The sequence below is a fragment of the Lynx canadensis genome, chromosome A1, assembly GCF_007474595.2.
Source record: "Lynx canadensis isolate LIC74 chromosome A1, mLynCan4.pri.v2, whole genome shotgun sequence".
NCBI lineage: Eukaryota > Metazoa > Chordata > Mammalia > Carnivora > Felidae > Lynx > Lynx canadensis.
Genome location: NC_044303.2, coordinates 28174896 through 28384660, shown reverse-complemented (window position 1 = coordinate 28384660; position 209765 = coordinate 28174896). Strand labels below are relative to the sequence as shown.

Genomic DNA, 209765 nt, shown 5'->3' with positions numbered 1-209765 from the left:
GGGATAAAGGAAAAGGATAGACTAATACGAAAGTAAGATATTATGGAAAAAAAGAACAGGTAGATTTGAAAAGAAAAGAAACAAAAATTCTAGAAATGTAAACAAATTAAATTCAATGTCCATTTTAAAGACTATATAATACAACTGCAAGGGGAATCTGAGCAAGAGAATCAGAGAGATCTGAGAAAATCACCCAAGGTCAGCATAGAGAATAAGAGGGGAATATGAAAGAAAAATGAAGACCTGAGAAAAAGAGAAACTCAAACTCCTATTTAATAGGAGTTCCAGAAAGATAAAATAGAGACAAAAAAATGCATGGGGTGGGAGTTGGGGTGCGGGGGAGGAATACTTGAAGCACATAAGGGCTGAAAATTGTCCAAAACTGAAGAAGGACTTGAGTCTTTAGGTTGAAGATGCATATCAAGTCCCAAATAAGATATCTAAAAAACAAATCCACCTAGACACAAATCACTAATGTAAACATCAACTGGGGGAAAAAAACAAAATATTGTTACTATGGTGAAAAAAGAATCTATAATAAAGGAATAACAATGAGACCGACCAGACTTCCAATCACCCACGGTAGATGCCAGAAAGTCATGAAATAGAAACATCGAGGTGCTGAAGTCAATAATTGTCAACTTAGATTTCCTTAGCTGATGAAATTCTGATTCAAGAATGTGAGAGAAAATAAAATGAGAGTGATTATATGAAACATAGAATTTTACTAGCAGATATGATAAAAAAAAAATACTAAAGAACATGCTTCACCAAGACATAAATTGAGCCCAGGAGGAGAGAATGGGATAAAAAGAGCAAATAGTAAGGAAACACACTGATGAAATATGTTGGGAAAATTAATTAAATAATTATAAAAGTAGTAATGGTGATGACTAATTTAGTAAAGAATTGAAAAATAAATAGGAAATTAAACAATGCTAGATAGCAATACATAGTTTATAGGAGGGGAATTGGGAGTTAAAGTATTTTATTTATTTTTGTTGCTTAAGATTATCTTTAAAGGAAGGAGTTAAAGATACTGATGGAATCTTGGGTGTTAGGTATAAATGTTAATATTTTAAAGGTAATCACTGAGGATTGAAATAAAAGGTATAAATTCCAAAACACTAGGAGTGTTTAGAAAAAGAGAGTAAATGAAAGAAAATTCAATTAATCCAGTAGAAAGCAAGAAAGGAGAAAAAAAGAAAGCAAAGAAAAAGAAAATTAAATAAATATGAAACAAGAAGGTGGTAATAAATCCAAAGAGGGTATTCATGATGTAAAGAGAATGCTAGTTTTTACTAAAATCTGTTTTCTGTCTTCCATAGTAATAGAGTTGTGGTTGGAACATGGCTGCCCAGATAATGGCTCCATTTTCCTGCTCCTTTGCTACCAGGTGTGACTAAGTAACTAAGTTCTGGCCAATGGGATATGAGCAAATGAGAAGTGTGTCACTTCTGGATCCAGGCCTTAAGAAGCTTCTACCAAGTAGATAAAGGCAATGCTCTGAGGAATGGAATAGAGATATGGAACAGAGGAACCACCCTGACAACCTGGACCACTTATCCTAAGACTGTTTCAGGAGAGAGAAATAAACATGTTTCAGAGGAGTCAGAGAGGAAGATCTCTTTCTTACAATAACCCTTTACCCTAATTAATATACATGATAAATGAAAACTGATTAAAATAAAAGGCAGACTCTCAGAATGAGTTAATAATACCGAAATTCAACTGTTTTTTACAAGACATACTTAAAACATAGTGACTAAGAATGGTTGGAAATAAAGAGATGAGAAGATATATACCAGGCAACCACTAACAAAAAGAAAGCTATGGTATCATGCAAAATAAATTTAAGGTGAAAAACAATGGACAGATAAACATGTAATGAATTTGCCTAGGCAACTGGATTATAGTCCTGCTTTGCAATTTATACAGTGAAACCTTGGGCAAATTGCTTTATTCTTGTCTAGTTTCAATTTCCATCTCTATAACAGTTGATGATATTTTATTTGCTGAAGTGTGAGAATTAAATGAGATAATGATGGGAAACTGATTTTCTTTTTTTTTTTAATTTTGTTTATTTATTTATTTAGAGCAGGGGAGGGGCAGAGAGGGAGAGAGAGATCCCAGGCAGGCTCTGCCCTGTCAGCACAGAGTCCAACTTGGGTCGGGATCTCACAAGAACCATGAAATCATGACCTGAGCTGAAATCAAGTGTTGGATGCTCAACCGAGGGAGCCACCCAGTTGCCCAGGAAACTGATTTTCTATAGCCTTAAAAGATGAAACTCAAATTCTATCACATAATTCATTCAACATTTACTGAGCACCTTTGATGCACCAGAAACTGTACTGAGAACTAGGAAGATGGAGATAAGTCAGTCATAATACTTGTCATCAGGGATATTATATGTTAAAAAATGAGTTTAATAAAATCCTCCAAGGCATTGCAATGGGGTAGGGGATGTGCATTGCATCTAGAGTGAGTGGCTAGTTCTAACCTGCAGCAGTGTCAAAAGATTTCATAACGAAGCGGCCCTTAGGTTGCATCCTGAAAGATGAGCAGGTGTTTGGACAGGCTGAGTAAGAGGAAGGGCATCCCATGAGAGAGCACAGCATAAAATTAAGTGGCCTTACAGGGAACTGCATGCAAGGACCTCAGAGTTGTTTGATAAGGCTGGAGAAATAGGTACTGGCTAAGATACTAGGACTTCATCTTACAGGTAATGGGGAGTCTTTTGAAGGGCTTATCCAGGGAATGACCCACTCAGTTTTGTGTTTTAGAAGGCTTACTTTGGCCACAACAATGTGAGAGATGGCAGGGGTGAAGGTCCTACCAGCTTTGAGGCAGTGAGACTAATAAGGGGAGAAATGCAATGTTTCAGGGGCTTGAAACACAGGATCTGAAACCAGACAAGAACAGTGACATTGGAGGGAAGGTGATATACAGGAACCTCTGGTGTGTGGAGGGGGCAAATGGGAGAGAGAAGAAGGAACCTTGGACAATTTTCAGATTTCTCCTTTAGATAACTAGGTGGATCGTGAAGGTATTTATTGAGAGCATAAGACTACAGAGAAAAGCCAGCTGGCAGGAAAATTAACTTCTGTTTTAGTCAAGCTGAGTTTAAGGCCCATGGGATGTCTGGATAGAAATTTCTGGTAAGAAATTGGCTTTACAGAACTGGAGATCTGGGATAGGGGTGGACGTTTATGAGTTATCAGCACATGGTTGGTAGTTGAAGTCATGGGTGCTGTGTGGAAAGACCAAGCAGTGTTAGAAACCGACCAAGGGCAGATTATTTAGCCACTCCAACATGTAAGAGGTGGCAAGAAGGCTGAGCATGAAACAGAGAACTTAGAGACGAAGTGTCATAGGGGCCAATGGAAGGGATAGTTTCAAGTCTGGTCCCCAATGACAAACACTGCAGATAGGTTAATTAAGAAGAGAATTGAAAATAAAAACAACAACAGTATACTTGTTTAGGGCCTTTTTAAAGCCATAAGTGACCTTTGTCAGGGTCACCTCGTGAAAGTTGGTCTGCAGGGAAGAATGAGTGGTAGATTAAGAAATGGATGTGAAAATAATGAGAACAGGTGTTTATCTCCAAAAGAGCTTGGCTGCGAGAAGGTGGGGACTGGATCAAGTAAGTGTTGTTGTTGTTGTGTGTTTTTTTTAATTTTTGCAGTTTGTTTTTAAAATGCGTGAATGTGTTTGACATGATTAAGAGCCCTGGGAAGATGCTGATAGAAGGAGCCTGAAGTCCAAGCTAGGGAATAACCTGTGAAAAGCCATTCTTGGCTTGGAACTAGATGGAAACCGATTTCTACGCCACAAAGATGATCAGAAACGCCATTTGTAACGTTGTTTTCAAAGGCTGGAGGAGGCGACTTGCCATTTACTGAGCACTCACTGTGAGCCAGTCCCTTTCCCAAATTTGAATGTATTGCTGGAATTGGGAGGCAGATCGACTCCGTAGCCTGTTCTTTCCACGAAACCGTTAATCATTAAACATGAGTAAAAGAAGCACTCCTTCAAGCTTCAACCCTCCTGCAGATGCTAACCCATCTGCAATCTCTTTAACATCACAGAGAATAAACCATCCCTGCACAGCTGGTTCAGGAGCGGCTCTGGAGTGCAGTTCCCTTGCTCTGTGGAAGTCGGTAACTGTCCAGTGTGGCTTCGTTCGAGCCTCGGCGCCCGGAGGAGGGGGAGGTGCCCGCAGCACCGGCAGCCGGCGTTCGGAGGGAGGCGGGCTCGGGCTGCAAGCACCGGGAGCGGGAGAGAGGGAGAGGGGCGCTGGGAGGCGTCTCCCGGGACTCTCAGCCACCGCCGCTCCCGTGGCCGGCGCGTCGGCCCGCCCAGCCCGGGCTTTCCCCGCCGCTCCCGGCGCGCCCGGCCGCGGCTCGGCGCCCGGCCCCGGGGACGGCCGCTCCTGCCCGCCGGGCCGCCCGGTGCCCGTGACCACCCGGCGGCCGCTTTCGGTTCCGCGCCTTATAAGGCCTGACAGGGGGGTCACGTGCGTCCCGGGCCGCCCGCTGGAAGGAGGGGGCGGCGGGGGGGGGGGAGGGGCGGGAAGCGGGGAGGAAAAGGGGAGGGAGCCGGGGGCGGAGGAAGGAGCGAGGGGCGGATTCTGTGGCCGTGGGAGGCGGTGGCAGCGGCGGCGGGGAGCGGACCGCTTGGAGCTGGACCGAGGTGGAGGAGAAGGAGGAGGAGGAGGAGGCGGTGGAGGAGGAGGAAGGGACCGGCGCGGGGGCGGGAGAGCGCAGCGCGGCGGAAGCCGGAGACGGCGGGAGCGCCGGTGGCTGGCCCCGGGCAGGAGCCGGGGCGGCGGCAGCGGCCGAGAGGACCGCGGCGAGGGAAGCGCATCCAGCGGCCCCGGCGGCGGCGGGGGCCCGGGTCCCCGCGCCCGGGCGGCCGGCGGGCGCGGGCGGCGCGATGGAGCCGCAGCACGTGCGCCCCGCGCCCGGCGCCCGCAGCCCGGCCTGGGAGGAACCGGTGGGTACAGCGCCCGCGCCCACCCCCTCCCGCTTCTCCTCTGCTCCCCCCCGCCCGGGCCGGGTTCCGTTCAGGAAATGGCCCGGGATGAGGTCCCCAGCTGCTTCCCAGCCGGGGCAGCGCTTCCTCCGCCGCCCGGGCTCCTACTCGCGCGCCGCCCGGAGCGCCTTTGTCCGGCCAGCGGAGGCTCTCCCCGTGGGGCCGGCCGCTGGCAAACCGCTGACGACGGCCCTCGGAGGACCGTTTCCGTTGCTCCATCGAATTCTCAACTTCTGACTTGATTTTAGAGCCGGAGGGAGGGGGGTTGGAGGAGGGAGAGGAGGAACCCGACGGTGGGGTCAGCGTGCGGGCCGGGAGGGACTGCTCTTCCCTCCTGAGACCGCGCCCCGGCCGTCACCTGGGCGCGCAGGTTCCTAAGGACCGCCGGCGGCGGAGGCTGTTCCCGGCCGGGAGCCTGGAGCCACGCCTCCCGCTAGCCGCTACAGCCCCGGCTTTTCCAGGGTTCAAGGGTTTTGGCAGGGATGGAGTGAGAAGCTAACCTTGATCTCGCTTCACTTGCAGCCCGGAGGTTGGGTAATTTTAGGGACCGAGAGGAGCGTGTGCGTGTGTTTTGTGTGTTTGAGGATAAGGAGGAGGAGACCGGGGGGCTTTGGATTTGTTCCCTCAAACTCCTCCAACTTCCTTCTTTCTTCTAATTCAGACAGTCAGAACCATCTCACATCCCTCCAGGGATTCTACCCCGGAATCCCCGTCTCACTCAGAGCTCTGTAATCCTGTGTGGGCTGCCTTTTCCCTGGCATCGAATTTTGGCTCTCCACGCCCTGCCTCGATGTTTGCTACTCCGTGTTGGGTGAAATTCTTGAGCCTATCTGGAAAGCCTCGTCTGAAATTTCTGGCCTCTCTGTTCAACGTGTTCGGATGCTCTTTTCCCAGGGACTCTGCGTGTCTGCTCAGGCTGGCCCCCTGCCTGTTAAGAGCTTCTAGGTCAGGTGCCAGGCTTGGTTTTCCTTTTTCTCTTCTGAGTATGTTACACCCTCAGCTCCTTTGCCCAAATACATTTCTCTGCCTCTTGTTTCCCGACCTTTCAGAAGTGTCCTTGGACTCTGATCCATCTGTATCTGCAGCTGTCTTTGCTTTTGTAAATTTGAACATGTCCTTAGGTTGGCCCATCTGCTCGTATTTCTTCTGTGGTTATCACTGGGGATTAAATTATTCCTGAAACTAAAACTACAGTTCAGTTTTGAAGTTTAAATCAAAGACCATTGAGAACTAAACTTACTGACCTGATTTTGTTACTTTTTTACTTTTAAACTTTCCTATATGAAGTATCTTTTGAACCTGGATGCTGTAAGCCAACACCAATCACATTGAAAAGTACCCTTTTAAGTTCATTTTGCTCTAGGGTACTGATGGCAGAACTACTTTGTGCCTAGAGAAGTAGAGAAAAACTTCTAATGTTGCTTTACTTAAAGTGACAAAAATGAAAACGCTCATGTATTAGCCTTTAAAACTAGAGCCCTAATAGGAATGTACGAATGAAACATGACACTTTATCCAGACTGCAGAACTGTCCTTAAAAAATTAGGTTTTTTTCTTTAAACACTGAAGCCCCTTTTATTTACTCAGCAGATATTTTATCCAGCACCCACTATGTCCCGGGACTGTTGGATATAGCAGTTAGCACAGACATTAATCTTTATATTCTCACAAAGCATGCATTCTTAACAGAACATCTTGTTTCATATGTTAGTAGTTGATATTCAGATAGTACAAAAAAAAATCTTCAGAGGTCTTACATGTGTGGCACAAAATGATACTTAAGTGATTTTATTTCAAAACCTGTGGGCATACATGTATGACCACAAAGTCTAAGAGGAATTCTCATTTAAGTTCTTTAAAAAAAAAATGTTACCCAAATTTCTGAAAAGTGATGTGTAGGAGAAAAAGGGGTGATAAGTTAGGGAAAAAAGAATACTTAAATTTTAATTACTTCAGACCTTTGGATCTAAGGGAGGAAATACCAGCTGAATCTAAATATATATTGAAAGACACAAAATTCCTCAAAATCAGGGATTCTTCAGTGTCTCTTGGATGATCCCCTTAAGAATCTCACCAAAGCTGTGGAGTCTCTCCCCATGATGTACCTATGCAACATGCCATATAAAACCAATAATAATATTTCAAGCAAACCAGAGTTCCTGAAGCCCAATCTGTGGATCCTCAAAGACCTTGGACTAAGGAACGTCTGCTTTGACTAGGAGTCCATTTGGCAGTTATTGAAGATCTGCTGTTTGATTGCAAATATAGGCAACTTTAATACTTTACCATAAAAGTATACTCATTTATATTTATAATAGGAACATTTAATATTGAATAGGAAATATTCACATTACACAGACCCTGAATTCTTCCTTATTGCGCATAATAGCATACCTGTAAGGATTTACTCTCCTCATTCTTTTTTTGATGAAACCTAAAACATGATGATATGATTCCATGATTCTACATGGATCTACTCAAAAGAGTAGACATAGTCTCAGGTACTGATGCTGAATAATAGTAAAGAGAACAGAACTTCTGGCCTGCAATGTACCCATGTCTGGAGTTGAGAGTCAGTTACTGGACTTCATGACATTTTTCATATTTGAAGATAAAATGAAATTATTTAGTTAAGTGAGGGCATTTAAATAAACAGCCTTATCATTCCTCCAGCCAGGGCATTGGGCCTGAAAGAAGATAAATGTTAACATTCAGGTTTCTGTGTATTTTCTTTAATGCTAGCTTTAGAATGCAATCAAATCATGGAAATAGAGGCATTACCTACATTTCTAATCAGTACGAAAATATTTCGGTGGTGGGAATAGATGGGTGGGAAGATACTTAGCCAAATATCATAGATGATATCCTGGGGTGGGGGTGAGGGGATGGGTAGTTTGAATTCTAGCCAAAACTTAAAAATTGTGGGAGTATTTACAAAGTAGTCCTTAGACAGTGATACTAGGATCCTAGGGTACATTTTACTTACTAAAATTTGTTTTTATTTTTATGTGGTTTTTGTCTAGTTGGCTCTGATGAAACTGTTCAAAACTAATGGAAAATTAGAAAAGTAGGAGTTCCAAAGGAAAAAGGGCAAAAATGTAAACGAGAGGCTATAAGCATATTTATGCGTTAGGTCTAGATGACAGTGGGTTTTGCCCTAGGCACAGGGATGACCATTGGTACATGAAGTTATATCATGATTAATAGGAAATCTTTTTCATTCAGGTAACAACCAAGGACATTTTAATGGAGTAAAGTTTTGAATGTTAAGTTCCAAATATGTAACAGTATATTATGGAAAGTTTGAATGGAAGCAGGCCTGTACTTATTCAGCCAGCAGTGTTCTTTTTGCATGGTTTCCATTGATTAGGAATGTGCATCCTAGGACGTGACTGTTTGAAAGTGCCAACTTGGGTTCTTCAGTATATAAAGGTAGAGTTCTATGTATTTGTGATATAATGTTTAACATAAAAGCACAGAATATATGGGATTTAAAAGTTGCAAGTGGATATTAAACTCTTGTTTATAAGTAATGCTTAATAAGAATATAATTAAAAATATCTATCAGTAAGAATATGTTAATATTCATAAAGTTGTTATCAGAATGAGAATTGGCTGTGATTTATACATCTTGAATGTAATAATTTTTATTTCTTTAAATGGGGCAGGAAGCCCTATAAAGTAGAAACCCAATTTAGTGGTAGCTTCTATTTCCCTTTCATCCTGAATGCAGTGTCTACATGGCTTATGTCCAAGTTTTTAATAGTGTGTTTGTGATATGTTATGTTCCAAACAAAGATTTCAAAGTAACAATAATAAAAGAAATATGTAAGACACATCTAAGAAATTATCCGAAAACACCAAGTAAGGAAGAAGTCAAGGGAATCTTGTCAATCAAAGAAATCATGCAATATACTACATATCTGAAATTTGTTTCAGCTGTCATTTTGAGCTACATTAAAATGGTTGAAAATATGGAGCTCTTGACATTGCTATTATATTTTTAAGGGCAGTGAAGTGCATTGCAGGTATATGATATAAGGATTGGATATTCATTCTGGGAAGTTCTAATTTATGGATAAGACCTGAGAAAAATCTAATGGATTGGGTACCTTACATGAGGGATTACTTGAAACAATCTCAGAAGAAAAGAGGGTTTTCATGAGTTGCCTTTTGTGGGAAATGAAGTGACATTCCTTCGTTTGCCTACACGGTATTTTCACTCTGAGTGTCCTATAAACTGTAGAGCAGGGATAATTTATTTAGCCTGAGTAGGCTAAGACTGGCTATGCTTTCAAAGTCACCACCAAGTTTTAGAACTTGTTACAGGAGTGTTTGAAGAGCAGGGATAACTGATGGTAAATTTTTATGGAGTAATAAATACCTTTACTCTGAGGTATTAATTGCCCAGCTCTTGCACATGAAACTCTTAAGATATCTGTAAGCAACCAGTGTTTGAATGAGAATGAGAAATGTATTGAATCCTCTAATTCAGACCACAGAATGGGCATAGGTGTGAAAACAGTGTCAGTTTAATAGCCTGGATTCAGGAAAATGTTACTATACAAAACTTGAAAGCCTAAAGTATGAATAAAAACATAATTGACTAACTTTTGTATAACAAAAGTTGGTGCGGTACAGTGAGTAGAACATTAGAATAGCTAATCACATGGTTTTGACTTTGGCCCCAGCTCATGATTTTGGGCCTCACTTAACACTAAAGGAAGAGTCTGAACTAGGTTTATTCTTTCAAAAGGCCCTTTGCTAGGTGTTCTTGGCTACACTTTCAAACCTTTGGACTCCTCACTGACCAAACAATTAGGTTGAGCTAAAGACCATTATTTTGATCACTTTTTCTCTTAAAGCACTCCCTTCACGACAAAATACTCTTTGTAGATACAGAATTACATATCTACAAAACCATAAGGGCTCCAAGTTTATTTTGCCTAGCTCCTTCCCTTCCTAAAGAAGACAACTGAAGCTAGACAAGTAGCTTCCATCAGTTAGTATTTCAAGGCATCAATCTCCTATCTTGGAAGATTCAAACCATCACATTTTACCTTTTAACGAACAGTGTGGATATACAGTATTGGGATTGAATATTGTAATTTATAACCTCTTAGAACTGTTTTGACATAGCAATCAAATTACTGGAAGATTTCAACTAAAAAAACCCAAAAAACAAAACAAAACCCCAATAGACATTAGTCTATTAGTTTTGACATAGCAAATTAGTTTTGACATAGCAACCAAATTACTGGAAGATTTCAACTAAAAAAACCCAGAAAACAAAACAAAACCCCAACAGAATGCTGGTTTGGAGGACTCTTAAAGGTCATGTCAACTGAAAGCTTAGAAAGCCATGTCAACCGAAAAAATAGGAATGGGTACTGAAGGACTTGAACACGCTTAAGAGATTAAATGCTTTACTGAAGTGTGAAGAGACTCCACAGTCTGGCGGGGACTTTTGCCCTACTTAAAAATACAGCTAAGTTTAGAGTTCTCTGTGGATGACAAGAGGAATCTGTCATTTTAGTATCTTCTCCCCCAAGTCCTCCCACACCTACAAGGGTTCTTTGACGCTGAGCATGCAGAACGCGCCGCAAGGCTGCTATTCCCGAGTGCCCGCGTAACCAGCTCACTTGGGACGAGTTGTGAGCTGTGGCTGCAGCCTGCTGATCCCGTTTCCTCCTGCTCTGGTCCGGGTTAGGGAGTGGCTCTCCCAGGACCTCCAATGTTTTCGTGCTCGGGCACTGGCGTTCACATGGCTTCAGTGCATTGTTTCCTTCCAGGCAGTCTCGCTTAGCGCTTCAGTTTAGACATTTATTTTGCATTCTGTGGTCTTGGGCTGCGTGTGCTCTCCAGTTTCTGCGCTCTCTCCACGCCCTTCCCAGTTTCCTGTTAGCCAAAGGGATCGCTCTTTCTGAACGAAAAGTTCTCAGAGCGGAGTGCAACCTCCCGGAAAATGCTCTTCTCTTCCGTGTGCGCCGGATGGAGGTGGGGGTGGGCCAGAAACTAAACACCGCGGTCGGGAGAGCTGAAAGGACCCGAACCCCAAGGCAGAGGCGGGAGAGGTATGGTTCATCAGAGATGCGCTGGGGGGGGGGGGGGGGTCGTGAGACTGACAAGGGGCAGCGCCCATCCATCTAGGGGGCGGAAGGGACTTTTATTCAGTGGGAACCGTGTGGTAAGGCCCAAGACTCGAGAGAGATTCTAGGTCTAGGGGGTGGCAGGGTGTACCCAAGGGAGTCGGGAGGAAGCTGTAGGTTCCCTTCTACTCCTAGGGCCGTTCTTGCCCCAGCGGCCCGTGAACCGAGGGAAGGAGGGAGCATCGCCCCTGCCCGGCCTGTGGAGGGTGGCTGCGGAGATTTCTTGCCCCCCGACCCCCGCCCTCCCGTCCATCCTGGGGAGCCCAGACCCCACAAGAGGTGGTAGGTTGCCCCTATCCCTCTGTCACTCCCATCCTCTCTACCCGCGCCAAGTCGTATTCTGGGTCAGGAACCCTGTAACGTCTCGAGGCTGGGTGAGCAGGGGTCCCAGGCGGGCCGGGGTCCGCGTCCCCCGTGCCCCACTGCGGTCGCCGCTTTGGCCAGAGCCCGGCGGAGGGGCCTGGAGGGCGGCCGCCGGGAGGGCGTCTGATCCCGCGCGACCCTTTCCCCGCGGGGGCGGCTGGGGGAGCGGAAGATGGCGGCTGCAGCCGGGCGCGGGGCTCTGGGCCCGGCTCGGACCGAGCGCACCCACTGACCGCTGCCGCCGCCCCCGCAGGGCGGTGCTGTGTCCCCGCAGGAATCGGAGAGGATGGCCGGGGCCGGCGGCCAGCACCACCCTCCGGGCGCCGCGGGAGGAGCGGCCGCCGGGGCCGGCGCCGCGGTCGCCCCCGCCGGTGCCTCGGCGGGGCCCGGAGACGATTCTTCCGACAGCGAAGCGGAGCAAGAGGGACCCCAGAAACTGATCCGCAAAGTGTCCACCTCGGGGCAGATCCGGACCAAGGTGAGGTCTAAGGGGAGCGCGGACGGCGGGAAGCTGCGGGGCGGGGAAAAGCAGCGAGGGCGCCCGGAGCGCGCGGAGCGCGCCGGCGATCCCGGGAACGTGGGCCACAAGGTGAGGGCGGGGCCTGGCCCGGGGGCGGGGCCCGCGGGAGCTGGACAGCCGCGCGGCAGGAAGGGATTCCCGGGCTCCGCGCGAGAGGCCGCGAGGGTGGGCTCCCGGGGAGCTCGGCGGCCGACGTGGAGGAGAGGGAACCAGCGGCTCGGCGGGAGCGTGGGAAAATGCTGAAGCGCTCTTGAGAGTTCCCACTCAGGGAACTTAAAAGGACTGTTTTATTTTTTTGTCCTTCCTGCGTGCAATGGTTGGGTGGAGTATGTGCATTGCGTAGGGAGCCCAGTGCAGGCCGACCAGCCTGAGTTGCAAGAAGCCCCCCACCTTTCCTTCCCGCGGGCCCAGACCCACTCCGAAAGGTTGTTTGAAGAGGTGACAGCGGACACCCCCCCCCCTTGCCTCCCGCTGCCCTTTGGAAGGCAGAAGCCGAGGCTCGCTGCCTGTGTAAATGATGTTCGAGGTTAAACACACCCTGCGCGACACAACAGCGAGCCAGGCTTTTGAGTCGTGGGTTCCTGCTAAGTGCAGAGTTCAGATCTTACCAGCGATGGTTAACTTAATGAAAATTAACCTCTTTGTGTTATGTGGACTTAGTATGTTGTGTTAACTCTTGTTTATGTAGCAGGTGCTTTTGACTCTTGACAAATCAACAAAGTTGATTTGTTTTAATTAGATCTTAAGCGTATACATAGCAAATGCTTATCACTGAAGGATTATTTATATTTTTAAGTTTTCATTGTACTTTAAAAGGCTTACTTTAACGATCAGTTATCCCTGGTTGGATTTTAATGAGGTATTTGAAAAGAGAACCAATCAAATCACGGGAGTTGTGTGCTCTCTTTAAAAATAAATTTGCAGGATGCCTGGTGGCTCAGTTGGTTAAGCTTCTGACTGGGGCTCAGGTCCTGATCTTGCGGTTCCTGAGTTCTAGCCCCGCATGGGGCTCTGTGCTGACAGTTCAAAGCCTGGAGCCTGCTTCGGATTCTGTGCCTCTCTCTCTCTGCCCCTCCCCTGCTCACTCTCTCTGTCTCTCTCTCAAAAATAAATAAAACATTAAAAAAATAAATTTGCAAAAGTTAATTCACTATATAGTTATTTTTATGAGAATTTGTTTCCTAAGGTCAGTGGACCCCTAACTATGAGAATAGAACTTTTATTGTAGGTCTGTGGAATCGTGCTTTTATTAGCCTGCCTCCTTATTTTCTAAAATAAGTATGTGTAAGCACACACAAGTGTTAGCAAGATGCACTTAGCAAAGAGTCAAAGATTGCTTCGGTCATTTTTTTTTTTTTTAATGTTCATTTATTTTTGAGAGACAAAGGGAGAAAGCATGAGTGTGGGAGGAGCAGAGAGAGGGAGAGAGGGAGACACAGAATCCCAAGCAGGCTCCAGGCTCTGAGCTGTCAGCACAGAGCCCCATGGGGGGCTAGAACTCCCAACCAGGAGATCGTGACCTAAGCTCAAGTCAGATGCTTAACCGACTGAGCCACCCAGGTGCCCCACTTTGGTCATTTTTTTAAGTCTGCACATCTTGTAATTTATTTTATAGTGATATTCTTTATAGAATTTATGATAACCTAAGGATATGGGGTTTCATGTATTTTTAGAAGATTAGGCCTAAAGAATATAGGGACTTTCTAGCAGTGCCTTTAACATTTGAAATCTTATTTAAAAAAAAAAAGTTCATAAAACCGTGTTACTAATGGCAACTCAGCAGGTTTAAAAAATGGTATATTTTATAGATTCATATGAAGTGGTTAAAATTCCATGCAAACTTATATTAAAATTAGCTGGTGAATTTATACTGTTTGAAAGAAAATTTATGGCTCTAACTTGTGTTGAGTAGTTAATTAAAAATTTGGGGGGGAGTAAAACTAAAATTTGTAGGTGTTGTGAATTCATGGTAATAGCTAAGATTATACTCTTAAAATGTTATATTCTCTGTGATTGGGGGTAAAGCATGTGTTCAAGACTAAGAATAATTTCAAAAAGCATACTTATTACTGGGTTTCCATTTAACTTTCTAATAAAAATATTTCGCACATATTTTTTTCTCATGATTATACATAGTGATCACTAAATGAAATATTTCTTAAATTTCCCAAGAAACATTTCTTAAATTTCAGAAATTCTATATTTTATACTAACTCATACAAATGCATGTAAGTTCATCAGCCTTTTTGTATCTGAACACCTGAGATCCAGGCCTAAAACTCTTGAGACCAGTGAGTCTCAACTTCTCTCCCTGCCCCCACGGGCAATCCAGACTGTTCATACGTGCTACAGATTTCATTAGTTGTATCTCTTTATCACACAGTACTGATTCTCAAGGAAGAGAGCTAGTGCAGTGAGGGGATTCATAGAATGAGAACTGCTAAATTGAATAGTGGTGCCCAGTCTTCAATTATGACCCAGCTAAGAGTTAAGGGAAAAATCTTTTAGAAAAAGACTATATTTGGTTGATTACCTCCACAGATGTGCAAGATGGGACAGTCTGGAGGAAAAGGAGGCCAGGACTAGCTCAAGGCCTGGTGGTTTTTAAGACAGAAAGCCGTTCTTGCTCATACATACGATTGATGCATCAAGGGACCATTAGATCTGACAGGTTATGGTTATTAGTGGCATCTTTGATCCTGGAGGAATAGCAGCCCAGGATGTTGTGTGTGGTCCATGTACACATACCTATGCACATATACACATATATTCATGTGTATGCATATATATGCCGTCTCTTTATAAAGCATTTGTACGTAGATATACAGAAGGCCTACAGCAGAGTGAGTTGTACCTAGAAATCAAAAAATATTTCTTAAATGAATAACTTAAATGAATAATGTATATATTATACACTTGCATATAATGCTTCATATATATGGATATTATTGTGAAAACAGGGTACTTATTTTAGTTTCCTTTAAGAGCCTTAATGAGCATAAAGCTGTTTGGTTAGTTTAGGTTTGGGGTCAAAAAGGCCACTAAAGTAATTACTTTATTTAAAGTGTTCTTTGTTGTAAATACTGGTTAATGTTTTAAATAATTTGAATAATCTCAAATTAATTGTGGCACTTGGAAAGTCTCCAGGTTTTTCTTTAACTGAAACAAGTAATACATACATATAATAAGATATTTAACATTGTGAGAGGATATTCAGTGATGGGATAAGTAATCTCCCTCTTCCTCCAGACCTTGTAGTCTCCCATCTCAGAGGCAATTGTTGACATTTTTCTTGGTGGGCTTCCAGAAAATGTCTATGAATATACATATGTTTCTTTCAAAAAGTACAAACGGGAACATTCCGTACACATGCTGTGTCTTGTTTGGAGCTATAACATGATCATTTCCCTAATGGCATGTATACATCTACCTCATTCTTCCTAGGTTGGGAAAGTATTCCATGATATTAGGTTGAACTAAGAGAATTTGCTATGTCAGTAGGTCAAAAATGGTCAAGAGTAGAATGGTGGGTTGCCAGGGGCTGGGAGGTAGGGGAGATGGGGAAATGTTAGAGACAGGCTACAAACTTTCATTTATAGGATGAGTAAGTTCTTATGTTCAGCATAGCGACTACAGTTAATAATACTGTCATGTATCCTTGAAATTTGCTGAGAATAGATCTTAAGCATTCTTAACACACAAACACACACATTAACTATGTGAGGTGCTGGATATGTTGATTGATCTAAGTGTAGTAATTATTTCACAATGTGTAGGTCAAATTATCACATTGTATACTTTAAGTATATATAATTTTGTTTGTCAATTATATCTCAGTAAAGCTGGAAAATACAGGTTGAATGTGGGAAATTTCATGTGGTTCAACCTAACATGATAGATCATCATTTAATTACCCACTTCTTTATGGAAGGAAATACGGGTTATTTTAGGACAACACTAATCTCGGGGTTTATTTGCAGTGGATATAATGACTTTTAAAGTAAAGAATAAAACTAGCATGCTTTTAAAATTAGTGTGGTTTAATAATAAAATTCTCATGCACATTTTAGTACCTGCCCCACATCTTTGTTCCTCTTTTCATTTTATTCCTGTTTCTTTGTCCTTGCTGTGTACTATTTCTCTCTCTCTCTCTCTCTCTCTCTCTCTCTCTCTCTCTGTCTCTCTTTTTTTACTTTTTATCTATCTCTGTTTCAGCTAAGTAGAATTTCAGGTAGTCTAATCTGGCTGCCCAGGTGCTAAACTCTAGAAAATTTTATGGCTGCTTCGATTTCCCCAAAGGAAAAAAAAAAATCCTTACTGTACAAAAGTGAAAGTGGTGCTGATGTGGGAAAACCAGGAGCTATAATTCATCCTATCTCTTCCTATCTCGTTACTCTTGGCCGTTATTCCTAATCCTTAGTTCTGTCTTAAGGAGGAGGTTGATTTTACATTCAGGTTTACTGTTACAGAGGATTTCACGTGTATTTATTGAGAAAGAGACATTCTGAAACAACACTAATATGAACTCAGACCAACTTGGTTTTGAACATGAATGTGGAAAAAGCTTCATTTGCTTTTTGTTGGCCAGTGAATACTGTGGCCCATGAATACAGGGAATCGCTGGAGGAACCTTGGTCAGATTTGTAGGCTAAGATTGTTGAACCATCATAAGCCACGTGGTATCAACAAATGAACCATCTCAATGACTTTTTCTTTTTCTTTTTTTTCTCCAAGAGATCCAAGTAATGTTAACTTTATGGATAGCATACATATAGAAATTTCCAATACATTCATCTCACTTAATTTTTTAAAAAATGGTTTATTGTCAGGTTGGCTAGCATACAGTATATACAATGTGCCCTTGGCTTTGGGAGTAGATTCCCATGATTCATTGCTTACATACAACACCCAGTGTTCATCCCAACAAGTGCCCTCCTCAATGCCCATCACCCTCTCCCCGGTCCCCCGTATCAACCCTCAGTTTGTTGTCTGTATTTAAGAGTCTCTTATGGTTTGCTTCCCTCCCTCTCTGTTTGTAACTATTTTACCCCCCTTCCCTTCCCCCGTGGTCTTCTGTTAAGTTTCTCAAGTTCCACATATGAGTGAAAACATATGATATCTGTCTTTCTCTGACTGACTTATCTCACTTAGCATGATACCCTCCAGTCCTAGACACGTTGCTGCAAATGGCAGGATTTCATTCTTTCTCATTGCCAAATAGTATTCCATTGTATATATAAACCGCATCTTTATCCATTCGTCAGTTGATGGACATTTAGCTTCTTTCCATAATTTGGCTATTGTTGAAAGTACTGCTGTAAACATTGGGGTATATGTGCCCCTATGTATCAGCACTCTTATGTATCAGCACTCTTTATCCTTCGGATAAATTCCTAGTAGTGCTATTGCTGGGTCGTAGGGTAGTACTATTTTTAATTTTGTGAGGAACCTCCACACTGGTTTCCAGAGTGGCCGCACCAGTTTGCATTCCTACCAACAGTGCTAGAGGGTTCCCATTTCTTCACATCCTCGCCAGCATCTGTTGTTTCCTGACTTGTTAATTTTAGCCATTCTGACAGGTGTGGGGTGGTATCTCAGTGTGGTTTTGATTTGTATTTCCCTGATGATGTGTGATGTTGAGCATCTTTTCATGTGTCTTTGGCCATCTGGATGTCTTCTTTGGAAAAGTATCTATTCATGTCTTCTGCCCATTTCTTCAGTGGATTATTTGTTTTTCAGGTGTTGAGTTAAGTTCTTTATAGATTTTGGATACTAACCCTTACTCCGATATGTCATTTGCAAATATCTTTTCCCATTCTGTCGGTTGCCTTTTAGTTTTGCTGATTGTTTCCGTTGCAGTGCAGAAGCTCTTTATCTTGATGGGGTCCCAGCAGTTCATTTTTGCTTTTAATTCCCTTGCCTTTGGAGATGGGTCGAGTAAGAAATTGCTGCAGCTGAGGTCAAAGAGGTTGTTGCCTGTTTTCTCCTCTAGGATTTTGATGGTTTCCTGTCTCACATTTATGTCTTTCATCCATTTTGAGTTTATTTTTATGTATGGTGGAAGAAAGTGGTCCAGTTTCATTCTTCTGCATGTTGCCGTCCAGTTCTCCCAGCACCATTTGCTAAAGAGACTGTCTTTATTCCATTGGATATTCTTTTCTGCTTTGTCAAAGATTAGTTGGCCGTACATTTGTGGGTCCAGTTCTGGGTTCTCTATTCTATTCCATTGGTCTATGTGTCTGTTTTTGTGCCAATACCGTAGTCAATGACTTTTTCTGACAATGAGTCATCTTAGCCAAGCTCTTAAAGCTTCATGTGTCAAAAATATCTCCTAATTAGGTAGATTTATTGTGCTCTCATTTCTCCGATATTTCTATGTCTTCTTACAGTTAATATGGAATATTTATGGGTATTTAAATTTAGGTAAAACCTACCTAACCACTGGAAACATATTCAGAACTTTGCAACATTATACCTGCATTCAGACATGTCTTTAAGCACGTTAAGAAAATAGTCACTACAATCATCAGTTAGTACCTTGGTTTTACTTTAACATGAAGGGTATATAAATAAATTCTTGTACATTGATGGTAAGGCCATACATGGAAGTATTAATTTGTATTTTTCACAGCTTTATGAGATACAATTTGTGCAATTAAAACATTATCTTTCACCATAACTGTATTTAGAATAGTCTAGGGAAGACTTACTTAGCATTTTTCAAATTGTAGGTGGTGGCCCATTAGTGGGCCATGATGGCTCATATCTAACATTTGAAACAGAGACAGAATAGATTAGAAAATATTACTTAAAACTTTTACCCACAGTTCTGAGTGGAATCACTGGGCTCGGTAATGATCCAAATATGATGAGAAATAGAAACATGGCTAGAAGATTGTTAAGAAATGAGAATAAAGTAATATTGACAGGTTTATAGCTCAGAAACTCAATATGATATGAAAAGCAAGTAAGAACTTTAACATTTCGCTGGATAATGAGCAGGAATATGTCTTGAATAATAAGAATAATGAACATTCATCTAGGGTAAAAATTGGCAAACTTTTTCTGGAGAGGTCCAGATAGTAAAGTTTTGAGCTTTGTGGGCCATAAAGTCTGTGTTAAAATTATTCAACTCTACTGTTTTAGTGTAAAAGCAGCCATAGACAATACTTAAATGAATAAGGGTGGTGATGTCCAGTAAAACTTTAAGGACACTGAAATTTGAATTTCTTATAATTTTCAGGTATTAAGAAATATGCTTCATCCTCTTCTTCTTTATTAAAAAAAGCCATTTAGGGGCACCTGAGTGACTCAGTAGGTTGAGCGTCCGACTTTGGCTCAGGTCATGATCTCACGGTTCATGAGTTTGAGCCCCACATTGGGGTCTGTGCTGACAGCTCAGAGCCTGGAGCCTGCTTTGGATTCTGTGTCTCCCTCTCTCTCTGCCCCTCCCCCTGCTTGCACTCTGTCTTTCTCTCTCTCTCTCAAAAATAAATAAGCATTTAATTAAAAAAGCCATTTAAACTTGTAAAAACCTTCTTAGCTTATAGGCTGTACAAAATCAGGTGGCCAGAAGGAAATGACCCATAGATTTGGCTTGTGGGCCAACGTTTTCTGACCCCTATTCTAGGTGATGGAAAATGGTATAGTTAGGTTTGCAAAGCACTGCAAAGTTAAGGTGCTGCTAGATGCGATCAGCACTTAAGGGACCAAATAAAGCTAGATTTCAATCCATTTAAAAATCTCATCTTTGTAGAACATTTTATTTTTAGCTTGGTTTGCGTCTTTGCTTCCATTTTAATGTGAACTAAATATAGACTGGAAACTCTGAGTCTTGGTACAGTAATATATGGTATAACAGCTTTCTTTCCATTTTGATTACAAGTTAAACATGGTATTCCATTATTAAAGATAAGAGGCATAATAAATAATTTACTAAACCTTTACATATAACTTAAGATACCTTATTTGAAAGTGTCTAAATTTAGAAAGCTTTCACTTAGTTTAAGGTTGCATGTTTGCTGTTGTGGTAGGGATGACAAAAGGTTATATGAAACGACTATTGTCAGCCACCCGGGCTCCTCTCTGTTTCCAGGGTACAGTGTTTCACTCATATTGGATTTGTTAGACTTCACTTACTCAGGAAATGTGCTTATAAGCAAAGGTTTTAATTAAAGAGCATTTGTTTTATATCTAAGAATAGACCTTTGAGAAAGGCCATAACATGTTAGCACATCATTTTCCCTTGGCAAATTTGTGTGGTTTTTCTGGGTATCAAGTATATTTCTCTATGAATATTCAGTTACTTGAAACACATTTGTGTTTTTTACTTTAACTGGCTTAAAATGGTCAATAACCATTATTGATAATAGCCTTAATTTAGGATTCAGTGCATGTTGTTTCTGCTTTAGGTAGTCGTTTATTTTTTCCCAATGAACATACATGGTAATAATGCTCCCCCCGCTTTGCTTTTTGTTATGAGGATATTTGGAAGACTATTAGGCTCTTGTTTTATACCAAAGAAATATGATCAACTTTATCATGTGCAGAGCTGGGATTTCTAACTTTCTCACTGTGCCATTTAAGTATGAGGACTTTTTCAAACCACCAGGATGTAATTTACTATACTAAATCTTTTTGTACAGGCTTGGGGCATTTGTGTCAGAAATTTTAAAATACCTTTCTACTTAACATTTGATTTTTTTACAGAGCAGTTTTATTAACTGAATAAGCATGAGTTTACTTAACAGTTGTGTGAAATTATCTAAAATTTTACAAATGATTCAACTGAGGCTCAGTTTAGTATGTGCTGAGTAAAAGGGCAGGCTGAAACTCAAAAGCAAGACTTCCAACTGCTGCACCATATTCCCTGGCACAGTGGACACAATGTTCCAAATGCCTGTTTTCAGGAGTTCCATGAGCATCTTAGGTTTGGGTTTGGGTTTGGGAGCCTTACCTCCCCAGGGTACAGGCACGGATATACGCAGGCGGTCTCAACGTCTCTTCTCCCCTCCCTCTTGCCCCTCCCAGCCCTACTTCCCCTCTCCCTGCCCCTTCCTCCTCCTCGCTGCCCTGCCCTTTATCAACTTGTTTAGTCTGTAAGCATATCTCTCACCAAGGTGCTAGATTTTTTAATGTCTCTCTGCATTTGAATCCCATGGTTTCAGTGACATGTTTGGAGCCTATGTTTGAAAAGTAAATTTCTGAAGAAAATATTTCCGCTGAAATCTGAAACTTATACGGATTTTAATTACTGTTAGCAAAATCATGATCAGCATTTAAGGTACCAAATAAAGCTAGATTTCAAACAAACATGTTTGAAAACATCTTTGGAAGGGCTAATTTAGAAGAAATGCTTTTAGGTATCTAAATTTCCAAACAGGTTCTCAAAGACAGCTCTTAGTTTCACTTCCATAAGGTAAGATGCTATTTTAAAAGGTCATGATACAGCACTAAAAAGAATTATATAAGGTAATTTTCCACATGGCCTATTAAAACATAGGTGAGGAAAAAATATGAGTAAAATTTATTTTTAACTAGCTAAGGAATGCAAATGACATTTGGGGGACCATTTTCTCTATCAGCCTATTTTACTTAGATAAGAAAGTCTGCCAGGGCATATACCTGAGCGGGCACACTGTTTTGAGTAGGATTGTTTGTACAAACTCATACAGTACTTTAAAATTATAACATCAAAATAATGTTATATATAATTAATATACAATAAATGTGTTTTATATATGTTTACATATGTTAATATATGTTATGTATGTTATATGAACATAATGTGTACAATTAAAATAGTGTATGAGTATGTTATATACGTGTCATATATATATAAATATATCTCTGTAGTTTGCAAAGCAGAATGATAAAATGAGCACCTGTGAATCCAGTTTAAGAACCAGAACACTTCCAACACCATACATCTACCTGTGTGTTCCTTCTCTTTTTTAGTCCTTTGTTGCCCCCCAGTTCATTCAAAAAGATATTTATGTTGTTCCAAGCACTCTCATAGGTGCCAGGGATTGAGCAATAAACAAAATAGACAAAAACCTGTGCCTTCATGGAGCTCACAATTTAATGCCAGGAAAGGTTATGATCTCATAAGTATGTAAAATGAGTAGCATAGTAGAAGGTGAGAAGTACTATAGTGGAAAAGTATGGGTGGGGGAGGAGGAGAGGGGAAGAGCTTCCTGAAAAGGTAACATCTGAGCAAAGATCTTGAGGGAATGAACCATGTAGACCTCTGAGGGAAAAGCAGTGTAGGCAGAAGGAACAGCAACTGTGAAGGCCAAGAGACGGAAGCTGCGAGGAGGAAGAGGTCAGTGGGACTGAAGTTGGGGGTGGTTGAAGTTAGAAGGAAGCAGGTAGAAAGTTAGAAGTAAGTTAACAATGTCAAAAGTCAGGTGGTACTATAGAGAAGAGTTCTTAGCCTGGGGTTCATGCATTCCATAGCATGGATGGGCTTCAGAGGGCCCCCCAAATTTTATATCTGGCTGTACACCTCTTGGAAGACTAACACCATTGATCTGTAAGGAGAATTGCAGGACAGGCAACAAATATAGATGAAAAAATACACACACACGCTATAACCCATCACTGTCGTGGTCATTTGGAGAGGTGCTAAAATTGGGGGTGGGTCAACGAAATGAATCTTATTAAGAAGCATAGAATGGGGTGCCTGGGTGGCTCGGTCGGTTAAGTGCCCGACTTCGGCTCATGTCATGATCTCACGGTCCGTGGGTTCGAGCCCCGCGTCGGGCTCTGTGCTGACAGCTCAGAGCCTGGAGCCTGTTTCCGATTCTGTGTCTCCCTCTCTCTGTGACCCTCCCCTGTTCATGCTCTGTCTCTCTCTGTCTCAAAAATAAATAAACGTTAAAAAAATTTTAAAAAGAAAAAAAAAAAGAAGCATAGAATAGCAAGATTCCTTTCAGGGGTTCGCAGAGTTGGGTTTGCATCTTGGCTCTTTCAGGTACTATTAGATGACCTTAGTCATGTCACTTAATGTGACAGAGAACGCTGTGCTCATCAGTATTTGTGTTTCTCTTGTTCTTCCTGGCCCATCATTGGACTTCATTTCCACTTGGTGGAAATGGTGGGGTTATGTAACTGAGTTCAGGCCAGTGGAATATGGGTGTGAGTGATGTTTGTTATTTGGCCCCCAAAGCCTTTTATGGGACTCTCTCTGTTTTGTCCCTTCTCTCACCTGCCAGCTAGATGTAGATAATTTAATGGGAAGAGCTTGGATCCCTGAATGACTTCATGGACCAAAGCATCTGTGTTCCTGCTCCCAAACCTCACTGGTCGCATTGGATTGTGACACAAGAGGGAAATAGACCTTTACTGTGTTAAGTGAGATTTGGGCATGGTTTGCTACACTAGTTAGCATACTCTTACCAATATACTTCATCTTTGTGAACTCCAGCTTTCTGGCATGCAAAATGGATATAGTGATTTCTGCTCATAGGGTGGTAGGTGAGTAATGAAGGTTAAAGAAATACACAGTATGCTGTTGTATCCCTGATTTTTATAATTATTTTAAAAAATTGGTATAAAATTCTGGTAACTCAGTTATTCATGATACATATATGTTCTGCATAACTTAATCAGTAGGGTATATAGATTACTGTTCTTTGCTGACTATTCGAAAGACTTGATAAAATGACTATAATTTTATAGGCCATTATTCGGTCATTAAAAATCAAATGTCTTGGGACGCCTGGGTGGCTCAGTCGGTTGAGCGTCCGACTTCGGCTCAGGTCACGATCTCGCGGTCCGTGGGTTCGAGCCCCGCGTCAGGCTCTGGGCTGATGGCTCAGAGCCTGGAGCCTGTTTCCGATTCTGTGTCTCCCCCTCTCTCTGCCCCTCCCCCGTTCATGCTCTGTCTCTCTCTGTCTCAAAAATAAATAAACGTTAAAAAAATTAAAAAAAAAAAAATCAAATGTCTTTGCTACCGTGAAAGGGTAGCTACCTTTGGGCAGGCGAAAACTCATGTTGCAAAAGAGTAACGAAGATAGGCTTACTCTACTTGATGATTTTAGCTAGGGTCACCCTTGTTTCTAGAGTAATGTATGTTACAAGAGTCTTATGAAAAAATACTTTCATGAGTGACCACTTAGAGGTGGTAGTGGAAATAATTGGCCAGGTAGGCTTTTAGGTGATTTTGTGGCCAAATCTACTTTATACTGAAATGATCTTCCCTACACCTTCCCTGTCTCCTCAACTCCTATTTACTCCTCAGTCCTTATAATCTGGCTTTTGCCCCAACCACTTCATGAAAACTTTTGCAAAGGTTACTAACAACCTAATTGCTAAAGTCTTGTGGTCTCTTTTTAGTTGTCACTCTGCCGTATTCATACCAATTTTGACAATGTTGACCATTTTTCTCGCATCTTCCTCTTTTGTTTTCAACGTTTAAATTTCTCTTATCTTTCTTATTACCTTTTTACAGCCTGTCAGTCTCTAGCCCCAACTCATTTCACTAATGCTAAATGTTTTTGTTTCCTAGGATTCTTATTCTAAGTCTGTTTGCCTCTGTCTTAGTTAATGCGATCGATTAGATTAGACTTCAGCTACCAGCTGTACCAGTCTTTCTCCAGCCTCTGAGACCTGGACCTCTATTTCCTTTGCCTACCAGTGCCTAATATAGTGGGTCCCCATTGCCTTCTCAGCCTCGATATTCTCAAACTGAACAGGTATGTACATAGTCTCCCCACCTACTGAGTACTTTTTGCTTCACTACTTTTCTCTCTTACAGGATTTGCCTAGTAGCTAACTTGGACTTTTTATCTTGCTAATCATTTTCATTAACTCATCAGCACGTATGCACTCTGGCTGGGCAGAGTGCTAGGCGTGCGGATGGAGCAGCCACCAAATGTGGTCAATTCTGTTTGTTTTTTCCATACGTTATTCATATAATCTTTATAACAAAAACTGTCAAGTCGGTAGGTACAACTAGCATACTCATTTTAGAAGTGAGGAAACCAAGAATTTGATAAGTAGCTTGCCCAAGGTCACATCGCTGTCCAGTGACCTTTCTGGTGCCTGGTTTAACTATTGTGATATACCGTCTGCTGTGTGTGTCTGTTCTGAATCCATCCCTTCCCTTGTATTTCCATTGCCACCTACCCTAACTTCATTTGACCTGCAAAACTCATCATTTGGATGTTTGCAATGGATTTCCTCTCTGGTGCACTGCCAGAGTTATCTTTGTAAGAGGGAACATTTTACATGTACTCTTAGACATTGCCCGTTACTAGTGGAATACGTTCTAAATTTCTTTTCAGGGCTTAGTAGGTCTTTCTCAATTTGATGGTAAACTACTTTTCTGTTCATCTAACCAGTATTTATTGAGTACCACTGTAGGTGCTGGAATAATAAAATAATATAAAAAAAACCCTGCTTACTAGATCACTATTGAGGGAGAAGTTAATACATATATATACAAACATGTGTCAGATGTTCATAAGCACAATAGAGGAAAATAAGACAGGGTAAAGGCAGAGAAAGTGATGGGGCGGTGTATGTGTATGTGTGTGTGTGTGGAACGTATTTTGGTTGACTAGGTACAGGAGGGACTCTCTCTTTGATGAAGTGATTTTGAACAGAGATCTGAATGAAGTGATATCTGGTGTCAGAGCCTACCAGGCGGAGTCAGTGCCATATTCTTACAGTTGTGTTTCCTGTCACTGTCATCCTGTGACCGATCATGCCATATTCTTCTCTGTTCCCAAAGAAAGGCAGGTACTGTTGTACCTCCAAGTGTTTTCCCATGATATTCCATCTACCTGAAATGCTCCTTTCTTCCCACTTCTCTGCCTGATTTATTTTTATGTACTATTATTTCCCAACATTTCTGAAAATATTTCAAGTGGTTTACATTCAACACTGTGTATCAAGTTTGGGTAAAATATAGATAGGACTAAGAGACCATGGATGTTAGTAGGTTAATCTATAAAGTAGGGTCTGTGTTCTTTCTTTCTTTCTTTCTTTCTTTCTTTCTTTCTTTCTTTCTTATCTATCTAGTCTATCTATTATTAAAGATGAGTTGTAAATTTGACCCCAAACTTCCTGGCAGCCAAAGCAACAAGATTATTTACAAATTTTATTGTCAGAATTTTTTTTCCCTAGGTCCCAAGGAAATGTATCTGTCAGTCTTCCATGTGGGGGTCACTGAGGGATATAGATGCACCCCTCACCAATATGTGGGGCAGGATGGGGTCTTGTGAAAGGCTGACCTTTCCTGGGAGCTGGATTATTTATCCAGAGTTTGCAGTAGATGCAGGAGTAGGCACTTTTGGAAGTTCTTTTCTGATTTTTTTGCAGCTTTCTTTGTGGAGTGAGAATCTAGATCCTCAGCTCAGAATAAGAGCGGGGGGGTGGGGGGTGTGTGGAGAGGATCTTGGAGATCTGGGGAGAGAGGAGAAGGTGTGAAATACTTGAATAGGAGAGTGGAAAAGGGAATGGAGTAGAGAAATGCAGTGTGAATATCAGGTGGCATTTCAGGCACACCTGAGGCAAGTGACCATGAGTTTAAGGTAAGCACCGTCAGCCTGGCCATGGGACCATGTTCAGCAGCATGGCTGTAGGCACAGAGTAAGTAGAGAACTAAGGTAAACCAGGGTTGCGGTTTGGTTAAGTAAGTATGGTAGAACGAGGGGACAGGGAGATTGAGGGTGGATATAAGGGAGAGATTCCAATGACAAGTTCTGGAATTCATGCTGGGTAAAGAATGAGCACTTGAGACATCTTAAGAAGTAACTATGGGACCAAGCAGCTAAGGAAAGTTAGAAGAGAAAATCATTGCAAAGAATTTCATTTTAGTCACTCAAATTAAAAAAGAAGAAAGAAAAAGAAAAGAAAGTCTACTAAAAAAAAAAAGCTATGCAGTTTTAATTATTTTAAATATGCTTATGGATGCCTTAATAATAGGTTTTGCTGGGGAAATCTCTGGGTCATGTATGCATAGTTGGGGTCCCTTCAATAGTCAAATACAAAGAATATTTTACTTAGAACATGAAAACAGCTCCTTGAAGAAATAAATGGATTGAGGTTGGAATTTTTAAAAAACATACAAATGAAACCTTAACATGCATTAAGTAACTCGTGAGCCCTAGTTCCAGTATTTATTGGCTAATCTAAGTGTTTGTTTCCTTGTCTGTAAATTCTCATTAAGGGTCTGGTGAGGATTGAAGAGATAAAGTCCTTAGTTCAGTGCCTGGTGCACAGTAAGTGCTCGTAAATGTTGGCCACATTGTCAAGAATCTCGAGGTGAAGAGCACTCTTTCCGGAGGTACCTCTGCACTCAGAAGGACAAGTGAGTGAGGTGCTGGTGAAACCTTTGGTCATAGTGAAAAATCCCCATTCATATCCAGCCTTTGGCAGGCCAGAATCAAAGCTGTGTAATTATAAACCTTTCTGTGAGTTGATAAGGGGCCAGAGCCATTATCATAGATCTAGCGAAGGTTCCACAGTAGGAAGGGAACAATGTTGAAGGAGATTCAGCTTTCTCCTGTTGAATCTTCTCATCGTCCATTCATCCATACATAGCACAACAATCCTAAATTATTACCATTCAAGCATTCGTGATCCTTCCCCTCCTGTTCTTAAAGAGGAGCGTTCTGTATTGGATGGGCACCTTCATTCTCTTTTGTTAAGGAACACGAGAGTGGATATAATGAGGGGACAGGAAAATACTCATTCTATGACATTATTACCTTCAGGGCCCAGTGTGTGTGGTGTAGTTGAGAAGCTGGAATGAACAGGGGAAATCACATGTGCTGACTTTCCTGTCAAGGGAAACTGTGAACATACAGGAGACATTCCCTGGGAAATATTTATATGAAAGAGGAGGACCGGGGTTCTATATGAACAAGTAAGAGAAACAGCCAGCGACGTGTGGGTTATTGTCCTCACTGTGACCTCTTGTATACCTACAGGCTGATAAGGCCTGGGAACTTGATGTACACTTTCATTAGCCATCTACACAGTATGAGCACGTGATATATAACCTGTTTAAATTATAAAGCAGTTGTACACCCCTGTTCATAGCAGCATTATTCACAAGAGCCAAAAAGAAAAAGTGACTCACATGTCCCATTGACGAGTGGCTGAAAAAACAAATCATGGTGTATATATCTGCAAGAGGAGTTTATTCAGCCGGAAAAAGGAAAAAAATTCTGACACATGCTGCAACATGGATGAACTTTGAGGCTGTAACGCCGAGTGAAATAAAGCAGCCACAAAAGGACTTATGACTCCACTTACATGAAGTACCTGGAGTAGCCAAATTAACAATGACAAAGTAGGATGTTGGTTGCCAGAGGCTGGGGGAAGTTGGGGAATGGGGAGTTAGTGTTTAATGGGGACAGAGTTCCAGTTTTGCCAGGTGAAAAGTGTTCTGTGAATGGATGGTGGTGATGGTTGCACAGCCATGTGAATGTAGTTAATGCCAATGAACTGTATACTTAAACATGATTAAGATGATAAGTTTTATGTTAAGTGCATTTTACCATAATTAAAACCAATTATAAGTATGCTTCATAGGAATGACCTGCTATAAACTTAAATAGTATTATAAAATTTTTTTTTTTAGTGAGATGAAAATGAAAAGTGAGCTTAAGCAATGTGCAGAACATCACAAAAACTGAAAACATCAAGAAAACAGTGAAACTTTGCTGAAGGACAAAAAGAATTTGGACAAATGCTATTAATTAAGTTTTACTCAGTTTGTCTGTAAATTTTACACAATTACAAATATGTTTGCTATCTGAATTTTGACTGACTTACTAAAATGATCTGCAAGGTCATAAAATAATACCGAGTTACATACTGAAAAGGAAGAATAACAAAAGGGCCTTAGCCAATCAGACGTAATTGAACTTAGCACAAAGCTACAAAAACAACGAATGTGGCTCTGATATGAGAGTAAATTGAAAGATAAATGGAACAGAATAAAAAGTTCAGAAATTTGTCCATAAATATGTAAGAATATGTCTCACAATACAATAATATTTCAAATAAGTGGGGAAAAATGGTTTACTTAGTAATTCCTCTTAAGGCAACTGGCTTACCATTTAGTTAAAAAAAATTGGAAGCCCAATCCCTACCTCACACCATGAACTACATACTTTCTGGATAGGTTAAAGATCACATTTGTAATAAATGAATCATAAAAGTACTAGAATAAATATAGATAAGTAATTGTATAGTTTCAGGGTTGGAAAGAATTTTCTTTCTTTCTTTCTTTCTTTCTTTCTTTCTTTCTTTCTTTCTTTCTTTCTTTTTTGGCAAGAATTTTAAAATGTGACACTAAGGAAGAAAATAGGAAGTAAAAGCTTGTTGAATCCTGACATATTGAAACTCACCATAAACCAAGTGGCAAGGCAAATAACTTCTCAAACCTATTCAATATTTAGCCAGAAAGATTATTTCTCATTCATTGTTTATGATAAAAATGTCCAAAAATAAAGGGTTGGTTAAATTAATTATGCTATATCCATATCAAAAAAATTCCATCAGGTACACAGTAACTGGCAGGCTGTAGATGTTCAATAAGTGCTATGGGAGTAGATAGAGGAACAAATTACTATTTGTTACCATGCTGACATGGAAGGTACTCACAATATATGAAAAGGAGATTGTAACACCATGTGTAGACTTGGAGCCCCACCAAAGGAGATACCAAAGATATAGTGGTTTCCCACTGTGTTATGGAATTATGGGTGTTTGCTATTTACTTCTATTTTTTTAAGGTTTTATTTTAATTCCAGTTAGTTAACATACAGTGTTATATTAGTTTCAAGTGTACAATATAGTAATGCATCACTTCCACACATCATCCTGTGCTCATCTCGACAAGTGCACTCCTTAATCCCCATCACCTGTTCAACTCATCAGTTTGTTCTTTGTAATTAAGTCTGTTTCTTAATTTGTCTCTCTCTTAATTTTTCCCTCTGCTTGTTTGTTTTGTTTCTTAAATCCTATGGATGAGCAAAATCATATGGTATTTGTCTTTTTTCTGATGTATTTTGCTTAGCATTATACTTTCTAGCTCCATCACATCATTGCAAATGAAAAGATTTCATTCTTTTTTATTGATGAATAATATTCTATTATATATATATGTATGTATATGTATATGTATACATACATGTGTATGTGTATACATATATGTATGTATATGTGTGTGTGTGTGTGTATATATATATATATATATATACACACCACATCTTCTTTATCCATTCATCAATTGATGGACACGAGCTGCTTCCATATCTTGGCAATTGTAAATTATGCTGCTATAAACATAGGGGTGCATATATCCCTTTGAATTAGTGTTCTTGTATTATTTGAGTAAATGCCGTGTAGTGGGATTGCTGGATCATAAGGTAATTCTATTTTTAATTTTTGAGACACCTCCATGCTGTTTTCCATAATGGCAGCACCAGTTTGCATCCCCACCAACACTGTAGGAGAGTTTCCCTTTCTCCACATCCTTGCCAACAGCTGTTGTTTCTTGTGTTGTTGATTTTAGCCATTCTGACAGATGTGAGGTGATATGTCATTGTAGTTTTGATTTGCATTTCCTTGATGATAAGTGATGATGAGCATCTTTTCATGTGTTTTTTGGCCATCCGTATGTCTTCTTGGCCAGAATGTCTGTTCATGTCTTCTGCCTCGTTTTTAATTGGATCATTTGGGGTTTTTTTGGTGTTGAGTTGTATAAGTTCTTTATATATTTTGGATACTAACCCTTCATCAGGTATATCACTTGCAAATCGGGTAAATCGGGTAAATCACTTCTGCCATTCCGTCAGTTGTCTTTTAGTTTTGCTGATTGTTTCCTTTGCTGGGAAGAAGCTTTTTATTTTGATGCAGTCCCAATAGTTTATTAATGCGCTTTTGTTTCCCTTGCCTCAGGAGACATACCTAGAAAGAAGTTGCTGCGGTCAGTGTCAAAGAAGTTACTGCCTGTGTTCTCTTCTAAGATTTTTATGGTTTCTGGTCTCACATTTAGGTCTTTAATGCAGTTTGAATTTACTTTTGTGTATGATGTAAGAAAGTGGTTCAGTTTCATTCTTACGCATGTTGCTGTCCATTTTTCCCAAAAGCATTTGTTGAAGAGACTGTCTTTTTCTCACTGGATATTCTTTACTGTTTTGTTGAAGATTAATTGACCATATAGTTGTGGGTTCATATCTGGGTTTTCTGTTCTGTTCTATTGATGTAGGTGTCTATTTTTTTTTTTTTTTTTTTTCCAGTACCAGTGTTTTGATCACTATAGCTTTGTAGTATAACTTGAAGTCCAGAATTGTGATGCCTCCAGCTTTACTTTTCTCATTCAAGATTGCTTTGGCTATTCAGGCCGGGTCTTTTGTGGTTCCATATAAATTTTAGGATTGTTTGTTCTCGTTCTATGAAAAATGCTGTTGATATTTTGGTAGGGATGACTTTACACCTGTAGATTGCTTTGGTAGTATAGACATTTAACAATATTTGTTATTCCAATCCATGAGCATGGAATGTCTTTCCATTTCTTTGTGTCATTTTCAATTTCTTTCATCAGTGTTTTACAGTTTTCAGACTACAAGTCTTTTACCTCTTCGGTTATGTTTATTCCTAGGTATCTGAATATTTTTGGTGCAATTATAAATGAGATTGTTCTCTTATTTTCTCTTTCTGCTGCTTAATTATTGATGTATAGAAATGCAACAGATTTCCGTACATTGATTTTGTATTGTGCGACTTCACCAAATTCATTGATCAGTTCTAGCAGTATTTTGGTGGAGTTTTTCAGGTTTTCTATATAGAGTATCATGTCATCTGCAAATAGTTGAAGTTTTACTTCTTTCTTACCAAGTTAGATTCTTTTATTTCTTTTTGTTGTCTGATTGCTATGACTAGGACTAACAGTATCATGCTAAATAAAAGTGGCAAGAATGGACATCCTTGTCTTGTTCCTGACCTTAGAGGAAAAGCTCTTAGTTTTTCCCCATTAAGGATGCTAGCTGTGAGTCTTTCATACATGATGTTTATTATGTTGATGTATACTTCCCTCTAAACCTACTTTGCTGAGGGTTTTTATTTATTTCTATTTTCAATTCTGTTTTACAGTTTACCTGTTTGCTTTTTTAATAAGAAAAACCTTTAGGTTTTAAATTTGGATGTACCTCATTACAGAAAAATGCAAAGAGAAATCTTGAATTCTTATACACCAAAGGAATTCAAATACCACTCAGTTTGTATTAATAAAACATCTGGTAATTAGGTGGCATAATACTTCGTATTTATAGAGATGGATTAAATATTTCTGTAGGAATAATCAAAGATAGATGGTATTATCACCTAGCAGCATGCATTAATTTCTCTGTCTATATAAAGGGATAATTGAATAATAATTCAGTAATTTATCATTTCTGTAAAAGCAAAAACAAAAAAATTCCTACTGGTGTGCTCCATATTTATTGGTATGATTATTATAAAGATATTATTGAGATATTAGAAGCTGAAAGTCTGCATAACCTAATTTTTATAATAAGCAAAAGGTCAGATATTGATAATAAAATCAGTAGTTCCTAAAACAAGATATTAAAATTTGCCATATTTGTAAATAGAATAATATGGCTTATAAGCTGAACTTGCCTTCAGAATGACTTAGGTTTTTAATTTGTTTCTTTAATAAATATTAACTTTTTAATTTTTTAATGTTTATTTATTTTTGAAAGAGAGAGAGAGACAGAATGCAAGTGGGGAAGGGGCAGAGAGAGGGAGACACAGAATCTGAAGCAGGCTTCAGGCTCTGAGCTGTCAGCAGACAGTCTGACGTGGGGCTCGAACTTGTGAACCGTGAGATCGTGACCTGAGCTGAAGTCAGACACTTAACTGACTGAGCCATCCAGGTGCCCCTAAATTAAATATTAACTTTTAAAAATCTGATAATAAAAAGACTTGACTATTGGTAGCGTTTCTAAAACTTATTTGAACAAAAAATTTTTTAGTAAATTATAATGTTTTGACAGAATACAGAATAGGAAATTTTTTGATAAAGTGTACCTCTTTTGTGGAAAATTCTGTTCTTTCAGCCCCTGAAACAATATAAGCACATCTACTAGAAATTTTTTGGATGCATTGAAATTCATTTTGACATTATTGGACAACATATATGGCCCAAGTCAGTGATGACACACATCCAATGACAAATAGTGAAATGCTGCTTTTGCATCATTGTGAGGTTAGAAGTCATACCTTCAGATGTCCAGTTTTTAGTACAACTTGCCGATGTTACCGTGTAACACAGCACAACATTTAGTACAGTTTTTCACATAGCAAACAACACTACATGCATATGCTTAACATTGTATATATAGTGGATCCTCATTATTCATGGATTCTGTATTTGCTAATTTTCCTACTCACTAAAATGTATTTGTTACTCCAAATACTTGCAATGCTTTTGTGGTTATTTGTGGACATGTGTAGAGTGGGGGGAAATTTGAGTTGCTGCATGGGCATGTCACCAGTCGGGGTCGATCCAGGTGCCAATCTGCCTTCCCATACAGTAAACAAGTGACCTTTTTGTGATCTACTTAGTGAGACATTTTCCACATTTTTGTGCTTTCTGTTGGTGATCTTGCTGTTCAAAACTGGCCCCAAGCTTAGTGCTGAAATGCTGTTTAGAGTTCCTGAAATCAGGAAGGCTGCATGTTCCTTATGGAAAAAACAGGTGTGTTAGGTAAGTTTCTTTGAAGTGTGAGTTAAAGTGCTGTTGGCTATGAGTGCAATGTTAATGGATCAACAATAAATACTAAAGAGGGCAGAAAACAGGGCTAGGTATTGATCAGTTGATGGAAAGGCTCACAGGAACTTAGCCCTGCATTTCCCCTAGGAGCTATGGTTCAGCATTCACTAACTCAGTGTTCACAGAGACTTTTTCGTTTGAGTTTTGAGATGTCTTTTCGTTGTTCTATTAAATTTTGTTTTATTTAAAAAATTTATTGAGGTATAGGGACATAAAGTATGGTAATCTTAGATGTACAGCATAATGGTTCAATATTTGTATATATTGCAAAATGATCACCGCAATAAGTCTACTTAACATCCATCACCATACATAGTTACAAATTTTATTCTTGTGTCGAGGACTTTTAATATTTATCCTCATAGCACATTTCAAGTATGCAACATAGTATTGTTAACTACAGTCACCAAGCTGTACATTGTATCCCCATGACTTATTTATTTTATAACTGGAATTTTGTGCCTTTTGAGCCCTTTTACTCATTTTATTCTCAACCCCCAGCCTCTGGCACCCATCTGTTTGTTCTCTGTATCTGTGAGCTTGGGTTTTTGTTGTTTTTTAGGCTGCACATATAAACGTGTGTTTCTCTGGCATTTCATTTAGCATTATGCCCTCAAGTTCCATCCATGTTGTCACAAATGGCAACATTTCTTTCTTTATGGCTGAATAATATTGCATTGTGTGTACATACATCACATCTTTATCTGTTCATCCATTGATGGACACTTAGGTTGTTTCCATGTCTTTGCTGTTGTAAGTAATGCTGCAATGAATATGGGGGTGAGGGGTGTATGTATCTTTTTGACTTAATGTTTTCATTCTCTCCAGATGAACACCAAGAAGGGCAAATGCTGGGTCACATGATAGTTCTATTTTTTTTTTTTTTTTTGAGGAACTTCCATAGTATTTTACACCATGTTACATTCCCATCACATTTTCGCCAAAAATGTTATTTATTTCCTGTCTTTTTGATAATAGCTTTTCTCACAGCTATGAGATAATATCTCATTGTGGTTTTAATTTGCATTTTCCTGATGGCTTGTGATGTTGAGCGCCTTTTCATGTACCTGTTTGCCCATCTGTATTTCTTATTTGGAAAAATGTCAATTTAGGCCTTCTATCCATTTTTAATTTTTTTTTAATGATTATTTATATATTTTTGACAGAGAAGAGAGCACATGCATGCCAGTGGGGTAGGGGCACAGAGAGAGGGAGACAGAAGAGTCTGAAGCAGGCTCCACACTGTCAGCACAGAGCCCAGCGCAAGTCTCGAACTCACAAACTGTGAGATCATGACCTGAGTCAAAATCAAGAGTCAGCCACTTAACTGACTGAGCCCCCCAGGTGCCGCTTCTGTCCATTTTTAAATCAGATTGTTTGTTTGTTGGTTTTGCTATTGAGTTATGTGAGTTCTTTATATATTTTGTATATTAACCCATTATCAGATATGTGATTTGCAAATATTTTCCCCTTTTCATTTTTCATTTTTCTGCCTTTTCATTTTGTTGATGACTTCCTTTGCTGTGCAGAAACTTTTTAGTTTGGTGTGGTCCCACTTGGTCATTTTTACTTCTGTTGCCTTTGTTTTTGGTTTTAGACCCCCCCCAAAATCACCAAGACCGATGACAATGAGCTTATTGCCAGGGAGTTTTCTTCTGGGAGTTTTAAGGTTTCAGGTCTTACATTCAAGTCTTTAATCCATTTTGAGTTAATTTTTATGTATGGTCCAGTTTCATTTTTTCACATATGGCTGTCCAGTTTTTCCCACACCGTTTATTGAAGAGGCTGCCCTTTCCTCAGCATATATTCATGGCTCCTTTTTGGTAAATTAATTGACAGTATATGTATGGGTTTTACTTCTAAGCTAATTTCTGTTCCACTGACCTGTGTCTGTTTTTATGCCAGTACCATATTGTTTGGCTTGCTATAGCTTTGTAATATAGCTTGGAACAGGGAGTGTGTTACCTCCGGGTTTGTTCTTCTTTTTCAAGATCTCTTTGGCTTATTGGTATCATTTGCTGTTCCCACAGCAGCTTTACAGAGCATAACTACTGCAAGTAACAGTAATCAACTATATATTAAACCATTTCAAGGGAAAAGTATCATTCATTTCTAAGTTTTTCTTTTCAAAGAAGACTAAAACGGTCTATGAAATCCAATTTAGGAAATGATTCTACAAGAAAACATCTATTAAAAAGTTTAACTTCATTGAGTTTCTTATTTTTATTCCTCAGGAGGAAAGAGTTATCAGAAACTTTTCAATACTTTTTATTATTCATGAAAGCGGAGCCAGTGTTTGAGTTGAAACCAGTCACCTTGGAACCCATCAAATCAGAATAGTATACCAAAAAATCCGTTCTGACGGAAGAGAAACTAGTTTATGTTTTAATTTTCAATACACTTAAAAAAAGAACTTTGATGGTAGAACACAGAATTACTCATTTCATTATAATGATCCATTTTTCCTACACCAAACATATTTGACTTTGAGATAACCTGTTCATGTGATAGAAAAATGGCTTTTTATCACAGAAAGATCATAAAAGTTTGAAATGACAAGAAGACACCATTGTGTGTGTGAACATCAACAGCTTACATTAGGTCTTAATCTTTGGGTTAATTATTAATTATTGCTACAATTGATCCAACAATTAATAATACATTTCTTGCTTCTGTGTTGGTTTAACTGGAAAGGAACAACTCTGAGACTAGAGATCTTCTTAGAGACAGAAGGATGTGATTTACTTTTGTTTTTACCAGTTACACTTATTTCCTTTTCCCTGTCATAATGACTCTTCTGGGATCCCCATTCACTGAGTTTATGTAATAGATTCCCAAAGTGGTCTTTAAAAATAGGGGCTGTACTCTGCTTCTGGGAGTTCATCCTGATTAATGTCTGGATTGTAAGAAAACCTTTTGTTATGAGGTCTCTTTCCATATTAATCTATATGTAAAGAATTAATAAGCAGGTATGCTGAAATGCTGGTGTAACACAATTGTGCTTACCTTTGAGACAGTAGCATGTTGTGGTTAAGAACATGGACTTTGTTTTTGAGAAAGGCCTGGTTTTAAATCTCAGTTGTCTGACTTACTGTCTAAGTGACTTTGGGAAAGTTACTTAATCTCTCTAAAGCAGACTCACCTGTGAAATTGGGAAAATAGTAGTGCCTACCTCATAGAGTTGGGTGAGGATTTAAATTAGATAATATGAGTATTCAGAACAGTGGCTGGAACATAACTGGTACTCAATAGAGGTCATTTATTATATTACTATTAAAGGAAAAAAATAATTAAAGGAAAAAAATACCATAGCAAGTTCGATGTTTAAATTAAAATCAGCATCTAAATTTTTTTTTTTTTCAACGTTTATTTATTTTTGGGACAGAGAGAGACAGAGCATGAACGGGGGAGGAGCAGAGAGAGAGGGAGACACAGAATCGGAAACAGGCTCCAGGCTCTGAGCCATCAGCCCAGAGCCCGACGCGGGGCTCGAACTCACAGACCTCGAGATCGTGACCTGGCTGAAGTCGGACGCTTAACCGACTGCGCCACCCAGGTGCCCCTAAAATCAGCATCTAAAAACAACATTTACTCTGTGATGCTCAAGAAAAAAAAAAGTTTAGCTTGCAAAGAAACATGGATCTGCCCATTGTCATCAGACGATGGCATCTCATTAGTTCTATTTGGAAATAGTTTCTAAATTTACTGGATTGTGAAATGTCATTACCAAACGGTAGATAGAGCAGTGTCTATTGGAGTTTTGTTTATTTCAGCAACTTATAGAACATAGTGTTTTTAACCAGTGAATTTTTAAACACAGGAAAAGGTATCTTTAACTAATCAGATTCCCTCCCTCCCCTCAGATGTCACTCCAGTGAGACCTGCCCTCCCCTGCAGCTCCCCGCCACCAGGCTGGCATGCTTCAATTTCTTCCCTTCTTTACTTTTCCCCTCATCACTGATCACCATCTAATGCCTACATAGTAATTTATTTCTCTATTGTCCATCTTCTAAACAGTGCAATAGAAACTCCACAGGGGCAGGGATATTTGGTTTTTTCCCTGCTCTATCTCTGGTACCTAGAACAATGCCTCTTACAAAGTTGTTGCCTAAAAAGTCTTTGTTGAATGAATAAGGGAGTAGTCCTAGTCTTGAGAAACTCTTTTATATATTTTAGTCATGGTGGTAATATTCAGCCTTCTCTTTGATATCTGTGTGGTGGGAGTAACTCAAATTTAGAACCGTGTCCTGCTGGGTAGACACTCAGTATTTTATATAGCTGGGTATGCAGCATATTAATACCTTTTTTTCGTTGCCATTTATTAAGGGTCCATTCTGTGCTAGAGATATAAAATTAGTAGAATGCAGTCCCTTCTTGTAGGAGATGGGTGGGCAGACAGCCTTGTATACAAACGTATATGGTAATGGATGCATGCAGTAGCAGAAACAGACATGGCACTCGTGGGCAGATGTGAAAGACTTCTGGGAGGTCCTATTGAACTGAGTCTTGAAGCATAAGTAACAGAAGTCAGGCGGCAGAGAAGAACTGTGTCCTAGCAAGCTTGAACTGCACGATGGCTTTTCCTCTTAGTACTCTGCTCTATCAATACTTTGTTACCCTCGTTTTCAAACACATTTTTGCGTGTGTCCATTGAATTCACACAGCTCGTTTCAGGAGTTCTCCCAGAAATTACCATGACGTTTTTGTTAGGCTGTCTACAACAGGGAAAACTAATCAGAAAATTTACAAAGTTCATGCTCTTATTATGATCTTATACATGTTTTTGAAGTAAAGAATTTTCATTATAGTCATTATGGTCTTAAGGTACATAGTAGAAAACAGTCACAGTTGAAGGGTGCTAGTTTATTTGCGTTTTTGTAGTTTGGACGTAGAAAATTATTACTGAGTTATGTGTGTTTTTTTTAAAGCGTAATGTAGACATATTAAGTAATCTTTCAGAGTATGATTTTTGTCATGATTAAACCCTGTTATTCGTACAGTTTCATGCTTTCAGTAAAATCACCACATTTACCAATACTCTATCCTGAGGATGGTAAAAGTTCAGCTATCCCACTCAAAAATCAGTTGTGAAGGACACTACATTTTATTTTTCCTTTCTCCTTTGAATAAATTAAACAAAGGAAATATTTGTAAACTATGTGTCATGACATATTAAAATAACTATTAAGATGACACTTGAAACAATCCACAGTATGGAAAGGAAAAAAAAAAAGGCATCTTTGCCCTACTTTGGCATATGTGCTGTAACATATTTGTGTAATTTCTAACTCAGACAGTGTTTCAAAACAGGTTGCTTTGCTGTCCAGAATCCATCCATCCACTCTTCCCCTAACGTCTTGAATATACATCATACTACAATGTATGTACTAGAATTACAAAGATTAATAAAACACATCTACATTTTAACTACTCACCATCTGGCGTAGCTTTCTAATGTTGAATGATACCTCAAAACTTCTAATAAATGCATGATTTGATTTAACAGAGCAAGTTTTGGAAAAATGAAACTGAATATTTGAATGTAGAGGTCATGCTTGCAAGGAATTGTACCTGGTGCCTTGTTTCACATTGAGCAATAGATCAGCAATGCTTGGTGATGGATATTGCTTGAGTTTTTGAGTTTTGTTTTTAAATTTTTTAAATGTTTATTTATTTTTGAGAAAGAGAGAGAGAGATACAGACAGACAGACAACATGAGCAGGGGAGGGCCAGAGAGAGAGGAAAACACAGAATCTGAAGCAGGCTCCAGGCTCTGAGCTGTCAGCAGAGAGCCTGACATGGGGCTCAAACTCACTAACCGTGAGATCATGACCTCAGCTGGAATCAGATGCTTAACCGGCTGAGCCGCCCAGGTGCCCTGAGATATTGCTTTAGTTTTCAAGGCATCCAGACCCTACTGCCTCTTACACTTACTAGTTGTATGATAGTGAGTTAGGTAACACCTCAAGACTCACTTTTCTAATTTTAAAATCGAGATAAGTAGATCACTTTGCTGAGGTTTAAATGAGATGAAGTGTAAAAGTGAGCTTCAACTCGCTGTCTGTCTCTTTTGAAGTTTTTCCCGCGGTAGGTCATTTTTCTGCAACGTGTTAAGTTGACGTTAAATGTACTAGTGGTGTTTGAAAGTGTAATAATCCCTCCAGTTTGGCGATACATTTAGAATATTCATCTTCGGGCTGGCAGACTAGCGGTGGTTATGCTGCTGCATCGTTTCTCACTGTTCTACAGGGAAAGAATTTTATAACTAAAATATTTACTTGATCATGAAAGTGCATCTCTCGGGGCTAAGGACATCAGTGAACATGAGATCTAAGTGCAAAGTGCAAGAAGTACTTGGCTCAACTTCCACTCTCATTCTTTTGCACGATTGTTAATCTAGAAATAAAATCCTGTCATTCTCTTCCCTTAATTTGCACATCTCTCAGAAGTCCCTTTGAAATTTAGCCCCTAACACATTTGTCAACTAGTCCCCATTGCTTCTGCCTGTTTAGCCGACTTAAAGTTCTTTCATTAACGTCTATGGGCTGCTGGAGCCGCAAACTGAAATTTAGGGGGGGGGAAGGTGGGGACTCCTTTACGTCTCATACAGTGCTGGCTGTTCATTTAATTATAGTGGTTACCACACGAGCACTTGCTGCTACCTGCCTCTGCGGCTTCTTTCTAGTCTTTTCTATTTTCACACTGCCATCTACCTTTTACTCAACTGTCGCCTCGGATCCAGTAGCACGAGCTATTTCCATCCTTGATTTCCGTGCTCCTAATTGAAACCCTCTCTTTCTCTTTTTGAAGGCTCAAAATGTCTTGAACAATTTTAAACAACATATAACACAGTCAGCTTTGAATCTCATAGAATAAGAGCTTTTTCCTTTTAATGTGATCTGACGTCCAACGTGATTACACTTTTCATTTTGGATCATTGCACGTAATCCTCTTATAACCTTTCTCTGGAAACTGCAGATGGTGTTTGTAAATATTGTACAAATGGTTTTATAGATAAACTTCTCAAAATTTAGTCTATTATTTAAAAAAAAAAAAGACAAGTCTCTAGTCTCCAAGACACTAACTTAAAATGAATTACTTCACTAGTAAAATTGTTATTCATGGTGTTGAGTAGCCTCCATACTGCTATGTTGGAGCGGAAATAGCTCAGTTCTTTATTGGCCTGTAGAATAAAAGAATTATGTTATAGACTGAATGTGTCTTCCCAAAATTCATATGTTAAGTTCTGACTCCCAGCGTAATGGTATTTGGAGATGGTGCCTTTGGGAGGTGCTTATGTAGGAAGAGGGATCCCTCATGAATGGGATTAGTGCCTTTCTAAAAGGGACCCCAGAGAGCTCCCTCGCCCCATCTGCCATGGGGACACAGTGAAAAATAGCCATTTATGAACCAGGAAGCTGGCCCTCACCTGACACAGAATTTGCCAGTGCTTTGATTGTGAACTTCAGTCTCCGGACCTGTAAGAAATAAATTTCTACTGTCATTTTGTTATAGTAGCATGAAAGAGCTAAGACAATTACTACATATCAAAAAGAATTCAATATGTATATTTGGATGTATAATCTGTGCTAACGTAGTAATTTGTTTTCTATTCCCTGTCATGGAAACTTTCTGCACTGCCCTTTTGGCCAATGACCAACTGGAGAAAAAAGAGAAAAATCAACCTCCAATATAAAGCTGGAAGGGGAAAGATACAATGTTTATATCAGAAAAGTGTTTTGTAAGGAAACATTGTAACTTTTTTTACTGCTCATTTTCTAGAAATCTTACTCATATTCATGTTTAGCAACCATGCTTTCACTGAAGATGACTCTGTTTCCATTTCCTGGGCCTGTAAAATTTTAACATATAATGTTGAGAATTTGACTATTTTTTCATAAATGACTCCAAGAATATGTAAGGAACAGAATATTGGGCTAAAGAATGTGACAGTACAATTATCCAAGGGAAACAGCTAAGGCTGCTATTTAAAATAAGTTGATATAGCTCCAGTTTCTATAGTATTGAGAAAAAAGTTATTGGTTATCAGCTTGTTTTCTGTATGTACGTCTGTATGTGTAGGTTTTTCTTTTGGTAGTGTGTAACTTAAAACTTTTATGTTTCTGTTTTAGAAAGAGAGAGAGTGTACATGTACATGTGAGTGGAGGGAGGGGAGAAGGAGAGAGAGAGAATCTTAAGCAGGCTCCGTGCTGAGCGTGGAGCCTGATGCACAGCTCAATCCCATGATCCTGGGATCGTGACCTGAGCCAAATTCAAGAGTCGGATGCTCAACCAGCTGAGCCATCCAGGCACCCCAAGACTTTTATTCTGTTAAAAGTCCCCCAGTTTTTTTCTTCCTTAACTTTTATACAATATAGAATTATGCACCACTTTCTCTTTCTCCACAATGTTTATTCACTCTCTTCTGGCCGTTTAGTTCAGACATTCTTCTTGGTGCTTTTAAACTGCTTATATTTGTAATAATCCTTCCACTTGACCATTTAATAAATTATGTAACATAGCCCTTGAGAAACCAGATACTGTATAGAGACAAGATGCTTCATTGTTCTGCCCATGTTATGAATTTAACACTTCTAAAAATAACAGACTTTTTTCTGATGTAGTTTAGTATTAATAAATTAATGTAGTTTACTAATAAGTTAATGTAGTTTAAGTATTAATAAAACATCTCCATTTTATTAATACTTAAACAGATTATGTCATAGACTTTAGTGTAGAAATACATCATTAGGGAAAGTCTATGACTAGGGGCCTTTAAAAGCTTGCACAGAACTTTACTATTGATTAATCCTGGTGGCACTTGGCTTAATGTTGCAATACTCAAAGAAAAACTCATTTACTCAAGAAAGAAAAAGGTATTTTAATATTCATATAAGGAATGACAAATACAAGCTTCTGAAGATTGTTTATTTGGAATAGGATTGAAATTGGAAAGCAACTTTTTGTTGTCGTTAGCCTTATCCTTGAACTTTTATCTGATTAATGGGAATGTTATGGAGGTTTAGGTCCTCCTATTTAGAAACAACTTAGTCTGATGAATAGACAGTTTTCCAAAGAAGACATCCATATGGCTAACAGACACATGAAAAAATGCTCAACATCACTCATCATCAGGGAAATACAAATCAAAACCACAATGAGATACCACCTCACTCCTGTCAGAATGGCTAACGGTAACAACTCAGGCAACAACAGATGTTGGTGAGGATGCGGAGAAGGAGGATCTCTTTTGTACTGCTGGTGGGAATGCAAACTGGTGCAGCCATTCTGGAAAACAGTGTGGAGGTTCCTCAAAAAGTTAAAAATAGAACGACCCTACAACCCAGCTGCACTAGTAGGTATTTATTTAAGGGATACAGGTGTGCTGTTTCGAAGGGGCACATACACCTCAATGTATACAGCAGCACTATCAACAATAGCCAAAGTATGGAAACAGCCCAAATGTCTGTCGACTAATGAATGGATAAAGAAGATATACACATATACACATATTCATATACATACAATGGAATATTACTTGGTGATCAAAAAGAATGAAATCTTGTCATTTGCAACAACGTGGATAGAATTAGGGTGTATTTATGCTAAGTGAAATCAGTCAGAGAAAGACAAATATCATATGATTTCACTCATGTGAAATTTAAGATACAAAACAGATGAAGATAAGGGAAGGGAAGCAAAAATAATATAAAAACAAAGAGGGAGACAAACTGTAAGAGATTCTTATTTACAGAGAACAAACTGAGAGTTGCTGGTGGGGTGCTGGGTGGGGGAAAGGGCTAAAGGGGTGATGGGACATTATGGAGGACACTTGTTGGGATGAGCACGGGGTGTTATATGTAAGTGATGAATCACTAGATGCTACTCCTGAAATTATTATTACACTGTATGTTAACTAACCTGGATTTAAATTTAAAAATAATTAAATAAAGGGGTGCCTGGTGGCTCAGTCAGTTAAGCGTCTGACTTTGGCTCATGATCTCACTGTTCTTGGGTTTGAGCCCTGTGCTGGGCTCTGTGCTGACAGCTCAGAGCCTGGAGCCTTCTTAAGATTCTGTGCCTCCCTCTCTCTCTTCCCCAGCCCTGCTTGCATTCTCTCTCTCTCTCTCTCTCAAAAATAGATAAATATTTTAAAAAATTTAAAAATAAATCTTTAAATAAATAAATAAGTAAATAAGTAAGTAAGTAAGTAAGTAAGTAAGTGAGTAAAACCTCTTGGTCTAGTTTGACTTTTGGTTCAAGGCATTCATCTGCTGTTGTGGCTAAAGGAAATAGAAAGGCCTGCTGACCATCCAGATTTATGTGTTATTTACTTCTGTTTCCACCAGATAGAATTAGGATAAAAATACCTAGCTATAGTGTGGGCTGCAAGGGTAGTTTGGGATTATCGCATCAGCTTGCTAAATGGTTTTCCTGATTCCAGCCTTGCTTCCCTATAATCCTATTTCTACTCTGCAGCTAAAACGAGCTATTTATTTCTTTAAAGCAGGCATATTTCTGGAAAAAGGAATTTAAAACGCAAAAGGCAATAGTCTTTCATATGCTACCATCCAGAATTAAAAAGCGTGAATGTCTTGTCCCGTTTGCTTCCATGTTTTTTATTTGCTTGAACAAAAATCACTGTTATTGCTTTTGCAACAATAAGTATGATACAACATGCAACTGTAAAGAATCAAAATGAATGTAGTAAAGTGCTGTGTCAGCAAGGTTTCAATTAGGTAAACAAAACATTCTAGATATTTTAAGTAGAAAGAGACTTAATTCAGGGAACTGGGTCCTTACAAAGTCCCTGAGTTTGGGGGAATACAAATCAGAGGCCACCACTGGTGCCATCCAGAGATCAGGAAGCTGATGCTGTTTCTGGAAGCACCTGTCTTGCTATCACAGCTGTCTCATACCTACAAATATTTTCAAGAATAGCTCATGTTTTTTGTTTTTATTTTTGTTTTTTTTTTGTTTTTTTGTTTTTTTAGTTTAGTTTTTTTAGATTTGAGAATGTCTGTGGTCTTTATACATGGATAATTTGGCTGTATATAATATTGTTGAGTCCCATTTCCCTTCCCTCCAAATTTTGTTTCATTGTCTTCCGACTTTTTTATTGTGGAAAAATCTGGGAACAGCCTGATTTTCCCACATTGCTTTTTCTTTCTGGATACCTGAATAGTTTGTTCTTTATCCTTGAAGTTAAATAATGGCTTAGTTTTTCTCTATCCCCAAATAGAAAATTTTCTATTTTTTTTTTAATTTTTTTTTTTAATTTTTTTTTTCAACGTTTATTTATTTTTGGGACAGAGAGAGACAGAGCATGAACGGGGGAGGGGCAGAGAGAGAGGGAGACACAGAATCGGAAACAGGCTCCGGGCTCTGAGCCATCAGCCCAGAGCCTGACGCGGGGCTCGAACTCCCGGACCGCGAGATCGTGACCTGGCTGAAGTCGGACGCTTAACCGACTGCGCCACCCAGGCGCCCCGAAAATTTTCTATTTAACACTGTGATTTAGATTTCTTTATCTTCACCTACTGGTGCCTTCTTTCTTTATGTTTTTTGATGTAGTGCATTACATATAATAGCTAATGTTTCTCAGATCAAGTGTAAGAATATTAGGGAAGTCATGTAACTTTTCAGTTCCCGATTTGCTCTGTACCTTATGAGATGCTGAGTTTCCCATCATATAGGTGGCTGAGCACTTGTTAAATGAAATGTTTCTGTCCTCTGGAATAGAAAGTTGGAATGGGTGACCCTTAAGTTCCTTCCCAGCTTGGATTTTCCTTAATTAGTACTTTGTGACTTCCAGTATCAGCCCATAACTAGGCAATATCCTGGGGAAATACTTTGATAATTATGTTTGATGTAATAAAAAACAAATGAACTATTTCCAGTTCTTAAAAATATTTTTTAAAACTAATTTATGGGTCAACTCATCTGTCAGAAATTTCCCTTAAAAGTTTTAGGTTCTGGGAAAGCTACTAAACTTGACTATTGTTAGGCGAACTTGATAACCACTGCGCTATGGAAATCACAGTAAACTTTACTATTGTTAATGTCAGATCTGCAATATTAAGTTGTAACAGAATCGTTTATGACTCTTTTTCCCTCCCTCTACATTGGTTTTTGAAGTCTGGAAGCTCCTGATTTCTGAGCATTTTCTATTAAGTATACCCATTTTTACTTAAATTTTCCTCAGAAAATTTTATTCCCAAGCTATTTATTTATCTGAATTTTACACATTATAGTTTGCTGTAAGATTTTATTTTGGAAAAAAAAAAAGGCTCTCTTGAATTTAACAGCTTAGAACCATGAATCTAGTTCGTATCCCTTTACAATGAGGAAACTAACAATCAGAGAAGTAGCTGAGGATGAGGCAGAGCCTCTGAGCCAGTCTTACTCCTAGTTTTTATCCTTCTTAAGCCACACCATGCTGGAAAACACAGTTCAGATCATTATTCATTAAAAAAAAAAATTGTCATTTTAGGGATGCGTGGGTGGCTCAGTCGGTGAAGCGTCTGACTCCGGCTCTTGTCATGGTCTCACAGGTTCATGAGTTCGAGCCCCACATCAGACTCTGTGCTGACAGCTTACAGCATGCTTTGGATCCTCTGTCTCCCTCTCTCTGCCCCTACCCTGCTCATGTGCTCTCTCTCAAAAATAAAATAAGAAACATTAAAAATTTTATCATTTTATATAAATATCTTTAAATGCTAGAGATAATTTTTTTTTGACTAATGACTATGATATATGCCAAGTGGCTTCTCTAATTTAATTATTCTTTCTGTATTTTTTAGTTGCCATCCTAAGGAAATGCTTTCTCTTCTTTCCATTGATTTTAAAATTTATTTTTGTGTATGTCCATGTGGACTCACGACTTCCTATTTTGCTCAGTGGGTTATACACCATTACTGTTCTTTATTTTGATGCCTGAATTCTTAGAGCATCCAGTAGCGGCCCCCTCAGCTTAGTTTCTCTGTTCTTCTGGTAGGTCCCCATCATTCTTAAGTACTCCTTAAGTAGTAGTCTACTTAAGTCTACTCTCTGACATGACGAGATATCCCAGGTTCATCTTGTTCTTTCCTTTCCCTAGCCTTGAAATAAGCCCCTTCTCCAAGAAGCTCTAGTTCCTTAAAAGGAGAATAGAATTTAGAAATCAAGATCTGAGTAGCAGGTAGATTCGCTGCTGTTGCAGTGGTACTCTTGCCAGCATCCCTCAATGGCCAGAGTTACGGGCACATTTACGTCGTATTTATTTGTGTATCTGTTCATATTGAAAACCATAGTTTCACACTGGTATTCTTCATTTCAATCCCACACCACACGTTTTAAGTTTTCTCCCTTCTCGGAGAATAAGAAACCTGGCTCGCGTTTTTCTAAATACATTTGCTTAACAGATCGATGGCCTTTGTTAGTGACTGGACTCCCCAGGTTCACAGTCCCACCTCACCTAGTGTTGTCGCTGCGGCCCGGCAGGGGGCGCCCTGTGGGAGGGGCCTGGGAGTGGGCTTTGCCCAGTTAGCGGGGGTGGGTAACCCACTGACCTGCAGTGGCCAGGGGTAGGGATAGGGCCCAGCCCTCTCCCCTGCAGTCTGCTCTGGGCTCTCTCCGGCTTCCCCGAGGAACACATTGAGAATCCAGGACTGGCACATTAACCCACTCTCTTCTTTTTTCAGACCCTATTTCCTTTCCTCACTTAATCTTTAACTCTTGCTACTGGGGCTTGGTTCTTTTCTAGGGTGCCTGAGCTAGGACGGACCGCTTTCTCGGTCTTTAAAAGCTAAGGAAAACACTGAAAACAAAACAAGAGGAAAAAAAAAAGAGAGACAGAGACAGAAAGAGTGAAAGAAATCGAACAAACCAGAAACTCTTCATATTTTCTCAAGAATTATACACAGTAAGAAAGAAAACCAGAGTTAGTGTTAACAGCAGTTTTAAAGAGCATGAAGGACACAGAGAGGAGGCAGCCTGGGCATTCCAGATCGAGGCAGTGACCACAGCAGAGGACCAAATACACGAGCAGATGCAGGGCTCGAACTCATCAGCCATAATAGAAACTGATACCCAAACTTTCACAACGACCTCTACAAAGTGAAAGAGCTCCTTGTCACCCATATTTATGTAAACATATTAAATATTTAATATAATATAAAAAACATACACTTATACATACATATACTTTACATGTTTATGAACGTTTGCACCTAATGTGATTTAAGGAAAAACATTTTTTGAATTATTTATTCATAGGTATATCTTAGAAGTTCTTTGCTGTTCGTTTTATTGCTGTCCAAACAGAAATAGTACAATCTGTTCTTTTTTTCTTTGCTACCACGTTGTAGGAAATGATCCCATCTGCTATTCAGTGTTGTATATAAGAGTGCTTGTATGTTTTTAGTTTAGGTGTAAATATTTAAAGCTACCAAGATTTTTTCAGGAAGTTATTCACAATAGCCTCATTCATCTTAAAGAGTTTTACTATTTAAAAAAACTGACACTAAGGTTAACTTTATATAAACATAATAAGGTGTAGTTACCTTGAAAAATGTATGTTACTGTATTTAAGCTTTAGCATAATAGGGCATCGCCTATATTCTTTTCACTCTGAACAAATATTAAAATAACCTTTATGGTTATATTTGACCCAACCAATGTATTCTTAGAATATAATTTTACAGTTAAAAATATCCTGTGTAGGCTGTAGAAGGATAGCTAAAGATTTGATTTCTTTTTTTCAGACTAGTAGTTTAAACATGCTAGATTTTTATTTCCTGTAATATACCTATAATAATTTGGGTTAGCAATGTTCTGACAAAATGACAAAGATTTTATATTTGTCTAGGTTCTGAGTAGAACAGAGAAGTATAGCAACTTTGGAAAATAAATGTTAGTGGTCCTAACATTTAGTGGTGGTCCACTAACATTTAGTTAGTGGTCCAAAGTTATCCTGTGTTATTAACCGGTGACAGTTTTCATAATGCTTGCTCTTTGTTAATATAAAATAACCTTTAATCCCATAAATGGATATTGTGTATGCACCCTGGACTTCTGTTTACTATTTTTGCTCATGGTACTTTATGCTTCTATTTTTATCACTACTTTTAAATATCCAGCAGTCATCCATTTTGAGCTAGTGATTCATTTTATGAATTTCACATATGCTACAACATAAGAAAAAAATGCAAATTTAGGTTATATTAATGTAGGATGGAATGATAAGTGTCAGCAGAAATAGGTTGTAATGGCAACTGAGTCATAGCTAGGGGATACTGACCAACATTATATTTATAGGGCATCTGGAAGCTTTGGGATTATAACAACTATTTGTAAATCAGTATAACATGTCATATTTGTAAAATATATGTGAACAAAATAGTCTCAAGTATTCCCTTCTTCCATCCTCCTCCCCCACAGAATAATGGCCATCCTGCCTCCATAAACTTCCCAAGATGGCCATGCTCCACGGAATATACTTTGAGATATATTGATGTGGGGAAAGTACAGTGATTGTGAATTGGAATTTATGACAGTAGTTAGTTTGACAGTCCTGACTGTTGTCAAAATAGAAGCAATGAGGCTGCATGGGGCGACGGGGTGGCTCAGTCCATAGACCATCTGACTTTGGCTCAAGCCATGATCTCACAGTTCATGAGTTTGAGCCCTGCATCAGGCTCTGTGCTGACAGCTCAGAGCCTGGAGCCTGCTTTGGATTCTATGTCTCCCTCTCTCTCTGCCCCTGCCCTGCTCACGTTCTGTTTCTCTCTTTCCCCCTCAAAAATAAATAAACATTAGAAGCAGTGAGGCTGCTATGATACAGCAAGCATCTTGAAATGTTAAAAAAAAAATCATCAAAGATGGAAGTTTTGCAGCAGAGCAGTCTTTTATATGAATGGAATGGATGTTTGGGGGGAAAAATGTAAAGTCAAAGCAACATTTTCAAAGAAAACAAAACAGTGCCGCCAGGATTTAAGACTGTGAAACACAGTTCTATGCTTTTTTTTTTTTTTTTTTGAAGCTAGTGTAGACCGATGAAATAATGGCTTTTAAGAAATTATTTCAACTCTTGAAAAATCCAGGTATCTCTAAAGTCCATAGTCTGAGTTATCCCTTTCCTCTATGAATTTCTGTAACTCTTAAGAAATACCTTTCCAAAGACATTTACTATATACTGGTATGTATGTGTGATATCTATTTTTTTTTATCTCACCTATTAGACTTTCAGTTTCTTATAAGAGCAATAAGAACAAAGATATTTCATGCATCTTTGTATCAATCTTTGTGCCTAAAGCATTGCTTAGATATAATCAGATATTCAGTAAGTGTTTAGAGTGAATACAGTGAACCAGAAGATTCCTGTTTTACTCTTCAATATTTTTATGCACTGATGAAAAAGTTGCTCTAATATACATATTTTCCCAACTCTAACTTTCTTCCTTAAGCAAACATGAGTTATAGTATGTTCATTTAAAATTGATTTGATACAAACAGTTGCTTAAAGAGATGAAAAATTAAATCAATAACAAGAAAACAGTTTACTTTTGGCCATGATGGAGTAAAAGAGACTGCCCTCCTTAAAAAGCCATACTAAACAATGGTCTTCAGACAACAGACAGCACATGACAGTGATTCCTTAGAGAAAGGGGGAAGGGGTGTGTGGAAACCAAGATGTGAGCCCCATGAGTGCCTCAACTTACTGCCTACAGAAGAGTTTCCAGGCCACAGTGCTGGAGGGGAAACCCAAAGAATGTTCTGTGTTCTTGCTGAGTTGAAGAAACAGAGTTCAGAGTTTGAGGAGGGGTTAGAGTTTGTGGGGAAAATTCCTGAAGGGGGTGGGAGCTGCACAGAGAGAAAGATGAAGAGATCTGTTGAGTCCTCTTGAGTCTTTGACCGAGAATTAGTCAGTGCATGTACAGGAGAAAGAAACACCAGAAAGGAGTAGGCAAAACCATACTCAGAGCTCATACAGAGCTGAGAATGGATTATTTTCTCACTGGAGAGAGTGGAAAGAAATTATAATACACAGGATATCAGGTAGAATCCTCAGAAGGATATTGCCTCAATAATGGGAACTAATTACCCTAGGCTTAAGGCTGCTCTGGACATGCCATTATAAAGCTTACAAGTCAGTCTCAAATTAATTTAATTGTATTCCACTACAAAACCCAATGATAGTTAAAGGAATACAACGAATTCCAGATCCCAGTGACAAAATTCATAATCTCCAATATCTAATAAAAAGGTTACCTGGTCTACAAAAGCAGGAAAATTGGACCTTTAAACAGCAGAAAAAAGTAATAGAAACTGAACCTCAAATGAGAGAGATGATAGAGTTGGCCGATAGTCATTGAAATAATTATTATAAGTATGCTGCATTTGTGTAAGGAGGCAGAGAAAACCATGAACATGATGAGAAGAGGAATGGAAAATACAAAAAAGGACTTAAACACAACTTCTAGTGATGAGAAATACAATATCTGAAATGAAAAAAAAAAAAAAACACAAAACCCTGAGTGGGATTAACAACAGATTAGATACTATAGAAGAAAAGATTCGTGAATTTGAAGATGTAACCTTAAATACCTAATATAAATCAAGAGTAAAGAGTTGATGCTTTGCTCACTTTTTTTCAATGAGCTGTGGGACAATATCACACTTAAAACATATGTATAACTGGAATCCCAATAGGAGAAGAGCAAGAGAGAAGAGAAACAGAGACCGTATTTGAAGAAACAATGGCCACAGTTTTTCCAAATTTAATGAAAGCTAAATGTACAGATCCAGGAAACTCAATACACCCCAAGGAGAAAAATTATGAGGAAAATGACACCAAGACACATCAAAATTAACTTGTAAAACCAGTGGCACAGAGAAAATCCTAAAAGCAGCCAGAGAAAAAAGAAAAATTGTATGTGGAACAAAGATAAGAATTGTAGCAGACCTCAACAGAAACTATGCTAGCCAGGAGACAATAGAGTGACATCTTTAAATTGCTGAAAGGAAACACATGTTAACCTAGAATTGTCTGCCCAGCAAAAGTCTTTCAAAAATGAGGGTAAAATAAAGTCTTTTGGACAAACACCGAGAAAATTCATCATCAAGAGACCCACACTGAAAGAACTGTTAAAGGAAACTCTCCAGGCAAAAGCAAAATAGTACCAGATGAAAATTTACAAGTGCAGAAAGGAATGAAGAACATCAGAAATAGTATATGGGTAAATACAGAAGACTTTTGTTTTCATGCTCTTTTTAAAAACTTAGAGGATAATGGGCCCTTTAAAAGCAAAACTAATAGTGTGTTGTGGAGCTTGTAACATATGTGGAAATAAAATGTAAGATAGAAGTAGCACAAAGGAGAGGGGGTTGGAAGGAACTGGATGCCCCCATTGTGAGATTCTCATGAAAAGAAAGTAATATCTAAGTGTACACTGTGATAAATTAAATATGTATGTGATAAACAATAGAGAAGCCACTTTAAAAAATACAAAGCCCTAAAAACAGACACATAACTAATAAGTCAATGAATGGAGATTAAATTGGATCCTAGACAATATTCATTTAATATCAAAGAAGACAAGAAAAAAGGGGAAGAGTAACAAAGAACGGGTGAGACCAATTAAAACAAATAGCAAGATGGTAGACTTAAACCTCATTATATCGGTAATGACATTAAATGTAAATATTCTAAATGCTCTCTCTTGAATGAATTGCTAGGCTGGGTAAATAGACACAGCCCAATTATTTACTGTTTCTAAGAAACCTGCTTTAAATATAAAGATACAAATGTGTTAAATGTAAAAGAATGGGAAAAGGTATACCATGCAAATGTTAATCAAAAGTAGGCTACAGTTGTTATATTAATGTCAGACAAAATAGACTTCAGAACAGGAACTATTATAAGGAGTAAAAAGGTACATTACATATAATAAAGTGGTCAGTTCATTAAGAAGACTTAAAATTCCTAAATGTGTATGCAGCTAATAACAGCTTTAAAATATATGAAACAAAAAGTGATCTGAATGGAGAAATGCCCAAATTTACAATTCTATTTAGAAATTTTAGCACCCCTTTCCCAATAACTGCTAGAACAAGTAAAAAAATCATTAAGGATATTAAGACTTGACTACCACTATTAATCAATCTGATCTGACTGAATCTTGCAGAGAGCACTCAATCCAACAGCAGAATGTGCATTTCTTTTTCATGAAAAAGTCACATTCAAAGGTCCATAATATATCCTGGCAGCTAAGGCCATTTCTGGCACATAGCTGGAGCTCAATGTGTATTTAGTAAATGAATGAATATTAGGTATTTAGTAAGATAATTAACTTTTCCTAAACTCAATACATTGAACAGGTATCTTTGTGTACTTTAGGAAAAAAAAAATGTTTTAAATCATATGACTAAGTTAAAGGAAATGAAAAATAATGTTATCTCTGTAAATATAAAAGAATTATTTTTTTAAAAAACAATTCAGGGGCACCTGGGTGGTTCAGTCAGTTGAGCATCCAACTTTGGCCCAGGTCAGGTTCTCACAGTTCATGGGTTCGAATTCCCCTTCTGGCTCTGTGCTGACAGCTCAGAGCTTGGAGCCTGCTTCGGATTCTGTGTCTCCCTCTCTCTCTCTCTGCCCCTCCCCCACTTGTATTCTGTCTCTCTCTCTCTCAAAAATAAATAAACATTAAAAAAATTTTTTAAATAAATGAAAACAATTCAGAGCAATCTTTAAAAATTTTATAAACAAATATATTTTATTTGCAAGCATGGTATGGAAAAAAATGAACACGTTCAGAAAGAAGTTCCATGTACATTGCCGAACATTAGCATGTATGGTATTAAGCCAAACGCTTAGAGTTAAGTCCTTAATATCCATTTCATAGAATTTCATAGGAAAAATATGAGCAGCATAAATTTAGTAAATTGAGGTCACCCAACTCAACTGTCTCTCTTACACTTAGAAAAAACCCTGCAAGATGGTTACATCCTTGTATAATTTTGTCTAACTTCCCGCATTTCCACGTGTTGCTCATGATGTTACAAAATGCTGTAAAGTGGCAGCTATACCTTTTTCTGACTAGTGTCAACCTTCTCTGCTTCTTTCACTAGACAGTGTGGCGTAGTGGGAAGACAGTGGGCCTGTTTTGAATTCTGTCGCTTATTATTTGCGCACGTCCCTTAAACTTTCAGTGCTTTGTTTTGCTCAGTAAAATGGGCCAGCGATGCCTAGTTCATATAGCGTGGCCAATAAGCTAAGGTATAGGAAGGAAAGAACCTAAAAGCCATAGTAAGACATCCGTATATTTCTTCAGTCATAATTACAAATTAATGTTTTATGACGAGAAAGCATTGGAGTTGAAATGTTACCTCCTCCAGCTATCAGTTGTTTGATCTTGAGCAGGTGACTTCACTCCTCTGAACTGAATAAATAATACCTGCCTCATAAAGAATTAGAACTACCTCATATGTTTTAAGAATTAAAGGTGACATGTAGAAAGCATTCAGTAAACTTCAATTATAAAATGATTTTAAACATAGTTTAAAATGGACACAAAGTCCACTCAAAATGGAATAAAGACTTGATTATAAGATGTGAAACCGTAAAACTCCTAGAAGAAAGTGTAGAGGGTAAGCTCCTTGATGTCAGTCTTGGCTGTAATTTTTTTATTTGACACTGCAAGCAAAAGCAACAAAAGCAAAAATAAATAAGTGGGGCTGCACTTAAAAGCATCTGTAACAGCAAAGGAAACCATCATTACAAGGAAAGCAATTTACCAAATGAGAGAAAGTATTTACAAATCATATATCTGGGAAGGGATTAATATCCAAAATATATATAGAACTCATACAACTCAATAGAAAAAAAGCCCAAACAATGTGATTTAAAAATGGGCAAAGGAACTGAATAGACATTTTCCCAAAAAATACATACAAATGGCCAATAGGTACATAAATAGGTGCTCAGTATCACTCATCATCAGGGAAATGCAAATGAAAACCACAATGAGATATCGCCTCACACCTGTTAGGGTGACTAATATAAAAAAGACAAGAGATAACAAGTGTTGATGAGGATGTGGAAAAATTGGAATCCTTGTGCCGTGATGGTGAGAATGTAACATGGTGCAACCATTATGGAAAACAGTATAGTAGTTTCTCAGGAAATTAAAAATAGAACTACCATGTGATCCAGTAATTTTACTTCGGGGGAGTGAACCATACATAAAAATGGACCACCATACATAAAACTGGACCACCATACAAAAACTGGACCACCATACATAAAAATAAATTCAAAATGGATGAAAGACCTAAATATGACACAGGAAACGATCAAAATGCCACAGAAGAACACAAGCAGCAACCTCTTTGACCTTGGCCGTAGCATCTTCTTGCTAGACACGATGCTGAAGGAAAGGGAAACAAAAGCAAACGTGAACTGTTGGGACTTCATCAAGAGAAAAAGCTTCTGCACAGTGAAGGAAACAATCAACAAAACTAAAAGGTAGCCTACGGAGTGAGAGAAGATATTTACAAAAAACACGTCTGTTAAAGGGTTGGTATCCAACATCTATAAAGAGCTTATCAAATTCAACACCTAAAAAACAAATAACCCACTTAAGAAATGGGCAGAAGACATGAATAGATACTTTTCCAAAAAAGACATCCAGATGGCTAACAGACACATGAAAAGATACTCAGCATCACTCAGCATCAGAGAAATACAAATCAAAACCACAATGAGATACCACCTCACACCTGTCAGAATGGCTAACATTAACAACACAAGAAACAACAGGTGTTGGTGAGGATGTGGAGAAAGGGGAACCTTCTTGCACTGTTGGTGGGAATGCAAACTGGTGCAGCCATCCTGTAGAACAGTATGGAGGTTCCTCAAAAAACTAAAAATGGAACTACACTATGACCCAGTAATTGCATTATTAGATATTTACCCAAAGGATCAAAAATACACATTTGAAAGGGTATATGCACCTTAATGAACATTATAGCATCATTGTCTACAATAGCCAAATTACAGAAAGAGCCCAAATGTCTATTGACTGATGAATGGGTAAAGATGCTGTATATACACAATGGAAAATTACTCAGCCATCAAAAAGAGTGAAGTCTTGCCATTTGCAATGATTTGGATGGAGCTAGAATGTATTATGCTAACTGAAATAAGTCAATCAGAGAAAGACAAATACCATATGATTTTACTCATATGTGGAATTTAAGAAACAAAACAGATGAATGGGAAGGGGGGGAAGAGAAGAGAGAGAGAAACAAAACACAAGAGACTCTTAATGACAGAAAACAAACTGAGGGTTGATGGAGGGAGGTGGGTGAGAGATGGGCTAGATGGGTGATGGTTATTAAGAACGGCACTTGTGATCAGCACTGGCTGTTGTATATAAGTGATGAATCACTGATTCTACTCCTGAAACCAATGATGTTAGCTAATAATGTTAGCTAACTAAATACTGTTAGCTAACTAAAATTTGAATTAAAAAAATTAAAAAAAATAATTTCACTTTTGGATATATATCCAAAATAATTAAAAACAGGGTCTCAAGAATATTCCTAGCAGTATTATCCACAATAGCCAAAAGATAGAAGCATTCCAAATGTCGATCAACAGATGAATGGATGAACAAAATGTGGTATATATGTGTGTGTGTGTGTGTATACATATATATGTATATACATATATATACACATACGTGTGTGTATATTCATATATATACACATACATATATATGTATATACACACACATACACACACACAATGGAATATTATTCAACCATGATAAGGAAATTCTGACACATGATAACAACATGGATAAAACTTGAGGACAGTATGTTAAGTGAAATAAGCCAATCAGAAAAAGACAAATGCTTTATGATTTCACTTACATGAGCTACCTCAAGTAGGGACAGAAAATAAAGTAGTTGCCAGGGGCTGGAGGTAGAAGAGAATGGGGAGTTGTTTAAAGGATATAGAGTTTCCGTTTTGCAAGCTTGAGAAAGGTTCTGGAGATTGGCTGAACAACAGTGCGTGTAACATTACCACACTGTACACTTAGAAGTGGTTAAGATGGCAAATGTTGTGGTATGTGTATCTTACCACAATGTTTTAGAAAAGCTCGCAGGAATTATATAAAGGTGATTGTTAAAACAGTGCTCAGAAACAACTGTTCTGATTTGGTTATACTTGTAGATTTTAAGCAGCTTTAAAAATGAAACTTTTTGGACTTCAAGCTGTATTACAAAGCTGTAATCATCAAGACAGTATGGTACTGGCACGAGAACAGACACTTAGATCAATGGAACAGAATAGAGAACCCAGAAATGGACCCACAAACATATGGCCAACTCATCTTTGACAAAGCAGGAAAGAATATTCAATGGAATAAAGACAGTCTCTTCAGCAAGTGGTGCTGGGAAAACTGGACAGCGACATGCAGAAGAATGAACCTGGACCACTTTCTTACACGATTCACAAAAATAAACTCAAAATGGATGAAAGACCTAAATGTAAGACAGGAAGCCATCAAAACCCTTGAGGCGAAAGCAGGCAAAATCCTCTTTGACCTTGGCTGCAGCAACTTCTTACTCAACACGTCTCCGGAGGCAAGGGAAACAAAAGCAAAAATGAACTATTGGGACCTCATCAAAATAAAAAACTTCTGCACAGTGAAGGAAACAATCAGCAAAACTAAAAGGCAACCGACGGAATGGGAGAAGATATTTACAAATGACATATCAGATAAAGGGTTAGTATCCAAAATCTATAAAGAACTTATCAAACTCAACATCCAAAAAACAAATAATCTGGTGAAGAAATGGGCAAAAGACATGAATAGACACTTCTCCAAAGAAGACATACAGATGGCCAACCAACACATGAAAATAATGCTGAATATCACTTATCATCAGGGAAATACAAATCAAAACCACAATGAGATACCACCTCACCCCTGTCAGAATGGCTGACATTAACAACTCAGGCAACAACAGATGTTGGTGAGGATATGGAGAAAGAGGAATCCTCTTGCACTGATGGTGGGAATGCAAACCGATGCAGCCACTTTGGAAAACAGTATGGAGGTTCCTCAAAAAATTAAAAATAGAACTATGCTACAACCCAGCAATTGCACTACAAGATATTTATCCAAGGGATACAGATATGCTGTTTCGAAGGGGCACATGCACCTCCATGATTATAACAGCACTATCAACAATAGCTGAAGTATGGAAAGAGCCCAAATGTCCATCGATAGATGAGTGGATAAAGAAGATGTGGTATATGTGTACAATGGAGTATTACTCGGTAATCAAAAAGAATGAAATCTTGCCATTTGCAACTACATGGATGGAACTGGAGGGTATTATGCTAAGCGAAATTAGTCAGTCAGAGAAAGGTAAATATCATATGACTTCACTCATGAGGACTTTAAGATATAAAACAGATGAACATAAGGGAAGGGAAGCAAAAATGATAAAAAACAGGGAGGGGGACAAAACATAAGAGACTCTTTAATATGGAAAACAAACAGAGGGTTACTGGAGGGGTTGTGGGAGGGGGGATGGGCTAAATGGGTAAGGGACATTAAGGAATCTACTCCTGAAATCATTGTTGCACTCTATGCTAATTAACTTGGATGTAAATTAAAAAAATAAATTAAAAACTAAAAAAAGCCAAACTTTGACTCAAAACCACTCAAAAGATGAATACCATATTCATCTTTAAATATACATTGTTCCAATCATAGATTAAAGTTGGGTTTGGAGACATAGAATTTAGTATGGGTCTGTGCAAAGCACCACAAAGGTCACAGGGATTTGTTCTGGTATCTCTCTAGTGATGGTTTGTTTCAATTTTCATGTTTTGTAAAGGGTTTATATTTTTCCTTCCTATTTCTCATGGGCCTGGATCTGTGTCATGAACTGAGTGCTCTCAGTTGGGTAGAGTTAAGGGATCCGTATATAACAGTGTACTGTGTCAGAATTTTGTTGAACAGGGAGACTTAAATTTTCATCCAAACTGCTGCCAAATTTCAAGTTCAGAACTAATTTTTGTTTATGCAAAGCCCATATGTTGTGTTACACAGTGTCAGAGAGACATGCTGATCGACAGATTCCTACATCTGTATCTCATGTATCACAGCTACCCCTCATTGGTTTCCTTATAGGTTTTTAGTCATTGCGGTTTTTTGTTTTATTTATTTATTTGTTTATTTTAATGTTTATTCTTTTTTTTTGAGAGAGAGACAAAAAGCATGAGGGGGGAGGGGCAGAGAGAGAAAGAGAGGGAGAGGGAGACATAGAATCTGAAGCAGGCTCCAGGCTCTAAGCTGTGCACAGAGCCTAATACGGGGCTCGAACTTGCCAACCGCAAGATCATGACCTGAGCCGAAGTCGGGCGCTTAATTGACCCAGGTGCCCCTAGTCACTGAGTTTTAAAAGAAAACCCTAGAGCGGTAGCAGAAAGCCAATAAGTAGTGTGAAGTGTGCCAGTTGGTTCCCTGACTTACTCTCTACCTATACTTGAAATATAGGTAGAAAACGCGGTAAAGTGGGGAGAGGAAGGGAAGGCTGGGGTGTGAAAGGTCACTGAAAGATAGCCGGTGGGGGCATGGAAGGACTCACCGCGCTCCTGAGATACTTCACCTGCTCCACAGTGTTTTTCTCTGTTGTGAGTGTGGAAGATATCAGTACTTTCTTACACACAGCAGTTGTTCAATAAATGCTGACTACTTTTACTTAGTGTTTAATACCTGTCGGAAGAACAGAGTCACTGTTGGCATTAGGAATTGTGTTTTCAGCAATGTGGAGCAGTCTTTTAACTTGCATTATTAGAACACTGATGATTAGTCATTTTTTATTACCTCCAATCTTCTTCTATATTCTCTCACTTCAGAGAAAAGGTTAAAGATGCTTATTCTATTTTTCTTAGGGTGAATTTAAAATTTTACTGTATCTCTGTCCACCTATGAATGTATATATATTTGTATTTGTACATAGCACTTCTATAAAACAGTATTTGATTTGGTACCCATGAATAACCGTTGACCTGATATTGTCATAATTAACACAGTTTAGTTAAGGTTAAACCTAAAGTTTTTTTTTTTTTAATTTTTTAGCGTTTATTCATTTTTGAGACAGAGAGAGACAGAGCATGAATGGGGGAAGGTCAGAGAGAGGGAGATACAGAATCTGAAACAGGCTCCAGGCTCTGAGCTGTCAGCACAGAGCCCGACACGGGGCTCGAACTCACGGACCGCGAGATCGTGACCTGAGCTGAAGTCGGACGCCCAACCGACCGAGCCACCCAGGTGCCCCAAGGTTAAACCTAAAGTTTAAGGTTAAACCTAAAGTTCAGGGTTAAACCTAAAGTTAAACCTGACTTGTTTCATGAATTGACAAATAACTACGTATTGTTGGTATTCTGGTTTTTATTTTTTTTTATTTTTTTATTATTATTTTTATTTTTTATTTTTTTGGTATTCTGGTTTTTAAACATTATGTTTGATTTCCCCAAATTTCGTCTAGAGAGCAGTGTACTTGCAAACGTCCATTTATTTAGAAATTATGTCATTTCCCTATTGTTATTTTCTTAATAGAGTTTAAATTTTTTTGAGAGGGAAGATGCACATGTGCACACGAGCAGAGAGAGGGGCAGAGGAGGCAGAGAGAGAGAGAGAATCGCAAGCAGGTTCCACGCCCAGCAAAGAACCTGATGCTGAGGCTTGATCTCATGACCCTGGGATCATGACCTGAGCTGAAATCAAGAGTCAGACGCTAAACCAAGTGAGCCACCCAGACACCCCGAGTTGAAAATGTTTTATTTTATGAATAATTTTGCTTTGACTTGTGTAAATCCAGTAGTTTTAGGTCATAAAGTAATTCTTGAGAGACTTCAAATTCAGCTTAAATCTTATTTATGTGGTAAACTTTTTACAGTCATTCCAGAATAGCCTAGTCCATTCCATCAATGAATTTCAGTGGTTTTTATTCAGTAAGTAATGCATTGAGCATTCTGCTGTGCTTGGTGGGATTTGCACGATGAATAAAATTGCTGCCCTACTGGGAGAGAATCTCCTGTTACCTGACTGAGTACTGGCTCAAAGGGAAGGTGTCATCTGGATGGGGTGTAAGGAACCACATGGGAAAGGAGAATGTGCAAAGATTATTCAGGGACTCGTGATGAGTCTGAGCACACAGGAGGAGAGAGTCCTGGGCAGGGGGGTTTCCATGTCAAGATGATTCTGTTTTTCTATCACATAGGTTGGTGGCTTGGCTGGGTTTTGGATTCTAGCTTGGAAGCCATTTTTTCCTTTAGAACATTGAAGACATTGTTCTCCTATCTTCTAGTTTCCAGAAATGAGAAATCCTGTACAATTTGGATTTCAGTTGCTTTTTATGCCTATTATCCCCCTTATTTTTGGAAGCTTCTGGAAAGTTCACTTTTCCTCAGGAATCTGAAACTTCACAGCGATATTCAGTTTATTTTCATCCATTGTATGGGCTTTTTGTATGGCCTTTCAGTTCTGAGAAGTTGGCTTAAATTTTCTCTTTTGTTTCTCTGTTTTATTTATTTATTTATTTATTTAGGAATTATTATCATGTGAATGTTGGACCTTCTCCACCCATCATCTCATTTTCCTCTTCCCTCCACCTCCCCATTTCCCATCTTTTCATATTTTTGCTCTGCTTTCTGGGAGATTTTCCAACTTCAGTTTCCAACTCTTCTGTTGCATTTTCTATTTCTATATAGACACATATACACATAATTAAATGGCAAATTTTATATTAGACTTAAGTGCTACGGAAGGTCACAGTAGAGAGAAATCCACGTGGACTGAAACCCATCAAAGGGATGCTTCATCTCTGTTTGGCTATCCTTTTGTAACAAATGCTTGTTTAAAACTCCTCATCCACACTGATTCATATAGCCACAGATTTGTGGGTAACCACAAAGGTGCCCAGTTCACCAACTCTTTCCTGGCTGATTCCAACCCACAGCTTCCCCATTAAGTGCTTGTCCTGCCTCTGCTTGAACATCTCAGAGCTTGGGCAGCCCACTGAGGTCTCCTTATGGTAATGGCAGTACCTATTTTTCCATTCTCCTTTCTCTCTTTCCTCTCTATTTCACATTACCAGGTCTTGTGGATGCCTCCTTTGCAATATGTCTCCCGTTCATCTATTCAGTTCTAGCGTCTCAGCGTGTTTACTTAAGCTCCTAATATGTGCCAGGGAGTGTGCAAAGAGCTGGGGCCATATAAAGACCTGCAAGGAGCTTGTGTCCCCTCATGGACACAGTAGACATGGACTTGAAAATTTCAGGAGAAAAGCAGACGTATTCGGAAAGTGTTTTGCACAGGATCCTACTGGCAGCAGGGGATTGATGCTGAATCCACCAGGGAGAAAGGCCCCACACCACACAGGGTATTTGGACATGGGTTAGCGTGGCTGGAGTAGAAGGTGGTGGGGCTGAGGCCATGTTCACTGCAGGCGGAGCAGCACTGTAAACAAGGGTGAAGGCTCAAAAGGTACTCTACTCACTCATTCAACAAATATTAACTGAGCATCGACTATGTGCCAGGCAATTGTTTTGCAACTGGGTGCAGCAGTGAGCAAAACATACAGAAACCAGATATAAACGTAAATTATATAATCATATAACATAGTGAAAGGATGATAAATAAGTAGATTGTGTAGTCTATTTGAAGGTGATAACTCTGATGGAAAACAGCAAAGCAGGATGATGGAGACAGGGATCTTGAGCCCTAACCTGCTGTCGACTACTTTTCACACTGTACTCCAGAGAGCCCCGGGTGCTTCGAGAAGTGCTTAAGGGGGTCAATAAGCATTCGTTCTGAATTGTGTTGTTTAAGGTGTTTTGAAACATTTCGAAAACAGCAATGAGAAACCGTATGGACAAAAAATAATACATTAAGTACACAATTTTACACGCTAGATTCCACCAAAACATAAATTTGTGCCACTGTGAAAGCTCATGTTTGGAAAAAGACTTTGATTTCCACGAGTTCTGTTCATATGAGTTATCTCCATAATATATGATTTTACCCGATTAAACCTAAAGATGAATTTAATAAAACCTCTCACCTACGTATTTCATATATTGAGAATCCACTGCTAATATTATTTGAAAACCAAGGAATCGTAGGAATTCAATTTGCCTTACTCTTGGATTATCGTAGTCGCCTTCAGCACCTTCAGACTTTGTCTTTCTAACCTCTCTTGTATACCATTGCCAGAATTAATTTTCAGTGAAGTTTTTCATTTTTTCATTAAATGCTTGAAACTAAACCCTGCTGTGGGGAAGAGTAAACCTGGATAGTGGCTGTAGCTCTGCCACAAAATGCCGTGTGGCCTTAGGCAAATCTTTGTTTTTCTCATCTGTAAGTATCTTCTCTGCTCTAAACATTACCTCCATGAGTTTTCCCCCAGCTGCCAGTGGTCTTTATGATCCATCTCTAGCTTTACCCACCTAGTCCCCATCCTGCCCTTATCCTCTCTGCTCTCGTGTGCTCTTCAAGTGCCCCTTGATGCTTTTAGGATGGTAGTAATTAAATATCTTTCTTTCAGTTCATGATTGGCTGGGGTTGTATATTATCTCTAATTTATTTGTAGGATTGGTTCATTTATTATGTATACTTAATGGGGACCCTTGTTATACTTTACCAGTCAGGATGCCACCAGCTGCAGGTAACACAAAACCCAAAACCATATTGGCTTATGCATCTGGAGGAGGGCAGGCTCTGACTCCCTTCTCTTCGTGATAGTCCAGATTTTGCCCTCCTCTCCATATTAGCTGCATCCTTAATAAATGCCTGAATCAATTCCAGGTCTCAACAGAATTTCATCTCAGGTATACCAAAAGCAGCTCCCCCAGCCCCTCCCAAGAGACCCCCACTCACATCTCACTGGCCAGAAATGGGTCACATCCTGCCTCTGAACTAATTACCTATGGTAAGGGAAAAGGATTCCTCCTAGCAACTTATTAAACTAATCAATAGGTGTTTGCTGAAACTAGGAATAGGGTTAGTATCGCCTAAACATATGACTTGCCGAGAAAGAGTGGATGTCTAAACCAATTCAGGGTTCTGTTAGGAAGGAGGGAAAGGAAAATGGATGTTGGGTAGGGTCTTGTAGCTATTCCTAGAATTATATATAATGACTAATTACGTATTAGGTAGGCTAACTAGTCTGCTGTGACAAAACCCCAAAATGTTCTCTCCCAATTAATAGTGCAAAGCCCTTGGTCCTGAGCCGGTGGGGTGGCTCTAACATAGTTTGTTGTTTTTTTTTTAATTTTTTTTTTCAACGTTTATTTATTTTTGGGACAGAGAGAGACAGAGCATGAATGGGGGAGGGGCAGAGAGAGAGGGAGACACAGAATCGGAAACAGGCTCCAGGCTCCGAGCCATCAGCCCAGAGCCTGACGCGGGGCTCGAACTCCCGGACCGCGAGATCGTGACCTGGCTGAAGTCGGACGCTTAACCGACTGCGCCACGCAGGCGCCCCATAACATAGTTTGAATATTAGAGTTGCCAAGTTGTGATAGCAAAGAAACCTCCCCAAATGAGAGATGTAGAAAAGAAAGACGTTTCACTCTGACATCACAGTCTGTGGCAAGCTTCTGAGGTGAGAGGATATGTCTGCTGCACTGGGCCATTCAGAGCTCCTGGTTCTGTCCATGTTGTTTCTTTGCTGTCTCCCCAGGGGATTGTCCTTTCCTATGGGGGCAAAGCTGTGTCACCATTTCCAGATTCTTGCCAGAAAATGGCAGAAGAGAGTGTATGGGAGGTGGGCCCCTGTATAAAGGCATAGACCAAAGTGACCTCTTACTTCCACTCACATTCCATTGGCAAGATCTTAACCACAGGGGATATGCAGTTGCAAAAAGCCTCATGTCTTAGTCCATTTGGGCTTCTATAACAAAATATAGTAGGCTGGATGGCTTAAAAACACATTTATTTCTCACAGCTCTGGAGTCTGGGAAGTCCAAGATCAGCGCACTGGCAGATTCGCTGTCTGGCGAGGGCCGGTTTCCTCGTTCGCATATGGCCATCTTCTCCCTGTGTCCTCACATGGCAGAAGGGGAGAGCAAGCTCTCTGGAGCCTCTTTTATGAGGGCATTAATCCCATTCATGAGGGCTCTGCCTTCATGACCTATTTGCCTCCCAAAGTCTCCACCTTCAAATGCCATTATATTGGGGATTAGGCTTCAACATAGGAATTTGGGGTGGGGGACACAAATATTCATTCTGTCACACCTGGGAGAAATGTAGTGTTACCGGGCAGCTTCCGGAGTTGCTCATGGCATCACCAGCAGAAAGTGAGTTCAAACCTAGGTGAAGTGTCTGTAAGGGAATGACAAGTTTCACCCATCATTTCTACTCACACCCCATTACCCTGAACTTAGTCACGTGGCCACGTGCAAGGGAGGCCAGGAAATGGAGTGATGCTGGAAGGCCAGGTATCAGGACAAGGGAAGAATGGATCACGGTAGGCTGTGTTCTCTCACACAAAGGTTTCTCTGGGTTCTGCATAGGATCTTTCTATCCGGAGACTGTTTATTTACTAAACAAAGTTCTGTTTAATGCCTAAGGCCACTAGTCACCCATCGTCACATTTCTGAGTTTGGTTACTTTCCATTCTTCCACTATAGGAAAAACCAATATAAGCAGTAAAACAGTATTAGTGGAGTCATTCTGAATAGAAAATTTTCCAAAGGTGCTTTTTAAAAAGTTATGCATGATCTTGGCCTTCTAAAACAATTTGTATAGCTGTGTGTGAATGCATGCATCTGTGTGTAGTTTTAAACTGAATAACTAAGGTTGTACATTTGATGTATAAAATCGAAAGGAAAACAACAGGCATTTCTTTGGAAGTGAGTGGTAAATTTTCTTCTCAAAGCCCATTTATACTTTGGTTCTGTTACCCTCAGGTGGCTGCTTCCTTTTTCATGTAGGAAACTACTCACAGGATGTTGTCCTAAACTTTTGTATTTACCCTTTTATATGCTATTTTCAGATTTTATTTTTGGTCATACTTATGAACTAGTTTTGTTAGGTTTATAAGTCGATGAATAGATTATACATAGCTTTTATATGTAGACAGACTAAAATGAAATTAGATTCATGAATTATGAATTAGATTTTTTTCTAGAATCCTAAGCATGATCTTCAGTATATTATCAGCTCCACGAAGGCAGGCATTTTTAGCTGGGTTTTGTTGTTGTTGTTGTTTTGTTTTGTTTTTGCTGTTCTGTCTTTAGTGCCTAGACTAACTCCTGGCATGTAGTAGACAATACATATGTGTTAATGAATGAAAGAGATATAAAACACAATATATTCCATTGAATCTGATTTTTAGCTCTGCACTTAAGGAATTCGTATTTCTTAGGCAACTGAGTGAAGTAGTCTTTATTTGCCTCACCTTCCAAGTGGAAAGTGAGGCAGCAAACAACAGAGTCTCCTTGCTCTGTATAACTTCAGCAGACAAATTCTATGTGTATTCAAAGAATCATATATAATAAAAGTAACACATTTGTAATATGGCCTAACGTAAGCATCCAAGATGTCAGAATATGTGAACTGGAGAGAGGGAAAGGAAATGTTTCACTCCATCCCAACAACAACAAAAATGTGCACTTTTTAAATGCAGTTTTCTCAAGTGGATTGCAGTTTTCTCAAGTAGGATGAAGAAGAAATAAAATAATTTGGGTCCTAGAAGGACTTTTGAGGGTTAGGGAGATAGGGTTAAACCATCTTCTAAAGACTGAGTGGGTAACTTGACCTATTTTATGATTTATTTTCTTCTCATACTGTAATATATTTTTCAGAATTCATGTGCCGCTGACAATATTGAAAATGAGAGAGATAAGCTTCTTAGAGTAAACATAATCTTAGCACACTGCTCTCCTCTGTGAATCCATTACCTTTTACAAATAAGGCTCTGTGAGGACTGAGCACATGGTATTGCGAATGAGTGAGCTCTACTTGGGTGACACGTTTTGGAAGGAGAGTGTTTAAGCCCAGCATTTAAGGATGAGTCAATGAGAGGAAAGATCCTGGGGCAAAGCATTCTGGGCCTGTGGAAAGACACTTAAATAAAGGCCCCTAGATAGGAGGATGTGTGTTCTGTTCAGGCAGTGGCAGGTAGACCAGTATGCTGGGAGCATAAGCTCCAGGGCAGTGAGGAGGGAAACTGCACCTTGATGGGAGGCTACAAAAGCAGTAAAGATGTAAACAGGCAAGGGCCTTACGTACGGAGTTTTTGATTTGTTTTGTGGTTTATGAGCAACCAACGAAGATTTGGGGCCAGGAAGTGTTAGGATGAGGGCTGTATCTTAAGGAATCGATTCCTGAGGGAAGGAGAATGGATAATTAATTAGAAGGAGGGAGTAGTTTATGTCCATATGATTTTCTTTTATGAACAGTTGGAAACTTGGCTTGGATTGCGGTGTTCAGTGGAGGCCCGCCCCAGTTAGCCAACATCCCTTGTTCCTCTCTCTATTCAGAGGAGCCAGAGCTGTGAGGACGGGACCCCAGACAGGCCAGCAGGAGGGGTCAGCTTCTTGGTTTTAGTTTGGAGACCTTGAGTGTGGTGTTTCTCTGAGCTTGTGCTTCTTGATGATAAGGAAATACCTGGTGTGCACCTGCTGGCGGAACCCAGACAGAAAGGTCCAGGGTCCCTGTTTGGGCTCATGGACCTGGAGAACAGGAGGTATTTTGTTCATATGGTGTTTTGTCCCTTTTGTTACTGCCAACCTTTGGCAACGACTTGTCTGAGTAATCTGTCTTGCCTCTATTAGGAGTTATTAAGAGTAGAGTTCTCTTCCACACTTGGGTCAAACTCAAACCGGAGCAGCAGTAACTTCCAAAAGAAGGCTTAGCGCTGGTGGCAGTCGGCTGGTCTGCCTCGTGTCTCAAGCAATTCCTTCTCCAGTGCCAGTCCTGGCTGTGTCACGGGAGGTAATTGTTAATGTCTAAGTGAGAAATAACAACGTTACTGGAATTGGGTGGTAAGAGCAGAAAGGAAGGCCAGATTTCAAAACCATTTTGATGGCAGACTAAAGGATTTAGAAGCAAGGGAGAGTAGATGGTAGTTTGGAAGTTTGGAGATTGGGTGCCTCGGGAAACAATGCTGCTGCTGATAGATGGGGGCACAGGAAGAGGAGCAGAGTTGCCGCGGGAAGGGGTGCTGTGTTCAGTTTGAATTCCGGATGGGTGACTTTTACCCAATGTTGTATAGTCATTACCTAGAAGTTTCAAAATTAGAATCTAGGTTTCCGGAACCAGAGCGATGTTTTTTCCATTATACGAAGACATACATTACGTGAGATAAAATGTACTGGTTGAGTTTCAGGTGGTGAGAGTGTCTCCACGCGGGGATGTCACCAGGCAGTTGTAAATGGAGCTGGAGTGAAAAATGGAGAATAAGTGTAGAAGTTTGTTTTTGGGAGCTATGTGTATATTTACAGGACATAATTGGAGCTATGTGAAGGGTAAGTCCACCCAAAGGTCTTTTTGGCCTGTAGGGTATTATTGGAAATAGCCATAGGGCCGTTTTCTTGAAGAAAAAGTGATAGCTATCCAGTAAGACTGAATATGCAGCAAGCATATTAAAAAAAATTTTTTTTTCTTTGAAGAGAGAGCACACACACATGCAGGAAGGACAGAGGAAGAGAGAGAGAGAGCATCTTAAGCAGGCTCCATGCTCAGCACAGAGCCTGATGTGGGGTTTGATCTCACAACCGTGAGATCATGACCTGAGCTGAAATCAAGAGTCAGACACTTAGCTTACTGAGCCACCCAGGCACCCCTCAAAAAAAAATTTTTTTTAAGAAATTGTGTAGTAATAGAGAGGAAGGCATCGATTGTGACCTAGGATGTAATGAACAGGTGAAAAAACTTTTTAGTTTTTAAGATCAGACAGGCTAAGGGAACAATGGGTGGAGAGGGAACAATTGGATATGTAAACAAAGGATAGTTGAGTTTAGATCAAGAAACTGATTATGAACGAGTATGCCTGGGATGATGGACACGGTGCTGGCTACAAGCCAAACAAAGATGAAGTAAATTTGATTCTGGCTTTGGGAAGTCTACTGCTACTAGACGACAGGAAGAAGAATAACATGAGAACAACTAATGTCTACTGAGCGCTACGTATCAGGAAACGTATTTTACGTGCATTGAATCTTGTAGTCCAAAATGACACCCCTGTGAGTTAGTTACCATCGTCATTATCTGCACTGTGAAGGAGAGGAAACTCAGGTTCAGAAAGGTTAAGTAATTTGCCCAATGTCTTTAACAACTAGTCAGCTGTAGAGCCGTGATTTGTACCCCAGGCCGTAGTGCTGCACCTCTACGCGTCATGTAAACAGATTATTATGCTAAAATGTAAAGAGAGACAGAAGAACAATTACTGAAGTAGCACAGAGGAGGGAGGGGTCAAATTTTTCTGGTAAGGGATAGAGTAGGGCAGGGAAGATCTCAGAGGGGAATGGATCCCGATGAGGGAAGTCGCTTTGGTCACGACAATGGGTTCCTTCATTGGGATCCAACCCATGTTGATTATGAGGTCTGTGTGTATGTGTTACTGTTCCACTTAGTATTTTACACAGACTTCATCTCTGACCTTTTCTCTGCCCCATCCTAATCACACAGGACACTCACATTCGATTTCATTCATTTCTGTAAGCAATTAAGATGTTTTTTTAAAAAATCTGATAGAAGTGGGCTATCCCCTTAGGTATATCAGTCCTGCTCATTGAAACCATCGTTAAAATAGTTTATGATTTGAATACAAGTACATTGTCTGTCTGTCTGCCTACCTACCTAATTATCTGTGAGTTCAGAGAACTGGCAGTAATCTGAGAATTTCCTATGTACTGGGGACCCATATATTATCTCTGGAGAAGAACCAGAGAATTTGAGAGGCAGATTATGGGAAATAAAATAGAAACTCCAGAAACTAAGCAGATATTTTGCATAGAATGGTTAATAGCCCATTCAGAAATAAGTATATAGGGTAAATATATGACTCCTGGTTATATGCAGTTGTCTTCCAGACCTTGAGCTTCACCCCATTTCCCATCCCGTGGTTGGCCTTACCATTGACCCCCAGTTTCTGCCTGGGGCATGCGGTTCTCTTTTGTACATTAGTTACTACTTAAAAAAAATTATCATAGCATTTAGTGGTTTATTTTAGGCCACATCAAAATGTCTGTACATCAAAATAGTTGTGTCATTGTGGCCTTGTAGGAAAGTGGTTACATCAGAACGTCATGTGTGGGCAAAGGGATTATTCTTGGAAGTGAGTAGGGGCATTTGATAAGGGAAGAAATAAATTCAGAGTTGGAAAAATAGATTTGTTTTTTGCCCCTTTACAATGCAGTTATTACGTGCCACTCACAGGTGTAGGTAAAGATTCATGTAACTCTGACAAGAGGCCTATCCAATGTTCGTCTCTGAAAGAAAACCTGAGCGTTAGGCGTAACACCGCTGCCACCCAGTGGTAATCTGTTGTAGTTCATTGTATTTTATGAAAAAAAAGTCTGATGATATGCCTTGCGCATTTTATATATTTTCCTTTAAATAAAAGTGTAGTAGCACTTTATAAGATCGTATATTTTTACTTCTTTAATGTTATTTAGGAAAATACATTTAGAAACTCCTAAATAAAGAACACATTGAAAGTAGAGATAGAACTTAACTTTAGCAATTAATAAACAAAACGTCACAAAATAACCAGTCTCAGGAAGGTAATTTATATCTATAGCTCTTCTCAAGAAAATTACAAACCAATATAAGGGACAAAATACTTTGGTTAAAACTAGATGGTTTAGGGGTGCCTTGGTGGCTCAGTCGGTGAAACATCTAACTTCGGCTCAGGTCATGATCTCTCAGGTTCATGAGTTTGAGCCCCACATCGAGCTCTCTGCTGTCAGCATGGAGCCCACTTCAGATCCCCTGTCTCCCTCTCTCTCTGCCCTTCCCCACCCATTTTATCTCTCTCTTTCTCAAAAATAAACTTAAAAAAAAAAAAAAAGAACTAGATGGTTTGTTGGTAAAGAGGGTAATTAGAATATGCTGGGTAATCTCCATGATTTTGCTTTAGAATGCATTAATTTACATTTAAATATAAATATCCCAAATATTAGAGTTAATAGGATTTCAAGTAAAATAATGAAGATATTTTGAATGTATTGAAAATTCTCAGAATACCTCAGTAGGCACGAGGAAGTGATAGGCTCGTCATTCTGTTTTCCGGTGCATGTTTTCTCTCGATTTCTTGAAGAGCAGATCTGATCACTTCTCCGGGTCTGGGCCTGCTGCAGCACGACTGGCTTTTGTTTGCCACATTGGATTTTTTCCTTTTTAGACAGGAGTAGTGGTGGAATGCCTTTTCCATCATTGGATTGAGCGCAGCCGGATGAAAAAACTGCAGACCGAGAGACCCATTTTAGAGTTTTATGCCTCACTTGACTTGACAACACTGGAGGGTTATGCTCCGGGTATGTGATGGATGACCACACTACATTTACCCAGACAACCTGAGTCAGAATGTGTGTGTGTGTGTGTGTGTGCGTGCGCATATGTGTGTTACATGTATAATTAATTCTGGTAAAATTGAAACTGGTAGAGTGTATATTTTTCTGAGAATACAAACAAATAAAACTATTTCACAAACTTCTAGAAAATTAAATATCAAGATTTTGTTGTATTAATATTAAATGTCATTATATTTAAATGAATGTAATCATTTTGCCTCCCAGCTCGTGAACTGGATTTCATGGAGCTGTAGAACTCCTCTGAGGTACCCCAGAATGAGAAGGCTGAGCTGGTCACGTTCTAGGTTACTTCCTCAAAGTGCCCCGTCATGTGTCCTCAGATTATTCTGACACGCAAAACTGCTTGAGGACAACTGCTCCCAGGGGCAGCTTATAAAAAGGGAACTGTGTTGTGTTACACACTATTACATTATCATTAAACACTAGTTCTAGAAATGCACCCTGTGTCCACTGTGCTGTGAGCTGGGATACCCTCTCTTACTGCATCATCCTCTTGCCGAAACATCCTCTTTGTAACCACTGCAGCCCCCCTGCCAGCATTTGCTTCCTTGGCCGGGTCAGGCCAATGTTGGCACATGCCTTGGGCGGTGGTGCAGGCTGGAGGCATGTTAGGGGACGGGGGAGGATAAGCAGGTGGGCAATTCCTGTGTCCCCTCCCCCCCAACCCCCTGTTACCCAGCACGTGGTAGTGTCCAGTGCAGATCCCAGCTCTTCACTCTTTATCTTCTGCTCAAGTCAAATCTGTTTTCTCTCTGAATGATGGTTGAGTAGAACCTGATCTCCTGTGGGCAGTTGGCTCTCAAGAGGAGGAAGGGGAGAGTTGGAGTGGGTTAATAATGTTCCATCATTAAACCCAAATTACTCCCCCAATCTCCGCTGGAGCAGAGCCAGTGGGGATGCAGAGAGGGCAGGAGTGGCTTATTGATGGGACTCTACACACAGAGAAGGACATGTTTGAAGTGTAGAGTTTCTACAAATTATTACATAAATATTGTGTATGTGAGTGTTTATTAACCCTGACTGATGATTAGAGTCACCAAGAGAGCATTTAATATATGTGAGTTTCTATGCCCTATCCAAGATCAATTGAATCAAAACCTCCCAGATGAATAGAGGTTCTTAATGTCCATAATGTTCTCCATGTGATTCAGATGACCAGCCAGATTTTAGAACAACTGGTGTATTTAATAGAGCTTAATGTAATATATGTAGATTCCTTTTAATAAAAAGGCTCAAATTTATTTTGAAGTTTACTTATTTATTTTGAGAGAGAGAGAGAGAAAACATACATGCCAGTGGAGGAGGGACAGAGAGAGAAGAAAAGAGAGAATCCCAAGCAGGCTCCACACTATCAGCACAGAGCGTGAAGCAGGGCTCGAACCCATGAACCATGAGATCATGACCTGAGACAAAGTCAGACGCTCAACCAACCAGGCCTTCCAGGCGCCCCTCAAATTTGTTTTTAAGGAAGTAGGAAATTTATGGTAGAATAAAATTCCAACGGGGAAAGAAGGATACAAGGCACAAAACCCAAAAGGGTCCAGAATCAAGAGGAACTGAGGGAAATTTTGGAGGCTGATAGAAGAGCCAGCCTTGAAGCAGTTTAACCCATGACTGATCAAAGAGGTTGACAGACTGAATCAGAATGAGATCCAGTGGCCGACCTTCCAAAACTGTGTAGAAGAGGGGCAGTAATCCTTCAGTACAGCATCTGGCATGTTTGTGGAGAACGGTAGTTCTTGTTTTATAATCACACAAAGACTATTTAGAAGGGCTAATAAAAGAAAAAAAAATGTGGTGATAGGAAACACAATCCATTAAGTTGAGACCTATGATGAAGGTAGACTTGTAGTTTCAGAGATGTTGGGTCAAATGAGTGATGTGTGTTTGACCACCTTTCAAGCCAAATGATGGAAGTTCAACTCTTGGGTAAAATATGGGAGGCTAGAGAATCTATTCCAAGTAATAGTTGATTTATACATTTCTTAGGCATATCTGCCTTGTATGCCACCCGAACACAAGGTTAGTGCTGACAAGATAGATGGCCTTCCTTAAGCATGATGAAATGGTAGTGGATAAAAACAGAATGACTTTCGATTTGGAAAAGAAAGAAAAAAGAAAGAATCGTCAACTAAATGCTTGTATTTGCTGCAGGGACATTTGCAAAGGAGAAAGATGGCCACAAAAGCAGCTCGTCTGGATACAGCTCTCAGAATGCTGGCAAGGTTCCTGCCCAGACTCTCCCTTAAGAGCCCTTAAGAAAACATACAGTTCAAGTTTCCTTCATTCATTCATGTGTCCCCATGAATAATTGTTAGGAGCTATTCTCTGTGCAAGGAAGTGTGATAAGTGCTGGGGCTACAGTGATGAATATAGTGCGGCTGGCCCCGTTACTCCACTCACAGGCCAGTTGGGGACATAGATACAGCAGTTCGGTTGACTCAGCTAATTGAATTTTGAGTGCCAGTGGCATCCAGGTGGCATTATCCAGTAATCGTTGCCATCTTTTCTATTCTTACTGGACTGTTCTTAGACCAATAGTCCAAGAAGTAAGACACTGGTTGTTTTTTAACACAGTGATATTATACAGTAGCTGTAAACGCCGCTCCATTATTAAGTACCAGTACATGATTGCATCATGTTCTTTTTTTAAATTTTTTTTTCAACTTTTTAATTTATTTTTGGGACAGAGAGAGACAGAGCATGAACGGGGGAGGGGCAGAGAGAGAGGGAGACACAGAATCGGAAACAGGCTCCAGGCTCTGAGCCATCAGCCCAGAGCCCGATGCGGGGCTCGAACTCACGGACCGCGAGATCGTGACCTGGCTGAAGTCGGACGCTTAACCGACTGCGCCACCCAGGCGCCCCAGATTGCATCATGTTCTTATGTTTAATGTTTAGAAAGCTTTGCGCATTTTGGGACTGGATATTTTATGTGATTAAACATGGTCTTTGTGGAAGTGGTTCAAAATCCACAACTTGCCAGATATGTCACCAAAATGATACTATACTTGCTACTGAAAAATGGCTCAGGTAAAGACAGAAGTTCAGATAGACCTGGAACCCTTCAGTGATTCTCGGTAGAGGCATTTCAGAAATTTGTGGATGTATTTTTTTTCTTCACCCTAGTGCTTTTGGCATAGTAAGCGTTACTAGCCAGCAATCCTACAACACACTAGCCAGGTTAAAACTTCCAAGAATTGTATTCAGATATCCTACAGGGTATTATTATGGGCAGACACTGTTTATAATCACCAAGCTTAAAACTTAATGTCATGCAACACAAAATCTTGAAATATTGCTACAAGGTATTAATTTTCCAGGTATATAACTACTATGTGTAAAAAGGGAAGCTTATAGCTCAGTTTGTGATCAGAACTTTACCATGAGCTAATTACAACTTCAGAAAATTATGTCCCTGGTTGCCATACTATTCACTCCTGTATCGGCTGGCATTTGCTGTTGGTGCATTAATGGGGATTTTACGTACAGGTGCAATCCTCTCTTTTCTTTGTTATGTCTGCCACTGTAATCTTTTGCACACGGATGCACACATTGCTTTATGTTACTCTTTAAAAACGTCTCATTTATCCCTTAGGATACGATATTAATTTTTTTTACTCTCTTTGGAATTCTTCATCTCGTTAAGGTTTTTACAAAATACAAGGCTCGGACACAATTGTCTACGTCCACCATGCACTAGAGTAAAATAAGTGGCTAGTGCACCCACGTGCACACACGCACGTGTGCACACACGTTCTTTGTGTGATAATTTTTCTCCATGTAAGCATCAGGCCCTTGTTCAGGAGTGTTATCTCTTTATTTAACTTGTGTCAGTCCCTGTTAAAACACCTTTTCCCCCAAGTGTGACCTACTAAAATAGTACCTTACTGACAACGCTTTATATTATTTTTATATAGCATTTGGGAGTTTATGGAAGGTATTTCTCCGTACAGGGCAGATGATCTTTATCTTCACCTTATAGATGGGGAACTTCAGTTCATAGGTGTTGTTACTTACTTGTGGTCACAAAGCTAATAAATGGAGTCAGAAGTGGAACCCAACTTGGGGCTCTCTTAGGAAGTCAAGTCTATCTTTTTTGTACTTTCTGTCAGCATATTGACTTGCTGGACAGAAAAATTGAAATCCATTTCTCCATTGAGTTCCCCAAGTTCTTACCGAGGGAAAAATATTTTAATCCTTTTAATTTCTTACTTTGTGTTTCCTGATTACTCAATAGATTGATTCACATGTATTAATTATTAATGTCAAGGACAGGACTATATGGAGGATAGAAAAATAAATAAGATGCAGGAGAGAGACACAACTTTTTAAAAAATTCCCGAACATGATTAATGCTATAGATTGATGTGTGAGCATAGTGATCTGGGCACACCTAGGGTGTGATGGTGGCCTGAGCCTCAAAAGATGACAGTATGCAGTGGGGCTTGCAAGAAGAAGCAGAGGACAGGACGATGAGTGGAAGGAAGAACTTGTGAAAGAGGCTGGACATAAGGAAGCATGGGGGATTTGGGAATTAGCGAGTGCTTCTCGTTTATCCTGCTGTCAGGTGAATTTAAGAGGATTCCTGAAGAGGAAGCTGTCCAGGAGGTGGGTCCCTTGCGGAAGCAAGAGGCTGTGTGCCCAGCTCACAGGGCTGGGTTTATACTGTGGGCAATAGGAAACCACTGGACATATTAAACCAACTTTGCTGGCACCAAATCTGTTCTTCCTGGATAATTCTGCCCACAGTGGGAAGAATGGACTAGCGGTGGGAAAAATCGAGAGTGTGGAGGACATTTAGGGGACTGTTGAATTGTAGAGACATAGAGGAGCTTGAAACAAGGCAATGGCAGGAGGAGTGGAAAGAGACGGACTGAAGAAATGAAACCCTCCTCTAATAAATAATGCTTATGATGGGGACTGATGTTAGCCAAGATAATATCTTGCCATACCAGTTTTTAATTTAAAAATTTTTTTTTAATTTTTTTAACAGAGAGAGAGAGTGTGCAGGGGAGGGGCAGAGAGAGAATCCTAAGCAGGCTCCTCGCTGTAAGCACAGAGCCCGACACGGGATTCACTCTCACCAACCGGGAGATCAGGACCTGAGCTGAAACCAAGAGTTGGACACTTAACCGACTGAGCCCCCCAGGCACCGTGTCATACCACATTGTTAAAGAACTGTGTGTGCTTTCATATCCATTGTCTCACGTGTCATCATAGCACATAGTGATATACAGGTACAGGTATTATTTCCAACTTAGGGATTAAAGTCTGTAAAGCTAAAGAGACTCACCATTAAAGAAAGTCAAACAGACTCACGATGTTATAGGTTCTGTCTGCCTATAACACCTACCCATAACACTTATAGGTGTCCACCCAGGAAGGCATAGACAGCTTTCCTGGAGCTTATGTAACAAAATGGATAAGGAAATGTTGGCACCAGAGAAAAGTTCTCTTCTCGGGGGGATGGAGCTGACAGAAGTCACAAGAGACGAGGGAGGGAGGTGCCTGGCTGGCTCAGTCAGTAGAACACGCAACTCTTGATCTCTGGCTTCTAAGTTCAGGCCCCACCTTGGGGGTAGAGAGTACTTAGAAATAAAATCTTTAGAGAGAAAAAAGATGGGAGAGAAGTGGTGTGAAAACTCTCTCAAACCACATCTTAGTCTGTTCAGGCTGCCGTAACAACAAATGCCACACACTGGGGAGCTTAATCAACAAATTCATTTCTCACAGTTCTGCAGGCTGGGACATCCAGGACCAGGGCACCGGCAGATTTAGTGTCTGGTGAGGGCTTGCTTCCTGGTCCATAGATGACCGTCGTCTCGCTGCACCCTCACAGTGGCAGAAGGAACTCTCTGGGGTCTGTTGTATAACGGCACAAATCCCAAAGGCCCTCCTAATACCATCATATCAGGGGTTAGGATTTCATTTTGGGGGGGGGGGGCATACAGACATTCAGTCCATAACAACAAATTTTATTATTACCATTTCTTAGAAGAGAAGTTAAGGGGTCATGTAGGGACACCATGAGGAGAAGCAGAGATTCTTCTGGAATTTTTGAAGACATCTGTAAGCGATGAGTCATCGCTGACATTTCCATTTCACTATATCAAGCTTTTCACCACACCTATTTGATGGCCAAAAAAGTCAGCATACGAAAATGTGCACTTATCAGATAAATCAGGCAGTAACTGATTTTTCGAAAATTCTTAGCTTTACAAAAAGACTCATTGAGTGACTGACTCAGTTGCGTTCTCCTCGGGACGTGAAAGTGGTGTTCCGTCCAAGCAGCTTCAACTTGTGACACACAAGTGTTGCTGAAACTTTAGGGGAACTCTTAGAGCACCGTGTCTGTGTATGACTTAAAAGAGAAATTACTTTTGTTTGATATAAACCGGGAGCACGAAATGAACAATTCCACAGTTTTGAGACATGAGGCTGCAGGCCATTTTAGAAAGCCAGCTAAACAAGAAACTTTTCAACCTAAAGTTTATCTCATTGAAATAATTTTTTCAAAGCCAAGTTTATTTAACCTTTTTCTTTTTTTTTTTTTTTTTTTAATTTTTTTTTTCAATTATTTATTTTGGGACAGAGAGAGACAGAGCATGAACGGGGAGGGGCAGAGAGAGAGGGAGACACAGAATCGGAAACAGGCTCCAGGCTCCGAGCCATCAGCCCAGAGCCTGACGCGGGGCTCGAACTCACGGACGGCGAGATCGTGACCTGGCTGAAGTCGGACGCTTAACCGACTGCGCCACCCAGGCGCCCCTATTTAACCTTTTTAAAAGTTTTACTTATTTACTTTGAGATGGAGAGACAGGGAGGGATGGGGAGGGGAAGAGAGAGGGAGAGAGAGAATCCCAAGCAGGCTCAACGCTATCAGCCCAGAGCCCGACTGGGGCTCAGTCCCATGAACTGTGGGATCATAACCTGAGCCAAAATCAAGAGTCAGCCACTTAACCAACTGAGCCACCCAGGCACCTCTGACTTTTTGTTTTTAACATCTGCAAGTTGGGTTATTGGTATATAGTCAAGTCTACATGTCTTCACTGATTTTTCATACGTGTTAGATATTACTAAACCAGTATCTGCCAGAGTATACGACTAAATGTCAATTAAATGTAAACATTTCTAAGCCCGTTTTTGAGGGAGGAGAGAGTTTATCCCTTATCCTAGAGATTATGAACAAAATAAAATTAAGATGTAATACTTAATTTTAATAGGCTCTTAATTATAACTATCTGGTCGTAACTTTCTTGTATCTGTTACTAACCTCAAGTAGTTACTCTAGTTGAGCATTAACATTGAAATAATAAATATTGTGATCTTAAAGAAAGAGTCCCTGTTTGTTCTCTTAGTGTATGCAGTATTTTGAGATTTCTGGAGCCACGCATGTTTTTCTCTGAACCACACTTTGATAATATGATTATATTTTCTAGGACTGTTGCAAATTAATCATTTTTTTGTTATGCTGCTTCTTTTATCAGAAGTGTTTGTTTAAGTAGCCGCATATAAACAGATGTTTATTTTGAGGATTGACTTTCATGTGAATAACTGCCTTCTAGTTAAGTATTTTAAATCCCATCTCTTAAAAGTAAGTAAGCTAGCCTCAGAATGTTCTTTCTTTTTTCGTTTTTAAGAATTTAAGATGAACTGTGTAACATAAAGAAGTTTGTAAATGCGTGAAGATAAGGATTATGTCTTACACATGTCTGTAACCCCTCCCCCCCAACAGCCTCACACACTGCAGATTAACCCATGCTTATGCAAGATTTAAAGAACAAAAAGTGATGTAGAAAAAGCTACATCTTTGCTTTGAAAGTGATGATGTAGGGATCACCTCTGAATTTAGCAGTATCCTTAAAATCAGGGTAGATAGACATTTTCCTATCCCTCTTCCCATCCCTCCCCAGCCCTCACCCAGGGAGTGCATCTGGGACCACATACACCTTTGTGCACTGTGTCTGCTGTTTTTATATACATGCAAAGAATCAGGTTCAGATCTGCCAAATGCTGGAAAACGTGAAATCATTTCCAGGCACTATCTCGGTTTTCCAATTCTTTTGTTCTTCTAAAATACAAAGTTCTCTTCCATGCTATTTTACATTCAGCTAAAAGTTGTTCAGTGCAACGTTTACGGAGGCCCTAAGGTGTTGGCTAATGCGTTAGATGGTGTGAGATGCAGTCTTTGCTCTTGGGAGGTTCACACCATGGTTGGCCACAACCTGTAAATCGACGCCATTCTGTGTCATAGATGCTGCTATACAAATAGGGTAAGGGCGCCTGAGAGGGCAAACGTGGGAGTAGTTATTTCTTTCCTCCTAAGGGTCAGAGAAGCTGTCACGGGGCACTGGCATGGATCAGAGTTTTCCATGAAGAGGAGCTTTCAAGACAGGCAAATTGAGGACAGGACATTTAGGGCAGAGGGAGGAGCATGAGCAGGGGCGGTGATGAGGTTGGGGAGCTCATGCAGGGTGTTCTTTGATACATACAGAAGTTTGGGCTTTCTGTTGCAGGCAAAAGAGAGTCAAGCTTTGGTATATTCAGGTTTTCATTTTAGAAAATCACTCTGATAACCAGGTGGAGAATGAAGTAGGGTATTTATGCTTTCCTCAGACAATGCTTCTAGAATATAAATAGAGCAAACATGGAGTTTTCTTCCTCGTTGCTTTAAAGGAAACTTTGTAAGAAATCCCGATACATTCGCTTACAGAACAAATGATTTGTTCTTTAGGTAAGTTATCTTTTTACAGCATTTCAGTGCTTTGTGTTCAGATTTAAGAATTCCGACTCTCTCCCCTGGGCAACACCAGATGAATTCTGACTCTCTCTTCCGGGGCAATACCATATGAATTCCGACTCTCTCCCCCAGGCAACACCAGATGCTACGGCAGTACAAAAGCAGCTCACTGCCTCACTCTTCCTGCCCCTTTCTCTCTCAGGCTTTACCATCGAGTTGCCCAAGCAAAATGCTTAGACATTTCGTTGGCTCTTCTCCTCTCTCTTGCCTTTTAGGCCAATCAGTAAGTCCAGTGGATTCTGCCTCCAAAATAAAATTGCTGTCCTTGCCTTCGTCTCAGTGATGCTACCACCTGCGCTCGATCTCCAGCCCCTCTCCCTGGGACATTTCCTCATTCTCGCTCTCCTGCTTCAACCATTTCACTAGCTTTTTGCACTTAGAATAAAAAGCGAACTCCCCGTTGTGGCCGCATCTTCTGGCTCTTATCTCCCTGAACCTCATCTCTGGACGTTCTCCTTCTGCTCCAGCTGTTCTTTGCCCTTACGGTGGCCTGGAAACACTTCTCTTCTTCCAAGAAGCTCTTAGGATTTGGTGCCTGGCAAATACTCCCTGAACTTAATAGCATAATGATATCATAATAATAACACTTTCTGCCATTTATTGAATGTTTGCTGTAACCCAGACAGTGTGCTAAGTGCTCTGCAGCCATTACTGTATAATTAAATTAGATGCAACAAGCTTGTGAAGTAGGTATTATTATTGCTGTATTTCAAGAGAGGAAATTAGGGCACAGAGAGCTGAAGCAACTTGCCCACGTTCCTATTTTTGGTGTCTGATGGAGCCTGGCTTGCAGTCTGTCTGTCTGACTCCAAACCGAGCTCTTTGGTACGAAGTTTCGAAAATATTTTGTTATCATCAAAATTTACAATTCCTAAAATTTTTGATAAGCATAGAGAAAGTCAGGTGAAATGGCATCCAACTATTTCATTAAACTGTTTAATATCTTTAACAGTGATTTCACTTATCACATGAGTTTGTATGGAAATTTACGTGCATAATAAGGTGAGACATTTTGCAAAACAAAGATTATTATGAAAGTAGCAGCTATTTTTAATTTTAGAGTTTCAACATGTAAACATCTTGTTTGCGGGGCACCTGGGTGGCTCAGTCGGTTGAGCTTCCGGCTTCGACTCAGGTCATGATCTCATGGTTCATGAGTTCCAGCCCTGCGTCGAGCTCTGTGCTGACAGCTCAGAGCCTGGAGCCTGTTTCGGATTCTGTGTCCCCCTCTCTCTGCCCCACCCCTGCTTGTGCTCTGTCTCTCTCTGTCTTTCAAAAATGAATAAATATAAAAAAAATTTTTTTTTTAATTTACAATTCCTCGAAGACAGTCTTAGAGCAAGCTATAGAGAACATCTCATACTGAAAGTGAAAGTAAACGTTCATATACCTTAACTACCTTATTGGTGGCAACAGATTTTTCTCAATATTTTATGTCTCGTTAATAATAAAAGATGGTATGGCACAGAAATGGGGAGTAAACTCTGGAGTCAGACAGACATGTGTTTAAACTCAGTACCTGCTCTTCATTCATATAGATCCTGATACCGTGTGTGCTGAATGATATTTTTGGCACTTGAGGTATATCAGTGGGCAGTCCAGTGAGATGGGTTTTTAAACTTGGTTCTATGAGCTGTTTTTGACTTGGAGACTCACTATAGCATTTTATGAATTCAGTATAAATGTGACCCTTCCTGGACCCCACCCCAGTGGAATCTATTTGAGTCAGTCCTGTGACGTGTCTCCTAAGAACATTCTCAGAGCAAGACTATAAGTTCAATTTGCTGTAAGTGTAATTTCCTTCTTCCTTCCTTTCTTCTTTCCTTCCAATTAAAATGAAGCATTAAATTTAACTTTATTAGGTATAATAAACTCAGGTAACTTCTACTCTAATAGAGGTAGCACAATAAACGTAGTACGTGCGAAAATTACATTATATGTTAGAAGAGGAAAGTCCTTTGTGTGAGGGAGTACATAAGATGAGGGAAAATCAGGGGAGCTCATTGTGGTATTAAATAAGAGGTCAGTGAGGTGGGTCTCACTGAGAAGGTCAAAGACTTGAAGGAGGTGAAGGAGTTGCTCAGATGGATATCTGAGGAAGGGTGTCCCAGGAGGAGAGAGTAGGTGGTGTCCAAACCTAAGAGGAGCATTGATGGCAGCTTAAAAACGAAGCACCATTGTGGACAGAGGGGAGAAAAGGATGGAGAGATACTAGATGAGGCCAGAGGGTTCTCAGGGTCTTGTTGGTGATACTGAAATGAACTTCATACACGAGGCATGTGGCCACAGGGGCTGGCCCAGAATCACAGAGCCCCTGCCCACCTCCTCCAGCCACAACTCTTGCTGCTCTATTGCTGCAAACCCTACCCTGCGTTTATAACCGAAAGTCCTTTGAAGATTTCCCAAATATGCATGCTGTTTTAAACCCTTCTACTTTTGCACACACCTCAGGTACACGTTTCCATCCCTTGTCATTCTGATAAACTCCTTCAAAACCCACCCTGAGCCCTCTGGACTTTCTCTGGACCACCATGCATAGTGATTTGACTGTGTGTTTGTTACAGTCACACACAGCTAATGATAACATGTGATGAGCGCTTACTGTATGCCATGCAATAAGTCTTCTATATGTTTTTAATGCATTCCTCACAACAACCCTCTAAGGTATGCCCTGGTATCATCCCCATTTTATAGATGAATAATAAAGGCATGAAGAAGTTCAGTAACTTGCCTAAGATCATTCAGCCACTAAGTGGTGGCCTTAGGAGGTACACATAAGGTTTCTGGCTCTAGACCCCATGCTCTTAATCATTACATTATATTGCCCCTCTACGTTGTCCACCATTATTAAATACTATTATGAGGCAATGTATACATCACACTTGACTGTAAATATTAGTTTGGTGTATGTGTCTCCTATATTATTTGTGACTATTTGGAGGGCAGGGAACCATGTCAAATTCACCTTAGCTCCTTGGGGCTTTGCACATGCTCTGCCTTGGTTGAGTCGAAAGAAGAAAACATTCTGTCATGTAATTTGTAAGACCTGGGAAATAATATTCAAAATGTCAATGATAGGGTGTCATTAACTCTGAATTTTCCTTTTTTTTTTTTAATGTTTATTTATTTTTATTTTATTTTATTTTTTTATTTTTTTTTTAACGTTTATTTATTTTTGAGACAGAGAGAGACAGAGCATGAACAGGGGAGGGTCAGAGAGAGGGAGACACAGAATCTGAAACAGGCTCCAGGCTCCGAGCTGTCAGCCCAGAGCCCGACGCGGGGCTCGAACTCACGGACTGCGAGACCGTGACCTGGCTGAAGTCAGACGCTTAACCGACTGCGCCACCCAGGCGCCCCTTTAATGTTTATTTTTAAGAGAGTGAGAGAGACAGCGTGCAAGCAGGGGAGGGCCAGAGAGAGAGGGAGACACAGAATGAGGAGCAGGCTCCAGGCTCCAAGCTGTCAGCACAGAGCCCGATGGGGGGCCCGAACCCACGAATTGTGAAATCGTGACCTGAGCCGAAGTCGGACACTCAACTGACTCAGCCACTCAGGCGCCCCTGAATTTTACTTGGTTTTGAATTTGATTTTCATCATGTTGTTATGCTTCTGTTTCTCCCCAGACCAGTATTAAAGAGGGACAGCTATTGAAGCAAACCAGTTCTTTCCAGAGGTGGAAAAAGCGTTACTTCAAACTTCGAGGCCGTACACTTTATTATGCAAAGGACTCAAAGGTAATTTGGGAGAATATTACTTGGAAGCGCTTGAAGTTGTGAATGGATTAAAAATTTTGGTTCTGTAAACTTTTTGTCTTAGTGCTCACGATAGCCTTAACTGTTCTGTGCATTTAGTGTTATGAATGTGATCCACCTTGGACCAAATCCCAAGGGAGTCTATTTAAGTCAATTTCGTGGCATGTCCACCAAGGACAATCTTATGGGAAGGTTCTAAAGTAGTTTTCTTTCTTCCTTTCCGCTTCCCTTACAATTAAAGTAAAACTTTAAGTGTAAAGTTTATTAAATGTAATAAACTCAAAAATGTTGGGTTTCCCTCTTTTCTTGCTACCTTTTTACCTTATAAATCTTTCCCTGACCATGAGAGAGAGAATTGCTATAGTTGCTAAGAATCCATACTCCAGTTTCAGACAAGATTCGTATCCCAGTTCCAGCACATTCTAGTGGAGTGGCTGTGGGCAGCATGTGTTGTTCTGAGGAGGCTTAAATGAGATAATACAAACAATCATTCCATTGTGCTAGCAGTTAAGAATAAAAACCACAGTGAAATAAAATCAAGGCTTTAAATGATTGTTACATAACAGTTGGATAAAATAAGAATGATGTGGTTGGGTAAGAAAAAAATGAGTAATGATGAGCTTCCATTTAAAACTGACATTTTAATATTCCTTGAGAAGTTAACATTAAGATGTCTTGCTGCTGTCTCACTTGGATAATTGATAATTTCCATATTAAAAACTGTATGTTTCTGATATAATTAGTGGAGTTAGATACCAGGAGATAAAATCAAATATGCAAACAAACCTAATTCTTGGTCTGTGCAGCTGTAGAAGTAATAACCAAACCAAGTAATTCTATTTTAAAAGTCGTTATGTTCTAGGTTGTCCCTGATCTGGCTCCATGCTGACTTTTCACATTCATCTCTAGGGAAGCATTGGCCATTTGACAGCCTTCGGCCTCACCCCATGTGTACCATCGGCAGATGACTTTCCCTCTGTCTCCACTTGATGAAACTGCCTGCTTTCTTTAAGATCCCCTCAGATATTCTTACTCCATCATTCATGAGAGCAAGAGTTCAAGTGTCTTCTGCTGGAGAAATTATCTGAATTTCATAGTATTCTGTCAGATTTCTTCTTTTCCACTTTTAATAGTCTCTCTTGCATTAAAATGGGTTGTGTCTGTTTCTTCTCCTGTGCTAGATTTTAAGTTCCTTCTGGTCAGGGAACAAGTCTAACAGGTTGGCTGGAGTGAAGTGGACTCACAAGCGCCCTGGAGATCTTGGGGGTGGTGGCGGAAGCTATGAGAGGATGGTCCCTTGTCTGCAGCCCCAGATGTGTGCTGTCATCCCTGCTCTGCTGCGGGGACGCGGAATGAGTGCGAAAATGGCCAAATGACCCAAAGTGGGACGGATACGTTCATTTACTAGAATCTCCTAATCTCCAAATGGAACACTAATATTAAAGATTCCGTTTCTCTGGAGTTTTTCTCACGGGAACTTTTTTTGATTGAAACCATTTTGAAGAGTACAAAAGAAACTTCCATTTTATATTTGCAGAGCACATTCACCTTCTCATCTGAACCCATGTATGGATGAGGAAAATAGGGTTCAGAAAGTTCAGGAACTCACCATGATCCGACCCAGGACTAGTTCTCATTTCTCACTTAGCAAATGTGGGAAGGAGGATGTTTGCCTGCTGGCAAAGTTGTTACAGGCTGTTTGTTGCCTGTCAGGAGGTGTTGCTTTGTGTGTACGTGTGTGTGACACAGTTAGGAGGTTCCCCATAAATTATGCTTCTAGAGGGCACACAGCATTTTGCATTGAAACACTGTGCCAGGGTTCTTTAAAGACCTTCCCAGTTTGTGATTTAAGAGTTAATTGTGCTTCATGGTTTTACTCACTCTTCTTAAGAAGAAACGGCAAAGTGTCACGAATGACTTTCCTTTCCTTTTCTATTCCTAATTCCTGACATCGCTTCGTAGTCATGGCCCGATAACAACAACAACAACAACCAAAATTATTGACGAGCATTGAGTTAGGTTTTCATTTAATGTGTTTGTGTTCTTTTTCATTAACAGTCTCTGATATTTGATGAAGTCGACCTCTCAGATGCCAGTGTAGCTGAAGCAAGCACCAAAAATGCTAACAACAGTTTCACGGTATGGTTCTATTCTGCTGACTCCCTTCTCAAAAGTCATAGAATGACCTTTCCTAAACAGGTACAGAAAGTCCTCTTAGTTACCAACTGTGTGTCAACTGTTGTGCGTTGGAATTCCTGCCAACTCAATACACTTGATGAGTACGTTGTGTACCCAATACTGTTCATGATTGTTTGGGTCAATAAACCAAGGTATTAAATGTATTTTTTTTAAGTATTTACAGTGTTTTCCATTTTAGACCTTTTAGTTTTTGTGCTTTAACATTTTTACCTCTTTTAAGTTTATTTATTTGAATTTTTTAATTTTTAATTTTATTTTAGAGAGAGCATAAGTTTGGGAGAGGGGCAGAGGGAGAGAGAGAGAGAGGGCGAATCTTAATTTTTTTTTTTTAACATTTATTTATTTTTTGAGATAGAGAGCATGAACGGGGAGGGTCAGAAAGAGGGAGACACAGAATCTGAAACAGGTTCTAGGCTCTGAGCTGTCAGCACAGAGCCTGACGTGGGGCACGAACCCACGGACCGTGAGATCGTGACCTGAGCCGAAGTCGGACGCTTAACCGACTGAGCCACCCAGGCGCCCCGAGAGAGGGAGAATCTTAAGCAGGCTCCACGCTTAGCAAAAAGCCTCATGTGGGGCTCGATCCCACGAACCTGGGATCATGACCTGAGTTGAGATCAAGAGTCAGACACTCAACCACCTGAGCCACCCAGGTGCCCCTCACTTCCTTTAAATGTAATACTTTAATTCTGTTGTTTATGAATATTCAAAAAGGTTGTTTATCTTCAATCTTAAAAAGAATGTTTTTTCCTTCTGTTCTACTTTTGCTCTGTTGCTGCAGTTCAGGTGGTTGCTATAGTTCAGGCCTTCACTTATTCTCACTTAAGTAATTCATTTGATAGCTACTTAAGAGGTAGCCTCAGTTTCAGCGAATTCCTTCCCGATTACAAATCACGTAGCTGGAAGGAACTCACTGGCTCGCTGTTGCCCGTCAAGTGGCGTTTGTGGCTCCATCCTAAAGTCTTATAAAATCACGCCTCGGCGTTCTCGTGTTCCTGAGACTCTGTCCTCGTGCAGCTCCCTGGTCCAGCCTTTCTGTCTGCGCTCGGGCTTTTCCCGTTCCCTCTGGCTCGAATGATTCCTCCTCCTTCTGTAGCTGTTGGAATTCTGCCACTTCTGCAAAGCGTATCCACATATCTCATTCTTCCTGTACTTCTTTCATTCAAAAAATATGATTTGAATACCCACTGTGCGCTAGTCACAATACAGTGCAGTGAAGTCCATCTGGGGTACTTTTTATAACTTCATATTCCTAGGCCCTCTAAGATGCACTGCTCTTGCTGTGTTGTTGCCCCCTGCACACTCCCAGCCCCTGCTCAAGAAGCTACCACTACTGACAGAGGCGAGCTGTGTCCCTCTCCCAGGCATGCCAGGGCAGGGAAGGCAGACAGATGAACAAACACAGAGCAGTGCCGCGGTAGAGGTAAGCACTGGCAGGGGCGGGGGTGGGGGAGGAAGCAAATGCATTCAGATTTAGCCATATTGATTTATGGGCACGTGGGATAATTCATGGTGTAAATATTCCTGCCCCTCCCCCTTCCCCAGGGAGAGTTTAGTTTGAGGAGAGGAAAGCCAAGAATAGAATCCTGGGAAAATGTTAAAATTTCAAGTTGGACCAATAAAGACAGAGCACTTGGAAGTATACGAGGAGTTTTAGAAGGTGATGATGTTAGGAAAAGCCTGTGGAAGATCGTTTTAGGACGGAAGTTTCAGACATCAAATACTGCAGAGAGGTCAAGTCAAAGGAGAGATGAAAGCGTTTATGGAATTTGTTACCTTGGAGGTGACTGGGTCACACTGATGGGAATGACTTCAGGGACCGGGTGGAATGCATTAGGCTGCACTCCGGAACAAGGCAGGAAGGCAGGGAGGCCGGGGTGGATTGCTGGTTTGAAAAGCTTGGCTGCTAGAAGGAGAACAAGTAAAGCTAGAAGAATCTTCAGGCTTGAAGAGAATTTTGGTTTTGTTGTTGTTGCTTTGCTTTGTCTTTAAAATGGGCTTTGAATGTGTATGAAGAGAGAAAAGAAGTGTTAGACTCAAAGTTGGAGTGTCCAGGAAGTAGGGGGAGAATGGACGGAGCATGACTGCTGAATAAGCTGAAGGGTGTGGGAGCCAGAGCTCATGTAAAGATCAGCATTGATTAGGAGACAGAAAGTTTATGGAGTTAGGTGTGTGCAGAAAGTTCATTTATCTCAAACCTAAATACTACTGTTTTCTTAATGAAATTGAAGACAGGGTCCTCTGCCCTGAGTAAGAGTTTAGGTGGCTTTGGAGTCGCTTCTGTAGAAAATGAGAGTTGGCACTGAACAGGGACCTGTAGTAGATTATGAGGTGGTAAATAATGTCTAGCAAACATCAAGGTCAAGTTTAATAATGCACCTTATTTCTATGCCTGTCGCATTTTCTTTAGGATGGGGAGAGGGAACAACTAAATTGATCCAGGGTAGATGGTTTGTAGGATGTATCAGACAGAAAGGTAAAGGGATTATTGGATGTTTGAGGGATCAATAACTCATCCATCTTCCCTTCTGTGTTCTCGGTTCTTGAGAATAAAACGTAGGGAGTGAGGGACGGCTTTATTCATGGCTGAACAAGACCCAACAACCATTAAGTACAGAGCTTCTGATAAATTGTTGCTTCTTTTTCCTTCCTCCCAAGTGAAGGTGGGGTAGGGTGATGAACCACTTGCCTTCCCTAGTAGTCCTCTCTCCTCTGTGGACACTGGATGCTCATGGGGGAGTGGACAATAAGAGTTTCCCCCCAAAAGGGATCTAGAATTTAGTTTGAAAGAGGGTTCCAAAATTTAAGATTTGAAAGATAGAACAATTTCAGGTAAAGATGAGGTACAAGGTGTTGGTGTATATAAAGGTAAAAGGAAGTGAAAAGCTTGAATTTAAGAGAAGTTATTCAGATCTTTTGCATAGCTCTTTCTTGGCCTACAAGTACATTCAATCTCTCCTGTTGTATCTTTTTTATTATAGAACTCACTATATTCTGCCTTTTTATTTAATTAGGTACTTATGTTTATTATCAGCTCCCTGAGGACAGAAACTCTGTCATGTTGTTTTACCTCATAGTAACTTACCCATAAGTATTTGTTGATTTAATTAATAAGATGAAAGTTTATTTTACACATGAGAAGACTTTTGGTTGAAATATTTTCAAGAAATTTATCCACTCAACCAAACGTTATTCCTGAAGTTTGTTGGTCCAGAAATGGGGAGACTAAAATGTTAGGCAGATTGCTTAGAGTCTTATAGCAAATCAGTTTGGTAGAACTTTCTATGGAATAAAATAGAATAAGAGATAGATTTTCAACCAAAAATTGGCAATCCTCTCTATCTTTAAATATTTAAATATCCTACCTTTCTGGATTGCATTGACTGCTATTAATGCTGTTATTTTAGCTAGTTCATGTCAAAGGTTAATGGTGTAGTTTGGTGGTATTATGGCTAGAGAATACAGGAATGGCCAAATTCAGCTTCACTACAGCCATGCCTTGAAGTCCCTAAGGATGATGTATTGACAAGGGACAATAGTAAATGGAAAATCTATAATTAGCAAATGGAAAATGGAAATGCAGTGCTTTGCCTGAAAACCCAATGCCAAGCTCTCTAGTAGAACGGGTCCTAGAGCACTGTTTTAGAGACCACGGCAGAAACTGACTTAACATGGGAGGTTACTCAGCATCATTTCTGCCGCATTCTGTGGGTTACGAGTGAGTCACTAAGGCTGACTGAGCTTCAAGGGAGGGAACATAAACACCATGAGCGTTGCGTCACAGGACTTGTGGACATGGTTCAGACCTGCCTACTTGATGGTTACTTTTCCTTCCTTGCACAGTCCTGTGCTCCCATCCTTGGAATGAATAATTTTCTTGGTGGTTTTTTTTTTTTTTTTTTTTTTTTGGTTGTCTTAGTCACCTCAGGTACATGTTAGTTTTCAATTGCTTTGTAACAAATTACCACAAACTTTGTGGCTTAAAACAACACCCATTTGTTAGCTGTTTCTGTTGGGCACACAACATCGCCAAATTCCTTTCCTCCGGATCTCACAGTGTTGAAAAAAACAGATTTTTAAGTATATACAGATATGTGTATGTACACATCCACACATGCATATTTAGCCCTTAAATTGGGCTAATTTTAACCAAGGTTGGAGTTTCGGGTTTTACATGTGTCTTCTGCAATAGACGGCAGTGACAATAACAACAAAAAACTGAAAGCATTTTCCATGACGTTAGGTGTCAGTGATGTGATCAGGGAATGGAAAAGGACAACCCTGACAGCCTTCTTGGCAATTTATAATCCTTCAGGATTCATTAACGTTCATCACGAATTTATGTGTAGTTTAAGTTCTACCATAGCACGTCTACAATGGTGGCATCTACGAGACGTTCTTAATTTTGTCGTTCATTTTCTAATTGTCTCATTTCCTTTCTTTTTTCTTGTTTTATTGATTTCTGCATGGTGTTCTGGTGTTTTATTTCCACTTCCACGTTTTTATTTTAACACACCACTGTGCTGTAGGCAAAGGTGTTCTTCTCTTAGACCGGAGAGAATTGACTTCCCCTTGGTCACACCAGTGCCTCCTGGGGAAGGGTCCCAGCCCTCCTGATGCATAAGCCAGGGTGCTTCCTTCTCACACAGTGTTCTTTCCATCTGGTTAGTCTTTGCCCCTGTTCTCTCTCTCTTCTCACCTCCGCTGCTCTGTTTGTCTCTTTCTCACTTACCATGATGCGTATATCCCGGCTTTTTGTGACTTACTCGGTTGCAGACTTTAGACTACGAAGTCCAACAGTGTGGGTTTGTGTCCTGCTTGGCCCTGTCTAGTTACATGACTTTGGACAAACGAGTTCACCTGTAACCGAGGACGGCGACGGAGCCCGCCTCATGGGGTTATGAGGATTAAGTGAAATGTGATAACACATCGCAATCCCCAGCCCAGTGACGAGCACATATAGTTTACCAAGCGCTAGTGGCTGTCATAACCCTGAGGTCATTATCCCCCCTGTGCGCTTCACAAGTGGAAGCGTGTTGCCAATTCCCAACAAGTTTGGGAATTTTGAAGGAGTATGTGGATGAACTTTATCTTGAGAAAGCGTCCCACCCTGCCTATGTTTCAGAGGTGCAGTGAAGATTTATCTCCACTGTTACCTCATATTAATAGGTTATTCGGGAAAGCAACTGTGCTATAATGAATGAAATTTCAATCATACCTTGTTATGTAGGTGTATATGATAAAGAACAGCTTTTTAATGATTTGAAAGCCATCACAATCACATTTATACATTAGGCTTTTCAAAATGTGTTGTCCAGGGGCGCCTGGGTGGCTCAGTCGGTTAAGCGTCCAACTTCGACTCAGGTCATCATCTCACGTTTTGTGGGTTCGAGCCCCGCGTCGGGCTCTGTGCTGACAGCTCAGAGCCTGGAGCCTGTTTCAGATTCTGTGTCTCCCTCTTTCTCTGACCCTCCCCTGTTCATGCTCTCTCTCTGTCTCAAAAATAAATAAATGTAAAAAAAAATTTTTTTAAAAATGTGTTGTCCAAATGACTGCTTTCATTACATTTTAATGTCGTTTAGGCTACATCTTAAACGAGTCATCATTTTTAAGGAAATTATTGTATGACATTGTTAACACTTTTTATGGAAGTTTGTAAAGAAAGCTTTTTAAAAATTTTTTTTTTAACTAGAAAGAAATACAGAGGCAATTTATTTGGTTTATCTAACTACCCTGAACATTTTCAGTGAGCTATCTGTGGGTGCGTTTGGAATCTCGCGGTTACTGCACACCCATGCTGGCTTTTCTCGGTTGTGTAAAACACAGAAACCATGTGGTAGCATTTATTTTTAGAACTAAATGAGCACTGGAACAAAGAGTCATTTTAGTTCAGGGGTCACTTGCCACTGCAGACATGACTGAAAGTTGATTATCATTAGATTTGATTCCTCCAATGAAGTTTCAAAAAGTAGGCATAAAAACCAATACAGAGAATATAATGTTTATGGCACATAAAATGCTGAAAATTATACATTCATAGTATAACTGAAATGAGCAGCCGTTTAATGGGAGGGGAAAATGTTCTTAAGAATTTGTTTACTTTTTTTATTAAAAAAAGTTTTTTTAATGCTTATTTTTTTAATTATTTATTTATTTTTTAATTTTAAATATGAAATTTATTGTCAAATTGGTTTCCATACAACGCCCAGTGCTCATCCCAACAGGTGCCCTCCTCAATGCCCATCACCCACACTCTCCTCCCTCCCACCCCCCATCAACCCTAAGTTTGTTCTCAGTTTTTAAGAGTCTCTTATGCTTTGGCTCTCTCCCACTCTAACCTCTTTTTTTTTTTCCTTCCCCTCCCCCATGGTCTTCTGTTAAGTTTCTCAGGATCCACATTCTATCCACATAGAATGAAAACATATGGTATCTGTCTTTCTCTGTATGACTTATTTCACTTAGCATAACACTTTCCATTTCCATCCACATTGCTACAAAGGGCCACATTTTATTCTTTCTTGTTGCCATGTAGTATTCCATCAACTGATGAAATGGATAATCCTTATTTATTTTTGAGAGAGAGGGAGAGAGAGAGATCACGAGCAGGGGAGGGGCAGAGAGAGAGGGAGACAAGGAATCCGAAGCAGGTTCCAGGCTCTGAGCTGTCAGAACAGAGCGTGACACGGGGCTCGAACTCATAAACCATAAGATCATGACCTGAGCCAAAGTCGGATGCCCAACCGACCCAGCCACCCAGGTGCCCCAGAACTTGTTTCTTTAATGTGTACTTTTTGTTGATTCTGTTTTCCCCTTAGCTTCCTCTCTATTATAATTCAGTTCATCTTCTCTCTTAAGAGAGATATCAGATCCTTTGAACCTAAGGAAGTGTCAGTTTACTTTTATCCACTAATACCTCAATCTTCAATTACAAAGGAAGGAATGAAAAGTTATTTTTATGTCATCTGTGAATGCATGTCACAAAACAGGTGTTTAGATTATCATCTAAATAAATAATCACTTAGATAAATAAGTTGCCTACTCTGATGATAATATTTACTATAACTACGATGTGCCGTCTTGAAATGCTGATAATTCATTCAGTTAATTATATCAGTCCTGGTAGGTAGTATTACGCTCCCCATTTTATAGATGACAAATCTGAAATGGAGAAGCAACACCTAATACACGTAAATAGTGACAGTCTGAACCCGTCCAGGTCATCTGGCTTCAGTCTGTGCTCTGACCACTCTGCCATTGTGACTCTTTATTGTGGAGTTATTTTTTTATTTTTTTAAATATTTATTTATTATTTTGAGAGAGAGAGAGAGAGAGAGAGAGAGAGAGAGAGAGAGAGAGAATGAGAGAGAATCCCAAGCAGGCTCTGCGTCACCAGCTCAGATGGCAGATCTCACAAATCTTGAGATCATGACCTGACCTGAAATCAAGAGTTGGATGTTTAACTGAGTCACCCAGGTGCCCCATTTATTGTGGAGTTTTAAATGAGTTTGGTCAGATAGTATTCCTCTGTTTTTTTTATGTTTTCGGTTGCCTCTTCTCCTCCAAGTCAATCACAGAATTTTCTATAGCATTGCCTGATACACTGCTAAACACTTACTGGTCATACTGCCGATTTAGAATACTGTATTTTATTTTGGGCACTATATTTTGAATAGAAATGTTGATCAAGAGCTCACAGAGGAAGGCAACCCATATTATACAAAGGTCTGGGAATCGTGGGATTGACTGACTTTAGAGGCCACTTTCTATCTGAAAGATTTGGGGAAATGACATCTTTTTAATATGTGATGGATTCTCATGTCTAAGAGGCAGTCGACAGGTTTTATGTTACTGCAGTGTGCTGGAGAAAGATTCACAGTTGAATTCACAGAGGGACAATTTTAGCTCTACTTAAAAGAGAACTTTCTAACATGAGTCATCTGATAGAACAGGCCTCTTGTGAGGTAATGCCTCTGTCCATTATTAGCAATCTGTAGCCCTCTCATTCCCTACGAACTGGAAGGGGCCTTCAAGAACAGAGTTCTCAGAGCGGACTCAGGTTCAGAGGGCTGAAATGAATTTCTCAAGGTTGGGTGGCTGATAGCTATATACAGCTAATGTAGAATTTGGGGCTCCCGGCTCTTGGGGTTTGTTGGGAGTAGGCAAGGAGTGGATTTAGAGATTCCCAGGCACTTTGCACACACTGTCTCATTCTACCAAACAGCAAGAGCTAAGTGACCATCCTTCAAGAATGCTATTGGAGAGACCTTTGCATGGTGTGTGTATGTGGCAAGGAGTGAGGGGAGATGGTGGGGACTGAAATTTCTTGCATACCCAAAGACTGTCTTCTTTACCACTGGATCCCCAGGGTTAACACAAGGCCTGGAACAGAGGGGAAAGACAATAAGTATTTGTTGAACAAAGGAAGGAATGTGCTGTTGAATGAATGAATGATAGACCCTAGTTTTCCTTTCAGAGAAATGTGTCATTTCAAGTTTTAGCTTAAAGCACACAGTTTCCTCATTTCTCCTCAATGATGACGGATTATAATATACCCATAAATATTTGTATCCTCGTTGAACTCTTTACATCATGACCAGATGATGTTTATGCTAACAATAAGTCTTAAAAACACGATTCTTGCCTGTGACTGATGATTGCAGTGGTCTCAAAATTATCTGATGCCTGATAATGGCAAACCACATATTTTTTATGTCTCTGTGGCTAACCTATTTTATAGCGCTCTAAAATGATACCACATTAATGCAATCTGAGTGGTTGTTTTGCCTCTTAAAATTGACTTATATGTAGTGTAGATGGCTTTATACTATGAAAGCTGATAATTTAAAAGTGGAGTTTGAAATTTGCATTCTTTTTTCTCTAACTTGGACATCAGGCTTTTAGAAATGAAATGCGTTATCATTGTTTCTGTAAGTACATCATGTTTATCTTTTCATGTAACGATATAACATCTTTTCCAAGAGTATAGCCTGGAGAAATACTTCTTTAAAGTTATTATGAGCTTCCTCAGACCAAAGTTCTAGGCAGCAAGAAACTATTGGTCCTTTTGTAGCTAAACTAAAAACTTGGAGTGCTCTATTTGTTAGGCTCATAATGTAAGAAAAGCTATCAGGGCAAACCTGCTAATCCTTCTCCCCTTGAGAACCTTTGTAGGAATTTAGAGTTGCTGTTTTGTACAAGTAGATTGTTGTTCACGTGAATATGTTTCAGGTTGTACATGCCTTTTCAGGATGGATAAAAGCATGCCTACCACCAAGGACTCACAGGTCTGTCCTCAAAAGTGCTACTGAAAAACCTCCAAAAGACTTTAACCTGAGGTTTAATACAATATGACCAAGATACACACTTCACAGGATTGATTGTAAAGAAGGTTTTTTAAGTCCTTGGGTTCATCAGTGGCTTCCCTGCCCACGCTATCCAGAATTAGCAGAGGTCATGAAAGGTACTGTTTATGTATGCCAAGGCATATGGACAAGGCTACTTACCCACTGCAATAGCACAAGATTGGAAATACCCCAAATGTTTAAGTTAGAGACTGGTTGAAATGAATTATGAAATATTTCACAGAGTACAGTGTTATGCAACCGTGAAGAAGAAGGAGTCTGCTCTGTGTATAATAATGCACACCGAACTCCAAGTTGTGATCAGTGTGAAAAGCCAGATGTAGAACAGTGAGCATGTGTAAAATGTTACTCTGTGTTTGTTACTCTGTGCTTGTTTGTGTGTATGTGCAGGCAGCTATACATTTAAACCTTGAAAGATCGTGTATTTGTTGTATATACAGAGCATTTCTCTGGAGAGATACGTAGAAGCTGACAGATATGTGCCTTCAGGAAGGAGACTTAGTAGCTGGGGGCAGGCTTGGGAGGGAGATGTATTTTTCGTCCTAAATATATTTTGAACGTTTTTGTTTGTGTCACAAATCCTTATTACTTATTCAAGAAAAGTTCTAAGTGCTACATGAGAGCCCTTTCTGGCAACTTCTTATCAGATGCATTTGACAAGAGTTATGGATTTAGCAGGAAGCCCATGTTGGACACTGTGCTACTGTTCAAGCAAACCATCATAAAGGCCATCTGTAACGGGAGGGAAGGAAGAGGTGCATGAGAGATCTTGTGGGAAAGACTGGAGAGCCATGGCCAACAGGAAAGGAAGGAGGAGAGGAGGAAACTAACATAGAGTTGTTGAATTTGGGAGGACTGCTATATAAATGATGCCTTTAATTACAGGTAGAAAACAAGAATACAAGTAGGCTTGTGGGGAGTGAAAAGAAGGCACTGTGAATTAGACACTGAGAATTTGAAATGATGGTAAGGTATCTTGGCAATGTCTAGTAGGCAATTGAAAGATGCTTTAAAAACTATTAAAATGGCTTAAAGTACTCCTTTGGTATCATGTTCATGGCTCTTTGTAAGTTTCTAGCATATCCGGTGTCTTCTCTATTCCTTAAGTATGATTGTGGTGTAATGGAAAATTTAGGTTTTGGAAATGTTTTAGTTTTGTGGTGACTGGTACAAACAAGATAATTATTTTGTTTTGAACTTTCCCATTACATATGTGTTCTGTACAAAGCAATTTACGGTTACAAACAAATAGAGCTTGTGCCAAGGGAATGAGGCTAATGCTTTGTTCCAATCTCTGGTACATTCTGAAAATATTAAATGTGTGGTAAAACTTTTAATGTGTCCATTAACTAGTACTCATGGCTAATTTACAGCAGAAGTGTGTGTGATAGCTTACATAAATAATTTCTAAAATCACTGTGATCCTTGTTATTGTGATTACTGCTAAGAAAAAACCCTCTCAGTTTCCAATGTACAGTGTGATACTTTCCGATACTATATATGATTATATATCTTGTCAATATTTTGTTTTGTAAAGGTGCCTGGTTTGCAGAGACCTATCTATGTTAGCAAATTTTCTCCTTCTCCTTCTTCTTCTCCTTCACCTTCTCCTTCACCTTCTCCTTCAACTTCTTCTTCTTCCTGTTGTTATCATCATTATCATTATCATTATTATTAATTTACCAGCACCTTTTCTTGCTCATCTTTAAAGAATCTCCAAGTATGTATCGGATCGAGATATAACTGTACAGTTGCCCTGATCATTTTTAAGAGAAGAAAAAGTGAGCAGCATGTGAAGCCTTTTCTGCCTGTTTGTCCAGGGTAATGTCAGTAAACTATTTGATATTCCTTCCTTGCTAGTAGATGGCTAGGGAGGCAGACAGAATTCATTTTCAAATCCTACATGGACCTTTCATATGAAACATGGAATGAGATAATATATGTGATCATATTGACAGCAAAGCACTCTGAAAGTGTAAAATCTGCAAAAGTAATCATTCTGCTTATTTATCAAGATTACGGCCCCCTACACCCTTCTTATTTTTCAAGAACTTAACTATTAATTCTTCTGAGGAAAGGTTGTTTGCATCCATGGATAGTAATTAGAATTATGAATATAATAGGAAAATAGATTGTAGTCTCATTGATTTCCCAGTTCACTATTACAATAGCAAAAGCTGTAATTGTGTATCATAGTTATTTTATGAGTGTGGCAGGCTGAAGAATGGATCCCAAAGATATTTACATCCTTATTAATGTCTGTAACCTGTGAATGTCACTTTATATGGTGCAGAGGACCTTGTAGTTTTGATCATGTTAAGGATCTTGAGATGAGATCATTCTGGATTATCAGTGGGTCCTGTGTAATCACAGGGGCCCTTGTAAAAGGGAGGCAGGAGGAATTAGTCAGGGAATATGTGAAGTTGGCTTGGTGCAAGGAAGGGGCCATGAACCAATGAATGAGGGTAGCCTCTAGAAGAGGAAAAAACAAGGTTCTTCCCTACAGCCTCCAGAAGGAATGCAGCCCTTTGGACACCTTGACTTTAAACTTCTTACCACCACAACTGAAGAGAATTTGTTCAGCAGCAACAGGAAACTAATGCCATAGGGATTGATCAAACATTAATAACTACAGTTTTTTTTGAATTCTAAGAAACTATTAATACCAACTTGAATCCAAACTTTCTTTATCAAAGTCTTCAAAGAAGCAGTGGTTTATTATTATACATGTAATTTACATATATAAATGATAGAATAGGATACCCCAGTAAGCATCACGGAAAGTCTCTCTTGATAGACTCCCTGAGGCCTTTGCCATGGCCTTTCTCCAGAGAGAGCAGGGCAAGGCAGCGAAGCCTGCACAGGGACCACCTTTTTCTTCTGCGGTTTCACTATGTCCTTCTATCTTTGGTTCTCCAGTGAACCAGAGGCTTCTGGGTAGTTCCAAGTAGGTCCTTTACTCTGCAACAGAATCTTAAAGACTAGATAGTCCCCAAAAGATTTTAAATAGATGGCTTTCTTTAACACTTTCTGTATAGATTCTAACACGATATGAATTAGACCATGTTGAATTCATTTCCTTGTTTGAAACCTGGGTCCTGTCAGCTTACATGTCTCTATTTTATTGTTAATATTTTATTAAATGCTTTCAGTAAAATTTTGATTTTAGAGTATTTTGGATTTTTACATTGAAATAAAGGAAAAATTCACTTTTTAGAATGTGAGATACATTGGAAATCCTGGGTATGTAATGAGAAGGTTGGTACTTGATAGCATTGAAATCTGTGCTTCCTTTTTTCATGGAAACATATCAGAATTTATGTTTTATTTATATTTAATACTTTAAGGCAGTAGAAAAAAACAATATTAGGTTATAGAGGAAAATCAGATTAACATGGACAATGACTTTGTTATGAAGCCATTATTCTTAGTCAAGAAGCAGGTTTTGTGCTGACCTAATCTTAAGCAGAGTCATCAAAGCTCAATAATTATGGAAGTCGATGGGGCGCCTGGGTGGCTCAGTCAATTGAATGTCCAACTTTGGCTCAGGTCACAAGCTCACAGTTTGTGGGTTTGAGCCCCACGTTGGGCTCTGTGCTGGCAGTTCGCAGCCTGGAGCCTGCTTCAGATTCTGTGTCTCCCTCTCTCTCTGCCCCTCCCCTGCTGGTGCTCTGTCTCTCTCTGTCTCTCAAAAATAAATAAACATTTAAAAATAAAAAAAAAGAATTATGGAAGTTGGGGTACCTGGCTGGCTGTCTGTTAAGCATCCAGCTCTTGACTTCAGCTCAAGTCATGGTCTCACAGTTAGTGAGATTGAGCCCCAGTTCAGGCTCCTCACTAACAGTACAGAACCTGCTTGGGATTCTCTATCTCCCTCTCTCTCTCTGCCCCTCCCCTGCTCATGCTCTCTCTCTCTCTCTCTCTCAAAATAAATAAACAAACCTAAAAAAAAAAAAAGAATTATGCAAGTAAGATTTGCAACGTTGTCTTCAGCTCAGTCCATCCCACCCCATCTCACTCAGTGATTGGAAGACTTACCTCTTCAGCTTCTATGGACATTTCAGGTCATTTGATTAAGGAGACCACATTATTCATCTAATTTGAGTTTGATACAAGAGAAGGCCATAAAAGGTCAGAAACTTGAGTCCTGGCAGGTATGGTCTGCAAGTTGAGTACAGAGCAAGGATTGAATAGAGCCTATATCCCTAAGACACCCAGGTCCCTCACCTCCTTAGTTCCTTGAAGAGTTTTGCTTGGGGTTCCCCGATGTTTGGGTACAGTTGTTTTCACTGTGAAAACTTTCAAATATATACAAACTCAGGGTAACTGTGAACCCCACATTCCCATTGCCCAGCTCCTGCTGCCGTCTGTGTGTTGCCACATTGCTTCATCTCGTCTCTCTCTTTCCCTGTTTTCTCTGGAATGTTTTAAAGCAAACCTTTCACACCATTCTACTTGACCCCTCATTCTTCAGTAGGCGTTGCTAGATTTTAACTCTGCTTCTTTTCCATCGTTCTTCTCAGACAAAGCCTGGATATGCAGAAGCTGCGGAAGAGAGAGATTGCCCGTAGTTTCTGAATTTAGTATTTCGCAGTGAAGGAATAATCTTTTCTTTTGATTTTGATTTTACTTTACTTGTTATAACACTGCTATTACTGTTTTGTTAACTTCTCATATAAGGAGTGTATTAGCTAATTGTAGACAACCCCTTTAGTATCTACATTTGTTTTTTTCTCTTCAATGTATTGTAACAAAACTAATTCCATACTTAATTTACAGAGCTGATTAAAGAATCAATGAGATATTGTCTTTTTGCCATAAGTTTGTAGTCAAGTATTCCTGTAGATAAGAAGACAGACATCTTCTTGGCAAAGACGTTCTGCTCTTGTCCAGAGGTCTTTTTCCTTTCTATAATTAGTAGATTTCTCAGAATAATAGTTTTACATATTTACAAAAAAACTTCCATCAAAATTGATTCTGTCCATACTTGCACTTCTTTGTAGAATTTTGTCATGAATTTCATATTATGCTACAGAATTCTCAAAATTTTTTTTAATGTTTATTTATTTTTGAGAGAGAGACAGAGACAGAGACAGAGACAGAGCATGAGCGGGGGAGGGGCAGAGAGAGAGGGAGACACAGAATCCGAAGCAGGCTCCAGGCTCTGAGCTGTCAGCACGGAGCACGACGCAGGGCTCGAACTCACGAACCGTGAGCCGAAGCCAGACGCCCAACCGACTGCACCACCCAGGCGCCCCTATGCTACAGAATTCTCAATTATTTATACCAAAGTTTAGGTAATTACTTGAGTTATAGCTTCATTTTTGAAGTTAATGTTATATATACAAATGATATATAACTTCTCCTTAGAAAAGTAAGCAGCATTGGGGCAGACTTCCCTGTGTTCATGACTAATGCCTCCCTCTTTATTTTGAGAACCTATGCAGATGTTTGGTACTTCCTAGTCTACATTACAGGAATGCCCACAAAGATCAGTACGTTGTTATTCAGCTAGAATGACTCATCCATTGGAAGGATGATCAGTCAGCCAAAACCAGAAGGGTAGAATGACTTTCAAAGATCCTCTTTAACTTTCAGTAAAGGGTGTGTATGTGTGTTTTGTGTATAAATCTAAATATAGTTCTAAATAGACATCTGAAAAAATTTGTAAAGCATTCTGAAAGGGAATAGGAAGACCTTAGTTCAGCATCCAAGCCATATGATTTAGGATCCTGTTCACAATAGTGTGCTATCGGCATGGCAGGATTTCCCTATAAATTCCAGCAATGGGTTAATAATTGGCTCTTGAGTGTATGTGAATTACCTGTCAACCTCAGTCTTATCGTTAGCCCACTACATCTTTGTATGTTATTTTACATCATTTGACATATTGTTAAATGTGTGCTCTGCGATTTTATGGAACTACTCTCTTCACGAGCACGTAATGCAGATTCCACAGTGTTTACAGCTATATCATGAGTGTTTACTATATTGCAGCAGTATAATAATGTCTCTTCCTAATATACAATTCTGTTATTTTACAGACTTAAATTATACTATCTGTTGAAAATGTCCATAGCTCTTCCTTTGCCAGATGCGCATTTGTTGTGACTGTACTTTTCTTAGTCTCCCACTAAAATTCAAGCATCATTTGGGAGAAAATACGCATTGAATCTTTATCATCTGGTAGTGCCTCAGAAAAATTTACTTTTAGGTCAGAAGTTGTCATCTTAGAAAATAGATGGGACTCGGGGCAACTGGGTGATGAAACAGTGAAGTATTGATCCCAGAAGAAAAAGGAGTCAGTCTATCTATGCAGGACTTGCGAACTCAAATGCCTCCAGGGGCCACTTGGTAATTTAAGTGTATGAAGTGGCCAGCTGAAGAAAATAGGTCTAAGCTGCTTGTACTGTGAGGAGCAAAGTACCTGTCTAAAATGGATTTTAACTTGTTGTTTTATAACTCACCACTTCTGGGTTCAAACAGATTGACCGAACAAAAACATCAGAGGTCATCATTTGGTGACCTCTGTTATATCCCTTGGGGTGCTGTAGGTGGTAGACTATTTCAGATTGATAGCATACAAAGGAATTCTGTTAGGTACAGATGAGAACACTGGAAATTGGGGAGCAGAAGGGTCCTGAAAAGGGAGATACGGAGCCATAAAGATTAACAGCACTCTCTCTGCATTACTTAGACCAGATCCTGACTTGATTAACGGACAGGTTGGATGCTTCCATTGCCCTTCACGGCTGATAAGCAAAGATGTGCATCAGAATCACCTGTATAGCTTTGCCAAACTACTGATTACATCTGAAATTATCCATGCCTCCCTCCAAAATGAGATTTCGATTTACCGAGTCTGGTTTGGAGCATGACTAGCTAAGTTTTGTATATTTTATAAAAACTCTTAGCTCCATGCGGGTGCACCCATGTGGTTGAGGACCTGTGCTCTTGGATGTAGAGTGCCCCGGGCCACTTTGAAATAAGGGAGTAAATGTCTCTACCCTCATGATACTCACTTAGGATGAGAGACTACATTGCATTCTGGCGCATTTAAATTGTTCAAGTGAATTATTTCCTTTCATACAAGAGGAATGAAAAAATCAACATACACCACTTAAGAGTTGGATATACATATTTGAGGGAGGCTGGAAGAGGCAGGTATGTTAAGACCCAGCATTTGGCAACTTCAAGTATAGCAAACCTAGTTTTAAAAAGACATAATTCTACCTGATTTGGCTTTAACAAAAGTCAAATTACATCCCCTAAGTTATAAAAATTCAGGCAATAGAAAATTGTTACGAGTACACTTAGACTTCCTGTTAGTTCTGCTATCCAAGAAAGACTTCTCACTGCATATGAATTATTATTTCAATCAGGCAGTTCAGGATTAATCACTAAGGATAAAAAAAATAAGTACTGCATTTCATATAAATGGAATCACACAGTATGTGGTCTTTTGTAACTGGCTCCTTTCATTTGGCATAATGTTTTTAAGGTTCATCCATGTTGCAATGCTGTCCATCTCTTTTCTTTTTAATTTTTTTTTTAACGTTTATTTTATTTTTGAGACAGGGAGAGACAGAGCATGAACAGGGGAGGGTCAGAAAGAGGGAGACACAGAATCGGAAGCAGGCTCCAGGCTCTGAGCTGTCAGCACAGAGCCCGACGCGAGGCTAGAACTCACGGACCGCGAGATCGTGACCTGAGCCGAAGTCGGACGCTTAACCGACTGAGCCACCCAGGCGCCCCTGTCCATCTCTTTTCTTACTCCATGTTTTAAAGTTTCCCTTTTTTATTTTTGCCATGACATCTCTAGAAAGTGATACTGATTTTGAATTTCAAGTCGGGATAGCAGGATAACTTTATAGATGAATTTGGGTCAAGAAACTGATTTGATTTAAATGGATTAATTATGTAGTCATTATTGAACATGGCTTCAATTTTGCTTGATGTCAGACCTAGTTTTATTTTTTAATTAAAAAAAGTAATTTTTAATTAAAAAATTAATTTAAAAATATTTAATTTTTTTAATTTGGGTGTAGTTGACACACGATGTTACATTAGCTTCAGGTGTATGGCATAGTGATTTGGCAACTGTAAACATTATGCTGTGCTCACCACCAGGGTAGCTAGCTACCCTCTGTCACCATGCAGTGCTATTACAATGTCATTGACGATATTCCTTATGCTGTGCCTTTTATTTCCATGATGTATTCATTCCATAACTAGAGACAAAGTAGATTCGTTGTTGCCTAGGGCTGGGGGTGGGGCCAGATTCAGAGGAAAATGGGGAGTTACTGTTATTAAGAGGGTTCCTTTTTGACGTGAAAACATTCTAAAATAGATTATGGTGATGGTTGTACAATGCTGTAAATACAATAAAAACCATTGAACTGTACCGTTTAAGCAGATGGATTGAATAGTATTGTGAATTATATCTCAATAAAGCCAGTATTAAAAAATAAAAAGGAAAAGGAAATGTGTATAGTTTATTTTTAAGTATTTTGATAGAGCAGAGGTGATCAGTTTGGTGTAAAGAAATAAGGGTCTCCTAGTGGAAAAAGTTTGTTGGACATTTAAAATTACCACAGAAGTTTGGGGCACCTGGGTGGCTCAGTCAGTTAAGCATCTGACTTTGGCTCGGGTCATGATCTCAAGGTTCGTGAGTTCAAGCCCCGCGTCAAGCTCTGTGCTGACAGCTCAGAGCCTGGAGCCTGCTTTGGATTCTGTCTCTCTCTCTCTCTCTCTCTCTCTCTCTCTCTCTCTCTCTGCTCTTCCCCTGCTAATGCTCTGTCTCTCATTCTCTCAAAAATAAACATAATTTTTTTTTTAAACTGACAAGTAAGCTTAAAAAAAAATTACCACAAAAGTTTGTAAAGTGCCCTTCATTGCAGAATCAAAACTCTAAGTTAGAAGAAGAAACTCTCTATTTGAATGTCTTAAGCATGACACCTACTAGAGAGGGCATGCTGAGCTCTCTCAGTACTGCACAGGGATCTGATGCCCTCCACTCTGCCAAGCCTTTTGCCATCTTATGTTCCTTTTGTGAGGAAGCTGAGACCCAGTGCAGTTAACGGGAGGGGTTTGGGGGGGGGGAGACAATATTTTTCCTAATCTGTTTGTTGATATTTTCCTAGTATCTTCTAAAGAAAACTCATTATCATTATTCTGGTTTTGGTGGTTTGCTAGTCAGTGACTATTTTGTTAGCGAACTGCTTCCAGTTTGTGTTGTCTTGGACTGTGGACCACACTTAAAAAAGAAATATATACATTACAGAAGAAGTCTGTAAATAGATACATAATTGCTGTCAGCGCCAAGAACTGTGATGCTAGTATTTACTGAGCTTTGGTTTCCTAACAGACGCTGTGCTGAATGCTTTACTTGGATGGTCTCACTAATCCCACACCACACTCTGTAGAGCTGGGAGTTAATGCTTTATCCTCACTTAGCAGGTGCAAGACGATGGCTCATAGAGAGGAGGAAACATTGTTCACAGCCGCACAAGTAAGAAAGGACGCTGTTGGTCTTCATTCTAAGTGGGCCTGACTCCAGAATTTGGGCACTGAATCACTATGCTGTTACCTTAATGGCTTCCAATAGGGAATTTGCAGACTAGCAATGCCCTGTAATTCACTTGGCTACAGAAACTTCTGTCATTTCTTAAGTTCTAACAGTGTTGTGGGGAACAAGTAAAATATCTTTAGGACACTGGTTTTCAAACATACTTGCACTTTGCAATTATCTGAAAGTTAAAAAAAAATAAAGCTGGCGGCTGGGTCCCAGCCTCAGATGTTCTGAGTTAAATGGTATGGAGTGTGGCCTGGACATTGGGATTTTTTAAAAAATCTCCCAGGTGATTCTAATGTGCAGCCAACTTTAAGAACTGCTTCGGGGGCGCCTGGGTGGCTCAGTCCAACTTCGGTTCAGGTCATGATCTCAGTTTGTGGGTTTGAGCCCTGTGTCGGGTTCTGTGTTGACAGCTCAGAGCCTGGAGCCTGCTTCAGATTCTGTGTCTCCCTCTCTCTCTGCCCCTCCCCCGCTCACTCTCTGTCTCTGTCTCTCAAAAATAAATAAACATTAAAAAAATTTTTTAAATTAAAAAAAAGAACTCCTGCTTGTGAACAATGCAAAGTTTTAAATTCTTCTGTTAGTAAAAAAAAATAGTGGTTTTGTTACAAAAGTACTACATATTTACTTTAGAAACCATAGACAAACAAAAAATACAATTATGATTCTCTGTAATCCCCTCACTAAAAGATGACCAATACAGTATTTGTGGGTTTTTTTTTCCCTGTGCATGTTTATGTGTTTAAAGTCTTAACTGTAATGTTACTCTTCTATAGAACTTTATGTATTTAATGTCTCCTTTCTTATGTATTTATATGCTTTAGCAGACTAAGAAATTTTTGATTCTTAGTCATAGGTAATAGTGTTGTTGGATTAATAGTAAATAGGCCAATAACTCTCCAAATGGAGCAATATCTCTATTAATGGAGAGTTTGTATATTATTTGAGGTAGCATTTAGGAAACTGATTTAGATGGCTCTCCTATGTGTTCATCTTATACAGCACTTTTTCAGACAAGCAAACCTTGGTTTACCTCCTTATCTCTTTTCTGGACTGTTAAGGCAAAGCCCATATGGTTTGTACCCCTGGGTTCTGGGCTCTGGGCTCTGGGCTCTAGTCTTCTAGACTTCCTGGCCTACGTCCTCCCCCTCAGGCTCAGAGAACCCTCCCTAGGAATAGCCCCCTCCCACACCTCTGTCTTTCCACCTTCCCACACTACTCACCTATCATAATAAAAACGCTGAGTTCAATATACTTTCAGAGTGAGAAGCAAATAATTTTCAGAGTTTGCTGCTTCTCAAATATTTTCCTAATAAAGATTTGGATGAGAAACCACTGTAGTGTAAGGGAGTTTAGTTAGGATAAAACCAGAGCCTGTCAGCTAACAATTATGATTATCCTATTCTTTCCTACAAAGGTGGAATATGAGGAAGAATTCAAATAAAAGGTGGGGAGAGAACTCAGAGCTTTGGTGGGCTGGTGAGGGATTACCCCAGAGGAGAAAGGGTCAATCTGGGAGACTTTATGGGTTTGGTTGGTAAACCAGCCTTGTCTTCAGTTAGGCCCAGACTACTCCAGGCTTTTGGAGGAAGCATTTTTAATACGGTAGCCACAAAACCAGACATCTCTGCATCATGATTTACAAAAGATTTTCTTTTTCATACATATTTCTTGTAACTATAATCAGTGGATTTGTTAATCACCCTTGATCACAAGGCCTATAAATCAAAATTGCTTATAGTTATTTCTGGCTCTTAAAAACGTAACATTTATTTTAAGAATGTGTTATGATCTTTTTTCTAAGTGTTTGTTTATTTTTGAGAGAGAGCAAGCATGTACACATGAGCAGGGTAGGGGCAGAGAAAGAGGGAGACAGAGGCTCCAAAGCAGGCTCTGTGCTGACAGCAGACAGCCTGATGCAGGGCTCGAACTCACCAAGTGTGAGATCACCTCCTGAGCCAAAGTCAGACGCTTAACTGAGCCACCCAGGTGCCCCAAGAATGTGTTATGATGTTTACTTGCTTATTATTGACCACTTTTAAACAAATTTATGTTAAAAGGAGGAAGCTGCAAAATTATACATTTACTTCATTGGCATATCAGTGTGATATACATTGCTGAAATTTTTTTAGGATTGAGCCGTTTATGTAGTTCCAAAAGCTATAAGAAAAATTAGAAGCTGTTTCCCTATTCTTTTTCTCCCCTTTTTGTTGAATTCACGATGACTTATGATGAATATAAAGGCATTAAAGATAGTTAAAACCACCAAATATACTGCTTTCCTTCGAATTCAACAACAACAAAACAAAATCAAAGAATAAAATAACAAGCCTGGTTTATTTATCTGAATAATATTTGTCTCACTACAAGATCATAATGAAAGAGAGGGAATCCTTAAAGTTCATCATATAGTGTAGTAACTAACTAACTAACTAACTAACTAACTAAATAAATAAATGAAAATAAATGCTAGAGGTAAATACTTATTCAGGTAAATGTCAGATTTATTCAGTCAGTCCAGTGTAAGTGGGAGATTTCTGGAGTACCATGCCAGTCATCAGAGCCAGGAGAGTATTATGATATAATGGTATCTCTTCTGCTGCATTGGATGAGCTGTCCTAGAAAAACATTTTGAAGCAATAAAGCATCCATTTAGCTCCTGAGTAATGAGGGAGTCAGTGCTCTTTCATTAACTATTTATTCAGGAAAAGAAGTGACCAACTGCTGAAAAGCTTTATCCAAAGAGGGTAGTGGAAAACAGAAGAAAATGCAGAAGTGAGGTTCTGTTCAGTTTCATATGCAATTAACAAATACCCAAAGCTGAACGGTTGATGCTTCTCCTCCATGTGACTTCTGGCTGACTGTATTTAAGTGTGAGTGCCTGTCAGATGTATGAAAGGGCCCCTTGGTTTAAGGAAGGATTGTGCAGTCTACACTAAAGACCAAAGAAAGGAAGCAATGAGCGGTGAGTAGCTAAGATTGGGCTGGTGTCTACAGTTTTAAATAATGGACTTATTTCCTATGATGAACAGTACTGATTTGAGGCACGCTGGTTTACTCCTGTTGGGAATTGTTCCTTTTATTTTTAGGTGATTATTCCTTTTTCATGACTTCAGAAATCTGTGCTATAATGAAGTATGTAGATTATCACTCGATCAAATGGCTTCCAACTTAAGAAAAGTTATTTGCTATATAAATATATAACTTATTATTTGGAAATAGTTTCTAGGTGTGTGTGTAAATTTTGCTCTTCTTCCACAAGTATATAAGTAGTCCCTTCTTTGCAGTGAATGCTTAGGACTTAGCAACTTCAAGATTACAAACAGAATATTGTATTCACACATAAATAGGGCTAATTTCAAGCCATTTCAGAATCTCACTTTGGAGCACTTTTGATGCTATAACAGCACAAAGCCTTCATTTCATTTTCTGTAAGACTCTTGGTCTGTGTTCTTTAGTGACATGAAAAAAGATAAGAGTCACAATTATTTTCTTCCCTTAAAGCCAACCGAAGGGTTTTTATGTTAATTCTTCCCTCCCTGGCTCTCGCTAAAAAGTAGTATAGGGGAATTCTATACAACGAAGACACAATCCTTCATATAAATCATATTAAAATAGACAGTGGAAATGGTATGTAAATCCCACATTATTTAATAACAGAATATTGTTGATATTGTCAAAAACCAATTATGAATCATTCCATGTTGCATTCCTCTGGTTTTCAATTTTTTTTTATTTCCATACCAAAAACTATGTACTAATTTGAAGCTTACCATGAATTATTTCGAAGCATACTTAAAATCACTTTTCAAGATACCTTCCATGAAGTAAGAATACATTGTTGATTTGGATTCACAGCCTTTGGTAATGGACTAAAAAAGTCTAAATAGCAGTGAGCTTAAAGACAAGAAATTCCTCCTTAGAACTAAGTTTTCTTTCCTAGACCCCATTGTATCATACTCAGAGAAAGAAAATTATTTACGTTACAGAGACTCTCACTTGCTTCATCAAGGAAATGAGGACTCTGAGTTTAGAAATACAATTTCCTCGCGCGATTGCTAAGTTTTGCAGTAATCTGTCCTTTCGGTGATTAACAATCATTAGATTGAATTCCCCTTTCAGATAATCACTCCCTTCAGAAGACTAATGCTGTGCGCTGAGAACAGGAAGGAAATGGAGGATTGGATGAGCTCACTGAAGTCTGTCCAGACCAGAGAGCCTTACGAGGTAAAGTGGCTTCTCTTCTGGTGCCTCATGTTCTTAGAAAACCAATGTTATCTGAAGAACTAAAGCTATATTCCACAAAGCAAAGTATGTGTAGATTCATTAAGTAACTTGCTTAAATCTGATATTGACATTTCTTCCTTTTTTTCTTTTTTTTCTTTTTTTTTTTTTTTTTACTTAAAGGAGAGTGTTCTTGTTGTAAAAATTACGGATTTGAAACTTTAATCATAACTCATGCATTCCAAATGTTAACTCACTCTCGTCTCCTTCTCTTGTTTGCCAAACCTGTGTCTCGTTGTTTCTAGGTGGCCCAGTTTAACGTGGAACATTTCTCAGGGATGCATAACTGGTACGCTTGCTCCCATGCCCGACCCACTTTCTGTAACGTGTGCAGAGAGAGTCTTTCTGGAGTCACCTCCCACGGCCTGTCCTGCGAAGGTACTGTAGCGCCCAGCCTGTGTTCTCCCTCAGCACTGACCACTGTGGCACGATGCTGCCACATCTTGTGGGTACTTCTGTGCCACGAACAGAGAAACATCACCCCAGGGAAACGTTTCCCTCGGGTGGGAGCTGCATCTGGGAGCACCTCAGTGGGAACACAGTGTTTAAGTTTCACTGCAGCTTAAAGTGGAGCTCAGAGCACACAGGACTGATGGGGAAATATTTTACCGAGAGAAAGATGATACCTATCATTAGGAAGGAAGTAGAAATCAAAATGTAGCATTTCGCTCCCGAGGAACTAGCAGGTGCTCCACAAAACATCTCTAGACTTTGTCTATCATGCTGGTTTTCTAGAATTCTTTTTCTGTTCTGAATTGATTGCGGAGAACAAAACTTTCAGTGAGGACAGCACATACGCTGACAGAATTTCTATTGTTTGTTATTTCTATTGTTATTTCTATTTCATTATTTTTTTTAACTTTTTAAAATGTTTTTTTATTATTTTTGAGAGAGAGAGAGACAGACAGACAGACAGACAGAATGCGAGGGGGAGGGGCAGAGAGGGAGACACAGAATCCAAAACAGTTTCCAGGCTTTGAGCTGTCAGCACAGAGCCCGATGAGGGGCTCGAACCCACGAACCTTGAGATCATGACCTGAGCCAAAGTCAGATGCTTAACCTACTGAGCCACCCAGGCGCCCTTCTATTTCGTTATTTTAAATGTTTTCTTTTATTTCATTTTATGTTTCATTTACATGGAGGCCATCCTTTTCTAAAAATAAGGCCAATGCTGTAGTTTTCGTGTTAGGATTTGTGCATTTCTTAATTAAAAAGCAGTGACCAATAGAAGCAAATATACTAATAATTACCAAAAGAAAACTCATAACTTCTTTAGATTTATTTAATTCCGTACCTCAGTGAGCACACTTTACTTTCTGAACTATATCTAATATTAATACTGGCTTTTTTTACTCTAATACAGAAACGTCTTGATTTTGAATAGCTTTCTATTCTTGAATAATAAAATAATAATAGAGTCACAGTTTTCGTTCATTTTAAGGTATAAAATCTGAGATACATCATAGTTCCAGCTATTTAATATGAGACAGCACAGAGGTTGAGAATAGAGTTCCTCAGTTTTACCCTCAGCGTTCTGGTTCCGCTCCCAGCATTGCAAACGGTGACCAGGAGAAATAGTTCCACTGTTTTTGACTTTCATTTCCTCATATGTAAAACAGAGATAATAGTCATTTATACTATGTAGAGATACTATGAAAATTAAGTGAGAGAATATAAACAGGAAAGCTACTTTTCTAGTCAAGTAACTTGGGGAAGTTAGTAGCTGTGCTGTGTAAGAAATCCATCTGGTAAATAATTGAGGATTGCATCATGGCCTGATTGATGCATGAAAATGCATGAAAACAAACACTTGGAAGAGCCATTACATGTGGTTTTTTTTTTTTGGTTTTTGTTTTGTGTTTTTTAGATTTAAACAATGATTGCAAATCAGGTGTAATTACTCTTTATGACTTTAGTAATCTGAAAGGGTTCCTAGCTCTGAGTCTACTCTTACCCGGTCTGTAATACTCAGAGGTGTTCGAAGGTCCCCTTAGTGTTGCCTCCTAACCTCTTATTCCAAAAAAAAAAAAAAAAAAAAAAAAAAAAATGCTAAAAAAAGATATCAGATCTGAGATACTCTGTGGTACTCTTCCGATTTGAGAATTAGGCATTATTAAATATATTTGTTTGTGAATTGAGTTTAAGCTGGGATGACTAAGTCGTTTCTAAACATTTTAAAGGAAAAATGAAAATTACATTAGCTGATGAGAATAAGAAACTTAAAAGTCTTTAAATAAGTTTGTTATGTTATTCTGTTAATAATGAAGTCTTCCTGACTTCTTTATGGTTCTTTATTGTATTTTTAAATAATAGTTTTAGAAAAATGTCTGTTAGTACTCATTTTCTCTGCTAATAAAAATTTTATTTTATTTTTTTTAATGTTTATTTACTTTTGAAAGAGGGAGAGAGAGAGAGAGAGAGAGAGAGCGCCTGAGCAGGAGAAGGACAGAGAGAGAGAGGGAGACACAGAATCCGAAGCAGGCTCCAGGCTCTGAGCTGTCAACACAGAGCCCAGTGTGGAGCTTGAACTCATGAACTGTGAGATCATGATCTGAGCTGAAGTCGGACACTTAACCGACAGAGCCACCCAGGAGCACCCCTCTGCTGATAAAAATTTTAAACCTGTGGCATCCTACCTTGGTATTGTTAGAAATACACCAGAAGGCTTTAAAAATCCCAAGGGTTTTATGAATGTGTAAAGAAGTTACCTTTTTATTTTATGAGGATGTGGTTATTTAGCATAATTTTCTTGTAATCCAAGTTATACTTAAACTTTAGAAACTACCTCCAAATCTGAATAAACTGCTTGCTTGATAAAACAAAAGGCATAGGACACAAGAAGCTTTAAAAGACATAACAAAGATGCAAACACACACAAAAAATTTCATTCAACTGTGACAATGAATAACTTTGTATTGGAATGGAAATCAGTTTCCAGTGTGTGAAACCATCACTAAATTTACTTAATGTGTTTCACAGTAAAACAAGCTGTAATGATTTGTCTTCTGGGTTTGTGTTGAATAACTACTAAAATTGTTATTTTAAAGCCTTGCATACATGAAATATATGAATGAAAAATAGAAGATAGAATACTTTTCGTAAATAATTCCCTAAATCAATTGAGAATGTTAATTATAATTTCAAAGCATAATTGTTCTTCACAATTATTTAAACAGTAATTGAACAAAAAAAAGTAAATGGTGATTTTTTTCTCTTTTAATCAATAACATCAAATATGTTAACATGGGACTCTATGAATTTTTATTATAGCCAGTGTTGAACACTTAGAAAGATTCAGTGTGGTAGACTGGAAATTGCAGATAAAAAATCATAATTTTGTTACTTGTCAGTATATATTTTTAAGTTCTGTGGTTTTGAGATAATGGCTTTATAGGTCAGGGAAAAGTGATTTATTTCACAATAACTTATTTGGAGAAATCTAATTGTCGCCTAACAAAATTAAAGTGTTTATTAATAATTTCCATTCCTCAGTGACCATAATCACAGTCTGGTTTATTTTTTTTATTATTACATGCTATATTAAGCAACTTTGCAATTTTCAAGACTCTTTGCATGAAGCACTTTATTATTACAAGTGTAATTTTTGTTTTTACTGAGCTGTTTGATTTTTAATGGCAAAATTTTTAAAAAGCTGTGAAATTATTCCCTGTTGCTCTCTTTTACTTCCTTCTCTGTAAAAAACAATTATTGACTATTAATACCAAATACTTGTACTTAAAAAGCAAGCCTGGGGATTATGTTGCAAATAAAACTAAAACTAGGACCACATTTTTAAGAAACACCATAACAGATGAAAAGACCTAGGGATGCTAATTAACCTCAATTTTAAAATAGAACATGAAAGCGAAAGGGAGCAGGTCATGCTAAAACTGTTTTTCAAACTAAGCTTATACTTCCTAAACTTCCTATAGTATAAGCTTATATTTCCTGTTTCTTTACACTACTGTTTATCGGCAATGAGATTCCATTAAAAAATTAGTTATTCTATATAAATCTGTGCTTGAGTCACAGAATCATTTAGAACAAAAGCTGTAGGATTTCCAGGAAAGCATTTGTCAAGGTGCACAGAAGAGCAGATAAATGAAACTAATGTAGACTAATATTTCTCAAAAAAAACCCAAAAACAGTTCAGCTTAAGTGACCTTTTACCTATTGGCTATCCATGACATCTGAAGCATTTTGAACATTATTTTACCTGACCCTCTCATTTGCATGCCACATTAAATTAGGACTGTCTTAAACCAGTGGCATATAACCCATCATTTTAAATTTGTTAGCAGTTTACAGTTAGACATTAAAAAATCATGTGAAAAGGAGTCACCTTACATGTAGCATTTAGCAGCAGTTACCTTTGTTATTTCCACTAAGGTGATCTCAAACTTTTAATTATATTCTTTAGAATAAAACTTAGTACAATAAAAAAATATATTCTGAAAAGTCAGAAACAGGCGTAACGTCAGTATCCACTAATGCTTGGATAATTGGTATCCTTAAAAGGATAAATCAGTTTAGTAGTACTCAAGTACTGATTTTCATAAGTAAGGGTTAATTTCTCAAATAATCTGTGGTTTACTTGTTTTTCATATATGAGCTGCTTCTTTCCTGGTTGTTTCCTCTTATTTCTCTCTCGTTTTTTTTTTTTTTATTATTTGATATTTGTATACATTGTAAAATGATTACCCAAATGGAACATGTCACCATCCGTAGTTATAGAATTTTTTCCTTATGATGAGAACTTTTAAGATTTACTCTCATAGCAACTTTCAAATATTCAATTCATAATATTAACTATACTCACCATTCTGTACATTACATCCCCGTGACTTAGTTATTTTAGTTGGTACTTTTGACTCCCTTCACCCATTTGGCCCAATTCCACGCCCCCACCTCTGGTAACCACCAATGTGTTTTCTGTTTCTATGAGCTTGGTTTTTTTTTGTGGGTTTGTTGTTGTTGTTTTTACAGTCTACCTAAAAGTCAGATCATAAGGTATCTGTCTTTCTCTCTTTGACTTCTTTCAACTTAGCATAATATCCTCTAGGTCCATCCGTGTTGTCTCAATAGGCAAGATTGCATTTTTTTATATGGCTGAATGAATAATAGTCCATTGTGTAAATACATATACAGATACCACAATTTCTGTATCCATTTGTCTATTGATGGACACTTAAGTTGTTTCTGTACCTTGCCTGTTACGAATAATGCTGTAATGAACACGAAGGTGCAGATGTCTTTTCAAGTTGGTGATTTCATTTTCTTCAGATAAATACCCAGAAATGGGATTTCTGGATTGTATTATAGTTCTATTTTTAATTTCTCGAGGAAACTCCATACTGTTTACTATAGTGGCTGCACCAATTTGCATTGCCACCAACAGTCCACAAGAGTTCCCTTTTGTTCAAATTCTTGCCGACACTAGTAATTTCTTACCTTTTTTATAATAGCCATCCTAACAGGTGTGAGGTGATATCTCATTGTGGTTTTGTATTTGCATTTTCCCCGATGACTAGTGATATTGAGTATCTTTTCATTTCTCTGTTGGCCGTCAGTATGTCTTATTTACAAAAATGTCTGTTCAGATCCACTTCCCATTTTTTAAGTGGACTGCTTGGTTTTTGCTATTGACTTGTGTGAGTTCTTTGTATATTAATGTATATAAATGTTAACCCCTTATTGGATATATGATTTGTAAATATTTTCTCTCATTCAGTATGTTGTCTTTCCATATTATTGATGGCTTCCTTGGCTGTGTAGAAACTTTTTAGTTTGATATAGTCCTGATTATGTATTTTTGCTTTGTTGCCTGTGCTTTTGGTGTTAGACCCAAAAAATCATCACCAAGACTGATGTCAAAGAGCTAAAGTCCAGGAATTTTCTTCTAGAAGTTTTATGGTTTTTAGTATTACATTCAAGTCTTTAATCCATTTTAGTTAACTTTTATGTACAGTTCAGTCCTGTTTTCATGAAAGTGGTCCAGTTTCATTCTTTTGCATATGGCTGTCCAGTTTCCCCAGCAACATTTATTAAAGACATCATTCTTTCTCCATTGTGTATTCATGGTCTCTTTGTCATGAATTAGTTGGCCATATATGTGTGGATTTATTTCTGGGTTCTCTATTCTGTTCCATTGACCTATGTGTCTGTTTTTACGCCAGTACCATACTACTCTGATTACTATAGCTTTGTAACATAGTTTCAAATCAGGATCATGATGCCTTCCACTTTGTTCCTTCTGAAGATTGCTTTGGCTATTTGGAGTCTTTTGTGGTTCCATAAAAATTTTAGAATTATTTGTTTTAGTTCTTTGAAAAATGCCATTGGAATTTTGACAGGGATTGCATTGAATCTGTATATTGCTTTCAGTCCTATGGACATTTTTACATTATTAATTCTTCCAGTCCATTAGCACGGAATATTTTCCCCAGTTTATTTGTGTCTTCAGTTTCTTTCATCAATGTCTTGTAGGTTTCAGTGTCTCTTATGTCTCTTTTATAGGCTCCTTTTTGATATTGTTGCTGAGCCAATTAGTGATGCATGTAGCGTATTTCTTCATCACTACTTTAGTCTACATTATGATGTAGTAATCCCAACAATAATGCTTTTAAAAGACAGTGCCATCTTTGTGACCCTTATCAACCTATTTCCCATGATGACTGGATATTTTCTCGACATACTTGCAATTTAAAACTCCTCTGAATTATCCTGTTCTTTATCTTACTGATATTTTCAAATCTTTCATTTTAAATTTATTATATGGACAGAAAAATACAAATATCAGAGGAGTACAGCACATAGGATTTTTCACAAATGAAACACATTTATGTAACCAACATCCAGATTAAGAAATAGGATGTTACCAGCACCTCTGTATTACTAAATTTTGTTTAGTTCTGTGTTTGTGTGCATATGTGACTGTTGTCTCCTTTCTCCTAAAGAACTAATTCTTTTGTATTCATTTCCTTTATGTTTTATTTATGAACAAGTAGAACCTCTCTAAGTAGCAATCTATAGATTGATAAAAAGCTTTATACATACATAGCCATATGTATCATAAATACATGAATACCTTCTGGAAAGGTATTTTCAGAATACCTTTATTATTGTTGAAGAGTAATTTAAGATTTTAAATTATTGTTTTTCTTCTACCCCCTCCTTTTTAATTTCATGCTATGATTTCCTTTAATCATTATTCCAGAAGTATATATTCATTTAGAAATGGTTGACTTTTTTTTTTAGTGTGTAAATTCAAGGCTCACAAAAGATGTGCAGTGAGGGCAACAAATAATTGCAAATGGACGACTCTGGCCTCCATTGGGAAGGACATCATAGAGGACGAAGACGGAGTAAGCCCAGTTCTGTCTCTGGTCTCTTCCCAGTACCTCCTCTCTTTATTGTCTGCCCTGTGAAAAATAACAGAGTTAGTGGGAATATTTACTAGCAGGATGAAATGGAAGGTTTTGGTTAATTATGAGTTTCTATTTCCAGTTAGATCCTTCATAGTTGCCTTCAGCTCTTAAATTTTGAGGGAAATGTGAACAGAGCTTACAAGTGGCTGCTGTGCTGGGCTGGTGTTGTAGACCCCGACCTGACAAGTAAGATACTCTTTAAGGCTTAGCTCAGGTGTTTATTCAGATGTTCACTCCTCAGATGTTGGGGCCTCCTTTCAACAGTGACCCCCACCTTCAAAACCTTGTCTCCATTGCACCTTGCATTCAAATCTCTGATAGCACTTTGTAATCACTTTATGATAATGCCTTTACATTCATTGCTCCTCAGCTAGACTACAAATCCTGAAGGTCAGGGCTTTAGTCTTAATTATTTTTGTATCGCTACAGTGCTCTGGGCACAATAGATGTCAATAAATGTGGGCTAAATGAATGGATGCCATGAGTGGTACATATATTGATTCCACTGAGTAAGAAATATTTTAGATCTTCCCTAGGGTGAGAATGACATCCTCCAGTCTTTAATTTGACTGCTCTTTACTCCTGCTGCACAGGTAGCTATGCCTCACCAATGGCTAGAGGGTAACTTGCCCGTGAGTGCCAAATGTGCTGTCTGTGACAAAACATGCGGGAGTGTTCTGCGTCTACAAGATTGGAAATGCCTTTGGTGTAAGACAATGGTGAGAGCCCTTTTTAATTCGTTCTTTTCATAGTTTTTTTTAACCTATGTGATTTAGGGGAAAGGAATGTATGGTATAATAAAGCCTGGTAGCATACCTGCCCATTGTAATGTTCATCTTTTTCAAAGTATTCCTTCCAGTCTGGTTACTTTTTAAATATCCTTCTTGCAATACTGTTGTTTTATATTTCCCTTGTCAAGACCTCTTTCCCACAGTTTTGTTGGGATATATCTATGTTATATAGATAAATATTATTATATAATATTTATATATTATGTATTGTATATATTATTTATGTATTTACATAGTATATATATATTTATACATTACAAAGTTTTCTTACATGTGTAAGGAAGCAGTGAGAAGTACGCACAGCATAACATAGAATCAACAGCAAGGAATGGTCCTGTCCATGCCATACTATGTGAGTGCTGGGCTCTAGACTTCACGAGGGCAGTCAGAGCAGGGACTTACAGGGTGAACGCAGGCCACTCAGAGGGTGGCGTGGAGGGTGAGGAGGCAACCGCTGTGGGTGCTCATGTTAGCACTGGGCGATGCTGTCCAACTATGACAGTGATTGCCTTGCATTGGGCTGATTTTTTTGGTCTTGTTTTGAGTCTTGGAAGTCACTCCCCAGGCCCCCCCAAAATATGGAAAACTCATTTCTTTTAATAAGTATGATGTAGATCATCAAATGAAAAAGATGTGAGTATGATGCGTTGATTTCACAATGAGTGAGATTCATCCCATAGGCCATAAAGAAGATAAGTCCTGTAGCTTTTTCGTCAAACCTGATAGGTAATCTGTTTCCTTTTCATTTTATTTTTTAAAAAACTTTTTAATGTTTATTTATTTTTGAGAGAGAGGGAGGGAGAGAGCATGAGCAGGGGAGGGGCAGGGAGAAAGGGAGACACAGAATCCAAAGCAGGCTCCCATGGACCACAAGATCATGACCTGTACCAAAGTCAGATGCTTAACCAACTGAAACACCTAGGGACCCCTGTTTCCTTTTTATTTATAAATCAAAGTGATTCTCTCTATCCTTATGCTTTTGTTATTCTTCATCAATTGCCCCTTTTATTAGCCACAGGTGTTACTTCTAATTTCTCTTATCCCATGTAATATATAAACCGTATTAGACATGTCTCTTTGCAGTTTTGGTGCAACCATATCCCCTAAAACCCTCTTGTGGAATTCCTTATTTTATTTATCTTTTTTGAATTCTTTTTTTAAGTAATCTCTACACCCAGTGTGGAACTTGAACTCACAACCCCGAGATCATGAGTCACATGCTTTCCCGACTGAACCAGCCAGGCACATTCCTTATTTTAAAAGAGTACTCCTGGCCCCTGGGTGGCTCAGTCAGTTAAGCATCTGACTTCAGCTCTGGTCATGATCTTGCGGTTTGTGGGTTCAAGCCCCACATCAGGCTCTGTGCCGACAGCTCAGAGCCTGGAGCCTGCTTCAGATTCTGGGTCTCCCTCCTCTGATCACTCTCTGTCTCTCAAAAATGAATAAACATTAAATAATTTTTTTTTAATAATATAAAGAGTGCTCTCCAAAGGCCTGTAAGATAATGTTACAAACAAATAAGTAAAGTGCTCTCATAAATAAGATTTTGAAGTTTATCCCACCTAAGACTTCCTTTTCAGGGTGCAACCACTGATGTATGCTTCTACTGCTATTTTCATTAGTCTGTAGATCTATTTCTCTATTTCTAGAACTTCAGCTGTTTCTTTCTAACTTGTTGAAAAGAAAGCAGATTTTGTGTGTGACGAATTATTTTAGAAAGGTTTTATGAAAGTTGTCTTTACCTACAATATATAGGACTCTACTTGTATTGGTCCAGTCATTTTTAAACTTTGTTAATTTTAACAGTGGGAGTTCATTGGATATTTTACTTTCTCACCCTACTCACCCCTACCTTTAAAATTTTTCACAAACAGGATAGAAGGATTTTTACAGGATGTAGAAGCAGGTATTCTAGAATGTCTTCTCCCTTTTTTTTCTGGCAAACCTAGATATCACCTTATCTTGAAGTCATTCCTGACCTGTACTGCGTCCACTAGACACGCAGGTTTCTGGACCACCATCACCTTGTTACATCCTTCTCAGGATGTACTTGTACTTGTACTTCCTGTACACGATCTTCCTGTATATGTCTTTGCATATTATTTTGCCTTTAAAATAATGTTTCCCACAGAGTGTCTAATTTGTAAAACAGTCATCTACTTTAAAACAAAACAAAGTAAGACCATAGTCTTTACTATGGTATTCACACAACTGTGGTCTTACACAACTCTACTGAGTCAACTGCTAATTTTTTCGGTTGTCATCCAGTCTTTGGACATAGTTTTACCTTTCCTGTAAAAAGAGGGAAGGGGGGAGCCTGAGGGGCCCAGGTGGTTGAATGACTGACTCTTGGTTTCAGCTCAGGTCATGACCCCAGGGTTGTGGGATCAAGCCCCTGCATGGGGCTCCACGTTGACATGGAGCCTGCTTAAGATTCTCTCTTTCTCTCCCTCTGCTCCATTTTCTCACAAACACTCCCTCTTTCTCTTTAAAATTAAAAAAAAAAGTGAAGATACAATTTTGTCCTCTGCTTTTTTCATTTAACTTTGCTGTAAATATTTTTCTGTTTTGCTCTGTGTCATGACCTTAGCCTAAATCGAGTCGGTTGCTTAACACACTGAGCCACCCAGGTTCCCCATTAAAGTCTTTTTAAAACTATCTGTGCATGCTTGTTTTTTCTGAAATCCATTTGGGAATGTTAATTATTATAAATAATAATAAGGAACTGTCCAAAATTAGGTCATCAGTAGAATAAGAATCAGTATTTAATTTTAGTTATTTTCTCAAAAGTTTTGATAAATATGTGTTTAATTAACATGCCAATTTTCTAAAAAGACTAATGAAATAAAGCTGTATTAAGTAAATGCTTTATGAAGTGTCTGCTTTTACTGCTTAAAACATTTTAAGTCTCTCTGAGTAAGTACCTAAAGTATTGTAAATTCCCTGGGTTCTACTTAATAAGTTAGCCCTGCTCTTGTTCGAAATAATATATTGACTACCCTTGAAACTTTGTTTTTACAGAATTCACATGTTTACTGGGTGTCTATGATATTTATCACTTTCCAAGATAAGTGTATAATGATAGGACCTTTTCCTTTTCTCTATGGAGCCCATAGGCACAGGTGTACTTATACCTATAAGAACATGAAAATGTTATTTTTAAAAAAAGATGTGAATAGAAAGTTATAGGACCACTGCAGAAAGAGGAGACACATTAAAAATTTCACGGATTTTCATGAAATTCCGTAAGAATGTTATAAGGTAGAGCCCATCATCTTTTTTATGGACGATGATATTGACAAGTACTAGTTAGCTTGCCTCCTTCCTCTCTCTCTCCCTTCCTCTGCACTCTGTTCCCTTCTCTTCCTCTCTCCTTGCCTTCACCAGGCATTTCCTTTTTTAAATTTTTATTTATTTTTGTGTTTTAAGTAATATCTCCACCCAGTGTGGGGCTCGAACTTACAACCCCAAGATCATGAGTCACGTGCTCTACTGACTGAACCAGCCAGGCATCCCTCACCAGGCATTTCTCGATATACACTACTTGCCCGAGGCCACCATAAAAGTAGGCTGCACAGAGTACATCAGATTCCCATCTCTAAAATAATTAGCTCATTCCTTAGAGTTATAAACATTATACCATGAAAGTAATTTATGAGTTACTGAATATTTTGTGATATAGTCGATCTTCAGTTATTAGTCCCATAGATGTAATCTATACCATAAGAAAATATCGATGTGTTTTTATGGTTCTTGAAGGCTTATTTGTTTGTTATTAGGTACACACTGCCTGCAAAGATTTATACCATCCTGTGTGTCCCCTTGGCCAGTGTAAAGTGTCTGTCATACCTCCAATTGCACTGAACAGCACCGATTCTGATGGTATGTATCATTGTGTAAATATGTATATTCTTGGTATTAAATGTTGATATGTGCATTCACTTTCCTAGAATAAGTTGAACTGTAATTGGTTATTTTGGTCAGTTTTTATATAATAATTCATTCAAATTGCTGAATAGTACCTTTAAATTTTTTTAAGTTTATTTTTTTTTTAATAAATTTTTTTTATACCTTTACTTATTTTTGAGAGAGAGAGATAGACAGAGTGCAAGCGGGGAAAGGGCAGAGAGAGAGGGAGACACAGAATCCGAAGCAGGCTCCAGGCTCTGAGCTGTCAGCAGAGAGCCCGTCGCCGGGCTCGAACCCACAAACCTTGAGATCATGACCTGAGCCAAAGTTGGACGTTCAACCGACTGAGCCACCCAAATGCCCCTAAGTTTATTTATTTTGAGAGAGAGAGAGAGAGAGAAAGAGAGAACAAGTGAGCTTGTGTAAGTAGGGGAGAGGCGGAGAGAGAATCCCAAGCAGGCTACATACTGTCAGCACAGAGCCCGTCAGGGAGCTTGAAACATAAGATCATGATCCGAGCTGAAATCAAGAGTTGGAGGCCCAATCAACTGAGCCACCCAGGTGCCCCAGTACATTTAACTTTTATAAGAACATTTTAAAATTAAAATTTAACATAGTTATTATTACACTGGTGAAATTCCTACATATAAGACTTTTTACATTTCACATTTTACATTTCAGTAAATAAAATAAAATTACTCTGTAACAAAGCGCAATCCAAAAAGGTTAATTTTTTGTGTTTTTTTTCCCTCCATAATTTTGAAATTACCCATCAGCATAGCACTTATTGAAATCTGTTTTTCTATAATTTCCTTGAGGAATTTATATTCCTGTAAATTCCATCACTTTTTCCAGAATCTTACAACTTGGTTGTTAAGTGCTGAAGAACCTGTCTTCCTTCTAAGCAAACCATATTACAAAAGGCTTTTACCGTATACCGTTAGTAATGTTTTGCATTGAAAAAGTGCCTGTGGCTTTCAAACTTTTTATATAAACTATGCCAATAGGTATTATAAATACAAGAATATTGGCTGCAGAATATGTAATTTTTTAAAATCTGTGCTGTTAACAGCCCTCCCCCAAGCCCTGCTATAATAAGGTTCTATTACTCATGATAACTTTCAAAATATTTTCTAAAGCCTCATGAAGGAGAAATTAAAATATCTTATAATGCTGAATATGAATATGAATTCTTTGACAAATGTGAATTTACAGACTGTGATCGGTTTCTGATAATTGAGTGTTAAGGTAGGTGGTATATCTCAAATATCTATGATTAACACTTTTCCCATCTGTGCTAGGATTTGTCATTATAGAGCATATCATAAGAGATAAGTTCTGTAGTCTTATTGTGTAAATAATAAACCTGTCTCCATTTTGGGGGCTAAATTATAATTTACTGTTCAAGTAATAAACAAGGTTCTTTATGAATTTATGTTCTTTTCTCTGAAGTTTCATTAATGGTTTAATAGAGACAGCTGTACATATTGTACTGTGTTGTTGTTTTTTTTTTTTTTTTACAGGTTTCTGTAGAGCGACATTTTCATTCTGTGTTAGTCCTCTATTGGTTTTTGTCAATTCTAAGAGTGGAGATAATCAGGGAGTAAAGTTCCTTCGTCGATTTAAACAGTTGCTAAATCCGGCTCAGGTGTTTGATTTAATGAACGGAGGTCCTCATTTAGGGTAATTGATTATTGATTAATCTCATTAGAATGAAATGTAGCACCAAGCATGAAATGTTTGATTTTTCAGTTCATGAAGATTGTCAATTCATCTAGACATCTCTATGTTGATCTTCCCACTCCTCCCTTTTTAAAGCTCTAATTACACGTTTTAACTTCCCCTTTTTGATATTTATACAACTTCCTTATGTGCTGAAAATCCCAAAATTTGTTTAGAAAATGTTTTAGAATATATCATACATCAAATAGTACTAACAGTTTACTTAGCTTTGAGAAGGAACCTGTGTAAATATAGAAATACATGATAATTTTAGAAAATGATCTGCGTGGAAGGCTAGCATTGATTTTTATGTAATACAAATAATCAATTATTTAACCAAAGCACAGATACTATTGCAGGTCCCAAGGACTGGAGACTCATTCATATAAATGACAAAAAATACTGTTGTTGATTGTTCTTTTCAGCTTTCTGGAATATCCTATGACTTACAATCTGAAAAAAAATTGAATGTATTTTCAGTGAGGGAAAATATACCTTCCGGTACTTTAAATACATTTTTAGTGTATGCATATGATTTTGTTGAAGAGGTGATACAATGTCATTAGAACCAAGGGCCTGCAACCTCTCCATGATTTACTTCTGTCAACTCAACTTTTCTCTTAAAGCATGAACACAGAAGTAGGAATGGGGATTTTAGGTACCCCCAGAAGGCCCTTACCCTTTCCTGTCCTTTCTATCTCTTGCCTCAGTCTTTGTGCTTCTTTTCACTTTTGCTCTTCAGAGTCTTTCTCCTTGTTCCCATTGCCTTCTTGCCAAGTCTCAGGCCCTTCTGAGCCCATGGATGTTCATCTTTTTCATCTGTCTCCAACCCCTTCCCTGGGTTCTGGTATTTCCTTACCTGGCTTCTCCCCTCACTTGTGTCTTTTCCGTTGCTGGTTAGCTGTGTCTTCCTTTCTAGCACATCTGTTTAATAATCCTTCACAGTTCCAATATCTTACATTCTTAACATTTCCTTTTCTCACCTATATAATTCCAAGGAAGGCCCTTTGTGAAACCTCTTGAGATTGTCTCTATATTTTTTAGATTTCCCACAATACTTGAGGTGTACAAAGGTACATTCAGAAGGTGCAATGTGTCAAAAGTTGAGATGAAGGAAAAGGAATATAAAAGTAAAAAGACTGACCCAAGTCTAGGGGATGAGGCGGAGGAGACGCGAGTGGGTGTCCAAAAAGTGATACATTGACAAGGTTTGGTGGGTCTCTTTAGAAATTGCCTTGAGCATCAGTAGTATCAGTGTCCTAGATTCACCATCCCTGGTTGGTAGTATACTATTCTTAAGGAAATAACATATCCTTATAATGGAAAGAAAAAAAAGTCACAACTTTTACCATGTTGTATCCCTTACCTTTCATTCTCTTTCCCGGGTCTGCTTCTTTGTTTGCTCATTTCCAACTCCCTTTTTCACCTAATTTTATCTCCCATTTCTACTTATAATCCCCTTTCCTCCTTACGATTAAGAAGTTTTCTTGAGTTAAGAATTGCACTTTAATTTTTATAGTATAATTAATATGTAAGAGTTCTTATAGTTATCTGAACACGAATACCAACAAATACAGAATAACAAAGAATTGGGGGAAGTGATTTTCATTTATTTGTATTAAAATAAAATCCTTTTTACTTTCAGTTTAAGATTATTCCAGAAGTTTGACAACTTTCGAATTCTTGTTTGTGGAGGAGATGGAAGTGTAGGTTGGGTTTTGTCAGAAATTGATAAGCTCAACTTGAATAAACAGGCAAGTACTCAGTCTTTCCTGACTCATTAACTACATTAACATGTACTCATTAGCATGCACGTATGCTAATCTGCTGACCAGGGAGGTGCAGAAATGCCATAGCTCCTGTTTCTCAGCTTGTCTGAGGTCTCCCTGTTGTATTCTCTTTCAGTGTCAGCTGGGAGTATTGCCCTTGGGTACAGGAAATGACCTTGCCCGTGTTCTGGGCTGGGGAGGTTCATACGATGACGACACCCAACTTCCTCAGATACTAGAGAAGCTGGAACGAGCCAGTACCAAAATGCTAGACAGGTAAAAGAGAATTTTCTTCCAAAACCAGACTGAATATGGACTACTAAATCATTTTTGGCAGTTTAAATTTTATGAACTGTAAGCCCCATGAGGACAGAGACTTCCTGGTCCTACCTACTCTTTTCACGCCTGAGGTCTAGGACAGAGCCCAGCGTAGAGTAGACACTCAATAAATATATTTTTTGAGTGAATGAATGAATTGTAACAATAACTGAGAAAACTAGTCTAATGAACCCACTTTTTTATTTTATTTTATATACAGAAGATATCTTTTTATCTTTATTTTTTTAATATGAAATTTACTGTCAAATTGGTTTCCATACAACACCCAGTGCTCATCCCAACAGGTGCCCTCCTCAATGCCCATCACCCACTTTCTCCTCCCTCCCTCCCCCCATCAATTCTCAGTTTATTCCCTATTTTAAAAACAGAAGGCTATGCTGATACAGCAATTACTTGTCCTTGTTCTCCAGGTCAGAAAGCTTCAATAGTTCATTTTGTGTGGGGGCTTTTGATGACTATAATAGGTCATATAACAGGCCCCATCATCTTGCGGCTTCATTAAAGCTACGGAAGACACATAAAGTTTAGATTTGTTAGAATATCTCTTCTTAATTATTGCATACTAAGAATGAATTGAACCAACAAAGAACTGAATACTAAAAAAGATAATCCTTTCCCAGGGACCGAGAAATATTAGAAAGACCTCTTCATATCAAGGAGGTGTTTATGATGTCCTGACCACATCTCAACCTCTTTTCTCTAAACGCCGCACGTATAAAAAAGAAATCACAGTATGTGTACCCTGAATATTCTAGAGGAGGTGTTTAGGATTGAAGTTTAGGAGCAACAGGACTCAGTACGCAGTAACCAACCCCCCCCCCCCACCACCATAAGTAGAAGACAAATGTCAAAATATCATTATGGACTTAAGCTAGCATGAATCAAAACAACTTTGATAGGATTAGCCATCTGTGGAACTGTTCCCGAAAATAACAAAATCTCATCAGGGAGTCACCAATCTAAAATGTAATTACTCTAAAATGAGCTATAACCTAATTAATTGTAACCTTCCCTGTCCTAAGGTAATGTTGTAATGGTCGATTCTTTTGCTGACAGAATATTTCAAAAGAGAGCTGGGTGGTACAGCATTTGTCTAAAGTTATGGTTATCCCAAACTATTCAGGAGAGGGATACCCCGGTCATTTAGGTGCCTAAAGGGGCTTCTGTCTCCAGTCTTTAAAAGACCCCAGAGGTGATTTCCCAGTTCTGTGCTTACCAAACTATGCAGGGTATTTGAAATGGCTTTTTGCTGCAAATTTAAACAGTGTTCTCGCTGCACCCCAAGAATAGAAAAGTCAGAATTCATTGCATTAGTGAAGAAGGGGAAGTTTTACTATCTATGTGCATTTCTTATTTCATGGAGTTTGGAAGTCACTAACCAGAGAACTGGTAAGATATGGAAATCATAAAGCATGAATTCAGCATTTTATGAGATTGCCAAAAATTCCATCTCTTTTTTCCAGTATCTGGTTGTCTTAGATACAATAAACCATAGTTTGTGCAGACTTGTGCATATTTATGAGAACAGAATCTGTTTATTAAATTTTAAAGGAATTTTAGACCAAAGACTTTTCTCCCTTCAGGTGGAGTATAATGACCTATGAACTCAAGTTGCCTCCAAAAGCTTCTCTACTTCCAGAACCTCCAGAAGCATCCGAAGAATTTTATGTAAGACTTTAACCTTTTGCCTGTTTATCATTTGGAAATAGGGGTGAATATCTTGACCAAGTAAGAAAACTTTATAAGATACGGTAGCATGCTTGCTTAGTTTTATTTTTTATTATTTTGGGTATGGGTTCATTGACCGCTTCTAGTCTTCTCTCTCAGAAGGAAGAATTCATATGATGCAGGTTAGAGTCATTCTATGACCACCCACACTGGAAACGTGAAGTTAGCCACATCACTCACTGTCATGGGCCCCTGTTACTTTATCTATAGAACAAGGTTGCAATGTTGGAAAGAGTTAATGCAGTAACAAATGTGTGCAAAGCACCAGGCATGCAAGTTCCCCCTCCTCACCCCTGATGGTTCCCCCTGATATTCCACCTGCCTGCTTCTTTTTACCAATAGGGCTCCAGGGCAGGCCAGCTGATGACAGGTTCCTGTTAGCTTTTACTCAACTTCTGCTTTGGCCATGATCACCTGTCTATTAGGTGTTAGCTCAGCTCCCTTAAGCAATTTGCAAACACACTAATACTTGTGGCCAGAGTATTATATAATTTCTTCCTACTTTGCGTGCTCTGTTGAGTGTTCACCATTATAGGTTTCCAGTTTAAGCCTGCTGATCAAGATAAAAACAAAGGAAGAAAGACAGCACACTTTTTTCCATCCCTGGTACAGACCATTAACTACAGTTTTTAGATGTTCTTAAAGATTCAGCATTTTGATTAAACCTCAAAGCACTGGAGAATGAAAACAGACCCTACTTTTCAAAGGATTACTCTGTGACTAACAAGACCGTTTGGTCTATAATAACTTATTTTTCCCTCTAGGAAAATTCATCTGTTTATAGTTGAAATCTTTATTTTGTCATTAAGAAAATTATGGTCTTGTCAAAACTGAAGAAAGGAATGATAACTAGAAACCTGGGGCTATGCCTTAAACCAGCTAATTATATAATGCCCTTTTCTCACATAAAGGTAGCAAAAACTGCCTCTAAAAATATGGAAAATACAAAAATGTATGAAAAAATAATCTTACTTCTAGTCCTAACACCCAGGGATAATTGCTATTAAGGATTAATATATTTACTATTTTCTTTCTAGCAGCATTTTTATTTATAGTATTATCTTATCCAACTACAAATATAATACATGTTTTTATAGGAACCAGTCTTTTTTCTTAATAGTATTTTTGTAAATGCTATTAATTTTCTCCCCAAAGAGACAAAAGGGGGAATTCTTTCGCTCTACTTACTTAAGAGATGTCTACTTCCTAGCATAAAAAATAAAGGTAAACAATTTTACTTTTATTGCATATGTATAGTCGTTAAATACGAGAGTTGTAACTACATGGAAGAAATCTCTTTTTTAGTATAAAAGGTTTTGAATGAAACAGTTTATTTTGGTTTCCTATTAAAACATTTCATAACAGGGGCGCCTGGGTGGCGCAGTCGGTTAGGCGTCCGACTTCAGCCAGGTCACGATCTCGTGGTCCGTGAGTTCGAGCCCCGCGTCGGGCTCTGGGCTGATGGCTCAGAGCCTGGAGCCTGCTTCCGATTCTGTGTCTCCCTCTCTCTCTGCCCCTCCCCCGTTCATGCTCTGTCTCTCTCTGTCCCAGAAATAAATGAACGTTGAAAAAAAAATTAAAAAAAAAAAAAATAAATAAAATAAAATAAAATATTTCATAACAAAGGAATAGCATGCCTTCAGAATACACGTTAAGTGAGTGTTCTACATCACTCTGACTCGTCACCATGTGACTTTTTTACCTTTAAGACTGTAAGAACAGCAAGCTGAACCTTCCTTCTTAGGCCCAACCTAATTTCCCAGCTTATATATTTTTTATTCGTTTTAAATTCCTTTATGCGTGACTGTGAAATTACTATTTTTTCAGTTTTCCTTAAAAGGACACAAATGTGGTTGAACTTCCTGATTATCTTATTAACTTAGCATTCCGCTGGCACCGTAGAATTGCAGAGTTTAAAGAACTGTGACAGTTTTGTTGATGAATTCCTTATGGCCATAATTAAGTAATTCTGTTTCCTGTTATACTTTTTAAACATTGAAAAAGTAGTGATTCCACGATTTCCTCCAGTAACAATGATTCTATTGATACTCAACTGGTAGAAAACACATTGTTTGTATTTAGTGTGAAATCCCCATGCTGTCATGTCCTTTTCTCCCGTACCCTTTTACGAATGAGTGTGTATCCTTCCAGCGATATCATGCTTAGTTCACTTCTGTCCTCACCTCAGGTATCACTTGCTCCAAGCAGCCACCCTTCATCCCCCAAGTCCCACTACTATCTCCTTCTTGGGAGTTCCATAGCCCCCTTCCATTATCACCTGCCATTATCTTGGTGCAATTGTACTGTCACGGTGCGGCAACGTGTTATCCATTCACCATTATATTGTCATCTGGTGTCATGACTGACACAGAGCGGGCAATTAATAAAAAATTCTTACTGTTAATTTTTTGTCTAAATACCACACGCTTTTGGAACTAGGGGGCATCTTGGCATCAAAGCCTTCTGACCTTGTCTGTTTCTTGGAAGCCAGATTCCTATTGCTTTCCAATTGGTTTCAAAGCTTTTTGATGTAAGAGTCTTATTTTTAGTCTCTTTTGTATCATACCCAAATCACACCAGTCTAGTGAGTCAATAGATGCTCATTTATTAATGGTAAGGTCATAAAAAAGAGGATGTGAACTGCTGCACCTCCATCCTGACAACAGGAACGAATGGCTTCAAATCCCTGGAAACGAAATTCTTCCTATTAGTTTATTTTTTTTTATTTACTCTTATAGAAAGCTCCTCTCCCCTCAATTCTTTGTTTCCTAGATGCTTGGTAACAGCATGCTAAGATGTTATAACGTTATTTTTTCATTCACTTAACAATATTAAATGCCTGTTGGCATCCGGGAGTAGACATAAAAGATTGCCCTCCAGCTCCAGTCAGCTTACAGTGCTGATTCCCAAGCTGTGTGCAGGGGGCCTCCAGGCACTCACTCTGGTGAATTCAGAGGGCTACCATAAGATGTGTTCAAATTTCAAAGAGAATTTAATTGTAATACTCAACATCTATTGGACAGCACACAGCTTGAAGTACTGGACAGTTGAAACATCATTGCACTACACTTCTTTTGATGACATCACATTTTTGCGAAGCTTGGGTTTTCAGTAGTCACTGTGACAAAAAGCAAACACCACACAAAAGTCAGTGTTGAATAGGAAATGAGAGAGTTCTTGTCCAATCTGATTACAAGGCTTGAGACGTACACGGTGCCTACAGGCTCACAGCTCGTTATTTAAGAGTTAAATATGATACTATTTTTTCTTTTAATCTATGTGTATTATTTTTTCAAGTGGCTATTAAGTTGTTAGGACATAAATACTAAGTTGTATGTACTTAACTACTGTTAGCTGTTCCTTTAGGCCTAAGGGTATGTGACAAAATCATTCAGACATTAAGGATGCCACAAAGCGAGAAAGCTGGAGAATATATTTTGAGGGACAGACAATAAATGATCAGCTATGTTTAGGTTATTTTCAGGGTATAATGGCTGCACAGAAGAGAGGGCTCTCAGTCTGGTAAGCTCAGTGAAGTCTTTACAGAAGAGATTGTACCTAAACTGGGTTTTCAGCACAAACAAAGAGAAGTAGGAATTAGCCAGTTGAAAAAGAGCATGATGCAGAGCTTGATAGTAAGGACCTTCATACATTTGGGACACTACAAGTAATTCTGTTGAGTTAGAGCTCATGGTGCAAGGGAAGAGCATCAAAAGACATGACGGTGGAGAGAAGGAGGGTTCAGATCATGGAGAATCCTGGGAATTGTGGAAGGTGTTGCGTGTTAGCTGAAGAATTTTGACTCTGTCTGGAAAGTAGGAAGATCCCCTCTAACATGTTAGGCAGAGATGTGTCATGCTCAGACTTGTGTTTTGGAAAAAGATCATTGCATCATGAAGTGGAGAATGATTTGAAAGGGGTTAGAGAGATATAGGGATCCCAGCTACAAGGCCGGTATAATGGTGCACTTGAGAAATGACAAAATTTATATTTGACAGTTAACCAAAGATCAGGACTTGCTTGGAGTGGGGGGGTGGGGGGTGGGGCGGGAATAATAGTGGGATAAGCTGCAGACCTGGCCCCCTAGTTTGTCTTTTCTTCATTAGCCCAGGATCGTGGGAAAATCACACAACTTCACTGAGCTTTAGTTTCCTTGGCTATAAAACAGGACAATTAATGGGATAAATATGTATCGAATACTTCATCACAGTGTCTGTACACAATAAAAATGTTAACTATTATTCTTACCTTACCTTCCTGACTCTAAGTGACTACATAATAGCTTAATAAGGAACATCAATAATTTTATCTTTGGACATAGAGTTATTTCATTTTCCTCTGGAAGAGGTTGTATTCTTTGCCTTTTCTTATTTTTAACAGGCAAAAACTTGGATTTTTACATGTAATTTCAAAGGGAATTACTGAGAGTATAAAATACTTTCCCCTAACTTCTTAGGCTCTATGACAATCTATCCTGTAGGGAAAAGAAATGAAACTAATCATTTTGAAAAATACTTCCTTTCTTTGCTTTTTTAAAAGATGTATTTTCATTTTTCTGATCTTGAGTATAAAGATACAACTTTTAATGTTTACACTGGAAGATGAATAAAGTGGATTTGCAAGTGAGCACAACATTGCGTGAGGCTTTGAGGCTCCTCCCCTCCCATCCTTTCCTTAATGTAAGAATTCCTTTCTATACGTGGTCTGCCTCTGAAGAAAGTAAGATAGAAATGTAAAAGAGTGACATACTGATTAGCCACTCATGGAACTGGGCAGAAATCGGGAATGAGATCTCTTTGGAAAGACACTAGTCAGGAAGGCTTTAAGGAGGGGGGTTGGTAACTGAATCTGCATTTAAGTCTGAATGACCTGGTGCCAATGGGTAAGAAGCAACAAAAGGATATCAGAGAAGGGCGGAAGAACACAGGAGGCCAGCTGGAACAGAGCAGGTGGTTTACACTGGAAATTTTTGAGCTGTAGGACGTTGTACATATTGGAGGCAAACATTTGATGGAAGGCTCTGAATAGAGGCTGTTTAAATACTGTGCACATGTTTGCATATTAGGAAGATCTGTTCTTTCAACAGAATCTTACATTTTGAGTCAAACAGAAAAGGGGAGACAGGACTCCCTGAGCATTTTGATTACTTCCTAATTTGAGAGATTTATTTACATGGCTGTATGACAGACTACTCAACATTCTAAAAAACTTTTTATTGAATTGTGCACCCAGAAAAGTGCACCAATCATAAATGTACAGCTGGTAAGTTTCCACAAGCTGAATACACCCATGTAATCAACATGCAGATCACAAGGCAGTATTATCAGCGTGCTGTGAGCCCCCACAGGCCCTCTTCCATTCACCACCCTCCCCTCCCACCCCAGGAACCACTCTCCTGGCTTCTAACAGCATAGATTATTTTTGTCCATTCTGCACTTTATAAAATGAATCATTTTGTAAGCAGTTCTTTTCTGAATCCTTTTATTCAACATTATGTCTGTGAGATTCATCCGTGTTATGGCATAGCTGTAAACCACGCATTCTCATTGCCCCCATCTAGTCCATTGCGAGGATATACTCCGATGTGTTATCCATTCTGCATTTGAGTGAATGCTGCTATGAACGTTTTCTATCACATGTCTTTTGGTGAACGCACATCACATTTCTCTGGGTGTGTGTGTGTGTGTGTGTGTGTGTGTGTGTGTATAGAAATCGGATTGCTGGATCCTATGCTATATATGCATATGTTTGGCTTTGAAAGACACCCAGCAGTTTTCTAGAGTGTTTATATCAATGCCTGCTCTCCCACCAGCAGTGAATGAGACTTCTGTAGCTCCACAACCTTGCCAATATTTGGCATTTTCCAGGCATTGTTGCTGCTATTTCATTTTAACTCTTCTGGCAAATACAGTGGAACCTCACTGTGGTTTTATTTTGTGTTTGCCTGACAGCTGATGAGGCTGATTTCCTTTCATCTGTTTGTGGACCATTTTTTTTTTATCCTCCTCTTTAAATTTCTAGTCTTTAGCCCATTTTTCATTGGGTTGTCTGGCTTTTTTTTGTGCCTACCTGGAGGAGTTCTTTATGTGTTCAGCCATTCGACATTTTTTTCTAATTTAATGGATTTTAGGGTTTTTTCTAAGACTATAGATTAAGGAATTTCAGAAACTAAAAGCCTTTTATAGAAAGGAAGTATTTATCTATTTTGTATGATGACTTTTCATATAATTCATTATACTCACGGCCCTGTGTCACTTGTGTCTTAAATGATCCCATTTTGGAAGTGGTAATAAACTGAGTTGTATAAATGCCAGCAACAATAATACAGTGTAGGTTTTTTACTTTTTCAGATGACAATTTATGAGGACTCAGTTGCAGCTCATCTTACAAAAATCCTCAATTCTGATGAACATGCCGTGGTCATATCATCTGCCAAGTGAGTAACGGAGTTCAAGTCATGAAAGAGTTATATGGTGAAAATGAAAGGACAGCTTGTTCCTACCATTTATGTCACTTTTTTTGTGATTCCCCCCCCAAAATATTGGTGAAGTAACTTATAAAGTTAGAGTACCTTATAAAGTTAGATATACTAAACTTGCATTGTTTTTTTTAAAAATCACTTTAGCATCTTATTTGCAGTGAAGTATATATTTAGAGGGGTTTTTTAATGCTTAATCTGAAATATTTTTATCAGAAAGGTGTGATATGAATTAGAGTTTAATTAATCTAAGTTCCTATTTAAAGAAGCATTTATGATTATAATATGGAAAACACATTTCACCATAATTTATTATTTCCATAAACACTACTCTTTAGGAACTGTTTACATCAGGAAAGGGAAAATATTGAAGAGATTTTTCAAAGTGACATTTATCAGCATGTTAGAATTCCATAATTATATTTTAATTCAAAGTTATCAGATTTTAGTTAAGTTGATTCTGTACATGGAGCCAAAGCTACTTGATTTTATTATCTTAAATGCTGCCTGCCCGGAATTTAGAATTTAGTTTTGAAATATCCTATACTGATATCCTGAGAGCTGGAAAGTCAACTAGAGTCAGGGGTGAAACCCGCTGAAATTTTCAAATGATAAGCAAAGGTCAAAGCATGCTTTAAGATTCTGGCTTAGCAAGGAAATATTACTGTTATACAGAAAGAGGAGACAAAGAAGAAGTAAAGAAAGGGAGTGAGGGACTGGGGAAGTAGTGGGAGGAAAAATACACAAACCTTAGTATATTATATATTTAATTTGCAAAGACTCAAGGGAAGACCAGATAAATCATTACAAACAAATTTGCTTGTGACAGAGTACAAATACAGTAACGACTGCTTTTACTGCCATAACCCCCAGGAATAGGAAACCGGGCTGAGCAATAGGAAGGGTATTGCTTAAGGAATAATAGGAAGGAACAGCTTAAGGCAGGGGAGCAGACTGGTTGCCCAGAGAGGTGGGCAGCAGATGCTCTGATGCACAGTGCTGCTGCTGGGTTTTTGCTGCTGTTGTTTGGTTGGGCGTTTTCTTTTTTTTTATTTTTTTAATATTTATTATTTTTGAGAGAGAGGGAGAGACAGAGGCACAAGCAGGGAATGGGCAGAGAGAGAGAGGGAAACACAGAATCGGAAGCAGGCTCCAGGCTCTGAGCTGTCAGCACAGAGCCCGACATGGGGCTTGAACCCATGAACTGCGAGATCATGACCTGAGTCGAAGTCGGACGCTCCACCGACCGAGCCACCCAGGCACCCCTGGTTGGGTGTTTTCTGACAAGTTGCATGGCTTATGGTGAAATGTAAAAATCTCCAGTTCCTCCCAAGCCTCAGCACTCCCTAGGCCTTCCTCATACTGGGCCAAATTTATAAATATACCCACGTCATTCTTTAGGTACTTCTTAAGTTACTTCTACAAGGAAGACATTTGCGCTTGCCACCCTTGCTCTAAGAATCAAATGCTTGTTTTTATAGGACATTTTAGAAGCTATTGCTAGAAAAAATGGAAAGCTGATTGGAAACTTTTTAAAATTATAACAAGTTATAAAAAGAATTGTTCTTTTTATACTGCAGTTAATATTTTAAATATTTCAAATTCGGATGTTAGCAAATCTCTTGATATTGGCCTTCATGTGTTTGATGTGTTTGATTACTGCCTTCTATACATTTGATATGTTTCTTAACTGAGATATAATTGGCTTATAACCTTGTCTTCTTTTAAACAAAATATTATGTAGAATTCTAATATTTAAATAATTAAAAATCTATTTTGTTGTCATTAATAAATTGGACAAGATTAAATTGTTAGCCATTTGTGAGAAAAATTAAGCAATGAGATTATAGATAACAGTTATAATTTTTTATTTGATGCAGTTTCTAATTATTTCTGTATTTTATTTTGATTATTGAAGACAATTTCCTTACTAACATGTAACCAAAATAAAACACAGAAATAGCTGAAAACTGCATCAAATATAGTCTAAGATTTTCCCAAAAAAACTGTGAATTCTGAAGTGAAAGCTAACATATTACTTGTCTCTCATATTTCTAATGATTATTTGAGCATGTAAAAATATATATATATCCTATATTTCTAAGTGAAATTTGAATCAAGTATTTGCAAAATCCTTGAAGTCTTTCTGGAAAACAGTTTGAAAAACACAGTGTTGAAAAACACAGTTTGAAAGTCACAGTATTGGGCCAAGTAGAAGTAAATCTGAGGTCCTAGCTGAGATTCAACCATTTAGTAGCTTTGTGGCCCAGGTCTGTTTTATCAAGTGTAGGAATGTCCTTCCTCTCTCATGGAACTGCTAGGAGATTTAAGTTGAGTAGTAAAATAAATATAGAGCTTATAAACTCCAGAGTGCTATATTAAATTATGGTATCATCATCTCATGTTTTAATCAATTACATTCAAATTTTTCTTTGACCTTGGCCTGGCTCTTTCTCTAGGCTCCACTATTATTAACTTTAGCTTTGGATTTCTCTCTGACCTTCGTTTGCCTCTAAGCAGATTCTATTCCAACCCTGGTCCCCTCTTGTCACTCCTGTGTGCTCCCATACTGCCCAGCTGTCTTGCCTTTATAACCCCAGATTAAAATTTTGGGGGATTTGCCATAAAAAGATTTAAGACTGAAAAGAAAGGACAAAATGTAGTAAATTTGTACCATTAATATAGTATATTTCAAATTTAATTTTTGTTATGAACATTTTCAAACATACATAAAAGTAGAGAGACTAGTATAATGGTTTCCCACCATACCCATCACACAGCTTCAGTGTCTGTCAAAATTTTGTCATCCACTTCCACTTTTCCATGCTACAGTATCTCTAAGCAAATCCCAGAAATCCTTTTATTCTAGTTTCAGTATATATACCTAATAATCTTATTAAAAAGTCTAATAAAATTAGTAATAATTCTCTAAGACCATCTCGATCCATATTCCATTTGCCCTAATTATCTCAAAGTTTTTTTTTAAACAGTTGTTTTATTCAAGTCAAGAACCAAACAAGGTTCAATTATTGCATTTGGGTTATATGTCCCTTTAAGACTTGTAAAGTATAAAATAGTTCTCCCTGCTTAAAAAAAAAAATTTCGGGGCACCTGGGTGGCTCAGTCAGTTAAGCATCCAACTCTTCATTTTGGCTCAGGTCATGATCTCATGGTCATGGAATCGAGCCCTGCGTCGGCCTCCATGCTGAGCATGGAGCCTGCTTAAGATTCTTTCTCTTTCTCTGCCCCTCTCCCTCAGTCATGTTCACTCACTCTCACTTTCTCTCTCTAAAATAAAATTAAATTTAAATTAAATTAAATAAAAGTTAAATAAAGTAAATAAAAATAAAATAAGGTAAAATAAATTGTTATCAAGGCATGACATATACACGGTAAAGTACCCAAAGTGATGAGAGAAAAGAATACACACACACATTCACATTCACATACACATTCTTGTAACCACCACCTAGATAACATAAATAATTCCCTTCCTTTGATAATGCTAGTTACTTGTTAAATGATATAATATTCAGGAAGAATGTTTTAACCTCCTTGTGCATGTTTAAACTTGTTTTATAAAATAGTAATTCCCAGCAGACTAAGCTGTTTTAACTATTTTTTAAATGCTGAAAATACTATGGAAATGCTATATTCCATTAGCATAGCTAATATGTAGGTTAACTAACGTAGTTACTATGAACTAACCAACATAATGTCAACATTTCTTTGATTTTGAAATTTTGTAAACATGAGTTACCTTCTGAGAATCAGAAGCATTAGCTAGCAATTATAGATGTCATTTATTAATAAAAATACAAAGCAAAGTTATTAAGTAAATGCAAGTTGTTCTGAGGATAAAACTTCTTAGAATATGGGATCGCTGGCCAGAAAAAAATAGTAAGATTGGAACTATTGCCATAGAACCATAGAATTTTATTTTATTTATATTTTTTAATGTTTATTTATTTTTGAGAGAGACACAGAGTGCGAGTGGGAGAGGGGCAGAGAGAGAGGGAGACACAGAATCAGAAGCAGGTTCCAGGCTCTGAGCTGTCAGCACAGAGCCCGACACGGGGCTCGAACTCAAGAACGGTGAGATCAGACCTGAGCTGAAGTCGGACACTTAAACGACTAAGCCATCCAGATGCCCCTAGAACCATAGAATTTTAGATTTGGAATCTATCTTAGAGATAATTTAGGCTAGCTCCTCTCCCCCATTAAATAGATGAGATAAGATATGTAGTTATTACAATCTTTCCTCAGAGCACAGAGTAGGTAATGGTTTTTTTTTATATATTATGCATTGATATTTGAAAATCATCTTTAATTTCTGATTGGAACTTCTTTATATCAGATGGAAAATGAATTTTTCAGATGATACCTGCCTGCCAATATGCACATCTGTTTGGGCACCATTGCCATATTTTTCTGCATGTAGTGTTTGCATGTTTTATTGTCATTTGCCACTATTAAAAATATAAGTGAAAAATTGATAAATGAAGATACTGCTACTAGTGATGAAAAGTATAGATGCCATGAATACAATCTGATTGAGATCATAGTGGAAATCATCAAGCATGCTAAATGTGGACTATGGTTGGCTCCAACTGAATATTTGGTGCAAAATCAACTACATATTTGTGTTCAACTTGGAAGGAAGAGAACAAAACTAAAGAAATAAAATGCTTGGAAATAGCTTGTCAAAGTTATGACTAACATTAATTTAAAATATAATTAGGGATTAAAAATATTTATAACTCTATGAGAAAATCCATGTTCCACTTTCATTTATTTGATTTTTAAACCTGTTTTCTGGAAGTCTATGCATTAAAGTGGAAACTGTATCAGTTGGAGAATGTCTTTTACGTTATTATAGTAAATATATTTATTTATTTTTTTATTCATTTTGAGAGAGAGATAGAGAGCAAGTGGGGAGGGACATTGAGAGAGGGGGAGAGAAAGAGAGAGAGAGAGAGAGAGAGAGAGAGAGAGAGAGAGAGAGAGGATCCCAAGTAGGCTCTGTGCCTTCAGTGCAGAGTCCAATCCAGAGCTTGGACCCACAAACAGGGTGATCATGACCTGAGCTGAAATCAAGAGTTGGATGCTTAACCGACTGGGCCACACAGGTACCCCTACAGTAAATACGTCTTTAAATTGCTTTTCTCCAGTTTGCAAGTTCCCAGGTAGTATGATTTTGAAATCATACTAGTGTACGTTTTATTTCAATTTTAAGAATTCTACAGTCACTATTTAGGTGTAGTAAAAAGTTAGTTCATTTCTCCCGAGTGTACATATTTTATATCTTCTGGAATATGAAACTTACTGGATCCTAAGATAGACCATTTCTTCTAATTTTCCCCACAACTTCCATGGCAAGTATTCTCTAACACAGAATCGTACTCTCCCCTCCAGCCTCCACCTGCCTCAACAGCATGGTACCTTTGTTGCCCCTTGCATTCCTAGGCCGATGGGCCAACAGGCTCTGTCCCTAAGAATTAGGAAAATGCCAGCAAAAGTAGTTATGATAATGTTATGGCATATGCAATTTCACAAATTCTGACAGAAAATTATATCAGGGCAGTGTTGTAACAATAGCAAAGAAAAGGTCTATTTTGGAGTTCTGTAAAGAGGAGAAACTGTCCGTGTCTCCTCTTCTTAGAGGTGGGACATCTTAGAGAAACTTTCAGTAAACTTCATAGAAAAACTTTCACGATAGCCTCACTTTAATATTTCAACAAGTTCTATAAAAGTGCTATACATGAACAAAGAGGACAAACCTTGAGGTGGAGCACATGAATGCATCTCTAATAAATAGTAAGCTAGAGTCTCGGGAGAATTGTGATTTTAAAAAGCCAACAGAGGGGCGCCTGGGTGGCTCAGTCAGTTAAGTGTCCGACTTCAGCTCAGGTCATGATCTCACGGTTCGTGGGATCAAGCCCCGCGTTGGTCTCTGTGCTGACAGCTCAGAGCCTGGACCCTGCTTTGGATTCCGTGTCTCCCTCTCGCTCTGTTCCTCCCCCACTCACACTCTGCCTCTCTCTCTCAAAAATAAATAAATAAACAGTAAGAAAATAAAAAATAAATAAAATTTTAAAAATTTTGAAAAAGCCAACAGAAAGGTTGAAGGTTAGGAAATACTACTTTTTGTCTGAGTGAAATCTAGAGATGGTTGCCAAAAAACAACAAAGAAAATAAAAATTGTTAAATTGTTAGGAATAATTCATTTATTTCTTAGATAATAAATGTGAACGTTTGGAGTGTGTGTGTGTACTCTATCTATTGAATGGCTTGATTTCATAACACTTAAATATCTGGAAACTTAATCATTATATCACTCACATACCAGAGAAAATTGTGAGGATAATAGAAAACAATAATTGCTGGAACCTGCTTGTTTTTTCCTTCAAATTCCTAAACTGTATCCATAATAAAGAGAAATATAATTGTTTTAAAATAATTCTGATTTTGTTTTCAGACTCACTAAGCCCACGCTACAAAAAGCTGGTCACATACCATTCTGTTGGATTGTTTCAACACCAGTCCCAAAGACTTTTGAAAGACAGATTTTCGTCAGTGTTGGGGTTTCAGATTATTTTTTCTCCTAATCTATTTCTATTGCAAAGAAACCAAATTTATGTAAAAGGAACAAGTAAAGCATATGTTGTTGACACTAACAAAATCTAAATTAAATTAGTCTTGCCTATGACTATACTGGTCACCTTAAGGAAATAGATTTGCAGAGAATATAACTCAATCCAAGTGGCAGGTTGGCTACACAATCTCTTTCCTCTTTAGGAACAATATACTTTCAAGATACCCAGATAATGAACATTAGAGTGACAGTGACAACTTTAAGTGACAAACTTATCCTTGTTTTTTCAACATTGCAAGTTCTGTTATGAAAATATATAAGATGCCGGAGATAATGCTTTAAATTTGTAGATGGGATCTACAAATGCTCCTCTCAAGGGGCACCTGGGTGGCTCAGTCGGTTAAGCGGCTGACTTCGGCTCAGGTCATGATCTCGCGGTCCGTGAGTTCGAGCCCCACATCGGGCTCTGTGCTGACAGCTCAGAGCCTGGAGCCTGTTTCGGATTCTGTGTCTCCCCCTCTCTCTGACCCTCCCCCATTCATGCTCTGTCTCTCTCTGTCTCCAAAATAAAATAAACGTTAAAAAAAAAAAAATTTTACAAATGCTCCTCTCAAGAATTTAATTTAAATTTTTGAGAAGGACTTATTATAACCTTAAAAGGACTGTTAGTTAAATTATATAAAGCAAAGTTTATTCATGTACATTTCCGTTTATCACTTAGATTGTCTTGAACTTCTATAGTACGTGTTACACAGCAGATAAGAGTATGGGTTTTTTATACAAATGGTCCCTATATTTTGACCTAATTGTGCTTGTTTTTAAAATGTTTGTCAATCAAACCAAATCAGCCTACTGGGTTTACTGAATTTCACCATTTCTTTTCCTCAAAGGATCCTATGTGAAACTGTAAAGGACTTTGTTGCCAAAGTAGAGAAGGCATACGAAAAAACGTTGGAAAATGCTGTTGCAGCTGATGCTGTGGCCAATAAAGTAAGCAGGTCACCTTTAGAGCATGAAAGTTTTGACTAACAATGCTGGCATTGAACGGTGTTTTACAGCTAGATTGATTAAGTGGCTTTCTTACCAAAACATCTTAAATCAAGAGAAAAAGTCCTTTTGAATCAGATGTAAGGGATTAAAACATATTCTATTTTATGGTTATCTGGTAGGAAAACTGCATTACTGAAGACCATCTGACAACACGAATTTTATAACTCATCCCTTTTCCTACTGATTGACATCTTGAAGGAGAAATGCACAGTAGTCGGGTCACAGGTGGGAGATGCAGAGCCACTGGTGTTCCAGTGCAGAGAGAGGAATGGCTTTCCATTTCCAGGCAAACTGGGCGTCAGGCTCTGTCCATCCATCTTAGCGCCATTCCTTAAGTTCCCCAGACAGTATGGTCCTTGGTCCCTTTCAGGGTTCTGTTTCTTGCTTTGCCTTTTTTTTTATAGACGTTTTCCCCCTTTATGAGCTTTCTGAGGCTAACATAAGAAACTTAAAAGCTACTCTCTTTGCTCTCATATGTTCATGACAGGGAGTTCTTACAAAAGGTTCTTGGGCTTGAAAAGGAATGGTCTCCTCCAGATTCATGCTGTCGATGGTGGTTTAACTGAGTGAAAGGAAAAGAAAATGGAAGTAAACATACATTTGACATTTTCAGCCTCTTTTCTTCTTGTTTTTCTACTCTGTGGAGAGCTTCAGAAAGGCCTCTGTAGCCACACTTTTTTCTGTTAACTATTTCCACTGTAACCTTGTGTTAGCATGACATCAAAGGCCAATAAATGGAGGCGGAAGGAACTGGAACTTGTGTGGAATAAAAGGTAAATTAGGCAGTCACATCAACAGCTTCAGTCCTAAATATTTCTTTACCCATAGTCATTCAAGAGAAGCAGACAGAAACAAGGTCCGAGAGCTGGTTTTTCTTTCTCCATCTTCTTTTACTTCTTTATCATTGTGCATTTTCCTTTTTTGCTTTTTCTGAGCCATTAATCCCTTAGGTGCCCTTCACTCCTTTTAAAACCAAAGCTTTGAAGGAGAGCTTACCAAGGCTCAGCCAGACCTGCAATTTGTGATGCTCAAAACAGTACCATACATTGATTACTTTAAAAAGTTTATGCAATATTCTCTATAATGCATAAATTTTCTGTGTAACGTGTAAATTTTCTGCGTAATGTGTCACTTTAATGTGTTTGTTCTTTTAAGAAAAAACAACTATATAAAGATAATAGAGACTTTCTTTTAAGGGAAAATAGTTATATAAAGATGGTAGAATTGGAATATTCTGGACGTGCATGTAAAAATTCACATAATTGTACTTCTTTTAAAAATGATAGATTACTTAGTCCATAAACTATCTAAAGTATAATCTATAATAGATGGCCTGTTAATGGTAAATATTAATATAGGCATCTTTCCTCTAAAATCAGAAGCCATTCACTTAAATTATCATTTTCCATTCCCACCAAATGGAGATTCATTAGTGTATTTTTGTTTTCTTAGTGTTCAGTCCTAAATGAAAAGCTTGAACAACTGCTTCAAGCTTTGCACACAGATTCCCAGGCTGCCCCCGTTCTCCCAGGCATCAGCTCTCTCATTGTAGAAGAAGATACCGTGGAATCTTCCAGTGAAGAATCTTTGTGTGAAAACAAAGAACAACTCACCGATGACCCTGCAAAACCTTCCTCCCAGAAAGCTGTGAGACCAAACGAAATAATGTTGCGGGCAAACAGTTTAAAGAAAGCAGTGAGGCAAGTCATTGAAGAAGCCGGCAAAGGTACACATGAACGAAATCAGCTTTTGAAGAAGTTAGCAGCATTCTTATATTGCAAGCACAATGGAATTTTCACACTGGTCAGGCTATACACACATAGAAAATTTTCAGGCAAGACAGAAGATAGGGCCATTAGAATGAAATTTATCCCCTCTCTTGTTTTAGTAGTAAGGATCAGCATGTTTATGTTAAATAAAGTAACATCTCAGAGATAAAGTACACTGGAAATATTGAAAATTAAGTAATAATTATAAAATTTTAAATATCTTCTACGTCATTAGAATCTGTTGAGTTCTCAAAGAAAATCAAACCTGTAAACTACTTTGAAAATACTTTCTTAAATTTGTTTCCTGAATGTTTATGTTGTTTTTTAAAGAGTTTGTAAAAGCTCCACCTATATTTTAATTTTTTGTATTAATATAATGTATATACCTCTCTTAGAATTTTAATAGTGGACTAAAGTTAACTTTAATTAAAAATTAACATTGAAATCCCTTTTATAGGTTATAACTTATAGTTGGACTTGTATTTCATTCTCAAATTTTTTATTTTTTTCTTCTGGTAAAAATATAACTTTTACAATTTTAAATATTTAGTTGTATAATCTCTAGTACTTAGAGACATCACCCCAAACTTATCAACTAGTATTAATTTGTGAATATGGAATTTCTTTTGGTTTATGTTTCATTTTCCTTTTTAAGCATACATTAATATTTATGGATTTTACTTTTACTTGTCCAAACATATTTCTCTCCTACTACTTAAAGTTCTGGATGAACAGAGTGTTCACCCTTGTGAACCAGTTAGCCAGTCATTCGATAATGATAGCACAGAAACAGATGAATCTAAAGAAGAATCTAAAGATGATGGTGCAAAAGAGCCTTCAACTGGTAAGAAAACTAATTATTTTGGAATTCAATAAAATGTAATTCTGCTTTTACTTTTCAAAAGGCTTATCGGTTTGTAATAAACTTTGTATTTTAATTTTAACAAGGCTTTTCAAAAGTTAAAGCTTAGATATTCGTGAATAGTAAAATAATAAAGGTAACATTTAGAGTATTGTCAAGTGGTCACATCCCTTTTTTATCAGATAATCTGGAGATCATCATAATGAACTAAGGATTCTGGGACCAACCATAGCTAAATATCTTCATTTTCCTCAAGAAAAAAGGAAGAAACACCTAAATCAACAGATTTTAACCTGTTTTTAGCCTACAGATGCATTTGAGAATTCTGTGAAAGCAGTAGGTCCCACAGGCACGAAATTTGGCATGTCAGTAGTTTAGCGGTCCCTTGAATTCCACTGATCAGCTCGGATGGTTTGCGAATTTCCTATTGCTACATTAATCTCTAAAATCACTGGACATCTAGTTACAACCCTATCTCTACTAAAATTATTTTTTCCAGGAAATTAATATGTAGTTGCCTGTTGAAGTTCAAAGATGAATTTATATTTTTAATATTTCAGATTGTATAAAGGAATAGCTGTTAATTTAGTAGAATAAAACAAAGCAGAAATTAAAGTATTAATGAAGCTGAGAAGTAATATGAAAGTAATCACATAATACTAATGAAAAGTCAACACTATTAAATCAGAACTGCGTTCATTAAGCTTTTGCTTTATTTTCATTACATATGCACTTGGGCAGATTGCTTCATTTCTCTGTGCTTTCCTCGTTTGTGAAATGCGGATAATGACATGCCTACCTGTTGTGAAGGTTGAGGAAGTTAAGATATGTGGAGTGCCTAGAATAGAGTCAGGTACATAGTGCTCTGAAAGAGTGTTTGCAGTCATTATCACTATTACCAGTGCTATTCCTGCCACTGCCGTTGCTACTAATTACATTAACTTCCAAAGAATTCTCCTTAATTATATGTGAAACTCTTAGCAACTTTGAAATTAGACCTCACATGTCTGGCATGCAACCAATGCATACATATTCTACAACCTTAGCCCTTTTAGACTTTACGTGTACCTATTTCAGCACACGACTCAACTCTATAACCTTAGACTGTAGGGACCTTAACGGTCCCTGTCGCAGCATATAATCCAATACAGGCGTACTTTATAACCCTCTTGACAGATGGCCACTCACTTTCTTTTGTTTTTTTTCTTAATATTGTATTTTTTTTTAAGTAATCTCTACACCCAGCGTGGGGCTTGAACTCATGACCTCAAGGTCAAGAGTCCCAGGCTCTCCCATTTGAACCAGCCAGATGCCCCGCCACTCACTTTCAATACATCCCATTCTTAACATCAGCTCTCAATTGTTAGAAAGCTTTTCTCTATATTCAGCTTTATATTTTCTTCTTAAATTTCTACCCATGATCACACTAACTAATGGAGTTTTATGTGTGATAATGTTAATAGCAACAACTGCTGGCGTTTGTGTGGTGCTTTATGAATAGTTAAAAACAATTTCCTATACATTACCTCACAGTATTGAAGATAACTCTACCATGTGGCAGACCTTTGAAAACAGCTTTCATGGCATCATATCCTCTTCTACCCCTTATATCTTCTTTTCCATATTATCTCCTAATTCTTTTACCAATTTTTAACTTGATTTCAAACTTTTTTGTTTTTCTGGTTGCACTCAATTGGTCAATATGATGCCCCATTTTGAATGCAGCCCTCCAGATAATAGCACGCCGCTAGCCATACACTACACATTCTGGGCAATTTTGGTTTTCGAAGGCTTCCCTAAGAGTTCTTGTTATGGAGTGTTCTATAGTAATGCCATATAAGCCTGTTTTCCTCCTGTTTTGTGCAAGTGATTTTTTTTTAAATCTAATGATAGTAGTTTATGCTCATCCCTCTGATCTTTTATCTTTTCAATTTGGATCTATCATTACATCCTGTCAAAATCTTTGGAAGCTTCATTGTATCGTCTCAAATTTACTTCATCTAGAATTTAATAAGCTGACTTGTGTGTTTTCATCCCTTAACGAAGTTGACTTAAGCAGGACTGCAAATGGCATTCTTACAATATGCTGCATGACAATTTTCCCTAAGATAAGGAAGGCTCTCTTGGGACGATTGGTGTTTCAGCACTCACTGTAAAACGGTAGCTGGTTTCCCAACCAGCTACCACCCCATCTTACTATAGTCTCATGAACTGAGCACTTGCATTGTAGTCTGCAAAGAAAACTGAAACATATGGGTATGCAACTATAGATATTGATATTGAAATAGACATAAATTTATACAAGTCTTTAATGTTGCAATATTTGATTTTGTTTTCTAGCTAGTAATCCAATTTAGTGGGAGTCAGTAGCAATTGAAGCATTTCTGTATTAAATAATCGTTATTTTTTTAAGAACGTTCATTATATTATTAAATTATGCAATAATTCATATGCCTGAAATGTATAATACAGTATGTTACTATGATCAATGAGATGTTATGTTTAAGAAAAACCATGAAACAGTAATTTAGTTACCTGCAATATTACATCAATCTTAGTCACTAAGATGCTGTCTGCTTTTGATCAGAGATGAATATCAAAAGATTGTTTTTATTAGAAATTAGCCCCAGGTCTCACATCTGTCCAAAAAAAAGAAAAAAGTGAGCTGTTCTGCTACTTTTCTTTAGTACAACTGGACTGTTTTTGAAGAGACAGAAGAGAGTGTAAGATTAATATGGTTAGTTTGTAATTAGTCTTAGGGAGAGTAAAGATAATTAAATTTTCAAGTATTTTTAAATTGAGTTTGAGGATTACTGGTTTTTTTAAAACACCTGCCAATAGCTCCTAATTGAGTTAAAGATACTATTTGCTCTCCATTAAAAATTACCCCAGTTTAGACAGAATTAAATTTCCTTTTTTGTTGTTTACTTTGAGAAAAATTCTGGTTTGGTATAACTTTTTAAATGTATTGAGCATTTACAAGAATATGATAGAACCGTTCTGGGTAAATCATTGTTATGAATTTATAATTAATTGAGAAGTGCAGGAAACATATGTCGGTTTCATTTGAAAAAAAATACCATCTTCCTTTCATGTATAGAAGACAATGTTAACTCATGTTTCACACATTAGCTGTAGGAACTATGTTAATTAATTCTGATCACTCAACATTTATGACAAAAAGAATGCATTGGTAGTATACATTATAACACATATGTTCCATTTGCAAAAATCATCAGCCTTCAAAGTTTCTTTTTATCTTTGTTTATATATATATATAATTTATTGTCAAGTTAGCTAACATACAGTGTGTATACAGTGTGCTCTTGGTCTTGGGGGTAGATTCCCACGATTCATCACCTACATAAAACACTATGGGTTGGTCACATTCAAATTATGAGTATTACTGAGCTTTAATTATGATAGGCGTCTATGTTCTACTGATCTCCATCTGTTTGAAATGAGTGATCAAGACCCGTGGCAAAATCCCTCCGTTCAGTAAATCTCAAGAAAGTGAAAACAAAGGGAAAAGAATAGGTAAACGCAATGTAATATTTTCAGTTCTGCTAATTGATTTCAACATGCATTAAACTATCTTATGTCCTGAATTTATAAGGACTTGATTACTTTAATAGCTTTACCATTATCTTTTTTATAATTGGGACTTTTTGCCAACAGTTAAAACTGCACCTGCACCTCGGTCTCCAGATGGCCGGGCAAGTCGTTCCCAAACTGACTCTGGCCCTGGTCCAGCTGTGGCAACCAGCAAAGAAAACCTGCCTGTGCTCAACACCAGAATAATCTGCCCAGGTAGTATAGATTCTGAAACATGGTATTTTTTTAAGTATTTCTGTGAAAATGTATTAAGTATTCACTTCCATGAACTATTGAAATGTGGTCTGAAAGATAAATGTCCCTTTGAGAGAATGTTCTTGTCACTCTTATCAACCAGACTCTAGATCCTTAGACTTGTGTGTGTGTGTGTGTGTGTGTGTGTGTGTGTGTGTGTGTAAGAATTACCTTGGAAGTATTAAAATATATGTTTTGGGGCCCTGCCCTGAGAAATTTTATCTAGAATAGAGCTCAAGAATCTGCATTTATTAAGCACCTTGGGTAAATCTAATCCTATGTTCTACTACCTCTTAAGTATCTCCACAGCTTTCCTTTTAGTTGTAAGCCACAGGTCTCTCTGTAGTCATTTTTAGACTACTAATATTGCTTCGTTTTGGAACATCTGAGGCATCTATGCCAGCTCTGATGAGATGAATTTACCTCGGGATTCAGTTAGTGCTAGTGAAAACCAAAGAACTTGTACAGCAGGGAAGGAGGAAAATAGAGATGTCTCAGATGTCTCCTTAAGTTCCAGTTGTTTGACCTAGTGAGAACTGTCAAGATTTATTCCAGGGTAGATTGGATCCCAAATTACACCCTTAAAGTCAGTCTCTCCTACATGCTCTTTTAAAAGGTGAATTGCAATTCAAAAATAATAATAGTTGGAGACTTTAGTATCCCACTCTCAGTAGTGAATAGAACAACTAGAGAGAGAGATCAACAAGGAAATAGAAGAACTGAAAAACACATAAAACAAGTAGACTTAACAAATGTCTACAATGCACTCCACATAACAGCCACAGAATGCACATTGTCTAGTGCATATGGAACATTCTCCAGGATAGACCATATATGAAGCCATAAAACAACTTTCAATAAATTTAGAAAGATTGAGATATTATACAAAGGATGATCTTTGGCCACAATGGAATGAAATTAGACATCCATAACAGATGGAAATGTTGGGAATGTGGCAATATGTGGGTTAAAGAAAAAAAAACCATAAGAAAAATTTTGAAATCCTTTGATATGAATGAAAACAAAAATACACCATACCAAAACTTACTTGATGTAGTTAAAGAAGTGTTTGGAGGGAAATTTATAGCTGTAAAGGCCTATATTAAAGAGGTAGAAAGATCTCAAAACCTAACTCTCCACCTTAATAAACTGGAAAAAGAAGAGCAAACATACTGAAAGCAATCACTAGGAAGGAAGGAAGAAATATTGGAGTGTAAATAAATGACAAAGAGAATACAAAACAATACAGAAAATCAATGAAACCAGAAGTTGGTTCTGCGAACAGTTCAACAAAATTGACAAGTCTTTATCTAGAGGGACCAAGGAAATAAAAGAAGATTCAAATTACTGAAATCAGGAATAAAAGAGGAAAGATATCACTAACAACCTTACAGAAATAGAAAGGATTATAAATAAGGGAAAGCTATCAACATTACATGGCAATAAATTAGATAACTTCAATGAAATGGACAAACTCCTAGAAGCATGCAAACTACTAAAACTGTGTCGTAGACTCTGGGTCTGGAGTTCTTTCTTGTCTAGCAAGAAAGTGGGATGCAGAATTAAAAATGCGAGAGAGAAGCTGATGTCCAGGAGAAGACAAGAGCCCCGAGTAAGGGTCCTTGTTCTGTTTTTATTAGGATCAGAAGGCTTACAAACGTGGTGATGGGTGTGCACAAAGAGACAGTGAAATCGTGAACATTAACTCATGGGCGTGAGGGAAAGGGGGTTTTGAAGATATGCAGGGGTTAGGGATTTGGGTTAATACAAAACAAAATCCTGGTGTTGGGCAGAAGGTTGTTTATAGCAGACATGAGGCACCACCTCTGTTTACCTAAACTGGTCTAGGGGACAAGAAAGACAGAGCATGCTACCTCAGGGTCAACAAGGCACCTTTCTTTTGCTAATTAGCTAGTTGCCCTCTGGGCAACTTTGCCCTGCTTCAGTCTCTAGCCTTATTTACCTGTTTACCTAATTTGGTCCTTCCTTCCTGCGAAAGCAGCTTTCTGCTATTGTAAGTACTAAATTGGGGGTTGTTTCCGCCCTGAATACCTAATCTTGTTTACCTCATATACATTTGTCCTATACTGGGGCCTTTGTCCCACCTTATCTATACTGAGGCCTGTGCCCAGGCCTTACCTATACTGGGGCTTTTGCCCCGCCCTATCTATACTGGGGCCTTTGCTCCATCTTATCTAATCTTACTTACCTAATCTTGTTTACCCAAACTTGGGTGTGAACATCCTATGACTTTCTAATTCTTTATGCCTTGTTAACCCATTGGCAGAGGCTCAGAAAATTCCTAAGCTTATTCCCACAAAACCGATTCAAGAAGAGAAAATCTAACTAGACCTATAACAAAACTTCTTACAAAGAAAAGGCCAGGTCCAAATCACTTCACTAATGAACTCTGCCAAGTGTTTAAAGAATTAATATCAGCAGTTCACAAACTCTTCCAAAAACTAAACGAGGAAGGAACATTTTCCACCTCATTCTTTGAGGCCAGTGTTACCCTGGTACCAAACCAAAGATGTTCAGGTCACTAACCATCAGGGAAATGCAGATTAAAAACCATAATGAGCTGTCACCTCACACTACTCAGGATGGCTATTATCAAAAAACAAACAAACAAACAAAAAAATCAAAAGACATCAAGTGTTGGGGAGGATGTGAGGTGCCTGGATGGCTCAGTTAAGTGTCCAGCTCTTGATCTCAGCTCAGGTAATGATCTCACAGCTTGTGGGATCAAGCCCCGTATTGGGCTCTGTGCTGACAGCTCAGAGCCTGGAGCCTGCTCCGGATTCTGTGTCTCCCTTTCTCTGCTCCTCCCCTGCTTGCTCTCTCTCTCTCTCTCTCTCTCAAAAATAAACATTAAAAAAAATTTTTTTTTTAAACTAAAATTAGGACTACCATATGATCCAGCAATCCCACTCTGGGAATTTATCAAAAGAATTGAAATCATTATTTTGAGGCGATATTAGCACTCCCATGTTTATTGTAGCACTATTCACTACATCCAAGACGTGAAAGCAACCTAAATGTCCACTGAGTGATGAGTGGATAAAGAACACATGGTATATACATACACTGGAATATTGTTCAGCTTAAAAAAAAAAATCTGTAATCTGTCATAATGTGAATGGACCTGGAGGAAATTATGCTAAGTGAAATAATTCAGTCACAACATTACAAGTACTACATGATTCACTTCCATGAAGTACCTAAAATAGTCAAAACCATAAAATCAAAGAGTGGAATGGTGGTTGCCAACAACTAGAAGTAAGAGGAAATGGGGAGTTGCCAGTCAAGCTGCATAAAATTTCAGTTAAGTAAGGTGAGTAAGTTCTCGAGATCTGGTGTCCAAAATTGTACCTAGAGTTAACAATACTGCCTTGTACACTTAAAAATTTGTTAAGAGGGTAGGTCTCATAGTAAGTGTTCTTACCACAATAATATAAAGTAAAAAGTTAAGGACGCCTGTGTGGCTCGGTCGGTTAAGTGTCCAGCTGTTGATTTCAGCTCAGGACACGATCTCACAGTTGTGAGATTGAGCCCTGCATCAGGCTCCATGCTGAGCTTAAGATTCTCTTTCCCTCTGCCCCTCCCCGTTTACACATGTGCTCACTCTCTCAAAAAAAATAAATAAAAATTAGAAAAAAAGTTAAAAACAAAACAAAAAAAGAGCTATCCCTGAGTCCTGGGCTCACCTGACTGAGTCATCCTCCTTTTCTAATGGTTGGTTGGTAAGCCCTCATCTTTGGTCTACCTCTTTAATGATCTTCAAATAAATTCATTTTACATTTTGCTCAGCTTTTCAATTTTCCCTCAAAGTGAGGAGGGGTAGTTGGTCTGGTGAACTGACAATATGCCATCATCAAAATGATACATTGATTTTTAGTTTTTGCAGATTCTGGGTTGTTGTGGCTTTCCATGAAACTTTCTCCTCTCATAAATCAAAAAGGATAAATGAAAAGGAAGAAAGAAAGAAGACAATCCATAGGATAAAGGAAAATATTTGTAAATAGTATATGTGATAAGGGACTAGTATTCAAAATATATAAAGAGCTCTTAAAATTCAACAGTAAAGACAAATACTTCAATTTAAAAATGGGCAAAGGATCTCTTGCAAAAAGATATTCAAGTGGCCAATAAACACATGGAAAGATGCTCATCTTCATTAGTAATCAGAGTAATGCAAATCAAAACCACAATGAAATACCACTTCACTTTACTGGGATGGCTATGATCAAAAAAGGCAGATAATAACAAATATTGGCAAGGATGTGGAAAAATTGGAACTTTTATACTTTGTTGGTTAGCATATGAAATGGTGCAGCATGGGGCGCCTGGGTGACGCAGTCGGTTAAGCGTCCGACTTCAGCCAGGTCACGATCTCGCGGTCCGTGAGTTCGAGCCCCGTGTCAGGCTCTGGGCGGATGGCTCGGAGCCTGGAGCCTGTTTCCAATTCTGTGTCTCCCTCTCTCTCTGCCCCTCCCCCGTTCATGCTCTGTCTCTCTCTGTCCCAAAAATAAATAAAAACGTTGAAAAAAAAAATTAAAAAAAAAAAAAAGAAATGGTGCAGCCATTTTGCAAAAACAGTTGGGCAGTTCCTCAAAGAATTAAACAGAGTTAACATATAACCCAAAAACCCACTACTAGGTATACACCCATGAGAAGTGAAAATACACGTCTACACAAAAACTTGTATGTTACTGTTTATAGCAACATTACTCATAATAGCCAATTAGAAGAAACAACCCAAATAATCATCAATTGATGAATGGAAAAACAAAATGTACAATATCCATACAGTGGACTATTATTCATTAAAAAGAACAAAGAACGGGGGTGCTGGCTGGCTCAGTCAGGGGAGTATGCAACTCTTCATCTCAGGGTTGTGAGTTTGAGCCCCGTGTTGGGTGTAGAGATTACTTAAAAATAAAATCTTTAAAAAAAAGAATGAAGCACTGATACATGCTGCAACATGAATACCTCTGAAAACATTATGCCTAGTGAAGAAGCTTGACATAAAAAGCCACATACTATATGATTACATTTATATAAAATGCCCAGAGTAGTCAAGTCCCGAGAGAACATAGGTGAGTGGTTTCCAGGGTTTGAGGATGTGGGGAATGGGGGGCAAGGAAAATGACTAGTAACAGGTACAGGGTGTTTTTTGTAGAGTAATAAAAAATGTTCTAAATGTGATGGTAGTGATCATTGCACAACTTTGTGTATATACTACAAACAGACAAATTATGCACTTACTCAAAAGGTGAATTTCATGGTATGTGAATTATATCTCAGTGAAATATTAAAGTAGATAAACCCATAACATGTTTGATTCTGGAAAAAGACCTCCACGTCTAGAGGTTATATTTCTATTCAAACCTGAAACCATGAGATGACCTTTCTGGCTAAAGCTGTAAATATGCCTGACCTTAAAACATTTTAGAAAATATTATCCTTTTCTGTGGCTGGAGCCTGATTCTTCACCTGTCTAAAGTGTGCTTCTTTTCTTACCAAAATAGTGGCTTTGTCCATTTATTTACTTATGTAGACATAAAAGAAACTGGCATAACTAAGTCTGCCGTGGCAGATTCAAAACTATGAAAATAAATGACAGAATAAAATTCATTTTGATTATTTAATAACCAGCTAAACTTTGTAGCTGAAATAATGAATAATTATCTTCTAAGAAGACCACATTGTTGAGGAAAGGAATATTGGCTTAAAAAAAGGACTTTTCCTAATTTCCTAGTGGTTCTCAATTCCAAGACATACTTTTCTTCACTATTCTTTCCTTTTTGTTTGTTTATTCCCTTAGGCCCTTGTTATTTTTCTTCTTTGCAGAGTTTAATGCTTCTAGCCTCAGTTTTGGGTTGGGTAGATCATAAAATTGATTAGCTTTGAATATCGTAACTACTTAGTAGAAAGCTAACTGCTTGTTGAAATAAATTTGAGGTTTTACATATTTAGAGGTAAGATAAATGCTTCACTTTTTTACGTTCAATACTGCTCTTAAATACCTGTGCTTAATATTTTCATACTTACTGTTGATACCAACACTGGGATTTCACTTAGTATATCTGTTAATACTTTTAATTGAATATTATTATCTATGCTTTGAGCATATGGAAGTAGTAACACCGTGACATTCTTGCTAATTCAGCCTTTATTGCAAATTCCTTACAGATTTACTGCCTTATTTGCTATAACATAGGAGGTAATATTTACTTGTTGAAGTATAGAATCACTAGAATGGTAAATGAGAAACTGTCACAAAGAGACTCTTATTTGAGTCTTCATCAGCTGCATTTTTTATGACCACATATGGATCCTGGTTGTAATCACCAATGTTATAGTTTTTGGTTTTGAATAATGAGAAGATTAGACACCGAAAATCATGCTTTGGGGGCAAGGTATCTGAGATTAAGTCTGAAAACAATGCACTGGCTCTTTATCTTTTTTCTTAACATGTGATCCTGTATGTATTTATTTTTCTGTCCAGGTTTAAGAGCAGGATTAGCTGCCTCAATTGCTGGGAGTTCTATTATCAACAAAATGTTACTGGCAAATATTGATCCTTTTGGTGCAACGCCATTTATTGACCCAGATCCAGATTCCGTGTAAGGAAATACTTTTGTAAATATCTCGTTTTGACTTTTCTTGTTTCTACTTTATACGAACGGTAAAATTGTCAATGAGTTACAAGAAATATGCTTCCCCATATAAAAAGGGTCATCAGGGGCGCCTGGGTGGCTCAGTCGGTTAAGTGTCAGACTTCGGCTCAGGTCATGATCTCGTGGTTCACGAGTTCAAGCCCCGCTTCGGACTCTGTGCTGACAGCTCGGAGCCTGAAGCCTGTTTCAGATTCTGTGTCTCCCTCTCTCTCTCTCTCTGACCCTCCCCCCATTCATGCTCTGTCTCTCTCTGTCTCAAAAAATAAATAAATGCTAAAAAAAAAAAAAAGGGGGTCATCAGAAAATTTCAAAAGTTGATGATGATGAGTACATTGATGCATTTGAAGCACAGTTGTTTTCAGAATCTGTTCTCGAGGTAGGTCCTGTCTAGCCCATTTCCCTATGGCAAAATGAGGCATACCTGTATTCACTTTTCCCTGGAATATTGTATTATTTATTTCAGGAAGCATCTGGCCCACATTGATCTCTTCCCTTCTTAAAAGTACAGGTGTTTTTTTGTTTGTTTTTTGTTTTGGGTTTTTTTTTTTTTTTTGGCAGTTCAGTATGAACTTTTACTTCTGCATATAATTTTTCTCCTGTTACATCTCATTTCTCTAATGACACTCCTCAAAGACGTCACCATATTTTTTTAATTTAAATTCATGTTAGTTAACATATAGTTTGTCCATTTATAAGAGTACAGCGGATGAGACTTTCTAATGATCAAGAAAGGAGGATTGGCACCTGACTGCAAGACCCTCCCACTTATGTATGTAGTAAAGGGCTCACGTAGGAAGTAAAAGAACCAAGGTTTTATTACAAGTTTTAGAAAAGCGTTACTATGATTCTGTCTCTGCGTGGCCCCCTATCCCTTTTAGCACATGTACCAAAAATTACACATATGTACTGGGGTTGTACACATGGCATATGAACAGGAAATAATTCCTGCTAAGTTTTACTCTCTTCTGTAAGGAATGGAAACTTAAATGGTTTTAAGTGCTGTTTTGTGTGCAAGTTGTAATTGTTATGAATCTGAAATTGACTCTTATGTACTTTTCCATATTATCACAGAGATGGATATTCAGAAAAATGTGTCATGAACAATTACTTTGGGATTGGATTAGACGCAAAAATTTCATTAGAATTTAATAATAAGAGAGAAGAACACCCTGAAAAATGCAGGTAATTTTGGGTAATAGTTATAATGTTATTACAGCAAGGCAATTTCACTTTAATTTCATTTATTACCTCTTTTGCTTGCTCTGCCTTTAAAGATGAATAAATAATAGCTATTGAAATGTCTGCCAATATTTATTTTCAGGAGCCGAACTAAAAATTTGATGTGGTATGGAGTCCTCGGAACCCGGGAGTTATTACAAAGGTCGTATAAGAATTTAGAACAGAGAGTTCAACTTGAGGTAAGTTCATCTTGAAGTAAAGATATTTCATGTTATCTTACTTAGAAAAATAATTTCATTTGGGCAACTCAATTGGCTTCAATTCCTCTTTGAGTGTTTAAACACTCAGTGGAAGTGATTACCAACTTTATACTAAGGGAGGGCTAGACCCTGGATATGACCAATACACTTATCATTATCATTGGCACCTGAAATTTGGATGCTACTGTGGAGTCTTGGTGCCCTGTGAGAAGGTGCAGCCATGAGAGTGCATTTATAGGAGAGCGTTTGTAACAGATTCTCACAGATTTTCTCATTTAAGTTTATAAATCTTGACCCAATTCTATGATGGCCTGATGTTTCAGAAATCCCTGAAAAAAACATTTATAGTAAATAGACTGTTTTAATTCAAATGTATGTTCGTTCCAATTATTGCTAACAATAGTTAGTAAACTAAAAAGAGATCTTGAGCATTTAAATTTTTCAGTAGTTTTTTACTAATTTAAATGGGAAATTAAGGACAGCAAAAGTTATTTAATCTCCTCCAATAAGAGGAGAAAGATGGTTGGAGACCATCTGGCTCTGAAAAGTCTACTAACTTCTGTGACTTTTATTTTCTTTCACCCTTGTTCCAGGATTCATAGTTTATGCCAATATGCATGTCTTTCTTTCTTGTGTCTTTTTATAGCCAGATATTTTAAATTAAGGTATAGCCTACGTACAGAGAAGTATGTAGATTAAACAGAGCGTTATTATTTTAGGTGTTATCTTAATACTGGAATGAGCACTGGCTCATTCATTATCAACTAAATGTTTTAGTAAAGATAAACCCGTTATGCCTTCCACACTAGAACATAACCACATGATCGGCTGGTTTGATTTATCACCGCTTATAAAATTAAGATGGATGTGGGGTGCCTGGGTGGCTCAGTCGGTTAAGGGTCTGACTTCAACTCAGGTCATGATCTCGTGATTCCTGAGTTCGAGCCTGCCTGGCATCGGGCTCTGTGCTGACAGCTCAGAGCCTGGAGCCCGCTTTGGATTCTGTGTCTCCCTCTCTCTGCCCCTCCCCTGCTCATGCTCTGTCTCCCTCTCTCAAAAATAAATAAACATTAAAAAATATATTTAAAAATTAAGATGGATGTTACTGGCATTTTTTCCATTTCCTTTAAGTTAGTGATATGATTTGAACAGCTGTTCTAAAGCACACAGAGCTACCTGTTCAATTTATTGGATTCAGAAAAAGTTCATTATTCTACTAAATACTTAATGTGTGTTCATTTTAAGAAATACACATTGAGCACCTGCTGTGTACCATGATTGGCCCTTTGGATAGAGTATAGACCTTTGAATGTGTTTTTATGAAAAAGGAAAGGTGTAAAAAATACCTATAGGAGTACAATCAAGCATAAAATGTTCTCAGTTATTTCAAATGGTTGAATATGGATTGGAATTGGATTTTCATTTGTTCTAAGGAGTGGAGATGATTTTGATTGGGTATTAAAAGGCAATGTTATAAAGTTACGTTAATTATCTTTTATTGCAGGAATTATTTAATGACAATATAGCCCCTATTTTAAGAATGACATCTGCAAGCTCTTCTTTTTTAAGGTGAAGGATTGAGAATTGACTTACATGTCATGTAAAATTACTCACCAGCCATATGATATTTGTTTCCTATTTCAGTGGTAATTTAGTTTTCATTTTTGTGATTAATTAGAAGACACAGTAAGTATAAGATACTTCCTGACATGCATGGTTTTTCTCTCCCTGGCTTTGGTTTTGGCTACTGGAGAAACTCACCCAGAGTTTTGGCCAGCCACCATTAGTGACAGAGTGGCAGCCCAGTAGCAGGAGTTCTGAGAGGGGCTAGATGGGGTGGCTAGGACCCAGACGCCCTCACTCAGCTTGCTTTCAAAAGGATGCTTATAATAAGCACAAAGATGACCCTAATACAAGTGAAAATGTAAGTGACTTGAAAAAAAAGAAAAGTACCTCCCAATCTAGGCAGAAAAGTTAATATTTTTAAGGTTGGTTTTCTGTAACAACTATAGTAATTTACACCTTAAATTTTTTTTAGTTAAAAAAATAAGATAAAGGTAATGTGTAGGAATATGTTTCTAGGAGAGCAAACATTACCAACACACTTCCCTCCATCATCCTTTGTCTTTGGCATTCTAGTGGCTTCCCAACTAGTGGTTTTGCTCTTTTTCTCTAACTTCTAAGCTTTTTACCTTACAGTGTGATGGGCAGTATATCCCTCTCCCCAGTCTGCAAGGAATAGCAGTGTTGAACATTCCCAGCTATGCCGGAGGCACCAACTTTTGGGGTGGAACTAAAGAAGATGATGTAAGTATTTCCTTGCGCCTTCTAGATTCTAGAGGCTGCCCGTATTCCTTGGTTCATGGCCCCTTCCAACGTCTCCAAAGCCAACAAAGGCAGGTTGAGTCTCACAGTGCATCATTCTGATCTCCCCTCCTGCCCTTCTCTTCCACTTTGAATGACTTTTGTGATTACATTGGGCCCACTGCATCATCCAAGGTAATCTCCCCTTCTCAAGGTTCCCCCTGTAATCACATCTGCAAAGTCTCTTTGGCCACGTAAAGTAACATTCACTACTTCTGCAGATTTGAACATGGACATTTTTGGGGTAGAAAGGGAGACGTTATTCTGCTTGCCAAAATACCTTTCTGTACTTTTAACTCTACATCTATGTGGCTATTATTTTTATTTTTAGAAATGTTAACAGGGCTCATTTGGCCGTTAACATTTAGGTCTATGTTTGTCGTCCTTTTAGACTTTCCTGTCAAAGGAGAAAAAAACACAACTTAACAATGTAACGCATATAATAATGTAAATAATGTAAGAACTATAAAATTTACATTAGCTGTGAACTTTTTGTCAGCCCATAACTACTCTTCCACTCTTAAATATCTTAAAGGGAAGAAATCAAGGAGATAAAGGTAAATAAAGCTAATGACTCCTCCTAGGTAATCAGACAGTGTTCTGAGAGCTTCACATTCATTACTGACAATCACGATTTTTATCTAAATTTTACCAGTGAAGAAACTGACACAAAGTTCACATAGGAAGTAGCACAGACAGGATTTAAAACCACGCAGTCTCAATCTACTCCTGAAATAATTGTTGCACTATATGTTAACTAACTTGGATGTAAATTAAAAAAATACAATTAAAATTAATTAATTAATTAATTAATTAATAAAAAAAATAAAACCACGCAGTCTGCTAACAAAAATGATAAGAAATCGGGGTACCTGGGTGGCTCAGTCAGTTAGGCCTCTGACTTCAGCTCAGGTCATGATCTCACGGTTTGTGAGCTCGAGCCCCATGTCAGGCTCTGTGCTGACAGCTCAGAGCCTGGAGCCTGCTTGGGATTTTGTGTCTCCCTCTCTTTCTACCCCCTGCTCATGCTCTGTCTCTCAAAAATAAGTAAACATTGAAAAAAAATTTTTTTAATGACAAGAAATCATCAATGTTTGCAAATTCATGCCCTGGTATTTTCAGTTTTAATTTAGATACTGCTTTATGCTGAATAATTTTTTTTTCTGAGGCATAATTGTTTATCATATAGTCAAAGAGAGAAAAAAGGGGACAAAGTAAGACAGTCAGAACTTAAATTGTTTGATTAAATTGATTTTGTGGGAATGCATTTAACATCAAAACAAAGTAAGCCTGCATCATTTTTATCCTCTGAGGTGTCTGTTACCATCTTCTCAAATGCCCTAAAAAGTTGTCATATTAATATATAAAGCACATTATACATATTGCTTGTAAACATTGAAGGATTTCCCTTAGAACATGCCAGGTAGGGGCGCCTGGGTGGCGCAGTCGGTTAAGCGTCCGACTTCAGCCAGGTCACGATCTCGCGGTCCGGGAGTTCGAGCCCCGCGTCAGGCTCTGGGCTGATGGCTCAGAGCCTGGAGCCTGTTTCCGATTCTGTGTCTCCCTCTCTCTCTGCCCCTCGCCCGTTCATGCTCTGTCTCTCTCTGTCCCAAAAATAAAGAAAAAAACGTTGAAAACAAAAAATTAAAAAAAAAAAAAAAAAAAAAAAAAGAACATGCCAGGTAAACTGGGTATTTTAGGTTTCCTGAAATTATGTGCATCATTTTATCAAGACATCTGAGTTATGTGTGAACAGATATTTGATGCATTTTATGCCAAGATGGATTATTTAAAATTTTTTAATGTTTATTTTATTTTTGAGAGAGAGAGAGAGAAACCGAGCATGAGCAGGGGAGGGGCAGAGCAAGAGGGAGACCCAGAATCCGAAGCAGGCTCCAAGCTCTGAGCTGTCAGCACAGAGCCCTACACGGAGCTCGAAGTCACAAATGGGGAGATCATGACCTGAGCCAAAGTCAGATGCTCAACCAACTGAGCCACCTAGGTCCCCCCAAGATGGATTATTTAGAATAGAATAGTTCGCTGGTTTAAAGAGTGCTTTATGAAGGGCATGAACATTTTATCCATGTGGGTTTTAAATCTTTTGTATTAAGTTTGTTTACATTAAATCATCTACAGTGGGTTTTTTTTTGGGGGGGGGTGGTCCTTGGACTATCATTTCCTATTAAAATTGACTTACTTTCCTGCTTACTATTTCTGTAGGTTTTACTATATATATCGCAGACTTTACATTGCTGATGTGCCACTTCATCGAAACCTTAACCTCATCAGGGGAAATGTAATATAGGTTTTCTTTTCAGATATTTGCTGCACCATCATTTGATGACAAGATCCTGGAAGTCGTTGCAATATTTGATAGCATGCAAATGGCAGTTTCCAGGGTCATTAAACTGCAGCATCATCGAATAGCCCAGGTTTGTTTTCTCTGATCAGACCTGACCTCACTACTCGGGCCACTGGGGAAGCTATTCCAAATGATTCCTACGCTGTCTGTTCATCTATAAAATATGAACTTTCTTGTCGTGTCAGTTGTTACCATGCCGTGGTAAGTGGAAAAATAGACATTCCATTCCACGGAATGGACAAAAAGTCAAGCTTGAATGCCAATTGTCGGTTTCTCAGGATGATTTGTTCTCTAAAATGACTTGTTTTATTTCAGTGCCGTACGGTAAAAATCACTATATTTGGTGATGAGGGAGTCCCAGTGCAGGTAGATGGCGAAGCATGGGTTCAGCCTCCAGGGATTATCAAAATTGTGCACAAAAACAGAGCTCAGATGTTAACAAGGGACAGGGTATGTAAAAAAATATTCTTCTAGATTTTTATCAAGAGTTTTAAAAAATATTCAATTGTTATGAAAAATAGAAACCACGGAAAAATATTTAAATTGTCTCTTAAATCTGACAAGTCATTGTAGTTTTAAATATGAACATTTAATTTTTTAAAAAAGTTAATAGACTATATTTTTATTGTTTCTTTTAGGTTTACAGAGAAATTGATCAGAAAATACTGAGAATTCTAATTCTGTTCCCATATACCTCCTTACCTCACGAACATATAGTCCCTTATTATTAACATGTTGTATTAATGTGGTACATTTATTACAGTTGATGAGCCAATATTGATAATTATTAACTAAAGTTCATAGTTTACTCTTCATGCTGTACGTTTTATAGTTTTTGATAAATCTGTAATCACTTGTATCTACCATTATAGTATCCTACAGGATAGTTTCACTATCCTAAAAATTCCCTGTCCTCCACCTATCATCCACCACTCCCTCCCTTACCTCAACCCTTGGCAACCATCTACCTTTCTACTGCCTCCACAGTTTTGCCTTTTCCAGAATACATGTTTTAATTAAGGTTACACCCATAACAGATAAGACTGCCAACACCCATCTTATCCATTATGCATGTAAAGATTGAAGCATAAATTGAAGCTGTCTTTTTAAAAACTTTCAGTGATACATTCATTGTCATTGATCACATTACCTATTCTGATAACACTGGAAAACTTTAAGATACCTTTTCTGTATCTTATGATTTCTTTAATGAGGCTTTAGATTAGGAAAACAGCAATAGTTTCAAAGTCATTCATGTAACATCTAAATACACACTTATTTGGGTCTCAGAGCTTCAAACTAACAATTCCTTGCAATATTGATTGTAAATAGGCTTTTGAAAGCACTCTAAAATCTTGGGAAGATAAACAGAAGTGTGATTCCGGTAAACCAGTTCTTCGAACCCATTTGTACATCCAGCATGCCGTTGACTTGGCAACAGAGGAGGTGTCCCAGATGCAGCTATGCTCCCAGGCGGCAGAGGAGCTCATCACTAGGTATGGTGGGCCTGCCGGCTGTGGGCGGGGAGAACTCTAGCCTTGGCAAATGTGCTTTTTTACTTTTGATACATAATTTCAGTTGTTCGTGGGTATCTAAGAGAGATGCATTTACTCCCCTTCCGCATTTGCTGCCTCATTCATGCCTCCTTAAGGACTGCGCTCCGTCATTAGACCCCCGCCAACACGTACAGGTGCACACCCTGTGTTCTCTGTTGAACAGACCTTGGACTTCCTGAACCCCAGTGGGGAGCTTGCCTAATGTTACCTAACACACAATGCTCTTTCTGTTATTGTTTATTTCCCCAGTTTTACACAATCTTTACACTATACTACTTACTGATATGTTACCTTGTAATTATTAAATGGTTATGGAATGTAGAAAGAAATGCAGACATTAATCCTGCTTGCAAGGAGGTTTGGGGGTGTGGGGGTGGGAAGAGTCCGAGAATCGGTTTCCAAAAGACATATCCGGAGATTGGGAGACAGCACAGAAATTAATTTTAGTAGACAAAAAGGGAAAAGATTAAACAAACAAGCAAAAAACCAAGTTCCATGAATGTAGAACAGATATAAATCACTATGAGCAGGAGTAAACTTCAAGTGGAGGAAGGGGGGGTGGGCAACCATGGACAAGTTTCTTACCACCTCTTCACCTAAATCTTCTCTACCAAATGGGGATAATAAGAGCTAACTTTGCACGTCTTTGTGAAGGTTTAATGAGACCCACCGTGTCTTGTCGCATCATGTCTGGCCTATTTAGTGTTCTGGTAGTGGTAGCTATTATATTCTTCCCACACTTCATCTGGTCACTGATAAAAATCTTGAAAAAGAAAAGAAGGAAAGCAAAGCTCTTTAAATATTTGTTAGAAACCTAGAATGTACTAGAAGTTGGAGATATAGGAGAAAAGATATGCATTTCTCCCTATAGCTGGAGACCAACATTCAGAATTAGAATAAAGTATAACTGCAAGATACTAAGTAGCTTAGAAGCAAGGTAAAGGAAAATGAATAGTCAGCTATATGCACAGAACTGCATTATTGTACCTCCCAGCTTCTTATTCACAGAGAGATTAGTTTTAGGGTACTACAAACAACTTCTGTGGACTCCACGTTACAATGGGGTTGTTTTTCTTTCTTTTCCAGGTTGGTGAGGGATAAGTGACAAATAAAATCACTTATATACACAAGGTATACATGTGATAATTTGATATATGTATACAGTGTAAAATAATTACCATAATCAAGCTAATTAACATATGATGGAAAACAATATGGTGGTTTTTCAAAAAATCAAAAATAGAGCTACAGCATTTTCTTGAGACCAAAATATACTTCCTATATTATCTCCCTTGAAACCAAATATACTTCCTATATTAACTTCCTGTCAACTAACCAAATAACCTTATCAAAAAAAGGGAAGTGAAGGTTGGCCAGACTTGCTTTTGGTCAACCTAGTTTGGTTCCCCATATATTCACTAGTCTGTTTGTTTAATTTTGTAAAAGATGAAAATCAGGCTCACTCATCTATTTTCAAAACTTACTCATTTAATATTCAGCAAATAATTTTGAGTCTTTGCTACATGCCAACCTCCATATTAGGCCCTGGGGATGACAAAATGGCTGTGTTGTGGTCCCTCTTCTTAATTTGCTGGCAGGGTAGTAGGGAAAAGTGTGGCCAAAGGACTTACAAGACTCACAGTGGGGCACTGTGGATGAACAGAGGAGGCCACAAAAGTAAGGGAGGGCTGCCTGGAAGAAGTGATCTCCCAGCCAAGTCTTGGGTGGAGAGTAAGAGAAGGAGCATTCTAAACATGGGAACAAGCCTGGGCAGAGGCCCAGAGGAGTGTGAGTGCATAGTATTTTTAGGAAATCTCAGGAAACTAGGGTGGCATGGTATATGTGATAGAGTGGGATACGTGGATGGAGAGGTGAAGAAGAGCCAAGTCTTTATCAGAATGTTTCTGGAAGCAATGTGGAGTGTTGTCTGCAAGACAGCAAAGCAGGGGCAGGGTGAACACTCTTGAAATGGCCCTGATAGGAAACAGCTGATTGAGGTAATAGAGATGGGAAGAAGAGAGACTTAAGATAGATTAGGATCTAAACTTGCTAAATGGCCTGAATTATGAGACAGGGCGACTCTAAGGTTTCTACCAAATGGCTGGATGGATTATGGAGCCTTTCAAGGAACCATAGGATTCAGAAGGAAAAGGAGATTTGAGAGGGGAAAATGACAGGGTCTATGTTGGACTTACAGAATTTAAACTACATTGGAAATTTCTAGATTTAGTAGGCAGTCGAAGTATTCATCTGAAATCGATTTACCTTTTTTCCTTTGTTTGAAAGTTAGAATAACTTTTACCCACCTCTGTCCTTCTGATAAATGTCCCATTCTTCATCATTTCTCAAGATTATTGGTAGCAATACTGAGACGACATTTGCAAATTCCTTTGTGGCTTGGATATCAATTGTATCATCTTTAAGATTTAAACTCTTTTCCTTTACTTTTGGTTCAACCATACAGGACTAGTCTCTTCTCTTGTGTGTAGCTCGTTCTCCTTGAAGATGCCAGAAACAAAGGATTTGAATAGTTTGGCTTTCTTGCTTATCTGCAAACTTTCCATCGTTTTCTAGCAATTGGTGGAACTTTTCCTCCTTTCTCTTCTTTGGCCTGAGTGCCCTCCAGGATCCTGTCTGTTCAGGACATTCTTGAAGGTTGAGATTCTAGAGGACTGTGGCACAACAGGCTTTGGAACTGATGGACATAGATTCAAATCCTAGCTCTATTACTTAATTAGCTTTGTATGCATACTGAGTCTCTCCAAGCCTCAAGGTCTCCGTCTATAAAGTAGAGAAAATTCATCACAGCTACCTTTTAAGTTGTGAATATTAAATTAGATAATGTCTGTAAAGAACTTTAGCAATAGATGACAAATACAGCAATGTTCTTCCCTTAATCCATTCTATTTCTTTCTAGTCGAAGCTTCAATGAATAAAAGATTAAGTTTCTGCTTCCGACATTTGGGACCTGTCTCACTTTACAATGATACTTCAAAATGAAGTGTTCTTATATTTTGTTCTTCCAAATAGCACTTCAATATGCTTATCTGTGATGCTCAGCCTAACTTTTCCTATTAAGATTTTTGGTTTAGTATTCTTTGTCGCAATGGGGTTTGAAGTTTTTAAATTTACCCTTTGTTATTCGTAATTGAGCACTCATTAAAAAATTTTCCATAATGACATTATTATTATTATTATTATTATTATTATTATTACTTGCCTTAGTGTACCACTTCTGCACTTGAGAAAAATCAGCAGTGCTCAAAGTTTTTTTGGTTCGTCTGCTTTACTTTTGCTTTCAGGATCTGTGACGCAGCCACCATCCATTGTCTTTTGGAACAAGAACTGGCCCACGCTGTGAATGCGTGTTCCCACGCACTGAATAAAGCCAACCCGCGGTTCCCAGAGGTGAGGAGCTCATGGTACATTCTTATTCTACGGATTGTTTGGTATTACACATGTATTTCGATGCTATACAATGTGCCACGCCCTTTGAAAAACATTATACATCTAGAAGAGTGTCTGCCAGAAGCTTATGGTAAATCTGTGCCCACATTTTTCCTGATTTTTCTTTTCCTGCCATTTTTCCATTCCTGCTCTTAAATTCTCTTCTTCCCGCCCCCCCCCCCCCCCCCACTTCACTCTCAGTCATCTGTCACCTTGCCATCTTCCTTCCCCTCGTTCTGTTCAGGCTGCTACCATTCCTCCTTGTCCTCTCTTTCACCTTGTCCCCTACACCTTGATGTGGGCACAGGTAGATACTATGTATTTTATTAGCGATGTTTATTCATTGTTGAAGTTGTACACAGAAGCTATTCTCACTTCATTTTGTTCTACTAAACTGGTAATGTTTAATGTAGAGACTACAATTTTTTAACTTCTGTAAACTTTTTAATGTACACATTAATAGTGAATAAAAGGGATACAATATAACTCTCTTGAAATGTGATTCACAGTACAAGACTGTAGGGTACAGAAAACTGATATAGCATCATTTTATTCTTTTTAATTACTGGATGGAAGTCACCTAAATTAATAGATAAGTGCTAAAAAAGCAATCTGGTTGGAACTTCTGAGAGTCAAAGTCAGTGGATAGAACTGACTATGATCTGATAATGCCCCTTTAAGGCATCGTTTCCTTTGACTTAACTTTTTTGTGGGAATATGTGTATGTTGTTGGGAGCAGGCACACGTTTGTATGTAGGAGATATGGTCCTGAGTGTATCAGTACAGTCAGAGCATTTGTTTGGTTCTGTGCTGTAAAGGTCAGAAGAAGTAATCATACTAACAAACATGAGTGTGAAGTTATTCAATGGCAATACAAATTTGGTAGGTTTTTAAAAACATTTGTGATGTGAATTTCTTGGAAGAATAAAATTTAAGGTATTTGCTGATGATTGAATCCCAATTTAATACAGAACTACTTGTCTTTGATGTGTTGTTGTGTTTTTTTCTAGAGTCTTACGAGAGACACTGCCACCGAAATAGCCATCAATGTGAAGGCACTGTATAATGAAACAGAATCTTTACTAGTTGGCAGGGTTCCTTTGGTAAGGAGGAAACGACTGATAACACAAGAATGATGATCAATGTATGGGCCTCCCTTTCAGTCAGGAGCATGCATTCATCAGATTCTAAGGCAGGATCAGCCTTCTGGCCTCCATCCTTACAGCTTTCTCTGTACCTAGCTTTTGCCTTCAGGAAAGGACATGGCTAAACCAGGGAGTAATGATTCAGACTAACAGGAGAAGTTTCCCCTCGCATATGCCATCGTGTTTTTATGCAGTTCTACTGTCCCCAGTCAGCTTTGATAGATTTGAAACATGATATTTTGAAATGTGATTGGTATGATTTTTCGATTTGCTTAAAGGGCAACTCTTTCTAGACTGGATGTTTCAAGAACTAAATTCAAGAACTAGCCATATCCCTAGATTAACTCAGAGTGGTCCTGGAAATCAAGTTTAGGGCAGGTGTGAATCTAACCACAGTCCATGGACCTCAAGCATAAGTGCTACAGTGGAACTGTTCCACAGACATCCTGTTTGGTTTGCCCAGAGTCTGGCCGGTCAGCCTTTCTTCTCTCCCCTTTTTCAAATGTTCTAGAATATTGGGTCTTCTCGTCACCTAGTGTTCACTTGTGGGTTTTCACACGTGCTGTCCTAACTGTGTAGAAAGCCTAAATGTGTTAGCTGTTTTTAACTTCCTTGTAACAATTCTGATTAACTGATTGGTGGTGATCTTAAAACATTTCTCTTGACTAATATTATCTCTTGCTTTGGAAAATACACACCTAAATAAAAGTGGTAGTAAAAGTCATAGTATCTGGCCTAGTGGGAAAATGGGAGGTGTGTCACAGGCTAGCTAGCCAACTAAGTGACTGTGGTTGGAATTTCTGTTTGCTTGGGGTCCAGATGAGCATCCTGGGAACATCTTCTACTCTGAGAAGAGTGAATATATAAAGGTTGAATGGTGTCCATTGCTCTTACCCACCTCCAGAGGAAGCTGAAATATAAGTTCCTTGGGTCACAGGTGGCTGCTGATGCTTTGGCTGTGAAGAAAAACTTTTAGGGGGAAACATTGGTTATCTTTTATGATAAAACCAATGGAACATTTTGCCAATTCTTGGAACTTCTGTCATTAACCGGAGTCTTTTTGCTGCTTTTCTAAAATGTGTCCAATGAAATCCAATGAGCTGTGACTTTGGTCCCAAGTTTAGGTCAAGGACATGTATTTTTTGCCTTATTTGAAACATGATTAAGATAACTTATGATTGACGAGAACTAGAAGCATAAGTTATTCTGTATTTTAGCTCTCTACTTTGAAAGTACCCTCTGAGTGTTAGTTGGTTAATATTTATAATTACATTATGTTAATATAGAAGGACCACCCACTCAGACTTTTAATCATTTCAGTCTGCTTCTGTCATTGTCAAATGTGGGTGTTTGGTTTAAAATGTATACCAGTGAGTTTTTCCATAACCTTTGATAACATTGATGTGAAAATACAGAGTCACTCATATTCGAGATCAACTAAGGTTTACACTTCATTTTGCTTCTTGAATAAATGTATAATACCATTTTATCAATTTTATAAGGCATATATTCTTAGACTCAAAGGAAAATGGTGAATTTTACATGACAAGCTGGAGAATCTCCAAATTTTTATTAACTGCTAGAAATGGCAAATACCTTGAATAACAGGGCGGGGGGGGGGGGGGAAGAATGACCATAATAAATAACAGTAACATTTTCTCTGAACTTTAAGTGTAAAATTCTGCAAGCCTATATGTAGATACTCTACAATTTTAAAGTGGTTTATGGAAGTATTGATTAGCTGGAATAGACCTTAGAAATAATCTTTATACTATTTTAGGAAGAAACTAAGACTCTTAAAATCAGCCAGCCTTCCTTTGGTTGCATAGTTAGTAACAAGTAACTGGAATGTAGTCACCTCCCTTCCCGACCTACACATAACAGTGTTTATTTCACCTTTACCATTGAATTTCTACATGCTTTTTAATAACTGTTTCAAATAAGTGGGAAATAGGTGACTGGTTAAATTCTCTATAAAGTTTCCAAAACCCCTTCCAGATTTCAAACCATGTAGCTTTTGCCCTTATTTTGACAACAGCTTTTTGTCATAAATTTTTCTGAGATTCATGGGTTCCCCCCCCCCCCTTAAACTTATTCTTCTATTTCTCCAGGAGATTTCTGTACCAGCCAGTTCTTATTATGTGACATGTTTTTGACCAAGTTTTAAAATAGCATTATTTGGTTACGTAGTGACCTATGGAAATCAGAAGGATTTCTGCCTCAAATAAGTAGAATAGTGAGATTACTTACCAGAATGCAGCAGAATAGATGGATGGATGCATGGTTTGGAAGGGAGGGAGAGGAAAGAATTTACATAGGAAACAAACAAACAAAAAAAAAAACCAACACCACCACCCATACTTTTTTTTTCTGTGACATTATTAAAGTCACACTGACTACTTATATTGTCTTTGGGAAGTACAGATAAATCAATTCAGATTTTTTTTAAATGAGCTCAATATAAAATAATGTGTTCTCTTTTCTATATTCCTTTATATTACCAACAACAATAACCTAGCCTAGTAAGAGTTGAGGATGTCTGCTAGAAAAATAAAATATGTTTATTCTGTTTGAGATTGGTCACTGAGACTTGTTTTGTTTTGTTTTGTTTTTTAACCTGCTGGTAAATAGCACTTAGAATCCCCACATGAAGAGCGGGTATCTAATGCCTTACATTCTGTGGAGGTGGAGTTGCAGAAGTTAACAGAGATTCCTTGGCTTTATTATATCTTACATCCAAACGAAGATGAGGTATGTAAAATCTGGCCTGTTTCTTTGTAAGTGTAGACTTTCTGACAATAGAATTTGAAATCATCTTTTGAAAAAGGGACATTCCAGGGAAAACGAATTCTGGACGCTACTTTCAAATGTGCTGTTCTTGAACAAGCAAGAAAAGGCTTTCCTATGAACAGAGGTATCTTCGGGGAATCAGTACATCTTCGGTAGTACATAACATTGTACACTTTTATTTTAAGGAGTGTTTTGCATTTATTCCTGCATTGTCATTTCAGCAGTGTTTTGCATTTATTCCTGCATTGTCTGTAATATCAGAGTGAGTTTTTCTTCTCTTAATGTCCTGAGAAAATTCTCTTCTTGCTCGACCCGAACAGGAACCTCCCATGGATTGCACCAAGAGAAACAGCAGAAGCACAGTATTTCGTATAGTGCCAAAATTTAAAAAGGAAAAGGTTCAGAAACAGAAGACAGGTTCACAGCCTGGTAGGTGATCCACACTGGAAGGGAAAGTATTACATTATGGAAAAAATAACTTATTAAAGCAGTGTCACCAAGGTGATGAGAATGTTCTGGAACTATTAGTGGTGACCATTGCACTTTACACATGTACTAAATGCTGCTGAATTGTATACCATAAACCGGCTAAAATGGAGAGTTTTGTGTTCGTTTTACCATAATAAAGTAAATCATATCATACTCAAGCAAAGTCCAAAAACCAGTAAGAGCCTGTAGTTATGATGCACACAAGAAAACGAGGTTTGCTTGTACTCTCTTCAGTGGACATCAGTGCATCTGTTTAGATGGTCCTTTGTCTTGCTTAACAATTCAAGGCATCAGTGGATAACTTGTTTCTCGTCAGAGTTCAAAATCGAGATTTTCATAAATGAAATATAGAAACTTGCTAAATATATCTTTTAACTTGCTAAATATATCTTCTACCTAAAGTTACCTGTTCTTTTTCTCCTGTTTCAAAGACTTACTACACCATTTCATTCCCTCAGTAATGACAATCTACTGTGACATTTGCATTCTCAAGCGAAGATTAAACTCTGCCTTTGATGTTGTTTGTCTTGTTCCCTTTCCACCTTCCCCTAGAAATTAACGTTAATGCTGCACTGGTGCTAAAACACCTTCAAGTTCTGTGTATGGGACAGTAGGTGCCTTTCATAATCAAGCCATTTTATAATTCTTCCGAGTTAGCTAACTCCTTTTAAAAAGTGATACATGACCTTATTTTTGACAATCGTAGAGCAGCTATTGAAGGGCATTTTAAAACCAAATAGGGCAAATAAATAATCTTTAATTCAGCTAAGCAACGTTGAATAAAATGTATACAACCACGATTATCTACATTGGAAAATAACAATCCAACGAATCTTAGAAGCATTGACGGCATTTAGAGGACATTAAAATGATCTAACAACACGTTTGGTGCTGTAATTATCAATAATTATAATTATAAATAGTAATAGAATCAATAAAGGCGATACTTGAAGACAGCAAGACCCAAAACAGAAGTTTGTGTAAAATTCAGTACCCTGTTTCAGATTTCATATTTTGATTAGCGTTTGTAGCTAATTAAATTAAATTAGTGCCATATATGGTCTTAAAGAAATCATCAGAGCTTATTTTGATCTTGTACTATTTATCCTAATCATGAGAAATACATTTTTTATTCCTATTGTGTAGTTTGGGTGCCCAGCAGTGAATGTTTTTGCCTAGTCAGACCTTTGTGTTGATTGATGGTCTGTAACCTGCATGGGGAACAACGAAATTGGAGTTTTGTTGAAACAACACCTTTAACCTTTCCCTTTGCTAGCACTGCCCGCTGTACTCTGTTTTGCATCTTCTTTGGCCAACCTTTGCTTTGTAATGCATTGAGCATGTAGAAATTAAGGGGGTTTTGCTCTTAACTTTGGTAGTTCAAAAATGGGGCACAGAGGAAGTTGCTGCTTGGCTGGATCTGCTCAGTTTGGGAGAGTACAAAGAAATCTTCATCCGTCATGACATCAGAGGGGCTGAACTTTTGCATCTGGAAAGGCGAGATCTTAAGGTATTTCCTTTGTGCTACTCTTCTGCTTTTGAAAATTTCCTGGCAAAACAGAATCCTTTATCCTGCACCTCTTTTGTTATGTGCTTCTAGCTTGGCTTATGTTATGCAAATGTGCAGTAATCTAATATGCATTGTCCTGTGGTTGGAGTTCCTCTGCTTTTTAAACAAGAATGTCAGCAATATTTTCCTATCAAAAATCATTCTCTGATTATTGTAGCTAAAGCTTAGCATGAAGTTAGTAATTTTTCTCTGCATCCATTCATACGGCTGTTCCTGTGCTAATATTTCCAAATGGCTCATGTTTCCATCAGCTCACTTTATTGAGTCGGCATGAAAGGTGGTAATTGTTGCTGAAGACGACTTAAAAATCTAACCAAAGGTTAACAACTAAAAATCAATTGAAAATACCAGTAACAAAGTCTTCCTAATATATGGAACTAAATAAGGGACTCACAGCAGTGGCTACTTAGAGTCCTCTGATTTTGTTGTGTTTCTGATTGCCCTTTCAGAAGTCACGTGGACAACTAGACCAATAAATTCAAATGCCCTTCCCATGATTTACTGTTAAAATTGTATTATGCTCAAAAATAAACGTATTATTTTCTTTAGTAAATGAAGTAAAAATTATGCTTTACTCTTGCTGGAATGCAGCTTAGAGCCCCTTTGTCATTTATGACCAGAAAGAATATCATTAATTAGCGGTAAGCAGTGGTTCTCTTGGATTTTTCAGGTGGAGACTGCCAGTGGCCAAAGTAGAGTATTCTTTCTTAAGGTTGGGAGTAGAATTTTGTCATCTTATATTTTCTTACCAAACGCTGCCATTTTAAAATTCCAAGATTGAGTAATAAGAAAATGACAAAGCCTTTGATATATTTTGGAGTGATCCTTTTCCAGTAGGCCAGGTTCTGATTCTCATGGAATTATGGTACGGTAAATCCCTAACAAATTTGTGAACTGTTGTGCCTTTATCTATAAATACGGTAGCAGAGATCTTTGAACAATGTATGGGTAATCTGTAGGATTTTATAAAGCAGAGTCATACAGTTTTAGCACATTAAAAGTGGACACCATTTATATGTAAATGTTTTTAACCAGAATAATAATAAAGAAGTAGATTAATTAATTATCACAGTTGAGAGTCCCAAATCTGGAAAAAACCAAAATATACAGTGCTAAAGTTCATAGAGTAAAGATTGGCTTCAAAACGTGGAATGAGTGCACAAAAAAATAAATGTAAGGCATCATTGTATCTAAGGATAGCTTCTCATATCCTTGGCAGGCAGCAATATTTATTGACTAGCTACTGATTGATATGCTATGCCAGTCTCTCTTTACATTTCATTTGCCATGAGTAAGCGTATATTAAAGGAAAAGACTGTATGTGTATGTATATATAAATATATCTCTGTATGTTATATATATGTATATGCACCTATAAGCATACAAATAGACACACACATACACAGTGAGCAAAGCAAATATTTGCAGAATGAAGAAACAAAGCTCAAACGTATGCAAAGTCAAAGTTAGAGTGATAGGACTTGGCTAGAAAAAAGTAAGAGTAAAAAGGAAATGGTTAAGAATTATTTTAGTAAATTTTCTCTTTAGCTTTTCATGGAACTTTTTGTTCTACTTTGTTTTTATTATTTTTAAAAATTTTTTTAATGTTTATTCATTTTTGAGAGACAGAGACAGAGCATGAGTGGGGAGGGGCAGAAAGCGAGGGAGACACAGAATCTGAAGCAGGCTCCAGGCTCTGAGCTGTCAGCACAGAGCCCAACGCGGGTCTCGAAGTCACGGGCCGTGAGGTCATGACCTGAGCTGAAGTCAGACACTTAACTGACTTGGCTACCCAAGCACCCCTACTTTGTTTTTATTTTTAATACAAACTACATTCTTTCCCTTATAACTTGTCTTTTGGAAATCTGTATTGACACTGTCCTTTTTAACTCTTTTGGTTCTAAAACACGGTCTGACGGAATGAGAAAAGGAAAATAATTTTACGGAAAGAACCAGCTGTCGGACAAAGCCTTCATGAAGGTAGAAGATGAACTCCCCTTGCTCTCTGGGTGTAGCTGTAAGAGGGAGCAGACTTTTTGGCATAAAGTCTACCAACGTTGGTAAAGGATTACCTACTCCCTGGGTAATCTTACCCATTTCCATTGCTTCAGGTATGGTCCATGAATATGGCAGTGGCTCACAGGGTTGTATTTCCAGCCCTGACCTCATTTGAGAGCTCTAGGATTATATCACCACCTCTACTTGAAACTTGCCTATCACACAGGGGTGTCAGTCTTCACGTGTCAAAAACCAAACCTCTATTCTGCTGTCCCACTCCAGCCCTGCCCCTCCTCACTACCCCTCCTCACCTAGCTAACTCCTGCTCAGATCTTGGCTCAAGTGTTACTTTCTTCTTAGCAAGACGACTAGAGATAGCAATGTGACCCTGTAAAGGTGGGAAAGGAAAAATATTTCTAAGGTGCTTTAGCAGACATATAAACTGATTACGTTATTTCACCTCCAGGAAGACAGTAGGCAAAAGTGAGGGACACCAAAGAAAATGGTAAAGATCCAGTGGTTTTGTTTGTGTGGTTGGTTTTTGTTTTTTTCCATTTGGAAAGTTGCATATGTGTGGCTTCAAAGGTAACTGAATGTCTACAAAGTATGTTTTTGCCAAATCAGGCCTATTCATCCAAAGAAAGAAAAGGCCACTAATAAAGAATATGAAAAAATAAGAAAGGTGTAATAGATGTCATGGCATAACTTTATCACAGCCTAACTCCTAGAAGACATGAGAGTATTGAACTCAAAATAAAGAAAATACAGCTAGGAGTTAGTATAACTCTATGGAAAACATTCATCTCATTACACCAAATTGGTAATTCTGAGGAGAGTCTGCCTCTCCCAGAGAAGTTTTTATTCTCAAGAATACAATGTGCATATGGCCTGAAATAAAATATTTAATATTAAGTGTATTTATTAATCAGATAATTATGTTAGCAAAGCAGAAAGAATATTTAAATATCCCACTCAAATAAAAGAATCAAAATGCAACTGTAAATGCATTTATATCTCAAAGTTAGGTAGCAGGAGCAGCTATCTTTCTTTAGGTTTTGGTCTTGCTTTTGAGTTTGCTATTTTAGCACACACTTCCTTAAGACTGGTTATGAATGACCCAGTGTTGGGGCACCTGGGTGGCTCAGTCGGCTAGGTGTCCGACTTCGGCTCAGGTCATGATCTCATAGTTTGTGAGTTCGAGCCCTCCACTGGGCTCTGCGCTGACAGTGCAGAGCCTGGAGCCTGCTTCAGATTCTGGGTCTCCCTCTCTCTCTCTGCCACTCCCCACCCCTGCTCACACTCTGACTTTCTCTCTCTCTCAAAAATAGACACTAAAAAAAATAAAAATAAAAAAGAATGACCTGGTGTCATATGAGAAAATATTTTTCAGGGTCAGTTACATATTGTAGAAGCATGACCTAGAAATGATCTCAGGCTGGAAAAGAGTACTTGCTGTAGAAAAAGTATTTTCTAGAAAGATTCAAAATTGTCAGAAAAAAAAAAGTGTCAGTAGCATTACTGCTATAGAATTCAAAGAGCCCATAAAGTGTGTGGAAGAGAGAGCACATGTGTGCACGCACTTCAAATACTCTGATCTATTTCATTTAAAGCTTAAAAATAAATAATGTTCTTAGCCTACAAAATAGAATGGATATTTGGAATCTTTATCTTCTCAGACACATGATTTTGTGGTACCTCATAATCCTGTTTTCGATGCTACTTTGGGAGCCATCTTTTTGCTAATTTTCAAATATACCAAACCCTCTGTTTTACTCAGAATTTGTTTGACTTCACCTGTTAGCAAATTGATCATACTCATTACACTTAAATTAACTATGGCGGTGGGTGATGGTGGCTGATTGGCTCAGTCGGTTTAGCATCCGACTCTTGATTTCGGCTCAGGTCATCATGATCTCAAGTATCATGAGTTCGAGCCCCACATCGGGCTCTGTGCTGACAGTGAGGGACCTGCTTGGGATTCTCTCTCCCTCTCTCTGTGCCCCTCCCCTGCTTGCTCTCTGTCTCTCTCTCTCTGTCTCTCTCAAGATAAAGAAACATTTTTTAATAAAAAAAATAAAAGCTAATTAAACAAAAAAGAAATTACAGGGTTTGGAGGCCTTCACCCTTTCTTTTAGTTTTTCAGGTAGTGAGCATCATGGCTGTCTTGTATGCATCTCCTTCCTTCCTACAACAAGTATTTCTTTGCCAGGTGCCTGCTGTGTGCTGCACACTCTGGAACCATCCTCCACTTCTGAAAGCTAAATATTGAATTCTTGGCTCTTTATAGAAAGACAGTTCTGTAAGAAACAAGGAGAGTTCTGAGGCAAAGGAGCCACGAGTGTTTTGAGGAAAAGCATCAACCCACAGAGAGCTATGTTTATGTAATTTTTTTATACTTCTGCATTACAAAGTAGAAAGGATATTTAAATAGACCACTCAAATCAAAGACTCTAAATGTAACTGTAAATGCATTTAAATTCCACATGTAGGTGGTGGCCACTAATATCTTTCTTTAGGATTAGGCTTTACTTTTAAGTTTACTACTTTAGGAAGGATGTTCATGGTTGCCTTAGGACTAACTGTGGATGCCCTGATGTCACATGCCACTTTTCTCAGAGATCCCAAAAGGACCTGTGTTTTAAAAAGAAGAAGAATAGGAGAAACCAATTTTGACTCTTAAAGAATTGTATTGTGTATAATTTATGATAGTGTTAACGTTTAAGAGTTTGTGTAGGATGCGATTTTTTTTTACTGGTTGGCAATTTTTGCTTTATAAATTGACTTTTATAGTTTTTGCTTCCTAAATCATTGATTATAAACTAAACTTAATGAACTGGATGCTAATTATACTATTTGCTGGTGAAATATTTAAACCTCGGTCTTCTCTGGTCAATAAACTTCTTTCTTTTCCTTCTCTTTCTTTTTTCTTTTTCTCTTTCCACCTTTTTTCCTCTTTCTTTCTTTCTTTCTTTCTTTCTTTCTTTCTTTCTTTCTTTCTTTCTTTTCTTTCCTTTTCTTTCAGGACCTGGGGATAACGAAAGTGGGCCATATGAAGCGAATTCTCCAGGGAATTAAAGAGCTTGGAAGGAGCACTCCCCAGTCTGAGGTGTAATCACATTGGTGCTATTCCTTGGAAGGGAAGTAATTGCTACTTAATACAAAGCTCTTGGAAGCAGTTGTCTGTTTCTGTAGTCTTCTGCCTAGAAAAGTAAGCACCACTGAGCACCTCTGTGGCTTGATATTTTGCTGTGGGTGAAAATTTTGATTTGAGGTATTAGAAAATATTTTCGTGCCAAAAAAATACATTCCACAAAGCCATTTCCTTATTGTGCAAACTTGACATGTTAAAATATGCTCATATAAGTAAGAAGGTAGGAGGAATCTGAGACAATTGCATTGTCTAAAAGATGGAAATGTTTACTTTCCTTAAACCTGGTCAGATGGAATGTTCTTACTCTGTGACTGCATAACAATATGTGGCTAAAACTCTTAGGTTTCACTATTGGAGGCATTGGCTTCTTCCTTAAAATAGTTGGTTAGGAGATTAAGATGTAAATTAAGCTGTGTTTTGAATGTTAGATGGGTATCGCCTCACTTTGCTAGCATTCAGTGGTCATAGAATATGGTTAAAACCCCTCAAATATTATGAATGAATGCAAATCTTAATGCACGACATTCCTGCCTGAATTGTCTTTCTTTTTCTTGCATGTCACATGTAATATCTTAAAACCTGGCTTCCATGTCAGTTTTAATGTAATTTAATTTATTACTGCCTAAGTACCTTTTTGTTGGTTAAAGGCACTTTTCTGTTCTTTGATGTGGGATTTTGGATAAATATTCTGTATCTGAGAATTTGTGAACATGTGTCTGTGCCATAATCAACAAATGATACACATTTTATGCAAGCCAATTTTATTTCACTCTATTATCAACACTAGGTATGCACAGTAGGAAAATTTTCTGGATATTTCCATAAAAGTATGTGTTCTATTGCCGAACAAAACTTTTATAGCTTCCCAAACCAAAATTCCCACATTTTGTTCTTATCTTTGGTTTTAATTTAGTGTTTATTCAATAACCTGTTTGTATTTATAATATAGTGGGCTGTTGACATCCAGTTTTCTGAAGGTCTCAGCTGGGGTTTGTATACTGATCGTATGCCGATTGGTCACCCAGACTTATCCACTAGCTAGAGTGACTACTGACACAACTTCCCAACAAGAGATTTACATTTTTTCTTAAGGGCTTTTATCTCATCTCATTCTTATACCATTATTACTATTATCTCACCTAATTCTTATATCAGGCAGGTATTATTTTCTTGTTTCTAAACCACTCTACTTCAGTGTAGCTCAGTACGAGTCAACATTACAATTATCAAATCTTTGAAAGCCAAAGGCACACTTGTTAAAAAGTCACCAAAATATCCTCAGACGATCTTTCTTTAGGCGTTATGTACCAAAAATTAATTGTAATATTTCAAAATCTCCTATATAAGAGAAGTAAACAGGGTATTGACCCAGTGGTAACAATTTTCATGAAGTAGCCTTCTAAGCAGGTGCTCTGTAGATACAAATACACACACATACACATATACACATATATGTGTCTATACACATATACCGTGTTTGTATATTCATGCTTAACACACATAATCTTGAAATGTACTCTCACTGATATTTTCTAGACAATTATTTGCCAAATGCTTAATGAGAAATATTAACGGGAAAGCACTTAAAATGAACTATTGTCAGACACAATTTAATTGTATCAAAGAAGTTTAAACATTTGACACTTTATTCTTATTTATACATTGCATATTTACTAGTAAAATCACAAAATTAAGACATCTTAAAAATAAATGAGCCTGATGGGTTCCTGACCAAATATGTCTGACTATATATTCTACCTAAGTTGTGAATAAATAGAAAATTTTCAAAGGAAATTATATCAAGTAGCATGAAAGAGTAAAAAACCACTCACTTAGTAAGTGTATTGTTACCCTCATCTATGAAATCAAAGGGCTTCTCTTCCAGTCCCTTGATAATCCGCACCCCCTGTCCCCTGCAAGTTGTCCCGCTCTCTTCCAGGCACTTCCCTGTGAAATTAAAATAGAGATGGCAGAGTCTCGGAATTCTGCTGAGGACACAGATACCTGTCCAGCTCTACCAAAAAGAGAAATGTAGGTGCAGAGAGGCATGGGACTCACCAATGAATTTTGGGTTGATTTTCACTCACCCAAAATACCCCTTTGCCAACAGAAGAGACTTAAGCTATTACATGTTCAGAATTTGAGAGTAAGATGTAAATGATTAAATTTTTTTGGCTGATGTTGATCTTTTTACTCTTAGGTAATAACTCTTTATGTTGTAAAACCTCAGTTAATAGACTCTTAACTAGAGTTTTCCTGCAGATGGCTTTTGGATGAGGAAAATCCTTTAAAATGACAATTTCAGTATCTTTTTTTTTTTTTTTTTTGTCGTTAAATTAGAGCAGTCTTTCCTGTATGCTTTGTCTATGCATGGCTGTGTAGGATCCACATGACTTTGCCCACACCTGTTTGCCAAGATGGTATCCTCAGAGCCTCCTTAGGCCCCTGTCAGCCTCACAGAGGAGCCAGCTTCTTACAGTAGATGGAGCTATAAATAGAAAGTAGAAAGAGCTTCTCTCTGGGAGGTGATCCCAGCTCAGGGGAGTGCAGTTGTGGCCTCTGTACCCTGATCCATTCAGAAGCTGAGGTGAGAAGCTTAAGCCTACTCTTGACTGTCAGCTGTAACTGTACTGTTCCTCCCCGCTATGCTCTCCCACACCTGGATAATTTGGGAGAGGTGAAGGGGAATCACAGCCAGCATCCATTTCCTTCAAGTCTTATTTCTGTGAGGAAGAACTTGCCTTTTTTTTTTTTTAAGATTTTATTTTTAAGTAATCTCCCTACGCAACATGGGCCTTGACTCACAACCCCGAGACCGAGTCACATGCTACAGTGACTGAGCCAGCCAGGCATTCCAAAACTTGCTTTTCAAGAAGGAAAGGGACAGGGTCAGGCCTAAGTAAAATTTCAAAGGACTCAATTCTTCCCTTCAGTGTTATTCCACCTCCCTTTCTGAGTTTCCTTGCCAGCTTTTGGCCTCCCATTTCCCACATGCCCAATGCAGTGATGGTTGCTCAGATTCTCACTACTCTTTGGTACCTTTTCTTCATCAACTTCCATACTACAGAATGACTGCTTTCACCTCTCCCCGCTTGAGTGCCTGTTGCGGATCCTCTGAACAAAGTGCTAGGAAGAAAACAATTTAAAGAAAACGAATTTTACAGTTCACATTTTAAAAAAGGAAACTTGCTAATCTAAATGAACGGATGGGTTAGATGATTTCGGGACCGTGATATAGATTGCTCTGGCTGAGAAGAGATGACCTGTGAATGTTGAGACCCTTGCTGTCCAGTATTATAGGCACTTAGCCACATGTGGCTGTTTAAATTTACATTAATTTAATTAGAAAGTTAATTTCTCCATTGCACCAGCCACGTTTCAAGTGCGCAGTAACTACAATAGACAGTGCAGGTGTTAAACATTTCCATCATTGCAAAAATCGTACTGGCCAACACTGGTCTAGATCATTGCTACTCAAACGTGGTCCCTGGGCCAGCAGCATCCATGCCACCTGGGAGCTTATAGAAATGCAGAATTTCAGGTCCCCTCCAGACCTACTGAATTTCAATCTTCTTTGTAAACAAGATTTGGTGGTGGTTAGCACTGGCCTAGCCACATTTTATCGCTCCCAGATATTAAGGATCCGAATGCTTCAAAAAGCCCTCAAATAGCTCACTCCCCAACCCACTACTTCCTAGAAATCCCAGAAAGGAGCTTTAGCTCATTCATCACCTTTGCTAAGTTTTCTTCTGAATGCTTATTCCTAATTCTGGTTCTAGATAAACCCTGCCTACCCAGGAGTTGTATTTGGGTAGCTAAGATAGAAAGGGGATGGGCTAGCGGGCGTAACTGGCCTCTCTCCAGCTCCCTACCTCATGTTGAAGTCACTAACAATCTACGTTTGCTCAGTTTCTTCCTAATGTCACATTCACATTTGTTCACAACTTAAGTCACAGGGAACATTTCAGAAGAATATGTAAGGAGATAAGTAAAGACCAGGTCAGTCTCCTACAGCTCGTACATTTCACTTTCTCTTATCATCAGATTATCCTGTTGACGTAGTTCATGCTTGAGGATACAAACAGCACACACACATTAAATGAACCAGTAAGCATGGAAAAAAAAAAAAAAAAGAGCCAAAATGATTCCAAGTAAAGTGAATGTGTCATTAAAGCTCTCGGGAAGGCATGTTTTGCTGGACTTTTTTTTTTTTTTTAATGCTAATTTATCTTGATTTTCAGACAGTTAATAATTCCTTAAAATAGTACCTGAGATATATTTTGATCCTCAAAATACAAATTATTTTATTCTGTAATAAGATCTTTCCCAATGATATATTGTCAGTAATCCTTCACTTAATAATTTTTACATATTGATATCATTTACCAAAACATTACTGGCTACAGATTCTTTAGCTAATTTTAATGAATAAAGAGGGCACCACTTGAGTCTTGATAGAAGTTATTTTTAACAGGCATCAAGAAAGAAAATATTCATGCAAAGCTATGACTTAGAAAATTACAGCGGAAACTTATATATACATCATTTCTAAAGTACATTATCTGTTATTTCTGACTGAACTGACAACACAGTGGACTCTCATGTTCTACACATGTGAATCCTACATGGATATAGTTTTTCACTAAAGTTCCTTAAATGTTACATCTCTCAACCTTGACATTTAGGATCTCTCCTGCCCTCTTCCTGCCAAACGAACTCATCCTGCATTTTTCAGATGCAAGTTGGGTAAAACCATGGGTTCAGAGTTTGATAATAACACAAGTGGCAGTTTTAAAACACCAAGCTTTTAAAGTCAGTTGGAAAGAGTGAAAAGTGAAGATTCCTCAAATACTAACTATTGGTCAATGGAATAACCTCTCTGGGCAGTTCCCACAGCACTCGGTAGCCTCACCTCTCCCCCTCTGGCTTCCCCTTGCCGAGGGCCATGGAGCCTGGAACCCGTCTCTGCTATGGCATCTCCCAGGTGACTTTTGTGTAGCAATCTCCGTGTCAGATGGGTAACACAATGCCTCTGCAATCGGATGCCTTCTTAAAGAAACACGCAAAACTTTAAAAAGGCAAAGATTATTGGTTTTTATAATACCCAAAGGATTCTTTACCTTTATTATTGTTCCTCTTTGTTATTGTCTCCAGATTTTGTTTTGAGATATTTCTGTTAGAAGAAAAAACTGTAAATGTTTATCATTACAGAGAACAGAGAGATAAAAGACAGCTGGACTGTACCTATTTCTATACTTCTTTCTGTTATTTTCGGGAAAATAACTTTAACAGTAACTGAGACTTCGTTAAACTCAGTAACAATGTTTAAGATAAAGACCCATATTACTACTGTAGATGGACAGATTGATTCCCCTTATGTAACTAAGATCTTCTATTTACATATATTTATATCTTCTCTCTTAATTTCTTATGCACATCCAAGTTTAAGTTGGAAAAATAGAAACCAAGCCACTACTTAAAAGCTATAAAAACTCCACCTAAAATATTTCATTTTAGCTACAAGTTATTCATTGTATAGGAATTTATAAATAGCCTGGGTATTTCATAGGAACTGCATTTCAAGAGTAAATTAACCGTACCTAAAAGAACATAGGGATACTTTTAAAATGCATTAAGATAAGTTTCATATTCCATTGATGATGCTATTGAAGTAGGATAATGCAGTTAGATAAACAAGCTAAAAAGAAAAAGAATATATTTTGTGGTCCTTACTGTTTGCACTATTGTTTACCACAGGTTAGCCATATCTCTTTGTATATTCTAAGTATTAAGCTGATATGTAGCTAAAGATTTCTTACAGTTCTGGTAACTGGTAACTAGTGCTGTGAAAGGTTTTGGTATTGTAACATTCCCAGTTTTGTGAGTTATATATTGTATATTGAAGATGATTAATAAATTGGAGTAATATATTTATCTAGAGCTGGGAAGATATGATAATTATTTTCAAATCTTCACGTAAGTTGTATCAAATTTGTTTCTTCCTCTTAAGTGAGATAAAAGTCTCACTTTTGTGTTAAAATGTCTATTTATACAACAGGTTTCTCCTTTTACTGGTTTTATTAATTTTCATATTAAAATTTTTCTTATCTTTTGATACCAAAATAATTATCCTGCTGGTTATTCAAACTGCCAAGATGTATTTTAGTTTGCAGGAATTTTGGCAGACAAAATATTTAATAACAAACCAGCTTTGTATATTTTGTGGCTTTGGAGGTGAGAATTCTACCTTTGAATCTCTGTGTGAGGCAGTGCTCATATCAACAAACTGAATAATAAGACAGTATTACTTGTGATCATCAGTAGAAGGTTTTCTCAAGTTGTATAAATCAGTGCATTTATTTATTATGTTGTGAAATTTAATCTTTATACAAAATGCATATTCTAGCTCTTTTCTTTGTTACTGCTGTGGCTTAGGGTATAATAGCTCTGTTAACGATTTACTTACGTACTTGAAGTACTCATTTCTGTCAAACAGATGCCCAGTTTTTTTTCCTTCTTAAAAAAAAATGGTATTTTTCTGTTTTTACCATCGTAGGTAACTGAATAGTAATAGGGACTTTGTTAAAAAATAATTTGCATATTTAAAATACATATAGAAAAAAGGCATAAAGCCAAAATAAAATCACCAATATTAAGAATTTAATGTAACCAAGGGATTCACTGTGCTAGATTTTGCCAATATATATTTTATCTTCAAGTCAGAACTTCTGTGATAAACTTTCCATTTTTCTTTTAAAAGAGAGAGAGCTCTGTGATTGTATGCCAATATAACACTAAACTGAACATTGAAACTCTCAAACCCCAAAAATACCGCGTACTTCAAGGGGCCAGCTTTAGATTCCAGGGTGAATATTTTTAAACACGTGTTTGCATTTGACTCTTGTCTACTTTACAAATAGTAACCATGATGGTTAATGCTTTATTTGTTTCTGTCAATTAAGTCAGTGAGGCTTGAATTGAGTTTTGAGTTATGTTTGTTTTAAAAAAGTATTCTCTGTTCAACTCTTTAAAAAGCTAGAAATTGAAAACATAAGGGCATAACCTACCAACCAGAATAAAATCACATGTTCTGACTTAAGGTGAGGCAATGTTGCATACCAAAGAAAACAATTTAACTAGCCCTAAATTCAACCATTTTATTGTTTTACAGTGTGAACAATAGGTGAATTGTGAACTATTTAAGAACAATAGTAGGAGATTAAGAATTTACTATAATTTTAAAGATATGGAGTTTTATATTAATTTTACTGTTGTATAAGCAATGATTAAAGGGAGAAAAAAACATATGAGAAACATTATATGGAAATATGGAAACATTATAGAAGAAAATGGAGCTTGAGCTGGATATTTGCCAAAGATTTGGAAATGAATAGTTTGAACATAGATATCTTTCACCTTGTACGGTAGAAACACAGAACATGTGTTCCGTGTCTAGTAGGCACAATACCACAAAACCTAAAATAGTTACGAAATGATGTCTGAGACTGTATCTGTATGTTACCAAAATAGCCAATGAATTCAGGGAGCTCATCCCACTGTTGCAATTTAGAAGTCATTTAGGCAGGTAGTTTGGATGACCTCATCATTTGTGTTTATTACAAAGTGAATGTCTGTGCTTTGTCAACTTTGTGATTGACAGAAGGAGAATGAGTCAGAAGGACTTAGCTAGTTCCTATAGAATATTTGTAAATGTGGATCAGACCATACCACACAAGTTGAAGAGATTTTCATGAACTTGCTAAGCCTTGAGATTTGTTAGCAGTGATAGATTTTCCTTTTACTTGAAACAACAAAAGATTATTAGAATTTACAATATTATAAATAGCTGAATTATATGATTCTGCAGATGGGTATATGGTTTAGATTTAGGTGGTTCTGTAACTGACTCTGGCACTGGCTCGCTATGCCTTTTCTACAAACTATGTATGTTTTGGTGTTGCAGTTTTCCCAATGAGACATAGCACTCAAAATGATCAATTATAAGTACTTGGTAATTCTTCTTTTACCGAAAAAATGATGTAAGTGTGAATCATACTTAAATTTACCAATTGTTTTTTCTTTAAGTGTATTTGTTTTGAGAGCACAGAGACAGTGAGTGGGAGAGGGGCAGACATCTGAAACAGGCTCCACTCTGACAGCAGAGAGCCTGATGAGGGGCTTCAGCTCCTAAGCTGCAAGATCAGGACCGGAGCCGGTCAGACGCTCAACCGACTGAGCCCTTCAGGCGCCCCTTAAATTTACCAGTTCTTTCCCACTGTCATTTGATATACAAAGAAAGACTTCCAAAACTATAGCATGAAGATTACAAGTCCAGATTAATATCCCTGATGTTGCATTTGAAATGAAAGTGAAGTTACATTAATCCTCTCTGTAGCAGAGTAGGGGATGGGTATTTTCACCTGTTTACTACAGGTTCATATTATTCATTTAAAGGCAGGCTAAACTCTCATTTCTAAAATCTTCAGAAATTCAGATTCATTTTGTTTTTTCTACATTCACCGCAAACAACCATTGTATAGTAGCAGATTGGTTGATTTTTTTTTTTAATTAAGACCTTCATGTCTTTTCTTAGATTAACACCCAAAAGAGAAAAATGTCACTTTAAATCAGTGGTTACAAAAATGAAATACGGGACTTACTTGTTTCATGCTGTGACATCGCTTGCTCTCTGTACTAAATGAATTCTGAATGGTTTTCTTGCTGTTTGATCTGAAGCATGGATCGTTAGCTACATTTCCTGGCTGTGGAATGGTACTCCCTCATGAAAAGTACCTGCAAAACTTCCTGTAAAGAAACTAAACTGGAGATTATTTTAATTATTGCCATAATGGAAATCTGAATTTAGGGGAAAAAATTCGAATAACCATGTTAAAATCATTAAATATCGATGAAGGTAAGTGAATATTGCCTTCTATTTTTACCTAACATTTGAATTCAGTCACTAACTGATAACTTAAAAATTTTGTCCTGAATATAGCATAATATGATAACTTGAAAGTCCTGTTACATCCCCTTCCCCTAAAAATGTTGAAATTATAAAAGGCTGTAAACTGGATGATATAGAGAAAAGACCAAAGCAGAACTCGTTTGCATGGGATTTGGATCTGTCTTAATGACACAGCCTAGTTTTCATGAAGACGGGTCTCTAAACAATTCCAGAATGATTTGGTAGAGTGACGGGAAGAAATTATTTTTCTGGGTATTTGTGTCTCACAATGACCTGATATACAGACGGCCCTAGTATAATTAACATTAATTATAACTTCTGTTAGAGCCTACCCTGTTTACAAATCTGTTGTGCAGCGATTTTTTAATATACATAATGATGAATGAATTGCGAACTTGGACAGTTCTTTTGTTTCCTCTCCTTCTTTGACTTGAAAAGCTTTCAAAAAGCTTTTGAGATGACATAATTTTCATAGCAACATGATGTGACTGCCTGCTTCTGCCAAGAAACTCCTGAACTAAAATATGGAACAAAACAAGTGCTTAACCCCAATCTTGTTTTTGGATTGTGTTTGCAAAAGCATTCCATATATCAAAGTTTTCTCAGTATTTATGCAGTTGCATATTTCATTTTTTGTCCGTCTCAAAAGTTGCATTGGCATTTTATGTTCCATTTCTAATTATATGCAGTAAAGTGATAATTCCATTGCCGTAGCTCAGCCCTCTGCTGATACAGACCTTCGTGATTTTTCTCTCCTGTGCTTTTGCCGTAGTTTTTCAGCAACCGGTTTTCCTACATACATTGTTTCCTACCTCTAGTTCATCTTCCACATGGTTGAACGGAGTGGGAGTGGTCTTTCTGAAATGCATTTTCTTTGTCATTCCTTTGCTACAATTTCTTAGGTAGGTTCTTTTTTTTTTTTTTTTTTTTTTTTTTTTTGGAGCATAGCAACCTAACCCCTTACTGTGATAGATAAGGGTCTCTATGGCTTTGCCTCTTCCCATGTTCAGCTGCCATTTCCTCTAGAGGCCTTTTGTAATTCATTGCCTTAGCATAATCACTTGCTAGAGATCAACTCATTCAAAACTCGGTTCAGATTTAACTTTCCGTGGAGCTCTACCTGACTTCCCAAAGTTAAGTATTTCATTCATGTTGCATAGCATCTTGAAACTTTCTCTGTTAAAATAACATCATATTTCAGTAATTTCATGTGTGTGTGTGTGTGTGTGTGTGTGTGTGCCTGCCTTTCCTCCCCCTACCAAATTTCTCCATCTTTGTAGTCTCAGTGTGAAGCTACCATATAATAAGACTTCAATAAATGTTTTTGAAAGAATGAAGGTCCTATGGAACCCAAACTTCTCTATAATTTTATACTTTCACAAATGCAAGCTTAGACTTCCCTGAGCCACACGAGGGATGTGTGTATTCATGAGCAGGTGAGCATGTGTGCACTCTGGGCACACGTGCCAACAGGAGATAAACATCAAGGAAGAAAGATTGTTTCGAAAAGGATAATCATTTGTTAGTTTTTCGTCAGAAGTGTTTACCAAATCTGACCAAACCTGAATTCTTGTTTCTAAAAACGAGGCTTACAAAATTTTCAAATCGCTGTCAAATTCTTGTTTGTAATTCATGCATATGCCCTAAAGACCACCTTGCTGTTTCGCAGACACATTTAGTGTCTACAGTCTATATAAACACATGCATTGATCACCTAGACAAAATAAGGAAGGATATTTGGGAAAGAATCAGAACTAATAATGAAGGTGAAAGTTTCTCAAAAGTAATAGCCAACCAGAGATCTAGGCTGAATTGGTGTGATTTCAGGTCATTTATAGCTAAGGATTATTTCATTTTTTATGATGCAAATGTAAGATGGCTTGTTTGTGCCTGTTGTCTCCCCCTTCTAGAACATAAAGACTAAGATCTATTACCTAAGCGTTTGTTTTGTTCTTTTCTGATTCTATAAAACACTTCAGCCACGTCCCCAAATCGTGATAGAGGTCAACACAAAAATTCTTTACAGTTAATAATTCCTAAAGTTAAATAGTAATCAAAAATGCATGTAATTAAATTAAATGCCCTCTTCCTTTGCTCATGTAAGAGACATTTTTCCACCTGCTCTGTACGGGGCACTTGATTAGATGCTGGTTATACAATAAAATAGTCTGTCTTCAGAATTATTTTCTACAGTCTGAGAAATTGGGGGGACACTGTTTAAACCAAATGTTCCTCAGGTTATTTTAGAATAATCTCATTCCACCCCAAAAAATCAACTTTGCGTCATGAAATATTAATCCCATTTTTATGTCCAGTTTTTGCACTTTCAGGTCAGCCATAAATAATTTTTCACCATCACTCGTCAAGTATATCTTTCATCGATCCCGTAGAACCCCATCTCTATAGGTGCTATGTGTGGTCCAAGTGGCTAATAGATTTCTAGAACATGAATTCAATGTCAAGTCCATTTTAGAAAGGCATATATCCCTATTAATGCCATACACTAAAATATATGAGGTATGGCTGTAAACCCACAGCAGAAGGAAAAAAATTATAAAGTAATGCTTTCTAGTATAGTTCAAAGACTCCATTTGAAATTAATGGGTTGATATTTCCACCTCAATTATTTTTAATTTTTAATGGGAGTAGAGAGTAATAATATTTAACAGGTAGCATACTTATCTGAGCATATAGTAAATATACTACAAGTATTTGTATGCCACAATGCACTGATATTGATGAAAGAAAGCAAAAATATTTGACTTATAAAAAATTAACTTCTCTGCATATTTATTGATGGTTAGGCAATAGGGTTCCTTTATGAGAAGGAAAAAAAAATATTGTCAGTAAGTATGGAAAAAACATTAAGTGTGTGTATTTTTACCTTTTGATAGGCATATTTTGAAGTCATTCTTACCCATCAATATAAATAAAGTATCAACCATTTCTTCGTTCTCTAGGAAAAGAAATTTTTAGTTTGATACGATTTTACTCTTTGTTCGATACTGTAAAAGGTCCACAAAAGGAGGAGACTTGGCTGGACACTTAATTTACCTTCCCATAAAGATAATCATAATTATTTGCCTCCTGTTTATTATCATGTTGAAAACCTGACAGTGTAGCTCCTTTTGTCCCTCACATTGCAAAAGATAGTTTTACTCTAGCCTTTGCCATATTATTTATAGTTAAGAATTTACTACATTTTGGTAGTCTGTTTTGAAACTTTTACTTGTATCTGAAAGATGCAGATCATGTCTATTTATTATTACACAACGGGCTCTGTTTGCTGCAGAAAAGAGTGAAACTTTTAACTGCTTAGCACATTTGCCAGTGAAATATACCTGACAGAGCAGAGGTTATAACTTTGGCTCTAATTACTTTTAATAATGGTAAGGAAATGTGTTTTGTTTGTTTACATGCTGTTTACAATGGCATAATTTTTTAAATATATACAATTGAGATATTTATTGCATACTATTTTAAAGATGTTTTATGTGTTTTCACCTTTGGAATATATTGTTACAGTTACTTATACAGATAATTTGGGTGGCTTTGTTAATGTAGCTAGTAATTTTTATGACTACTAAGTGACCAGTTTTCCGTGCCTTTTATTGTGGGATGCATGATTATGTATTTATTGTACGGAAGTCACTGATGTGTGTATTTTTGTACTTTGCTGGGAGTAATGGTTGATCTCGATGTACATGATGATGAGAGATGCCTTTCCCAAAGGGCACTGCCTTGAGATCGTCCTTCTCAAAATAAAAAGAATGCATTTGGAGAATGTGTGAAGCCTACTTTCTTTCTGGGAGAAAGTCTTATTTTTTTAATTAAACTTTTTATTGTGAGATCATTGTAGATTCACATACAGTTGTACAAAATAGTACAGAGAGAGATCATGTGTACCTTTCACCCATTTCCCCCCCTATGATAACATCCGGCACAACTATAGTACAATATCACAACCAGGCTGTTGACACTGACAGAGTCCAGATGCTGGACAGTTCTTTCACCCCAAGGCCATACAAGGATCCCCTAAGCTGCCCTTTATAGCCACACCTACTTCCCTCCTGCCTCCATCCTATCTCCACTTCTATAATTTTGTCATTTCATTTTATATTAATGGATCATACAGTATACAACTTATTCCCACCCACCCCCACCCCCCAGCCCAATTCCGTGGAGATTTCATCCAAACCGTTACATGTAACGATAGTTCAGTTCTTTTATTTTTTAGTAAGATCCATCTGGTGGGGGAGTTCTTTTTTTGTTTTTTTAACGTTACTTATTTTTGAGACAGAGGAAGAGCATGAGCAGGGGAAGGGCAGAGAGAGAGAGAGGGAGAGAGGCAGACCCAGAATCCGAAGCAGGCTCCAGGCTCTGAGCTGTCAGCACAGAGCCCAACGTGGGGCTTGAACCCACGAATCATGAGATCACGACCTGGGCTAAAGTTGGACGCTTAACCAGCTGAGCCACCCACATGCCCCAGGAGGGGGAATTCTTAATGGTAAAATATAGTTTAGTTTATCCTTATAGCAATGAGTCCTTGAAGTTCACCAACAAGCACTTGTTACCTAATGCATGGCAGGTGTTGTCCCCAGTGGTAATGAGCTGTGAGTAATGCTTTGAGATTACCGTCAAGTGATGAAGACAGTTTATTGTAACAGAGTGGCATGAGATGAAAAAAATACGCCACCACATATGTGGGGAGCACAGAGGAAGACAATGCGTAGAGGGTGTTTCAAGGTTGGAGATTGGGAGTAGATACAAGAGGATAGGAGGTTGGATGTAAGAATTGTCTTCAAATCTTTGAAGGACTATCAAAGAGGATTGGTTTTGCATTCGTTCTAAATGTGAGAAGCAAGTGAAATTGGCAAGAAAAACTGCAACGTCTAAAGATGCACTGGGCTGTGTCACAGAATGTGTTCCCTTTTGAGAAAAGTGTTCAAACACAGGCTGCAAGAACGTGAACTCCACGTGAGAAGAAAATGTTTTCACTAGTATGACCCAGTGTATGGAAAAGTACTTGGCACATGGTCATGCACAATATCTATTTGTTGACTGAGTCAGAAGTGATTCAAGCATCGGATCAGAAGACCAGAACACCTTGGTGTCTCTTTATCAATCCTGCAATTGATTATACATAAATGAAAAAACCCAGGGCCCTAACCAAATTAGGAAACAAAGGAACCTGAGTTTAAACTCTGAAAAAGCTTGTCATTCAGCATCCCATTAAAAGCAACCGAAACTTTTATGCATCTCCATGGCGACCCTGAGGCACAGCTTGATTCCAAAGGGCTTTCTGAATCATATTAAATTACTTACACTTTACATTGCAAATTATCTTTTATTATATACGAATTCTTTCTGCTTTTCTTAACAAGCAGTGTGTTTACATAATTACGATTCTTGATTAATCAGAAAGCCCATTTCCTAATCTTGGCAGCCAACAGTTTATAGTCTGTCTTTGTCCTTTTGGGTTGCTCTAACGAAATGCTATAGACTGAGTGGATTTTAAACAACAGAAATTTATTTCTTACTGTTCTGGAGGCCGGGAAATCCCAAGATCAAGGCGCGAGGAAGTTCAGTGTCTGGCGAAAGCCCACTTTCTGGCCACAGAAGACCATCTTCTCTCTGTGTCCTCATGGGGCAGAAAGGTCCAGAGAGCTCTCTGGCATCTCATTTGTAAGAGTACTAATTCCTCGGGGCGCCTGGGTGGCGCAGTCGGTTAAGCGTCCGACTTCAGCCAGGTCACGATCTCGCGGTCCGGGAGTTCGAGCCCCGCGTCAGGCTCTGGGCTGATGGCTCAGAGCCTGGAGCCTGTTTCCGATTCTGTGTCTCCCTCTCTCTCTGCCCCTCCCCCGTTCATGCTCTGTCTCTCTCTGTCCCAAAAATAAATAAACGTTGAAAAAAAAAAAAAAAGTACTAATTCCATTAATGAGGGATGTGCTCTCGTGACCTCATCACCTCCAAAAGTCCCCACCTCCTAATAGCATTGGGGGTTAGGATTCCAACAAATACGCAGACCATAGCATAGTGCTAGCAAATTAGAATTTTCACCGGGAAGTCTAAATACAGATTTTTCTGTATTATTATTATTTTTAGAAATAAGAATCGTCCCAGCAGTCCAAGAATTTGAACCCCATCTTTCCTTCCCTAGCTCTGGCCCCAATGTTTGTCTCCCTTAGTCCCTGTACCGCCACTAGTGCATTCACAAAACGTGACAATCAGTGCTATGGTTGGTAACATTTGGGAGCTAGACTTACGACTGGGATGTGGGTACAACTGTAAGAATGAGAGGCTGCAGATAAAAGCTAGTAGCATCCCAGCACCATATAGCACCTCTCAGTTTGAAGCACTATATGTACATTTAATCCTTATGACAACCCTGCAAATTTAGTATTTGCCCCATTAGAGCACCCTCACACCCTGCACACAACTTTAGTTGGTTCTATTTCTAGCAATGACATTTTGAACAAACACGGACATTGAGCACTACCATTCCTTAAAGGAGTGACACTGCCTTACCAAGTAGGAAGCAGCCCCCAAGAAGCATAGAGTGAGTCAGGTAAAGCATATTGTCTGCGTAGCTCCTGTCCCATTCCCTCCTCTCTCCCACCCACATCCATGTTGCCAAAGCACGCTGGCAGCTCAAAGTCCACAGATGAAAGCTACCTCAGATTATAGTTTGATTTTTTCAAAATTTTTTGGCGGCTACCCACAATTAGAAATACATATTCCCCATTATGCATAAATGTATGTGTATATACAGATATCTGTGTATATATATATATATATACACACATATATATATATTTACACACACACACATACATATACACATTTACAAACATGCATGTATATAATAGCAAATTTAACAACATAGCATGTATTTACATGCATTAAATAGTATTGGTATTTTCTGTTTTATTTTTTTTTAATACTGATTGCCACCTATCGAAGTGATTTTGTAACCCAGTAGTGAAAGGGTAAGCAAACTTTCTCTGTAAAGGGTCAGCCTGTAAATATTTTTGGTTTTGTGAGCCATGCAGTCCCTGGCAGGTCCGCTCAACTCCGCCACTGTAGCAGGAAAGCAGCCATAGATGATATATAAATGATGAGCAGGACTATATTCCAATAAAGTCCTTTACAGAGACAGACCGCATCCCAACCCCTGAACTGACAGGTCAGCGCCCACAGGTCCCAAGTTTTCAAATGCAACACTAGTTCATCAATTTCCAGTGCTCAGTTGACTGCTTGAGAATCATGCAGAAAGCATGTGTAAAAGTGTCCAGGACCTACTCCAGCCCTACAGAGCTGCAGTCTCTGGGTGAGGGGTCAGGGCACCCTCGGATCACCCTCCCTGGGGGATTCTTATCTGCAGCCAGTTTAGGAACCACTGATCTGATCCAACCTCTCCATTCACCCACAGCCGCCATTTAACAAAACTAAAGTTAAGCTTGAAGGCTAAGATCTGGGCTCTGAGCAGTTGTCCTGAATTTCAAAAACCCAAGTCATACAAACTGGGAACTCACCAAGTGCAGTTGAGTTGGAAATTAATAAGAAATCTGAAACAGGATATAAAATGTATCTCTTATAATTTGTTCAATATATATCCCTGCAGAAATTCAGCAACACTGATAACCAATTAAGGGACAGAAGCCAATGGCCATTAAACTGATAATAAGAATATTAAATATCTTAAGACTACTTTAAAAGTTCATTCAGCCCAAAGGCATAAATGGCTAAAAGCTCATTATTACATGATGACAATTTTTCAACCAACAAGAAACACTAATATGGAACACTGTAATTAGCCTAATTATAATTTGATGAACTATGCCATTTCAACTGGAAATCAAATTATTAAAGCACATCAGCTGATTTGAAAGTGATTATAGCATGCTGGCAATATGTTTTTTAGTTTTTTTGGCCTGAAGTAATTTTTAAATTTAAAAGTAAAAATCAGTTTCTATTTTCATCAAGAAAAGAAGTTATCTTGACATAGACTTTCTATATGGACCTCAATATATTGAAATAATAGAAGTAAAAACAATAGCAAAAACAAGCCTAAGCAAAAATTTAAAGTTAAACACTAAGATTAGTGGATTAATTCATTGTAAATTCTGTAAACTTAAATATTAACCTATATTCATCTTAAAATTTTTAAAAAATGTTTTTATTTATTTTTGAGACAGAGACAGAGCATGAGCAGGGGAGGGGCAGAGAGAGAGGGAGACACAGAATCCGAAGCAGGCTCCAGGCTCCGAGGTCCGAACTGTCAGCACAGAGCCCGACACAGGGCTTGAACTCACGGACCATGAGATCATGACCTGAGCCAAAGTCGGATGCTCAACCAACTGAGCCACCCAGGCGCCCCTAACCTATATTCATTTTTATACCTACTCATATTTGTTGTATAGTCTCTGTTAACTTTACAGAGTATTTTAGATACTAACAAAAGTCATTTCTTTCCCCTGTGTATTGTGTATAAATTAAAGGAAAACTTCTAAGCCCTCCTCTGAATTGCTAGGGTTTTTTTTGTCCTCATCTGTTCCATTCTTCCCTGCCTCCACATACACACACACGTGTGAGCGCGCGCACACACACACACACACACACACACAACTACCCTAAAATACATCCCTACTCTCCTCTCTATCTCTACTACCAACACCACTTCTTCTCTACCTGTCAAACTCCTGCTTATCCATCAATTCTCAGCTCAAGGAATCTCCCAGTGGAACCTTCTAAAATTTGCCAAGGCAAACTTAGACATTCTAGTCTCTGTTCTTATTACCCTGTGTTCCCATTGCATATCTTGACTAGAGCGATTATATTGCATCATAATTATTAATGCAGCTCTGTTCCCACCAAATTCGCTTTCTCTTAATAACAAGAGAATATATATTATTCATCACATTCCCATTGTGTTACACAAAGCTTGGCTTCTGGCTGGTCTTCAAAACATGTCTGTTGTATGAATAAAGAGAATATCTTACTTGTAATATTTTGTTTAGAACTCTTTTTTAAAGTTGATTGATTGATTGATTGAGAGAGAAGGAGAGAGAGAGAGAGTCTGTGTGCACCCAAGCAGGGGAGGGGCAGAGAGAGGGAGAGGGAGAAAATCCTAAAGAGGCTCCCCTCTGTCAGCGTGAAGCACCCCCAAACGTGGGGCTTGATGGAGGGCTCAGGCAAACCCTGAGATCATGACCTAAGCAGAAATCAAGAGTTGGATGCTTAACCGAGCCACCCAGACACCCAATATTTTGTTTAGAACTCTTACCTCTATGTTCTTAAGTGATATTTCACTGTCCTTGTCCAGTTTGGGATTCAAGTTTACAGTAACTCAAATGAGTTGAGGGAGTATTTCTTCTTTCTTATTCTGTAAAAGAACTTGTGTAAGAATAGAGCTGTTCTTTGAATGTATGAAGGAATTATCTATAAAGCTGTCTCCTCATAGCTTTATTACTTCCTCCTATTTGGTTGGGGGGGGGGGGTTCTTCTGTTTTAGTTTTCTAACTTCTTTGGTTGGATGATTAGTGTATCATCTTTATTTTTAATAAAAGCATGTAAAATTATCAGTTTTCCTCTAAGTACTACTTTAGGTACATTCCCACAAAGAATTTTTCTTTTCTTTTTCTTCTTTTCTTCTTTTTTTTTTTTAGGCACTTTTCATGGGTGCAAGATAGTCATCTGTTTGTCTAGAAATCCAAGGGACAAGCTCAATCACATAAGGGAAGTCAATGGACTGAAACCCAGGACAGGTCTCTAAATCAGAGAGATGGAGTTCAGTGGAAAAATCCTATGGGTGTTCAGACCGGAGAGCAAATCCCCCAGACACCAGACTTGTAATTGCACACTAATTCCAGATGATAAGCCCTCCAATGGGCAGAGGCCCATGCCCTGCTCAGGACTGAATGGGAAAGACTGGGCCCTTGCAAGACCTGGGCAAGGTCTCATGCAACCCCCAACTTTTAACATGTGGTTTCATTATTATCCAATTTCAAGCATTTAGTCGTTTGCTTTATGATTTTTTTTTTACTTTATTCACAAGAATCAATAATGTTTTAAAGGTCGCTTTCTACCCTGGAGATGGTCTAGTCCTGGCCCATGGGACAGGTTAATTTCTGATTCACCCTTACCTTGATTCACCCTCACACTCTCCCCCAGTAAGTCAAAATACCTTTTGGTATTTTAGCTGAATGGAGGAAGGAGGTTTTCCTGTTAGATTCCCCACCTAGGGTGGGTTCTGGTTTGACTATCTCCCTCCTGAGATCCTGTGAGCTCAATTCAGCCCTTTTAGCAAATGCCCTCAAATAAAATCTGTTTCAGTGATAAGCTTAACGTTCTAGGCTCTTGTCTTCATTTAGATTTTATCCAGCACTTTTAGTCATTTGTGAAGGAAAGACCAAATCTCACTACCCAATATGGTAGCCACTAGTTATGTGTGGCTATTGAACACTTGAAATGGGGCTAGTCTGAATTTAGATATACACATCAGATTTTGCAACCTGATATGAAAAAAGAATGTAAAATGTCTCAATAATAATTCTTACATTGGTTAAGTGTTGAAATGATAACATTGTGGATATATTGTGTTAAAGAAAATATATTATGGAATTAATTTTGCATGTTCCTCCTAACTCTTAATATTGTTAACTACAAAATTTTAAATTATGTACATGGCTCACATTAGATTTATTTTAGACTGTCCTCATTTTAATAATCTGGTCTGTAATATTATTGAGGAAATGTATTTATTTTTAACCACAGCATTAGATTCATCTTTTGTATATTGAATTTTTAATATATAGTTAGAATACTTCTTAGTTTGTTTATATATTACGAGCATGAATGCAGATTTTCCTTTTTTTTAAATGGATAATAATTGTTAAAAACTAACTTTGGGGGAGACTTTGATTTCTATTTTTTTTTTTTTTTAGAATTTTTATTCTAAAAAAGAGCATATAATAAACACTTGATTTGTTATTAATGTCATCTCTCAGAAGTGACAACGTTTTTGGCTTGTAGAATGTCATGTTATTTTATTTGCTTGTTGTTTGTTTGTTTATTTAAGGTTTTATGTAAGTAATCTGTATACCCAACTCGGGGCTCAAACTCACAATCCTGAAATCAAGAGGAACACGCTTTACTTAGCCAGCCAGATACTCCGAATGTCATGTTATTTTAGAGGATGAAAAATGTATGTAGAAAAATCTGGGTGGTGTCAGTCATGTTCCCTAGACATTAAGAAAGAAAATTGATGCTTAGGGGCACATGGCTGGCTTAGTCAGTAGAATCTGTAACTCTTGATTTCAGGGTTGTGAGTTTGAGTCCCATGTTGGGGTAGAGATTACTTAAAAATAAAATCTTAAAAAAAAAAAGGTTGATGCTTAATAATTAAGGGGGAAAAAAAAACTGTCCAGTAAGTGGTGCTGGAATAATTAGATGTTGAAAAGAAAAAATTAAATCCCTTCCTCACCCCATAGTCAAAATTAATTCTAATAAATAAAAGACATAAATATGAAAAGCAAAACTTCAAATGTCAAAATGAAAACATAAGACAATATTTTTATGTCAGTGAGCTAAGGAAGAGTTATTTTATGTGAGGCACTAAAAACATAGCCCATTTTAAAAAAAAGATTCATAAATTTGACTAAATAAAAATGTAAGTGTTCTGTTAAGTAATAAATAACATATAAAAGTCAAAAGACAGACCACAGACTGAAAAAAATGTTTTTAAGCATATAAACCACCATGGATTAGATTAGAGGGAGACTGGTGGCTCAGTCGTTGAGTGTCTGACTTCGGCTCAGGTCATGATCTCACGGTTCGTGAGTTCGGACCCAGAATCGGGCTCTGTGCTGACAGCTCGGAGCCTGGAGCCTGCTTTGGAATCTGTGTCTCCCTCTCTCTCTGCCCCTCCTCTACACGTGCTCTGTTTCTCTCTGCCTCTCAAAAATAAAGAAAACTGATTTAAAAAATTAAAAAAATAATAAACCGCCATGGATTAGTATACATGATACACACACATGTATATGTAATATATACACATATCTTGTACAAATCACTTATTTTTTAGAGTCAGGTTTATTGAACTACAATTCGTCAGCAGGGAAATTCATCCCTTTTCGTACAGTTCAATACATTTTGACAACTGCATAGAGCTGTGTAATCAGCACTGCAGTTAAGGTCTCATATAATTAATGTAGCTTTAAAAAGTTTGAAATTATCCATCTCATTGTTTATAACAGTAGCTTTTCCTTTTAGTTGCTGAGAAGGATTTCATTATATGGATACTCCGGTTTATTTGTCCTCTTGCCAATCAAAAACATTGTGGTGTTTTCAGTTGGGAGTGATTATGAATGCAACCTTTATAAAAAGTTGCATACAGGTGTTTATATGAACATGTATTTTTCTTTCAGTTAAACAACACAGGATTTCTGGGTCATATGGAAGATATGTACTCATGTATTTATAAGAAACTGCCAAATACTTTTCAAAGTTCTGTGGCATTTTTGTTACCATCATTGACGTATGAGTATTTGTTCCTGTTGCTCCCATCCTTGCCATACTTGTTATTATCAGTTTTTAAGGCAATTCTAAGAGGTAAGTTCTAGTAGGTAAGGTTATCTCACTGTGGTTTTACTTTACATTTCTTTAATGACTAATGATATTAGTCATTATCAGCATCTTTTCATGTGCTTCTTGGCCATCTGTATAAATTCATACAAATCAATTTTTGAAAACCAAACAATCCACTAGAAAAATGGGCAAATTATATGAACAGGCTATTTCCATCAAAGGAATTCAGAATAATCAATGTTAATAAATATCTAAAAATATGTTCAATGGTACCGTAGCCAGAGAAATGCAGGGAAATAAAATATTATTTTAGGTCCCTCAGATTGGCAAAGCTGTTTTTAATAAGGATTAAAAGAAATGGGAATTTGTGCACACTGCAGGTGGGAATATAAATCAGTATAACCTCTTGGAGACCTATTTGGTAATACCTAGTAAGTTGAAGACGTGTCTGTTCTATGATCCAACAGTTCCACTCATATATACATATGGGCCCAAAGAGATATGTATAAGGATGTTTACTGCAAGATTGTAGTAAATAAAATAGAGACATTTAATAGTAGTAGAGTGGATAAATAAAGTCATTTATTAATACAATTGAATGAAATGAATCAATGCATTGATCAGTATGTTGGATTTCTTAATGCTGAATAAAAGAATAGACAACTGATGGGGTACCTGGGTGGCTCAGTTGGTTGAATGGCCAACTTTGGCTCACATCATGGCCTCACCGTTCCACAGTTCAAGCCCCGTGTTGGGCTCTGTGCTGACAGATCAGAGCCTGGAGCCTGTTTCGGATTCTGTGTCTCCCTCTCTCTCTGCCCCTCCCCCACTCATACTGTGTCTCTCAACAAATAAATAAACAAACAAACATTAAGAATAGGCAAGTTGCTAAATATATACACCACATAACATTTATGTAAAAATTTATACACTCAAATAGTATATATTATTTACAGTTTCATACCTATGTAGTAAAAGTATGAAGACATGAATGGTTATGATATGCATCAGTTTCAGGATGGTGGTTTTCTATGGAGAGAAAGAAAACAGAAAAGATAGTGAGAATAAAGCTTTATCTGTACCTGGAACATTTTGCTTCTTCAAAACTATGTTATATTATTTTCAGTTTGTTTTAAGTGTTTCATAATTTAAAACTCTACTCCACCAACTCCCACCTGTGCCTCCATCTTCTCTCTGTAGAACAACCCGGAACCCAGCTCTAGGATTTATCCTTATTTCAAAATTTCTTTAGGATGCACAAAATATCCTAGTGTTGACTCTGATCTTATGCCCCAAATCTAATAACTTTGTTTCTTTATTCATATAATGTAGTTCTTCACTGAACCTTGTTTCTCAGTAACTATGGTGTCGACTGGGGATTGGAAGCTTCCCTTGTTTGGGCCATTTTTCTTTGCCAGCTGATGTCCTACTCCTGCACCCATATGGATAGAGGCCATTTTATCTGTTGATACCCTTTCTTAGTGCTTGCCAGATGTCAGCCTGGGTTGTTGAGTATCTGTTGAGCCTAGATTCCTTGATGTCTTATCTTATCAGCTTTTTGGATCTCCTCTGAGATCCTCTTATACCTGGCATTGGATCTTTTGACACCTGTTGCATTCATGAACTATTCTTTGGATGTGAAGCTCAGAGCTCCCACTGGATTTCCACTCAGCTCCATTGCCTAAAACCTGTCCCAATCTAGTGGAGGAGGGTAATAGATAGCCCAGCTAAGAGTGATGAAAATTTACAGCTCTCAGCACTTGCTAAGCTTTCGGACTTCCTTCCTAACCTGTGTCAGACTGATCAAATTAAAGACTCTTGAGATCCACACCCTCAAAATAGAAATCCACTTATTAGAACACAGCTGTCTCTCTTTCACTCACTCCTCAGCCTAGAGATAAAGTACTTCTTGGAATATAACCATTTGTCTCAGAGATGACTGGGGCATTGTGAGTTTTTTTAAGTGTGTGCCCAGGAAGGCATGCTCCCAAGCTACTTGCCTTGTGAAATACAACATCTGTAAGCAATTCCTTTAGGTCTCCTGAATACCTCTGCCTTTGAACGGCTTGGCCCTTCTGCTGTCTGAAGATTTCTTTCTGGCTCTACCTAGGTGGGCTTTTTGCTTCTCCCCAAGATCCCTCTGTTTATTGTCCTCTTAGAGACTATTACGGCTCATGTCTAATTTAGTTTCTTTAGCAACTGAGCCGTACCCAACCTGAAGCCCCATTATTTTCAAATCTATGGACCCTGATTCCAGACCTCCGCTGCTATTTGGTGCCCATTCTTCAGGCAAACATATGAAAAGAGAGAGTGAAAAGATGTAGCAGAGCAGCAGAAACGTGTTTGTTGTATAACTGATGCTATTGCCAAAATCTGAGACCTACTCTTTTTCTGTGACAGCAATAAACAAGACATCGTCCCTGCCTACCTTCAAGTAGCATAGCTGTCAAACTGGTCGTAAAGAAGCAAAAAATGATAGGTGAAACAGGAGCCGGGCAGAGTCAGAGTCTAAAGAGATTTATCTTATGAAGGCTTCCTGCCAAATATTTTTTCAAGAATTCTCAGGGGGAGTCAGATCCTTAGGGATAGGAGGTGATGCCACATCCTTTAAATGGACCGAAGATTTCTAGGGACCAGATGGCAATAGAAATCTCAGCATTATGGACCTCTGCATCATCTCTGCAGGGTGGTAGCCATGGTCTCCAAATGGCAAGCAGAGGTGAGGTGGCAGTCCCCTTCTGCTTGCATTACATTTTTTGGAGTGTTGTTGTTGCTGTTGTTTCCAGTGCATCCATGAATTTAGTATGCCATGAACTGCGTATTCCTGAATAGCCTTTGTTAACACGAAGGGTAGGAGTTGAATTTGGCAAAACACAGGAGAGGCTGATGAATTTGAGAGCTGTAGATTCTGAGAGCATTTAGGGGCTGTAGTTGTAGGTCACCCACACGACAGCTATAGTGCTGAGAAGATGATAAGGGTGCCATGCAGCTGGCTGAAAGTTTGTAGGAAGAGAAGTTATGAAGATGTTATGGAGACTAGTAACATCCCGCTAGGGGTGTCCTGGGGTCCCCTGCTGACATATGGTTTCAAGGTCATTTGGGCTTCCTCGAGAGATCTTGTCAAGAATGATCTTTTGTGGCTTAGAATTCCTCAACCTATTCTATGACCACAAACACTGACAAAGAGAATAAAGCCCAGGAAGTTCCTTAGTTAGAAAATGTAGCTCATGTACATTTGGTGTTCTGAGATAAGGGCAGATGACATTTAAAGAAACAAGTTAGATGGTGGGAAGGAGAAACAATCAGTTGGTTAGCTTGGTAGTGGGAAGAAGAGTGGAGCTGAAGAGACAGCTTTAGGTTTGGCTGGTTATTTCTGCCCAGCTAGTGGTCTGGGTGGTATCTTGGGCCAGGTCCTTTAGACCCGGGAGGTAAAGAAGAGATTCTGTGTAAGGCAGGATATAAATAAGATGTCCTAATAATTTATTTTCTACGCTGAGATATTTTTGAGAAAGAAAAGAGGCGCTAACAATAGGCAAAAACTTTGAGTGTGCCAGGATTGTATGTGATCACACTGGGTAAAAACAGGGTATAAAGTCACCCTGAATATAAAAGCAGGGGGATCCCCAGACCAGAGCAATGTTGTTGATGCTTTGTGGAGGTAAAAGATGACCAACATGAAAATATCCCAGTGGCTCCTGGCATGAGTGGAAGTGAGCCAGCCACTTGTTATTGGAACAGCCATGGAGTTGGTTTTATATTACTGAAAGGCAGGGAGCTTAGTGAGGAAATCCATTATGAAGGTGGCCCAGGGAAACTGAATGCTTGGCAGTGGGCACAAAAAGTCTTTGGCTTGCCTCTCCCAGCAGGTGTTTGTTCTTGCATATGTGTTGTATATCGTTTCACTGTTTGACCCGCGGTTATCAAAAGTCATGAGTTAAGGTAAATAGAACCTTAAGTTGGCTGAAGCTAACAAACGAGCAGAGGGCAGAATTCAAGTTAATTTTCTATGACATGCACGTGATTTGCAAGAGACTTCTTTCTGAGGCCAAGTAGAGGATTTACTTGGTCTCTTCACATATTATTTGACATTTCAGGATGAGAGACAAGAGGTCCAATACAAGCTAGAACAGAAGAGGAAACATTGTGGTGTCACAGAACCCTGTCCCCAATGGAGGTGGTGAATCAGATTGTTGAAAACAAGGAGGGGAAGCATTTGCCAGGTACTGGCAGAAGGGACTGGCATATGGATTCTGTACAGTATCTAAGAAGCAAGTGTTATTTCTGCAGAAAGAGCTATTTGCAAAATGGCATTGTCTGGTCATATTTTAATGTGGGGTTGCTATAGCAGAAAACAGCGTTGACCTTATAAGTGGATAGAGCTAAAAATGCAAGCACTTCAGTGGATGCTGGTGTGGAGAGGTAATAATGATTAAGAATCAGATAGGATATGGGTGCCTGTCCGGCTCAGTTGGAAGAGCGTGAGACTCTTGATCTCAAGGTCACAAGTTTGAGCCTGACATTGGGTGTAGAGATTACTAAAAAATAAAATCAATCAATCAATCAATAAATCAATAAAACTTGGATAGGGTAATGTACATTTCAGCAGCTTTCAATTATAGCACTTTAATTCCTCCTGGAACCTTGTTGAGAATTCTTAGAATTGCATAAAGAGTTCAGTGAACAAGAAATGCTCCTGATAATTTTAAAAGTCATTTTGAAAATGCAGGCAAATATTAAAGTTTGAATGGCACAGGGTTTGAAACCAAAATCCAATCAGCACCATGTAAAATGCTGACTTCTGTTTCCCATAAAACAATGGCATTTCCTGAGCACCTGGGTGGCTCAGTCAGTTGAGTGGTTGAGCGTCTCACTTCAGCTCAGGTCATGATCTCTCGTTTTGTGAGTTTGAGCCCCGAGTCCAGCTTTGTGCTGATAGCTCGGAGCCTGGAGCCTCCTTCGGATTCTGTGTCTCCCTCTCTCTCTCTGCCCCTCTGCCCTCCCCACCCATGCACACTCTGTCTCTCCCTGTCTCTCAAAAATGAAAACACGTTAAAAAAAAAATAGTAATAATGGCATTTCCTCAAGCCATCCACAAAATTTATCAGACTTCATTTTATTGCACACCTATTTTCATCAGGAGTTTATTCGGCAATTTCAAAATAGCTACTGAACAGCTGAAAGAGAGAGAGAAAATTATAGGCCATTAAACTGTTAAATTGGAGCTCCGCAGGAATCTTGTTACGCCCATTATACCCTGCCTATAGGCATGATGTTTCAAGATAACAAGATCTTGGTAAGAATCTTATTACAGCAACTGATAAGGATGGCAACCTGTATAATCAAATGTGAGATAAGGACACATCTTCAAAAGGAAGAATTTTAAAATCAATTTAGAGATAAGAGCAGAATACGAAAAAGAAAGAGATTGGGACTTTATAAATTTGGGCGTAAAAAGGGTACGTTAAAAATAAATTGCATAGATGCTAAGAAATTTGATACCCACTGTTTATAAAGATAACACTTTCCGTTCTAATGCAGTACTGATTATTTTCCCCTTTATACTTGAACCCAAATCCACACCCTTCCCTCTGGAAGAACCAAAGTCTAAGACATTTTTGTCTTAGTGGTTTGTCTAGCCCAAACCAGAGATAGTGGGCTACTTTGGAGTTCTTGAGGATTGCCTCTGAGGAATCCCACTCTGTCCTGCAGAAGGCTGAGGTCACAAGTTCCATTGTGGGGAAGGGGAGCCAATTTGTTCAAGGTTGATCCCAGGAAACCCAAAACAAATAGGAATCAACATTAGTATGGGGCTAGACTAGACATCTCTAGCATGGTTCAATGACTTAAAACCCCAAGTAGAATAAAGCCTAGGAAGAATTTAAGGTATCTTAAAAGTCCTGCTACTTTAGGGCCTAGATTTTTATCACAACGTTTAATGCTTCCTGGACCATAAATAGGCATGCAATCAATATTCATGCTTCGCATGCATGAGTATTACCTACTTTTAAAGATCTAATCACATAAAGACATTTCGGCTGAATTTCGTGTGAGTTAACTAATAAATAAGGATGTTCTTATCTGCATGTTAATATTTCCTTTGAAAAGCAAAGCAGCCAAGCAACAAGGAATGATAGACCCAGGAACAACTTGTTCTAGGATCTGCTTTATCTTGTCATAAGTTTATGACACTATTCAAAGGACTTTCCTGGCCCTTTAGATACCTAATCCAGGAGAAGTTATCAAATATCTTTTTTTAAGTAGTTAGCATGTATACTGTTGGCTCACATGAAGAGGAAGTGTATTTCATCTTTGCAAAAGACATTTCTGAAAAGTTATGTATAATGTTTTTTTGCAAATTAAAGCATTTTTCCATTTACTTATACTAAGTGCATTTGAAATGTTTGATTACATTTGTGCTTCTTTGAGTTAGAAACGTCAAACATAAGCTTTTTAAAAAAGTTATTTATTTAGGGGCGCCTGGGTGGCGCAGTCGGTTAAGCGTCCGACTTCAGCCAGGTCACGATCTCACGGTCTGTGAGTTCGAGCCCCGCGTCAGGCTCTGGGCTGATGGCTCGGAGCCTGGAGCCTGTTTCCGATTCTGTGTCTCCCTCTCTCTCTGCCCCTCCCCCGTTCATGCTCTGTCTCTGTCTGTCCCAAAAATAAATAAAAACGTTGAAAAAAAAATTAAAAAAAAAAAAAGTTATTTATTTAAGTAATCTTTACACCCAATGTGGGGCTCAAACTCATGACCCCAAGATCAAGTCACATACTCCTCCGACTGAACCAGCCAGGCACCCCTATAATGAAAGCTTTTTATAAAACTTTGTGCTTCTATTTTATAATTAACTCTGTATCAACCATTTAAAATCAGTCGGGCAATGGTATCTTTAAGACTTTCTTATGAAGTAATTACATTTATGAGTGATTATTTGTTTTTGAATTTCAGACAAAAACGTATTACATTTTCCTAAAAGATAGTACAGAAGTAGTATTTTATTTATTGGAAGTTGAGTCAGTAATTTAGTTATGACAATGATGATTTAAATCAGAAGACTCAAGGGCGCCTGGGTGGCTCAGCTGGTTAAGCGTCTGACTCTTGGTTTCAGCTCAGGTCATGATCTCATGGTTCTTGAGTTCCAACCTGGTGCTGGGCTCTGTGCTGACCGTGTGGATCCTGCTGAGGATTCTCTGCCTCTCCTTCACTCATGTGCTCTCTCTCTCTCTCTCCAAAAATAAATAAATAATCTTAAAAAAGAAAGGAAGACTCATTTTACTCTAGTACAATATATAATAGCAGTCAACTTTATTTTGCTCATTCAGAAGTCCAATTTGGAGTGGTACTTCTAAATTATCATCTGTACTATTTGCTAATAATTATAGTCATGATTTTAGAAGTCATTGGGCATTTAATGAAGACCTACAATATATGAAGCCATTACTAGGTATTATGTTATAATGGTTCAGATGTGTTTCTGTTCTTCAAGAGATTCACTACAAAAGAATTAGGTAAGTATGTAAGTTAAAAGGCATATCAGATTGTGGTATAATATACATACTTTTAAAACAAAGGCTTGATGAGATACTTTAGCTTTTTTTTTTTAAAGCTTATTTGAGAGAGAGAGAGAACATGCGTGCACAGGGATGGGTTGGAGGGGTGGGTGGGCAGGGGAGGGGGGAGGGGAAGAGAGAGAGGGAGAGAGAATCCCAAGCAGGATCTCTGCTGTCAGTGCAGAGCCCAACCCACCCCAGGGCTTGATCTCACAAACCCTGAGACCATGACCTGAGCCAAAATCAAGAATTGGAGGCTTAACCAACTGAGCCAGCCAGGCACCCCAAGGTACTTTATCTTTCAAATTTGAAAAGCATTTTTATAAGTTTAAATGGCTGATGAATTTATAATGTCCACAGTTTTCCACTTCCAGTATGTTTTACATTGGTTTATTAACTACTATTAAATAATGTATGTAAATCACCCACCAAAAGAGGTGGTCTGCTCCATTATCTTTTCCTGTATTTTCCAGTGTTCTACATAATGAGTGTATATTAATTTATTACCACAAAAAAAACAAAATCCAAAAACTGAGCAATGTGAAAAGAAAAGGACTTGACTTCTCTCTCTTACAAGAACTGCCAGCTGGGGCCATCACTCAGGCAGGAAACAGGAATTCGGCAAGTGGGCCAAAGGGAGACCTAAGCTTTCAAACAGGAAGCGACATGGAATCTGCTTCTGGCTGTCAGAGATTGCTAGTGTAAAGCTCCGGGGGAAAGCCGATGCCTGCCTTTGTAGTCTAAAGGTCATTAGGGGCATTAAGCTGAGAGGCTAGTTTTGTATAGGTGGAACCAGACTAAACCAGCTAATTTTAGTCTAAATGGTGGCATTTAGTGCCCCTATGTGATCTAGAACAGTTCATTGGAACTTGCTGGGCCAAATTTCTTTCCTGTGCATATAATCCAAATGTCTTGGCTCCGTTAGACTATGCAAACAGATGAAAGTAACATTTCCGTTAAATAGCAAAATTACATTGGAGGAGACACTGCCAACTTGATTACTAGAAATTAGCCCACTAAAATGTCCCCTGGGGACACGTGAGACGTTTCTTGCTCCTTGGTACAATCTTAGGTGCACTTAGACAAAGCCTGTGTTCTCTGACTGGTCACACACTGCCTTGGCTCCTTAGTACTGGTCTTCCCCTCTCCACATCATCTTGTATAGGGAGCATGGGAAGGGGACACGTGTGGCCCCTCCTACACCATCCCAGGCATAGAACAAGCTTTCCATTAATTCCTCTTATAACAGGACAGATTTGGTTTATACCATTTATCAAGACTTTACTGAAGATTCCTAGTATTAAAAAATGATTAAAGGAAACAACTTAGGTGATACAAATAAACTTTATTTCACACTTCCTTAAGTGGACAGTTTCCTTTGGAGAACTGCAAAATGGGGCAGAAGTCGGGAAGCTTTTATAGACTAAAGAAAAAAGAACAGGGAAAAGGAAAAGTGGGAAATATCTGATTGGTTGGGGCCACATTGTCAACTTTATTTGCTTGTTTTTAATTTTTTAATGTTTATTTATTTCCAAGGCAGAGAGACAGAGCATGAGTGGGGGAGGGGCAGAGAGAGAGGGAGACACAGAATCCAAAGCAGACTCCAGGCTCTGAGCTGTCAGCACAGAGCCCGATGAGGGGCTCGAACTCACAAAACCATGAGATCATGACCTGAGCCGAAGTCGCATGCTCAACCGACTGAGCCACCCAGGCACCCCAGCTTTGTTTGGAGTGAGAAGAAACAAATAAGCATAGAGCCTAGAGTTGGCTTGGTTTGGGGGGACTGGCTGACTGGATATACTGTGTTTTTGGTCTAGTGGAGCATTTACACAGACACAAAAGTTATTTAAGCTTTGGTTTGCTGAGGTGGCATCCTGGGAGGGAGCAGCTCCATCTTGGGCCTAGAAACTTATTTCAACACTAGCAAGGGAAGGAAAAATAGAACACAGAATAAGCTGTGAGGATACCTCCCTTCCCCCCTCCCCTTCTTTTTCCTTCCTTCCTTCCTTCCTTCCTTCCTTCCATCCTTTCAATGAATAGATAATGAGTAATGAATAACACTTACTATGTGCCAGGCATGTGTAAGTAAAAATAGATGTGGTTCCTGCTCATGGATTCTACGGTCTAACAGAGGAGAAAGACCAAATAATCACTCAAATCAAAATCATTCTAAGTTGCTAAATGCACTGGAGAAAAAGTAGAGTCCAGATGGGGAGCAGCTTACCTCGTCTGGGGAATTAGTACAAGAGTTCTTGAGTTCTTGAGAGTACAGCTGAATGCTGAGGGATTCTCAGGCATGCAGAGGCTAAGGGGTGGACAGAGAACACTCAGTGCTGAAGGAAGATCTCGTGGGAAGGCTCCAAAGCAGAGAGGATCTGGCCCTATTTTGAGGAAGTGGAAAAAAAAAAAAGACTTTCTGAGAGAGAGAGAACAACAGAAGAAAGAAAGATCATTGGTGGAACCATAAGAAGCCACTGAAGCCTTTTAAGCAGGGGGATGACACTGTCAGATCTGAGCAGCCAGAGTAGAAATGCCAGCCCTGTGGGGGAAGAGAGCACACAGTTCAAACAGCAGGCAAGAAAGACAAAGCCAGGAGCCAAGTAACCGTGCTAGGAAAAGAAATATAGACTTTGTAAACTGGGTACGTTTTATCTTTTAAAGTATTAAGAAAGAATAACGAATGTCCACACAAAACTTAGACACAAATGCTCAAAATAGCACTATTCCCAAGAGTCCCAAAGTGGACACAACCCACATGTCTATTAACTGATAAACGGAATACAATGGAATCATCATTTGGCAACAGAAAGAAATGAAGTACTTATACAGGCTACAGCATGGATGACCCTTGAAAACATTTAGCTAAGTGAACGAAGCTGACGCCAATGACCACATATTGTACAATTCCATTTATACGAAGTGTCCAGAACAGGCAAAGGTAGGGACATAAAGGAGATCAGTGGTTGCTTCGGGCTGGGGAGGAGGTGGGGATCGACTGCTAATGACTGTGGAGTTTCTTTTAGCAGGGACAAAATCGTTCTAAAATTAGATTTTGGTGATGACTGCACAGCTCTGGGAATATACCGAAATATATTGAATTGTACTCGTCAAGTGGATGAATTGTATGGCATGTGGATTATATCTCAATAAAGCTGCTAAAGCAAAATAATTTTAAAAAGAATCCAGGAACTAGGGACATCTGTAGAAATGGATCTCAATCCTAAATTTCTTCTCCCTTCACGTTCGTTGTACTCTAATTGTAGCTAGCAAAAGATACCACAAAGACTGTCTTGCTAAGGGTGAGTTGGGAGGATTTATGGCTCTATTAATACATGTTAGAATGACAGAGTTGAGCCCGTTGTTCATCTAAATTAGCAGTACTACGCAGCTGGTTTGGTTAATCATCATGACTGCAAACAGCACTCAAGAGTGCTCCATTTTTTCAACATTTTCAAAGAATGGTCTTAATTTGTTAAAATAAGAACTTTTCTCTTTTTAGCATTTTTCCTTTTAAAAAAGAACCCTGTAATGTTCCTTGAAATCTTATTTTCATTAAAATTAAAGTGTTAGCCTAACTTTAAAATGTTGCCTCAGATCTCTTAAATATTTTCCATTCCTTCAGTCTTGATTAGGTACATGTGAACCATTATTTATTAAATAGTACATAGGTTCAAAATAGCTACAGGGAATATGAGGTTGAGCAGGTGGCAATGCTTCCGTTTTCACACTCTGAGAAGGCCAAGATTTCTTAGGGAAGCATTCCTGGTATCTGTATTAATCAGTTTCATAGCTCCTCAGCTGGTGGGGGTGTGTGTGTGTGTGTGTGTGTGTGTGTGTGTGTGTGTGGTGTATGCGCACACAAATCCAATTTCATTTGTCTTGTGCTACGGACCCTCTTAGATTTTATACAAATTTATCA

At 38.4% G+C, this 209765-nt stretch overlaps 1 protein-coding gene across 3 annotated transcripts; it reads left to right on the top strand.

Moving 5' to 3' along the window:
- The first annotated feature begins 4957 nt into the window (after positions 1–4957).
- DGKH (diacylglycerol kinase eta) lies at positions 4958–189494 on the top strand. 3 transcript variants are annotated; one of them, XM_030311579.1, is made up of 30 exons: positions 4958–4998; positions 11803–12027; positions 83913–84023; positions 86100–86180; positions 109299–109403; positions 109706–109838; positions 116718–116824; positions 117481–117606; positions 121458–121560; positions 123111–123270; positions 124955–125063; positions 125215–125354; positions 127001–127085; positions 133496–133581; positions 141109–141208; positions 142721–142994; positions 143759–143881; positions 147578–147709; positions 154260–154377; positions 155503–155613; positions 155753–155849; positions 158070–158177; positions 160553–160666; positions 160912–161046; positions 161929–162092; positions 165455–165560; positions 166610–166702; positions 169376–169495; positions 169855–169963; positions 176614–189494. In XM_030311579.1, exons 2-30 carry the CDS (start codon positions 11836–11838, stop codon positions 176664–176666), a joined length of 3495 nt encoding a protein of 1164 aa, XP_030167439.1. In that variant the 5' UTR covers positions 4958–4998; positions 11803–11835; the 3' UTR covers positions 176667–189494. The 3 variants fall into 3 exon arrangements, with proteins under 3 accessions (XP_030167439.1, XP_030167432.1, XP_030167449.1); XM_030311572.1 differs by lacking the exon at positions 4958–4998 and adding an exon at positions 10713–11111; XM_030311589.1 differs by lacking the exon at positions 4958–4998 and adding an exon at positions 171403–171533 and having other exon boundaries at positions 11804–12027.
- The last annotated feature ends 20271 nt before the right edge of the window (positions 189495–209765 follow it).

Excerpts from the sequence above, each read along its gene's own strand:
- DGKH (XM_030311589.1), top strand. The coding sequence starts at position 11,836 with ATGGCCGGGGCCGGCGGCCAGCACCACCCTCCGGGCGCCGCGGGAGGA. Across the intron at positions 123,271-124,954 it reads AACGGAGGTCCTCATTTAGG|TTTAAGATTATTCCAGAAGT; the intron begins GTAATTGATTAT and ends TTTTACTTTCAG. Across the intron at positions 155,614-155,752 it reads GAACACCCTGAAAAATGCAG|GAGCCGAACTAAAAATTTGA; the intron begins GTAATTTTGGGT and ends ATTTATTTTCAG.